Source organism: Carcharhinus amblyrhynchos, chromosome 15 (genome assembly GCF_965287045.1).
Source record: "Carcharhinus amblyrhynchos chromosome 15, sCarAmb.v2.hapA, whole genome shotgun sequence".
Lineage (NCBI taxonomy): Eukaryota > Metazoa > Chordata > Chondrichthyes > Carcharhiniformes > Carcharhinidae > Carcharhinus > Carcharhinus amblyrhynchos.
In genome coordinates, this window is record NC_137338.1 from 36,219,857 (window position 1) to 36,483,328 (window position 263,472).

A 263,472-nucleotide genomic window follows, 5' to 3' on the forward strand; every position below is an offset into this window, starting at 1 on the left:
GAAAACAGGATGGTTAAAAAAGTGTTGAGGACTGTTTTATAATGTGGAGGGTCATTGTTGGCACAGGTCTGTTGGATCGAATGGCCTCCTTTTGTGTTTAACGTCTCTGTATGTATAGTTGCATGTAGGTGGTGGTATTACATTGGATTTATAAGGTTGAGGGACAATTTAATTGAGGTGTTTAAAGTGATAAAGGGATCTGATACAATAGATACAAATAAGTTATCTAATCTGGTGGAAGAATCCAGTACAAGGAAATATAGTCATCGATTAACAGCTAGGCCATTTAGAACAAAAACCATGAAGCATTCATTTTGACAACGAATTGCAGAAATCAAAAATTCTCTCCCCCAGAAGCTGGGGTTTTCAAGATGAACATATAATTACACAGTATTTTATATAAAGTGTAATTTACCAAATTAAAGAGGGCATCCAACACACTTACAGCAAATCTATGGTGCACAAAGTTCAAGAAAATTCAGGACCTGACTGCTCATCAATCATCCATTTGAGAAATGGCATATGGACCCATGTTACATTCTTCAATGTTTTCAATGCTGCCAAATAAGCCTGTTGGACATTAACCTAGTGTTCTGAGACTTCTTACTGTATTTACCCCAGTCCAACACCGGCAACTCCACATCATATTCTTCAATGGACAGGAGCAGCTCATAACAATTTTTAAAAATCACTTTGCAAAGTGATGGAAAATATAATCAACAACAAACTGCAAGTTTGGGCACTCTTTACCCCCAAGTACAGCAGATCTTCATTATAATATAATTTTGGGAGCCAGCCAAGCAACATATTATGACAAAAGAGCATTATAAATGAGCCTCAACATTGCACCAAATGCTGCTGACTAAACTGTTCCCCAGTCACCCTTTTCAGTAATCCTTAAAGAATCTGGATTAGGGTTTTAAGTTTTTCCATACAAATCTTTCAAGGAACTGTGCGCTAAAACCCATTCCCAATGAATGTATTTCAGTGACGTGTATATTATTTATATATGTATACATACACGGTATATCACACTGCAGCCTTTTAGTTCTGTAAAAAACAAGCTTAAATAAAGGAAAAAGCCAGACATTGATCTGGAGCTTAAAATTCAGAAGAGCTGTACAACCGCCCTCTGATTGACCTCAGCAAGTTACAAGTAGCTACAATTACCTAGCTTTGTCTTCCTGGAACAGGAATCTAAATTGGATGGGCTGAGCTAGAAATGAACATTATAAATAATTTTGCGACCCAGACCAGTCGTGAGTTAAATCCACAGAGTAGCTGTTTGCAGTTAAAAACAAGCAGGAGCTAGCACGACATTACTGCTGGTGCAAAGTGTGCTGCAATGAAGGCAACGATATAGGTCACATCAGCAGCTTCACATACATCAAGTTCTCACACGCAAATAGGAACCAAGGCAATGTAGAAGTATCTGCAGGGTTAGAAATAGAAATAGAAGGTAAATCTTCAATCCCTTCTGATGAACACACAACAGTTGTCATTACAACAGCAACTTCCTATAGAAAAACCTATAGAAGAGTCATGTTGAACTCAAAATGCTAACCCTGTTTCTCGTTCCACATATGTTACCAGACCTAGGCCATAAGACGTAGGAGCAGAAGTAAGCCATTCACCTGATTGGATCTACTCAGCAATTCAATTAAATCATGACTGATCTGATATGATCATCCTCAACTCTAATTTCCCGCTTTATCCCCAAAACCCTTGATTCCCTCACTGATTAAAAATCTATCCATCTCAGCCTTGAATATATTTAATGTCTCAGCCTCTGTGGTAAAGAATTCCACAGATTCCCCACCATCTCAGAGAAGAAATGGGTGACTCCTTATTCTGAGATTATGCCCTTTGGTTCTAGACTCTCCCATAAGAGGAACTAGCCCCTCAACATCTCCCTTGTCAAGTCCTCTGAGAATCCTATATGATTCATTAAGGTTGTCTCTCATTCTTCTAAACTCCAGTGCATACAGGCTCACCTACTCAACCTCTTGCCATAAGAAAATCACTCCACATTCGGGAACAACCCAGTGAACTTTCTCCGGGCTGCCTCCAATGCCAGTACATCATTCCTTCGATACAGGGACCAAAACTGTTCACAGTATGCAAGATGTGGTCTAAGTAGTGCCTGATATCTATTTAGCAAGACTACCCTATTTTTATATTCCATTCCCTTTGAAATAAAGGCCATCATTTCTTTTGCCTTCCCTTTACCTGCTGAATGTGCATGGTAGCTTACTGTGATTTATGAACAAGGGCCCCAAATTCCTCTGTTCTGAAACTATATGTAGTCATTCTCCATCTAAATAATATTCAGCTTCTTTATTCTTTACACCAAAGTGCATGACTTCACATTTTCCTACATTATATTCCATCTGCCAAGTTTTTGCTCACTCACTAACTTCTGCATCATCACCACCGCTTGCCCTCCCACCTATTTTTGTGTCATCAGCAGTCAGATATTCACTTCCCTTGTCCAAAGCATTAATACGTATTGTAAATAATTGTGGCCCCAGCACTGATCCTTGTGGACTTCCACTAGTTATTGGTTGGCATACTGAAAACACCTTTCTTATCCAAACTCTCTGCTTCCTATTAGTTGGCCAATTCTCTATCCACGAAAAATACTACCCCCGTCACCATGCCACTGACAGTGAATGGAGTTTTAGTTGGATCACCAAAGTTTCCATTCTCACTCTCAACAAGTCCAACCATGGATGAAACCAGAGAATCCTGCCCTATGTATTTCTAAATGCTCTGCTGAGTTTTTCCAACACTCTCTGTTTTTATTTCTGACTTCTGGCATCTCCAGTACTTTCCTTTTATGTTAAGACCAGCTGACTTCATCAAACAGATAGTTTATTATAGAACATAGAATAGTACAGCACAGTACAGGCCTTTCGGCCCTTGATATTGTGCTGAGCTATGTCCAAATCCAAGATCAAGCTATCCCACTCCTTATAATTCTGTTGTTCTCCATGTGCCTATCCAATAACCGTTTTAAAGTTCCTAAAGTGTCCGACTCCACTATCACAGCAGGCAGTGCATTCTATACCCCAACCACTCTCTGAGTAAGGAATCTACCTCGGACATCCCTCCTATATATCCACCATGAACCTTATAGTTATGCTCCCAAGTAACAGCTACACCCACCCGGGGATATAGTCTCTGTACGCCCACTCTATCTATCCCCCTCATCATCTTATAAACGTCTATTAAGTTGCCTCTCATCCTCCTCCGCTCTAAAGAGAAAAGCTCCAGTTCCCTCAACCTTTCCTCATAACATCTACCCTCCAAACCAGGCAGCATCCTGGTAAATCTCCTCTGCACTCTCTCCAATGCTTCCACATCCTTCATATTGTGAGGTGACCAGAACTGCACACAATATTCCAAATGTGGTCTCACTAACGTCCTGTATAGTTGGAGCATAACCCCACGACTCTTCAACTCAAAGCCCCTGTTAATATGCACTAACACATTATAAGCCTCCTTCACGGCTCCATCCACTTGAGTGACAACCTTCGGAGACCTGTGGATATGAACCCCACGATCTCTCTGTTCCTCCACATTCCTTAGAACCCTGTCGTTGGCCCTGTAATCCACATTCAAGTTTGTCCTACCAAAATTAATCACCTCACACTTATCAGGGTTAAACTCCATCTGCCACTTTTCAGCCCAGCTTTACATCCTTACCTCATCCACTACTCCACCAATCTTGGTATCATCAGCAAATTTATTAACCCACCCTTCAGCTCCCTCTTCCAAGTCATTGATAAAAATCACAAATAGCAGAGGACCCAGCACCGATCCCTGTGGTACACCGCTGGTAATTGGCCTCCAGTCTGAATATTTTCCCTCCACCACCATTTTCTGTCTTCTATGAGACAGCCAGCTACTTATCCAATCGGCCAAATTTCCTTCTATCCCAAACCTCCTTACTTTCTACATCAGCCTACCATTGGGAACCTTGTCAAACACCTTACTAAAATCCATGTATACGACATCAACTGCTCCACCTTCATCTACACACTCTCCTCAAACAATTCAATCAAATTTGTGAGGCAGGACTTACCCCTCACAAAACCATGCTGACTATCAGGGATTAAGCTGCATCTTTCCAAATGGTCATAAATCCTATCCCTCAGGACCCTTTCCATTAACTTACTGATAACCGAAGTAAGACTAACTAGCCTATAATTACCAGGGTCATTCCTATTTCTTTTCTTGAAGAGACGAACAACATTCACCATTCTCCAGTCCTCTGGCACAATCCCCATGGACAGTAGTGACCCAAAGATCAAAGTTAAAGGCTCTGCAATCACATCCCTTGCCTCCCAAAGTATCGTAGGATGTATTCCATCTGGCCCTGGGGACTTATTGACCCTCAGGTTTTTCGAAATTGCTTAATACATCATCCCTCAGAACAACTACCTCCTCCATCCTATCAGCCTGTAGCACACACTCATCCTCAAAAACATGGCCCCTCTCCTTAGTGAACACTGAAGAAAAGTATTCATTCAACACCTCACTTATCTCTTCTGACTCCATGCACAAGTTTCCACTACTACCCTTGATTGGCCCTAATCTCACCCTGGTCATTCTTTTATTTCTCAAATAAGACTAAAAAGCCTTGCGGTTTTCCTTTATCCGACCTGCCAAGGACTTCTTATGCGCCTTCCTAGCTCTCCTAAGCCCTTTTTTAACTCATTCCTAGCTACCTTGTAACCCTCAAGTGATCCAACTGAACCTTGTTTATTCATCCTTACGTACGCTTACTTTTTCCTCTTTTGTGACGTTCGACCTCCTTTGTGAACCATGGTTCCCTCACTCAGCCATTTCCTCCCTGCTTGCCAGGAACATAACCTTTCAAGGACATGCAGTATTTGTTCCTTGAACAAACTCCACTTTTCATTTGTGCCCATACCTGACAGTTTCTGTTCCCATCTTATGCTCCCTAATTCTTGTCTAATCGTATCATAATTAACCCTGCCCCAAAATTAATGTACTATTAGATGAGGTGATGGGGGAGAGGGGTCCAGGAAGGGAATTCCTTGAGTGAGGCATAGGTGACTTACAGCACAGTGTCAACGGGGTGGGGGAGCAAAGAAGGGGGCACACGGGTGGCTAATAATAGTTGAACAGAAAACTTGGGGGACGGGGGGAGTAAAACTCTGGTACTGGATGATGTTACAAAGAAAAGGTAAGGTAAGGCCAGGATAGATTAAACACAAGGATAAATATTTTCCGTTTGAGGTTTGGGGATCAGAGACAAATATTGTTTAGCAAGGACAGAAATGATCATCCTGGCATCTCTGATGCTGCCTCAACAAGGAAGCATAAACTATCTGAGAAACTCATCCCATTGAAAAGTGAAAATATGAATCCCCTGTTCCACTTAACAATGTTACAGGTTAAGCAAAAGAAAACCTTAGGTTGGAGCTTAAGACTATTATTATCTCAATGTTCAAAGTGGAAGTGCGAACCCATGAAAGTAGGTTATGATTAAGATCACACTCAAGACTAGAGTGTGATAAAAAAAAACTTGTTCTATTTACATTTAGCCTACAAAAACTATCAGATCTACCAATAGCGTAGTTCAAGGATTATTAATGATAATAAGAGTGGTCAGAAGTCTTTGACTATTCCTACATCATATAGTACTCTAAGTGCTACCCTCCTGCACACATACTCATTAAATCTTTAGCCTATTAATTTTTTTTTACCTTTCAAAAAAACACAAATACATTTTACAATGATGCTTGATCCCACTTTTGTTTCTCCTCTCTTCTAGAACCGTATCAACCCTTGTCAGAAAAGCAACTGACCTAATCTTCAATTTCTGCCAATTACATTGAGTAGTCAATAGCTGAGACCATGAAGAATGGTACCAGTTGACTCATCCTCCTGATTCTCTCTCGATCTCTTTCTCTTCCGCTTGGGAAAACACCTCCACTTAATTTAATGCATACTCTAGTGACTCATTTGAGCTAAATAAAGCAGTTTGGCAAGAAACAATGCCACATGGAAATGAATCTGTGATGTTCTCTCTTTTTCATTCAATTGGAAGAATATTCTTAAAATCACTAAGTCAGTAACAAGAGGATTGTGGGCACAAATTCCACATTGTATTCCATTATTGCACTGATGTCCTCAGTTTCTAAGACCATGATACAATTATGTAATTTATTACACTGAATTATTGGTTTAGAGAAATAGACATAATCCCACAGATACTTCAAATTTGATTAAAACTTGTGTTGATCAGGCCACACCTGTAGCACTGTGTACAGTTTTGGTCTCCTTTCTTGAGAAAGGATATACTGGCACTGGAGGGGGTGCAGAGGAGATTCACTAGGTTGATTCCAGAGTTAAGAGGGTTGGCTAATGAGGAGAGACTGAGTAGACTGGGGATATACTCATTGGAATTCAGAAGAATGAGGGGAGATCTTATAGAAACGTATAACATCATGAAGGCAATAGATAAGATAGAAGCAGGAAAGTTGTTTCCACTGGTGGGTGAAACTAGAACGAGAGAGCATGGCCTGAAAATAAGAGGGAGCAGATTTAGGACTGAGTTGAGAAGGAACTTCTTCACACAAAATGTTGTGAGTCTATGGAATTCCCTGCCCAGTGAAGCAGTTGAGGCTACCTCACTGAATGTTTTTAAGACAAGGATAGATAAATTTTTGAACCGTAAAGGAATTAAGGGTGAGCAGACAGGTAAGTGGAGTTAAGTCCATGAAAAGATCAGCCTTGATCTTATTGAATGGTGAAACAGGCTCAAGGGGCCAGATGCCCTACTCCTACTTCTAGTTCTTATGTTCTTATTATGGTCTCGGGAAAAATGTCCAACCAAAATCTTTAAATTATGAAAGTTTTGATCTTGATGCAGGTATGTTACATCAGTCATAGAAAGGTTAAAAAGCTGCGGGGTCCTTCCTGCAGTCTTTTTCTGCTTGTTTCTGCTAGTTTCCTGTCAGCTTACTGTTCACAGAGAAGCTTTCTTTGTTAGAGTCTCGCTCTTATTCAGTCAGAACCTGCCACAACTTATTGTTGTCAACAAGACTGCACAACTCCATTTCATGTACTCTGGGCTCTGGCAAGAGATTACTTGTTATCATCTCGGTTGTGGAATGGAGTATATGTCTTGAAGAGGCGAGAGAAAAGAACGTCAATGGATAATAATATGAAAAACACAGGATTTTTGGTATCAACCTTTGCATTTTAAGGTACAGCGGTGTTGGTGTTCAGGAGTATTGTGTAGCATTACATATAAAGTTGTCATTGATTTAAGATTCCCTCACTGACATCAGCTGAACCTCATGTTTTATTAGAGACAGTTTTCCACACACATCTAGCAATAGTGAAAACCTTCTACTCAGAACTATATTTTGCTGTCAAATGGTGGCAAGGTTAATGTTGTTATCCACTATTTCAGCAGAAATGGCACAATAACTTCAAAATGGGGACTAGGGGGGTAGGGGGGGATGACAAATATTCATGGTGAAATGTGAATATCCAAAAGCTAATGCGAGTGTTACACCACTCTGTCATTAGCTTCACAAGAAACAACATCTCACTCTTTGCCTCACCATTGAAGTGCATTGATGTTGCCACAAAGTTGCTGTATTTGTGCAGTAAGTACAAACTAAACTCATCGTTAATAATTACAGACATCAGTAACTTTTAGTGAGGTGATAAGTATCAATATCTGTCACTCAACCTCTCTGGCACCAAAGATCAATTGTTACAGATGTGGAATTTCATTTCTTCAGGCTGTGATTTGTTTCGGATTTTAAAAACGTAGTTTTTAAAATTTTTACCTTTTTTCTGATCTCCCCCGCAATAATGCATTATTTTTCCATTGAACCATAGAAAATTACAGCTCAGAAACAGGCCTTCTTGTCTGTGCCGAACCACTTTTTGCCTAGTCCCACTGACCTGCACTTGAACCCTTTTTCTATTTTTCTTTATGTATCCAATTTGACAATGAATTCAGCTCCTTTAATTCTTTCTCTTTCTCAATCTTTCCACTTTTATTTCTGAATCCTTAAATCTCATTGGTTAGGGAACTACTCTGTGGCATGCCCTGTTCACTCAGGTCCCAGATTTTCTGTTTCCCTTGTTGTATCATGACAAGCTCCCACTTTCGGCACCTTAAGTGGACAAAATAGTTTTAAGCTGGAAGTTATAGGGGCAAGTTCCACTCATGACAGACACTAGAAGCAGTAGTACAACATCAAAATCTGGCTCAAAAAGAAGGAGGACAAATTAGGTTACAGGACAGAAAAAACAAAAAGGGCAGGAAAGAACAGTAAAGTATTATTTTTTTCATGCTTTTAAATCTCCAACAACAATTAAAACCTGAAGGCATGAGACTCCACATTTGGAATAGTTAAATTTTCAGTGCCAGAGAGGTTGATAGGCAATAAATATCATTTATCATATCATTAAGAAGGTATTTAAAATTGATTACATGACAAGACTGAATTTTGTGGGATAAGTTTACTTCATATTGAGCATGTAAACACAGTATGTTACATTCAATGTATATAAACACATTGAATGACAGAGCATGTCATTCAATGCATAGCAATGATGAGATAGACTTTGACACACCATTTTTTAAAACTAATGATGGAATGCCATAACTCAGGCAGGCACTTTTGGATCTTTGAGTTTCATTGTCTACCTGCTCTGCGCCTGAGGTGTTGCGCAATTTCCACATAAATAACAGCAAGCACCATTACCATGAGCACTGTCATTTTTGACATCAAAATCTGAACATGGTTGTTACCCATAGAGGGTGGTCATACAGAAAACTGTATGTTACAAATGGACTTCTTCCCATTTTTATCCTCTAAGTGCATGATTCATGGTCTCCCAGCATCTGGATCCGTAGGTGCAGGCAGCACACAAACCTCATGCTGCCTCCTCATCAGAGCATTGATAGTATTCAACTGACTGGCAGAACACTCAACAGGGGGGCCTACTAGAATGTGTGGCTAGCATGTGTTCTAACTAACCTGGCCAGCTAAAGACTGTGCATCTTATCAGATACCTTTGGATTTCTATAGACAGTATACCCACTGATTCCTCTTTATCCACAACATATGTTATTTCTTCAAAGAGCTCTACTAAGTTGGATAAACACAATTTTCCTTTCATAAAACCATGTTGATTCTGCCTGATTACTTTGAATTTACCTAAGTACCCTGCTACAATATCTTTAGTAATAGCTTCTAATATTTTCGGATAGATGTTAAACTAATTGGCCTGTAGTTCCCTGCATTCTGCCTCTCTCTCTTTTTATTATTTTCCAATTGAATGGAAGATTCCCTAAACTTAGGGAATTTTAGAAAATTAAAACCAATGCACCAACTATCTCACCAGCCACTTTTTTTAAGACCTTGGGATGAAGTCCATGAGGACCTGGGGATATGTCAGTTCACAGGCCCAACCATTTTCTCAGTACTATTTCCCTGGTGATTTTAATTTCCCTGAATTCCTCCCTTGCCTCCATTTTCTGATTTACAGCTATTTCTGGGATGTTACTTGTACGTTCTATAGTGAAGTCTGATGCAAAATACCAGTTCAATTCAAATGCTATCTCTTTATCTTCCATTATTATTTCCCCACACTTTCTCTAATAGTATCAAGAGGTTTGTTACCTCTTTTATTTTTTGCAGCTTTTTGTATTATGTTCAATCCTCTGACCTGCCACCCATCATTATATGCTTTTTATTTACATTTAATATGATTTTTAATTTTCTAGTTAATCACTGATGGTGAGTCCTCCCCCTTGGAATTTTTCTTTCTCATTGGGATGTATCCATTTTCTATATTCTGAAAGATCCCTTTAAATGCCAATTCATTTTATCCAGCTCTGTTTTCATGCCCTCATAACAGTCCTTATTAAGTTTAAAATACTAGACCAGGATCCACTATTCTTTCCCTCAAACTGAAAGTAAAATTCAATCATATAATGATTATCCATCCCTAGGTGCACCTTCACAATGAGGTCCTTAATTAATCTGGTCTTGTTGCACAATACTCAGTTTAATATAGGCTGCTCTCTGGTTGACTCCAGAATGTGTTGTTCTAAGAAAGTATCCTGAAAATGTTATATGAACTCTTCACCTAAGCTACCTTTGCCCATCTGATTTTCCCTGTCCAAATGTTGATTAAAACCCCCCAAGGTTATCACATTAACTTTCTGACAAGCTCCCATTATGTCTCCCTAAATATTCCACTGTACCATGTGGCTACAGTTGGCAGACTGTACACCACTCCCATAAGTGACTTCTTGCCTTTATCACTTCTCATCTCTGCTCAAATCGCTTCTACCACCTGGTTTCCTGAACTTGGGCCATCCCTCTCTATTGTTCAATTTATTAGTTAGTCACAAGTAGACTTACATTAACACTGCAATGAAGTTATTATGAAAATCCCCTAGTCATCACACTCCAGCACCTGTTCGGGTACACTGAGGGAGAATTTGGCATGGCCGATGCACCTAACCAGCACATCTTTCGGACTGTAGGAGGAAACCAGAGCACCTGGAGGAAGCCAAACAGACACAGGGAGAATGTGCAGACTCTGCACAGACAGTGACCCAAGCTGGGAATCGAACCCGGGTGCTTGGCACTGTGAAGCAGCAGTGCTAACCACTGTGCCACCTTGCTGCTGACTGTGCTAATGCCATCATTAATTAACCCCTCCACCTTTTTCTCACTTCCTGTCTTTCCCAAGTGGCATGTACTCTTCAATATTCAGGTCCCAGTCTATGTCATCCTGCAGCCATGTCTCTGTGATGGCTGTCAGATTGCCTTTATTTATTTCTATTTGAGCTATCAATTCATCTCTTTTGTTTCGAAGGCTACGAGCTTCAGGTTCAGAGCCTTTAGTTTTGTTCATTTATTTTTCTAAGCTCTGGTATTGTCTGCTGATTTGCTCTTAGATTTGTTCTCTCTATGCGTGCCTGTAATGGTTTGTTTATCATTTCATGTTATAATACCATTCTCTCTTGCTTTGACTTTAATCCTTGATACACCACATCTTTCCAAATTTGATCCCTCACACCCAGTTTTAAGTTTATCCCCAGTTATATGGTTCGCTACAACATCATCCAGCATGGTTCAGGTGTAGACGTCCCGACAGTACAGACCCCACATTCACCAGTACTGGTATCAGTGACCCTCAAACTGGAATTCACTTTTCCCACATCAGTCTTCGAGTCACACATTCATTTCCCTAATCCTATTTGCCCATTGCCAATTTGCATGTGGTTTAGGCAATAATCTAGAAATGATTGCTTTTTTTAGGTTCTGCTATTTAATTTGGTGGCTACCTCCTCATACTCACACAGAACCCCTTTTCTTGTCCTACCTGTCATAGGTACCTACATTAACGATGATGATTGAATCCTTTCCCCCTTCCCCTCCAAGTTCCCTTCTAGCCCTGAACAGTAATACTGAACACTGGTACTGGGAAAGCAATACAACCTTCTGGACTTTTGCACTTTGCTTCAGAGAAGAGTGTCAAGTCCCATATTATCCTGTCCCCTACTAACACTACATTCCCTTTTGCTCCTCCACGTGAATGGCTTCCTGTACTACAGTGCCGTGGTCAGTCAGCTCATTCATCTGGCAATTCTCACCCAAATAAGCTGAGAGATCCTCAAATCTGTTGGACAATTGCAAAAACTGAGGTGCCGGCACTCCTGTCCTCTGGTTCCACTTATCTGCCTCATTTACAGTCACGCCCTACTGTCCCTGGCCACTGACCAACTCAGAAGACCCTGTCCTAAAGGGTGTAACCATCCCCTGGTACAAAGTATCCAGGTAACTCTCCCCCTTCCTGATGCATCACAGGGCAGGATTTTCTGACCACATTAGTCCCAAGGCTGGAAATTCCTGCCTTTGCATAGTCTGCCTCCTGTCCGTTACAATTCCCATGTGAGGTGGGACGGAAAAATTCTGCCCATTCTGTTTGCAGCTCAGCCTCCAGCATAATGATTCTAAACCGAAGCTCCTTGAGCTGCTTTCTATGTATCAAAAATATGCCTTGAATCATTTGGATCGACTGTTTAACCTCACAATCTAGCTACATCAAAACCTTCTAACACACACGGCACACTCACACTACAGGCCAGCCCCGGCATGGGGTGTCATGCAGGCCACATCAGAAGTACAACACAGCCATTTCCTGACTTGCCCATTTCACTGCCATACAGAAGACAGTGATGGAGAAGAGGAAACTAAAACCAATAAGTTAAGCTGTGAAAATATTTAACGGAAGGAGAAAAAGAGAACAGCAATTAAAAAAAAGAGGAATCAAGAATACTTTAATGTCATTTGAGTGACCCTCTGGTCAGTATGACTGTCTTAGCTTGAAGTTTTCTTTCAGCCACTTTTGTTGCACAAATGAGCCTCTTTAGAGAACAGATAACTACACTGAGTGAAAATTCCACATCTCGAATAGTGCAGTGTTTATTATACCCGCAACATTTTCTTCCTATTAAAGATAGGTAAGTCTGAGCACGTCAGGTTTTATGTTACATTGGTTATTGTTCAAGACGTTGGGCCTGATTTTACCATCACGTTGCACCCATTTTCGGGCATGAAAACTTGATAAAGTTGGCCGTGAGGCGAGTAGTGTGACATGCGCCTGCCTCCATGCCAGTTCCCCCTTTACCAAGGCCCGAAAATGGCTGCAATTGAGATCGTGCCTGAAACAGGTGTGACAGCCATTTAAATGCATTTACATGCATTTAAATTGACTTTATGGGCTGTACACTCAACCTTACCGGCACTTCCCCCTCTACCACCATGTTCACCCATCCAGAAGCGGCACCAAACAGACATGCTTCACAAAAGTCCAATTCAGACGTTCCAGTTAGTGAGGAGGTAAGTGCCAAGTGTCCAATGGCTCTCTGCTTGAGGTTGATGGTGGGGGTGGGGGGATGGGGGGTCCTCTGTCACTCTGCCTATGATCAGTGAGGGGGAAGAAGGGGTCTGCTGCCACTCTGCCTGAGATCAGTGAGGGGAAAGGGAGGGTCCTCTGCCACTCTGCCTGAGTAAAAGGTCTGACAACACCAGGTTTTAGTCCAACCGATTTAGTTGATAGTAAACTCACAAGCTTTCAGGTTAGCCCCTTCGTCAGGTGAATGGGGAGTTCTGGCCTCAGACAGAGCAAATCGGTTGGACTAAAACCTGGTGTTGTCAGACCTTTTACTGTGTTTACTCCAGTCCAACGCCGGCATACCCACATCATGACTCTGCCTGAGATCAGTGAGGGGGTAGAGGGGGTCTGCTGCCACTCTGCCTATGATCAGTGAGGGGGAAGGGAGGGTCCGCTGCCACTCTGCCTGAGATCAGTGAGGGGGAATGGGGGAGGGGACCCATGAATGGCCTGGATGGCGGGCGGGTTGGGGGATGAGGGGATAAGGGGGGCCAGTGATGTTGTGGTGGGTCAGCATCTGTGAGAGCAAGCGGGAGGCATTATCCAGCCTGGGAGGGAAGTGGCAGGGAGCCGCGTTCTATCCTTTATTCTGCGCGTGTGAAGTTGGAGGCACCGATCAGAGCTGCGGGGTTTCTAACGCATTTAACCCCACACACAGGCTTAACAGCACAATTTGGAATCACTGATATTTTTGCAGACAGAGTGTGTTTGGGGTGCCTCAGAGTAGGTCCAAAAGTGAGATCTAAAACATTCCTAGTTTCGAGTCGGCCAGACCAGCACTTAGAGTTAAAATGGTAAAATAGGACCTGCTGAGTTAATAGTCACCCTCTGTAGTCTTGAGCTAAGATAAATGGTGCCCTCCAGTGGTCAATAATATATTTATATCTAACGGACAACATTGTGATAAGTGCTTTGCAGCCAATAAAGTCCTTTTTGAAATTTAGTGTCATGCAGAAAATTACTATTACAAACAACTGTTAATTTTAAGACGATATTCAATTGGCAGTTCCTTTAACAAATGATTTACACAGCCACAAACTCAATTTACAAGATAATAGTTGGAATGTGAGTCTTTAAGGTAATCAAGTCTTAAAGGTACAGACAATACGAGTGGAGAGAGAGTTAAGCGCCAGTGAAAAAGGTGTGTATTGTCTACAGACAGGACAGTAAGATTTTACAAGCCCAGGCAAGTCGTGGAAGTTACAGATAGTGTGACATGAACCCAAGATACTGGTTGAGGCCATCCTTGTATGTGTGGAACTTGGTTATCAGTTTCTGCTCAGTGATTCTGCATTGTTGTGTGTCGTGAAGACCTTGGAGAACACTTACCGAAGATCAGAGGCTAAATGCCCATGACCACTGCATGTTCTCCGACTGGAAGCGAACACTCCTCCCTGGTGATTGTCGAGCGGTGTTCATTCATCCGCTGTAGCATCTGCATGGTCTTGCCAATGTACCATGCCCAGGTAGGCAACGTTGGCCAAGTCACAAGAGTATGTACTTTGTACCTGGTGGATGGTGTTCTCACATGAGATGATGGCATCCATGTCGATGGTCTTTAGAAAATGTTGGTGAGCTTTTAGCATCAGTGTCATTAATTTCTGGTTTTATATCATGATTTCAAATCCTGGCATGTTTTCTTCTCCCATATGATTCATTGCTGCTTCTCCTTCACGAATGCCAGATTTGAGGACTGTTCCTCCTTCTGTTCTTCTATTTGTCGTGACTGTTTTTTGTCTCTTTCATTCTGTTCACCACCATCATCATCATCATGCAGTCACATTCCCCCCTTGTTTATGACTATGAGAAATTTTCAGAGCACAATCTCTCTTTTTGCTGCCCTCCTACTGATTCATCAGCATATATCCCAGCTGAAGTTTTACTCTTTCCCCAGTAGATTTACTTACAACCACTAATACTCTGTGATATTCAATGTTCCTCCTAACTGCCCCTACTTTTCATGCTATCCATCATGTCTACCATACGTGTTTTGCTTATCCCTTGAGCACCGTTTGGTTAATCTATATCATAATTTCCTCTGTTATCAATTCCATGCGATTTTGTCTGTTGCTTTAATAAAACATTTCTTCATCATCCTTTCAGGTAGGATGGAACAATGAAACAAGTGATCTTATATTCTAGTCAATCCACTAAATTCTTTTTCCTCATTCCCTTCTTCTGACTATATTTTTCCTAATTTCAGTATTTGACTTTGATTTGATTTATTATTGTCAAATGTATTAGTATACAGTGAAAAGTATTGTTTCTTGCATGTTAGACAGGCAAAGCATAACATTCATAGAGAATGAAACGAGAGAATGCAGAATGTAGCATTACAGTTATAGCTAGGATGTAGAGAAAGATCAACTTAATGCAAAGTAGGTCCATTCAGAACTCTGATGGCAGCAGGGAAGAAGCTGTTCTGAATCGGTTGGTACATGACCTCATGTTTTTCCGACAGAAGAAGGTGGAAGACAGAATGTCCAGGGTGCGTGGGGTCCTTAATTATGCTGGCTGCTTTGATGAGGCAGCAGGAAGTGTCGACAGAGTCAGTGGATGGAAGGCTGGTTTGTGTGATGGATTGTGCTACATTCACGAATTTTTGTAGTTTCTTTCAGACTACTTTTCGAGCCATATCCTGGTGTTCACCATCCTCTCCAACAAAGTAACTTCAATGCGAGCATTAACTTCAACCATCCTAAGTATCCGCCTAGATTAATTCCAAGCTGAATGAATTCCAGGATTGACAAAATGCTGAACAATTCCCCTGATGTCTGGTGTCTGAGTGGAGATGTTTTAGGTTTAAAACTCATAGCTATGGCTCAACACTATGATCAACACTGTCAAACACCTTCTAGAAGTCTAAGTTGTTGATGTAGAGGGGTTCATTCTATTTGAGGCATTGCTCTATGATGTTAAACAGCAAATATTTGGTCCAAACATCTTTCGTCCTCCCAGAATCCTGCTTGCTTTTGCCTAAGCTTGTCAACAATGGAGTCATTAATCTACTAGGGAGAATTCTGCAGATTTTGCTGGGGCAGGGAAGGAATGTAATTCTTGTTATCACAGTTGCAGAGGCCCCCCTTCTTTGGCAGTTTGAACATGAGGTCTTTACTCATCTTCTGGTATGACTTCATTTTCCTATATCTTGGAGAAGAGATCAGCAAGCATCCTGACGGCCATGTTCACATCAGTTTTCACAGCTCTACCTACAGAGTCAATTCCAGGGGCTTTGCCATTTTGTGTGGCTTTGATAGTTGCATCAATTTCTTTTTCAATGGATGGACCAGTGTTAATAACAGCCATGTCATCAGAAGATGGTGGATTGGCTAGATCATTAGATCAGGACAGTTAAGAATTTCTTCAAAGTGCTGAACCCCTTTTGCAACTTGTTATCACAGTTCCATGTTTGTCATTGGCTGACATGGTGTGATTAGTGTTTTGTCCATAGAGCTGTTTAGTGATCTTGTATACTATGTACAATTCTCCTCTTCCTGCAGCCTGTTTTGTCTCTCTTGCCAATTCCTCAACAAAGGCTCTCTTGTCTCTGTTAGCGCTCCTCTTTACTTCTTTGTCTTTGGTCTTATATTGTTCCTTAGGCTGTTCAGTCAGCTTGGGTGACTTAGTGTTCAGCAGCTTCCCCTCAAGTCTTTTTCTTTTTTCAATCTCTTCATGTCTATGTTGTTAACCACTTCTTGACCTTCTTTTGCCTGAATCCACTGACGGTCTTATCTTTTTCAGTTTATGTTGATGTTATCCCTCTTCTTTTCAACTATGCCTTGATCTTCATCTGCGTTGGTTAGTCTATTCAAGTGATTTCTCAGCTTGATAACAAAACCCTTCTTTACATCAGGAGATCTGAGCTTAGCAATTCAAAAACTTGTCACTTTTGGTAGCCCATAATTTCAGTTTGATCTTAGCCATCATCAGATCATGGTCACCATTGGATGTAGATCATAGAATCCCTACTGTGCAGACTAAAGTTGATCCATCAAGTCTACCTGGACTCTCCAACAGAGCATCCCTGTGACCTTACATATTCACCTTGTTAATCCCCCTAACCTGTTCATCTGGGGACACTCAGTGACAATTTACCATGGTCTATTGACCATGGCCCATCCACCTAACCTGCACATCTTTAGATATCTTGTAGAGATCCTCCATTTGCTTTGTTTGTTAAGGATGATGAGATCTCCACACTGGACATGGAGATCCCCAGTGTGACCATCTGGGGATCTCCATGTCAGCTTACAAATACTTTTGTGTAGGAAAATTGTGCCTCTGATAAGACCATAAGATCATAAGACCAGGAGCAGAATTAGGCCACTCAGCCTGAGAAGTCTGCTCTGCCATTCAATCATGGCTGATATTTTTCTCATCCCCATAACCCTTGATTCTCTTATTAATCAAGAAACTATCTATGTCTGTCTTAAAGACACTCAATGACCTGGCCTCCACAGCCTTCTGCAGCAAAGAGTTCCACAGAATCACCACACTCTGGCTGATAACACAGTTATTGTTTCGGCAAAAGTCAACTAGTCTTGCTCCATTGTTGTTGATGTTGCCACAGCCGTGTCATCCCATGGCTCTTTCACAGCCAGTGTTAACTGCTCCAACCTTTGCATTAATGTTTCTCATAATCAAGAGCATGTCATACTGTGTAATCTTGTATGCTGCTTGTTATAGTTGCTCATACCAGTCACCCTTATCCTCCTCCTCTACCTCGACGGTAAGTTCATAGCACTGCAAGATGGTTGCTTTCCAGCATTTGGAGTCAAACCTTGCTCTGAATAACCTGATAGGTTCCCATTTGGCTTTGTCCTTATTTACTATGAAGGCCACACCACTGGCATGGGAAGGAAGTAGTGGCAATGGCGTAGTGGTATTGTTGCTGGACTTGCGATCCTGAGACAGGCCAATGTTCTGGGGCAGGTATGTTAGGAGTCTGATGGACTAGTTTCCTCTTGCCTTAATAAGTACAACCATTAAAATACTCAAGAGGTTCAACACCATTCAAGATAAAGCAGCCCACTTGATCAGCACCTCATCAATTATCTTAAACTTTTACCCCCTCCAACAACGTTACAAGATGGCAGCAGCATGTACCATCTACAAGGTGCTCTGCAGCAACACATCAATAATCCTTCAATATCTTTCAAACCCACGATCTCCACCACCTAGGAGGTCAACAACAGCAGGCACATGGGTACACTACCATCTGCAAGTTATATTCCAAGCAAAACATCATCCTGATTTGGAAGTACAAACACTGCATCAAAATCCTGGAATTGCACTGTGTGGATGTACCTACACCATATGGACCCCAGCAGTTCAAGAAGACAGCTCGCCACTACTTTCGCAAGGCCAGTTAGGAATGGGCAATAAATGCAGGTCTAGCCAGAAACGTCCACATCCTGTGCATGAATAACAGCAACAAGAATCTCTGCTGAGTACTTCTTTGTTTTTTTAAGAATACTTATTTGTTTGGTTCCACTGGGGTAGCTCAGTATTTGTTATAGCACAGGGAAAAACATAGCTTCAAGCAGACTTCATTCTGATTTGGTACTTCCTGTGATATTAATTGTACGTTCCCTACATCTGTAGCATGCTTCACAGAATTCAACGTACAACAGTGTGATTTAGGAGTAGTTCAGACTGGGTTGCATATTTAACTTAATGACATGTTGTGACCTGCCTTAAACTCAGCAACTAGTTAAGGGGACATTTTGTTCCAGGTGCTCCTCTGTCTGCTATTTACATCAATATTATTATGGTGCAATAACCTTTGTTTAGCTTAACTATAAGAATGCTACCTAAATGCTTTTTCTTTTAAAAAGCATTTAGATAGTTACATGGGGTATGATGGGTACAGAGGGATATGGACCAAATGCGGGCAATTGGGATTAGCTTAGGGGTTTTCACAAAAAAGGGCAACATGGACAAGTTGAACCAAAGGGCCTGTTTCCATGCTGTAAACCTCTATGACTCTATTGCTCTAACTGTGAATTTTTAACAAGTTCACAAATAAATCACCCATGATATGGCCTATAATCAGCTGATGAGTATAACCTTTATGAGCATGGTGATAGATTTATGAAACTCCAGCAAGTAGTCTGCAGAGCCACACAGCAGCCCAAGTCTGCAAATATATTAGAACAACTGACATAGCAAAATTGCATAGCAAAAAGGGCGGCACAGTAGCACAGTGGTTAGCACTGCTGCTTCACAGCTCCAGGGACCGGCGTTCAATTCCCGGCTTGGGTCACTGTTTGTGTGGAGTTTGCACATTCTCCTCGTGTCTGCATGGGTTTCCTCCGGATACTTCAGTTTCCTCCCACAGTCCAAAGATGTGCAGGTTAGGTTGATTGGCCATACTAATAAAATTGCCCCTTAGTGTCCTGAGATGCATAGGTTAGAGGTATAAGTGGGTAAAATATGTAAGGATATGGGGGTAGCGCCTGGGTGGGATTGTGGTCGGTGCAGACTCGATGGGCCGAACAACCTCTTTCTGTACTGTAGGGTTTCTATGATTCTAAAATTGAATAGGTAATGTTGGAATTGCAACTTACAATACTAAATGCTAACTGAAATGCATGGCCAATTTCCCTGAAAACAGTAGGTAAGGTTCTAGATAGCAAGTGCATACCTTATGCAGAAAATTTAACACTACGCTAAGCCCTATGTTCATGGGAAGTCAAAATCATGTGTTAGCTTTGGGTGAAGTGGGCTTGCAATGCAGAAGATAAGTGACTAGGAGATGCAGATGTAATTTTGTTCCCATTTTAAAGTAATGCATATTTGTCCTGTATCTATAGAATGTATTGATTTGCTTATGTTAATCAAAGAGCAAAATTTTAAATTTAAGAACATAAGAACATAAGAAATAGGAGCAGGAGTAGGCCATCTAGCCCTTCGAGCCTGCCCCGCCATTCAATAAGATCATGGCTGATCTGTTGTAGCTCAGTTCCACTTTCCCGCCCTCTCCCCATAACCCTTAATCCCCTCTCTTATCAAGAACCCATCAACCCGCTTCTTAAAAATATTTAGCGAGGCAGCCTCCACCACTTCAACGGGCAGAGAATTCCAGAGATTCACCACCCTTTGAGTGAAGAAGTTCCTCCTCAACTCCGTTCTAAACCGCCTCCCCTTTATCTTGAGGCTGTGCCCCCTAGTCCTACTGTCTTTTTTGAGCGGGAAGAGTCTCTCCACCTCTATCCTATCCATCCCATTCATCATCTTATACGTCTCAATGAGATCTCCCCTCATTCTTCTAAACTCTAACGAGTACAAGCCTAGTTTATTCAGCCTCTCCTCATAGCTCAATCCCCTCAACTCCGGTATCAGCCTAGTAAACCTCCTCTGCACTCCCTCCAGGGCCAAAATATCCTTGCGCAGGTGCGGCGCCCAAAACTGCACACAGTACTCCAGCTGCGGCCTCACCAATGCCCTATACAGCTGCAGCAAGACCTCCCTACTTTTATATTCAATCCCCCTCGCTATGAAGGCCAGCATCCCATTTGCCTTCCTGACCACCTGCTGCACCTGCAAGCTGGGTTTTTGCGACTCATGCACAAGGACCCCGAGGTCCCTCTGCACCGTCGCCTGCTGCAGTTTTTCGCCACGTAAGTAATAGTCCTTCCTACCATTCTTCCTACCAAAGTGGACCACCTCACACTTGCCAACATTAAATTCCATTTGCCATTTCCTGGCCCATTCGCCCAGCCTATCTAGATCCTTCTGCAGACTCTCCACACCCTCCGCACAATTTGCCTTTCCCCCAATCTTGGTGTCATCAGCAAATTTCGACACCCTGCACTCGGTTCCCTCCTCCAGATCATCTATATAAATGGTAAATAGCTGAGGCCCCAGCACCGACCCCTGGGGCACCCCACTAGTCACCAACCGCCAATCCGAATAGCACCCATTGACCCCCACTCTCTGCCTCCTATTTGACAACCAATCCTCTATCCACGCTAACACCCTACCCACAACTCCATGTCCCCTGACCTTCTGCAATAACCTCTTGTGAGGTACCTTGTCAAACGCCTTCTGAAAATCCAGAAAGACCACATCCACCGGCTCTCCTCTATCCACTGCCCTAGACACATCCTCATAGAACTCCAGTAAATTTGTCAGACACGACTTCCCTTTAATGAAACCGTGTTGCGTCCGCCCTATCAAGCAATTCCCTTCAAGATGCCTTTTTTTTATTCATTCATGGGATATGGGTATAGCTGGCTGGCCGGCATTTATTGCCTATCCCGAGTTGCTTGAGGGCAGTTAAGAGTCAACCACATTGCCGTGTCTCTGTGGTCACATGTAGGCCAGACCAGGTAAGTCAGGGCAGATTTCCTACCCTAAAAGACATTAGTGAACCAGGTGGGTTTTTTCCCGATAATCGACAATGGTTTCATGGTCATCAGTAGATTCTTAATTCCGGATTTCTTTTATTGAATTCAAATTCCACAATCTGCTGTGGCGTGATTTGAACCCGAGTCCCCAGGACATTAGTTGAGTTTCTGGATTAATAGTCTAGTGATAACACCACTAGGCCAATTTGGGAAGAAGAAAATAGAGTTGATTGGTTTCTGGGAAATACAAACAAACCATAGGGCTGAGAGACAAAAGATTGATGTACTGAAAAATAGGGTGGTAATAGTCAGAGATTTTAATTTTCCTAACATTGACTAGGACAGCTATAGTACTAGAGGGTTGGATGGAGAGAAATTTGTTGAGTGTATTCAGGAGGAATTTCTCATTCAGTATGTGGATGGCCTGACTAGAGAGGGAGCAAAACTTGACCTCCTCTTGGGAAATAAGGAAGGGTAAGTGACAGAAGTGTTAGTGAGGGATCACTTTGGGACCAGTGACCATAATTCTATTAGTTTAAAGATATCTATGGAGAATGATAGGTCTGTCCCAAAAGTAAAAATTCTAAATTGGGGCAAAGCCAATTTTGATGGTATCAGACAGGAATTTTCAAAAGTTAATTGGGGGAGTCTGTGGGAAGGCAAAGGGATATCTGGTAAGTGGCATGCTTTCAAAAGTGTGTTAACCAGGGTTCAGGGTAAACACATTTCTCTTAGAGTGAACGGCAAAGCTGGCATAAGTCGGGAACCCTGGATGACTTGGGATTTTGAGGCCCTGGTCAAGAAGAAGAGGCACATGACATACATAGGCAACTGGGATCAACTGAATCTCTTGAAGAGTATAGAGGGTGTAGGAGTAGAATTAAGAGAGAAATCAGGAGGGCAAAAAGGGGACACAAAATTGTTTTGGCAGATAAGGCAAAGGAGAATCCAAAGAGCTTCTACAAATACCTAAAGGGCAAAAGAGTAACAAGGGAGAGAGTAGGGCCTCTTAAGAATCAAAAAGTAATCTATGTGCAGATCCACAAGAGATGGGTGAAATCCTAAATGAATATTTCTCATCAGTGTTTACTATTGAGGAAAGCATGAATGTTAGGGAACTTGGAGAAATAAATAGTGATGTATTGAGGAATATACATATTACAGAGAAGGAGGTGCTGGAAGTCTTAAAGTGCATCAAGGTAGATAAATCAGCGGGACCTGACGAGGTATATCCCAGGGCGTTGTGAGAGGCTAGGAAGGAAATTGCGGGTTCCCTAGCAGGGATATTTGAATCATCGATAGTCACGGGTGAGGTGTCTGAAGATTGGAGAGTGGCAAACATTGTGCCTTTGTTTAAAAAGGGCTGCAGGGAAAAGCCAGGGAATTACAGGCCAATTAGCCTCACATCTGTGGTGGGTAAATTGTTGGAAGGTATTTTGAGAGACAGTGTCTACAGGCATTTAGAGAAGCAAGGGCTGATTAGGGACAGTCAACATGGCTTTGTGAGTGAAAAATCATGTCTTACAAGTTTAATTGAGTTTTTTGAAGGGGTAACCAAGAAGATAGATGAGGGTAGTGCAGCTGATGTTGTCCACATGGACTTTAGCAAGGCTTTTGACAAGGTACTGCATGGTAGGTTGTTGCATAAAGTTAAATTTCGTGGGGTCCAGGGTGAGGTATCTAAATGGATGGAAAATTGGCTTCTTAACAGAAGCCAGTGGGCAGTTATAGAGAATTGTTTTTCAAACTGGAGGCCTGTGACCAGTGGTATGCCTGAGGGATCAGTGCTGGGCCCACTGTTATTTGTCATTTTATATGAATGATTTGGATGGGAATAGAGGGGGCATGGTTAGTAAATTTGCAGATGACACTGAGATTGGTGGCATGGTGGACAGTGAGGAAGGCTATCTCCAATTGCAGCGGAATCTTGATCAACTGGACAGTGGGCTGACAAATGGCAGATGGAGTTTCATTGAGACAAATAATGCATTTTGGTGGATTGAACCAGGGCAGGACTTATTCAGTTAATGGTAGGGCATTGGGAACAGTTACAGAACAATGAAATCTGGGGGTGCATGTCCATAGCCCCTTGAAAGTGGAGTCACAGATGGACAGAATGGCGAAGAAGGCATTCGTCATGCTTGGCTTCATCAGTCAGAACATTGAATATAGGAATTGATCATCTTGTTGAAGTTGTATGAGACATTGGTAAGGCCATACTTGGAATACTGTGTGCAATTCTGGTCATCCTATTATAGAAAGGATATTATTAAACTAGAAAGAGTGCAGAAAAGATTTACTAGGATGCTACCGGGACTTGATGGATTGAGTTATAAGGAGATGCTGAATAGACTGGGGCTTTTTTCTCTGGAGCGTAGGAGATTGAGGGGTGACGTTATAGAGGTCTATAACATAATGAGGGGCATAGACAAGGTACGTAGTCAATATCTTTTCCCAAAGGTAGGGGAGTCTAAAACTAGAGAGCATAGGTTTAAGGTGAGAGGGGAGAGATACAAAAGTGTCCAGAGGGGCAATTTTTTCACACAGAGGGCGGTGAGTGTCTGGAACAAGCTGCCAGAGGTAATAGTAGAGGAGGGTACAATCTTATCTTTTAAAAAGCATTTAGATAGTTCTATGGGTACGATGGGTATTGAGGGATATGAGCCAAATGCAGGTAATTGGTTTTAGCTTAGGGGTTTAAAAAAAAATAAGGGTGGCATGGACAAGTTGGGCCGAAGGGCCTTTTTCCACACTGTAAACCTCTGTGACTCTATGACTCTACTGTAGCCATTTCTATCTGTATGTGCAATTATGGCATGACAGGTTTACACAGAGCATTAAAAATGTGCACTTAAGTCATTATAAAGGAACAAGATGACAGAAATGTGTGACGTAAATGTGACAACACAAAGATTCACCAGACAGGAAGTGCACGGAGATACTATACTTTTGACATGATACTGGAAAATGTCCAATGGCACTGCTCGTGGTGAATTGGGATTTTTGAAAGGACAAGAGTGTATAGCAAAGTAGCATTACCAATGAACTGGCATATCAACGCTGGGGGCAGCCCTAGGATCTGGCAGTACTGGAATAGGGTCTTAGGACTATCGGCAATGCTCCTTGTAAGCTGCGCAGCAACCAGAAAATCCATACGCAGACCACATGTCAGTCTGCCCCTTTAAGTTATATGCCTGCATGGCCCTGAAAGGAAAAATTAAAGGGAGCACATACTTAAATAAACAGCAGTGTGGGTGTACCCACACACTCTTGAAAACAAATTTGAGGGAATGCTGGCTGTTAGTATTTTGTACTGGATTTCCAGGGACTGAGATCTCAGGAGGAGAGTCTCACAATTCTGCAAGCAATGGAGAAGGTCGATGAGGGTAATGCTCTTGATGTGGTGTACAGTGCATGGATTTCCAAAATGCATTTGATAAAGTGCCACGCAACAAACTTGTGAGTAAAGTTGGAGCCCATGGAATTAAAGGGTCAGGAGCAACTTGGCCACAAAATTGGCTGAGTGACAAGAAGCAAACCAGTGGTTAATAGTTAATGGATGTCTATTGGGTTGGAGGAAGGCTTATTTTGAGATCCCCAGTTAAGAATCCCTACTGTTTCTATTATTAACATTGACCTTGGTATACAGAGAACATATTCACAATCTGCGAATGATATGAAACTTCGAAGTATTATGAATTGTGAGGAGGATAATGTAGACCTTCAAAATGACATAGACGAGTTTGTGGTGGAGTAGGCGGACAAGTGGCAGATGAAGTGTAAAAATCCTTTTAAGTCTTAGCTCAATTGCATTTGGTGAGTTCAACAAATGTGCTGACTAACATTCATATATGTATAATTTGTCATTATAATTCATCATGGGTGAAATTGCATGGCCCTTGTGGCAGGAGCAGACCTGGAAAATGCAGCGAGTCATTCCAATATTGATTGATTCCAGCTGATGCAGCGAAGTCATTCAGTTTGGTCGGAATAATGCAGAGGTATAATATTAAATTTAATGGCAAAATTCTAAAGGGAGCACAGAAGTAGCGCAATGGGTGTATTTATGCCTTATTTATTGAAGATGACAGGATAGATTCAGAAAGCAGCTGATAAAGCATCAAGCATCCTAGGCTTTATTAATAGGGGCATAGAGTAAAAAAGCAGGAGATTATGTTAAACTTATATAGAATAATGGTTTGCCTCAGTTGGGGTATTGCATCCAGTCCTAGGTAACACACTTTAGGAAGGCATTGGAGATAGAGTACAGAAAAGATTCATGAAAATGTTTACAGGGATGAGGAGTGTAGATTGATTGGAGAAGTTGGGACAATTTTCCCTGGAGAAGAGAGGTTGACAGGAGATTTGATAGAGGTATTCAAAATTATGAGGGGTTGATGGAAGGTTTGTGAACCAGAGGACATAGATTTAAGGAAATTGGGTAAAAAAAGCAATGGCGCCAGGAGGAAAGCTTTTCCTTGCAGCTAGTGGTTAGGTCTGTCTGCGAGTATGGTGGAGGCAGATTCAATCCAGGCATTCAAGGGGGAATTTGATTATCATCTGAAAAGAATGCAGGGAGATTGTGGTGAACTGCTCCGTTGCAGAGTCAGCACAGATACAATAGGCCAACTGACCTGATGTGTTGTAACACTCTGTGATTCTCTGAAGGCAGAGGAATATTAGGGTATGTGTTAGAATGTTGGATCACTGAGAAAGGGGTTCTGGGATGTGGGTATATCAGGGAGGGAGTTCTAATGTTTAGGGTGGTATAGGATTAAGGAGCACTAGAAATAGTTCTTAATCATTTTACTTCTGAGGCAGCCACCTATCCCCAAATTATAAAACCCTATAGACTCCCTTAAGTATGAGTAATTTTTTTCTATTAAAAATAGTTATACAATTAAACAAATTTTAAAATGATTTTTATTTTACTTAATGTGAAACCTGTTGCTGGTGCTGAGCAACAATTCTCATGTTTCACCAACAGTACATGGCTCCCCCCCTCCCCAATTAAAGCAAATATTTTTAAAAGATTTTCTATCATCCTGATGCTAACACTGAAGTAGGGTTTTCTTATCTTGTAATAGCTTTTACCAATCAGACACATTGTATTTTTCTGCATCCATAAATGAGCTTCCCCCCCAACCCCACCCACAACCTGTCATCACAAAATAGAGGCTGGGTCTAGGAAATTATGTCAGATGATCACCCTAACAGCTTTATTGTCAGCTCCCTCCACTGCAGCTGATTGGTCACGAAGCAGTCTCTGATTGAATTCATATTGGGTTCATAAGACTCACGTATCCATCTTTAGCAGCATGAAGTGCCTCTTAGTTGAAACATTTCAAGCCAATTTATGGAGTGATTTGACTTATTATTGTCAAATGTATTGGATTACAGTGAAAAGTATTGTCACTTGCACGTTATACAGACAAAGCAAACCGATCAAAAAGTACATAGAGAAGGAAAGGAGAGGGCGCAAAATATGACATTACAGTCTTAACAAGGATGTAGAGAAAGTTCAACGTAATATAATGTTGAAATACCTTTAGAAAGATTTGACCTTACTCAGTTAGGCAAACTCACTCAGACAAGTGTAGACATTTCTTGCAGGTGGTAAGCAGTGAACTCTTTTTTTCTACACTTTTTCTGTTTATTTGGTCAATACCTTGAAACCCATGATTAAGAGATCTACTGGATTGTGAATACTGGGAGGCATTTTTGAGATGCAAAGAGGTGGGAAAGGAAATCTAAGAAAGAGGGACCTGAGATGCAGCAGAATTCATATAGGGTTTTTAAAGCCTTGTTTAGATATGTTTGTACTGGGGGAGCAGAATCAAACACCCATTAACCCTGATTGAAATTTCAAGTCTAACATGTTTTAATATGTTTGATACTACCACCATCATTTTATCCATTATTAGCCAATATTGTCAATTCATCTTGGCTTAGAGTATTTCACCATAAATTATCTAATTGGTGAAATTGGAAAATAAATTGTGAGCCTGTGGTGTGAAATTTATTAATGTCATAGAATGGCTTCCTTCTGTTCCATAACCATTCAGCTAGTTGTGTACATGCTGGGTGTCTGCAAAAACAACAAAACAAATCCCATCACCCTGCCAGTTCTATATAATCCTGCAAATTCCTTCTCTTCAGCTGTCTATCCAATTCCCTTTTGAAAGCTACGATTGAATTTGCCTCCATTGCACTTTCAGGCGGTACATTCCAGGTCCTAAACACTCACTGTGTAAAGTTCCTCCTTATGTCGCTATCCGTTTTTTTGTCAATTACCTTAGGCTGGTGTCTTCTTGTTCTCAAACTTCTGCCAATGGAAAGAGTCACTTTTTTTTACTCTGCCTAGACTCCCCTTTTGATTTTATCAAATCTCCTTTCAGCTCTCTCTCCTCTATGTGGAACAATCACAATTTTTCCAATGTATTCACACAACTGAATCAATCCCTGGAAGTATTCTCATAAATCTTTTTTGCACCCTCAGCCGAACCCATATCCAAAGTCACCATCGCAAACATCAGAGCAGCCTTTGTGAAAGTCAACCCACAGAAAGCAACTGGCCCGGACGAGTACTCATCCTGCAGAGCTGGCAGGGGTATTGCAGACATCTTTAATATTTCTTTACACAAATCTGAGGTCCATATCTACTTCAAGAAGCCAACCATCATCCTGGTACCAAAGAAAAGCCAGGTAAGCGTGCCTTAATAACTATTGTCTGGTGGCTTTGACATCCATCATTATGAAGTGCTTCTAAAGGCTAGTCATGGGATGAATCAATTTCAGCCTCCCAGATTGCTTGAATCCACTACAGTTCGCCTATTGCTGCAACAGGTCCACAGCAGACACCACCACTCAACCTTGGCACACCTAGATAACAAAGACACCTATGTCAGACTCATATTTCTTGATTACAGCTCAGCCTTCAACACCATTATTCCTACAAAACTCATCTCCAAACTCCATGGCCTGAGGTTTGGCTCCTCCCTCTGCAACTGGATCCTAGACTTTCTAATCCACAGACCACAATCAGTAAGGATAGACAATAGCACCTCCTTCACAATCATTCTCAACATTGGTGCACTACAGGCTGTGTTCTCAGTCTCCTACTATACTCCTTATGTGCCTATGACTGTGCAGCCAGATTCCTCTCCAACTTGATTTTCAAGTTTGCTGATGACACCACACCACTGTAGGGCGTTGGATCGCAAACAATGATGAGACAGAATACAGGAAAGAGATCAAGAATCTGGTCAACTGGTGTGACAACAATGATGTCAACAAAATGAAGGAGATAGTCATCAACCTCAGGAAGTGTAATGGAGGAAATGCTCCTGTCTACATCAATGGAGACAAAGTGAAAATGGTTGAGAGCTTCAAGTTTCTAGCTGTCCAAATCACCAACAATCTTTTCTGATCCCTCGCTATAGTTAAGAAAGCCCACCAACATCCCTACTTTCTCAGAAGTCTAAGGAAATTTGGTATGAACACCACAGCTTTCAAAAAGAATATTCTTTCTGGTTGTATCACAGCTTGGTCTGGCTCCCACTATGTCCAAGACCACAAAAAACTACAAAGGGTCATGAACGAAGCCCAGCATGCAAACCAGCCTCCTGTCCATTGACTCTGTCTACACTTCCTGCTGCCTTGGTGTCAGTTGGCCACTTAGCTCAAACGGTTGAAGCGTGGTGCTGATGATACCACAAGCCGTGAGTTCAATCCCTGAATGCCAATGGCCTGTGCTTATACAATCCTGGATTCTGTTATATTCAACAAAAAACCCCTTTGTCGGCACAGTGGAGATTGCCTCACGTCACGTTGCAGATGTACTTTTCTATGTTTCTATCAAAGGCTATGGGGAGAAAGAGGTATCGGGATACTGAATTCAATGATCAGCCATGATCAAAATGAATGGCAGAACAGGCTAGAAGGACCGAATGGCCTACTCCTACTTCTAGTTCCTATGTTTCTAAAAGCAGCCAGCATAATCAAGGAACCCACGCACCTCAGACATACTCTCTTCCACCTTCTTCCAATAAGAAAAAGTACAAAAGTCTGAGGATACATTCCAACCAACTGAGGTGCAGCTTCTTCCCTGCTGCCAACAGACTTTTGAATAGACCTACCTTGTATTAAGTTGATCTTTCTCAACACCCTAGCTATGACTCTAACACTACATTCTGCACTCTCTCCTTTCCTCCCCTATGTATGGTTTGCTTTGTCTGTATATCAAGCAAGGAACAATACTTTTCACTGTAGACTAATACATATGACAATAATAAATCAAATCAAACCTATCTTATTACTTCATAATGTCCTAAAGTAGATAAAATACTCCAATTGATGCCATAAACGTTATCATAACGTTCTTGCTTTATATAATTTGTCTCTATTTATACAATCCAGAATCCGCTTTCCCATTCTGCCCTGCCACTTTCAATGATTTATGCACAAATACCCATTCTGCTGCTACACTGCTATTAAAATTTAATCTTTTTAGTTCAGGTTGCCTCTTCTTCTCCTTCCTACAAAAATGTATCACTTCACAATTCTCTGCATCAAATTTCATCTGCCATGTGTGAGCCCATTCTATCGAACTGTTTTTGTCCTTTTGAATAAAGGCAAATTACTGCGCGTGCTGGAATCTGAAACCAAAAGAGAAAATGCTGGAAAATTTCAGCAGGTCTGGCAGCATGTGTAAGGAGAGAAAAGACCTGACATTTCAAGTCCAGCTGGCTCTTTGTCAAAGCTGTCTTTGTCCTTTTGAAGTCTGTCTTATACACCTTAGCTCTTGGGGAAGCCCAGTTTATACTTCATCCAGTCTGAAAAACAATTATTCATCACTACTCTCTGTTTCCAGTCAGTCTGCCAATTTTGTTACAATGCTGTCTCTATCCCTTTTATCCCAAGGGTTTCAACTTTACAGGCAAGGTTAATACATGGAAATTTATCAAACTTCTTTTGGAAGTCCATGCACAGCAAATTGACTGCGTTACCCACATCAACCCTCTCTGTTACATCATCACCAAACTCAATCAAGTTAAACACAATTTGCCTTTAACAAATCCACGCCAGCTTTCCTTAATTAATCTACATTTGTTCAGGTGATTGTTTTACCTTGAGTTTGTATGTGGATGTGGTTTCTTTAGGGTTTGCCAAATACCCTAGGAATGCTGCCTTAGAGTGATATTCATAAAAATTATTCTTGTTTATTTACAGATCTATTTACATCTCAGTACTCTATGCAAGGTTATATTTCCACCAGATCGCAGTTACTTAATCATGTAAAGTCATTTGTTTATTAGTCACAAGTACGCTTACATTCACACTGCAATGAAGTTACTGTGAAAATCCCCTAGTCATCACACTCTAGTGCACTGAGGGAGGATTTAGCATAACCAGTACACCTAACCTGCACATTTTTGGACTGTGGGAGGAAACCAGAGCACCCGGAGGAAACTCACGCAGACGTAGGGAGAACGTGCAAACTCCACACAGACAGTGATCCAAACCAGGAATCGAATCTGGGCCCCTGGCACTGTGAGGCAGTAGTGCTAACCACTGTGCCACCCTGATAACATAATGATGTAATGTGACATGACATCAGCAGTTATACCAAACTCAGGTGTTCCTGATGTTAACCCTTTATTCTACAAGTCTCCCCATGTCTTTATCCAAACTCTATATACCCTCCTATAGTGATTGTTAATTTTGTCCTGGATTATTACTAAAAGCTTTCCTAACACTGAGGCTGAACTCATTGGGCTGTAGTTGTTGGGTTTATCCTCTCACCCTTTTTTGAGAAGGGAGTATGATTTGCAATTCTCTAGTTCTCTGGTATCACCGCCAATAATTGGAAGATTATGGCCAGTACCTCTGCAATTTTCATTCTTGCTTCACTCAGCGTTCTGGAATGCATCTGATCCTGTCCTGATGACTTTTCAGTTTTAAGTACAGCCAACCTTCTAAAACATCTTCTTTATCAAATTTTAACCCAGCCAGCATCTAAACTTTCTCTAAGACTTTAGCAGTATCTCATTCCTTGCTAAAGGCAGATGTAAGGTGGCGGATTTTCAAGGAATGTTTGACTGGAGCTCTGCATGACAACGTTCCGAAGAGACAAGGAGGTTTTGGTAGATGGCGGGAGCCGTGGTGCACGAAGGTTGTGGTGAACCTGGTCAGGAAGAAAAGAAAGGCATATAAAAGGTTCAGAGAGCTAAGAGGTGTTAAGGATCTAGAGGAGTATAAGGCTTGTAGAAAGGAGCTTAAAAAGGAAATTAGGAGAGCCAGAAGGGGACATGAGAAGGTCTTGGAGGGTAAAATTAAGGAGAATCCCAAGGCGTTCTACTAATATGTGAAGAGTAAAAGGATGAGAAAAGAAGGGATAGGACCTATAAAAGGTGAAGGGGGAAAAGTCTGTGTGGAACTGGAAGAAATAGCAGAGGTGCTTACTGAGTATGTTGCCTCGGTATTCACGGTGGAAAGTGATCTGGGAGGTTGTACTACAGGTTTGGCAGACTGGAAAAATTGAGTACGTGGATATTAAGAAAGAGGATATGTTGGAACTTTTAAATTCTATCAAGGAAGGTAAGTCGCTGGGACCGGATGGGATGTACCCAGGTTACTGTGGGAGGTGAGGGAAGTGATTGCAGAGCCCCTGGCGATGATCTTCGCATCGTCGATGGAGATGGGAGAGGTTCCGGAGGATTGGAGAATTGTGGACGTGGTTCCTATTTTCAAGAAAGGGAACAGGGATAGCCCAGGAAATTACCGACCAGTAAGCCTGACCTCGGTGGTTGGTAAGTTGATGGAGAGGATTCTGAGGGACAAGATTTATGAGCATTTAGAGAAGCTTAGAATGATCTGGAATAGTCAGCACGGCTTTGTCAAGGGCAGGTCGTGCCTTACGAGCCTAGTTGAGTTCTTTGAAAATGTGACTGAACACATTGATGAAGGAAGAGCAGTGGACGTGGTTTACATGGACTTCAGCAAGGCGTTTGATAAGGTCCCCCGTGCAAGACTTCTTGAGAAGGTGAGAGGGCATGGGATCCAAGGGGATTTGGCCTTGTGGATCCAGAACTGGCTTGCCTGCAGAAGGCAGATAGTGGTTGTGGATGGGTCTTTTTCTGCATGGAGGTCGGTCACCAGTGGAGTGCCCCAGGGATCTGTTCTAGGACCCTTGCTGTTTGTCATTTTCATAAATGACCTGGATGAGGAAGTGGAGGGATGGGTTAGTAAGTTCGCCGACAATACGAAGGTTGGTGGTGTTGTGGATAGTCTGAAGGGATGTCAGAAGTTGCAGCGTGACATAGATAGGATGCAAGACTGGGCGGAGAAGTGGCAGATGGACTTCAACGCGGATAAATGTGTAGTGGTCTATTTTGGCAGGACAACGGGATGCAGGAGTACAATATCAAGGGTAGGAGTCTTAGCTGGGTTGAAGAGCAGAAGGATCTTGGGGTCCGGGTCCATAGGACTCTTAAATCGGCCTCGCAGGTGGAAGATGTGGTCAAGAAGGCATATGGTGTACTGGCCTTCATTAATCGAGGGATTGAGTTTAGGAGTTGGGAGGTAATGCTGCAACTTTATAAGACCCTTGTCAGATCCCACTTGGAGTACTGTGCGCAGTTCTGGTCACCTCACTACAGGAAGGATGTGGAAGCTACAGAGAGGGTGCAGGGAGATTTACAAGGATGTTGCCTGGATTGGGAGGCATGCCTTATGAAGATGGGTTGAGGGAGCTGGGTCTCTTCTCCTTGGAGAGACGAAGGTTGAGAGGCGACCTGATAGAGATTTATAAAATGTTGAGAGGAATAGATGGGGTGGATTCTCGGAGGCTATTTCCCAGGGCTGAAATGGTTGCTATGAGAGGACGCAGGTTTAAGGTGCTGGGAAGCAAGTACAGAGGAGATGTTAGGGGAAAGTTTTTCACTCAGAGGGTGGTGAGTGAGTGGAATCGGCTGCTGTCAGTGGTGGTAGAGGCGAACTCGCTGGGATCTTCTAAAAGACTTCTGGATGAGTATATGGGATCTAATGGCATTGGGAGTTACAGATAGTTCTATGGCTTGGTAGGTATAGGTGTGATCGGCACAACTTGTGGGCCGAAGGGCCTGTTTGTGCTGTAGTGTTCTACGTTCTATACAAATCATTCATTTAGTATCTTACCCATGTCGTCTGTTTCCACACGTAAATCCTCTTTTTGGTTCCTAACTAGCCTATCCCTCCTCTCAGAACCCTTCTAATATTTATATGCCTGCCGAAAACTTGTGGATTATCTCTTAAGTTAGTCGCCAGTCTCTTCTCATATTCTCTCTTCCCTCTCATTTCTTTTTTCATTTCTCCTCTGAATTTTCTATATTCAGGCTGGTTCTCACATATATTGCCAACCTGACCTTTCTCATCAGCATCTTCTTCATTTCATCTTATTCTTGTTTTCATTATCCATGGAGCTTTAGCTTTGTTTGCTTTACCTTCTTGCCTCATAGAAATGCACTGGGCCTGAACTATCCCGTCTTTAAAGGTAGTCTATTGTTCCATTACAATTTTGCTTGCCAATCTTTGATTCAAATTTACCCAGGCCACTTCCATTCTTACTCCCACTGAAATTGGCCTTTCTACAGTCCTTGGGTTCAGCAAGAGTGCACTATTAGTGAGTTACATATCAACCCCTTAATAAATACAAAATTCCGAAATTGAATAACCATGATACCATAAAATGCTCCAGGATAATCATCCCTGTAAACCCTTGCAAAGAAATTTCTGAAGCCTTTATAAGATTCATGAGAAATTATTTATTGAATAATACAACTAAAAGTCAATGACTAAAAAAAACCTGTCGATAATCTGTGTTTTCTTTTGCATCAATAAAGTACACATGTGGGGAAATGTGAACTTATGCACTTTGGCAGGAAAAATAGCAAAGCAGTGTACTATTTGAATAGACAGAGTTTGCAGAACTTGGTGCACAGGGATTTGGGTGCACGCTACATGAATCACAAGAAGTTGGCATGCACATATAGCAAGTGATTAAGAAGGCAAATTAAATGTCAGCATTTATTGCAAGAAGTGTGGAATATAAAAGTAGGGAAGTTGTACTACAGTTGCACAGAGCATTGGTGAGACCACATCTGAAGTATTGTGTATAGTTTTGGTCTCCTTATCTGGTAAAGGATTGCATTAAAGGCAGTACAGAGAAGGTTCATTCCTGGAATGAGAGCCTTATCTTATGAAGAAATGTTGAATAGGTTCGGCCTACATCCATTGGAGTTTGCAAGAATGAGGGGTAATTTTATTGAAACGTATAAGATCCGGAGGGAGGTAGGTACCAGGAGGACCAGTTTCCTCTTGTGGGAGAGACCAGAATCCAAAGTAGTTTAAAAGTAAATGGTCTGCCATTTAAGACAGAGATGAGGAATTTACTCAGCATGCTGTCAGCCATTTATTTACCTTTCCAGTCACATTTTAATGCATTTCAAGTACTCTGCCACATTGTTCCTAACAACTATGTTTGCGTAACAGTGGAAGTGAAAAGCACTTAGCTGAGTTGCCTGAAGCTGTGACCATAAGTGGCTGAGGCGGAGGGGAGCTGAATGGAATCAGATCACCCTCATGCATGGTGGTAACCCTTTATTATAGTGGAGAGTGGAGAGTGCTCCTCTTGATTGAGGTATTAGTTGTGCTCCCCTTGTCAATGGTATGGTGGGGGGGGGCGGTGGTGAGTCCAGAGGTGTAATCACCATTCACATTTCTGAGGGAGGGGAACTTGTTCATGAACATGGAAATGAAAATCTGGGCTGGTCAGCGTGATTTGCAGCATGCATACATTTTCATCCATCAGGTGGAAAGCTGATGTGATGGATAATCTCACCTGACAGACACTGCCAGCACCAATGATTAATACTCGGGTTTTCCCACTGCTGTGGGGAGCTAAACCGGTGCAGTTTAGAACATAGAACATAGAACATAGAACACTACAGCGCAGAACAGGCCCTTCGGCCCACGATGTTGCGCCGACCAGTTACAAAAACAATGACCCACTAGCCTATACCAATCCCTTTTCGTCCATAAACCTATCCAGAGATCTCTTAAACGCCCCCAAACTAGACGCATTTACAACTGCAGCAGGCAGGGCATTCCAATCCCTCACCACCCGCTGGGTAAAGAACCTACCCCTGACATCCGTCCTGTAGCTACCCCCCCTTAATTTAAAGCCATGCCCCCTCGTGCTAGCTTTCTCCATCCGAGGAAAAAGGCTATCACTATCCACCCTATCTAAACCTCTAATCATCTTATATGTTTCAATAAGATCCCCTCTTAGCCGCCTTCTTTCCAACGAAAACAACCCTAAATCCCTCAGTCTCTCCTCATAGGACCTCCCCACCATACCAGGCACCATCCTAGTAAACCTCCTCTGCACCCTCTCCAACGCCTCCACATCCTTCTTGTAATGCGGGGACCAGAACTGCACACAGTACTCCAAGTGCGGCCGCACTAGAGTAGTGTACAGTTGCAACATTACACTGCGACTCCTAAATTCAATCCCCCTACCAATAAACGCCAAGACACCGTACGCCTTCTTAACAACCTTAGGCTCTAGCAGGTTTAACCATGCCAAGCAGGTTTCAGGTGAGGGGCCAGACTTACACAGCAGCTGGTCCTCCAGGTTGGGGTTGGGCGTGGGGGCCAAAAACTCCTGTAGACGAACACCAAGTTACAGAAACAGTGGCAAATTCCACAAAAACACTGAGGGACCTAATAGGGAACTCCAGCTGACAAGTTGGCAATATGACAACTTCAGATGAATGCCCAGCCAGAGAGTTCAGGATCCCAACGAGGACATTTCTGGAGTCCAAAATAACAGTCCATCTTAGAGCGTGGAATGTCCACACCATGTATGAAAAATCAGAGGCAGCATAAGTTACCAGAGGGATGAAGAGATACAAATTGGACATTCTTGATATCAATGAACGTAGGTGGACTGGTTCAGGATGCAAGGTGACAACGATGGCTCAATTGTTCTTTTTGCAGATAGAGATGACACACATACCAGTTCTGTAGCCCTCATAGAGAGCAAGGGCTAAGTCAAGTCCCCCATAGAATGGGAACCCATCAGTGATAGCCTAATCAGAGCAAGGTTTTACTTAAAATACTGCTAATCTACCATCCTGCAGTGCTATGCACTTACCAACAAAGCAGAGGAAGAGGAAGAGGATAAAGGTAAGCAACTAAAACGAGCAGCATTCCAAGCCCCACAATATAACATGCTCTTGATTATGGGAGACATGAGTGCAAAGGGAACACTGGCTGCGAAAGAGCTTTGGGCTGACACAGCTGTGGCAACATCAACAACAATGGAACAAGGCTTGTTGACTTCTGTCTAAACTATGACTGTGTTATCCCTCATCTGTTGATGTGGAGATCCCCAGATGGTCACACTGCCAACCAAACTGACCACGTCATCCTCAACAGCAAATCGAGGAGATCTCTACAGAGCGTCATGGTGTAGCATGGGGCAAATGTCAGTAGTGATCACAATTGGTGATGGCTTTTGTCAAACTGAAATTGCAGGCTACCCATGCCAAACACTAACGGCGACAAGTTTTCAACATCGTTAAGCTTAGATCTCCTGATGTGAAGAAGTGTTTTATCATCAAACTGAGACAATGCACAAGCAGACTAACCAATGCAGATGAAGATCAAGGCACAGTTGAAAAGAAGTGGGGTAACATCAATATACATTGGATTCAGGCAAAAGAAAGACAAGAACTAGTTAACAACACAGACTTGGAACAGATTGAAGAAAAAGACTTGAGGGAAAGCTGCTGAACACTAGGTCACCCAGCTGATTGAACAGCCTATACAGCAATATAAGACCAAAGACAAAGAAGTAAAGAGGAGCGCCAAAGAGACAAGAGAGCCTTTGTTGAGGAATTGGCAAGAGAGACAGAACAGGCTGCAGGAAGAGAAGAATTGTACACAGTATACAAGATCACTAAATAGCTCTGTAACCAAAACACTAATCACACCATGTCAGCCAATGACAAACATGGAATTGTGATAACAAGTTGCAAGAGGGGTTCAGCACTTTGAAGAGATTCTTAACTGGTCTGATCTAATGATCCAGCCAATCCATCACCTTCTAATGACATGGCTGTTATTGACATCAGTCCATCCATTGAAAGAGAAATCAATGCAGCCATCAAAGCCACACAAAATGGCAGAGCCCCTGGAATTGATTCTGTCGGCAGAGCTGTGAAAGCAGATGTGAACTTGACTGTCAGGATGCTTGCTGTTATGGGAAAATGAAGTGATACCAAAATGCTGGAGCAAAGGCCTCATGTTCAAACCGTTAAAGGGGACCTCTGCAAATGTGAGGACACGAATTACACTCCATTCCAGCCCCAGCAAAATCTGTAGAATTCTCCTCAGTAAATTGACAACTCCATTTATGACAAGCTTAGGCAAGAGCAAGCAGGGTTCTGGAAGGGCAAAGGATGAATGGACCAGATTTTTGCTGTCTAACGTCATACAGCAATGCCTCAAATAGAATGCACCCTTCTACATCAACAACCTCGACTTCAAGAAGGTGTTTGACAGTGTTCACCACGAGAGCCTGCAGAAAAATTCCATTCAAGGTTGTCAATGTCATTGAGCAGTTCTCCGAGTGCTTCAAATTTTGACATTTCTGTGGTGGTTCGGTAGAAATGAATGGTTGGCTAGGCCATTTCAGAGGGCAGTCAAGGGTCAACCACATTGCTTGTGGGTAGGAGTCACATGTAGACCAGACCAGGTTAGAATGTTAATTCTCTTCCTCTAAAGGACGTGCCAGTGTTAGATTGGGGTGGGCACAGTAAGAAGTCTCACAACACTAGGTTAAAGTCCAACAGGTTTATTTGGAATCATGAGCTTTTGGAGCACTGCGCCTTTGTCAGGTGAGTGATGGAGGAGCAGCCATCCGAAAGCTTGTGATTCCAAATAAACCTGTTGGAATTTAACCTGGTGTTCTGAGATTTCTTACTGTCTCTAAAGAATATTAGTGAACCTTGAGAGTAGATTGATGGGGCGTTAGGCCAGATTGAATTTGTTTTGCTTTTTGCAGACAGAAAGAACCTGGGCAATTTTCCACATTATTGGGTTAATGCCTATGTTGTAGTTGTAGAGGAACAGCTTGGCTGGTGATTAGTTGTGGAACAAAAGTCTCCTATGCTGCAGCTGGGGTGTTGTTAGCACCCATATCTTTTGCAATATCCAATATCTTCAGCTGTTTCTTCATAATGCTTAGAATGAATCAAATTGTCTAAAGGCGAGCATCTACGAAGCAGGGGGTCCCGTGAAGAGGCAGAGATGGCTCATTCACCAGGAATTTATGGTCATAGATGGTTCTGGCATAAAGATGACATTGGCACATCTGCTGGCGGTTGGTGACTAGTGGAGTGCCCCAGGGGTCGGTGCTGGGGCCTCAGCTTTTTACCATTTATATAGATGATCTGGAGGAGGGAACCGAGTGTAGGGTGTCGAAATTTGCTGATGACACCAAGATTGGGGGAACGGCAAATTGTGCGGAGGGTGTGGAGAGTCTGCAGAAGGATCTAGATAGGCTGGGCGAATGGGCCAGGAAATGGCAAATGGAATTTAATGTTGGCAAGTGTGAGGTGGTCCACTTTGGTAGGAAGAATGGTAGGCGAATGGGCCAGGAAATGGCAAATGGAATTTAATGTTGGCAAGTGTGAGGTGGTCCACTTTGGTAGGAAGAATGGTAGGAAGGACTATTACTTACGTGGCGAAAAACTGCAGCAGGCGACGGTGCAGAGGGACCTCGGGGTCCTTGTGCATGAGTCGCAAAAACCCAGCTTGCAGGTGCAGCAGGTGGTCAGGAAGGCAAATGGGATGCTGGCCTTCATAGCGAGGGGGATTGAATATAAAAGTAGGGAGGTCTTGCTGCAGCTGTATAGGGCATTGGTGAGGCCGCAGCTGGAGTACTGTGTGCAGTTTTGGGCGCCGCACCTGCGCAAAGATATTTTGGCCTTGGAGGGAGTGCAGAGGAGGTTTACTAGGCTGATACCGGAGTTGAGGGGGTTGAGCTATGAGGAGAGGCTGAATAAACTGGGCTTGTACTCGTTAGAGTTTAGAAGAATGAGGGGAGATCTCATTGAGATGTATAAGATGATGAATGGGATGGACAGAATAGAGGTGGAGAGATTCTTCCCGCTCAAAAAAGACAGTAGGACTAGGGGGCACAGCCTCAAGATAAAAGGGGGGCGGTTTAGAACGGAGTTGAGGAGGAACTTCTTCACTCAAAGGGTGGTGAATCTCTGGAATTCTCTGCCCGTTGAAGTGGTGGAGGCTGCCTCACTAAATATTTTTAAGACGCGGGTTGATGGGTTTTTGATAAGAGAGGGGATTAAGGGTTATGGGGAGAAAGCGGGAAAGTGGAACTTAGCAGCGACAGATCAGCCATGATCTTATTGAATGGCGGGGCAGGCTCGAAGGGCTAGATGGCCTACTCCTGCTCCTATTTCTTATGTTCTTTGATGTCCCATGTAATCATGATATAGAGTGCTTTCTTGGGTAACCATTGCTCAGGCTAAACCACCTAAGATGCAGGTATGTCTTTGTGCATTTCTATATAATTCCTCCTTAGACTCCAGCTCTCTGAAGGCCAGTGAAATGTCCACCATATTATTTTAGAATATTTAAATAAAGATTGAATTTTTTGCAATGGTAGGTGATACAGAAAGGAAAATATTTTTTCTTTAAATTGCAACTAAGTAAACACACCTAGAAGAACTCTTGGTTTAATTCCATTCCCTATATTTTTATTCCTTCCTTCCCTCCCTCTTAAAAGAGATAGTAAATTAGCTTTGCAAGCTTTTCCTGATATAAAATTCCAATGTTGACAATCTTCAGTGTAAATAAAAATTTGTTAATTGCTCCTGTTGGTGCTGATCTTAAATGCATGTCCTCTGGTTACTAACTCACGGACCAATGAAAATAATTTGTGTTTCAAAACCAAGTATAATTATGAACATGATCAAATTTCTGCTTAACCAGCTTTATTTTAATGAGAAGAACATTTGGTTCTCCAATTTCTCTTAAAAACCAAAGCTCCTTAGTCTTAAATCCTTAGTGAATCTCTTCTCATTTTATTTTGCTTAAAATGCCACATCTGGACATGGTATTCTAAGACATTTATTGCCTCTTTGCTTTTATGCTGCAATCCCTAATTATGGAATCCATAAGCTGTCCTCCAAGATTTAAAGTAGTTGGCACAAGCCATAGGAAAAAGACACTTTCAATAACAGTTAACCTGCTAGGTGTAGCTAATTTTTCCAATTTCATCACTTGAATATTAAAGAGCAGAAAACATATGATCAACTTATCCCTGTATAACTTCAGCAACCATGCAGATAATGTTAAGTGCTGCTCAGTATGGAGTACAATAATGTTTACCATGTTTCTAACAGTGCTTTGAGGTTTTCATGGAGAATGGTCCGATTACAGAGCTCTGGGGAGGCTGGCATAACCTTGGCTGCTCTTATGTTTCTAAATGACTCACTGTAGAAGTGGGAAGGAACAGTGCATGTCAGGAGGACTAAAGTGATTCAAAAAATAGAGCAGATCAACTAAAACTGGTGATGGAGTACATTGAGGCAGATCAGATGAGAGGTAGAATTCCAAGGCACAATAAACTAAAATCAGAGTTATGGGAAAAATAGAAAAGAAAATAGGGCTATTTTCTCCAGTCACACAAATAACCAGCTTCAAATATGACAATAGTATGATGATATTGACAAGGTGATATTGTGTCTTTTTGTAATGACTTTAATCAGGCCATTGAGGTTGGCCTATTGGAGTATCAACTCCCTGATTAAGAATCAGAGTCGCCCAACCTGACTGTCTGCCCCTCTATTGTGGCTATATTCACGGCCGGAAGTCCTGGAAAAGGAGCATGTGGTGTCTGAGGGCACTGTTGATGCCTTCCGTGCCTGCTGGGCACCATAGGGACAGGGGTGTATTATTGATCCCTTTAATCACATTTTAATTTGATGTTTTAAGTTTCCTTTCTGCTTTGTTTCAGGTGGTTTTCCACCTTTTAAGGAGCTGCCCCTTTTGAGTTGTCCCTAAGTTAATTTGATTTTGTTTATTTGGTTGGAACACTAAGAGCTCCCTGATTAAGGATCCAATTGATGGACCAATCAGGGAGTCTTTGCCTTGTTCCTCTGACACCCCCAAAGGTAGATTATTAACTGATAGCACTCTGTGTACTGCTGAGAGTGTTGTAAATAAAGGGATTCTGGTAAAGGGATGTCTCCACAGACTTATTACACTGACTTAATTAGAAATAAACAGATTAATATTTACAAATTATCATCACAATTATTAGTTTAACCAGCTTAGAGACATCTTCGAGCATGTACAAATTTAATCAGAAGGAATGCACAAGTGGTCAATCTTTTCACTAATATAAAAATGTGATTAAGACATTAAAATCAAGAGATGAGGTTTGCTTCTGATTCAGGATTTAGTAATCTGTCTAACTGATGTTAAACAGGTTGACAGAGGTAGAACAAAGTTGAATCCTGTTTTAAAATTAGGCTATCAAGAAACATATGTAGCATTGCAAAAATTTATTGGGAGATGAAGAACATATTTACAGATATCATATGTAACAGAATCTCCTCTACAAAAACATTTATTGTATTATCAATCACCTTGAATCATTTACAAGGCACATTTAAAAGTAAGGACAAGATAATATCTTGGATTCTTGTAGGTTGCTGTTTGAGTTTATTTAGGATGTTCACCTTGAGACTTTAGGTCGTAGTTGTATCTGAGGACATAAAAGAGACAGTAAAGCAGACTTTGAAAGGACAATGACGTTGGTGTTGAGCATGGAATTAAACAAAAAGTAGCCCATGTATCATCCTTCCTTACCACAGTGCTACCAAGTAAATGTCAGTACTTGTAAAATAGGATCCAAAATGGAATTGCAGAGACTCTGACAAACAGGAGACCCACCTGGAGATATCATACTTATTTGTGAAATAACACAATGAACTTCAGTTATTCAGTATTGTAAAAAAAATCCAATATTGAGGATTAATCAAACTGAAAATGATTTGAATCCCAGAATCTTGGAACAGTTCGCTTTAAATATTATAACATGGAAAGAAGATTGGCTAACAAGAAACAAGAGTTTAGGGATTGCAGGATAACAGACTGTAACGAGTAAGGTGCTGGAGTCTCTAATAGCAGCCTATATTGCAATCTATATTAAAATCTATATCAATGATTTAGATGGAGACCAACTGTATTGTAGCCAGATTTGCTGACAACATAAAGAAAGATAGGAAAGAAAGTTGTGAGGAGGACACAGTCTACAAAGATTAGATTAAGCGAGTGGGCTGAAACTTCAGATAGAATATAATGTGGAAAAATATGAGGTTGTCTGCTTTGGCAGGAAGAATCGAAAGTAGAATATATTTGAATGGAAAGGGACTGCAAAATGTCATGGTACGGAGAGATGTTCTTGTACATTAATCATAAAAATAAGTATTTAGGTTGCAAGTGGAAAGTTGTTTTCTTATTTCAAAGGGGATGGAGTTTAAAAGTAGCACAGCTGTACAGGACATTGGTGAGACTGTGTACAGTTTTGGCCTCCTTACTTACGATATCCGTACAGTTCAGAGGAGGTTCACTAACTTGATTCTTAAGATGAAGTGGTTGTCTTAGGAGGAATGGTTGAGCAGGTTGGGCCTATAATTAATGGAGTTATGAAGAATAAGGGGTGATCTTACTGAAATACAAGATTCTCTAGGGACTTGACAGGGCAGATACTGAGAAAATTTTTCCCTCATGGGTGTATTTAGAACTGGATGGCACAGTTTCAAATGAGCCACGAGAAGAGCATTTACAATGGCAAGATGTCCCACATTTGCTGCACCATGTCCAGCATCCAGCATTTTGGTCAGGTCTCAGTCTGAAAATGGCACAGGCTTCCTGGCAGCCATCCTCTGTTTTAACTTGGAACAGGTGCCGGGGAAGCATTTAAGTAGAGCTCCACAGCAAATGAAGCACTCAGCCTGAAGACGGACCAGGTGAATCAGATTCCATCAGTTGCCAAGGCAGTGCAGAACCTGAGAAAGATTTTTTCCTCTAAGTGGCTAAAGAAATGGCAGGAAAACCGACATACCACTGGCCAAATCCCACTTTTCCCACCCGATTCGACTGCCAAAATATCAGAAAATTCCAGCCATTATCTTTGGAATTCTCAACCCCAGAGTAGTGTTTGCTGGGTCACTGCATACATTTACATGAACACACAAATCAGGAGCAGCAGTAAGCCTCATTGCCTCTTGAGCCTGCTCCGCTATTCAATAAGATCATGACTGACCTCATTTTAACCTCAACCTCACATTCTTGACTACCCCCAATAACCTCTCAACCCCTTGCTCATCAAGAATCTATCTACTTCTGCCTTCAAGATATTCAAAGACTCTGCTTCAACCATCTTTTGAGGAATAGAATTCCAAAGTCCCACAACATTCAGATAACTATTTTGCCTCATCTCTGACTTAAACTGGTGATCCTTTAGTTTTAAACAGCAGTCCCTAGTTCTAGGTTCTCCCGCAAGAAGAAACATCTTTTCCACATCTACCATACCAAGCATCCTCAGGATCTCATATGTTTCAATCAAGTCCGTTTTTACTTTTCTAAACTCCAGTGGATATAATCCTAGCCTGTCCAATCCTTCCTCACAAGACAACCACCCACTCCAGGTATTAATTAAGCAAACCCTCTCTGAACTGCTCCCAATGCATTTACATCTTTCTATAAAGGAGACCAATTTTGTACACAATACTCTAGATGTGGGCTCACCAATGTCCTAAGTGAAGCATTACCTCATTCTCTTATATTTAATTCCCTTTGCAATAAACGATAACATTCTATCATCTTTGTCAGTTACTTGCTGCACCTGCATATTAACCTTTTGCGCTTCATGCACTGAGACAACCAGATCCTTCTGCATCTCAGATCTCTGCAATCTCTCATTTAGATAATTTGCTTTTTTTCCATTCATCCTGCCAGAATGGACAATCACACATTTTCCCAAATTACACTCCATTTTTCCAGATCTTTGCCTACTCATCTAACTATATCCTTTTGTAACCTCCTTATATCCTCTTCAGAACTTACTTTCCTACCTATCTTGGTGTCATCAGCAAATTTAGTCCCTCCATCCAAATCATTTATATAAATTGTAAAGAGTTGAGGCTCCAGCACTGATTCCTGCCAACCAGAAAAACACCCATTCAAGGCTGAATTAGACAGATTTTTGATCTAGAATGCAGATAAAGGTTATGGGGAAAGAATGGCATAGTCAGGTTAACCAAGACCTTGCTTATTGGCAGAGCAGTCTTGAAGGGCCAAATGACTTGCTTCTGCTTCTTAAGTTATGTTAAAATAGTGAATGATGTAAATTAACAGATTTTATCAATGAGAATATTTAGGGTTTTTTTTTTAAATTAAAAACTTTTCAGACTGGACATCATTTGAATGTTTCAAAATGTTGCATTTTATACATAAAACTCTTACATCTGACAGAAAATAGTATAAATGCATTTCAGGGAAGCCAGATAAACAAGTGGGAGAAAGGAAGCTGAAAGAGTTGGAGGACGAGAAGGTCATGAGGGGCGAGAGCTCATTTGAAACATAAATGCAGGACTGAGCAGTTGAACTAAACATTCTGGTTCTGTGCTGTTATCTTGCTAAGGAGTTTTTGAATATATGGTAATGGGATGGACAGACTTGGAGAATTCATTTTGATTTGATTTATCATCAAATGTATTGGGGTAGTGAAAAATATTGTTTCTTGCGTGCTGTACAACACATACCATTCAGAGAGTACATAATGTAGAAGGAAAAGAGAAGGTGCAAAATAAAGAGTCAGACTGAAGCAACTGAAGGAGGGGAAGGAAGTAGGATCCCGGACGATTCAGGTCAGAAACAGAAACAGAACATATCAGAGAGGTATAAGACTGAAGGAGATTGCAAGGATGGAGGGAAGACAATGATGCACAATGATAAGAATGGTATTGAATGAATTAGGGGATTGACAGCCAGTGTAGTGATCAAAGTTGGAATTTATGGATATAGCAAGGCATCTGTTAAAATAGTCAAATCTGGAAGTGGCAAAGGGGTTCTGGGCTGAAGATTTAAGTTGAGTGCAGAAGCAGACAACATTGGATGTGAAATTAAGAAAATGATGATGAAAACTAATGATTGGACTTATTGACATATAACTCTGCAATCTCTACTAGAACCTCAAACAGGAGGGAAGGCAGGTTTAATTCATAGTTTAAAGAGGCTTTGAAAGTGAAAACAATCTTAATTCAGAACCTAATATTTCTAGGTGTAAACTTAGAGAAGTAAACAAATTTTTGCTACAGCTGATACTTACTTTGCAATTCGAATTAGTTGAGTACCACCTGCACAGCCCAAAAAGAAGTTTACAGCAAACAAACTCCAGTTCTTTGGAATAATCACAAGGGAGTATCTGGACCAAATCAAGCCTGTTACAAAACAAAAAGCAATTATTATTTTTATTGTCCTGTCACAATAAAAACATGCAATGTTGCCAAAGAAAGCATAAAACCAGAAAAAGACTTTTGGGCTTATTGTGGGTTCTATCTAGGCAGTGGTGTGTGGTATTGTTGCTGGACTGGTAATCCAGAGACTGACGATAACGCTCTGGGGACCTGGGTTTGAATCCTGCCAAGGCAAATGGTGAAATCCGAATTAAAAAAAGCCTGGAATTAAATATAAACATACCTGAATAGGATTTTCAAAAATTTTGGGTGGCACAATGGTTAGCACTGCTGCCTCAGTGCCAGGGACCCAGGTTCAATCCAGTCTCAGATCACTGTCTGTGTAGAGTTTGCACTTTCTCTCCGTGTCTGTGTGGGTTTCCTCCAGGTGCTCTGGTTTCCTCCCACAGTCCAAGGTGTGCAGGTTAGGTTGATCGGCCACACTAAATTGACTTGTGGCGGGGGATAAGCAGGGTAAATGAGGGTTACAGGAGTAGGGCTTGGGTGGGGTTGTGGTTGGTACAAACTCGATTGATTGAATGGCCTCCTTCTGTACTTTAGGGACTCTATGATCCTACTTAATGCCTGGACATTGCAATCAGTTCACTGCTGACATCAAGCAGTTTCCCCACAGTTTAGGAGGCTTCAGTCTAGAGTTTGAATTTCCTCTGTGATTCTAATTTAACTTTGAATTTGCCACCATCAGAAACTGCAGGCAGAATGATTGCACTGAGAAATTCTCAGGAAACAAAGTAAAAGTAAAAAGCAGGGATTGTAATTCACATTTTAATCTATGTACAGAAACTGAAACAAATCATGGGATAACATGCGAAGGAAACTTAAAAAATAAAAACTATTAAAAATTATGAAATTTTCAAAATCTCCAAGGGACTGTGACTCCATGGTCACGATTCTCCCATCCGCACCCACCACTTTTCTGGCAGGTTTGGCTGGGAGATCCACGTCTGTGGCCTTGTACCAGGATTTGTGCATGCACCGGAAATATCACCCAGAGCTGACGAACGGTCGCCCACCAGACCACGCTGGAAACCAGCAGGAAGGCAGGTAAGTCATTTAAATGTTTTTAAAATCTATTTTAAATATGCAGATTTGTTAATTATCGAGACCTTTCAGGTCCCAATTGAATCTCCCACCTCGCCAGGAGTACTTCTTTCCGGTGGAGTTCAGACTAGGTCCCCGCAGTTAGGGTGCTAGTAGGAGACACTGCCGGAATGAAGGGGTTGGGGGTTGGGGTGCAATTGGAACCCCCCCCACAAAGCAATGCCAGCCTCTGCCACATGACACTGCCCAAGGGGCAAAGTGCCCATTCCCAGGAGGCATCTTGGTATTGCTCATTGGGTAGTGGGCAGTGCCCAGTTACAATTGGTGGGGGGAGCGCCTGGGCATCAGGGTGCTCAGGGCTGGCTGGGGAATTGTGGGGGCTGCAATCGGGCCATGGGGGTGGGGGTGAGAGGGGCAGTATTGTGGGGGTCCTGGGCTAGTCAACAAACGGGAATTTGAAGTTTGGGGCCACTGCGCATGTGCAGAGCTGTCAAACCCCAGCGCAAATAGGTCCCGCCTCCCCTGGGTTTTTAAATAACATTCATGACTGGGACCTCCTCAGTGCACAGAGTGTGTAGATTCAGGTGAAAAGTTGAACTGACAGAACTGTCGTGATCTAGAACAGTTTTCCCCCAATTCAGCACTTTTGGGAGAAGCACCCCCTACATTTCTAAAATTAGTGCAGATTGAAAAGTGGAGTTGAAACCACATTCTGATCTTAAATGATCAAATAACAGAGCAGGTTGAGAGGCTAAATGGACTACTCCTGCTCCTAATTTGAATGTTCATAATTGCTTTCTCAGGGGCCAAAAATTTGCTTAGCAATAATTACAACTTATATTTCAATGGTATACTAAGTTATCCCTGATTAAAAAGGTTCAACATTTTTATTAGGTTTAACAGCAAGTATTGTACATACAAATTTGAAGTTCACATTGATTCATTAATTCTATACTGATGCAATTGCAAAGATAGCAACAGGACATGCTTTGGAGGAGCAGAGTAGCACAGACAGCAACTTCTGTTTTTCAGTATTTGACTGCACATGCAGACACTAGCAGAAGAACAGGAAGGTGGTAATTCCTGTTCACTACTCACAACAAAAGCAATTCAGCATCCCACTCAAAGGCTGGGATCTAAGAATGAATAAAGCGTAAACTAAAATAAATCACAAAGAACATTTAAAAACTTTACATTACCTGTTGCACAGAGCACTCCTGACTGAGATACACTAAGTTTGTCTGGAGGCCTGGTCAAGTCAGATAATCCGGCGATGACTAAACCCTGTACAGAAAATAAAGGCAGAATGAAGTAAACCACACAGCTCAGCATGAAAACTTATCAACAATACGTTCAGATAACAAATTTATTGCTCTCACTGAGCAATGTTCAAGGTTGCATTTACTCTGAGCTGAACATATTGCAACTACACTAGGGTTCAGTTTTGCTCCCTGTTAAAAAAAAGTTACCCTAATTTTTCTTGAGTGCTTTGTTTTCAATTGTGCAATATTGGCAATCTACAAATTAGGTTGAAGTTTATATTTGGATAATAATTTCACCAATTTTTATGTAAAGAATTTTATTCTTTAGGTAAGATTTATATACAGATCATCGAAGTATGGATAAAAGCATATGGAGGCGCAGTGGCACAATGGTATTGTCATTAGACTAGTATTACTGAGATCCAGTGTACTGTTACTGGGACTCAGGTTCGAGTCTCACCACGGCAGACAGCGAAATTTGAATTCAACAACAATCTGAAATTAAGGGTGGGGTTTTCTGGCTGAACTTGCCTCAAAACGGAAAACGGTGCCCAACGTCAACAGATTTTTGCATGCTGTCCCGCCCGTTATGCTTCCTATGGCAGGCGGGATGGGAAAATTCCCCCCCCAAAAGTCCAATAATGGCCATTGTCAATTGACATAAAAACCCACCTGGTTCAGTACCATCCCATAGGGAAGCAAATCTGTCATCCTTAACTGGTTTGACTCTGGGTCCACAGCAATGCCCTCTGAAATAGTTTAGCAAAGCACTCAATTCAAGAGTAATTAGGGGTGGTGCATGCTCCATCATTGGCAATCTTATAGTAAACTCAAACCTATTTCTATCGCTCCCTTCCTTAACAAGACTCTATCCATCTCTATCTTAAAAATGGACTCTTCTCCTACATGTTTAGGAAGAGAGTTCCAAAGACTCATCTGTTTTAATAGGGCAACCCCTTATTTTTAAACAGTGGCCCCTACATTCTCCCAGAAGAGGAAACATCCTCTCCACAGCCACCCTTTCAATTTTCAGTCAAGTTGTCCCTTGCTCTTCTCATGGCTACTGACACACAATTAAATGCAAGAGAGTTAGAATATTAAACAGAATAGACAAATGGTAGGCAATCTGCAGCCTGGGATCTGAGTGCAGCCCATGAGACATTTTGTTAACTTCCGCCCATGTGCAAGGTCGTCACATTCCGCTGATTTCCATCCATGTAGTAGTTTCCTACCCATATGACTAAAGTGATAATGCATTTGTCTAAGGGATGAAAGCCTGGGGATGGGTGAGCGTGTGTGTGTGTTTGTGAATGTGCACATTCCAACAGCACTCTTCCAATCTGAACCAAGGGGGTAACTCCTCCAATTAAAATGACAAAAAAGGAAGACCCAAGTATGCTATTTAACAAGAGAACTTTTTAATTATAGTAAACATACAGATAAGAAATAGAGATTCGGCTGGCCGGGGAGAGTTTGGGGTGGGGGGGGGGGGGGGGGTAGCGGGGGGGGGGGGGTGCGGTGCGGAGGACATTGGTAGTAGTTACAGCCAGCGTGTGATCATGTGGAAATTGAAAGTTCTGGGCGCAATATTTCTAGCTTTTAAATTCTTAACGTGACTTGTCCTAAATCAGTCACAAATCTTTATACATTCCAAGAAGTAAAATGGGAATTATTTGGCATAATAATCAATCATTCTCATTGTAATAGGGTTTAAAATTTAATGAACATTTTCCTTGTCTATCTAATGAGGTTTTAATATAATAACAATTAACACAAGTGTCCTGCAATTACTTTGTAATAAATGGAATCCCCTTCCAGGTGCCAAACAGGTTTAATTAGTACAGCTTTTAAATTTAAAAAAAAAATCACTTGCACGATAATTGTTTTATGCAAGTGCTGGAAAAGATACAAACACAACAAGTAACATTCGTCACCATACACAACATTTGGTTTAGTTATAAAAAATTATATTGTCATTATCATTTAAAAACTGTGATTCAGTCATAAATTATATACACAATCAGATACAATGGCAGGTTTATTCTGGCTAATACACGTCTGAATAAGTGCTTAGGAAGTCCTTATCCATTTTATGCCAACCAGCAAAATTGACATATGTTGTTGATCAGGTTTGTGACCATTTAACACTACTTCACAAAATCATCTGTTGATAAAGCAACAAGTTAAGGAAGGCATGAAAATGTCTGTTCAAATTAAGTAAGTCAACATCTTCAATTTTATGTCAAAATTTGAACAGTATTCCCCTTTTCCACACAACTACGTACGGTCATTTGTTTAACAGAAACAGAACTTCTGAAACTTTAAAACAGAGGACTGGAAAAGCCAATAACTGATGTGTTAACCTGAATTAGCAAGGCTCATTTACATTCAAGAGAAAAGTTCAGCAAAATTTAGTCCGTGTCACAAACCTTGTTCAGTAGCAGTCATAATATCGGATTTGCTAAACCTTTGAGTTTAATGGAACATGGTATACTCACCCATTTCGTAAGTGGTGACCAGAAAAACACTGTGCGAGGACCTAGAAACAAAATAGAAATAATTAAGATTTACATTTTCAGAATACAATTTACAAAATCCTTTACTTGCTAAAATAAAGGCCAATAATAAGCATAGCACAAACTGAGAAGAGAAGTTAAGGTAAATTAAGTGACAGTTAAGTGAAGGGTTGTAAAAACCTGTGTATTGTCGATGGCTAAGAAAATTCATAGATCTACCAAAGATGAATTAATTTAAAACTGATACACAGCCCTACTTTCAACACAAAGATCCAGGGAAGATATGTGTTTTTAAAGGAAACATTCTGGAAATTTAGGAGGAACTTGTCAGGAAGGTTCAGCTGAAAGCTGAGATCAAGACAGCTAACAGGAACATTTTTTGGTAAAGTTTTTTTTCCAGATATCCATTTAACGTGCAATGACTTAACCTTTAATTGATTAACTAGATTATACATTAATTCTAGTAAACAACTTTTGAAATGTTACTATCAAAGGTAGGGCCTGGACAAAAGTCATACATATTTGGTCACTGCACTTACGCAAGGATATTTTGGCCTTGGAGGGAGTGCAGAGGAGGTTTACAAGGCTGATACCGGAGTTGAGGGGGTTGATCTATGAGGAGAGGCTGAATAAACTAGGCTTGTACTCGTTAGAGTTTAGAAGAATGAGGGGAGATCTCATTGAGACGTATAAGATGATGAATGGGATGGATAGGATAGAGGAAGAGAGACTCTTCCCGCTCAGAAAGGACAGTAGGACTAGGGGGCGCGCAGTTTAGAACAGAGTTGAGGAGGAACTTCTTCACTCAAAGGGTGGTGAATCTCTGGAATTCTCTGCCCGTTGGAAGTGGTGGAGACTGCCTTGCTAAATATTTTTAAGACGCGGGTTGATGGGTTTTTGATAAGCGAGGGGATTAAGGGTTATGGGGAGAGGGCGGGAATGTGGAACTGAGCCACGACAGATCAGCCATGATCTTATTGAATGGCGGGGCAGGCTCGAAGGGCTAGATGGCCTACTCCTGCTCCTATTTCTTATGTTCTTAATCCTCTTATTCATGATTCTCATGCAATATTCTTGTGCCAGCCAAAGAAACCAACTTGCTCCTAGTCCAATGCTATGCAAGGGAGGGAAATCACCAGCTAAATTTTAAAATACAGCAGGTGTAGTGCTTCTGCACAAAAGTGCACGCTCAAAACCATACCCCAAAAATGCACCTGCCAAATCACCTTCTTTGGTTCAGTGGATATTTTGGAGCAGAAAATATGAAGTAGGTAAAAGTACAGCTTTTCCAGTAACTTGCTGCTGAAATTGAAAATCTATAGCCCTATTTGCATTATACCTCAGTGTAGAAACTAGTAACAGCCACACCAATCTGGTCCCAAACATATAGGCCCATGCAAAGCATTATTACCACACAAGTTTTATTTCACAGCTCATTACTATTAAAAGACTTTAATTCAACCAGGATTTATACTTCTAAAATGTTTCACCATCTACAAGGCACATGTCAGCAGTGTGATGAAATACTCCCCACATGCATGGGTGGCTGCAGCTCCTATAACACTCAAGAAGCTTGAAACCATTCAGGACAAAGTAGGCCACTTGATTGGCACCATATCTACAAACATTCAATCCTTCCACCACCGACACTCAGTAGCCACAGTGTGTACTATTTACAAGATGCACTGCAGCAATTCGCTAAAGAACCTTAGACAGCACCTTCCAAACCCACGATCACTTCCATCTAGAAGGGCAAAGGCAGCAGATAAATGGGAACACCACCACTTGCAACCTCCCTTCCAAGCAGCTCACCATCCTGACTTGGAAATATATCGCTGTTCCTTCGCAGTCACTGGTTCAAAATCCTGGAATTCCTTCCCGAACAGCATTGTGGGTCAACCCACAGAACATGGACTGCAGCGATTCAAGGCAGCTCACCGCCACCTTCTCAAGGGCAACTAGGGATGGGCAATGAATGCTGGCCAGCCAGTGACACCCATGTCCCATGAATGAATAAAAACATTTTGAAAAAAATGAACTTTAATAAATATCGAGTTGCAGTGCTGGTTACAAAAAAATTGCACAAAAGCAGTTAATTGATTGGAAAAGTCACCAAGTGATTGGAAAAGTGCCAAGAATCCTACAATTGTAATGTCATTTCGTCAGAGCAGATTGCAATAGGTTATCTCATTGTAAAGTTATCAGCAAGATCATCATTAAATGAAATAAGCCAAATTAAATGTAAGCAGTCTAACATTTTGATTCTGTTTTGCAACAGATTAGAAATAATGCTTTTACAAATATTTTTCTCATTCTTTTAAAAATAGCTATTAAGAAGCAAACAATGCTTTGAAGATCATATCACAACTTCATTTGATGGAACAAAATGGTTGTCAAAAGTAATTCAACATTAGCAATGAAAACGGTACATAAGGAAAATACTGTGGATGGTGAAAATTTAAATAAAAACAGAAACTTTGTGAAATATTCAGCAAGTCAGGCGGTACCCAGGGAGAGATAAACTGAGTTACGAGACCTATGACATTTCAGCAGGACCGATGATTGGTCATCGATCTGAAATGTTAATTGTTTCCCTTCACAGACATAATCTGACCTGCAACAAAAAGAGGGTTTGGTAATTTTGGCTGGAATAGAAGACACTGTCACAAAACTGTAAAATCCCACGTGAGGTCAGTGAACCCTCTCTTGGTCCGCCCTCTTGTCTGCTCAGGTTCCTGCGGTGGGCGGGGTGGTAAAATTCTGGCCACAGTCTCAAAGCATTTTTGACAATAAGGTCATGTCTAAATGATGGATCAAATGAGACAATTTTCCAAATACAACGACTTGACATTTTAGAATTATATTTGAATGCTTATGTATTTAATGCTTTTTAAACACAATGAGTTCTTTCAGCTGCTCTGGAGTTTCTCTGGAATGAATTCAAGTACTAGCGCACAAATTAATCGATTTATAGAATTCATTGTATTATTCTCTATGTTTTAGAGCTAGGCAAGTAACCAAGCTACCCACCATGATCAATAAAATTACCCAATAAGTAGTTTAGCCTAGATAAATCAAATAATTGCTGATCTGATTCCCAGTCTTTATTGAGAGCAACAGGAAGGGTGGCACAATTAATCTTGGCAGGGTAAAACTGGGACTGGCAATACCCACAGATGGGACATCTTTCTCATCAGCTTTGACAGGAAAAGACCTTTGACAAAATATCTCACACTGAGATGATGGAGACACTCTTCATAATGGCTTGAGAGGGAATTTGCAATTACATGCAACTGTTCCACACAAACATTGGTAGCACAATTTCCAAAAATGAGCAAGGAACTGGACAGCTTTCCAATCCAATGTGGAACAGGAAAGGCCATCCTGAGTATGTGTGGAACCTTTTGTTGAGTTGATCAGGAAGGATACATCAATAAGAGGGGTGACGATCCCAGACAGCGGAGGCATGCAAGTCACGCCTCCTTGTACATGCACAACATTGCCACATTCTATCCTGTTCTACTGAGAGTTTGCAGATTGGTGAGCAGCCACTACCAGTTTAAATTGGCCATGGGAGCCAAAGTGAAATGCAGCTCCAGCATTCCCATTCTTTGGGAATTAGAATGACCAACCTGCCGTGTCAGACTATCTAACGTGCTGGGGATGTGGCTTTGAGGCATCAGCGCACACGTCAAAAAGTGAGAAGCATATAGTTGAGATTGAATAGAAACTGCGTATGTAGAAGTGCTCCTTTTCAACTATGGGAAAGAACTTGATCATCAGGTGCGAGATGCTCTCAGTGCTGCTCTACACAGTACAGGTCGAGCCCACATACTGCTCTTACATCAACACGTTCATACGGCCATTTTCCACGAGAATGAAAATGGACTGTGCCTGCAGCAACAACGTGCAAAGGAAGAAACTTAACTAATGTCACCCTTTCTTGATGTCCATTTATGAGTGCGGCTGCATCAAGCTAAACATATACGTTGGTATACAAATGACAAGTGCCACTCTGTGCTGAGGTTCTGCCTGTCTCTAGTGTTATGAAAGACAGGTCTTTCCATGTTACTGTGAAACACTCCATTCAGTTAAATTGTACCACACCACCTGATGCTTGTGAAAACGTTTCCACATCTTTGACTACAAGTACATCAAGCAGTAATCGGCAAGAAATCTCCCTGAGGCTCTGCAGGAACAGATGTTGCATCCTATTGGATGATCTCAGAGCAGATTATCAAAGTCAGTTGGAAGGATGCCTCATTTGCATAATTTTAAAAGGCACATCAAAACATAGCTTGGCTGCTGGTGAGAAAGACCTTCCCTATCAGATCTTCATGCATACCTTCAGTCTTAGCAAGGCCTTCGAAACGGGTATGGTGGGAAAGAGACCCTTGTCCACCTTCTTCTGGCACTTGCCTTTGTAAAAGTCTGGGAAGGCATATAGTGGTGCTTGTCAAGGTTTATCCCAAGCAGCAACACAATGCAGGAGTCCATACTCTTTAGGTTGATGCCCAGGGACCCCAATGCAATAAATATCTGGTGCTGGAGGTCCATTAATTCTGATCTCAAAGATGCTCTTTGGTCCATATGAAATTTGCTGCTCTTCTTGTGCAAAGTGTTGCTGCATCTGAGTGGAGTAGACCAGAACTTTGTGGATTTGTGGACCAAGTTGGAGCAGTTGCCTTTGCAGCGACTGTTCTGAGCTTTAGTGTGCTAAAGCTTGGAGTAGTTGCTGCAAAGGCTCAATGGGGGAAATCTACAACCCTCCAGCAAAAGTATGCCAAGAGGCTAGAATCCAGAGTTCAGGAACTCAGTGTAAACTCCACAGCTGAATGCACTAAAAAATGTTTTGCATGAGATAAACATGTATATAAATTACAATTATAAAGTAGTGATGCAGCTCTGATGAAACTAAATGCATGTTATGTAATATCAACATTGAATTTGAATTATGTATTTTTTCAAATTTTATGAATAAAGTATATATTTAGAAAAAATGATGAGAATGTCTGTCCCCAGTGATTATGCAGTGACATTTGGTCCAATCATGTGCATGAATGTTGGAAATATAAAATTGGGTTTGACTATGACATCCCCCTCTAGGCTCAAATAATCGCTAACTCTGAAATTTACAGCACAGGAAGCCATTCACATCCTTGTTGAGAGTGTTGGCTCTGAAAGAGTTATCCATTTACCCAATTCCCTTATCCTTACTCCACACTATGTATTCATCCACTTCCTCTTTAGAGCTATTAAAGACTTTTTCCAAAAATTGCTCCATATCACAAGAACCATTCATGTGAAAGGATTTCTTCTAACCTCTTGTGTTGTTCTTTGGAAATGATTGTAAATTTATGCCTTTTAGGCACTAGTTTACAGATTAGAGGAATACCTAGTGAAAGCTCTTGACATCCTTCAATGTCAAACTTCAATGTCTTAATGAACAGCCCCACATTCTTCAGTCTCTAGATAACAAAATACTGTTCTAAAATATCTTTCAAATTTTCCACATTAAATTTAATCTAATACTTATCTGCTCATATTCTCCTGGTTTCTTACAGTGCTATTCCTGTTACCCAGGCTTCATACTTTTGAGCCACCTGTAAATTGTGATAATGTGTCCTCTACATTCAAATCATTAACTTCTAATTAAATTGATGATTCCAAAGGGGAATGCACTGTTTACACCCTTCCAGTCCAAAAGAAATTCAGCTCTAGGCTATTCATATTGTTAAGGTATGCTGTCATGGATATTACAAATTCTTAGGAAAACTGTTTTGAAGATCACAGTTTGTAAGCCTTGGATGGAGTTTATAGGCTGTTTCCAAAATGAATTCCTGAGGATCACATGACTTTCCCCTGTGAATTCAGCCTGGAACCTCTTCAGCCATGTAAAGAGGAGGTATCCTCAGATATATATTAAAATTCAATGAGTGTTCCAAAATAATAAAGCAAAACTTGTTGACAATGTTTTTTTCCTCCAAACACAAGCCACTAAGTGTGAACAATCTTGGCCTTTTTGACCTCAGTGGGTAAGAAGACTTCTGATAGCTGCAATGGAATAGCCACTTGCCAATATGGAAAGTGACTCAGCATTCTTGTACAGGCCATGTGATTATAGCCATCTTATCTCATCAGCGAAAAGCTTTAAAAAGGGCAAGAAGCTTGCAGATCCAGAGACAGACAAAGAAAGGCATCTAAAACAACTACTGGTCAGCCATAAAGTAACTTGACAGCTATAAGTGCCCCGGCTGCAGAGTACAGAACCTTCTCTCCTCCCTATGATCCTGATTCCACCTAGTAAACTCACCTGTTAACTCAACCTCTTACATTTTAGCAGTGGAAGCCATCACAGATAGAGACAATCCAATGATTTTAAAACCTTTGCTTCAGATACTGCAACACCTCAACTTCAAAAATATCAATCCTGCACCAAATATGAACAAATTTGATCCAATTTTTGAAAGTATTGTTTTATCTTCATTTGTAACTAAATATGGCACCTGTGTTAAGGAGGAACTTTATCTTTTCTTAAGTAACTTCCATAGCAAGAGTTAAATAAACAGACCTTTTCCATTTTAAGTAAAAATGCTAGGTTATATTGAATTGAATACTTTCTCCTTGGATAAGAAAATACACACGCACACACATACATACAAGTACATTGCTCATGCATGACTTTGCGAAAACACCTTTTAAAGCACCCCTGACAATATCCTTAGAGTTATCATTGACCATCCATATAAATACTGTGGCTAAAAGGGCAGAACAGAGGCTAGAAATTCTGCAAAGAGTAACTCACTCCTAACCCCCAAAGTCTGTCCCTCATTTTTGAGGCACAAATTAGGAGTGTGATGAAATACTCTCCACTAACCTGGATGAGTGCAGCTCCAACAACACAAAAAGTTTCACCGTATTCAGGACAAAGCAGCCTGTTTGATTGGTACCTTGTCTAACACCATAAACATTCATTCCTTCGACCACTGATGCACAATAGTAGTAGCATGGACCATTTACAAGATGTAGGACAGCAACACACCAAGGCTCCTTCCACAGTACTTTTCAAATCCACAACTACCACCTGAAGGACATGAGCAGCAGATGTTTGGGAACCACCGCTAGCAAGTTCATCTCCAAGTCACTCACCATCTTGACTTGGAAATATATTGTCATACCTTCATAGTCACAAGGTGAAAATTCTCGAACTCCTTTCCTAACTGTACTAGATATAGTGACACCACATAGACAGCAATGGTTCATGGCGATGGCCGCCACTGCTTTCACAAGGGTAGGTAGGGATGTATAATAAACACTGGCCTGGCCAGTGACATCCACATCTCATGAACATGCCAAAAAAGTCGTTAAGAATAAACACGTGAGTGGTACACATAAGGAACCAAAAATACTTCAAGAAGCAGTTGGGGTAAATTGGCAAGTAAAAAAAAAAATCCAATTAAAAGAACTATTCATTACAGCATGATCAATATAGTCACATAAACTCAAAAACAGCATTAGAAAAATTTCAAAGATACCTGGATGACCTGGAGGAATGAGCAAGCCAATGACGATTTCTGATAAACCCTGGAAAATCACTATATGCTATTCGCCAAAAGAAACAAGCCAAGGAACAGGATACGAAGATTGAGCTGCAATCAAAACCAGCAGAGAGCAGAGGTCCCTGGGCAAACTTTCCAGAGGAATATGGCTTCAGCATCAATAACGTAACTGCCAGGTTATCAGCCACGCTGGGCAAATTACGAGTCCTCTGAGGAAAGAATCATAAAAGCAACCCCATAACTTTCCTCAGACTGTACACAGCTTATATCTATTTAATCCTGGAATGCAGATAGGCAAGTGCACTGCAAGCCAATCATAAATTGAAATGCTCCAAACAATCTAGAACTGAGCAACAAGGGCAGCACCTTCCATTCCATGCTTTATCTACTTAATCTGTGAACAGCTGTTGATCCCAAAGCATGCAATAGAGAACAGGAGAGAGAAAAAAAGAGGGCGTGGAAAGAAAGAAAGAGTGGGAGGAGAGGGGAGTGGAAACATAGCCTCAGTGATTGAAGTTGTAAGGTCATTTTAGAAGATTTTGCTTTGGGCCACAGTGAAACGTTTGTATTCAGTTTTTGGAGAGCCAGCTGGTGAATCCCATTATTCCATCTTTCAGTATTTTTCCAGAAACAATCAAATTTGCAAATAAAAATGCTCAAAAGTGACCTATGGCAGGCACCACATTCTAATCTCATCTCATATGGACTTGAAATGTTAACTCTGTTTCTCTCTCCACAGATGCTGCCAGGTTTGCTGTGTTTTTCCAGCACTTTAGAACCACAGAAAACTTAGTGCACGAGGCTGCCATTCGGCCCATCGAGTCTACACACCCCTCCGAAAGAGCATCTTAACCAGGCCCACCCACCTGCCTCATAACCCTGTTTTTATTTCAGATTTTCAGCATTCGCAATGTTTTGCTTTTATTACTAATATTAAATCTGTACTGTGGGTGACACAGCAGTAAGTACTGCTGCTTCACAGCACCAGGGACCTGGATTAGATTGCTGGCTTGGGTCACTGTGTGAAGTCTGCACGTTCTGCCCATGTCTGCACAGGTTTCCTCTGGGTGCTCCGGTTTCCTCCTACAGTCCGAAAGACGTGCTGATTAGGTGCACTGCCTATGCTAATTTCTCCTTCAGTGTACCTGAACAGGCATCAGAGCATGGCGACTAGGGGACTGTCACAGTAACTTCATTGCAGTGTTAATGTAAGCCTACTTGGGACACTAATAAATAAACTTTACTGGCTTCTGTTTACAAAGGACACTTAAGTGTCACAGCCTCGGGTAAACCACTTAAGTTGTGGAAAAAAATAAAATTATGCTCATAATTTATCTTTGAAAACTATATCCAGAAACGTAGAAGCTGATTTTGCTTTTAGTGTTTAGAAGCAAATGATCCGATGTGGGTGAAAAGCCATATTATCTCCAATTCGAACACTGACCTTTATTTCTAAAGGCAAAGCTTCAAGGACAAAACATAGCCAATAGCATTCTGAAAAAGAGTCAAGTTGATTACCCGCATAAACTCGACAGATTTCGAATTTACCAATCTGTGCAGCGGGAGTCATTTTAGCTCCACCCCACCATAATACCATGGCTACATTGCTAGCTATTCATTAAAAATACTGAGTGTTGATGTACCGGCGAGATGACAAAGTCCATTTTACAACGAGTTATGCTGGTGGAAAGGTGAACGTTTGAAGGTGAAATGGGGGATGGGGGCAGAAGTCCCTCATCTCACTGCCAATACACAATGTCCTTTTAGCAGCAACAGCAGCTGTCAGCCCCCCACCGATAGGTGACAAACTGACCAAGACCTTATATAAAAAAAAATTACAGGGGGATAAACAAGTCTTCGTGCATCATCCCTGTGTGTTTATTTGTCGATTGGAAAGCGCAAAGCCACATTTCAGAGCACCAGCAGCCACTGCCACACACACACACACACACACAAACTAACCGCAGGCTAACATCCGCCCCCCCCACCCCTTCTCCATTTCACAAACCCTCCAAACAGGATGGGTCTGAGCAGATCAGCACTGCAAGGCCAGACTGTTTACCTGCCGGGTGATTGTAGAGCGGCCGCAACCTGGCAGGAAGCATCATTCCGATCTTGTCCAACGTTCGGTGATAGCTCGCCCTCAGACCGGCCACCGCCATGTTCCAGCTGATAACCGACAAACTAACACTCGACAGGGTACACAACGGACGAAATCAAGAGGCTCAAAGTCGACAGCGGTCCAGTTCCGCCCTACAACTTTGCGGCCGGGCTGACAGTGACAAGGTTCCAGGCAGCCCCGGGAGGGGGGAGGAGGCGGGTCCGGAACTCGCGCGAGGGGGAAGGAAATACGCATGAGCAAGACCAGCTTTTCATCATTATTCGCCGAGCCATGCGTCACTCGCACCCGCCCCCTCCCTCCCTCCCTCTCTCATTCGCTCTCTCTCACACTGTGACGGATACGATTGGTCAATTGGCACGTCAATCATCCTGGGAGGAAGAATGGGCGTGTCACGGCGCTCTGGCCCCGCCCCTCATCTCGTGGCTCCGGATCTCGCGACGGTTCGGGCTCTGACAGACGGCCATTCGCCCAGAGCCAACATGACGGTGATCGCCACAATCATAACAACGATGTGAAAGAAGGAGCCGTTCAGCCGGGGACTGGGGGGGGGGAAGGGAGACGGTTGCTCAACGGTGCCCTTTAACCCCCTTTGGTGTGTGTGTGTGTGTATATCGGCTGGACGATGGCGGAGACCGGCAGCCGTTGAGATATCCTGTGTGTGTGTGTGTGTGTGTGTGTGGCTGAGGGGTGGGTGGGGGGGGGGAGAGCGGCAGGATGTCACGTCCCACTAACCTGGTGTGGGATGTGAGGAAGCGCTCGCTGGGGCTGGAGGATCCCCGCTTAATTCGCTTGTCCTATTTAGGTAAGAAGTGGCTGCTGAGAGCTCCAGTTCAACCATCTTCCTGACATCAGCTCCAACTCTGTTCACCTCCGCCCCCCCCCCCCCCCCGTCTAATGCAATGCGTGTTGTTAGAAAATAACTGTGACTATTTTTATTAACTCATTTCCATTTACTGAGTTCTGAAAATATATGCATATTCTTTGAAATGCATTTAATATTTTACTTCCGGGGGTGGGGGGGGGTTGATAAATTTTTAGCGGCTGGTTGAATATTTGTGTCGATTATATTTGACCTGGAGTAAGTTTTATTTAAGACAAGAGGAGGCAGATGATTGTTCTTGAGATCGATTTGAAAAATTGGGCGAACATGATAAAATTGACAACAGGATATACGTAACATTGAATGGACGTTGTGTGTTTCTGTCGTGTTGGGAAGTAGTGTCTTAATTCCGCCCCTCTACCTCCCTCCACCTACCCCGGTTTAATAGTTTCACCAAAGTTTTTCTTCAACTTTCCCAGGAATTCATTTTTTTGATTAATACACCCACCAAGAGCTGTTGCTAAGCTACTGACGTAATAATAGCCAGATAGCGTTTCCGAAATTAAGCATGTCCAAAAATATCTTCCAAGTGAGGACATCCTTGAGTCCTCATAACATTAGATTTTTGTGTATTTAATCATACGACTACACGTTAGGGATGAACCTTATTCTGGGGATGAGGTTTTTATCATGTTGTGGTCTTCAAATTGCCAAGTAATGCATCAGTATCTTTCTTGGTTATTTCAAATTCATGTTAATGACCATCCCTGCATCATGTTTGCCTCTATGAGATCCTTAAATCTAATAAAAATACGTTATTTGTATCTGATTCTCCATATTTTGCAAGAAGTACAACTTTGAGTGGGATGGTACAGTGGCACAGTAGTTAGTTAGCACTGCTGCCCCACAGCGCCAGGGACCTGGGTTTGATTCCTGGGTTGGGTCACTATCTATGCGGAATCTGCATGTTTTTCCCACGTCTGCATGGGTTTCCTTTGGTTTCCTCCCACAAGTCTGAAAGACATGTTCGTTAGGTGCATTGGCCATGCTAAATTCTCTCTCAGTGTACCGAAACAGGTGCCAAAGTGTGGCGACCAGGGGATTTTCACAGTAACTTCATTGCAGTGTTAATGTAAGTCTACTTGTGACTTTTAAAAAAAAATTCTTCATTTGACTGTAAATTTAGTTTGCACATCATATTTTATCGGATCAGTCAACAAGTTCTGAGAGTTGCACTTTTAAATGGCTAGATTTCAGATTCATTCATCATAGCTTTGAACAGCAAGATTTTGTGATAAGTGAATGGCATCACTATCATTGTTCCACCAGTTGATCTATTCAGGTGTAGGTTTCTGCCACTGGCCGTCATGTGACTGAATCAGGCCAATTGTCAGCTCTCAGATCTTTAAGCTCATGGGACAGATTACCCTTGAGATTCGGAGTGTCGGATTTGCTTCCTTTTCTTTGATTTTCTGCTGTCATTCTTCCTTATCATTAAGACTTTGTAACACAAAGCGTGATGTAGCTTGATGGATGTGTTGTCACCATTTTGAACGATTAGTAGCAAGCTTCTTTCACTCAGTGTCAATGCTGCCTGCTCTCAGGAGAGCTTCTTTGTCCTCCTCTGGAATGTCACCATTTGAGAGTTGAGAAAATGGAGCCTGACAGGTGGGGTAGGCTTTTCGGCAATCCAGATAGTGTTTAGTTCATCAGAGCTAATTTTGCTGGAGTTTTGTTTGAATGCTTGTGGAGCTGGCTTCAAGAAGGACATTAGCTTTGTTTGACAACCTTCCCGTTGAATCCGGAGATGCAGTTGAGGCAGTTTTCTAATGTTCTTAATGTGGGTCTCACTGCAGGACAGAAATATGGTGATGACAACTGCTCTGTTCATTGGGACATTTGTTGACTTGCAGGGGCCTGAGTTGTCAAACATTTGCTGCCATGTTTTGTAGAAAGCTAACTGACTTTGGTGCTGGATCTCCTTGTCAGTGGTGGCCTTTAGAGAGAGGTGGCTGCCAAGCTATGGAAAGTGTTCAGAGTCTTTCCTTCAGTAATTATTAGCTGTGGAATATTTCACTGTCCAGATGTAGGTTGATATGCACTTTGTTTTGGCAATACTCAAGGACAGACTGTGTTTCTTGTATGCAGAGTTTAACAGATCAAGAACAGCTTGCAAATCTGGTACAGAGTGGACAATAACACTGAAGTCATCTGTAAATTGTAGATCAATGGTGGTTAGTTTAATTTTGGCACAGGACAGACTGACTGAGTTTATTTCCATCTAGATGGTATTTAATACCTGCACCAGTGGGTAGTTGACCTTTGATGAGATGAATAGCCACTGTCAGACACTGTAGGAGCCACCACACAGCCTTGCTGGACTCCAGTTCGGATTTTGAATGTGACCATTTTAGATCTTCCGCTCAAGACAGTTGCTAATATATCATCATGAAGCAGTTGCAGGATTGTGATGAAATTTCTTGGAGGTGCAAATCTTTGGAGCACAATCCACAGAGCCTTGTGATTTAGTGAATCAAATGCTTTTGTCAGGTTGTTGAATGCAATGAAGCATTCTTGGTGATGTTCTTCAGGAAGATGGCTAGGTAGCAAGGAAAGGGAGTTTGTCGCTTGAAGTTTAAGACAATTTCTTTGTCCTGCCAATGTTTAGTTGCAGTAACTGTAGTTCATCCAAGATTGCGAGCAATCTGACAGCAGAGACAGTGGAGGAGTCTCTTGAGAGTTAATGGAGAGGTAGAGCTGGGCTTTTTGAGATTAGCTTCTGTCCACATTTCCATGCCTTCAGCAAGACTGCCTTCTTTCACATTTGGAACATTGTCCAACTCCATCCCAGCTTCAATTTATCTACTGGTGAAACTCTTACCTGTGTCTTTCTTATCACTGAACTTCATTATCCCAAAATTTTTCTGGCTGGCCTCCCATCTTCCATAAACCTGAACTCATCCAAATCTCTGTCACTAGTACCCTGACTGAGCCCTGTTGACCCATCAGCTCTATACTTGCTAATCTATATTGATTCCTCACTCTTCCTTACCTCTGAATTTTCCTCCAGCCTTACAACCCACGAAGGTCTCTGTGCTCCTCGAATTCTAACCTGTTCTGCATTAGTTGTTTTAATCGTTTCACAATTTGCAGCCATGTTTTCAGCTGCCAAAGATCTGAAGTTGCCTCACAAAACCTTTATTCCTCTCCATATCTCCTTTACTAAGGAGTTCCTTTGAAATCTATTCAACATGACCAAGCCAACCCAATTGCACCTGCAAACCTAATTCATGCCATCATATTCTCCAGACTGAATGATTACAAAGTTCTACCACCTTTCTATACATTCATCCAAAATTATTACTTTAATCATATTCTGTGCCAAGGCCCACTTGCCTATCACTCCTGTCTTTGGTAACATCTATTGGCTTCCAGTTTCCCAGTGCTTTCAGTTTAAAATTCATATCCTTGAATTTAAACCCTTCTGTGGCCTTGTCATCCTCCTCCCCATCCTACAGTCATGTAAATCCCTGAAACACTTTATTTTCTGATCCACAGCATTTCTTCCTAATTTTGTCCCAGAAGTGGTTTCAATCTTTTAATATCTGGAATTCCCTTCTGAAAAGCATGTGCCCCTCTATATCATTGTCCTCTATAAAGTCCTTCTTGACACCATCATTTTGACCAAGATTTAGGTCACTCCCTTAAATTCCTGGGTTTTCATTCATTTCAGCCTGAATCATCTCCGAAGAATTTAGGACACTTTTTTAAGGCACTGTATTAAAGCCTATTCCCAAATATTTAGAAAAATAGATTTCTACTGCAAGTCTTTCTAATTGTGGCCTCTGTTCTTTCTTTAGTGTGGCGCATTGGTACTTCAGCTGTCTGTATCATTTGACTGTTGGATTGTGGGTTTGTAATTGCAGTTCTTTACATAGTCAGTTCCTGGCTTGATTCCAATGTAAGGAAAAGAGCAATGTACAGTTCTTAATAGGAGCGGGAAGAAAATCATTTGAGTTTCCGTGAGTTACACTCACTCATCTTCTTGCCCTGGGCATTTGTGTGGGACATCTGATTTCCGGCGCATTTAACTTGAAAGGTGCAAAAACTGAAAAGGTGTGTACCTTTGGCAGAAAATCCAAGAAAAGCAGCTATGCATTAGAAAATCAGCATGATACCACAAAACAATATCTTAAGGCCCTCAGGTGCGACCTCAAACTCTCCATAGCATTTGGCACAGCTGATCATTTCATCTTGTCCACTTTTCTCAACTGTGATCGACTTTGAGCTGATTACCTTCAATTAGTTCCACTCATGCTAATCCCAACAAAACCAGTGTAGCTTCAACCATATCAAAAACAGAAAATGCTGGAGAATCTCAGGTCTGACAGTATCTGTGGGGAGAAAATAGAGCCAATGTTTTGAGCCTAGATGGTCCTTCAGCAGACCTGAGATTTTCCAGCATTTTCTGTTTTTGTTTCAGATTCCAGCATCTGCAGTATTTTGCCTTTAGCTTCAGCCATACCTTCTCCTCCAGCACAATCACCAAGATTCCACATTTGAATCCTACTTCTTGAAAATGTTAATTTCAGAGAGGTTCATTTTCATATTATGAGGGAAACCATATTTGTGGATTTTTTTTGATAGTGTTTTTGGGGCAGAGATCAAGGATTACAACCTTTTTGCCAAGCTGGTGCTCCCAAATGCAGAGAGTATTGTGGAACCGCCCGAAGAAGCTCAGTTCTGGTTTCCCTTTGATGGCTAAGGTGATGAAAAGCCCCAACTACAGAACAAAGCAATCTGGTGGCAGTGTAGCAGCTTTTAATCCAAAGCTGAGGAGTCAACAGAAAGTTGCTAACTCCATTCAGAGTGCTGTTGTCAGCTCCCTGTAGCAGGGGCTCAGAGAAGGCCAGGAGCTGTAGTTGCTTGGTGCAGCTGAGAATACTGGTGGTCAGAGAAGCCCAGAAGTAATTGCCAGCTCAGTGAATCTGAGAAATGAATGGATGTGTCTTGGTTGCAAATGCCATTTAATGTGCAATGTGAGATGTGTTTGACCACATTTTGCGTGTTAATTCATGTTTACCTCATGTTAATACTGTATGTTAGAGAATAAAGTAGATTGTATTGACTGTTTACTTTGTTAGGAGCAAAGGAACAGGAGTAAGCAAATCAGCCCATCCAGCCTGCTCCACCTCTCCGTTTGAACATGGCTGATCATCTATTTCAATGCCACTTTCCTGCACTATCTTCATATTCCTTGATGCTATTAGTTTCAGAGAATTATTGATTTTTGTCTTGAATGAGCTAAATTATTGACCTTCCACAGCCCTTTGGAGTTGAGAACTCAAAAGATTTGCCACTTTGAGTGAAGAAATCCCTCCTCAACTTTGTCATAAATGGCCTACCCCTTATCCTGTGATTATATCTCCTGGTTTTAGATTTACCAGCCAGGGGAAAGACACATCTAATCTATGTCCACTCTGTCACACTCTGTAAGAATTTCATAAGTTCAATTAGGTCACCCTTCATTCGTCCAAACTCTAGACAATACTGACCCAGACTCCTCAAACTCTCTTCATAAGACAACCCTGCCATCCCAGGAATTAATCTGGTGAACTTCCATTGCATTCCTCCTATGGCAAGTATCCACTTGGGATAAGGGGACCAAAACTGCACACAATACTCCAAGTGAGGTCTCACCAAAGACTCTTAATAGTTAAAATTTTTTCTGTTCATTTGGAACAATGAAAACATTTGCCTTTATTCTCCTAATAACTGAGATTTCTGTTTTTGTCTATTTTACATAAGGTACTCGTCCCTAATTAGACAAACAATTATTTGTTGCAGTGCTTAATTTTACAATTATCTTGGTGTTATCAGGTTGTCTTAATGTTAAATGGAGACTCAAAAGCTATCTTCTTTTGTTCCCAGCAGAAGTTCATTGAGGCTGAACAGATGCTGCTCTTGTCTTTCACCAAGAAAACATAGGAACATAAGAAATAGAAGCAGGAGTAGACCATATGGCAGGTCGAACTGCTTTGCCATTCAATAAGAGCGTGGCAGATCTTTGGTTCAGGTCTACTTTTCTGCCTTCTAATATCTCTTGATTTCCTGAGAGAGCAAAGTCTGTTTATCTTAGCTTTAAGTATATTAAATGAAGGAACAACTACAATTTTCCGGGATGAAGAATTCCAAAGGTTTGCAACTTTTTGTATGAAGCAATTTCTCCTATCTTAGTCATAAATGATTTGTCCCTTCTCTGTCCCATATTCTAGATTCCTTGATCAAGATAAACAATTTACCCTCTTGAGCCTGTCTCTAATATGTCTTTACGTCTAGCTTTTACTCTTTGAAAGCTGGAAACTCTTGTTCATACTTATGATTCCCCGAGGTTCCTGGAACGTTTTTGTGCTTTCTGAAGCTCCTCCTTATTCGATTCCAACTTGTCCCAAGATTCATATTTGCATTTTATTGCACATTAACTCTTGCTCATCCATCAGTTATGTCATTGTTGATTTCCACTGGATTCCAAAACACCAAATGCAAATCTGTACAGTGGGATCCTGTGCTTAAAACCTGGGATGATGGATGAGAAATCTAACTGTGACAGAATGTGGACGCTGGAGTTTTGGATAAGCTTCCCACTCAGTCTGCAGTTTCCTTCTAAGATAAGTTCCGGTCCCAATCTGCAATTTGGGATTCTGTGCTTCCTTCTTTTGCAACATTCCATTTCGATGAGAGCTTTCGGCTATTTTGGCCCTACTCTTTGTGGCTCATTTCCTAAACACCTTTGTTTTGCTATTCCTATCCAATTCTCAGAAAACCTTAAAATCTTCCTCCTTAACTGTACTTTCAAACAAGTCTTCTAAATTCTCAGCTGCACCATCTGTATGTCTTCTCTGTGAAGCTGCATAAAGTATTTATGTTAAACAAGCTATACAGATCTAAGTTGTTGATTCTTTGTGTGAAGAGACTTAATTTTAGGAAAATGTGCTGTTAGGTCAGGAAAAATTGTCATATTTCTAAGTAAGTATTTGGAATCATTTATTTTCAATTACACAGAATAGCTACAAGTTATAACTAAACGTGACTTAATATGATGAACGTATTTGTTGTATAGTTCAATTGCCAAATGTGTATAGTGCGAGGGATACGCATCTAATGTATGATTACGTGAAGGGCCCGATTTTTACCATCAAGTTGCACCTGTTTTTGGGCATGAAAACTTGCTACTTGCCTCATGCCTGACTTTAGCATGATCTGCCCCTGCCTTCATGCTGGTTCTCCCTTTATCAAAGCCCAAAAATGGGATTGTGCTTGAAACGCGATGGCTATTTAAATGCATTTGCATGCATTTAAATTGACTTAATGGGTTGCAGGCCCAACCTCACCGGCACTTCCCCCTTTACCACCGCATTTGCCCATCCAGAATAGGTGCAAAACAGACATGCTCCATATAAGTCCGATTTGGGCGCTCCAGTTAGTGAGGTGTTAAGTGACAAACGTTGGACAGCTTTCTGCTTGAGATTGGTTGGGGGTGATGGGGGAGGGTGGAGTTTGCTGCCACTCTGCCTGAGATGAGTGAGGGGGATAGGGAGTTCGCTGCCACTCTGCCTGAGATTGGTGGGGGGGGGTCAACTGCCACTCTGCCTAAGATCAGTGAGGGAGAAGGGGGGTCCAATGCCACTCTGTCTGTGATTGTGGGGATGAAAGGAGGTCTGCTGCCACTCTTGATCGCTCGGGTGGCGGGGGGAGGTCTGCTGCCAGTCTGCCTGAGACTAGTGAGAGGGAAGGGAGGAGTGGCTAACGGTCAGTCTGGGTGGCAGAGGAGATGGGGGGGATAAGGGGGTCTGTAATGTGGGGGTGGGGCAGTGTCTGGGCGGGCCGTGGGGAGGCATTATCCAGGAGCAATGTGGAAGGGAAACTGCATTCTCTGTTTCTGCACGTGTGCAGTTGGAGGCACCGATCGGAGCTGCAGGGTTTTGCATACATTAAGCGTCACGCATGGGTTTCTTCAGCACGATTTGGAATTGCTGATATTTTTTCAGACAGAGTGCATATGGGGGCACCTGAGAACAGGTCTAAAAGTCGCATTTGAAATACTCCCAGTTTCAAGTCCGCCCAGCACTTAGAATCAAAATGGTAAAAGAGTCCTGAAGTTTCAGTCTGAGTTCAAGAACCCACCCATTTCCTGGTCTTTACCCTTGTGCTGCAGAGTCATGCAATGCAAATTTCAATACAAAATACCTTAATTGGCCTGGAAATGGTTTTTGTTATGCCAGGTAGGGGTACTAGACATGGGTAGGAGATGAGTTGTAGTTCTGGAGGGTGATTTTGTAAGGCAAATGGCAGCATCACAAGGCTTATTGTTGACTGGAGGAAAGGAGCAGGCAGGAGAGCAGAGGGCCACCAGCCCCTCATAAGTCCTCAAAGGCTCACTGCTAAAGTACTCTGATTACCCTGCTCAAGCAATGGCACCTTTGTGCCACTGCAGGAAAACCTCATTTTAAAATTTTTCGTCAGCAGCCGCAATTGGTAATGGCTCCCTGCCACATTCCCAACAGTCATGAGCTAACATGTCCCAAACCATTTAAGATTCTAGTTATTGACTTCACTCTCCAACCTACTAACAAATTCTTCAGTGGGCTTAAAAGCAAGTTAATTGGAGGCATGTGGGTTGTCAGCCCCCACCTCTCTGCCTTCTCTTCCTTTAAAAACTCCAGTGTGTCACAGAGTCATTGGAAAGCTGGCACGTCATTCAGGAGTGCTATTTTCAGAGGTTTTAGATACTTACTCTAACTGAGAAGTCAACAACAAAAGCATTAATCCATCATAACAAATACTTCCAAATGTATACTATGACAAAGTGGTTATGCTATAGAACGTTGTTTGAATTGTTTAAAGATATTCTGATTTAATGGATGATAAAGGGGTGAATATTTTAATTTTAAAATGATTGTTCTCTGAAATGGCAACTTACTTCTTGGTGTGATGTATCTCTCATTATTAGTTGACTAGCATCAACCTATTTATTTTGCGTAAGTAAATTATGTCTTCTAGATCAGCATAGCAAGCAGGCAAACCCAAACCAAGGGTTTCACTTTGGTAAGGAATTTGGACATTTTTAGTAAAATGTTAACATTTTATACACAATATTTTATTCCCTAAAATGGGGGGTTGGGGGCATATTTTGAATTAAAAACATTCACTATGCCAGCACCAGATCCCATCTTTATTAAGTCTGAAATTCTTTGTGTTCATGAAAGTTAGGCAGTCTAATATTTGTCAGTTTGAAGTGAAACCCAAATGTAGAAGAAATGCGCCAATGTACATAGCCATCCACGGATAGTCATGCATTTCTGGGGAGATTTCCAGTTAAGAACATAAGAAATAGGAGCAGGAGTAGGCCATCTAGCCCTTCGAGCCTGCCCCGCCATTCAATAAGATCATGGCTGATCTGTCGTGGCTCAGTTCCACATTCCCACCCTCTCCCCATAACCCTTAATCCCCTCGCTTATCAAAAACCCATCAACCCGCGTCTTAAAAATATTTAGCGAGGCAGCCTCCACCACTTCAATGGGCAGAGAATTCCAGAGATTCACTACCCTTTGAGTGAAGAAGTTCCTCCTTAACTCCATTCTAAACGCCCCCCCCCCCCCCCCCCCCCCCCCGCGTTATCTTGAGGTCGTGCCCCCTAGTCCTAGTTGTTTCTTGAATATGCAGTTGGTGGCCAAAACTTTCATTCTCATACTTTAAAATGTTAGCACATGAGAGTTTGTAGCCCATATTGGTGCCATCCTATTTGTCTGAGGACAACCATGTTATTTGACGTCCATTTTGTACATCGGCAATAAATTCAAAGGTGCATTTTTATGTCATCTGGGACTCTGTAGGAGCACAGAACATTAAATTCAGTAATACCTCATTTAGCCAAGATGCTAAAATTCTGGATTTTCTTTTGAGACAATTTAACACATGTCAAATATTGCACAGCTGATTGTTGGCTGTATTCCTTTTCTGTCTGTGTAATTATGGATCATTAATTTTAGCCTGAACTTGGTGAAATGATGCTTTTCTGTTCACATTGGCAGATGAGCAGCCTATACAACCTCTCGTTCAAATTATTGTAGTAAAGTAATTAAATTGAAGTATTGTGAAGGAAATTAGATTGTCTGAAAGGGAAAAACATGCAGGGTAATGGAGAGGAGGCAGGGAAGTAGGACTAGGTGAGTTGCTCAGTTGGAGAGCCAGTGCAAATATGATGGGCCAAATGGCCTCCTGTGATTCTGTACTTTTAAAAAGGTAATTCTTAATCTTCTGATTTGCACATCTACTTTACACTGTTCACAAGGGTACCAATTTTCGATCATGGGATGTTGAACCTTCCTATAGAAATTATGATGGGCTTGAATGTGGGGAAGAAAGTTGACCAAGAGTCTAAATGATATCTATCCCCTTAGAATTTCCTTCACCTTTTCATTAATGCCATTAAATTGTGAAGTAGGCTGATTTTTATTGATATATAATTTATGTAATATATGTTATGACTCTATGCACATCCTCCTTGCGGCACATATGCCAAACCTTTGGTACTGAGCTATATCTGCTAATCACATTTGAACTAGTTACGTTATAATGTCCTGCTTTTGAATCTATACTTGCCATTGTATTCACCTTTAAAGTGGTGCCATTTTGTGTCTCAAATTCTGTTGCCAACCATTTCTGTACCCCGCTCTCCTACCATTATGTGTAGCATGTTTGGTACACATGTTTTGAATTTGGTTAGACTAATAGAACATTTGGGGCAAAGCAGAACTTTAGTTGAACAAATTTACTCTGAACTACTAATTTAAGCTGTGGAGGATAAGAACAGTTACTTATTAAGTAAATACTACCTCAAGACATGATTCTGACTTCAGAGCAATGAGTGAACTAGAAATTAAATATTTCAGTCCAAACCTCTGGAGTAGTGGGACAGGTACAAATTAATGAACCAGCTAAAGAGCTCCAATTTGTGTGATTGGACAGATCTCACTGAAAGTATTAAGTGGGGTCTATCCAAAGAAATATGATCAAAGTGCACCAAATTGCATTTCGAGGATAGCAGTTTAACTAGAAATTACATACATCTTTATGCCAAGTACAAATTATAAATTATTTTAATCAGCTAACTGACACAAGGCTGGTGGGCCAAATGGCTTCCTTCTGTGCTGCATAATTTTATGATGAAATTAAGTTAATGGGATCTCTTAGTAAGTGAGATAGTTAGATTAATCTATTAATGTGCCTAAGTAACAGGTATCTAACTTTTGGATCTAGCTAAAGAAAATTGAGCTTCTCACTTGCACCGCATTCTCTCTTCTCTATAGGTCCACCTACTGCTCTCTTTCTCTGCTTCTCCAGACCTATTCATCCTTTCATCTCCACTACTAATTTATAACACTTCTGGTTTTACTGTCTCTACTTCTTCAAACTTCCCAATATTCACTACGCTTGATGTTCACTGTCCATCCTATGTTTCTATTGTCTATTAATTATTTTTCAGCAACATATTTCTTTCCCCTGTACCCACTACTCTCTATTCAATTTTCACTTTCAGCTTTACTTTACAACATTTTTTATGACAGGTGAGAGAGAGTCGAACGGCATCCTTCTTAGTTCTCTCCTCATCTGATTTGACACCGTTCCTTTTCGAAAAGGATATCTCCCCCCCCATCAATCTGACGTATAAATTAGCAATTGATCTAGCAACAACTGCAAAGAGATAAATACAGGTCAACGGATTAGGAACAAGTGTGGTTATTTACTTTGACAGTAAGAATAGAAAAAGTGTTTTTAAAAAGGTATGAAACTTGTAAATGCTGACATTCAGAGAAATATGGGTGTATTCATACAAGGAACACAATGTAAGTATGTGGATACAATGAACAAAGAGGAAGGCACATGGGATATTGGCCTTCATTTCAAAGAGACTAGAGTACAAGAGGGAGGATTTTTTGTTGCAGCTGTTTGGAACTTTGGTGAAACCGCATCTGGAATATTTGTGTAGTTTTGGTCTCCATATCTAAGGAAAGAAGTATTACTTGGCACTGGAGGTGGTTCACTATTTTGATCTCTGGGATGAGAGGGTTGCACCATGTGAGAAGTTGAGTAAATCACAGTTTCTGTACTGTGTAGAAGTTGTCCATTCAGCTCACTGAGTCTGCACTGTCTTTGACAAACTATCTTAACCAGGTCCCGTTCCCCTGTCCTATCCTGTAATTCCATGGCTAATCCATCTAACCTGCACAGCTTTGGACTTTGGGAGGAAACCAGAGTACCCAGAGGCAACTCACACAGACATAGGGAGAACATGCACTCTGCACAGGTTGTCATCTAAGGCTGGAATTGAACCTGGGTCCCTGGCGCTGTGAGGCAGCAGAATGGGCTTATACACTCTGGAGTTTAGAAGAGTGAGTGTTGATCGCATTGAAACATAGAAGATTCTGAAAGGGCTTGATAAGGTTGATACTGAAAAGTTGTTTCCCCGATTGAGAAATCTTGAACATGTGTGCACTCCAGAGGTTCATGGATGCTCAAAGTTGAGAACATTTAAGGCTATGATAGACAGATTTTCAATTTCTCTGGGAATCGAGGAACATGGGGAGTGGAGAAGATAAGCCGTGATCATGTTGATTGGAGGAGGAGGCTCAAGGGTCTGTTTGGTATTATCCTACTCCTATTCCTCGTTTTATGCTCATGTTTGCAGAAGAAAGTTTCAAACTTCCACCAATCTTTTGTACTTGTGTAGAATCAAAATGTTTTCTAACTTTACTTCTGAAAGGATTGGCTCTCATTTTTCGGCTACAACCTGGTCCTAAATTTGCCAACTAGCAGATGTAGGAAAGAAAGTCCCAGCACTTAGTTTCCTTCCTCCACATATTTGTTTACTTCTGAAACCAAATTTTGGAACAGGGCTTTTAAAATTCATGCAAGATACAGAGGTACTACATCATTTAGAAGCTAGCGTATTATAATATTATTACTGCAACTGAAAACCCAAGAATTTGTAATGCAATCCAAAATGATGATGACAGGGATCATCTAAATTTAGAAATGGAGTATTGCGGTGTCAGTATATTTCATAATGGTTAAATATAGGACACAAGTGTTTTGAGAAAGTAAATTGGGTGAGCAGATGCAGAAATGATATTGCAAAAAATGTTAAAAAGTAATGAACCCTACATAGTTAAATGTATTGCCATTATACCAACTTCATTCACTATTCATCAATTTCCCTTTTATCATTTGTGAAGTCCACGTGGTAATATTATTGTGTAAGATTTTGCTAGTTGCACTTTATTTTGATGTCCCCTTTTAAAAACATTTTCCTCAGCTCACAATCAAGTCATTCTATTTTGCAATTCTAAGTCAGAACTGCTTGCATATATAAATGCCATTAGCAAGGGCAGTCTTATAATAATTATTTAAGTTTGTGTTCTACAGTTTAATACTGAAAGTTCGTTTATGTCATTAAAGGACTAAACCCCAAGGACTGAGTGTTGCTGTAGGTTAAAATATTTGGCTGGATCTTTATGATGCATCTAGTGAGTGGGCTGCTTCTGATTAAGAATGCTATATACATTTAGCAAAACAATATTGTATTCTAAATGTACCTAAATTGCTCTCCTTTCCTTCAATTGCCTGTTTCTTCCTGCTTCCTCATTTCTTTCCTTCTCTGATTTCACTTCATTATTTGTGTGCTTTCATCTTCTGAGTGCCTCTCTTTATCTTCACTAATACACCTCACCCCTAACCTCTTTCATTTATTCTCTGCCCTCTTTTTAACTTCCTCTCCCTCCAAGCTGTGAAAGATACCAGCATTAGGACTTAGGTCAATGAGTTGGAAGAAGCAGTCATTTTGGAATTGAGTTGCAAATAGAAGCACCAGCTGGCTTTGCTGCGCAAGTTGGCGGTAATCCCTGTGTCTGGATATAATAGAAAGAAATGCTATTGATCCTGCCATATTCTGGAGGTGGTCTTGCTTACTAGTTGACTGCTGGGGCATGTTCACAGGCTCAGGTTCCATATGAATGTTAATGACATACAACTATAGCTATCTACCATATTGCTGGAACTTCCTCTGTGTTCTTAAATTGCCCATCTGACATCTTCATACTTGAATCAAAATTTCAGGAGCACCTAAAATATATGTTACTGTTCATGATGCTCATGCCACTGATCTTCTGACTTCATTTCCCAACTGTAGCTGCTGAAACAGACTTGAGTCTCATCATCCCTTTACAACATATTATACTTCCGACTCTGCTTCACTCCTTGTCTAAGATTATACTATGAATTGAGATGATTTGGGAAAGGAATTGGATTCTCTTTCCTTCCCTAGAAATTTTATGGATTGTTTAATGGCTTTGAAACTAATTAATAAAACTTGGCCACATAAGCAAATGACTAAATGTGCATAACAAAAATAGGAATACAGAGAATATGGTTGTAAGATGTCACTGTATTTTTCGTTTTTTCCTTTCTTTGTTAATGACACCTCCCTTAGGTTACTCTGTCAGTTCTTTTCAATGTTTACTGTTGGGCACTTCCTGTTGACATCTGACCAAGGCAGATTATATCAAGTGTAATTAATTGCACTTCCTTGTTTTGTTTAAAATATTATTAGCTTTGACACACAAGTGGCATATCGAGTGTAACATTTTATTGTTGAGCAATTGCTGCTGGCATTTTCCATGTAACTGGAGTGAAAAATAGCACTCTTCATTTCAGCATGAGCACCTATGATATCTTATAGAATCTCTACAGTGCAGAAGGAGGCCATTCGGCCCATTGATTCTGCACCAACCACAATCCCACCCAAGTCTTACTCCAATAACCCCACATATTTACCCCGCTAACTTCCTGACACTAGGATCAATTTAGCATGGCCAATCAGTGTAAACCGCACATCTTTGGATTGTGGGAGGAAACCAGAGCATCTGGGGAAACCCATGCAGACACAGGGAGAATGTGCAAACTCTGCACAGACAGTGACCTGAGGCTGGAATTGAACCCGGGTCCCTGGCGCTGTGAGGCAGCAGTGCTAACCACTGTGCCACCATCTGCCATTATACGTAAGAAAAATATCTTATTCATCTCTCTCTTTCACTGGAAAAGATACGTCATTATTTAATTAACCAGAGGCATACCTAATTGCCAGTGCACGTTATCCTTTGGATCATGGTAATCTTCAGTAGTGAGTTCAAATAGCTGTTTAGTGCTTTTCTGAAGTTTATTCATTGTGAAAGCTTGAATGCATCCAGTAACAGAAAGCCAAGATGTTATAAATTTATAATTCATTTTGTTATTCAAAATAATGTAATTAGCTGCTGACTTTGCCCAATAATTGCACAACATAGATGCTAAAAATAGTGCATATTTATTATTTACATAATATGTGTATTTTATCATTTTGATTCTGAGTCATGTTGACTATTAGTTTTGCAAATGTTTATATAATCAAAGAGAAAAAGACTTGTCTGTACCGAATGTCTTGCACAGAAATATGTACCTTATTGATAATTGTGCAAGATACTGATTAAAGTGCTAATCTGAGGCCAACAATTTGTAATTGATGGGAAAATGTGAACTGAATGGCAGCCTTCATTCATTAAATTGACAAGTATATAATTTGATCTGATTGAACCCAAATTGAATCTTGTAGCTTGACATCAAACTGGATTTATCACACACATTTGAAATTGTTAGTGCACCACGCTTTTAACCTTGTATATTTTGACATTCTGTTCACTCATCTTCCACCACATCATCACATTCAAGAGGGCTAGAATACAAGAGCAGGGATGTACTTCTGAGGCTGTATAAGACTCTGGTCAGACCCCTTTTGGAGTATTGTGAGCAGTTTTGGATGTCATACGTAAGGAAGGATGTGCTGCCCTTCGAAAGGGTCCAGAGGAGGTTCACAAGAACGATCCCTGGTATGAAGAGCTTGTTGTTTGAGGAACTGTTGAGACTCTGGGTCTGTACTAGTTGGAGTTTAGAAGGATGAGGAGGGGATCTTTTGAAACTTACAGGATACTGCGAGGCCTGGATAGAGTCGATGTGGAGAATTTCCACTAGTAGGAAAATCTAGAACCGGGGCACAGCCTCAAGCTAAAGAGATGATCCTTTAAAACAACGATGAGGGGGAATTTCTTCAGCCAGAAACTGGTGAATCTGTGGAACTCTTTGTCGCAGAAGGCTGTGGAGGCCAGGTCATTGAGTGTCTTTAAGACAGAGATAGATAAGGGGATCAGGGGTAATGGGGAAAAGGCAGGAGAATAGGGAAGCAAAAAAAAAAATCAGTCATGATTGAATGGCAGAGCTGAGTGGCCTAATTCTGCTCCTGTGTCCCATGGTCTTATGGTCTGAAAAAAAATTGACCTGGTAGGGTACAAGCATTCAGGTTACAGAAATCTCTACTAACTTCATCGGTGATACTGCAAATTTTTCCTGTTTCATGTGCCCCAAGGAAATGTAGCTAACTTCTTTCTTTTTCTGTAGATGTATATAGTGTAAGTGTCAATTAGTCTGAAATTCCAGTTCTGTTCCGTGGAAGCTGATTGCTGAATGTATTTTGTCCATTTTAGTACTTTGTAGTCAAAGGACTTTTTTCCTAAAAGCATAGCTATTGTCACACATTTTTCATGCTGAAAGGCGGTATTGTTATCAATTTTCCACATTATTTGTGATGGCTAAATAATCAGAATTATATAAGCATTAATTACAATTGTCATGTCGACGCCCCTATCTTGGTTAATCAGCAGTTCCATCCGAATGCTTTATTATGCTTTCGTTGATACTGATGACAATACTCTCTCAATGTGCTACATTATTCTGTCTATTGTACTCAATAGTTAACACTTTATTTGATAATTGTTCTTAATACAGGCAGAAGAGAATTCATCCAAAGATTAAAACTTGAAGCTAAATTGAATGTGCATGATGGTTGTGTGAGTATGCAGTTTAATTATTTTTATTTAAACATGCTTTAGAACTGGTCAGAGGAATGATATGTTCTGCCCTGTACTGAACTATGAAGATGCTTAATAAATCAATTTATTAATTTCTGAAAAGTATAAGACTTTCTATATAAGCTAAAAATATTTGCAACAGTACTTTTTTTTGTCTTCATTATACATCTGGTTCTCGAAATTACTTTATCCCTTCTTTAATTCTACCCCCCCCCACCCCCAACCAAGAGTACAAAACAGTCTTGTTGCCCCTGGTTTAGGGATATACTGCTTCCCATAGGAAAGCCCAAAGATATTATGAAAGGATGGTTGGGGTCCTCCCATTTGTTTCAATTCCCATTCCTTCTTGTTTTATATTGGTTGAAAGTTGAATCTCAGTTAAAGTTAACCAATACATTATACTCCAAGATAGTGCATATTATAATTGAAATACCTATAATTTTCATTTAAGTAGACAATGTAATATTTTGGTTGCTACCAGATTAATGAGCACAGTTCTACAGGTAATTATGAATGAGAAGATCTTTATCTTTGCCACCATCTTTCTGCCCTACAACTGATGCTCTGCACCTCTTAAAATTTCCCTCAGTGATAGCTAGATCAACACATCCTTCAGTCCTCTACTCTTAAGTAGCTTCTGGATTTTATACAACACACCCCGTCTCCAAATACGGGCAACAGTTGTTGATGCTCCATAATGATTCCACCTATCTATATCGATGTCATTCCATAGGACATCTGACTTTAACTCTGGACTCCTTTCCATTGAATTCCATTTATGTTTGCTAATAATTGCTATGTAATCTGGTCGATGTAATGTGTGCTTTCCCAATGTACATTCACTTGTGCACTATGTTTCCTGCTCCAGATCTGAACTTGGTTCCATTCTTATCCATATATTTGCAGCCAGAGATTCACATACAATGGCTTCTTAACTTGTTCCCACATCCGTTGCCTCCAGCATCCCTCAAGGACCTATCCTTAGCTTCCTCCTGTTTTTCATTTACATGTCGCCTCTCAACATCATCTGAAAACTCAGCAATAGTTTTCACCTGCACATATGCTGACAACGTTCATCTCTACCTTCCACCACCAGCACCGCCTCTCACCATCTCCACTGTGTCGAAATTATCAGACTGCTTACTTACATCCAGTACTGGCTGAGCAAAAATTTCCTCCAGTAAAATATTGGGAAGGCTGAAGTTATTGTCTTTGATCCCAGCTACCATCTGCATTCACTAGTTACTGACTCCATCCGTCTTCCTGTCAACTGTCTGAGACTGAACTATTTGTGGTCATGTCTGACCTTGAGATGAGCTTCAGATTATGCATATCTGTGCCTTCACTAAGATCACCCATTTCCACTTTCTATAATATCGCTTGAACAAAGAAAATTACAGCACAGGAACAATCCTTTTGAACCTCCAAACCTGCAGCAACCGTGCTGCCTGTCTGAACTAAAATCCCTTACCCTTTGAGGGACCATAATCCCTCTATTCCCGTCCTGTCTGTATTTGTCAAGATGCCCCTATCGTATTTGCTTCCACTTCCTCTCCCGGCAATGAGTTTGAGGCACTACCCTCAGTGTGAACAAAAAAACCCTGCCTCATACATCTTTAAACCTTGCTCCCTGCACCTTAAACCTATGCCCCCTAATAATTGACTTTTCCACCCTGGGGGAAAAAAACTTCTGACTATCCACTTCAGTTCTGCCTCAGCTCATCTGTTGCTGAAACCCTCATTCATGCCTTTGATATTTCTAAACTTGACTCTTCCAAAACAATCCTGACTGGCCTGCCACATTTTTCACCCTGTAATCTTGAGATCATTCACAACTCTTCTGTTGTGTCCTTGCTCACTCCATCCCATTCACCCATCCAGTTTTCACTGAACTACAATGTTCCCAGTTAAGGAATGCCTTGATTTTAAAATTCTTATCCTTGTTTTCAAATCCTGCCTTGGTCTTGGCCCTTTCTTTGCAATCTCCTTCAGCTCTACAGCCCTCTGAAATTTGTGCTCAACTTTGCCATTGTTAGCCATGCTTTGGCTGCCTAGGCCCTATACTCTGGAATTCCCTGCTTAAAACTCCCTGCCTCTTTACTTTTCTTTCCTCTTGAATACATTTTTTTTCATCCTTCAAGACACACTTTAAAACATATCTTTGCCTTAATAGTTCCTTATGTGGTGTGTCAAATTTTGCTCATAATGCTCTGTCCTCCATATGGAAGTCTATTCTAATTGTTGATCACTTTTTGCAAATAATTTCCCGATATCAGTCAGAAAATTTAATTGCATAGTTAGAAACCTTTTGTTCAATTGCCAGAATTTAATTTAAAATAATATTCCAGATATATCTTTTCCATATCATTCACTATTTTATTTTTTATCACTCCTCAGCTGTCTCTTTTCCAAATGAAAGGCCATACGCGTAACGAGTGGCATTGTGGTTAGCACTGCTGCTTCATAGCACCAGGGACCAGGATTTGGTTCTGGTCTCAGGTCACTGTCTGTGTGGAGTTTGCATGTTATCCCTGTGTCTGCATGGGTTTGCTCCAGGTGCTCCGGTTTCCTCCCACAGAGCAAAGATGTGCAAGTTAGGTTGATTGGCAATGCTAAATTGCCCCTTAGTGTCGGCGGGATTAGCCAGGTAAATACATGGAGTTATAGGGATAAGGCCTGGGTGGGATTGTTGTTGGTGCAGGCTCGCTGGGCCACGTGGCCTCCTTCTGCACGATAGAGATTCTATAATTTGATGATTCTATTAGTCTCTCCTCCATATCTCAGATCATTGATACCTGGGATCATCCTTGTAAAATTCTTCTCTGCACTATGTCCTGCATTTAACCAAGTTCCTTGCATCTTGATGATTGGAACATAGTAATCAAGGTGTAGTCTGGCTTGAGTGCTGTAAGTTAGATCATCCGTTTTCCACACTGAAGTTATTTTCCTCTTGTTCATCACATGTTACACAGGATATATAGCACAGAAACTTTTAGCCCAACCAGTCCTTGCTAATGTTTATTCTGTACACCATCCCATTCCCATCTTTCTCCATCTAAACCTATCATCATAATCCTCCAGTCCCTTTTCCCTCTTACACTTGTCCAACTTCCTCTTAAATGCTCTTTACTTCTACCACTACCTGTGGTGGAGTTCCACATTCTCAGTATTCTTTGTATGAAGAAGTTCCCTATTGGATTTCTTTGTATTTTCTTGACAGCTATTTTTTAATGACCTTTAGTTATGCTGTTATCCACAAGTGGAAATATATCTGTCTGTCCACTATCAGAATCTTCCATATTTTTGTAGACATCTAAGGTTATTCCTTAGCGTTTTTTTTTCAAGAGAAAGCCTGTATATCCTTTCCCTGATATATATACCCACACATTTCTGGTATGGTCCTTATAAATCTTTTCTGCATGTTCTCTATGTCCTTTTTATAATATGGCGACCAGAACTGCATGCAGTGTTCCCCAGTGTCATCTAACCAAATTTGGAAGCAAGTTTAGAATAATTTTCCTATTTTTCAATTCCATCCTTCTAGAAGTAAAACCTAGTGCCTGTTTTACATTCTTTGTCTTGGTAACCTGTGGCACAACTTGTGATTTATGTATTTGTACTCTGAGATCCCTTTGTTTGTCATTGCTCATCTATCATGAGGTGGTAGTGTAGTGGTGTTATCACTGGACTAGTAATTCAGAGACCCAGAGTAATGCAAAGCTTTGGGTACCCAGGTTTGAATCCCATCTTGGCAGATAGTGAAATTTGAATTCAATAGAAATCTGGAACTAAGAGTCTAATGATGACCATGAAACCATTGTTGATTGTCTTTTTAAAAACAACTCATTCACTAACGTCCTTTACTGAAGGAAATCTGCCACCCATGCCTCATCTGGCCTACACGTGACTCCAGACCAACAGCAATATGGTTGACTCTTAAATGGCCTAGCAAATGACTCAGTTTAAGAGTCATAGGACGGAATTTTACCAGCACGTCCGCCTGAGATTTGTACAATCCCACCCGAGGCCAATGGAGAATGCCGTTCTGCAAGCCTCGCCTGCCCCCAGAATCGGGGCAGGTGTGCCGGTAACATTCTGGCCATAGTCATAGAGGTTTACAGCTTGGAAACAGGCTATCAGTCTTACCCAAGTAACTGTCTAAATGCTTTTTAAAAGACAAAATTGTACCTACCTCTGCTACTATGTCTCACCGCTTGTTCTAGACATGCGCCACCCTCTGTGAAAAATTGGACCCTTTTGTATCTCTCCCTTAAACCTATGCCCTCTAGTTTTAGACTCCCATGCCTTTGGGAAAAGGTGTTGGCTATCTACCTTATCTATTCCCTCATTATTTTATAGACCTCCTATAAAATTACCCCTAAGCCTCCTGTGCTGTAGGGAAGAAAGTCCCAGTCTATTCAGCCTCTCCTTATAACTCAAACCATCAAATATTGAGAGCGTCCTTGTAAATCTTTCCTGCACTCTTTCTAATTTAATAGTATCCTTTCTATAATAGGGTGACCAAAAGTGTACACATTATTCCAATTGTGGCCTTACCAATGTCTTGTACAACTTTGACAAGACATCCCCACTCCTGTATTCAATATTTTGACCAATGAAACCAAGCATACAGAATGCCGCCTTCACCTCCCTGTCCATCGTGACTCCACAAGGAGCTACGAACCTGTACTCCTAGATCTCTCTATTCTATAACTCTTCCCAACACCCTACCATTAACTGAGTAGGTCTTGCCCTGGTTTGATCAACAAAATGTACCACCTCATATTAGTCTAATTTAAACTCCATCTGCCATTCATCAGCCCACTAGCCCAATTGATTAAAAGCCTGTTGCAATCCTAGATAACCTTCTTTACTGTTCACTATGCCACCAATCTTGGTGTCATCTGCAAACTTACTAACTATACCTCCTGAATTCTCATCCAAATCATTAACATAAATGGCAAATGACAGTGGACCCAGCACTGATCCCTGAGGCACACCGCTGGTCATAGGCCTTCAGTTTAAAAATTTGTATATGAGCAATAAATGCCTGCCCTGTCAGCGACGCGCACATCCCATGAGCAAAAACAAAATCTCAATTTTAGATTTTTCAACAAGTAAATAGGGCATCTAGGCCTTCCTAGTGCACTTTTGGACTTCATGCCATTTCCAGCCACACACACTTCAGGTTATGTATTAGCAGGGTATCAACTTTTGTTGGTGTGTATCCTGACCGGGCAATTAATCTTATGATTAGCCAACTCTATATGGTGTTCCTGAGGGTATATTAACCTCTAACCTGGTGTCCATGACCTTTTACCTTCATTACCCTTTTAACATTGCATTCCTGAATTGTTGCTCATGTTCTTAGACTCCATCTGTAAAAATATCTTGTTACATTCGGCAAACATATGACTGTTCATTCATTGGTGATGAACAGGCTGCTACTGTCCTTTCACCACCACCACCCCTCCGCCCCCCCCCCCCCCCCAAACTACAATGGGGAGGTAAGGGTAAGGTAATAGACAATAAAACAAGTGGAATGGTAGAATATGGGTTACATTAATATTTCAAGGGAAAGAGGAACGAGTTTGAGGCATTGATGACATTTGAGAAGGTAGTGGGACAATAAAGAGATAATGGAGACCATGGATATGAGTTTGGAGAAAGGAGAAGTATGAATAATGATGGGTGACAAGATTGAGGGAAGAGCCGCTTTGGCTGCAGGCTCCATATTCCTCATGACCAACATTGGAAAGGTAGCCAAAAGTCCTTGAACACTCATTTCACTGTTACTCCACGACAAATCACCTACTTAATGCCACCTGGGAAGTAAAAATTAGAGAAAAGAAAAATACATAAATGGAAATAAGAAGTTAGGAAGTGAAGCAGAAAAGGAAAGAGTCAAAAGTGGGAAGAAATAGCAATATTAATAGTTGAAAGACAAATGGGAAATCCAATTATTACAATTATACAGCTATTTAAATATTAGTAGTAACTCCGTTGTAATATCAACCACAAACAATCACTGAAAGCGCAACTTTAAATATAATGTTGAGTACTTTTGCTGGTCTATTGCTCCTTTTTCCACCTTTCTCTCTTTTTGTCACCTCTCTTTGTTTTCTTTTAAACTTCTAACATTTAAGGTAGTCTATTTGTGGCCAATGATTAGAAAATCATCACATATGTTGTTTATGAACACTTCTCTCTTCAGAAAAACTGCTGGATAACTTGATTATATTGAGGGTTAACTGAATTTCTGGAAATATGCAGGGATTGCTTTTGAGTTTCCTTTTGTCCCATATTTGCAACAGGTCAATACAATTTGCTGGAATGATACAGGAGAATATATTCTATCAGGATCCGATGACACCAACCTAGTGATAACCAATCCATATAGTAGAAAGGTAAATTAAGTCAATGTATGACTGAAAATGCACTATGATCAAATGTCAAAGTGTGTGTTTGAAAAAAGCACTGTTGATGTAACTTGTTTTTTTTTATTTAAAAGTTGCAGGAAGCTTGTGCCAAAGAAAGCCTTTTTTGCTTTCATACTTTGTGTTCAACATTGTTTAGATTAGGTACTTTTTGGAGTCAACAATCCAGAGTGTGTTCTCAATTATGTGACACTCCATTCCTCAAACTACCCTTTTGGTCTTTTAACCTTTTCCTGAATATTAAAGTACATCTCTAGTTATGTGGCATGTAACCGTAAAATCTTATTGAACCCAAAAAGCTGGTTTTGCAGAAATTTGTGAAAAGGTAATTATGCAATTTGCAAGCAAATGTTCTGGAGGATTTTTATTTTAATTAAATTCCCAAAGTGGCTCTTCTGCTACCACATTTCGCTGGTAGACAATGGAGAACAATAATTGATTGTAGCCCTGAAAACTGATATGGAAGATCAAACTTATCACCTTTTGTGATGCCAAGGAATATTTCATCCCATTGAAGTTGTAAACTAGTTGGAGGAATAGTTGTGCTCTGCTAGGATCCATTAACAGTGGTACAGTGGTTAATACGGCTGCTTCATTACACCAGGGATACGGGCTTGATTCCGGCCTTGGGTGACTTTATGTGGAGTTTGCATGTTCTCTCATGTCTGCATGGGTTTCCTCTGGATTCTCTGGTTTCCTCCCACAGTCCAAATATGTGCAGGTTGCGGGGATTGGACATACTAAGTTGCCCTTTAATGTCCAAAGGTGTGTAGGTTAGTTGGATTAGTCATGTAAATATGCGGGATTATGGGGATAGGGTAGATGGGAGGGCTTGCGTGGGATGCTCTTTCAGAGAGTCAGTGCGGTCTCAGTGGGCCAGATGGCGATATTTCTGTACTGTAGAGATTCTATGGATCGAATATTGCTTTTTGTATAATGCAGAAAACACGAATTGTAGGATAACCAGACCAGTCCTGTAATGCTGACCCTTTACAAATAGAATCATAGAATATACAGTGCAGAAGGAGGCCATTTGGCCCGTCGAGCCTGCACCGAACACAATACCACCCAGTTCCTATCCCCATAATCCCACATTTTCCTTCCTAATCCCCCTGACACTAGGGTCAATTTAGCATGGCCAACCCACTTAACTCGCACATTTTTGGAGTGTGGGAGGAAACCCACGCAGACAGGGGGAGAATGTGCAGACTCCACACAAGCAGTGACCCGAGGTTGGAATTGAACCCGGGTCCCTGGCGCTGTGAAGTAAGTAGCAGTGCTAACCGCTGTGTCACCGTGCTGCCTCTGTCTAAAGATGTTCAAAACTTCAAAATGTCTAAAGATAATTTTGTTAGAGTTATTTAATGGCAATTATGTGTCCTTTATTTAAAAGAAAATTCTGATTTCAGATTCTTTCGACCATACGCTCAGGCCATCGAGCAAATATTTTTAGTGCAAAATTTCTTCCACACACCAGTGACAAACAGATCATTTCCTGCTCAGGAGATGGTGTCATATTTTATACGAACACAGAGCGAGATGCAGAAGCAAATCGACAGTGCCAGTTTAACTGTCACTATGGAACAGCTTATGAGGTAATACAGTAAATATTGGTGTTGATAATATCATTGAAGAGTAATAAAATGTGAGAACATTTTAATTCAATCATCTTTGATTTAGAGAAAGATTTATAAGAGTTTACTGTTTGTTTCTGTGAGCCAACTAAGATTGTTTTAAAATAAATGCTCTTTGTTGCACCATTAAAGCCATAATTGATGTGTACTGTGCCATAAACTTCTTAACCAAAATTGAGTGTTCTGAAAAGATAGTGAAAGTTTTTAATGAGGCATTCTTTTCTTGGCCTTCTAAATTGTTAACTCAGCTTTACTGAGTCTGACAACCTACGTGGATTGCAGACCTGTTCTTATCCACTCTTCCTCCGCCCATGCCCCAAAATCTACTAAATGTTGTTCAAGAAGTCCACAGCACTGCTGGGTGTAACTACCTGGAGGATGTGGATGTCATCTGTTTTTAGCTGTTGGGTGGTAAAAATATCACAGTATAATCCAAGCAATATTATACTTGGCACGTGCATTACAGTGCAAAAAGGTCAACTGACATTCTATGTGCTTTGTTTCCATTATTATATGTGGTATCACCAAATGAAAAGTCTAATGCAGTTCCCAAACATAATTTGACTTTGATTTGGTCCTGCATAAGTAGAAAAAATTAAATTATTGCTTTTGACTTTCATAATAGATTCAAGTTAATAAGAGCAAAATTCATTTAATAAAATAAAATTGTACTCCTATTTCCAATTAACCTTGCAATATATGCAGCAACTATTTTGAGTTTTTGTATGTCAATCCTTCCTTGGTGTTTTAAGTTTGTTAATCATGGAAATCAGTTAAGTCATTTGGATGCTTGACCAGTGTTGTCACTTTATTAAATTAACTAACAATTAAGTTAACCAACATTCTGCTCCTTAAAAAATAATCTTTGGGGCTTTGAAAACATTTGAGCTTACTGAAACATCATACTGGCTGGCTGTATGTGCAATTTAATACACAGTGGGCTGCTTTGATTCCATTTCCAATCCCATGTTGTAAGATGGCAAGAACTGACTGGTTTTACACTTGTTCCTCATTTAAGATTGTATCTTGGGTGCAATGTAATCTTAAACTTATGAAGCACAGTTAGTTTATGTAGTTACAGCACATTATATTGTGTTCAGCTTAGTTTCTTCAGTCTATTAGTCATTAATGTTTCAAACTTGTACAAAAATATCTGAAAGTTATAGTTTTACCCAAATGTAACATTTTAAAATATGTATTGGAAGTTGTGAAGTTCAAGGGCATGTTCCAAATGATCATACACAAATACCATAGTTTCGTTTAAAATTATTTTTGCAAAAGTGGCTTCATCTTAACATATATGTAATTGGGTTCTTTGCCTTTTTTTCCCTTTTGATTCCCTATCCTTACTGATCACTGTGCCTTAGCTGAAAAAAAACTATTTGCACCAGCATTACCCAACCTGTGGAAAAATGCCTGATCTCTGTACCCTTTAGAATCATAGATGTTTACAGCACAGAAACAGACCCTTCAGCCCAGCTTGTCCATGCCGCCTTTTTTTTTAAATCGTAAGCCAAGAACATAAGAAATAGGAGCAGGAGTAGGCCATTTAGCCCTGCAAGCCTGCCCTGCCATTCAGTAAGATCATGGCTGATCTGAAGTGGATCAGCTCCACTTTCCCGCTTTCTCCCCATAACACTTAATTCCTTTGTCTATTAGAAATCTATCTACCCATGACTTAAATATATTCAACGAGGTAGCCTCCACCACTTCAATGGGTAGAGAATTCCAGAGATTCACCACCCTTTGAGTGAAGAAGTTCCTCCTCAACTCTGTACTAAACTGCCCCCCTCCTTATTTTGAGACTGTGTCCTCTAGTTCTGTTTCCTTTCTAAGCGGGAAGAATCTCTCTACCTCTACCCTATCTAGCCCCTTCATTATCTTATATGTCTCTATAAGATCCCCCCTCAGCCTTCTAAACTCTTAACGAGTACATTCCCAGTTGCCTGCATTTCCCAGTTGCCTGCATTTGACCCATATCCCTATATACACATCTTACCCATGTAACTATCTAAATGCTTTTTAAAAGACAAAATTGTACATGCCTCTACTACTATCTCTGGCAGCTTGTTCCAGACACTCACCACCCTGTGTGTGAAAAGATTGCCCCTCTGGACACTTCTGTATCTTTCCCCTCTCACCTTAAACCTATGTCTTCTAGTTTTAGACTCCCCTACCTTTGGGAAAAGATATTGACTATCTAGCTGATCTAAGCCCCTCATTATTATATACATCTCTATAAGATCACTCCTTAGTCTTCTATGCTCCAGAGGAAAAAGTCCTGGTTTATCCAGCCACCCCTTACAACTCAAACCATCAAGTCCCGGTAGCATCCTAGTAAATCTTTTCTGCCCTCTTTCTAGTTTAATAGTATCCTTTCTATAATAGGATGACCAGAATTATACACAGTATTCCAAGTGTATATTTTCATTTTAATGGAAACTCACCATATTCATACAGTTCATCATTTCTGCATAGAATTATACAGCACAGAACATGGCCATTTGGCTCATCATACATGTACCGGTTCTTTGAAAGAGCTGTCTAATTCCATTTGCGAAATTATTGTTGAACCTGCTTCCACTACCCTTTTAGACAGTTCATTCCAGATTGCAAGAACTTGCTACATTAAAAGGAATTCTTCTCATTCTCGCCTCTGGATCTTGTGCCAATCACTGGCTCCCCTTTGGAAATTGATTTATTCTTTCTAATCGTGTAACAAGATATTAAATGTTATACAAGCTCTTTCATGCAATGTTCCTAAATTCAATGCAATAATTAATCATATTGTATCCCAAACATTTAATATTTATACTTAATATTTTAGATTTTAAACTACAAAGTACATTTTAAATTCTGTAGATTAAGGCCAGGTCATTTTTTTTCTAGGGTTAATAAAAGCCACCTAAACAAAATTCTGGAGTGTCTCATGGCATTGCCCTGTGTGGAACATTTTTAAAATATTTGTTCTTGGAATGTGGGCAATATTGATTGCCTCAAGAGCATTAAGAATGATTCATGTAGTGTGGGACTGGAGTCACATGCAGGCCAGACCAGGTAGTAGTGGTAAGTTTCCTTCCCTGAAGAGCATTTATGAACCAATTGTGTTTGTAACAGCATCCCAACAGCTTCCCAGGTTACTTTTGCTAATGCTAGCCCACAGATTTCCAGATTTATTCACAATTTGTAATTTGAACTCATGACCTCTGGATTGCTATTTCTGTAACATAATCGTACCCTTGTAAACTAAAAATTGCAAGTTTGATCTGGGGTTTTGAGACAGCTAATCTCAGCTACTGTAGAAATAGGAGTTGCAATTGACTTAAAAATATTTGAATTAGGAGGAAAAGCAAGAAAATTAAATACATATTTGTGACTTACTAGATGACCTTTTTGGATGATGCATGGATATCTGGTGAAGGCTAAATTGGATCTAGCTTTGAAGCCTTCTTGATGGCCAAGTAGTCTGACAACTTGTGGTAAATTTTCAAATTGCTGCCCATGAGCAAAGTTGCTGTTGTGGAGTAGCTGCCTGTAATTGAAATTGTCCATTGGTTTCACTGGAATGGAAAATTAGAGTTTCTGTAATAGGCAGCCAACCTGACAATACAGTTTAATGCTTGGGTGCAGATTATAAATCTACTCCTCCATGTCATTACTCATTCCAAGAAAAGCAGCTATTTGAAATCCTACGTGCTACTTATTTTCCTAGATCATGATAGTGCCAATTGATTTTACATCTTTTTGTTGCTCAGATCATGACTGTACCAAATGATCCTTACACCTTTCTATCATGTGGTGAAGATGGTACAGTAAGGTGGTTTGATGTGAGAGTGAAGACGAATTGTACAAAAGAAGATTGCAAAGATGTGAGTTTAAGAAATACATAAGTATACACTTTTAGCAAACCCAATATAAAGATGCTGCTAATGTAAAGAAATGTTCAAGTGTTCATCTGAAAATTGAATTAATATCGTAATTAAGTAGGTGTTTTAGAAGGCTGGTGTGCTTGTGAGGAGGCGGTGTTGCTACTTCAGTTCTTTCTAGTCAGCTGCAATTTGAGTCAGTCATGACACACCCTCCCTCGCTTTTCATGAAGCTGCTTAAAGGCAAAGCAAATAGGTCATTACAGATTATTTTAGCTTTGTTACTGTTGTGTGCATCAGAAAACATGGGCGTCAAAAATATAAAATCACTTCACTCGTGAGCTTCAGGATCTCACTTCCGACAAAATTGTGGGCACTTACATTGGTGCTTAGACCTGCAAAACATATGTTATAATTGTATATTTTTAAAACAAAATTAGTTAAGGGTCAGTTCCCTGCTTTGCTGAACTAATTCGAGATATTGTTAAAATCTATCTGTAAATAAGCTATTTTTGCTTGAAAGATGTAATCTGATTAAACATCTCAAAATACTACTTGAATATAAGAGATGATTGAAGTATAATACAATTGGGCAATGTGGTAATTCTAACCCAAATTCTTTTTCTGTGGTAAGTTGAGAGGGTGTCACTGCACAATAGATAAAAGCAAGTTGCAACAATATTTAAGTTCAAGTAAATAATGAGGTCTTGTAAATGAATCGGAGAGTAAAGCAAAGCTCTTTTGTGTCCATATCTTTTTGCCTTGGAGTGGGTGGGAAGGGGGAAGAGTATTTTTTCTGGACTACGCTGGATGAATCCTGCTTGTGTTTGCTGTTACTTTTTTTGCACCAGAGCTTTGATATGAATGTTTTACTGGCAAATGCCCACTGTAAAGTCAAAATTCTCAATTTTAAATGTGAAAATTTTACATTAACTCAATTGACTAAATTTTTGAGGTAGCAATTTCCCAATAAATGTGTATCTTAAAGATAAAGTTGACAATTTTGTTAAGATTTCAAACAGTCTTTCTTTCAAAACAGGACATTTTGATAAACTGTCGTCGTGCAGCTACTTCGATCGCGATCTGCCCCTTAATGCCATTCTACCTGTCTGTTGGCTGCTCAGATAGCTCTGTGAGAATATATGATCGAAGGATGCTTGGCACAAGAGCTACAGGTATTTCATATTTTAACTTTGCCAGCCAAAATACAAGTAAGCTTATTTAACAGTGCATGCAACCTGAGATTCAATTATGTTTGGCTTCAATTACAAATTGATATGATTTAAATCAATATTGCAATCCTTTTGGATGATGTTCAGCAGTATTTACAGTGAATCCATAATGTAAATTTTGATGAATGGAGATTTCAAAGTATAGTTTGTTTTAACTGGGGACATGTAGCTTGTTAAAAGACAAGACAACCAGTCTTCTTTATTCCAACCTGGACATCTTGATTACTACTATGTCTAGGAGTTTATACTCTAAAGTATTTAACATTTTGTTTAACGTCTGCAGGATGTGATAGGGTGTTAAAATTTTCTGATGACCCAGATGGTGAAATGTTAAGTAACATTTAATCAGTAATGAAATGTAGAAATGTAATGGCAGACATCATTTTTCATACAAAGCATGTTAAATGTACTGTAGAGCCCTCAGTAGTGTTCTTATTTCATAGACAAATCAGATAGATATCATAAATAAAACTTATTGCAGAGAAATGTGAGGGGTGATGCATTTTGGAAAGAAACATACGGGAGAAGTTATAAGCCTGTAACTCCTGGATTGGATTTGGGAGTACCCAAAATGTGCGCTGCGGAATCACTCTCAGAAGTTCCCAGGTAATTTCCTCTGGACTGTTGCACTGCAGCGGGAAGCATCTGATAAAGTGATTTAAATCACTAACTTCGGGTGGTTTGGCCAGTTAGAGTTAGAAGCAAATAAAGCACTTCTAGCTTCAGTGTAACTAGTTTAAAGGCTCAGATAAAGCGGTCACCTCCCACACCCCCTCTCCCTCTCCCCCTCCTCCGCAACCCTAACTAAACTCTCTAACCCATAACGCCTCCCCCCCCATCTCCACCCCCCCAAACATCCATGTCCTATTATCATGAAAACTCAACATCTCCCTTTCAATGGAGCTTTTAAACTTAATTGTGAGAATGGGGCGCATCTTCCTACACTCTGCTTCTTTTATATTTTGCTGCTGGAGCCAGCGACCTGCTTTGCTGCTTGACACTCACCTGGTCTGAGTCAGGAATGTGGGTATGGAGTGGTAATCTACTGTTGATTGCCTCTCTGGGGAAGTTGCAGCCCATATGGTAAAATGTAAAGCTTTGAGATAGAAGACCAGGGAGGTGCAAGTATTTAAAAGTAAGATTAATTAATAAAATTGTTTTAAAAAAACAAACATGGGATTCTAGCTTGTATAAAATGGAGTAAAAATAAAGATAAATGGATCGATATAGCACCATTAACATAAAGAAAATTGTCCCAAGGTACTTCCAGAAGTGCAAAGATTAAAAAAAGACTGTGCCAACGAGGTTAAATATAAGGACGGTTGATCAAAAACTTTGTCAGAGGTATTGTAATGGAGGTAAGTGAGATAAGGAGGCAAAGGATTTAGGGAGAGAATTCCAGAGTGTGGCTGCAGGGATAGCCCTGGGCATATGCCCTGCTTGCAATCAGAACTCTCCACTCACCTGACGAAGGAATAGCATTCCGAAAGCTAGTGGTGTTTACTACCAAATAAACCTGTTGGACTTTAACCTGGTGTTGTGAGACTTCTTACTGTGTTTACCCCAGTCCAATGCCGGCGTCTCCACATCATGCAGGGATAGTGCAAATAGTGGGATGAAGTGGGGAATCTCAAGAGGTCAGCCAGAAAAACAGAGTGCTACAGGCAAATTAAAGATGTAGAACACGGTACTAGTAATAGTGAGTAAATTAGAAACCAATAACAGTTTCTCAAAGTTTTTAACATCTGGAAAAAAAAGCACAGGAGAAAGAAATGAGATGAAGTGGCCAACTCTTTGAGTGAATTAAAAGATGTTCCAAATGACTGCCTTTGTGCTGTAAGATTCTATTGCTGCAAATTTACCTTTATTTATTTGCAGGTAGTTACAATACTCGATCAACTACTGGAATGTGTGCAAGATTTTTACCACCGCATCTTACCAATAAATCATGTCGAGTTACATCTCTTTGTTATAGTAATGACGGACAAGAAATTCTTGTTAGTTATTCCTCAGACTATATTTATCTTTTTGATCCAAATGATGATCAGGGTCGAGAACTTAAACTCCCTTCAGCAGACGAGAGAAGAGAACCAGAGGTAGGTGATTTCCTAATATTTTCATAAAGAGTCTGATGTTGCGCCATAAAAGCTGATGGCTACAATTCTTCCATCCCGACCTGCTAATTTTTTTGGCGGGCCGGGCTGGGAGAATCGTGCGTACGCTGATTCATGCGTGCATTCCTGACGCACATGCAGGGCATAAGGGCAATCAGTGGGGTTGGAGTGTCCCACTGCCACTCTGCATGGAGATCGGTTGGGACTGGAGGGACTCCAGCAAACTGGGGATCTGCCTGGGTGATGTGGGGCAGGAAGTGGCTGGAGATCGGGGTGCCCTGGACTGGGGGGTGGGGGTGTCCCAGGAATGCTTTTGAGGAGTGGGGGGAGGGGCTCATTGCTGGGGACCCAGGCTGGTCAACATTTGAGCTGATCAGCAGACTGCAGGCTGACAGATCGGTGCCATTGCGCATGGATAGAGTTCCGGTCTAGTGAATAGGTCCTCTCCCACCACCACCACGTGGGAGATTCTCGTTTGAACTCCCACTGAAAAAACAATCACTATTTACACTGGTTTTCTGGTGAATTCAGCACTTCATAGTATCATAGAAATCTTACAATGCAGAAAGAGGCCACCGACCACAATCCCACCCAGGCCGTATGTATTTACCTGCTAGTCCCTCTAACTTGCGCATCTCAGGACACTAAGGGGCAATTTTAGCATGGCCAATCTAACCCGCACATCTTTGGATTAGGACGTTTTAGAACTTTTTTGGGAGAATCTCTCGATATGTTTATCAATTAATTAAATTTTTGTGTAGTTTGTTGCAAATCAAAGATAAATATTTTAACTAGAATCTGAGATTTTAAAAATGTATGAAGCAAATTAAATGATAAAAGATGATAGAAGCAGTTGTATCTGTTAGTTCTGTGAAGTTTCCTAAGATTATGTGTGCAGTTGCAATGCTTGCATCTTAAACTTGCAAGTATTCAGATATTTTCCTTTGTAGTTTGAAGAAGCACTGTGGATGAAAAAATCTCTGTTTAGACTTCTGTTCTTTCCCTAGTCTCTTGGAAACTATTCCCTTAACGATTTAAACAGCCTATATCCAGAGTAATATTTGTTTAAAAACTTGATTTCATCTGGGAGTGGCTTTCATTTTTCGGTGCTGCAGAATTTTTTTTGAGAGACAATAGCATATGGTGATATTACTGGGCTCGCAATCCGGAGGCCCAGATTGAGATGTGAGGTCAAATTCCACCATGGCAGGTGGAGAATTCAAATTCAAGTAATAAATTTGGGATAGAATGATAGTTTCATTGATAATCATGGAAGTACCAAACTATTGTTAAGACCCATTTAGTTTGCTAATGTCTTTCAAGGGAGAAAGTCTGCTGTTCCTAACTGATTTGGATTACATGTGACTCACTTCTAACTGCTCTCCGAAATGGCCTATCAAGCCTCAGTTGTATTGTACTGCTGCAGAAAAATTGAAAATTAATAGGTAGTTCATCACCACCTGCCCAAGAGCAATTGGAGATGGACAATAAATGCTGGCTTTGCCATTGATGCTTGATCCCAAGAGAAAGAAAAATATGACCCAGAATTGATCAGCATGTTGCAATTTTAATATGACTGCTTAACATACTTCCCTGTAAGGCTCCTGGAATGGATTTGAGCCAACAATATTCCATCTATCTGCAAAGCTCCCATGTGAGAGACAATCAGCAGTTCAAAATTGAAATGCGAACTTCTTTGGATGCAGCTGAGTGATGACTTTTCCACACCAATGCAATGACACTTTTTCACCAGGACCGACCGAAGTCAATCTCCCTCTCAAAACTTCCCCACCAGAGATCACTTGCAGAGACACAACCTTGTGGGTTCTGATTGTAAAATCATAGGAGTTTCAAGAGACTTTTTAGACTGCATGACTGTCATCTCGAACAGTGGTTCCCTGTGCCACGCAAGCCTCACGTGTGCCATGAGAAAAGATTAAAAATAATTCAAAATTAATGCAATTAAACTAAAACTAGCCTTTCTCTTCAGTCTGTAGTTTGTATCTCCAAGCCTCAATGAATCTTGGGCCTCCCATGCAGGCTGGGAAAGGACCGCACATCTGCGAATTAGATTTTTTTACATTGGTCAGGCCCATGTACATGCCCAACTGGACTTGGAACTAAAGACAGTCCCAAGCACCTGCACAAAAAATGAAAACTTAAAAGGGTGCAAAATCTCTGGGAGAAGTGAGAATGATAAGGAGAGGTTTAAAACAAAAAGAACGTGGACAGGGAAAAGTTAGAAACAAAGTTCCCAGGTAGGGAAGAAGACAAAGAAAATAGCAGATCTGCCTTAAAGTTTATTTATTAGTGTCACAAGTAGGCTAACATTAAATGAAGTTATTGTGAAAATCCCCGAGTTGCCACTCTCTGGCTCCTGTTCAGGTACACTGAGGGAGAATTTAACTTGGCCAATGCACCTAACCAGCAAGTCTTTTGGACTGTGGGAGGAAACTGGAGCGCCTTGAGAAAACCCACACAGACATGGAGAGAATGTGCAGTCTCTGCACAGACAGTGACCTGAGCCAGGAATTGAACCCGGGTCCCTGGCAGTGTGAGGCAGCAGTGTTAACCACTGTGTCACCATGCCACCCTCTTTTATAATATAGAGGTGTGCCCTGACATATAAAAGATTGGGAACACTAATCTAGAAGCCAGATCTCATTTAACAACAATCTGGAGCGCCAGCCGCCTCTTCCAAATCCGCTCAACAACTCACTACCTGTTTGTAACCACGTGGTACGTTGGGATTCTTTTCAACATCAAGGCTGCTATCTCTAAACATACATTATTAGTACCTGTAGAACTATGTTCACCTTTTAAAAGTAATTCCTTTTAAGTCTTTCTTGTGAAATCAGTGAGATTTGACAATTTGAGATTTGAGCAGCACAGTAATACTGGGTTTGATTCTGGCCTTAAGTGCCTGTGCAAACTTCACACATTCTCTCCATGCCTGTGTGGGTTTCCTCTGAGTGCACTAGTTTTCTCCCACAGTCCAAATATGTGCAGGTTAGGTGAATTGGCCATGCTAAATTTCCCCTAAGTGTCCCAAGATGCGTAAATTAGATGGGTCAGCCATGGTAAATGTGTGGGGTTATGGGGATAGGGAGGGGGCCTGGCTAAAATACTCTGTTGGAGAGTCGGTGCAGACTCAATGGCATCCTTCTACATTATAGGGATTCTATGATTCTAAAAATAGCATGGCTCATAAAATTGATTGAAACTCAAGTCAAATTTTTGAGGAAATGTTGAGAAAGTTGGTAATTTTGAATGCTGCTTTTACAGCTATAGTTGCAAACAAAAAGATTTTGGCACTAGAATTTAGGTTTCGGCTAGTATTTGGGTGATTTTAAAACCTTTTTACTGCTTTGTATCTGGGCCATTCAACACTACTGTTAAAAATTAATATTTGTTATCGGTGGCACAGTGGTTAGCACTGCTACCTCACAACACCAGGACCCAAATATTTGGTTAAAGGGATAGTCTTAAAAGAGGAGTGTTGGGAAGAGAGATGGTAAAGAATTTAGGGAGAGCATTCAACGTGTTGCCTCGGCCTTTGAAGGTACAGCTGGCTCCCAGTGGCTGGGTGAAGACAAATGGTTACGCAACACGCTCAATTTGAAGAGTCGGAGGCTCCAGGGCGCTATAGGAAAGCTTATGGTCATGAAGGGACGTAAATGTGCATTAGAATCTTATGTTTGAAGCATTGAGAAGTTGGGGTAGGCTTGTAACAATGAGGGTAATGATGAGTAATGGAACAGCCTCCTACCTTTAAATTTCAGGGCGGCACAGTGTTAGCACTGCTGCCTCACAGTGCCAGGGACGGGTTCAATTCTGGCCTTGGGCCACTGTCTGTGGAGTTTGCACATTCTTCCCGTGTCTGCATAGGTTTTCTCTGGGTGCTCCAGTTTTCTCCCACAGGCCAAAGATGTGTGGGTTAGGTTGATTGGCCATGATAAATTGACCCTAGTGTCAGGGGATTAGAAGGGTAAATATATAGGGTTATGGGAATGGGGCCTGGATGGGATTGTGTTCTGTGCAGATTCGATGGGCCAAGTGGCTTCCTTCTGCACTGTAGGGATTACATGATACGAGTGGCAATATAAATGTTTCTACATTGATTTTTTGGTATATTTTGTAAGCATCAAGCCCTTTTAATTATATGTGGTAGCCTGGAGTATTTGTTTGGTTACACTAGTTTCTTTGTCACAATTTACCCTAAATAGGCATAACCAACATAAAAGATCTCTGACTTCTACACACAACTTATATTCAGCAATTCAAGGTTTCAGAGTCTATTGTGCTAGTTTAAAGCATGTTATGCTGGAAACAGGCCCTAATGAGAAATATGGCCACACGTTTAGGATATTTTCCTTTTAATTCAAGTGATATGTGTAGATCACTTATTATCCATCTCCAATTTCTCTCAAGAAGGCAGTCAGTTGGTAAGCTCCAAATGTAACAACACTTTTCAAAGCGGGGATGGAAAGCAAGAACATTTTGGCCAGTTAATCTAATATCTGTGTTTGGGAAAATGCTGGGATCCATTATTAAGGAAGTAGTAGCAGGACATTTAGAAAATCACAATATAATCAAGCAGCAGCATCATTGATTTATGAAGGGGAAATAGAGATTGACAAATCTATTAGGGTTCTTTGAGGATGTAATGAGCAGGATGGATAAAGGGAAATCATTAGAGTGGTGTGTTTGGATTCCTGTAAGGTATTTGATAAAATGCTGCAGAAAAAGTTTGGCATCAGAAGCTTCTGGGCTGGGAAAGGGAGAGATTGGAAGGAAATACTGGAGAACAAAGAATAAATGGGGATTGGTTCCAGAAGAAGTTAATATCTGCTAAAATGACATTGTAAAATGTACTTGATAGTGTTTTTTCCAGTTGTGATAAAAGTTCACAGTTTTAAAGTATATATTCTGACAAAAACAATATTCAGCTGTTTAAAAGTTATTGGTCTATACGGAGATCATAAGAGTAATGTGTACTATACTTTAGTCTCCTTATTTAAGGAGAAGTATACCTGCATTTAAGTGAAGGTTCACTAGGTTGATTCCTAGGGATTGTCATTTAAGGCAGCATTCAGCAGGCTGGGCCCATACTAATGGGCGTTTAGTAGAAATTTTATTCTAACATTTTATGCCGTTCGCATCCGCTTGCGTCTCCCAGGCCTGGATTTCTGGCAGCGTTGGAATTTGACACGCCCCGCCCCAATCTTCAGCCCATCTCGAGCGCTGACCTCCCTGCAACTCCCATCGATCGCAATGGCAGAGTGGCAGCCGGTTCCCACCAATCCCCGTCCCCCATAAGCCATGTCCTTGGGCTGTGCCAAGGTGCTCCCTGGGCATGGACACTTTGCCCCTTAGGCAGTGCCAGAGGCTGGCACTGCAAGGGTGCCCATGCCCAGGGGGCAATACCACCCCCACCACCACCCAACCCCTACCCCCCTCACACCAGCAGGGTCGGCCAGTAGCTCCCCGAAAGTAGGGAGTTACTCTAGTTCTTGCTGGAGTGAAACACTTTACTAGAGTGGGAGAGGCTAGCAGGCCCAGAGAAGTCAGTCCTGGGCCCACTAATAGCAATCAAATAGTATGTTAAATACTATTTGACTGTTAGCTTCAACTCCCAGCCAAATTTCGACGCTGCTGGAAATCCAGGCCTTGGAGATGTAAGCGGACGCAAACGCTTATGGGAACTCTGCAAATCGGCAGACCTGCAATTCTCCCGCCCTGCTGCACTAGAAAATTGGCGCAGTGGAATGGGAAAATCATGGCCTTAACAACCTAATGGGCTTGACAGGGTAAATGTTGCAAGGATTCCCCTTATAGGGGAATCAGGAACTTTAGCATCATTTGTGGGGAGGTATTGCGGGGGGGGGGGGGGGGGGGGTGTAATTTATGACAGTTGAGGAACATTTCCTGAGTCACTATTCTCTGGAATTTTCTTCCCAAGAGTAGTGGGAGCTGGGTCATTAAACATATTCAATAAAGTCTGTTATTTTATCTACAACATGGCCAAGGTTATGGGGATGGCATGAAAATGGAATTGAGGCCATAATCAGGTTAGCCATAATCTTATCAAATGTTGGATTAGACTCAACGGGCTGAATGACCTAATCTTGCTCCTATTTCTTATGAGTTTCTTGAACTGTTGATGATGTGGTGAGGTTACTCCCTAATTGCTATCAGGTAGGGAGTTACAGGATTTTAATCCAGTGATGATGAAGGAATGATACATTTCCAAATCAGGAGGCTGTGTGACTTGAAGGGTAAATTGGAGGTGGTAGTGTTCCAAAGTGGCTGCTGCCCTTGGTCTTCCAGTGGTAGAGGTCGCAGGTATGGAAGGTGTTGTTGAAGGTTCCTTGGTGAATTACTACAGTGCTTCACTATGCAGTAGAAGGGGAGGGAATGAAAATTTAGGTGGTGTGCAATGCTAGTCAGTGGGGTTGCTTTGCCCTGGATTGTGTTGGAGCATGTGTAGCGTATTCATCATGCTCCTGACTTGTGCCTTGTAGATGGTGGACAGGCTTTAGGAAGTGGATCACTCATTGCAGAATTCTCAGCCTCTCATATGTGCCTTCAGCTGCAATTTTTACATAGTTCAGTTAGGTTACTTTCTAATGATAACTCCCAGGATTAATCACCATTGAGATTTCCTCCTAATTGTCCTCCTTTGCAGTCCTTCAAGGAGGTTCTACCAATTAAGCTTGTTTATGTGTGCTCAAGGAATGAAAGCTCCTAATGCAATATTTTAAATTAATAAAACTGTGTATTGTACCACATGACTGGGAAATGATTCTGTACTTTAAAATGAGGTTACCCAACGTTGTGATTAAAAATAATTTTTTGTGTTTAAACCCATTATCTGCTGCATTAATCAAACTGCACCTAGTTACTATTCTTAAATATATAAGAAAGATTTATAAAACAGAAAATGATGCTGCTTGATTGTACAGGTTCATGACAGATTTCACATTTAGCACCATGCAATCGAGTTGGAATGGAATCAAAAAAGACACTTCTCAAAACAGGTGCAATTTTGGATGCAACTTGCACCTGTTTCATTGTGCCGAAGTGGAAATTTTACCTTGGTATGTTTAAGGACAAAAAGAGCCCAAAGTCTGATGCGTGAGCAGTGTTGAGTTAGTTAACCATATACTTGAAGCTGACCTTTGTATTTCCTTCCTGCTGGAGTTCTGGTGGTTTTAAAGAAGTTGGATACCTGGCCGTTTACAATTACAAGCATCTGATCATCACTGAAATCCATACTCAAACTTGGATATTTATTGGGCCAAAGTATAAACCAGGCTGGAGAGCTGGTGACTCAGTATTCAAGACTACAGAATACTGTGCATTTTCTGCTGTTGTTTCTTTAAGTGCCTGTACGAGGTTCCATTTGTTGCAGTTCTGTCACAATATTATATAGTTGCTGTGTTGCTGTACTCAACAGGCTAAAACTGGTTGCACTACAGACTTCTAATGGAATTCCCGATAGCTTTAGCAAGGTCATGTACTAACTTAGTCAGCTGTGCTTGCAAAATGCATAGCATGTACTTGCCAAGGTGAATTCATTTCCAAGAGCAATGCCAACAACATGTGATTATTGGTTCAGACTCCGTTTATAGAACAGCAATTGGAAGTATTGGAACAAATGCATCTTTTAAAAGCTGTACACAATTATACTGTTTTTGTAACAGTATCTTAAAGTTTCTATTATAATGCATATCTGGTATGTGCTTTTGAATCATAATATTGCTCATTTTGTAATTGGCATTTCTCATGCCACTTGAATGTGAGCATTTACCATAGCCTGTTTTCTGCAATTTTTAAATCTTCCAATCTGTTTTTAAATCTGCCAATCCGCTATGCCGCTATTCAATTCTCAATTTTGAAAAGTTGATCACCTCATTAACTCTTGGAAGTGAATAATAAAATCTTTGTGCTTATGTTGTGCATGAATAAACTCTGCCTTCCAATTTAGAGAGGCAAAGAAGCAATAAAAGTGGGATTCCCTTACCTGTTAATGACTGCAAGTCAATCTCATTACTTTTAAAAGTAGGCATAAATGGGCATTAATTTCTCAGTTTTATAATACATTTTTAAAATTATGTTGTGCAACATGCATTTTCTTTTCTCACTCACTGGGGGCAATTTTCCCCCAAAAGTGTGCCCAACAGATGGGAAAACGGGAGACTGATTTGGAGAGATGGACTTCCAGCACGCTTGTGCGTCACAGAGTGCCACCAGGGAATTCAGGATGGGGGGTGGGGAGGGGAGGGGGAGCCTAATCCAAGCTGAGAAGCTGGCATCAGATCCCTAATGCAGAGATCGCAGTGGTCTCGCCCCATCACCAAATAGCACTGCCTGGTGCCTGGAGGGCAGTGCTAGGCTGGCACTGCTCAAGGGCCACCCCCAAACACCCACTAGCCCCCAACCTTGCAGGGAGATGGGGGGGTGTGCCTTAATGGCTTCTGTCCCCTCCAGCAGGGTGATCACACTTTAGTCCACATTGATGGAAACATTAGCAATGTTCTGGGCTCACTAATGATATGGAAATGGTGATTATGTTGAAAAAAGGGCCTGGGAAAGTCGTGATTGGCTGGACACCAGTTGCGACTCCCATTATAGGCTGCCCACTGATATCTCTCGGCCTGCTGCACTACTCATCGGGCAGGGAAAATTGCGCCTGTTGCCTTTCATACAGAGCACATTTGTTCAACATCTGCACATTTTTTCTCTCTCTCTCTCTCTCTGTCTCTCTCTCTGATGCTTACATGCATTCATGTGCACGTACTGGGAACCTGACTCCCAAAAGCAGGGGGATGTGGTTTGGGTAAGATTTTAAAATGTATTTTAAAAAATCAAAATATTTTAGAACTACATTCAACTCAAACACTAATGTGAATATTTATTGCAAATCACAATGCCTAGACAGTAGATGCTGCTGATCAATAATTTGATATAAAAAGTCTAATTGCAGTTAATATGAATTTTTCTAAAAACTAATGATCATCCTTCCCTTCCCCTTCCTTCTCTCCCTGAGTCTTGATTTCCATTTAAGTATGATTTAACTTTATTTGCTCACTTTGAATTCAAGTTAAACATCTTGTACCTTTGATGTGATGCATAAGGAATGATCTAGGTTGGCTTTCTTTTAAATCATTAAGGTTGATTTAAGTCAGATAAGGAGGGGAAAACAAACCTTAAAAAATGATTTTTTTATCTTTAAATGGACTGCAGCATTTCAAGAAGGCAGCTCCCCACCACCTTCTCGAGGGCAACTAAGGATGGGCAATAAATATTGGCCAGCCAGTAATGCCCATGTCCCACAAATGAATTTAAAAAATCAGTATTTATCAAAGATGTTACTTCTACACACAAAAGGATGGCATATTGAATTTAAGAAATACCAAAATAAGTGGAAAATAGCACAAGATTTCACTTCTAACATAAAATTTTTTTGAAGAAACTACTTGCAGATTTTTTGAGTATTAGAGTAGCTTAATGGTTGTTCCACGCTATTGATGTTAGGAATATATTCCAAACTGATTGTTTACGCAAGGAACAGTTAGTTCAGTTTTTAAAATTATTTTACTAATTTTTAGTTTTTTTTATTAGTGTCACAAGTAGGCTTGCTTTAACACTACAATGAAGTTACTGTGAAAATCCCTTAGCCGCCACACTGCGGCACCTGTTCAGGTACACTGAGGGAGAATTTAGCATGGCCAATACACCTAACTGGAACATCTTTCGGACTGTAGGAGCAAACTGGAGCACTCCGAGGAAATCCATGCAGACACAAGGAGAACGTGCAGACTCCGCACAGACAGTGACCCAAGCTAGGAATAGAACCTGGGTCCCTGGCACTGTGAGATAGCAGCGCTAACCACTTTTGGCTAGAATGTCCCACTGTTGGCTAGAGTGTGGTTCAAAATGACACCATTGGCTTGGGTTAAAATCCTTTACCCTCTGTCGTAGTTCATGCCTTGCCACATGCAAGCTGATGCCCCACAAGCTAAATAGCCACTGTCTATATAGAGATCTGCTTTTGATTCCTTGTGGACTATGACTGATTGCCATCGCCAATTGTTTATATTTGTAAAAACTTGGATAGAGCTTCTGTTCATTCAAATTTGCTATATTTATTCATAGATCCGGCAGCCGCCTGTCAAACGCCTGAGACTTCGAGGGGATTGGTCCGATACTGGGCCAAGGGCTAGACCTGAGAGTGAGCGTGAACGAGATGGTAAGAACTTTACACATTAGATGTGGCTACTTTTAATTGTAAAGATTACTAGAGTTCAACATAATCCTAATTGTATAGGGTTGGATTGCTAAAGATACAGCTTATTCAATTTCTGCACACACAATGAAATTAATAGAAAGCAAAAGGGATTGAATTTAACTCACTGCTGTAATAAAGCATACTTATAAATTTTAAGGTAATTATATTGAATGGCAGAAATATGCATGTCAAAGTATGTAACAAGCCAGTAATTGTATTTAGATGTTGTTCAGACAACAGTATCACATTCTTTGGCTTTGTTCAAATGGTTTTCAAATATTTTACAAACCCTCAAATGATTTGAATTCCTTGCCATGCTTACCTCAAGTATTTTATGTATTCCTTTGATGTACTGACATACTGTATATATGTCATGAATAGTGCTGCAGGGGAGAAGTGCTAACTCACAATTAGGGAGCGATTTTCCGACCTCACTGTGCCTGGAGCAGATTGCACCAGTCCTGGAAAAATGCGTGTAGGCCTAAAAATTGGTTCCGATGTGAAGCCGATTAGCATGTTTAAAGTAATATATGCATAGCCTGTTTTTAACACCAGATTTACCCAGCTCCTGGGATCTTCTGACCTTCGGGTGCGGCACGAGAACAGCGAGAATTTCTACTGGTCTCCACTAGTGGAGATTAGATGCGATGACCATGTTGGGGGGGGTTCAGAGCCCATTGAAGGCCTGGGTGGTTGACGGCGTGGCTATCAATGCCCATCAGGCAATGTGCATTGGACACTCTACCATTTAGGCACTAGCAGGCGCAGTGACGTGGGGGTGGGGCCTGTGTGGAGTGGAACATGTAAGGGGTCATGATGAGGGGGTGTGATACGGTGCATGTCAGGGGGACCTACTGGGAATGAACTGTCATGAAGGGGATGGGGGAACATGCCACCCATTTTTGGGGTTTGGGATTTCTTAGTGTACTGAGATCAGGGCCCTCTTGTGAAATGGCACACCCAAGTGCTCTGTAGCCAGGCTCACCAATATGTTTTGGCCCTGCCCCAGTACTGTCATGCAACTCTCCACTCTCCCAAAAAGTATGGGACAATTGTGGTGTGCAGCATGCTTGACGGACTGGCACAGGTCACTCTGGTATTCCTGCTTTTATGATACTTTTGCCAGAATTTTACCGGCACGCCCACCTGGGCGGATGAGGCTCGCAGAACAGCATTCTCTGTTGAGCTCGGGCTGGATCTTATGAGCCTCAAACAGGCGAGGCAGTAAAATTCCAGTATTTGTTTTTGTTTTTGGGGGAGAATTCCGCCCCTGGACCTCGTACAAGTAAACAGCACATTATTGAACACGTCTTCTAATTTGTGCATAACTGTGTAGCTGAGCATTTTAAAGGTTATGAGACAATCTGACAGTTGTTTTGCTTGCCAAATATTATGGCGCGAATGCAAATTAGGGGAACCATTTGGCCTTTTTTGGTTCATCAATGCAGTAGAGGTGGAGCGTACAGGGGGACATTGTTTGATGCTCACTCTCACATCATCTAACTGGATCCTGAATTACCTGACCTGGAATACAATTCCAAATGTTGACTGCTGCTTGCATGAAGTTTTTTGTAACCATCTGTCCCAAATCGACTTTATCAATTTTGATCTATTCTTCTGTGTTTCATTTCTTATAGCAGAGCTTTGGATTATTTCATTCCTACAAATGAATTTATAGCTTTTTATAACGTCCTCTCCCAATTGTTCCTTTTAAACTAAACAGCCCATTTTTTGCCAATATTTCCTCTGACCCCAGTTCCATGGTATCAGGAATGAGCCTCTTGATTGTACACTCCACTTCAATTGCCTGATTTTTAATAAATTTTTATAAATATATAAAAAGGAAGAGGCTGGCTAGGGTGAACGTTGGACCCTTAGAGGATGAGAGGGGGGACTTAGTGGTGGGGGATGAGGAAATAGCTGAGGCCTTGAATAACTTTTTTGCTTCCGTCTTTACGGAGGAGGACGTGAATAGTTTGCCAGCTGTTAGCGATGGAAATATGATAGGAGTGGAGGGCCTGAATGACATTATTGTTACTAGAGAGGCAGTGCTAGACAGACTAGAGGGACTGACTGTGGACAAGTCCCTAGGACCGGATGGAATGCATCCAAGGGTTCTGAAAGAAATGGCGGAGGTGATAGTGGATGCCTTGATGATTATTTTCCAAACCTCGCTGGATTCTGGGGAAGTGCCAGAAGATTGGAAAACGGCTAATGTTACACCGTTGTTTAAAAAGGGTAGCAGGCAAAAGGCAGGGAATTATAGGCCGGTTAGTTTAACGTCTGTTGTAGGTAAAAAAAAAATGCTTGAATCCGTAATCAGGGAGAAAATAGCGAGGCATCTTGAGGAGAATTGTTTTTTAGAGCAGATGCAGCATGGTTTTGTTAAGGGGAAGTCGTGTCTGATGAATTTATTGGAATTCTATGAGGATGTGTCTAGTGCGGTGGATAGAGGAGAACCGGTGGATGTGGTGTTTCTTGATTTTCAGAAGGTGTTTGATACGGTGCCGCACAAGAGGTTGTTACAGAAGGTTAGGGGGCATGGAGTTGGGGGTAGGGTGTTAGCATGGATAGGGGATTGGCTGTCAAATAGGCAGAGAGTGGGTGTCAATGGGTGCTATTCGGATTGGCGGTTGGTGACTAGTGGAGTGCCCCAGGGATCGGTGCTGGGGCCTCAGCTATTTACCATTTATATAGATGATCTGGAGGAGGAAACCGAGTGTAAGGTGTCAAAATTTGCTGATGACACAAAGATGGGTGGAAGGGCAAATTGTGCGGAGGGTGTGGAGAGTCTGCAGAGGGATCTAGATAGGCTGGGCGAATGGGCAAGGAACTGGCAAATGGAATTTAATGTTGGCAAGTGTGAAGTTGTCCGCTTTGTTAGGAATAATGGTAGGAAGGACTACTACTTACATGACGAAAAACTGCAGCATGCAACGGTGCAGAGGGACCTCGGGGTCTTTGTGCATGAGTCGCAAAAACCCAGCCTGCAGGTGCAGCAGGTGGTCAGGAAGGCGAATGGGATGCTGGCCTTCATAGTGAGGGGGATTGAATATAAAAGGGAGGTCTTGCTGCAACTGTACAGGGCACTGGTGAGGCTGCAACTGGAGTACTCTATGCAGTTTTGGTCACCGCACTTACGCAAGGATATTTTGGCCTTGGAGGGAGTGCAGAGGAGGTTCACTAGGCTGATACCAGAGTTGAGGGGGTTGAGCTATAAGGAGAGGCTGAATAAACTAGGCTTGTACTCGTTAGAGTTTAGAAGAATGAGGAGAGATCTTATTGAGACGTACAAGATGATGAATGGGATGGATAGGATAGAGGTGGAGAGGCTCTTCCCGCTCAGAAAGGACAGTAGGACTAGAGAGCACAGCCTCAAGATAAGGGGGGGGGGGGCAGTTTAAAACGGAGTTGAGGAGGAACTTCTTCACTCAAAGGGTGGTGAATCTCTGGAATTCTCTGCCCGTTGAAGTGGTGGAGGCTGCCTCGCTAAATATATTTAAGACGCGGGTAGATAGGTTTTTTGATAGGCAAGGGGATTAAGGGTTATGGGGAGAAGGCGGGAAAGTGGAACTGAGCCACTTCAGATCAGCCATGATCTTATTGAATGGCGGGGCAGGCTCGAAGGGCTAGATGGCCTATCCTGCTCCTATTTCTTATGTTCTTATGTTCTGATTGTTTCTTTTGCATTTTAGTAGTCATAGGATTCTGGAGAAAATTAATTGAGCATTAGGGGCATCAATGGGCTCATTTCACATCGGCCCCTCTTCCCTCACCCCCATCTCCTGCCCCCAATTTTTTCACAGCCTGCCTGAATACTGCTACACAATATTGCTGTCCCCCTTCCTGCCAACTGTGTTGCATAAAGCTGTGGCTGTCTTGTGAGTTATGTCACTGAGCCTTGAGGTTTTGCGTTTGAGCACTAAGTTGGTGGCGCCCCTCACAGATGTTGACACCTGGTGCTTGAAACTCCCACAGCTTGCTGAAATGAGCCGCTTTTTTGGTTTAGTTAGTTTGTTCTGTGTTAATGTTTATATCTCTGTAATAGCTACCAATTTATTTAGCACTTTCTTCCCCTCCGCATCGACTTTCTACTCATCAAATTCCCATTGCCTCAATCTGTTTCCACCTCATTCCATTACCAACTTACTCCACATTGTGCTTTCAACTTTAATGGCCTAAGTATTTGCATTTCCAATCCATTTGATATATTATCGTTAGCCGTATATTTCATTTCCCTATTCTTGCTTGAAAAAAGATTATTTCAATTTATTTGCACCTCCTGCCAATCTAGCTGTGCTTTGCATATTTCGTAGTCTTTGTCTCAATTTGCCGTATTTATCCTTGCCAGCACCTCTCTCAAAAATTGTAATCCTCAGCATATTTTGCGACAAAATTGCTCGTTCAGTCCCTAAATGCAGAGCATTTATGTATATAGTGACACATAATTACATTTGGTTAACTTTCAAAAGTAACTTGTGGGAAGAGAGGAGGTTGGAATTATTTGGACATCTTTTACACAGCTGGCACAGGCATAGTTGGTTGAATAGTCTCCTGAGCTAAATGACTCGAGAATGCTACATCCTGAAAATGCAATTCCGTGCTGTTGTTAATGAAAGTGAATAATTGTGAAGACATTAAAAATGCTGCAATTTACCAGAGCAGAAGAAACTTGTTTGCTTATCTGTCCTTAAGTCTTTAGACATGGAATACAAACATTTATTTAGACAATATCCGTAAATTGAAATTTTTTTTATCTTTCAGGAGAACAGAGTCCTAATGTGTCACTAATGCAACGCATGTCAGACATGTTGTCCAGGTGGTTTGAAGAAGCCAGTGAAAATGCCCAAGGAAACTTGAGAGGAAGGGGAAGATCACGATCCCGGGGTATGTCGCCATAGTTACTGAAGACCTCAAGGATATTGCGCCATATGTACATCATTGTGTAATAAATACATGACAGAATATTGTAATAAACGCATGTTTTCAGTGAATTGCTCCTTATCATGCCATGCTTTATGACTTTATTCAAAGAATCATTTTGTTTCCAATCCATTACAAATTGAAACAAAAATCGAAAAAAGGATAATTGCTATTGTACAAAATAATGTTTTGCTCTTCACTGGAACAAAAGGTTGTTCACAAGATTGTTGCTTTGCTTTGATTCTAATGGGGAAGAACAAGGAATTCAAAACAAAGCAACCACTTGGTAACGATTGGAAAGAAGACATTATGCACATTAGGATATGTTAAAAAGGAAATATTTTGTCTTTCCTATGTGAATTATTTACTATACCCCATTAAGTGGTTACATTGTGAGTTTTCATATAGCTTAAAGCAAGGGAGGGCTCATTTAAGGCCTGATTGAAACATTGAAAATTAACTTTCAAGATATACTTAGACTTATTTCATGTAATAATTTGGAGTTCTTTTAGTTATAATTTATGTTGGGAAGTGGTACCATCAACAGTCAAATTAGAATTGCTGATGTTTTAATCTCCCCTTTAACTGGGTAAAGGGAGAAAGTTAACTATCTCTCCAATGCACTAACTTGAACATCAAACAAAAAGATTTCAAATATACACAACAAATATTTGTAATTATATTGTGTCTTTATTGTAGCAAACCAGACCAAGGTGCATTACAGAGGCACATTCAAAAAGTTGAAGGGGGGGATGACAGGAAAGCTGACCAAATATTTGGTTAAAAAGGGAGTGCTGGGTAGAGAGGATGAGAATTTAGGGAGAGAATCAAATGTGGTGCCTCGGCTGTTGAAGGCACAGCTGGCTCACAATGGCTGGCTGAAGATAGATGGATGCACAACAGGTAGATTTGAAGTGTCGGAGGCTCCAGAACTGTGTTCTAACAGTTCATTTGTCAGCTGATAACCCAACTATGTGAAAACCTTTCTTCAAAAGTGAAATTTGTTTATAAATTTTAATTCAATAAATCTGACTTGTACCAGTATTATTACCGTGAGGTTGCTAAAACCTCATGCTGAAACACCAAGCAAGAAGTGGTCATTGACAAGTAGTTGCTTTTCTCTTGCCCTGCAGAATCAATGTAATAAACTCCCATAAAGTTTTTTAAAAAATTAACAGGCTTTTCTCACTTTAATGGGAAACGCTATGTTAGTGAAAACAAGATGGTTACTCTCTCATGACAGGAAACACCGGTAGACCAGAAGTGTCAGATTCAACTGCACCAGCTGCCCAAGAAGAAACTGGAGTTGGTACAATGGAGGTTGATCCTCCTCCTGATCAGCTGCCCCAGTCTTCATCTTCCTCCACCGTTTCCGCTCAGGCTCCATCAACATCCTCCTCGACTGCTGGCTCCTCTTCCACCTCTCTCCTTTCTTCACCTGATGGTGAACACAAGCGCACCCCTCAGTCAACTGACAATGCTCCACAATCGGGTAAGAAAACACATGGCTGTAAATGCTTGATAATAGTATGGATACATCTTCCTTTCAATTTAAAAATTGATTGGATTCCCAACTTTTTTTTTCAAGAACTTGATGTTTGCAATTTGCGTTTTAATTTGAATTGGCTTCCCTCTCAACATTACCTAAAAATCAAAAGCCAAAACTTTGAAAATGAAGGTGTCTTAATTTTTTAAGAGCATTTATTCATGTTTGTATCCTAACTTTAAGACTTGTGAATAATTATCTCCTCTGTGGCACACCTCAAAGTGAAGAGGAATGGTGCAAGTTGATAGCAAGCATGCTGGCCATTAAATACACGGCCTGTATGTTCTGAAAGCTATAGGAATGGGGTTATTTTTAAAAAACAGCTATTTTGAAATTACCTGTTCGGGCTTGTTATGAATATTGAAATTCTGCATTGATAATCTATAGTAGTTTGCAAATAGAATTACAATAGATATGTGATTTATAAATTGGATATATTGCTCCGGCATACCCAATAAATGATGGAACAATTTATTTGTGACTTCATGCTTAATATCCAGTATATTTTCAAATGCATTCAAAGTCCAAAGATATGCAAGTTAGGTGGGTTGGCCATGCTAAATTGCCCCTTCGAGACCAAAGATGTGTAGGTTAGGTGGATTAGCCATCGTAAATGCGCAAGGTTAAGGGAGTAGGGCAGAGGCAGGCTCTGATTGGAGTGCTCTTTCAGAGAGTTGATGCAGACTCGATAAGCCAAATTACCTCTTTCTGCACAGTAGGCATTCTATGGTAATACGACCAAAAAATTGCAAAGCAAATTTTGGAAAAGTAATTAAATGCTGATTTTTCTTTGCTATAATCAACAGAAATAGAATGGAAAATTGAGGGTAATGCTATTGCTTTTCTGTATTTAAATTCAGTATTTTTCAACAGACTGAATTTAACAGAATGTTTCTCCTCGTCCTTTCCTTCCTGTTGAAGCTAAAAGGCCTGTTGACAGATTTCTGGTGACGGTGATACAAATCATTTTTGGACAGACTAATAGTTCTATAAAACATTAATCTTTTCTAAAATATACCAAGTCACATAGAGAAATCATTGGGTTCATGATATTAGTGTAATCATTCAAACATGCAAAAGATTTTTGCGAAGGTAGTTTCAAAAGGCTACTATTTGTAAAGCTAGATGAAGTGTCAGCCATTTTTAATGTCAACTGTTTTTCACCCTATTATGTATAAATTGAATAATTTTCATTGAAGAAAATACTTGCATGTATTATTGTATGCTGTAATCCAGTTCACACGTGCTTCTTTAGTATGGTACCCCATCCATTTGCTCAATGAGAATGCTGAAACATATTACTAAACTGAAAGCAACAACATTTTTACGTTTTTGTGAGTGCAAAATGGGAACCTTTGTGGGCTGAGCTATATTGATTTTATTTTTGTTTCTTTAATTTAGCTAAAATAACCTTTCTTTAAAGCTTCCTTATTCTTTGCTATCTTCTGTTAGTTTGGATTTCATTTCATATCCTTTTGTTGAATAACAGACAGACCATAGATCATCTTCTTTTCCGGTTAAGATTATTGTTGGCATTGTCCGTCTGAATTACGTAAAGTATGTCATCTAAGGAGGTAGCCTCAATCATGACAATATGTGGTGTGTGCATGTTTGCTGTGTTTATCCTCGTGTTTCTTCTTTTGTACAATGTATGATGGATGTTTTCTACTGCTAATCATCTACTTGTAAATACATTGTGAGAAGAAGAAATAATGTAGGATGGCTGTCAATAACAACCTCTGCAAATGGGGATGACCTAGTACCTCTTGTGCTGAATTAATGAATCGCTCTATAACAAGTACAACAGACATGACTGTGCAAAATGCCTGATTCCAAATGCTGTCTAATGCACCTACAGTCAATTAAGCACAGAAAGTTGGTTTTATGTATATCCTCTTCAAATTTTCAGCAACAATATTTGTAGACAAATTAACTAGTATGAAAAACAGACTATCAGCATCTGCATAGTGTAGAACAGGTATGTCCAACTTTTATGCATGGGCGGGGTGACGGGGGTGGGGGGGCACAATTCTTCAAGCAGCCAATGAGCAAATTTTGAAAAGAAAATGTTTGGCACAATGACTAAAAAGAGAAACTAGTTGCTCGTTTTAATCCCATCTTCCAGCACCTAGTCCACAGTCTTGCAGGTTATAGCTCTTCAGATGCAGATCCAGGTACCTTTTCTAAATGAGCTGAGAATTTTGTCCTTTTCCACCAATTTGGGCAGTGAAGTTAAGCTTCCTCTAGGTGAAAAGGTTTTTCCTTATGTCGCCTCTGATCCTTCTATCAATTATCTTAAATCTATATCCCTTGCTTACTTAACCTTTAGCTAAGGGACTCAAGTCTTTCCTATCTACCCTGTCTAGGCCCCTCATAATTTTGTATACCTCATGGCAGATTGGTGCAGAAGGTGAAGTCACATGGGATCAGAGGTGAGCTGGCAAGGTGGATACAGAATTCGATCATAGAAGACTGAGGGCAGCAGTGGAAGGGAGTGTTTCTGAATGAGGGCTGTGGCAAGTGGCATTCCTCAGGGATCAGTGCTGGAACCTTTGCTGTTCATAATATATTTAAATGATTTGGAAGAAACATAACTGGTCTGATTAGTAAGTTTGCGGATGACACAAAGGTTGGTGGATTTGTGGATAGCAATGAGGACAGTCAGAGGATACAGCAAGATATAGATCGGTTGGAGGCAGACGGAGTTTAGTCTGGACAAATGTGAGGTAATGCATTTTGGAAGGTTTAATAAATATAGGAATATACAGTAAATGGTAGAACTGAGTATTGATAGGCAGAGGGATCTGGGAATACAGGTACACAGGTCACTGAAAGTGGCAACACAGGTGGAGAAGGTGGTCAAGAAGGTATACAGCATGCTTGCCTTCATCAGCCAGGGCATTGAGTTTAAAAATCGGCAAGTCATGTTGCAGCTTTGCAGAACCTTAGTTAGGCAGCACTTGAAATATAGTGTTCAATTCTTGTCACTACACTACCAGAAGAATGTGGAGGCTTTGAAGAAGGTACAGAAAAGATTTATCAGGATGTTGCCTGGTATAATTGCAGCAACAAAACATTTGGCTTCTTATCTGTCTCCTGCACCTGCATGCTTACCTTCAGCAAATGTGTACAAAGACACCCAGGTCCCACTACACGTGCATGTGCGCGCGCACACACAATTTACAGCCATTTAGGTAGTAATCTACCTTCTTGTTTTTGCTTCTGGAAATGAATAACATCACTTATCCAAATTATATTGCATCAACTATTGATTTGCCCATTCACCCAACCTGTTCAGATGCTGAAGGATCTCTGCATCCTCGTCACAGTTCACCCTCCACCCAACTTGGTATCATCTGCAAACTTTGAGATGTTACATTTTGTTCCCTCATTCAGATCATTAATATATATTATGAATAGCTGGGGTCCCAGCACCAATCCTGTGGCACCCCACTAGTTACTGCTTGCCAATTTGAAATTGACCCATGAATTCCTACTCCTTGTTTCCTCCTGTCAACCAGTTTTCTATCCACCTTAAATACTTCCTCCAATCCCTAGTGCTTTACTTTGGCACATTAATTTCTTAGGCGGGGACTTTGTGAAACGCTTTCTGAAAGACCTGTGGACATGCATTCCAAGGTCTCTCGCTTCCTCAACCCCTGCCAGTATCTTCCCATTTGTTGAGTATCCCTTGCTTTGTTTGCCCTCCCCAAATGCATTATTTCACACCATTCCAGATTGAATTCCATTTGTTGCTTCTCTGCCAACTCAACCAAACAATTGATATAATTCTGGAGTCAACAACTGTCTTCCAGTCTGTCAACTGCAGGACCAGTTTTTGCATGCTGATATTAAATCTAACTTTGTTATGGTGACCATCTCCCAAATCCCCAAACTTCCTTTGTCCTATGCCCAGCCCTTTGCAAATTATTGCTGCTGGGTCAATTAAAATTTTAAAGACTGAACTCAAAAGATTTAAGTCAAGGAAGTGGAATAAGGTTGTTTAAGCGAAGCTGAAGTACATATCTGCTATGTTCTATTGGAATGGCAGAACAAGCTCAAGGAGCTGAATAGTCTACTCTTTCCTATGACACCTTTCTCCTTTGATGAGGATCCATATGATTAGTCAAAGCAGCTTTCCTGAGGAAAGGCTCTGAGATATGTCCATGCTAGATTTTTAAAATATATATGCCATTTGAGATGTCCTTTTTTGGCTATGTATGGGATGTTAAGAACAAAAATGACAGCTTGCATTTACACAGCATTTTTAATGTCATGAAACAGTGCAAGGCCTTCACTGGAGTTTTACCAAACAAATATTAGCGCTCAGCTACATAAGAATATTTGGATAGGTAACAAAATTTTGTGCTAGATGTTAAGGAATGTTTAAAGACCACGAGGTTTAGGATGAACTTCTGCCATTTAGGGATGAAGCAACTGAAGGCATGGTTGCCAATAATAGAGATTAAAAATTGGGGTTGCTTAAGAGGCTAGAATTGGAGGAGCATGAAGATCTCGGAGGTTTTTAAGGCAGGAGGTTACAGAGATAAGGCTATGGAGGCTATAAAAATAAAGTTGAACATTTTTAAATGAATATATTTCCAATTCTAGAACTAGTGTACGTCAGTGAGCACAGGTAAGATGTGTGAACAGGATCTAATGTGAGATAGGCTACAGGTGACAGGTTTTGGATGAGCTCAGGTTTACAGAAGGTAGGATGCTTGTCAAGAGATCATTGGAATAGTTAAGTCTGGAGGTTACAAAGCTATCGATGTGAGTTTTGGGTGTAAATGAGCTGAAGCTGGGTGAGATCTGGCAATACAGAAGTAGGAACTAACTGGTCTTGGTTATGGAGTGGATGTGGGATTGGAGACTCATGGGTCAGACAGCACACCATGCTTGTGAGTTGTCTGGTCCAGCCTCAGCCAGTGACTACGGAGATGGAGTCAGTAACTAGGAAACAGGTCTCATAGCAGAGACCGAATAATATAGCTTTGGTCTTTACAATACTTGGTAGGAAGAAATTTCTGCTTATCCAATACTGGATATCAAACCAGTATCATCAGATAAAAGGCAGATGTGAAATGAGAGAATTGATGATGTTGTAGTGCTGGTTATTGTCAAAAGACATATAGTGAGTGCCTTATGTTTCAAAATGGTTAAATTTAATATTGATGAATGTGACCACGTTTGACTGAATTCCTCCTTGAGTACGAGTCATTAACTTTATATTAGACATCGTCTAAAATCTGATTCGTGTATTGTCTGGCACGATACCGTTTATGTCTTGTTTATGTAAGGTCATGCTGTCCATTTTCCAGTTCTCAATAGTAAGCAAGTTGCAGTTTTCCCAGATCATACAGCATCACTTAGACTCAAGATTCAAATCCGATTCACCTTTGAGGGAACACTGGTATTCTTTCTGATCTTTTGTCTTTTGATTATAAATGTTTAAATACCAATGATTTTTTTCCCCCTTTTTTTTGTTTTGACTTTTGCTTGCATCTGACTTTCCTTTTGCTTCTGTCATTAACTGTTTCTGTCTGTGTCAGAATTAAGAGCTCAGTCCAGTCGACCATCTGGGGTAAGTTTAGTCAGTAAACGTCTACAGCAACTGAGACTTTTGAAGGCTGAACAACAGAAACAGCAAGATCTGGCAAAGAAGTCTTCATCACAGCCTGCCTCTGACCATTTCACCCATGAAGGCTCCTCACTACATCCTAACACTTCAGGTTGCTGTTTGCTTTAAAATCTATCCTAGAAACTAGATGTGATTTTTCCATTTAGTACATTATTTTGCTCCGTACATATAAGTTAATAAAGTTAGTTTTGTAGAATTGTGATTTAATGTGCTGCGCTTCTTAAATGTTTAAGAAAAATTGGGCAAGCCCAGAAATTTCCATAGAAATCATTGCTGGGTGCACGAACATGTAACATTTTTAAATACTTAAAATGTGCATGTGTTGTTTGTAAGTAAACTCAAATTTCTATATCTTTGAACATTGTGGTAAGGCAAAAATGATCCATACAGTCTAGCTCTGAGTAGAAAAGAATTTTTCTGTGATTTTAAAAACAGTTTGAACTTTTAGATATTGGTGTCTTCCTCCTCGTAACTATTGAGAATAAATTGAATCAGCATTTTGGAGTGGTGGCATATAGAAGGATGTAGTGTTTTTGGTGGGAGGTTATGGTTTTTCTGCTGGAATTGTCATTAATGGAGCATAATTTAGTGTAAATTGCAACATGAGGTATCTTACTGTGCAAAGATTCTAGCTTTATATAAATTATGTGGGTACTTGTGCTTTGTCTACTCTCCTATGTATAGCATGAACACAGTGATAAAGAAATTGAATGTTTAAATGCTGCAGTGAAATATTTTCACGATAAAACTTAGACCACTGTGAAAAATTATGGTGAATTGAAATGTATTAACTTAGAGATCCTTTGAATTCTTCTTCAGGATGATGCATGATTATGCTATTTTAAGTGCAGAATTTAAACAGAGAGCTTTATTTTAAAGACTAAGTGGGAATGCTGTAAAGTGAACACTCAAACCAGTCCAGGGCTGATATCAGGAAGGTTCAGCTGATTAACATGTCACTTGCCAACTCCCTCAATGGCCACAAATTGCCAGGAAGCAGCTGTCCTGCCATTAAAATTGAATCAATAGAGGTAAACGGGTCAAAAGACAGTCATTGGCACAAGGTACATGGAGGGGCTTTCCAAGTTAGGCCGTCAGCCTGAAGCTGAGAACCCTCAAAGTGGATCCTGGAGAGGAGAACACTCATGCCACCCCTGACCCAAAAGGAAATTGGAAAAAAATTAAAATATATATCTGGTAGGCCTCTTATAACTCCATCCTGCTGTTCCCAGTAGGATTTACCTGAATGAGAACTTGCCATCACTCTCTTGTTCAGACTTTAGATTAAAATAGCAGTTCAGTATGGGAAAAAGAGAATTAAGTCCCCTGCTCCATTTTAACTCCCCCAGCCAGCCAGACAAACTAAAATTGACTCCACAGTGATATAATTCTGGCACAAAATAATAATCAGTAATAGAAACCTGCACAAATGTGGCTGCACCACATCTACAAAGGCTGTCCAAGTTGGCGAGTTCTTGCTCCATTGTAATTGCTTTAGTTGAGACAACTCTTTGGCTGCTGTTGAACATCCATCTGACTCCCTTGGGCCAATAGGCTTGTTTTACTAACTGAATTATTTATGACTTACCAATAGCTATTGCACAAACTTGTGTTTTTTAGTTTACCCTGCAAGTGGATAGAAATAAGAAGCTTGCATTCTATGATGCCTAATATTCCTTCAAATATCCCAAAATTCTTTATAATTATCTATTAATTGTTTATGAAGTATGATCACAGTTGCAAAGTAGGCAAATACAGCAGCCTGTTTTGCATTGAAATGTTATCTGAGATTATGAACTTAAATCTCTGGAGTGTGGCTTGAACCCACGGCCTTCTGATTCAGGTGAGACTGCCACTGAAACAAGGATGTCATAAATAATATACCTGCTTATCTGTTCTGTGACAATGTTCCAAATTAAGAAGAGCATTGGACTACCCCTTTTCTGTGACTAAAAAAAAATTAAGAGGCCAGTCAAATGGTGTGCAAGTTAGGTTGATTGGCCATGCTAAATTGATCCTAGTGACAGGGGGATTAGCAGGGTAAATATAAGGGTTTATGGGAATAAGACCTGGGTGCTATTTTGGTCGATACAGACTTGAAGGTTGAATGGCCTCCTTCAGCACAGTAGGAGTGCTATGATTTTGCCTTTTGTTCTAACAGGTTAACTAAAATGCAAGACTATTTTTGCATATAGAAAAATTTGCAATTAATTTTGAAATTATACTTGCTATGATTACTTAACCCCTTCTGAAGTTTAGTATGTGATTTAAACTGATATGCAGTGTAGAATTGAAAGAAATGTAGCATTCACTGAAGCTCTTTCTGCCTGATGGATGTTAAGATTCACATGGTACTTTTTAAAACAAAAAGTTTGGATGTTCTCTGGTCTTTCATCTGAGTGCTGGTTAACAGGACCTTGCTGTGTACAAATTGGTTATTATGCTTGCCTATAAAACAAGTGATACACTTCAAAATTAGCTCATCATTAAGTGCTTGGAAACATTCTGAAGATGTGAAAGCTGTTATATAAATACAAGTTCCCTCGTTTCTTTTGCATGGTTGAACATCTGATATAAAATATATCTGTGCCTTTACATTTCACTAAAAATCTTGAAAGAACTATTAGCAAACTTTTGGATTGGGTAAATGTCTTGCTGTGCAAGCAATTAACATTGCAATGAACCTTGAGTCCATAATGTTATTGGAAATTTAGCTAGCTAGGCTGATAAGGAGCTCAATAATAGAAATCAAAAGAATAATACTTAGTATATCTAAGTTGGGGTGTTGATAGGAATGCTACAATTGGCCTCCATTACCCTGGACTGGAGATGAGCACTCAGCTGGGAGGCTGTAATTGGCTACATTGTATAATGCCCCTACACTGGAAAGGGGAAATCAACCAGAGAATGTCCTTGATATCCAGTGAGGTTTTTTGGAAAATGTGTAGAATGGAATATTATCAGTTTGTGTTGCCCCTTACAAATGAATGGCCTAACATTCACCATCCAAGCTCACCTGAAGAATAACTACCTGAGGATGGCACCAGAGAATGTTTGTGGCTGATGGACCTAATTGCATACATATGTTGGTGGCTTTTGGAGAACGTGGGCCAGGGAAAAGAAAGGTACCGGATGACCATATTTCACTTCATTCTGTTTTGTTCTTCAGAAAGTCTTTGGCTGTGGGCAGAGACTAGGGGGCTGAATAAAATGAGGGGGGTAGGTGTTGCAGACAGCTCTCTCTCTCTCTCTCTCTCTCTCTCCGCCCCCCCCCCCCCCCCCCCCCCACTGCCGAAGTAAAGTCAGTGTAGAGCCAACCAACTCCACACCAGCTTATAATGACGTACTGTGGATGGGTTCAACAATGGACAAGTGGGATTTCCACCCCTCAGTGGAAAGGAAGACTTGCAGTCATTAGCTGTTAGCTAATCGCGTCGGCTAGCAGCACCATCAGAACTGGCAGCGCTAGGGATTCCTTAGTGGCTGCTGTCAGCATGGACAGTGTATTTTCAAGGTCAATTAGCTTGGTAATGTTTCTAACTGACCCCTAATTATACTGGATACATGCCTGGTATATTCACATAAAATACAGCCCTTGGAGCTTCTGTGCATTTATAATTTTTAAAACAGCTACCTGCAAAATAAAATTTGCCGCTGATATCAGGTTATGCAATTGGAGCTTAAGAGATAGCCAGCGTTCAAAGCCACGGAATTTTGTGATCCATCTCTTGAAGTGGAGATAGTGCTACATGAGGTAATTGCAAGGACTGTTGTGCCATTTGTCATTTTAAAAAGCAACCCCTTACATCACCATTGCAGTGTGCCTGGAAAGAAGTGGAGATTAATTAGTTATCTGGGACGTTAGTTTGAACCTTGTTCAGGTGTCAGTCTCCATCCTATATAGGCCACTCCTGTTCCCAAGTTGGCCCTATTATCCAAGAATCTCAAGCCCTCCATCTTTCTAGATCTTTTGGTCTATTATCTTTTTATTGCTGTGTTAATAAGTGGCACCAGAAGTAACTGAATCCTCTAGTTTAATTTGTCTGCTAATCATTATCAGGGTATTTCAGGACTATGTGGCTGAGGGTAGGTGATGTTACGAGGTCTAAAGTTAAGGAGAGGGTACAGGTAAGGGAAGAGGCCGAGGATGTCCCAATAATAGAGGGAGTAGGGGGCGTGAGTATGGTTGGTGGCGTTACGGCAAATAGGGTCCAGGTGAAGGCTGGGATGAAAGCGCTTTATCTGAATGCACAAAGCATTCGGAATAAAGTGGATGAGCTGGTGGCGCAGATCGACACAAATGGATACGATCTGGTGGCCATTACAGAGACGTGGCTGCAGGGTGACAGGGACTGGGAGCTGAATGTACAGGGCTATCAAGTGTTTAGGAAGGATAGGCAGGAGGGAAAAGCGGGGGGCGTAGCTCTGCTGATTAAGGATAGCATCACGGTGGTAGCAAGGGATGATATTGGAGCCAAGGAGCAGAGGGTGGAATCGTTGTGGGTGGAGATTAGGAACAGCAAAGGGAGGAAGATGCTGGTGGGTGTCGTCTATAGGCCCCCGAATAATGATCTGGAGGTGGGGCGGGCTGTTAACGCGCAAATAAGTGCGGCGTGCAGGAATGGGACGGCCGTAGTTATGGGGGATTTCAATCTGCATATTGATTGGTCGACCCATGTTGGACGCGGGGGGCTCGAGGAACAGTTCTTGGAATGCTGTCGGGATAGTTTCCTCGAACAATGTGTGTTGGAGCCGACGAGGGAGCGAGCTATCTTGGATCTGGTGCTATGTAGTGAGGTGGGTAGAATTAGGGACCTTGTGGTGAAGGATCCTCTTGGGGAGAGTGATCATTGTATGGTGGAGTTTCTGGTGCAGATGGAGGAGGAGAAAGTGGGTTCCCGGACACGTGTCCTTTGTTTGAATAGAGGGGAGTACGGTAGGATGAGAGAAGAATTGGCGAATGTGGACTGGGGGAGCACGTTGGAGGGAGGGTCTGTTGAGGAGCAGTGGAGGATCTTTAAGGAGATCTTTCTTGGTGCTCAGCAGAAATTTATTCCGATGGTCAAAAAGGATAGTAGGAGGAGAGGTAATAAGCCGTGGATAACGAAGGAGGTGAAGGAAAGTGTTAAATTAAAAGCGGAGGAATTTAGAGTAGCTAAGAGTAGTGGGCGAGAAGAGGATTGGGAGAGGTTTAAATGTCAACAAAGATTGACAAAGAAGTTGAGAAAGAAGGGTAGGAGAAACTGTGAAGCTGGGCTAGCGCTTAATATAAAAAAGGATAGCAAGAGTTTTTATAAATATATAAAAAGGAAGAGGCTGGCTAGGGTGAATGTTGGTCCTTTAGAGGATGAGAAAGGGGACCTAGTGGTAGGGGATGGGGATATGGCTAAGGTATTGAATAACTTTTTTGTTTCTGTCTTCACGGAGGAGGACGTGAATAATTTGCGGGGTGTTAGCGACGGAAAGGTGGTAGGACTGGAGGGTCTTAATGACATTACTGTTACTAGAGAGGCGGTGCTCGACAGACTGGAGGGGCTGATCGTGGACAAGTCCCCAGGACCGGATGGAATGCATCCGAGGGTTCTGAAAGAAATGGCGGAGGTGATAGTGGATGCCTTGGTGGTTATTTTCCAGACGTTGCTGGATTCCGGGGAAGTGCCGGTTGATTGGAAAACGGCTAATGTTACGCCGTTGTTTAAGAAGGGTGCCAGGCAAAAGGCGGGGAATTATAGGCCGGTTAGTTTAACGTCTGTGGTAGGCAAAATGTTAGAATCGGTCATTAAGGAGGAAATTGCGAGGCATCTTGAAGGGAATTGCTTGATAGAGCAGACGCAGCACGGTTTCATTAAAGGGAAGTCGTGTCTGACAAATTTACTGGAGTTCTATGAGGATGTGTCTAGGGCGGTGGATAGAGGAGAGCCGGTGGATGTGGTCTTTCTAGATTTTCAGAAGGCGTTTGACAAAGTACCTCACAAGAGGTTATTGCAGAAGGTCGAGGGACATGGAGTTGGGGGTAGGGTGTTAGCGTGGATAGAGGATTGGTTGTTAAATAGGAGGCAGAGAGTGGGGGTCAACGGGTGCTATTCGGATTGGCGGATGGTGACTAGTGGGGTGCCCCAGGGGTCGGTGCTGGGGCCTCAGCTTTTTACCATTTATATAGATGATCTGGAGGAGGGAACCGAGTGTAGGGTGTCGAAATTTGCTGATGACACCAAGATTGGGGGAACGGCAAATTGTGCGGAGGGTGTGGAGAGTCTGCAGAAGGATCTAGATAGGCTGGGCGAATGGGCCAGGAAATGGCAAATGGAATTTAATGTTGGCAAGTGTGAGGTGGTCCACTTTGGTAGGAAGAATGGTAGGAAGGACTATTACTTACGGGGCGAAAAACTGCAGCATGTGACGGTGCAGAGGGACCTCGGGGTCCTTGTGCATGAGTCGCAAAAACCCAGCTTGCAGGTGCAGCAGGTGGTCAGGAAGGCAAATGGGATGCTGGCCTTCATAGCGAGGGGGATTGAATATAAAAGTAGGGAGGTCTTGCTGCAGCTGTATAGGGCATTGGTGAGGCCGCAGCTGGAGTACTGTGTGCAGTTTTGGGCGCCGCACCTGTGCAAAGATATTTTGGCCTTGGAGGGAGTGCAGAGGAGGTTTACTAGGCTGATACCGGAGTTGAGGGGGTTGAGCTATGAGGAGAGGCTGAATAAACTGGGCTTGTACTCGTTAGAGTTTAGAAGAATGAGGGGAGATCTCATTGAGATGTATAAGATGATGAATGGGATGGATAGGATAGAGGTGGAGAGACTCTTCCCGCTCAAAAAAGACAGTAGGACTAGGGGGCACAGCCTCAAGATAAAAGGGGGGCGGTTTAGAACGGAGTTGAGGAGGAACTTCTTCACTCAAAGGGTGGTGAATCTCTGGAATTCTCTGCCCGTTGAAGTGGTGGAGGCTGCCTCGCTAAATATTTTTAAGATGCGGGTTGATGGGTTTTTGATAAGAGAGGGGATTAAGGGTTATGGGGAGAGGGCGGGAAAGTGGAACTGAGCCACGACAGATCAGCCATGATCTTATTGAATGGCGGGGCAGGCTCGAAGGGCTAGATGGCCTACTCCTGCTCCTATTTCTTATGTTCTTATGTAATCACATATTAAACTGGCATTCTTTTGGTAATTTATCTGCCTGATTTCCCCCATCCCTGCACAACTATTTCTTCCACAGTGCTGTGGTATTGCTTGTGTTTACTCTAAATGACTGATAAATTCTCTCATTTAATTTTGGACCAATTCTGTCTCAGATTTGCTCCTTGTGAGGCTGAACTGTTCATTTGATAACCTCCATACTTTACTGGGTCTTGGCATTACTGTGCACTAGATGCACAGGATTGGTCTCTCACTACTTGACAATATAAAAAAAACACTTTTTGCTCACCCAATATCAAAAACCTCAAGAATAATCTACCAGTTGGAGAACACCTCATCATGTCACTTTTGAAATCAATTAATTAGTTTTGTGGTTTGCAAAAGGGCAGGACTTGGAAAAAAACAATGGCAAACCTTTTCTTGAATGTACACCTTTTATCTGCAGAAACTGATTACATTTACCGCAATTCCAAAGGGTGTATGCAGAATCAGGATACAACATTAGCAAGATGCTGTTTATAAGTAGTCTGCAGTATTTGAAATAAATGGAGAAATGTGGGAGGAAGCCTTTGTCTCTTGTGCAATGGTAGGAACATTTTTGGATTGAAAAACTGACCTCCCAATTAGCAGGCTTTCCCATTATTCTTTCACAGGGCAAACCAAATTAGAGCCTAGTTATAGGCTTTTGGGTGAGTTAAGGAGAACAGATGGGATGATGTGGTTGGTTTGTCAGAAGAAAGATTTCTGTTTTAAAGGGACTATGACATGCTTCCACAAAGTTCTGTCACACTTGAATTGTTGAGGCTGCAGCACTGAGGAACAGAGTGGACACCTGGGAAAGCTGCCCCTGGATTTATGGTTCTTACCTGAAGATCCAGCAAGGTGAACTTTATCAAGAATGGGAGCAGGGCTGCCTCTGCAACAAAGCAGGTGTGGATGCAGGTGGTTGAGGAAGTAATTAATTGAGTGTGTTGTCTCCAACCTGGAGACAGTGCACCAAATGATTCGAGGAATTCAGCTGGATGGGAAAAGTGAGTGCTATACCACTTTCAAGTGTCAAGCTCCCTACTCTGAGTTGCTCAGGATTCTCCTGCACAGCACACTTAAAGTCAACACATCTTGTTGCTCCACACATTCCTCTCTGTGCAGGTACCTCTTATTCCCATCTGAGCAGCTAACACTCACACTTGCCCTTTGTCTATTTTTCTCACACCCCAGGCTTCACATTGATCCTCCTTAAATTGCTTTTTTTCCTTCTCTGCATGGAAACCATTACAAGCAGTCTCACCTCTCTGCTTTCTCTCTTTGCAGGACAAAAGAGCACAGAGAGGTAGAAAGGTATAGTGTGGATAAGCTGGGATGTGGTCCTCCAGCAGCAGACAATCTTGCCGGCCAGAGGCAATGCAAAACTATCTGATCCACTGGGAAGATGGTCACATTCCAAGAATATGCAGTGACCTGTCTTGGGAACCTGAGTCTCCAGAGGCTCTGATACTCTGACATGTTGAGAAAGCTGGTCCTTTGCCTATTGAACATGTGCTGGGGATCTCACCTCCTTCTGGCTAGATTTGGTGATCATCTGCTTTGCCAAGTGGAGGGGCATGTGGCAAAAGAAAAGGCAGCTGATGATGCTGCTAGTGCTACTCTTGCTGTTGCTCAAATTTTTGGCAGCTGGAGCCCCCATCTCTTGACCCTGAGGCTGCATAAGCAGTTTCTGTGCTCCTCAAAACCCTGGCAACGTGGTGGTGCAACAGAAGGTGGGTGACATGCTGGGCAGGTGACTGATTTACAAGCAGTGATAATGCACTTTGACAGACGGGATGTTTTGAATAGCTATCTCTAATCTGGATGTGACTGGAGCTCTTCAGTAAGATTTCACAGCTTGTCAGTTTTACTGAATAATTTCCTTTTCCTGTGCACTTGCCTTATCCTACCTGCTGTGTTGCAGATATAGTATGGAACTCCTGCAATGTTGGAAAGAGAATCCACGTGCAGAATCATTCTTAATTGCCTTTTGGCTACATGTGCTCCCTGCTGCACTTCCAATCCACCTTTGGAAAAGCCAGAAGGGGGCAGAATCCAATCAGGGTCATGGCGCAACGTCATTTTCTGCAGTTTTGTTGCACCAAACACACTTCTTTAAAGCCTGGAAAATTCCTCCCTCGATCAAAAATTGTCTCAATTTGAATTAATTGTGGAATTTATTTGGAGTGAATCCAGCAATACTTGTTTTGGGTTTGCTTCAATTTAATTTGCTTTATCTGTTGTGCAATAGTGTATTCAATTTAAATGATCAATTCAGAGTTGATGAAAAATAGTGCGTTTGGTGTTTTTGGAAGCACATTCGTACAATGGCTGGGATTTTCTGCTTGAGCATCAATCTGTGATTTTTCTGCCCGTGAAGATGAATTGCAGTTGGCAGGAAGGACATTGTGGGTTGCCAAATATGCAAGCAGACAAAATCTTGGCCTGCAAGTTTAACATGCTGAAATAACAGTGTTAGTTTCATATTGACCCTAAATATATAGAACACAAGTTGGGTGTTAAGACTCAGACTAACTATAAAACAAAACTATCTGCTCCATTCAGTCTGTTACAGATTGGAGAATCTGTCTCATTTTCACAACTGCAATATTGATGTAAAATGAAACTGTTTTGCCCAAATTATGAGTATAGTGTGAAATCATGCTAAAATTGTTTTGCTAATTTGAGTCCTGCAGATTGTACACCTTTCTTTGTTACTTAAAAATTAATTCTTGATGTGGAAGCATCACTGGCAAGGCAAGACTGATTTATTTCCTGTCATATTTGCCCTTGTACAATTGAATAGCTTGCTAGGCTACTTCAGAGGATGTTTAGGAGTGAACAACATTTGTGTGGGACTGGAGTTATGCATAACCCAGAAAGCTTTCCTTCCCCAAAGGACATTAGTGAATCAGCTAGTTTTTAACCAAATTGATAGCTTTGTGGTTACTTTTCTGATTTTTAAGTGAAATCAAACTAACAAAATTCCATGAAGGCACTCCTTGGATTATTAGGCCTGGACAGTCTGTAATGCTGTAGTATAGTTGAAAATTCTGAGCAAATGAAATTGCAATATAATTTTACAGGCCCAGAGCATCTCTTTATCTATAGAGTGTAACGTGTATCAAATAATTTAAGCATCTGAAACATACATTTAACTAAAATAACATTTCTAGGAATAATGAAATTGTGGTCATACACCAGGACGCACATAGAAGTTTTATAATAGTTGAAAATTTTTTTAAAGCCAAAGCTAATGGTACCAGTTATTTTACAGAGCTATTTTATCTAACAGGGACTATAAAGAGTTGTGGTATATCATCAGTGTCTGGGTTCTTGAGAAACTAACAGTTTTAAAATTTTGCTCAATCTTAGTTTTTTTTTAAAGATTAATTCAATCTTGAAGATCATTTTTGCTGATGCTGGTGGGATTTTGCATGCAAAATGCGTCTTATGTTTGGTGGAGGCAGCTGCCACTGGCTGGCAGCAGGATCTTCTGCTCCCACTGCTGTCAATAGGGTTTCCTGTTGAATGCATCTCTTGCTGCCAGCAAACCTGCCGCAGGGGTGTGCCATCAACAGGACTGGAAGATCCTGCCAGCGTGAATTGGATGTCATTTTTAGTGACAGATTGCCGATCCATCGCTTCTCATTGGCCCTTAATAATTAAAACATTGCTTGACCATACAGAGATGTTGTCAGTCGGTGCGAAACCTGGAATTTTTTTTTCAGTTTCGTTTTTTCGGAAGGAAATGCCTGAAGTAGGCAACTAGGGCTAGTGTCCAGAAATTGAGAAGCTGGTGCAGTTGTTAGTTGGAGTATATTGTGATTGGTTTGCTGGAGGGAATGAGAGGGGCACCGCTGCTCCTCTTGATGCACATGCCAGAGTTCTAAGATTATACATTTCAAATGTTGAAAAATTCTTTCCAACTGGGGAACCTGGTTAATTTTTCAAAAACTGTTAGCACTGAGTTTTTAAGCTAGCTAGAATGTATAAATCAGCCATAACCAACTTGGATATTTTACCTTGATGTCCAAATTGATCATTTGACTTGAGTCTGAAGTTAACCTATTTTTATTATTAGAAGAAAAAGTACATAAAAGAGAATCATGTGAATCACCCTGTACAGCTGAGCAACTTATCCAATTTTTTAAAAAGTGGAAATAATCTAAAATGCATGGAAAATGATTATCAGGAGTTTAGATAATTTTGACTGGAGTCTATAAACAAAAGTATCAAAAATACAGAACTGATGGTGGATTATATGAGGTTACTGAGGAAGTCAAATTAATGTTAATGGTAGTAGAACCTTCAGTTTCTCAGTCCCAATCTCTAGAATCCTCTAAATTTTCAGCTTCTACCTCTCACCACCTTTAGAAATCTTCTTTGAAACCAATCTTTTTAACAATCCTTCCAATGTCTCTGTCAAATGTCAATTCTTCATGTGTGAGCCTGGGTGCTGAATGTTAGCAACAATCCTGTTCTCATTGGCATATTTTTCACTCAAAAGATTAAATATCATCCAGGAAAAAAAAGTCAATTTTCTTCCCTTCTCTTCAGTGGCGTTGAGGCTAATTGTAGTGCATGTAGATGTTCTAGCTGAGCTTATATTTTAGGTTTGTACCTGTAAGTAGGTTAAATACAGACTGTTCACAATCATAAACATATTATTTAAGATCAAACAGTAGAATCATTTGCAAAGTGAAATTGATTTAACCCTCATTATAGAATAACTTGTTTTCCCTCTGAGAAAACAAATTATTTTATTGGTCCAGTTTACATTAATTATGTCATAGTATAAAGTCTGCCATATCTCACCTTGGCAAAAATTATTATTTTTAAGAAAAGGTATTCGGAGCTTTAAGGCTTTTTTATTTTGCTTGGGGAAAGATAGTCACAAAAGTGCAATTTAATTTTTAAGTTTAAATCTAATTTTTGTTTCAGATTCCCCTTCTTCTGTGGTAAACAAACAGCTTGGATCCATGTCACTTGATGAGCAACAGGGTGCGTGCAGCAAGAGATATGTGTACAAACACATATTTCTTCTTTAACTCCTCCATGACTTCATCTATTGTCTGAAGATTTTTTTTATTCTGCATTACCGGTTTATTAGTTTCATTTCTGACAAATTGCTGTCATTCTGATCTATTTTGTTTGAGTAGACATCAAATAAATTCCCCTTCCAATGTTTTGATTCCTTATTACCTGCTGCGAGAAGGAACGAATTGATTCATATACTTGGATATAATTAGACTTTGCTTTAAAATTTACATTACACTTGCAATCTTATAAAACTTAGCCCCTTGCATACTTTTAAAAACTTAAATGTAGAACTCTAATTTTGCACCATTTTTGGTATTATCTCCTACATTAACAATAGGATGAATCAGATGCAGTGAACTAGTCTGCTGTTATCCTTCTTATGAGTCTTAACTGTAGCTTCAGAAGAGATCCTTGACTGCATCAGTGTGACAATTCCAATATGTTTCTTTGCCAGTCACACTAAATGCTCATCCTGTTGAAAAAAAGTCACTTTAAAGGGACTTTATTCATTTTTTGATCTCCAATTTTTTTTATTCACTGATTTCCCAGGGATGGTTATAATGCAAACAAATGAGTTGCAAAAAAGCTTATTTTCTCATTTTAAATAAAAGCTTCTTATTATGCTTTCTCAACAGATTTTTGGTCCTTTTGAAAAGGGGAATATCAATATGCATTTGGTATTTGCAGATAACAGCACCATTATAGCTATATAGTACCTATGTAGTAAAAAATGTCTGTGTGCTTGACGTAGATATAATCTGACAAATATCAACAGCAAGCCCGAGAAGCAGATTTTAGGAATGGTAACTGAAAGGTTAATCTAAGTGGTTAGTTTTAAGGAGGGTCTTAAAAGAGGCAATGGCAAGGCAAAGAGCTTGAGGCCTAGACATCTGAATACATGGATATCAATGATAGGCCAAAGAAGTTTTAGGATGCGCAAGAAGCCAGAGATGGAGCATTGCAGAATTCCTAGAATGTTACGAAGCTGTAGAATGCTACATGGATTGAGAGGGGTGACAAATATTGAACATAAGGGGGGGAAGAAAGTTAAATTTGAGGCATTAAGGTGACCAAGTCAATGTAGGTGAGTCAGCTCAGAACATAAGAACATAAGAAATAGGAGTAGGCCATCTAGCCCTTCGAGCCTGCCCCGCCATTCAATAAGATCATGGCTGATCTGTCGTGGCTCAGTTCCACATTCCCACCCTCTCCCCATAACCCTTAATCCCCTCGCTTATCAAAAACCCATCAACCTGCATCTTAAAAAATATTTAGCGAGGCAGCCTCCACCACTTCTACAGGCAGAGAATTCCAGAGATTCACCACCCTTTGAGTGAAGAAGTTCCTCCTCAACTCCGTTCTAAACCGCCCCCCCCTTTATCTTGAGGCTGTGCCCCCTAGTCCTACTATCCTTTCTGAGCGGGAAGAGTCTCTCCACCTCTATCCTATCCATCCCATTCATCATCTTATACGTCTCAATGAGATCTCCCCTCATTCTTCTAAACTCTAACGAGTACAAGCCTAGTTTATTCAGCCTCTCCTCATAGCTCAACCCCCTCAACTCCGGTATCAGCCTAGTAAATCTCCTCTGCACTCCCTCCAAGGCCAAAATATCTTTGCGCAGGTGCGGCGCCCAAAACTGCACACAGTACTCCAGCTGCGGCCTCACCAATGCCCTATACAGCTGCAGCAAGACCTCCCTACTTTTATATTCAATCCCCCTCGCTATGAAGGCCAGCATCCCATTAGCCTTCCTGACCACCTGCTGCACCTGCAGGCTGGGTTTTTGCGACTCATGCACAAGGACCCCGAGGTTGCCTGCTGCAGTTTTTCGCCACATAAGTAATAGCCCTTCCTATCATTATTCCTACCAAAGTGGACCACCTCGCACTTGCCAACATTAAATTCCATTTGCCAGTTCCTGGCCCATTCGCCCAGCCTATCTAGATCCTTCTGCAGACTCTCCACACCCTCCGCGCAATTTGCCGTTCCACCAATCTTGGTGTCATCAGCAAATTTTGACACCATACACTCGGGTCCCCTCCTCCAGATCATCTATATAAATGGTAAATAGCTGAGGCCCCAGCACCGACCCCTGGGGCACTCCACTAGTCACCAACCGCCAATCCGAATAGCACCCATTAACCCCCACGCTCTGCCTCCTATTTTACAACCAATCCTCTATCCACGCTAACGCCCTACCCCCAACTCCATGCCCCCTTCTGCAATAACCTCTTGTGAGGTACCTTGTCAAACGCCTTCTGAAAATCTAGAAAGACCACATCCACTGGCTCTCCTCTATCCACCGCCCTAGATGCATCCTCATAGAACTCCAATAAATTTGTCAGACATGACTTCCCCTTAACGAAACCGTGCTGCGTCTGCTCTATCAAGCAATTCCCCTCAAGATGCCTCGCTATTTCCTCCTTGATGACGGACTCTAACATTTTTCCTACAACAGATGTTAAACTAACCGGCCTATAATTCCCTGCCTTTTGCCTGCCGCCCTTCTTAAACAACGGCGTAACATTAGCCGTTTTCCAATCTTCTGGCAGTTCCCCGGAATCCAGCGACGTTTGGAAAATAACCACCAAGGCATCCACTATCACCACTGCCATTTCTTTCAGAACCCTTGGATGCATTCCATCCGGTCCTGGGGACTTGTCCACAATCAGTCCCTCCAGTCTGTCGAGCACCGCCTCGCTAGTAACAATAATGTCATTGAGATCCTCCAGTCCTACCACCTTTCCATCGCTAACACCCGGCAAATTATTCACGTCCTCCTCCGTGAAGACAGAAACAAAAAAGTTATTCAAGGCCTCAGTCATTTCCCCATCCCCTACCACTAAGTCCCCCCTCTCATCCTCTAAGGGTCCAACGTTCACCCTAGCCAGCCTCTTCCTTTTTATATATTTATAAAAACTCTTGCTATCCTTTTTTATATTAAGCGCTAGCCCAGCTTCATAGTTTCTCCTACCCTTCTTTATCAACTTCTTTGTCAATCTTTGTTGACAATTAAACCTCTCCCAATCCTCTTCTCGCCCACTACTCTTAGCTACTCTAAACACCTCCGCTTTTAATTTAACACTTTCCTTCATCTCCTTCGTTATCCACGGCTTATTACCTCTCCTACGGTCCTTTTTAACCATCGGAATAAATTTCTGCTGAGCACCAAGAAAGATTTCCTTAAAGATCCTCCACTGCTCCTCAGCAGACCTACCTTCCAACGCGCTCCCCCAGTCAACATCCGCCAATTCTTCTCTCATCCTACCGTACTCCCCTCTATTCAAACAAAGGACGCGTGTCCAGGAACCCACTTTCTCCTCCTCCATCTGCACCAGAAACTCCACCATACAATGATCACTCTCCCCAAGAGGATCCTTCACCACAAGGTCCCTAATTCTACCCGCCTCATTACATAACACCAGATCCAAGATAGCTCACTCCCTCGTCGGCTCCAACACACACTGCTCAAGGAAACTATCCCAGCAGCATTCCAAGAACTCCTCCTCTAGCCCACCGCGTCCAACATGGGTCGACCAATCAATATGTAGATTGAAATCCCCCATAATTATCGCCGTTCCATTCCTGCACGCCGCACTTATTTGCGCGTTAACAGCCCACCCCACCTCTGGATCATTATTTGGGGGCCTATAGACGACACCCACCAGCGTCTTCCTCCCTTTGCTGTTCCTAATCTCCACCCACAACGATTCCACTTTCTGCTCATTGGTTCCTATATCATCCCTTGCTACCACCCTGATGCTATCCTTCATCAGCAGAGCTACGCCACCCCGTTTTTCCTCCTGCCTATCCTTCCTAAACACTTGATATTCCTGGACATTCAGCTCCCAGTCCCTGTCACCTTGCAGCCACGTCTCTGTAATGGCCACCAGATCATATCCATTTGTGCTGATCTGCGCCACCAGCTCATCCACTTTATTCCGAATGCTTCGTGCATTCAGATAAAGTGCCTTCATCCCAGCCTTCACTTGGACCCTATTTGCCAGAACGCCACCAACCATACTCACGCCCCCTACTCCCTTTACTATTGGGACATCCTCGGCCTCTTCCCTTACCTGTACCCTCTCCTTAACTTTAACCCCCGTAATGTCACCTACCCTCGCACCCTCCCTCTCTCTCCCCCCCCCAATTAGTTTAAAGCCCTACCTACAGTCCTATTTACACGATTCGCCAGGACTCTGGTCCCAGCATGGTTCAGACCAACCCCATCCCACCTGAACAGGTCCCACCTACCCCAATACTGATGCCAATGCCCCATAAATTCAAACCCATTCCTCCCACACCAATCCCTGAGCCACCCATTCACTTCCTTAATCTTATCAACCTTACGCCCGTCTGCACTCGGTTCAGGCAGTAGCCCAGAGATAACCACCTTGTCGGTTCTACTTTTTAATTCCATTCCCAACTTTTCATACTCCCTCCCCGGATCCTCAGTTTGCATTTTGCCTACGTCGTTGGCACCCACATGTACTACAACGACTGGATTCTCACCCTCCCATTCCAGGTTCCTCTGCAGCCCAGATGCGACATCCCAGACCCGAGCACCAGGCAGACAACACACCCTTCTGTGCACTTTGTCATTGTGACGAAGGACAGTGTGAATACCCTTAACCCCACTATCCCCAATTACTACTACATCCCTTTTCACCTTCTCTTTGCCTATGTCCTGCGTCTGCATCACTGTACTGTGTGCAGTTTACTCACCAACCTCACCTCCCTCGTTCTCGTCCAGACTGGAAGCAAGAACCTCAAACCTGTTATGCAGATTGAGAGGCTGAGGCATCCGCTCCCCGCCCTCCTTCCCCCGCTCCCCGCCCTCCTTCCCCCGCTCCCCGCCCTCCTTCCCCCGCTCCCCGCCCTCCTTCCCCCGCTCCCCGCCCTCCTTCCCCCGCTCCCCGCCCTCCTTCCTCCCTTCAGCAGCCCCCTCTTGTTCCTGACCCTTAGAGTTAGCCAGTCTAGGGGGGCGGTGGATGTCACTTGCACCCCATTGACAATGGCACCCTCTCTCCCCCTGATGAGCCTCAGTGTCTGTAGCTCAGAGGCCAGCTCATCTACCTTGAGCTGGAGCTCCTCCAGCAACCTGCACTTACTGCAGACAGGGTCGGTGTATGTGAGAGAACTGATGCAAAATGGAGAACAGGTAGCAAAGTTTGAATATGTTTATAAAAAATAATGAGTATGAGGCCCGAGAGCATCACAATAGCCAAAATAAAAAGAAATGAATGAAAATACTGGAAACACAACAGATTCACCAGCATTGTTTAAAAAAGTGTGGCATTTCTGGCGTGTAATCTTTCATCAGGCAAAAGTATTAATGACAGATGTTCACTTGGGTTTCCAGCATATCTCTAGCATTTTCTATTTGCATTTTCAATTTCCGGTATTTACCTTGTTCTTTTTGTATGAATACTTCATAAGATGCTGAACTAGCAATGTAGTTAGTATTCCAAGACCTTTGCAGTATTTTTTCACCTGAATGTATCAATGACTGAAGCAAATTCAAACGAAATTAGATGTAAAGTGAACCTTTCATTTGCACATCCAGAAACATTGGTAAGTTTAGCCCCTCAAAACAAGTTATTTTATGTTGGATGGGAAGTAAATATATTAATTTGAAACAGCAACCCAATCATCCCGCTTTCACAGAGGCAAGACGAGGACAGCGACCAGCCTGCTCTCAGGAGGTAGGTCAGTTACGGAGACTGTATGTCTTCATTTTAACCCTTGAAACTTCGCAAATAAAAGGAGACCAGGTGGGCTGGATGTACAGAAGTGCTTGCAGGCCAGGAGGAGCAACAATGATTTCTCTTGGCCCAACAAGCTTATCCTGTAAACGTTTCCCCCATCGTTGTCAATCCCCAGATCTTCCCTGACCTGTCCCTAATCTGTCAGCATTTCTGACCATCTGCATCCTCACTCCTTGATTACCCAGATCCCAACCACTCTAGCTTCATATTCCACCATCAATGGCCCCCAGCATCACTACTTGGTCCATGGTTAAAGCTTATCCCAGAGTTCCCTTGCCCACAGTTGTTAAGCCTATTCACAAGCTGGCTTTTTGGGTGATGAACCAGAAGAGAGAGGCCCCAGAATGTCAGAGTTACCTGTACTTAATGTTTCTGGACCATAATTCCCACCTCTGACCCGAACTTCCATCCCAGTAAGTATTGGGTCCATTGAGCCATTCACCTAAAAGTACAATTTATTTGATATTCATGGAGGCTTGTGTTTTTAATCATAACTAGCAACTTAATGCCTGGGTAAATATAATTCTTCAATAATGGCAACAGCTCCTGGTTCTTTCCCCCCTCTCCCCCCCTTCCTGAAACATATGTTATAAAACACAACTAGTGTTTCAATCTCCCCTTCTTGCCTTCTGTTGCCTTCTTCCTGCAAGAGGGACTATTTTAAGGTAATTAGCAAAAGAGTCAAGAGGAGATTGGGATGAAATACACAGGCACAAAAGGCCAAATGGTGGCTTCCTGTCATTTCATGATTCTATGTTGCGAGCTGTAGGGAAAAAGCTTTTTGGGAATAATATCCATATCCATTACATTAGGAGAGTTTAATTTCCAGAGCAAATGCAGACATGGTAGCTAATACTGTTAACAGTGCCAGGAGCCTGACCATGTAGGAATGAATTCTTATTCCTTTTAAACTTTCTTATTAAATTAAAGCATTTCATCTATTTTCTAACTGTGCGAAAGGACTGCCAGTTTGTTGCTTCGTTGTAGCAGCAAGTGATTAAAGAAACCTGCTTTAGCTTTGAAAGGCCACACCAAACATTGAAATTTAATTTTACATTTAGAAATCTGACTTCAGATGATTATGGTATTTCTGCCAGTACCATGTATAGTAAGATCATTGACAACAGCAGTTATAATCTTGGGTTTGTTTATCAGTCCTGGGTGAATACTTGTGCAATGTTTCCAGGAACTTAGCACTTTGGTATGCAACAAATATTTCAGTGAATAATTAAACTCAACTGATACATTATTTGCATCAGCACAGCATATACATCAATATGTTTCTGTATTAGAGTGCTTTACTTAGTTATTTTCCTTATGCGCAAGAGAATTCTATTCAGAAACCTGGACAAGTCAAAGCCTGGATTCACAAATAGATTTTTTAAAAATCAGCTAGCAGTTAAATTTCAATGATTGTTTAAGTATTTGTACCTTTTACAGATTTGTTTTTACTTTTCAGAGTGTGACTGAAATTTGTAACTGTAATTCCGCAAGTATGTTTGCAAAGAGAATTTTAATGCTCAATGTTCAAATTGTTAAATCCATTCATTAATTTAATCATAGATTGATCTGGTGGGTTTTTTCTGAAATTATAATCCTGATCTGCAGCGGAAGCAATTAGAATTTCTTTCAGTCCTGTGTAAAGTATTCTTATGTGAGATATTCATTTTTGCAGGTACAGTTGCTGATAGTTCCAGCCTTAGAACAGTGGGTGCTGAACCAGTTCTTAGTTTGCATTATAGTACAGAAGGAACCACTACTAGCACAATCAAGTTGGACTTTACTGATGAGTGGTAAGCATAGCATTTGTCATTCATCAGCAATCGTATTGGCAGTTTACTGATGTTTACGCTCATCGTTTTGTTTACCTTCTAATTGTTGTATGTCCCAAAAATGGCAACCACACAAGTATTTTCAATGGTTAAAGCAAAATACTGTGGGTGATGGAATTTGAAATAAAAACAGAAAATGCTGAAAACTCTCAGCAGGTCTGACAGCATCTGTGGAGAGGGAATAGAGCCAATGTTTTGAGTCTAGACTTGTAGTTGTTGTTATCTTAAAATGCAATTAAAAATATTTTTATGCAAAAATAATAAATTTAGGTATTTTAAAAGAACCCGAACTGAAATCTACTCCTGTTTTTCAAATATACCTAAGTGGAAATAGCTTGTTAATAGCTTGAATAGTTGGCATGTGTTTTAGGTTCATCTGTTCTTCTTGTTCAGTTGCTGAAGCAAGTATTTATTTTAAAGTAGTAAATGTCCACCTACTTAATTTTGGGATTTTGATTGTTTTCTCATAGCAGTAGCCAGAACCTTTGGGATATCAGCGTGATGTAGTATTTTGAGAGTCTTGAACTTTATTGTGCATTTGATATTCTTTGGCATATGACTAACGTTTTGAGACTTTCTACTGCTGTTGATTCATGAGTAAAATTTGTAAGAAACAGAGTACAGCAAATTGGAAAACTGCAGAATAATTATCCCAGTGAGTGTTGGGTTCTCCTTACAGTAGTCTGAATATTAGTTTGTTGGTCTGTTTTGACAGCTCATTTTATTAAAATGCTAGGAACAGTTCAGCTTCAACTTCAAGGGGAACTGGAATTCAAAGCAAGCAAAGTAATCGGGAAGAATCGCAGCAAATACAAAGGCCGGCGGAGCCTTCAGAAGAAATATTTAATTCAAGTAAGATTTGCTGCTCTATGAACTTTCTGTTTCAATGTTTGGAATGTATGGAAAAGAGAAAAACTGAAATCTTGTTAGTTAAAATAAATCTTCAGATAAAGAAAAATAAATCCTTTTTGAGTGAACTTTTTTGAGTAGCTTAATGCTAATTCACTATGCAGATTTTCTATAAAAAGAAACCCAGATGGGTAATGGGTCATATATAGCAAGTCAGTCAGAATCTGCGTGTGTATAAATGGACACTATAAAATCCTAGGGGGTGAGACTGGATGATGCAGTACTTGAAGTTTGGGCATTACTGACATTATTGGTTGCTTGTGAACACTTCCACTATGCATCACATCAGAGACCTGACTGATGCATGTGCAACTAACATCCACTGAAGGCATTTGTTGCTGCCATTTTAGAGCTTTGCACACCAAACAATTTCCTCTCAACAGCAAGGTTAAGCACAATAAAGGACTACCACACCACCACCAGTACTTTTCTTGCCGACGGTACAATTCTACAACTTCAATTAGTAGAATTCTATGGGGATTAAAGTACTTTTAACTGTCTTTAAGGCTTCTGCCCAACACAATTGTTCCCCAGACATGGGTGGTCTATTTGGGGTTCATTTTGACATTCAGCATGACAGAGAGCGCAGAGACCATGCAGGACAGGACCAGAAAAGCATAGGGAATAAAGGGCTCTTTATAGAGGTCTGTAGACTAGCTATGTTTGGAAAATGTTTGCAGAAGTGTTATAACAGTCTGGGTGCTTCTTTGCACATTGAGCCACGATGTCAACTGGCTGAACTTCCATGGTGTATCAGAAATTGGTTAGCTATAAGACAGACGGTTATGGTTGATGGGAAATGTTCATCCTGGAGTTCAGTTACTAGTGGTGTACCACAAGGATCTGTTTTGGGGCCACTGCAGTTTGTCATTTTTATAAATGACCTGGATGAGGGCAAAGAAGGATGGGTTAGTAAATTTGCGGATGACATTAAAATCGGTGGAGTTGTGAGGAAGGATGTTGCAGGTAACAGAAGGACATAGATAAGCTGCAGCGCTGGCCTGAGAGGTGGCAAATGGAGTTTAATGTGTAAAAATGTGAAGTGATTCACTTTGGAAGGAATAACAGGAATACAGGGTACTGGGCTAATGGTAAGATACTTGGTAGTGTGGATGAGCAGAGAGATCTCAGTGTCCATGTGCAGAGGTCCCTGAAAGTTGGCGCCTGGGTTGATAGGGTTGTTAAGAAGGTGTACAATGTGTTTGCTTTTATTAGTAGAGGGATTGAGTTTCAGAGCCATGAGGTCATGTTGCAGCTGTACAAAACTCTGGTGCAGCTGCACTTGGAGTATTGCGTTCAGTTCTGGTCGCTGCATTATAGGAAGGATGTGGAAACATTGGAAAGGGTGCAGAGTAGATTTGCCAGGATGATGTCTGGTATGGTGGGAAGGTCGTATGAGGAAATGCTCAGGGACTTGAGGCTGTTTTCGTTAGAGAGAAAAAGGTTCAGAAGTGACTTAATAGAGGCATATAAGGTCATCAGAGGAGATGCTTGTGCTAGCCATCTCCTCGGATGGAGATGGCTAGCACGAGGGTACATAGCTTTAAATTGAGGGGTGATAGATATAGGACAGATGTCAGAGGTAGGTTCTTTACTTAGAGCAGTAAGGGCGTGGAATGCCCTGCCTGCAACAGTAGTGGACTCGACAACGTTAAGGGCATTTAAATGGCCATTGGACAAACGTATGGATGATATTGGAATAGTGTAGGTTAGATAGTCTTTAGATTGGTTTCACTGGTTGGTGCAACGTCAAGGGCTGAAGGGCCTGTACTGCCCTGTTATGTTCTATGGTAGTGTGCTAAGATTGCATAACAGCACACTGAGCTTCTTTCCATTGCTACAGTGGGTGGATGTTAATTGTGCTGCAGTGGAAGCTGAGATATTTGCATCATGAGATGCTACATCATGGGAGGTTCCACTAATGTAGCCATGCTGAAAAGGATAGCTCTAAACAATGCACTAAGTTCTGGGCCACATTGGTGCTGGATTCCATGTTCAATACAACTGAACACAGGTTTCCTGGCAAGATTCTAATGCAGTAAGAAGTCTCACAACACCAGGTTTAAGTCCAACCAGTTCATTTGGTAGTAAACCCACAAGCTTTTGAAAATGCTGTTCCTTCATCACATGTGTGGAAAGTTTTGATCAGAGAAGGATGTATAAAGGTACACACAGTTTACAGAATACTGATTAGAATGCGAGTCTTTACAGCTAACCATCCACCCTCTTCCTCATTCATGCTCTGGCCTGCATCTTTGAGGACTTACTTTCCAAGATTTCAGTTTGTGTCAAATCAGCAAGTATACCTGCCCATCTTAGATGCCTTTTGGAGTTCTAAGGGTACAATTTTGATAGGTAATTCAACCATAGATTAGTGGAAAAAAGGAGATGCCTTCACCTGATCCTTATGGTGCAATCAAAAATTTCGTATTAAACTTCAGATTAGTTCATTTGTGAATTGACCCTATGAACTTGAGTTTTGTCAATGACATTTGATTTGTTACTTTGTGTTTCCTTTTTTTTAAACAGATGTTTCAGCAGCTGAATTATCTGAACAATTAGGTAAACGGGTTTGCAAAGTGAGACATGTGGAGGTAGATGAAACCAATAGAGAAGAAAGGACAACACAAGAGGGCACGGACAAGTTAATAGATTCTAGCTGCCAGTCAGCCTCATCTGGGTCAGATGGGGGAAGCTTACAGCAGCAAGAAGAAACAACCTGCCAAAGTTCAGAACATAATGAGAACTGTAATAGAATGACTGAACCCACACAGCAATCAGAATCAACAAGGTTGAGTAATCAGGATGAACCTTCTAGAATATCTGCCAGTCGGGAAACTGATGACAGTGATGATGATCCTATTTTAGTTCCATCTTCAAGGTTTAGATCAGCACCAGGACACAGGTAAGATATGTGCTACTTTAAACCAGTTACTAACATGATCATCCTGCTGAATTGTTTACTTAAAGCAATAATTTGGATCAACTTTAATACAATTCAGAAATGGTTTTTAATTGAGATAAATAAGCAAAATTTAAAATGCCATCCCTTATAGTTTTCATTGGTATGAGTCAAGATTGTCTGTGTTGAAATCAGATTGCTAAAAGTGCCATTTTGATTGCAACAGCATTGCTTGCAAATTTGCATTATCAAACAATCGTAACAGCACAGAATGAGGTCATTTGGCTCACCGTGAACATGCCAGCCCTCTGCAAGAGCAACCTGGCTCATCCAACTTCCCTGCTTCGTTGTCCTTTTATTTTCTCTTTGGATAATGATCCAACACTCTCTTGAAAGTCATGATTTGAATCTACCTCCACTCTGTTAAATAGATCCTAACCACTTGCAATGTAAAGAAGATTTTCCTCATGTCGCCTTTGGTTCTTTGCGATTCATCTTAAATTGGTGTCTTCAGGTTCTTGACCCTTCCACTAAAGGCAAAGTTTTCTTCCTAACTGTTCTTTCTAGACCCCTCATGATTTTGAACATCTCTGAACTTTCTCTTCTCGGAGGAGAAAATCTGCAGTTTCTCTAGTCTATCCTCCAGTCCCGCATCTCTGAAACCATTCTTGCAAATCTTTTCTGCACCCACTTTAATGCCTTCACAGTGGTGCACAGAATTGGACACAATACTCCATTTGAGGCCAAACCAATTTTATAAAAGGTTCATCACCTTGTTTTTGTAGTCTAAGTTTCTCTTTATAAAGCCCAGGATTCCAACAGAGATTTTTTCAACCTGCCACCTCAACTATGACAATTTTTGCACTTGTACCCCTGTCCTTGGGCCTCCATTAGAATTGTATTATTTATTATATATTGTCTTTGCTCATTCTTCCTACCAAATTATATCACTTCTTTGTATTAAATGTCATCTAGCAAGTGTCTGCCATTTCCACTAACCTGTACATGTCCCCTTGAAGACTATCTCTATCGTTCTCACGATCCACAATACTTCAAAATTTTGTGTCATCTGCAAATTTTAAAATTGTGCCAAGCATACTCAACTCTAGATCATTATTATGGATCAAGAAAAGCAATGGTCCTTAACAAACCCCACTATATACTTTCCTCTAGTCTAAGAAACAACCGTTCACCACCACTGTTCCCTGCCATGCTGCCAGCTATACATATCCATGCTGCCACTGTTCCTTTAATCCCGTGGACTTTAACTTCGCTGACAAATTTGTTGCACGGTGTTTTATCAAACAGCTTTTTGGAAATTCATATACAGTTGACTCCTGCTGTTGTGGGCGTTTCCATTCTTGTAAAATTCACATAGGGTGAAATCATGAAAGGTGAACTTGTGTGCCTGCACCTATTTGGGAAAGGTGAGAGTTAACAAGCTAACTGTTTAATAAGAGATTTCTCTTATTAACGAGAGTGAGGTTTTGGGGCCAGCTGTGAACTGTGATTTGGTGTACCTACACATTTACATGGATAAACAAGTTTGTGATAGAGGGGTCACAAATAAAGTGAGTTGACTGTACATCAACCTCATTATCCTTGTCAAATCTCTGTTATGTCATCAAAAATCTCAAAGTCAGTTAAATACAATTTGCTACTAAAAAATCCATACTGGCCTCCCTTAATTAATCCACATTTCTCCAAGTGACTGGTAATTTTCTCCCAAATTATAGTTTCTAAGTTTCCCCACCACTGAGGTTAAACTTCTAGGTCTGTAGTTGCTGGCTTATCAAAAAACAAAGAAACTTACAGTGCAGGAACAGGCCCTTCGGCCCTCCAAGCTTGCAACGTCCATGCTGCCCATCTGAACTAAAAACTCCCCTATTCTTCCAGGGGCCGTATCCCTTTATTCCCATCCTATTCACGTATTTGTCCAGATGCCCCTTAAAAGTCACTATCATATCTACATCCACTACCTCCCCTGGCTGCGAGCTCCAGGCACCCACCACTCCCTGTGTAAAAAAAAACGTGCTTTGTAAATCTCCTTTATACCTTGCCCCTTGAACTTTAAACTTATGCCCCCTAATAATTGACTCTTCCACCTGGGAAAAAGCTTCCGACTCTGCCCATGCCCCTTATAATCTTGTAGACATCTATCAGGTCACCCCTCAACTTCCGTCGTGAGAACAAACCAAGTTTCTCCAACCTCTCCTCATAGCTAATGCCCTCCATACCAGGCAGCATCCTGGAAAATATTTTCTGTACTCTCTCCAGAGCCTCCACATCCTGCTGGCAGTGTGGTGACCAGAATTGAACATTATATTCCAAGTGCAAGCTAACTGAGGTTCTATAAAGCTGCAATATGACTTGCCAATTTTTAAATTCAGTACCCTGGCCGATAAAGGTAAGAATGCCTTATGTCTTCTTCACTACCTCCTCCACCTGCGATGCCAATTTCAGTGACCTGTGTACCTATACATCCAGACCCCTTTGCCTATCAATACTCTTAAGGGGTCTGCCATTTTCTGTATGTTTCCCATCTGTATTAGACCTTCCAAAATGCATTACCTCACATTTGTCCAGGTTAAACTCCATCTGCCATTGTACCAATTTGCTATGAGGATCCTTGTCAAAGGCTTTACTGAAGTCAATGGAGACAACATCCACTGCCGTACCCTCATCAATCACCTTTGTCACTTGCTCGAAAAACTCGATTAAGTTGGTGAGACATGACCTCCCCTTCACAAAACCATGTTACCCCTTGCTAATATGTTGACATTTCCAAGTGGGAGTAAATCCTGTCTTGAAGAATCCTCTCTAATAATTTCCCTACCACTGACATAAGGCTCACTGGCCTGTAATTACCTATGTTATCCTTACTACCCTCCTTAAACAAAGGAACAACATTGGCTATTCCCCAATCTTCTGGGACTTCCCCTGTCACCAGTGAGGATACAAAGATTTCTGTCAAGGCCCCAGCAATTTCCTCCCTTGCCTCTCTCAGTATTCTGGGGTATATCCCATCAGGCCCTGGGGACTTGTCTACCTTAATGTTTTTCAAGATCCCCAATACCATCTCGTTTTTGATCTCAACATGACCCAAGCTGTCTGCACACACTTCCCCAGATTCATCATCCAACAAGTCCTTATCTTTGGTGAATATGATGCAAAGTATTCATTTAATACCTCACCCATTTGCTCTGGCTCCGTGCATAGATTCCCTCCCCTTCCTTGAATGGGCCAACACTCTTCCTGGCTACCCGCTTGCTCTTTATATATTTATAAAAAGGCTTGGGATTTTCCTTAATCTTGCTAGCCAATGACTTTTCATGACCCTTTTTAGACCTCCTGACTCCTTGTTTAAGTTTCTTTCTACTTGTATTCCACACTTGCTTCGTGTGTTCCCAGCCTCCTAGCCTTGACAAGTGCTTCCTTTTTTTTGACTGGGCTCACAATATTTCTCATTATCCAAGGTTCCCAAAACTTGCCATACTTATTCTTCATCCTTACAGAGCTTATTGAATTGTGGTCATTGTTTCTGAACTGCTCCTCTACTGAAATGTTGACCACCTGGCCAGGCTCATTCCCCAATACCAGGTCCAGTATGGCCCCTTCCCTAGTTGGACTATCTATATACTGTTTCAAGAAGCCCTCCTGGATGCTCCTTACAAACTCTGCCCCGTCCACGTCCCTAGCACTAAGTGGGTCCCAGTCAATATAGTGGAAGGTAAAATCACCCACCACAACAATCCTGTTACTTTTACACCGTGCCAAAATCTACATACATATCTATTCATCTGTTTCCCAGTGGCTGTTGGGAGGCCTATAGTAAACTCCTAACATTATGACTATACCCTTTCTATTCTGGAGCTCTACCCATATTGCCTCACTGTATGAACCCTCTGAGGTGTCCTCCCTCAGTACAGCTGTGATATTCTCCAGTAGTGTAACTCCCCCACCCCTTTTACATCCCCCTCTATCTCACCTGAAGCATCTGTGTCCTGGAATGTCAAGCTGCCAATCCTGTCCTTCCCTTAACAAGTCTCTATAATGGCAACAACATCATAGTTCCAAGTACTAATGCAAGCTGTAAATTCACCTGCGTTACCTGTTACACTTCTCACATTGAAATAAATGCACTTCAGTCGACCACACCCTTTTTGATCAGCAACCACACGCTGCCTGCTCTTCCTCTCAGTCTTATTGGTCCTACTGTCTAATTCTCTTTCAGTTAATTCACCTCTGCTTTGGTTCTCACCCCTTGCCAAACTAGGTTAAATCTCCCATGTGACACTAGCAAACATCCCAGCCAGAATATTAATGCCCCTCCTGTTTAGGTGTAACGCTTCCTTCTTGTAAAGGCTCCACCTGTCCCAGAAGAGATCCCAATGCTACAGATATCTGAAGCCCTCCCTCCTACGCCAACTGTTAAGCTAAGTGTTGAGGTGTACTATCTTCCTATTTCCAGCCTCACGTGGCAGAGGGAGTAATCCTGAGATTACAACCCTAGAGGGCCTGCTTTTTAACTTTCTACCCAACTCCCTAAACCGTTGCTACATAAGAACATAAGAAATAGCAGCAGGAGTAGGCTATCCATCCCTTCGAGCCTGCCCCGCCATTCAGTAAGATCATGGCTAATCTGAAGTGGATCAGTGACTTCATCACTCTTCCTGCCTATGTCATTAGTACCAATAGGTACCACAACCTCCGACTGTTCACCCTCTTCCTTCAGAATGTTTTCTGCCCATTCAGAGGCATCCTGGATCCTGGCACCATCCTGGAGTCTCTTTTTCATGTCCACAGAAGTGCCTATCTGCACGCCTTACTATAGAGCCCCTAAAACTATTGCTCTAGTGCTCTTTGTCCCTCCCTGCTTAACAGGCGAGCCAGCAATGTGCCAGTGCTCAGGCTGCTGCTGCTGTTATCCTCCAATAGACCATTTACTCCAACAGTATCCAAAACGGTATACTTGTTTGGGGGGGGTGGGGGGGTGATGACCACAGGGGATTCCTGCACTAATTACCTGCCCCTTCTAACAGTCACCCATCTATCTATCTGTACCTTGGGTGTCACCATATCGCTAAAACTCCTGCCTGTGACACTTTTCGCCATCTTCATACTCCTAATTGCATCTAACTGCTGCTCCAACCTATCCATGCACAGGTCTGTGAGAAGCTGTAATTACTCTTACCAGCCCTAGTATAATTACTACATGGTTTTGCACTTCTTTGCATTGTCCGTGCAAATTTGTTCTCAATCTTTCCCATTAGTTAGTGACCTATAGAATGTATCCAGTTGTATAATGGCATTGTTTCTTTTCTCTTACCAAATAGAAACTATCCTTGTCTCCTCTTTTCAGCACTATAATATTCTCCTTAATCAATACTGCCACCCTTCCTCACAACTTTCCTGAACATCTTGTCTCCAGGAATATTTATTACCTAGTCCTGGCTTTTTTTGGATCCAGGCCTCTCTTAATGCCGCAACATTCTCTACCTATTTGGTTATCGGCACCTGAAAGTAATCAACCCAATTTTAAACACTCCAGCATTTGCATGCATATATAGTGAACCTAATTTAAACCTTATTGCATTCTTAATGCCTTACTATTTCTTAATATTTTTCTCCCAATTCTTATACACCTTGTTACATCCTGGTCCCCAACCCCGCCAACACGGTTTCAACCCTCCAACGGCATTAGCAAATTACCTGCAAGATGATAAAGAAAATTACAGCACGGGAACAGGCCCTTCGGCCCTCCAAACCTGCACCGACAATGCTGCCTGACTTAACTAAAACCCCCTATCCTTCTGGGGATCATATCTCTCTATTCCCATCCTATTCATGTATTTGTCAAGACACCTTTTAAAAGTCACTACCTTATCCGCTTCCACTACCTCCCCCAGTAACGAGTTCCAGGCACCAACTACTCTCTGTTTAAAACAAAATCTGCCTCGTACATCCCCTTTAAACCTTGCCGCCTCGCACCTTAAACCTGTGTCCCCTAGTAATTAACTCTTCCACCTGGGAAAAAGCTTCTGACTATCCAATCTGCCCATGCTTTTCATAAACTTGTAGACTTCTATTAGATCAGATAAATAATTTAAATGCCAATGTCATACAATATGCTATGCAAACAGTCCGTAAAAAAGATATTTAGTGTTTTTATCGATCACAAATTTTCCTGAATCAGTAAAGACTAGTTGCATACCAATTCTAATCCAGGTGAGTTGAAAGGTCACTTTAACATTTGTTTTTTTCCATTAGTACTAATAGGGTGGCATGATAGCACAGTGGTTAACAGTGCTGCTTCACAGCTCCAGGGACCTGGGTTCGATTCCCAGCTTGGATCACTGTCTGTGTGAGTTTACACATTCTCCTTGTGTCTGCGTGCGTTTCCTCCAGGTGCTCCGGTTTCCTTCCACAGGCCAAAGATGTACGGGTTAGGTTGATTGGCCATGCTAAAATTGCCCCTTAGTGTCCTGAGATTAACTCTCCTGGATGCACCAGGAGATGCGTAGGTTACAGGGATTAGTGGGTAAAATATGTAGGGATATGGGGGTAGGGCCTGGGTGGGATTGTGGTCGGTGCAGACTCGATGGGCCGAATGGCCTCTTTCTGTAGTGTGGGGTGTATGGGGTGTCAGGAAGGGGTAGTACCTCTGGTGGGGAACATGTCGCATCTTTTTCAGGGCGGTTTGTCCACCCTTTGTCACCAACTGGCACTCACCTCTCACCTGTGGCTTCCCTTAGCTATTTGCATGCGACAGTGGCCACACCCCGGGCAACGGCTTAAACAAGCCGGCCCAACCAAGTGAGGGTAGCCGACAGGTCTCAACCCTCGGTGAGATAGGGAGATGTCTATCCCAGGATGTGAAGACAGAGTCTGGCGGATTGAGCGGACAAGATCAATAGAAGGTCCAACGGTCAAGAAGGCGGTCTCTGCAAGCGTCATGGAATGCGAAGAGCAGGACAAGATATAAGAGACGTCCTAGTCATCCACTGCGCCTAGTCCCATCTCCGGCCGTCGTGACTCTTGTCTTGCCACTGGATCCAGATGGGAATTGGGAAGAGAGAGTGAGGCTGATGTTGCGCAGCTCTCAAGGGCTGTCAAGCTTACGAAGCAAGGTGCATTGCTGAAGCACAACTTAAGCACGAGCTGCACAAGTCCAGAGCCACCAGCGCAACAACTACAGTGCCTACGCAAGTCTGTCCAATATGTGCCAGGACATCCCATACCTGAATTGGCCTGATCAGTCATCTTCGGACACATCGCATCCAGCCTCAAAATGACCAATGGTGTCGAGGTCCTCATCGACGACAATGGGCGAACAATAGGGTTTCTATGATTCTAATATCTACACAAACAACTTTTGAGGTTATAAGCTTTACTTTTGTAGAGTACTATTGGGATACTTTGCATCAGTACTTTGCAAATCAAGCGCTAGTCTTGACACCATCATCAACAACATCATCATCATCCTGTTCAACCTTTGAAGTCCTGTGGCGATGGGCGAGCGACAAAGCAGCAGGTGTGGATACACTGCAAGGTGTAGTCACGAATTTGCACAGAGGCGGCTCACGTCTAATGGTCATTTTCTGCTGACCGAAGCAGCACTGAAACTCAGCATCTACCTGGGCGACTGAGCAGTCCTCTTCAGCAACGCGCTGCACACCTCCATAGAATGAGCGAGGGGCTAGAAAAGGTACCCTAAACATTGCCTGCTTCACTACACCCTGGCCAGTTTACCGCAGCTGGCGGGGATCCCATCTTGCGGTCAAACAAACAAAATAAAACACAAGGTGACACCGTTCACTATTGGCACTTGGACTGTGCGCCCTCTTCTGGACAACCCTACAGCAGACAGACCTGAGAGATGAACAGCCTTAGTTGCCAGAGAGCTTGCAAAGTACAACATTGACATTGCAGCCCTGAGTGAATCTCGTCTTACTAATGTAGGTCAGTTAACTGAAACTGGAGGTGGATACACATTTTTCTGGAGCGGTCACGGCAGCGACAAGTGTTGTGATGCTGGAGTTGGATTTGCTGTCAGGAGTCACCTTATTCGGAAACTTGCTAGTTTACCCAAGGGTGTGAATGACTGGCTTATAACATTACAGCTTCCACTACAGAACAGAAGTCAGGCCACCCTGATCAGCGTCTATGCCCCCACAATGAACAACCTGGACGAAGAACTAGATGCCCTACTCTCAGCGGTGAGCAGTACCAACAAACTGATCTTGCTTGGTGATTTCAGTGCAAGAGTAGGGTGTGACTCTGCCATCTGCAGGGAGTCATTGGGAGGCATGGAGTAGGCAAGTGTAACAATAACAGCCTACTCTTAATGAAGACCTGTGCAGCCCACAACCTCCTCATCACCAACACAAACTTCTGTCTGCCTACCAGTAACAAGACCTCCTGGATGCACCCCGCTCTAAAAATTGGCATCTTATCGAATATGCCATTGTCAGAAGAAAAGACGGGCAGGATGGCAGTGTGACCAAAGCCATGTGTGGTGTTGACTGCTGGACAGATCACAGGCTCATTGCCTCCAAAATGAGGCTCAGCATCAGACCCACGAGGCAACCACAAAGAAGCAAGGTTGTGAAAAGAATCAATGCAGCCAAGCTAAACAACCCCAGCGTAGCTTCAGCACTGGCTGAAGACTTAGAAATCAAGCTTGCTACCTACACCTTGCAGGCAGCGCTGAGGATGACTGGGAACGCTTCAGGGATGCTGTCCATTTATCTTCACTGAAGATGCTCGGGCTCTCTACCCGCAAGCAGCATGACTGGTTCGATGAGAATGATGAGGAGATACAGGCTCTACTTGTTGAAAAGCACTGTCTTCATTGGGCTTGTCAGAACGACCCATCATCAGCTGCCAAGAAAAATGCTTTTACCAGTGCTTGCAGGATAGTCCAGAATAAACTGCGTAAATGCAGGATGCCTGGCTGAGCACCAAGGCAGATGAAATACAGGGATATGCTGACAGAAACAACTTGAAATGGTTCTATGAAGCCCACAACACTCTACAGATCTCAATCTCTCGGGAGATCCCCCCTCTCCTGAGTACAGCTGGTACAACTCTCATTACAGAGAGGGCACAGATCCTGCAGAGATGGGCTGAACACTTTGAAGCCGTCCTCAACCGACCGTCATCTATTAACAATGAGGCAATAGACAGGATTCCCCAGTTTGTTATCAACAGCGCCATGGATGACTCGCTGGTAGCAGCTGAAGTCATGAAAGCTGTCAACCAGCTATCTAGTGACAAAGCCCCAGGGTCAGATGCCATACCCGCAGAGATCTACAAAGCTGCTGGTCCTGTACTTATTGAGAAGCTCACCGAGTTGTTCCAGTCCTTTTGGAAGCGAGGATCCATTCCTCAGAAACTTAAAGATGCTTCCATTGTACACCTGTACAAGAGAAAGGGCAATTGACAAGTATGCAACAACCGCCGAGGAATCTTGCTAATCTCCATCACAGGAAAAACCCTCGCAAGAGTCCTGGTAAATGTCCGCTCATTTATCTGGAGCTGGGCCTGCTTCCAGAGTCACAGTGTGGCTTCCGCAAAGGTCGCAAGATTATTGACATGATTTTTGCTGCGTGCCAACTTCAGAAGTGTCAGGAGTAGAACCACGAGCTCTACTCAACCTTTGTTGACCTCACGAAAGCCTTCGACACTGTTGGCTGACAAGGCCTGTGGAGGATCGTGTCAGAGTTCGGCTGCCCCCCCCAAATTCATTCACATGGTACACCAGTTCCTTGATGGCATGATAGCCAGTGTGCTGGATGGCGGAGAATCCTCTGAGGGATTCTCAGTCACCAATGGTGTCAAACAGGGCTGTGTGCTCGCACCCACACTGTTCAGCATGATGTTTACTGCCATGCTGAATGATGCCTTCCAGGACAATGTTGCTGGAATCAGCCTCAAGTACAGAGTGGATGGGAAGCTCTTCAACCTGAGGAGACTTCAAGCTATTACAAATGTGAAGGAGACTGTTCTGAGAGACTTCTCTTTGCGACCTGTATGCTGGCTCAGAGTCAGAGATGCAAGTCAGTATGGACAAATTTTCCACGGCTTGTGACAACTTTGGACTCACCATCAACATTAAAAAGACCAAAGTCATGCACCAGCCTGCTGTTTGTGATTATGGGTTCTGTGTACGGTACACGAAGGGCAGAAACTACAGGCAGTGGACCAGTTCACTTATCTTGGCAGCACCCTCTCCCAAGCAGCGACTATTGATACAGAAGCCAACTGCAGAATAGCAAAGGCAAGTTCTGCTTTCGGTAGACTGCGTTTCACTGTATGGGAATGTTGAGGAATCAACCCAGCAACAAAACTGAAGGTCTACAGCGCCGTGGTACTCACTACCCTCCTGTATGCCTGTGAAACGTGGACTGTGTATCGAAGGCATGCAAGACAGCTCAATCATTTCCACATGACTTGTCTTCGCAGAATTTTACGCATCAGATGGCAAGACAAAGTACCAGACACTGAAGTTCTCTCTAGTGCAAGTCTGCCATCAGTCCACACACTGCTGATGAGAGCGCAGACCCAATGGGCACGTCATGTCATCCGTATGCCAGATGAGCACATACCCAAGCAGCTCCTTTTTGGGGAACTCTGTGCTGGAAGAGGCTCGCATGGAGGGCAGAAGAAATGTTACAAACATTCAAAGCCTTCCGGAAGTTGCTTGACATAGACACAACCACCTGGGAAACGCTAGCACAAAACCGCCCTACCTAAACTGCCTCATTCACAAGGGCTGTCAAGCTTACGAAGCAAGGTGCATTGCTGAAGCACAGCTTAAGTGCGAGCTGCACAAGTCCAGAGCCACCAGCGCAACAACTACAGTGCCTATGCAAGTCTGTCCAATATGTGGCAGGACATCCCATACCTGAATTGGCCTGATCAGTCATCTTCGGACACATCGCATCCAGTCTCAAAATGACCAATGGTGTCGAGGTCCTCATCGACGACAATGGGCGAACAATAGGGTTTCTATGATTCTAATGTCTACACAAACACAACTTTTGAGGTTATAAGCTTTACTTTTGTAGAGTACTATTGGGATACTTTGCATCAGTTTCAATAAACATCTGAAGAGTAAAAAGAGAAGACTGTTGGTGCCAATGCAGACCTGACAATGCAGTTCAAACCCTTTCCAAATAATAATTGTTATCTAAACTCCTGGAACAGACAAAAAAGACCTTTGCCAATTTTCTTAAGAAAATAGAAAAAAAACTAATTCCATAAATAATCAAAGCGCAAAGACAACTTGCAGAATTTCTCCAATGTTTTGAGGGAATTGAAAACTTCATATGGTTACACTTCCAACAAATGAAAGGGGCACTCAGTTGAGTGCATACCTCTTCCATGCTATATTAACTCAACATCATTACAGTGTCACCTCATCCAGACTTACGTCTGTCTGCCCGGTTGATGTTCTGTAGCTGGAAATAGACATTTTTTTAAAGAGCTTTCATCTCACCGAATATGCATTGAGCCAATCTATACCCAATAACCTGTGGGGAAAACTCTGTTCACACTTTCATAGTTGTGACGAGTTCCACCATATTCTGAATAAAACAATCCACAACATTGTTTAAAAAAATAAAGTAATTTGCCCTATACCCCGTTTTTTAATGGATCCTTTTTAAAAAAAAATTGAGTCCGCACCTTTGTCAAAAACAAATCAGTTCTTCCTTGAGCAGTACCCTAACTGTAACAAAACCCTAAGTTTTGCTGAAATCAGCCCATTGATTTTTGAGATGCATTGTTTATAGACAAATAGTCTAACGAAAAGGGAAAAACACTATGCCATCTTCAATGGCAGAGGTAAATATGATCACCTTATTTCTCTTGGGGGAATAGAGATGTTCAGTTGCCTTCTGCTTGACCATTATTGTTCAGCCTGCCAGCAAACTTGACTGGAAATTTCCAGGTGCTGCAAAGCCCACAGGAGCCATTGTGGAGGTGTAATAGTATTTACAATTATTTTTGATCTCTAGCTACTTTGCCATTCCAATGTTGCCATGACATATTGGACTTGGTAACGTTTCTTTTCAATGTCACCTATGGGTGTGACTAGTAGTGTAAAATAGTAAATGTTAATAAGCTCCTTGGGTTTCCAATTTGAACCCAACAAACCATTAGACTGAGCAGAAGTAGGCCATTTGTTCCATCAAGTCTGCACTGTCATTCACTGAGATCATGTGTGATAATTCTCACACCAAATCTTCATAACCCTCGATTTTTTTGCTGATTAAAAACCTGTCTTATCCTCATCCTCGTGTGACATAAGCTCATATTACATTCCCTTTTTAGCTGATTTTTGTATTTGTCAGCTAGTTTTTATTGATTCCTGTATATGGAAATAAAATCTCTCTGCTTCTCCACCGCTCCTGTTTTCTCACCTTTTTTGAAAATATTCCTATCTGTCTTTCTTATCCCTTAAGATAAGGACCTTGAACTTCTCTGCATTAGATCATAGAATGGTTACAGCACAGAAGAATGCCATTCTGCCCATCATGCCTGTGCTGGCTCTCTGAAGGAGCAGTTCACCTGGTGCCACTCCCCACCTTATCCCCTTAGCTTGCACATTTTTCCTTTTCAGATAATAATTCAAGTCCTCTTGAATACTTTCAATTGAACCCGCCTCATTCACACGCTCCTCGGCACCATCTGCCATTGTTTTGCCATTCATTTAATATCAATATCCTTCTGCAACTCTGCTGCCATCTATCATACTGTGCCACTGAATTTAATGTCAGTAAATTTTAGGCACAATGATTAGTATTGCTACCTCATAGTGCCAAGGACCTGGGTTCGATTCCCAGCTTGGGTCATTGTCTGTGTGGAGTTTGTACGTTCTCTCCATGTCTGCATGTGTTTCTTTCAGATGGTCTGGCTTCCTCCCACAGTCTGAAAGACATGGGGTTAAGTGCATTGGCCATGCTAAATCCTCCCTCAGTGTACCCATACAGGGTATCAGAGTGTGTCGACTAAGGGATTTTCACAATAACTTAATTGCAGTGGTAAGAAAGCCTGTTTGTGACAAAACTAAATTAAATTAAATTTGAATATACAGCTCGCTATTCAGATCAGTCATTTATAAAGAATGAAAAGCTCTGTACAGATTCTTGGGAGATATCACTGGTCAGAACTTGCCAATTAAAATATGTATCCACCATCATTGAAACATAGAAGATAGGGGCAAGAGGATGCTATTTGCCCCTTTGACCCTGCTCACCATTCATCATGATCATGGCTGATCATCCAACTCAATAGCTTAATTTTGCTTTCTTCCCATAACCGGTGATCCTTTAATCCCATTTGCCCAGGCTTCTTATCTATCTCATAACTTTTAACCAATTTCTTATCAATGTTGAAAGGTTGACTCCAGTTCCAAGCACTTTAATCTTTGCTAACTGGAACCATGTCAAATAAATTTTGAAATCCAATATAAGTATCGTCAATAAACATTCCCTGATTTCTCCCCCCCCCTCCCCATTTTAGTGACCTCTTCAAAAAAATGTCAGTTAACTGGTTAGACATGACTTGCCCTTTTATAAAATCCCATTGACTGTCAATAATCCATTCATATTTATCTCTAAATTGTATTACCTTTTATAGTGTGCTCTTTTTGCATCCCAAAATAACGTTTGTTTATTGAACAAACTAAAATTATATTGGCTTCAATCCCCAACACAATTAACTGCTTTTATCTGGGATAGTGACAAATTGACCATTTATCCCTGGGTTAGAACATAAGAACATAAGAAATAGGAGCAGGAGTAGGCCATCTAGCCCTTCGAGCCTGCCCTACCATTCAATAAGATCATGGCTGATCTGAAGTGGCTCAGTTCCACTTCCCCGCTTTTTCCCCATAACCCTTAATTCCCTTGTCTACCAAAAACCTATCTACCCGTGTCTTAAATATATTTAGCGAGGTAGCCTCCACCACTTCAATGGGCAGAGAATTCCAGAGATTCACCACCCTTTGAGTGAAGAAGTTCCTCCTCAACTCTGTTCTAAACTGCACTCCCCCCCCACCCCCCCCTTATCTTGAGGCTGTGCCCTCTAGTCCTGCTTTCTGAGCGGGAAGAATCTCTCTACCTCTACCCTATCCATCCCTTTCATTATCTTATACGTCTCTATAAGATCCCCCCTCATCCTTCTAAACTCCAACGAGTACAGACCCAGTCTATTTAGTCTCTCTTCATAGTCTAACCCCCTCATCTCCAGTGTCAGCCTAGTGAACCTCCTCTGCACTCCCTCCAAGGCCAAAATATCCCTGCGCAAGTGCGGCATCCAAAACTGCACACAGTACTCCAGCTGCGGCCTCACCAGTGCCCTATACAGTTGCAGCAAGACGTCCCTGCTTTTATATTCTATCCCCCTCGCTATAAAGGCCAGCATCCCATTCGCCGCCTTGATCACCTGCTGCACCTGCAGACTGGGTTTTTGCGACTCACGCACAAGAACCCCCAGGTCCCTCTGCACCGTAGCATGCTGCAGCTTTTCGCCCTTTAAATAGTAATCCCTCCTCCTATTATTCCTGCAAAAGTGGATAACATCACACTTGCTAACATTGTACTCTTAGGAAGAGGAAATTCAACCTGGATTTCTGCTTATTATTTCTGCTTACTATTTGATGAATTGTGCACATGTGAGCACAAGCATGAACAAAAATGATCTTTCCTGCAATGGAATAACCATTAAATGTTGCTGTCTGGATCACACATCAGGAAGGTCCATAAAATTAAACTTCGACAAAGAATCTTAACGAAAGATGGAAAAGTTCTTTAATGAAGAATAATTTAGATTTTTTTTCTATTTTAAGGAAACAGTTATTCAGTTTTCCCCAAGTACCTATGCAAAGAAATCACCTAGTTCTGAAGAAGACAGGTGACATAGCACCACCTTGTGCCCAGAAACTAAGTCAACAATATGGTTTTATATTTTGTGCGTTTTGAATTAATGTTGGCTTTTTGAACTCTGTGTAAACAGAATAATGAACCATAGTGAAACTGTTAACAGACAAACTGTGATGACTGAGAACAGGAGCTTTATCTTCCATACATTATGGATTCAACATAAAATACATGTTGTCACGATATTTTAGAATGTGAACCCAATTATCAAAATTATTTTACCTTAAGTATATATTACTCATTTTGTATTAAAATCTTTATTTTCAAAGCATGAATCAGAATGCCAACATACTTGTAACAGCTCTCCCTGAAGTATTTCTAACCTTCTTGACTGAATTTCTGTCCTTTAAATTAAAAAGTAGATAGGTATGTTATTTATATTGTAATATGGCTCATTTAACATTGTAATACTTAGAAGTCAGTGGGCTACAGTTACTGAGTTAAATACGCAAACAGAATGCAAAGATTTCTAAATTGAACTTAATTTAAAAATGGAACAATTTATGAGTAACCCTAAGCAAGTTTTGGTTGATTACGTTTTGAGCAAATTGACTTGTCAAGAAAACCCAAATGGTTTTCTAGACCTTAAAGATGTGATGGTTGTTATCCTTGCCTTTATAGATGTGAGCAATATGTATCTGAAAATCTTTTTGCATTGAAATTTGTTGTGGTTTCAAATCTTGGAATAGTTCTTCTGGAAAGCACAATGCATGAATCCTTTAAATTGTTACACTAAACTTGCACAGTTCTAATCACAGCGGAGCAAAGAGCACATTTAGGTACCTAGCACTTCTAAAGCATTGACTATAGTGCCATTTGTTATCATCTAATCCCAGAGTAGAGGAATTGAGATCCTCAAGAATTTGCTCCATTTGTGTTGTGCCACCAGCTTCTATCCTGGCTCTTGGAGATTTAAATGAACCATTAACAATGTGCTTGGTTTTGGTATTAAGTAGTTTAGGTCCCTTTTCTAAGGAGGGATGTACTTTCATTGGAGGCAATTCAGAGAAGGCTTGCTGGTTTGATCCCTGAAATGGAAGGGGGTTGTCTTTATTGAGCAGTTTAGGGCCGATACACATTGGAGTTCAGAGGAGTTATTGAAACAAATAAAATTCTGAGAGGGCTTGATAGGGTCGATTAGAGGATGTTATCCCAATATGGAGTAGTTTAGAATTAAGGGGCCAACTTTTGGCATAAGGGATACTTCATTTAAAATGGAGTTGAGGAGGAATTTCACCTCTAAACGTTATTAATTTGTTTGAATTCTCTACACCAGAAAGCAGGGGAACCTGGATCATTGAATATATTCAAGGCTGAATCAAACAGATTTTTGATTGACAGGGGAGTGAGTTGAGGCCACAAGGCCTGAGGGATCAAACTACCTACTCCACCTTTTCTTTTCATTTTTATGCCATGTATTGCAGCTACCTGAACCCATGGGAGGAAAAATAAGTATAGCTTTGATATAACTAGACTTTTATATCCGAGAATGTAGAAAGCCAAGGGATGTTCTGATCAAAGTTTTCAAGTTATTAAGAGAAACTGATGGGGTAGAGTAGATGAAGATACTAACACTGGTTAGGGAATTAAGGACCATGGGGTGCACTCAAATTATTAGAACCTAGACTTCCAGAAGTGAAGTTAGGAAAGATTTCTACATAGAGTTGTTGAAGTTTGGAACTCTGTTCCACCAATGACAATTGATGTTCATCAATTTTAAAATTGAGATTTTTTTTATTAAGCGATATGAGGCAACAGTGGGTACATGCAGTTAGGTCACAAATTGGCTATGATTGAATAGTGGAACAGACTCGTGGGGCTAACTGGCCTACTCCTGTTCCTATGTACAGAGTTTTTGTTTGCATTGTACTGCTCAGTCCTTTACAGTTGAAGGATGTTTCTATATATGAATCCCCCACAGATTCAGCTGGAAGTTTACTATTTTCACTTGGCCTAAATTGAAGCTTTGGCTTCTCATACGTACCAGCCGAGGAAAGAAGGAACAAACTGACCAACAGTTTCCAAAAACTGTTCCAGTTTCCGAAAGGCTAGCAACTCAAGAATGGTCCTGGCTGTAGAAACAAAGTCATTCACAAACAGGAGTAGGCTATTCAATCCCTATTTTCCCCCAATCAGTAAAATCATTGATCATGACCTAACTCCACATATCCACCATTGCCCCATATCCTGTAATACTTATTGTTATTCGATGAGAAAAATCTATCAATCTCAGAATTAAAGTTTACAATTGATTAGTCATTAGATGCTATTTGTGGAAGAGTATTCCTAACATCTACCACCCTTTGCGTGTAGAAGTGTTTCCTAATTGCATTTCTGTATGGTCTAGCTTTAACTTTTGGACTATGACCCCTTAGCCCTAGACTCCCCGACCAATGGAAATAGGGTGAAGAGAAACTATCTGTTCTCTTTAATATCTTAAACATCAATCAAATCGCCCTTATTTTGCTAAATTACGAGGAAATATAACCCTAGTTTGGGAAATCTCCCTCCTTGTAATTTAATCCTTGAAGTCCAGGTATTATTCTGGTAATACATTGCATTCCCTCCAAGGTTGATATATTGTTCCAAAGATATGGTCCCAGAACTGCTCGAAGTATTCTTGATGTGATCTAACCAGAACTTAGTATAGCTGAAACATGAGGCTATTTCCCCGGGTTGAAATGGTCGCTACGAGAGGACACAGGTTTAAGGTGCGGGGAGGAAAGTACAGAAGTGATGTTAGGGGTAAGTTTTTCACTCAGAGGGTGGTGAGTGAATGGAATCGGCTGCCGTCAGTGGTGGTGGAGGCGAACTCGCTGGGGTCTTTTAAAAGACTTCTGGATGAGTATATGGGGTTTTATGGGATTGGGGGTTATAGATAGGTGTTGATGTGATCGGCGCAACTCGTGGGCTGAAGGGCCTGTTTGTGCTGTAGTGTTCTATGTTCTATGACTTCCACCCTTTATATTCTAGGCTCCTTGAACAAAGGATGACATACCATTAGCTTTTTTGCTTACTTTCTGTACCCCAATTCTCTTTGGAGTGCCATTATTTATAGCTTTTCATCATTTAGAAAACTCCCTATTCTATCTTTTTTAGGTCCAAAGTGGATGACCTCACAGCTGCCTACATTGAAATCCATTTGTACAATTTTGCCCATTTGCTTAAAATTACCAGGAGATGGTAATAAATGATACTCCCATCTAAAATGTTTCCCACTGCCTATAAATCTGCCATTGGTGAATTGGAATATTTGGCTATCTATTCCATCTTGTAACTTATTAATAACTACATTCAATAATGGAGGCCTAGCACAGATTGTTGCATTACAACACTTTTGACATCTGCCAATTAGAGTACCTGTCCATAATTGTCTTCTTCCACTCAGCTAATTTTCTAACCAGGTCAACAATTTGCCTTCAATTTTAGTTAACAGCTTCTTAGGAAAGACCTTATCAAATGCCTTCTGCAAGTCCAAATAAATAACTTCTGTAGATATTCCCTTATCTAGTTCTTTACTGATCTCTTCAAAAAATTCAGTCAGGTTTTTCAGGCATGATTTAACCATTACAATGCTCTTTCTCATTAGCTGAAGACTTTTCACGGCATACAGTCATCTTGTCCTTAAATGATGAACTGTTGTAAAAACAAATGCTAGGAACGGCACGGTAGCACATGGTTAGCACTGCTGTTTCACGGCTCCAGGGATCTGGGTTCGATTCCCAGATTGGGTCACTGTCTGTGTGGAGTTTGCACATTCTCCTCATGTCTGCGTGGGTTTCCTCCAGGTGCTCCGGTTTCCTCCCACAGTCCAAAGATGTGTAGGTTAGGTTGATTGGCCATGGTTAAAAATTGTCCCTTAGAGTCGTGAGATGTGTAAGTTAGAGGGATTAGCGGGTAAATATGTAGGGATATGGCAGTAGGGCCTGGGTGGATTTATGGTTGGTGCAGATTTGATGGGCTGAATGGCCTCCTCCTGCAGTGTAGGGTTCCTATGAACTGATCTATAATCCCTGGTTTCCTTCTGCCACCTTTCTTAAATAGTGAGATGCCATGATAAATTTTCTAATCTAAAGGAAAGATTCCCAGTTGAGAGAACTTTGCAGATGGCACAGCTGTAATCTTCCAATGTTCTCATCATCTTCCTTTAAAACCCTGTGGTGGAAACCATCTGGTCTAGGGAATTGTCTGAGGCTGGGACCATTGTTTACTGTTATTTTATTCACGTTAATTTTGGTGAGTCCCTGACTCATTATGAGTTTCACAAATTATGTAACATATAATGAAGGTGTACATATCATTCTTTCACTTTTTATTAGAGGGAAACAAAACAAGCCCTCCTGTCCACTCCCATGCCATCCTATGCTTCCTTAGATCTAACAGATCATATCCAAGACTTCCATATATCCTCCATCGTCACACCCAGTATGCACTATATACGGTCTCCAGGAGCAGTGCAATAACAATAGGAATTATTTTAAAGTCATTAGGGTAAAAAAAAAACAACCATCCATACCCTGAATTCAAGCAAACTATTACTAATACTGGAAAGAAAACCAACCACTGCAAAAAAAAAATTATAATCCTTTCAGTGCCTATTAGGTTAGCAAACAAACAAGAAACCACATCACAGGGATATTCTGTTATTACAGCCTCTTAAAAGCCTCAATGGTTCAGAAATCAATAAACCTCTGCTGTCCTGAAGGTATTAGTAGCTTTTGAAACCCAGCCAACCATTTATAATGGCTTTTGCTGTCGCAACAAAAGGTTCCAGCTACATTGTCTGAAATGACAAAACAGAAAGAAATCCTACAACACCGGTTCAGCCACCTGACGAAGGGACAGGCTGTCCCGAAAGCTTGCGGCTTTTGCTACAAATAAACCTGTTTTGGACTTTAAACTGGTGTTGTGGGATTTCTTTCTGTTTTACCCCAGTCCAACACCGGCATCTCCACATCATGAAATGACAAAAACAAATTTTAATTTCAAAATAGATTACCTGTCAATCAAGGGAGTGGATCATGTCCAGAGGTTTTTTCCCAACATCCAGAACTGTCAGTTAGTTTAAACCACAGCATATGAAGCTGATGGGACATTTTTCTTTAACATTTCTAATGCATTCCAGCATTTTTTCAATTGGGGAAGTACTGTAATGCTGTTAAAGGTGATGTTTAACTTTTCAGGACAGATGTAATGATGAATCATTCATTAAATACATCTGTATTACAACATCGCATTTAACAGTGACAGTTGAAGGTGTCAAAATATTTTACATTTACCTTTCAGAATGTTCCTGACTTCAGGCTTCCCATAGTGACCATGAACTATCCAAGGGGATGCATTTCTTTAAGGCTCAACAAAACCCAGTCCAAATAAAAATAGTGTACAGGAGGAAATGCAATTCTGTGGGTCTCATGAGAAAATAAGAACATAAGAAATAGGAGCAGGAGTAGGCCATCTTGCCCTTCGAGCCTGCCCCGCCATTCAATAAGATCATGGCTGATCTGTTGTGGCTCAGTTCCACATTCCCGCCCTCTCCCCATAACCCTTAATCCCTTCTCTTATCAAAAACCCATCAACCCGCGTCTTAAAAATATTTAGCGAGGTAGCCTCCACCACTTCAACGGGCAGAGAATTCCAGAGATTCACCACCCTTTGCGTGAAGAAGTTCCTCCTCAACTCCGTTCTAAACCGCCCCCCCTTTATCTTGAGGCTGTGCCCCCTAGTCCTATTATCCTTTCTGAGCAGGAAGAGTCTCTCCACCTCTATCCTATCCATCCCATTCATCATCTTATACATCTCAATGAGATCTCCCCTCATTCTTCTAAACTCTAACGAGTACAAGCCTAGTTTATTCAGCCTCTCCTCATAGCTCAACCCCCTCAACTCCGGTATCAGCCTGGTAAACCTCCTCTGCACTCCCTCCAAGGCCAAAATATCTTTGCGCAGGTGCGGCGCCCAAAACTGCACACAGTACTCCAGCTGCGGCCTCACCAATGCCCTATACAGCTACAGCAAGACCTCCCTACTTTTATATTCAATCCCCCTCGCGATGAAGGCCAGCATCCCATTCGCCTTCCTGACCACCTGCTGCACCTGCAAGCTGGGTTTTTGCGACTCATGCACAAGGAACCCAAGGTCCCTCTGCACCGTCGCCTGCTGCAGTTTTTCACCACGTAAGTAATAGTCCTTCCTACCATTCTTCCTACCAAAGTGGACCACCTCACACTTGCCAACATTAAATTCCATTTACCATTTCCTGGCCCATTCGCCCAGCCTATCCAGATCCTTCTGCAGACTCTCCACACCCTCCGCACAATTTGCCGTTCCCCCAATCTTGGTGTGATGCCAGATGGAAAATTGTTTTTCCAGCAAAAAAAGTGAAGTTCAGTGTTTCACGACTGATTAGCACTTCCATTGGGAGCTAAAAATCCGGCCCTTGGCCTCCATATCTAAGGAACGATATGCTTGCCTTGGAGACAGTACAGCACAGTTTCACTAGATTGGTTCCCGGATGAGAAAGTTTAGTTCGCCTGTGTGCAGTCTCTGTGTAGCAAGCATACAATGAGAGTCATGCTGCCACACAAAATGACATTGAACTGATCATTGTGGTGCTTGCGCAATATTTTCACTACCTGGACTCTGCTGTGGTCACCATGACTTGTGATGGGCTGCTCCATCTTGCACAATCTGGCCATCATGAGGACACTGCCTCTTGCCATAAGAAGCAGCTGACAAGGAGACAAGCAGCATAGCCTCTTTTCGACAGCCTGTCCATGTTCAGCACACGTGACTGTAGTACCAGTGAACGCATCTCCAATTTCTCCATTCAGCAACAGCTCAATGCCTTCCCAGTGTCACTCTTAGAGCCTTGGCTACAATGCTTTAAAAATGCTATCACAAAACAAACATTTAAAATGAACATTACAAATCGAAGCATTCAATATTCCATACGGAAGTCAACTAACTACCGTTGTGCATTCCCTTAATGTCTATCTTTGGGTGTCTTTTACCAGTCCTAATGCTCCTATACTATACTAACCTAATGGTTGCAACATGGCTGACAGAAGGCTGCAGACTTTCAGTTGGGGAGACAGCAGATGGTTTTGCTGGCTCTGGCTTTAGTAGGCTTGGCTTTTGACTGCACCACCTTGATATAGTGACAGCAACTGGCTGACTGATGGGCAACAGCAGTGGCACTGACAGAGTGGTAGTGATGGAATGATTGAGACAGGATACCAGACTCCTACTTAATGCAGCCACTGCCACTCTCCCTGGCAGCATCTCAGCAGTCCTAGCAACAACCTGTTGAAGAACAGACTGTTGCATTGTTGAGGCTATGAAACCTCCATGATCGCTGGTATCCGTAGCCATGATAGCAAACCACTTGCCGGATAAGCTGAGCTTGCATGATATCGATCTGAGTTTCTGCTGCAATGGGACCTGAAACATCAACCATCAGATATTGCAACATATTTTGCAAGTAATCTCATTTCCATATTGGAAAGGAAGGACTTCAAGTTGACAAATAAACCTGTTGGACTTTAAGCTGGTGTTGTGAGACTTCTTTCTGTTTTTACCCCAGTCCAAAGCCGGCATCTCCACATCAAAATTGATGCCAGACTCCTCATGCATCTTGATTTTGAATATAGGCTTTTTAGCAGGCCTGTCAATGTACCAAGCATTTTTTCTTTGTGTATATCCATTTGCTTTTTGAAGTGCATTGTTCTATCAAAGTGCTCATCTGATTACTTTGAAGCAGAACTGCAGCAACATCTCTTTCTGGCATCTTTGCTACTTTTCTCTCTGCCATGGCTGCAGGTACTCATACCTATTCTCTCATCACGTGTTGGCCCCCACCTCAGTGCTACCCTCCAAATTATGTGCAATTTTGGTATTTGAACTGGTGGCTGAAATTGTAAGGTTGAGAGATGATTTATCATCATCAGTCTCTTCTCCCTATTCCACTACGTGCTCCTATGCCATTGCCTCACCAGATTGCAGTTCTTGGGTATCTGAAAGGATAAGGGTTAAGTGTAGAGAGTGAAGCAGAAAAGACCATCTGCAGCTTGTAAATCAGAAGGGATTGTGGAATGAGGGGGTAGTGCTTTGTAAAAAGGAGCATTAGGAATGAGTTACTGTCATCTTCACGGCCATTCCAATAGTGACCTTAGTCTTGGCTATCCCAAGAATGGTTTCTGCCTGTTGAGATAAGGAGTTAAGTGTTGTCGTCTGTGATTGTGCATCACCCTGTCTTGCAAGGGAGAGGGAACTGTGTCGATGAGTATGGTGCAATCTGTTTGGATGATGTGCTTGTTATGGTTGAATATACAATATGTACAAGTGGATATGAGGATGATGCAAAGTTATGAATGTGAAATATGAATTATGGTTGACAGTGATTGAGAATGGGCGAGTGAAAGAATGTGATGAATTGAACAGTGTGCGAGACTAGTAATATAGTTGGTGAGCTATGACATTTGAAGATTCATTCTCTGACCATAACATACAGGTGAGGTAATTGAATTCCGGCCCTTTGGGGCATTGATCATAGAGGCTATCTGCTCCCATTGCCTTTTCAATATCTGATGGAGGGCCTCTCTCCCTCTACTCACTTCTGCATCAGGATCTCCAGTGTGGCATTGGACAACATGGAGTGCACACTCTGCTATATTGCGCTATTCTTGTGTTTTTCCCAGGTTAAACTTACTTTCAGAATGACTTCCAGCACCTGTTGCAGGCAAAAAGCACCTCATTTAACAGATACAAACTGTAATTCCTTAAGAGGAATTGCCTATTTCCAAAATTAAGCAGGGGGCTGATACAATTCCCAAATATTCTGTTTCAGTCAAGTGGTGGAGTTGTAATTGGCAGATTAGAATGCCCCTATCAATATAATCTCTATCGCCATAATCATAACCTTTTTACATTGAACAAATCTGCATCTCCAGTCCCTTTACCACATCATCAGCAGCTGCCTTCAGCCCTTGGGATCTGCTTTCTGAAATTCTGGCCTGAAACTCCTGTATCCACATCACTATCCTCTTTTAAGACAATCTCTCAAAACTCAACTCTTCAATCAAACTTTCCATCACCTCTCCTAACTTCTTCATTGGCTTGCAGTCTGTTTCATCACAGTTACCTGTGCCATGCCATGGGGCATTATTTACATTAAGGGCTTGGTATAAATGTAGGCTGTTGTTTCTGATCCACATTCCACACTCTTTTGCTGGTACATAATTTAAGTGATTTTTTTTAAAGAAAGAAATAATGCAAGCGCTGCTGGAGGGAGAGGATGCAAAAACCAGATTATCCAGAATAATAAAATGTGTGGTGTTACTCAGCATATTTAAATTCTTCTTCCACTTACTTTATTGCACTGGAAATATCATGTGGTTTTACTTCATGTTGTTAAAACTATATGTCCATTCCATTTCCCGCACTACTACTACTCATCCCTTCCCTTCCTAAACCACAATAGAATCCCCTGGCCCCCTCACCTTCCATCGCACCAGCCTCCACATTTGATCAGTTACCTCTGCCATTTTCACCAGCTCAACTTTGCCACCACGAAACATACCTTTCCCCCTTCTCTGCCCCTTCAGCATTTCAAAGGGACTCTCCTCCACAACACTGTGGTCTACTCCTCAGTTACCTCCTACAACCCTCTCTTCCCACAACACCTTTCCATGCAAGCGCAGAAGATGCAATACCTGTACTTTCCACTGTCCATGGCCCAAATAGTCCTTTCAGGTAAATCAGTGATTTACTCATGCTTCCTTCAATTTAGTGTGCTGTATTCACTGGTCACAATGTGGTTTCCTCTGCATGAGAGACACCAGATGGAGATTGGATCACCACTTTGTAGAATATCTCTGCTCAGTCACTAAGTGTGACCCTGAGATTTCAATTGTCAGTCAGTTTAATTCTCTGCTCCACTCCGGATCTCTGTCCTCAACCTCCTAAGCTATACTAATGAATCTCAACACAGGCTCACAGAGCTGTGTACTTTGATTAAGCACTCAAAAGCCATTCAGCAATTTCAGATCATAATCTGTGCCCCCATTTTTCCAGATGGCAGTTGTTGTAATTATTCCACTATTTCCCTATTTTATACCTGCTCTTGAATAATCTTTTGTCTCTTGTCCTGTCACCATCTCCTCTTGCCTCGCACCTTTCCTTTCATCATTTAATTTCTCCTGCTTCCGACCCTAAAGCTTGTTCTCCCCGTGACCCCCCCACCCGCCCCCTCTCCTCACCTCTTTCCCCATTTCTGTATTTGTGAAAAACCTGCTGCATCTCTTAATTTTTTTCCAGCTCTGATGAAAGGTCATTGACCTGAACTATTAACTCTTGTTTCTCTCTCAACAGATGCCTGACTTGCTGAGTATTTCCAGCATTTTCTGTTTTATTTTGTTGAGTAATTTTAAATTGCTTTCATTCATCTTTTAATAATTGTGGCACATTAAACATTTTCAAATACAGTGCAAAGGACATGTAGGCACACGTTTTTAGATTTATATTTTTAACTTTATAAAACTGATCAAGTTAAATTTGCGTGGTTTGTATGTATGCAACGTATTTGTTTCAAATAGTATTTTTTTGCATACTACCTATATATTAAAGCCATGGTCACAAGTCTTCTATATATAAAAATGAATTTTTCTGGTTTCTAAAGCCCTGAGTGCCAATACAAAATAGTTTGAGACAAAAGGTGATAAAGTGCATGTCCGTTGCATTGATTATACTCTTTTTGGTTTGTTTCAAATGACCAGAAATATCTTTTAGCAGGACCTCATGTTTTGAAATGATCCAAAGATGTCTTTATTGTCTGTCTGTGCATTACCAAAAAAATATAGGCTGTCAAGGATAGACTTTTAAAAAAACTCATTAAGCTGTGTGTGTGTGTGTGTGTGTGTGTGTAGCTAAATGCCACTTGTGATATATTTTTATAGAACTTCAGTATATATAAAATGCTACCTCCGTTAAATACAAGGGAAACCATCGTGAAGTTATGTCTCCCATCTTGCACCATGTAAGAATATCTGATGAGCAAAAATACAGGCATTTAATCGTCCTTTTTGAATTTAGTACACTTGTATCTCCCAAATTGGAAAATAATTTTAAATTTGATACCGAGTCTGTAGAATTTTGGATCAAAGTAAAATCCTGAATAGTTCTTCAAAATTAAAATCTGATTTCATAGCATCAACAGGCTATTACCAGATGAAAGAAATGAGCAATCACAATGTTTTGGCTGCTGAGTTAACTGCCTAAAGATTTCATAAATGCACCAAAATATATATAACAAAGTAAAGGAATAAGCCTATATTGCAGCTTTGGACTTGAATCTTTTGTAACTATTTCTACTCATGTAAGAATGTTAATCGATTATTAGAAAAAAATTTAATACATTAGAGGGTGCCATAACAGTTGGACTGTCATTTAAGAAACTTTTCTGAAATATTTCATTCCAGTAATGTTGACAGAATCTGGGAATGTGGCATCAGCTCTTATGACACCCAAGGCTGCTCATGTATAACCTGAGCCCTTATTCTTTTTCTCCTTGATAGATTTACTTTCAGAGGAATGGCAGTGGGTGATAGAATGAGGTAATTCTATCTACTTAACAGTACTGAAGATTGGATTTTATCAGTTCAAACCATGTTTTTCTCATATAACCCATGATTACTCTTGAAGAGACAGTGCTCCTTCTATTTCCTGCCTATGTGTTAATTAAGGTGAGGAAAGATGGTGCAAGCTAACGTAACCTGCTTAAACTAGTACTTATGGTGATTATATACAATTTATCAAACAATTCAAAATCAGATACCGAAGATTTAAGGGAGTAAGTTGCTCTTGGAAATTTTCGCAAGTGAGCACTGACGTCTCCCTATCATATTCCTGTCTGCTATTCTGGCAATCATTTATAATTTACTTAAGTGATGTGCATGTCCTTGTTAAAATTGTAAACAGGGTGTGTCATGAAAGTACATTAAGCATTTAGTGTTATTATGAACAGTATTTTCTACTCGACATTTGAATCTATATACTGAATGTTCTGAAATCTCAATTTAATTACAAATTTTGAATACTTGGGTGGCGCTTTAAGCAAAACCTTTTCTTTGGCCTCTATATGGGTTCAAAAATAACTACGTTAATGGAATTATGTTGACAGAGTATTGTGATGAGGCTGATTTGATTTTTTTTCATCTGAGCCCATGCACACCTATCAGAAAAATAAAACATTTAGTGTTATTTTTGTTCAGGCAAGATTTGAATCTAGATCCAAGGAAGTAATAGTTTTTCAAATAACATTCAATGCAAGATTTAAACTTTTGAGGACTTTTTTGGAGTACATAAACGGAAAGATCAGAGTAGAAATAGAATGTGAAATTGGGTGGTGAGCAAGAGAAAGTCAGGATCAGACTTGTGAACAGAATGGAGATGATTATCAAAATGATTTCTCAGTCCCATTAAGAACATAAGAACATAAGAACATAAGAAATAGGAGCAGGAGTAGGCCATCTGGCCCTTCGAGCCTGCCCCGCCATTCAATAAGATCATGGCTGATCTGTCGTGGCTCAGTTCCACTTTCCCGCCCTCTCCCCATAACCCTTAATCCCCTCTCTTATCAAAAACCCATCAACCCGCTTCTTAAAAATATTTAGCGAGGCAGCCTCCACCACTTCAACGGGCAGAGAATTCCAGAGATTCACCACCCTTTGAGTGAAGAAGTTCCTCCTCAACTCCGTTCTGAACCGCCCCCCCTTTATCTTGAGGCTGTGCCCCCTAGTCCTACTGTCTTTTTTGAGCGGGAAGAGTCTTTCCACCTCTATCCTATCCATCCCATTCATCATCTTATACGTCTCAATGAGATCTCCCATTTAGCTCTGCTACCTGTCATAATTTTTTTCCTGAAGTATATTTTTTTACATGTAGGCTATTCTTGGTAAGCGCACAGAGCTTCTCACAGAATTTAATCTGCATATAAATTCAACCTTTTCACCTCTTGAATTCTCTGCTGTCTTCTGTCCCACCAATGCACACCTATGCTAGTTTTTTAACTGTCTAAGTACAATGGCTATTTGATTGATGAAATGGAGAGCCTTTAGGAACTGTATTCCAACAACAGTCACTAAGGAAACAGCTTTTTTTAAAAAAAAGTATTCATTCACTCCATTGTTCATACTATAGTTGGCTTTGATGCATTTTGAATTACACTAAACTAATCCTTATGGTTTGCTTTAAAAAAAAGTTATTTGATAAACACTTGGAAAAATATTGCACTTTATTAAACATATCAAAATCTGGCAGACCTTTACAACAGAAGCTTAAGCAAGGGAGTTGCATTGCTTCTCTGATTTCACCTATTTTGATTCCCTCCCTCTTTCCTTTGGCTTAACTTTCAGGAGTTGCTGTTTTGTAGAATCAGCTAAACAGTTTGACTTCATATGTTCCACGTCTTCAATCAGCTAACGGTTAACAAAATATAAATTTTAGTGAGCTGGCAGTGTCATACCAGCACAACAGGAGTCAGTACCAGAAGCCTGAAAAATAAAGTTAACTTTTGATTGCCCTCTGGACTCAAGTCATGGTGTAGGGTAAACATCATTTAAAAACTGTTGACTGTCCATCTTTGGTCTGGATGTGCTTGAAAGGAGCAAAGGAATACAGTCTCTTCAATTTTAAATGTTTTTTTGTCAGTATTGTCCATTTTAACTCCACTGCCTGTTGCATACTTTCATTACCCTAACAGCATGTGCTCTTTGTGGTATATTTGTTATTTATGTTTTGTAACTCTTGATTTGTCTTTTATTTATTATTAACCAAAGAATTGATTTTAAAAAAGATACTAACGCCACCTTGCACTAAGGTTGCATGAAAGAGTTTATAAGACTAGTTGAAGTTTACCAGTTATGTGGACTGTTTATTGACAATGTAATTGTACTGCATGTTGGATTTTCTGTTGAATATCACTAACTTCATGGTAGCAGACAAAGATTTCTTTTCTTATTTGAAGTATAAAATCAAGGCATTGTTCTTGGTGTGATCCTAATCAATATAGTCTCCTTTTTTATTTTAGGTGGTAATTGTTTTAGTAGAAAGTTGAATACCACATTAGTTAAGATGGGAAAGGACAAAAAAGGTTACTCCATCAAAGCTTAGTTTAAAAGCTTGGTTTAAGAAGTCCTTCAGTATAAACCTTCACTTGTATTTGAGCAAAAATCATACTATAGTGGGATTTATCTACATTCACATTTATGGCACTTGCTTCATTTTTACTAAAATTAAATTTGCCACTGCATATTTTAGAAAGCAATAGAAGTGAATATCTTAATAATTTCTCAAATATGTATAGGTGTTAATTTTAATTGGGCAGATAATAAATGCATCTTTAACAGTGAATGGCTATTTTATGTTGTTTAAACAATGTTTAAAGATTTATGAACTTACAAGAGTTCAGATAAATGTTATTCAGCTTCCCATTGTCTGTGATGTTGAGGTAAGGATTACATACTCTGTGCAAAGCTACAGGAATCAGTCCTGGGACTCTTACCAAATCTAATCCATATCAACAACTTGGATTCAAAAACTCAAAGAAAATTTATTAAACCCAGGAAAAATATTCAAGTTTAGTAAGGTAACCAAGAAATGTAAACCAGAAAGAAGCTATATGTGGTTGGCAGTACTGCAAATTGGATAAAATCTGGGCGACTTTTATTATGAACGATTTTGAACTAGCTTGGGGTGAAATTGAAAGCAATATAAGCATTCACTAGAGTTGCAATTAATAAAAAGAACAGAAAGCTGAATTATGTTGCTGTTTCAGTAGAGTATAAGACATGAAATGTGCTGAGATATAATGGTCTGGCAAAAACCACCTTGAGTATGGTGTGTAATTTCACAAGGGTACATATTGGAGATCACAGAGAACAACTGTTCCCTGCCATCAGAAGATTAGCATGTAAGGAAGAAGTAAGATGACTTGGCTTTTATATGTTGCATCAGAATCATTGAAGACTTCGGAGGAATTGAAATATAGATATTGTGGGCTCTATTTTACCATTTTGATTCTAAGTGCTGGGTGGAGTTCAAACTGGGAGTGTTTCAGATCCAACTTTTAGACCCGTTCTAAGGGGCCCCCATACACACTCTGCCTGCAAAAAAAAAAATCAGCAATTCCGAATTTCTCTGCAGAAGCCTTTGGGCAGGGCTTAATGCGCCAAAACCCTGCAGCCCCAATCGGTGCCTCCAACTGCATATGCGCAGAAAAAAATTGATAGAATGCCATTCCCCTGCCACATCCCTCCCGGGGCGGTTAATGCCTCCCCCGACCCTCACTGACATTGCCCCAACCCCACAACGTTACTGACTCCCTTATCCCCCAAGAACACAGCCACCAAACTGATCATGGGCCTTCTCCCTACCAATCTCAGGCAGAGTTAACCACCTTCCCCCTACCCTCCGGATCTCAGGCAAAGTGGCAACGGAACCCCCCCCTCTACCCCCCACACTGATCTCAGGCAGAGTGGCAGCAAACCCCTCCCCCCACTGATCTCGGGCAGAGCAGCAGCAGACCACCCCCTTCCCACCCCACTGATCTTAGGCAGAATGGCAGCAGACCCCCTTTCACCCCCATTGATCTCGGGCAGAGTGAAGGATCCCAAATCAGACTTGTATGAAGCATGTCTGCTTCTCCCATCCATCGATCCTGGATGGGCAAACGCGGTGGTTAAAGGGGAAGTGCCGATAAAGTTGGGCATGCCAACGCATTTAAATGGCTGCACCTGTTTCGGGCACTGTGCTGATCGTGGCCATTTTCAGGCCTCAGTGAAGAGGGAACTAGTGTGGAGGTGGGCATGAATTCCATTACTTGCGTCACACCCAACTTTACCAAGTTTTTGTGCCAGAAAACAGGCATAACGCAATAGTAAAATTGGGCCCTGTGTATCCACACAGCAGAATTAAGTACAATGGGTTTAGTTTTCATTTCACCCTTGATGCCAGTGCGCTTAATCAAGCTAACATCTCTTCACATACCAAAGTTCTGGAACGTATTTTCATCTCTTAAATCCACTGCCATCTTACCATGTTTAAACCTCTTGAACCAGAATTTTGCCCTGCCACAGCACTGGAAAACCCACAAAGGGCATCCTATTGGTCTGTGACCATGGGCACACCTTCCTTGACCTTCCCACAGCCTTTGACACTTCGACTGCACCATCCTCCTTAGTGACTCTCCCCTATTCCAGCTGAGTAGACTGGGATTGTTTGCTTCTATAGATATTCTGATTATAATTGGAAAGGTATCTCCAGTAAGGATGTTTCCTCCTGTCTTTGCACCATTAAATCTGGAGTTCCCCAAGGATCTACCCTTGGCTCCAGACACAACCAAGTTACTCATTCTCAAATTGAATGTGAAATCCTATCACCAAAACTATTCACAAAGTCATGGAAAGCATGTTTGGGATATAATTAGAGAGAGGATTAAATATTGATTGAGAAAAGACTTGTGTCACCTGTTAAAGACTTGGAAGTACAACTGAATAACTTGAAGAGAAGAACATTTGGACTAAAATATACAGAGAAAAACATATATGGGGAACTTCAAGACAGAAGGTGCCATACAAATTAAAGATGAAGAAATTGAAAAAGTGACTAAATACAAATATCTGAACAAAACATTAAAGGTGGAGAATTGTTCAAAAGAAGAAGCGTTGATTGAGGCAGAATGGAGTTGCTTTGTGAGATATTATGAGAGATAAGAAAATACTGGCATTAGGGAGAAAGTTGTATGATGTGTATGCTACTGACCGTGACGTATGGGGATGGAATCATGGACAACTACAAGATATATAGAACAAAAACTGTGCATAATTCAGAGAGCAATGGGAAGACCGATGTTATATATATCCATTCGGGATAACATTAAGTACAATGAAATATGCCAGAAAACTTGACTTAAGAAAGTAATTCAGAAGATCAAATAAGTCAAATGATGAAGGGCTGAGCATGTTGCTCAAAGAAATGATATGAGGTGGATAAACAGGTTAATGGAATGGCAGCCAATAACAGAAAAGAGAAGAAGGGGAGCCTAAGAAGACGAAGAACAGTAGGAAATACCAATGCATAGATAAGGCATGAGGAGCAATACATGCCACACTGGATGAACACAGCCTAAATGATGATACTGATTGCTCATTCCAAGAGGATCATTTATTATGAGATCATTAATTAATCCTATCTCATTATACATTACCAGGTCTAAAATAGCCTGTTCCTTGCATCCACAACATATTGTTCCAAGAAACTGTCCTGAAAACACTCAGTGAACTTATCCCAAAGTCTGCTTTTACCAATTTGATTTTTTCCAATCTATATGAAGATTAAAATTGTCCACAGTTATTGCAGTACCTTTCTTCAAAACCCGTCATTTCTTTGTTAATATGCCCCCTCCATTCTAACTGATTCTACATCTTGATCTTTCAAGCCAAGATCATTTTGTGGAACTATACTGATCTCCTTCATTAACAGAGCTGTATTACCTCCTTTAATTTTCTTCCTATCCCTTTGAAAAGACATATCTGAATATTCAGTTTCCACTCTTGGTCACATTGCACCTAGTCTTTGTAATGACTTTCATATCATGTGCATTTATTTCTATTTATGCCATCAATTTATTGATCTTGTTATGAATGCTGTGTGCATTCAGATAAAGGCTTGAATTTTTTTTTTACTGTTTTTCCCTGTTCTAACCATATTTGCTGGCTTACCCTTATGTTTATATGCTGTCTCCCTTCCTGTCACACTCTAGTTAGTCTTACCCATATCACTACCCTGCATTATTCATTGCCTTTCTAATTTCCTGAATTTCCCCTTAACTGAACTTCCACCTTTCCCTCGCCTCAGCTATTTAGTTTAAAGTTCTCTATCTAGCCCCAGATTTTTGATTTCCCTGGACACTGGTCTTGGTGCAGTTCCAGTGAAGCTCCTTCCAACAGAATAGCCTCTCTTCCCCTTTCCTCCCTGAAAACTCAACTCTTTGACCAATCTTTTAATCACTTCTCGTATCTCATTCTATGGCTGGGTCTATTTTGTCTGGTTAAGCTTCCATGAAGTGTCTTGAGATGCTTTCCTACATTAAAGGAACTATATAAATGCAAACTATTATTTTGCCAGCATCTGAAGATTAAGTTAAGAAGAAGGCGGGAGAACATGGCCTTTTGAGCCTTGAACGAGGTAACTGTGAGGTGACCTAGATTTATATGATAGTAAACAAGATTAATCTCAAATACTATTGAAAAGTAAACTACAATAACAGGATAAGGGGTATAGGCATAAACTAGGAAAAGGCAAATTTAGGGCCAATGTCAGGATGTGCTTCTTCACTCAAATATTGATTAATGCACAGAATGGCATTCCGAGTTGGAACAATTTAAGAACCAGTTGATTGCTGTGATGAGAGTTGAGGGATGAACTAAGATGGGCCTTCTGATTTGCATCAATCTTGTGATGCTACTGTCATGTTCTGTTTATTTCCATGTGTAAATTCCATACAGACTTCAGTATTTAATTTCCGACAGATGCACTCTACACCTACTAATTAATAATATTTTTAAATGCTACTCTTACTCATGCAAAAAAATGTCCTGGCTTCCATTTGACATGTTTGCCTCAAAGGTAGTGCCATGTCCAAATCCTTGAAATTTGATTTTAAGTGATCAAACCAATATAACAATTTAAGATCGAAGTAAGGGATAAATGTTGCCTAAAGGGTAAGCAGTTCTAGAAATAAATTGTTAAATGCATTGAATAAACTTTGAGGTTATTTGTTAAATTATGAGTTGAAAAAGCCCCAATAGTGTGTGTCTTAGTAAGTAATGTTTTGCAGTGCCATGCTTTCTCCTTTCTTTAAATAATCATGATATTTGAAAATTAACTTTCTCATCAATTCCTTCAATTGCTGCCAAAGCTTGTAATAAATGACTTAATTTTGATAATGAGAAAGAAATATACATTGTATATAACTGGAGTATCTTAAACCTTTAAGGGTGGCTCAGTGCTTAACACTACTGCCTCAAAACTCCAGGGACCTTGATTCAATTCCAGCCTTGGGCGACTTGTCTGTGTGGAGTTTGCGTATTCTACTCCTGCCTGCATAGATTTCCTGTGGATATTTCGGTTTTTTTCCACACTACAAAGATGTGCTGGTTAGGTGGACTAGCCATGCTAAATTGCCCCTTAGTGTCCCAAGATGTGTAAATTAGATGGATTAGCCATGATAAATGTGTGGAATTACAGGAGTAGTGCAGGCAAGAGGGCCTGGGTAAGATACTCTGTCAGAGGATTAGTGCAGATTGGATGGGCCAAATGGCCTCTTCTGCACTGTAGGGATTCTATGATCTTTTTTAAATTCAGTTGTGAGATATGGGAGTCACTGGCTGGGCCAGAATTTGTTACCCATTCGTAACTACTCATGAGCTGAGTGGCTTGCAAGGCGATTTCAATCGGCATTTAAGAGTCAACTACGTTGTTGTGGCTCTGAAATCACATGTAGGCTGGACCAGATAAGGACAGTAGATTTCTTTCCCTAAAGGGCATTAGTGAACCAGATAGATTTTTACCACAATCCAACAATGGTTTCATAGGGCCAGATTTTACCATTTTCATTCTAAGTGTTGAATCTAGGCACAATTCAGATCCGACTTGGAAATCTGCTCTCGGGCGCCCCCTGTGCACCTAGCTTGAGAAAGAATCGCGAGTCTGAATCCCACTGTGGACGGGGCTTAGCGCGCCTGAAACGATCGGAGCTCTGAACCGCGCATACGCAGTGAGAAAAAAATTGAAAAACACGGCCCTGTCACATCACTCCTGGGCCACAAAAGACAGATAAAGTGGCCCGGGAGGAAAAAGTAGGAGCGATGGCCTCCACAGACATCGCCCCACCCCTACTATTCCCCTTATCCACTCATCTCCCCCATTACCCAGACCAATCGCAACCCTCTGCACCCACTTCTCCCCCACCGATCGCTTCGTGAGGCAGTGGTTCTCTTGCCCCCCACCCCCCCCAAACAACGGGCCCCCCCTCCCTCACTCTCCCAACCAGACAATGGTCTGGCCTCCCTCCACACACACACACACACACACACACACACACACACACACACACACACAGTGCCCCCCCACCACACCCACCACCAGAAAATGATCTGGTCCACCTCCTTCTCTGCGCGCCCCCCCCCCCCCCCCCCCCCCACCCCCCCCCCCCCCCCCCACTGATCTGAGTCAGAGAGCAATTGGAAGCTCTGAACTTACCTCTTCAGAAATTGGAGCACCTGAAACAGATCTTTGCTGAGCAGGTCTGTTTCGCACCAAATCTGGATGTGTGAATGCGATGGTAAAGGGGGAAATGCTGGTAAAGTTGGGCTGACAGCCTATTAATGCAAATACATTTAAATCGCCATTCTGCCTGTTTTGGCACAGATTGGATTGCAGCCATTTTTGAGCCTTGGTAAAGTGGGCAACTGCACATTAATGGCCTCACACCTGACTTCACCATGTTCGGGCGTGACACAATGGTAAAATTGAGCCATGGTTTCATCATTAGACTTTTTAATTCCAGATTTTTTTTTATTGAATTCAAATTTCACCATCTGCCAAGGGTGGATTCAAATCCTCACCCCCAAAGCATCAGATGTGTCTTCAGAATTATCATTAACCCTGCGATGAATAATACGGCTATGTCATTGCTGTATCCAATACAAATCAACACACTTTCAAGTCACCCCTCAAATTAGTAATCATGACAAAAAGTGCAGAAATCTCATTGGCTGAATTGTGCTCCCAATCTTGACAGAAGATATACTCTTGAGATTACGTGTGCCTTTAGTTTCACTGTGACAAAGTCTCAGTCTTTGTTAAGTGGTAGCATTCCTACTTTCGGGTCAAAATGGTTCTAGTTTCAAGCCCAACTCCAGAGATTTGAGCACATGATCTAGGCGAGCTACTTCAGTGAATTACTCGAGAATGTAGTGCTGTCTGAGGTGCAACTTTCAGGTGGGATGGTGTAAAATTTACCATGATATTGTTCAAGGTTGTCCTCTTGTTATTCTGGCCAACATTTAATTGTGCTGGTTCAGTAATAAAAGAGATAATTTAGTCTTTATCTCATTGTTGTTTGTGGAGCACTGGCACTGTGCAATCTGCCTTGCAATGTTTCCCTACTTTACAGCAATGACTGCGTTCAGAGTTACTTAGTTGGTTAGGAAATGGTTTGGGATATCCTGAAACATGTATTAATACAAATTAATCTTTCCTTGCCGGCCTGAAGAGGTACTGTTTTCAAGTGTGGAAATTTTCAGTATTTTTATTTATTTTTGAGAAGCAATAACTAAAATAAACATTGTAATGAAGAGCTAAACTCAGAATGGGCTAATAGATGGACTGCACTTGCAATGTGAAATATATTATTGTTAATTTTCAAAGTGCATAGTTTTCAACTTTAGGAATAGTGGCATCGTAGTTGTGTTTAAAGTTACAGGAAATCTTTAACTCCTATCTCTTAAAGTAACTTTATTTCAGATGAGATACTAAGTGAGGTCATTTTAAAGGCAGAACTAACTGTTGCTCCCTATGGAACTCATCAGAAAAAGCTGGAGCTCCCAGGTTTATGGCTTGACATCATACCATTGGTTAATTGGATGGTATCCCAATCTAGTAATAAGTTAAGTTTGAGCAGTGTTGCTGTGTAAATGTAGCAGAATGTGGACCTTGTACATCTCAGAGACATGGAAGGATTGACCATACAGATGGAATGTTAGTGAGCTGATACTACTTCACTGTAAAGGATAAAGAGAACTCCATGGAGATCTCCTCTATGTCCTTTTTCCAGTCTATCTTCATTGCGAAAGGCAGATTAAAATGCAAGTTGTTGCTGCACCGCTTATTTTTGAAATTGACTTACCTTTGTAACAGCTTTGACATGCCAAGAAAGGTCATTCTCTTTAAAATTCTTTTTTAATGAAACTAATTAACATTTTTCTCTCCTTTGTTTTAAACTTTTGTACTGAATTACAACACGTGATACTTAGACGTACTGCAGCTGCCCGTATTCAGGAGTTATTCAGAAGGAGAAAAGAAAAGAAGGAAATGGAGGAGCTAGAGACTCAAAACATAAGAAAACCTACATTTAAAATGGTATACAAAGGCCACCGTAACTCGAGAACAATGGTAAACAAATCTTGTAAAACTGTCTTTATAATAATATAAAAAGGCATTTTTGCTGTTGAAATACACAATGATAATTGACTGTCTTTGGGTTCAGATCAAAGAAGCCAACTTCTGGGGTAGTTATTATGTAATTAGTGGCTCAGACTGTGGTCACATATTCATCTGGGATCGGCAGACAGCTGAGTTACTGATGCTATTGGAAGCTGACAACCATGTGGTGAACTGTCTACAGCCTCATCCTTTTGATCCGAGTAAGTAGTCAACAAGAAGGAATATTTTTCCCTGCATTTTGGAGTGCTAATAATGAACTGTGACAACTCTGCTGAAGTACTAAGAGAGGAAATCTGAGGGGGCCATGATTATAAGGCAAATGCACTATACAGTATAGCACTACAATGACTAGACCCATTCTCCGAAGTACTACAATGACCGGACCCATTCTTCAAAGGTGTGCGGGTTAAGTTGATTGGCCATGCTAAATTGCCCCTTAGCGTCAGGTGAACTAGCTAGTAGGGTAAATTAATGGGGTTGTGGGGATAGGGATTGCGTGGGATTGTGGTCAATGCAGACTCAGTAGGCCGAATGGCCTCCTTCTGCATTGTAGGATTCTGTGATTCTCAGTTTCAATTTGGTCAGTTTCAACTGGGCAATGCCATTATCGGCACAACATTCAAATTAAGCATTTGGTATCAGTACAAAGCAGTTTCCACTTGGCACTAATAGTAAAACTGGGGGGAGGGAATTCAACCCTGGCCTGATTTTTGAAAGAGAGAGGATTTAACCCTGGCCTGATTTTGATGAGATGAGATAGGACTCCCTTCTCCAGGAAGTCTTCCTTTGACATTGGCTCAGGGCTGACTCTAGATTTAACTAAATTTGCTTTATATCTGTAGCATTGGTGATGAGGGAAGTTTTGCACTGACTCATATTTGGCCTCAGTGACCCCAGGTGAGGATGAAAAAAGAATAGCTAAAGTTTGCACCTCTGTCGCTATCCAGTGAAGTCTGAAAAACACTCCATGGACTCTAGGTGAGGACAGAGATGGGTTGTGGTGCTATTGGTTGAATTCACAGACAGCATTTACCGTCAAGGTCACTTGAGTAAGTTACTGCAGACATTTCCTCTTACAGAACTGTACTGTACTATATGTTCCTGCCTGTGGGGGAGAAAAATGGATGAAGGAAAAATTTCAACGGCTGAAACAAGTTTAAAAAGCATTCCTTTTTAAAAACAGTGCATCTTCTTATTTTATGATTTGTATCTTAAACCTTCTCTTTCTAAGTTATAATTATATGGAAATTTCAATGGCAAGAATGAAAATTGTAAGCAACATTCCCTATGAATTTAGTTGATTGGGTTTTACTTCAGATTTAAAAAGTCCCTAAGTTTAGCATCTATCTCCAAAGGGTTTAAAGACCTTAGTACAGCCATTTCTGCCTATTGTTCCTTTGAAAGGATTTTCTTCATTGCTATTAATTTTAATTCAACAGTAGTCTGAATAGTAGAAGATATAGCTGCATTGAATCTTGGAATCCGCTCCCACATATACACTGATGACATCTAACTTCATCTCTCTCCCATCTCTTCACCCCATGACAGCTGCTTAGCTGTCAAATAATTCATCTGACATCCAGTCCTGAATGGACTAAGTTTTAGCTCAGCTCAAAAATTGGGAAATACAAAACTATCGTCTTTGATCCTCACTTTTTTGCGCACTGAATCTATCTATCCATGCCTGATCACTGTACCCTGTTCAACTCTGAGCTGAATTTAAGAATTCCTATCTTCTCAATCATAATGTTATTTACAAATCTGTACTGTATTGTCCATCTCTGCTCAGTAAGCCCTTTTGCCACTGAGAAATTCCCATAAGCCATCTCCAGATTTAATTACCCCAAAACTCAGTTGGACTCCCAATTTTCACTATTCATGAACTCCAAGTTGTTGTAAACTCTGCTTATGTATATCTTTTCCATATTAAGTGGTCCTAGCTCATCAGCCCCATTCTCGTTGATTCACATTAGCCCTGATCTGTATATTCCATTAACTATAAAATCTTTACTCTCATACCGATTAATGAACTAATTCTAAAATCTCCCCAGATCAGTGTTTTTGGCCTTCCTCGACTTTCTCCAACGTGGCTGGCAAAGGCTTCTATCCCTGGGTCCTGCCCTCTGAAATTCCCTCCATTAAACCTCTCCTCTCTACTTCACTCTTTTAATTGGCCTTCTCAAATCCCGTCTTCAACCAAATTTTTGTTATTGCATTCTAATGTCTCCTTTCCTGACTTGCTTTCTGAACTCATTTTGCCAACCTGTGAAGAATTTTGGGACTTTTTTTGCATTAAAGATACCATATTACAAGTTGTTGTTCTTCCCCTTTCTCCCTCTCCATAACACCTTCCTCTTACCTTCCTCCTTCTCTTCACATCTGCTCACCTTTTTCCTCACCCTCTTCTTTACTGTTTTATGTCAGCTGTGACACAGTTGGTTGTACGCTGCATCATAAGGTTCTGGGTTCATCCCACCCCAAAAAGATGAGCATGTAACCTAAGCTGGCACTTCAATGCAGTACACTGTTGGAAGATGCCTCAGATGAGGCATCAAGCTGAAGTCCCTATATGCCAACTTGTGTGGAAGTAAAAGATCCTACAGCATTATTTCAGAAAACAATGGGGCAGTTACCCCAGTGTCCTGGCAAGTATCTATCCCTTAACTAAGATAGATTGTCTGGTCAGGGTCACATCACTGTTTGTCGATCATTGCTCTGTGCAAATTGGTAGCTGCATTTCCTACATTGCAACAGTGACTACACTTAAAAAGTACTTCATTGACTATAAAGTGCTTTGGGATTATAAGGTTGTGAAATGTGCTATATAAATGCAAGTTCTTTCATTTTCTCCTTGGCCTTCTCTTTACCTATCTTCCTCCTCATCATCATCCTTTTGGCTTTTCAAGGAGTTTCTAAAATCCTTTTGGAAAAATAGAACAATATCAATGTTTCTTTCAAGTAAAGACAGTGGAGCAGGTGACAACACTTTGAAAAGGAAGGTGTGATGTATGCCAAATATTACATCTATAATGCTCAAATCTTATCTATTTTGGATACAGATAGTCATGAAGTCTGAATTTCTTATCAGAAATCACCTTTTTTTCAAAGATCAGGATGAGCAACATGTTTTGGTCACCAAACAAATTCTCAAGTACAATAGGATTTTAAGACATGGTGTAATGCACCAGACCTAAGTCAACAGCTGTGGAATGATGCCAGTTGCACTAGATATGCATCCTTTATCAGGCATTCAGTGGTACATTGGCCCAGATACCATTATTTGCATTAATGATGGGTGGGAGGAGGGAAAAATATGTACTGTGGAACTGCCTCATAATAATCAAGTTATAAAGAAAGGTATCAGTACCCTTTCTGGTGCTTTTCAGTTGTTCCCTGTTGCCAAGTTTAAATACAAATTATAGAGTAGTTGGTGAATAAAAATTTGTGTAGACTATGAAGTTATCTCAATCATGACGTTCTGCTCCACTGATGTGTGAATAGGGGATGGTTAATGTTTATGATATCTTTGGAGTGCCACATGAGAAAAGTTCTGTTCAAAGTGTCAGCCCAGTCTAATTGGCTGAAGTATTAAATATGTATTATGGTATAACAGTTGCAGCAAGACAAAACAGATATAGCCCTCTTGAAACATTTAGTAGCAACTGATTGGGGGACTGTAGTTCCTCTAGCTCTGCACTAATAGAACCATAATGGAGGTAATCAAAGGCAATATACTGGCGGGTAGCAGATGCATACCCAGCCTACCTGTCATCCTGATCACTGATGCTTCCCTCTCTGGATAGGATTTCCACCTGGGTACAGGGAACCTGAACATCATTTCAGTCCACCTGGCACAACAGCAGGTTGGAACTTGGAGCAGTCTCGTTGAAACACAGAACTTCCATCTACAACGTGCAGGTAAGTCTTCCTGTGGATAGACTACACCGCAGTGATCTGGTGCCTCGGCAAATAGGGAGGCACTTGGTCCTGAATTCTGTGCAAAGTTGCCCTGGAATTAGGTAATCATTCCCATTGCCTTGCCCCAAAGGCAAGCACAGAGAGCACAAAATCTGCTCTGTCAGCATAATCCTGCTCCATAAATGGATGTAGTAATTTCTATAATTTTCAGACAAGTTGGATCATTCACTTCAGTCTTTCCGTAACCATACAGCTATCCAAAATCTTAGGATCCTCATGTTAGGCTACCCTTTCTCAGGCAAGGGATGTTCTTGTCCATTTCACTAAACAAATCCTCTGATTTTTGCTAGCTGAATAAGGCACTTTGCTCAGTGTGTGGAATATAATTTTACAGAATGATGATGACTACATGTAAGTGCTGCAACTTTTGCCCCAAAAAAAGTCACGGGTGGAAACAACCATTATAGTCTTCATGCTAATAGCCATATTTGTCATCAGCAATATTCCATCCAAGGAAGATAATGGGCAAATAAAATGTATTTTTGTATAGTGTGTGTTTGTGTAACTTGTATAACATGAACTTTTCCTGAATATATTTACATGTGAATTTTTGCAGGCACTGGGACCTGAGCCCTTCAATTTACCTCCACCATTACTCTTTTTATGCTCTTTTTAACTTCTCTCTGCACCCCTCCTAGATCTTACTTTAGTTGTCATGCCTTCTTTCACTTTTCCACATCCTGAAATTGTGCCCTCACAATTCCTTAAAACAACCTAACTCCTCAACCCTTCTGCTCTCATGCTGCCATCTGAGGTTTGACTCCCTTAGATAAACCTATAGTTTCCCTCTGTGCCTCTCTTAGCATCCTCCAACTGGCTCATCTAGGCACTAGCTCATTATGAACAGTAAACCCATCACTGTTTCTCCCATCAACCTTTTCACTCACTGCACCTCTCTCCAATATCCTTGGACGTGTTGTTGTCTCCCAAATCTGTTCACATCTTTCTTCAAGCTCCATATTTGAATCCTTCCAATTAGGTTCCGCCCCTGCCAGAGTACTGAAACAGCTTTTCTCAAAGTCACAAATGACGTATTATGTGTTTATGAAAGAAGTAAACTTCCCCCTTGTCCTTCTCAACCTACCCTACCACCTTTGATACTGTTGATCACACCTCTCTACTATCATGCAGCTGGGTGGGACAGCTCTCACCTGTTCTATTCTTATCATAGCCACAGAATCACTTGCAGTGGCTTTCCTTCCTGCTTTTGCACCATTACTTCTGATATCTCCCTCTTATTTATCATCTACATGCTGCCCCTTGGCAATAGTTACAGCAGCTTGGCAACAGGCACCGAGAACACCTAATAGCCATTTGATCTGCGGAAGCAGTAGCAAGGCATGCCTCTCATAGATTGGTCTCTTCAGCCATTAGCAAAAGTGGACCATATGAAGCTATCCCAACAGATTTGACTTGCTGCACATCCATCATCTGGCGTAGATGGTATGATGCCAGCCAAGAGAGCTGTCCCTCACTGACACCATCTGAAAAAACAGCATTGACTACACACACAACCTCACCACCACCTTTCTCTATTCCTACACACACAACCTCACCACCACCTTTCTCTACTCCTCCACTGTTGCTAATTTATCAGATTATTCAACAACCCGTAGCGAATGAGTACAAATTTTCTCCAATTAAATATTGAGAAAACTAGCCATTGTTTTGGTCCCCACTTCATCTCTATTTCCTACCTACCAGCTTCATCCCTCTCCCTAGCAAAAGTCTGAGATTAAGCCAATCTGTGTAAATCTTGATGTCACATTTGACTTCAAGATGAGTTTACGACCACTTATTTGCACCATCACTAAGACCACCTATTTCCACCTCTGTAACACTGCACAAGTTCACCCCTGATTCAGCTCATCTGCTATTGAAACTCTCATTCATGCCTTTGTTACTTCCATACTTGACTGTTCCAGTCCACCTCCTGTCTAGACTCCAGAATCTTGAGGTAATCAAAACTCTGCTGCCAGTGTCAAAACTTACACCGAGTTCCATTCCCCTGACACCCCTGTGCTTGCTAACCTATATCGGTTCCCAGGCATCCATGTTTTGAAATCACTACATAGCCTCTCTCTTCCCTGTCTCTGTAATCTCCTTCAGCCTCACAACTGTGATATCTGAGCTTATTTAATTCCTGAGCATTTCCTACTTTAGTCGGTCCACCATAATTGGCTGTGCCTTCATTTGCATAGGCCCCCAGCTCTGGAATTCCCTCTGTACACCTCTCTGTCTCTTTACCTTGCTTTCCTTGAAGACATTTCTTAAAGTCTTTGACCAAACTTTTATTCATCTGAGCTAATATCTCCTGTGATTCCATGTTATGCTTTGTTTTCTGATGCTCCTGTGAATTGACTTGGGATGTTCTATTCATTCCTATACTGAACCTTTAAAGTAATAAAAGTCTATGATTTTATAAAATATGTGCACATTTCCTTTTGCAATTTTAGCCTCCCCACAGTGCTCGTCACATAAAAGTTTTCTTTGGTTGAACTTTATTTTGAGGGTTTGGTCTCCTTATTTGAAAAAAGAAAAATTTGTGATAGAATCAATAAAAGGTTTTTGATTCATCAAAAATATATAATGGAGAAGTTTTGACAGTTTTTCAGAATAAATACTACATAAAAGTAATGAAACAAAAGTTGCTTCTAGAAGCAGTTCTGAGAAGATTCTCTCATTCTTGGGATGAAGGGCTTATTCTTTGAAGAAAAGTTGGGCCTATACTCATTGGTGCTTAAAAGGATGAAAGGTGATATTGAAAAATCCTGAGAGGACTAGATAGGGTTGATACTAGGAGAACATTTCTTCTTACAGGGGAAGGCTAGAACTAGTGGACACGTTTAAGAACATGATGATTTTTTTTCTCTGTGAATTGTAAGTCCATGGAATTCTGCTCCCCAGAAAACAGAGGAACTTGTATTTGTCAAGGCTAACTTAGATTGATTTTTGATAGACAAAAGAATAAAAAATTGTGGGGGCAGACAGGAAAGTGGAGTTAAGACCACAGCCAGATCAGGATCTTATTGAATGTTGGAGCAGGCTCGAATGCCTGAATGGTCTACTCCATCGTGGTCCATTACGGTGGCCATTACGGAAACATGGTTGCAGGGTGACAGGGACTGGGAGCTGAATGTCTAGGGGTATCAAGTGTTTAGGAAGGATAGACAGGAGGAAAAAGGAGGTGGGGTAGCTCTGCTGATTAAGGATACTATCAGGGCGGTAGTTAGGGAAGATATAGGCTCCAAAGAGCAGAACGTGGAATCATAGTGGGTAGAGATAAGGAACAGTAAGGGGAGAAAGACGCTGGTGGGTGTGGTCTTTAGGCCCCCAAATAATAACTTGGAGGTGGGGGGGGCTATAAACAAGCAAATAAATGATGCGTGCAGAAATGGAACGGTGATAATTATGGGGAATTTCAATCTGCATATTGATTGGTTGACCCAAGTCAGACGCGGTGGGCTTGAGGAAGAATTCTTGGAATGCTGTAGAGATTGTTCCGTCACACACTGTTCAAGGAAACTAACAAGGGAGCGAGCTATCTTAGATCTGGTGTTGTGTAACGAGGCAGGAAGAATTAGGGATCTTGTTGTGAGGGATCCTCTTGGGACGAGCAATCATTGTATGCTTGAGTTTTTGATGCAGATGGAGGATGAGAAAGTAGGGTCCCAGACTTGTGTCCTCTGTTTGAACAGAGGGGAGTACGATAGGATGAGAGAGAAATTGGCAAATGTAGATTGGGGGGGTGCAGATTGGTCAGTAGGACTGCTGAGGAACAGTGGAGGATCTTTAAGGAGATCTTTTTCGGTGCTCAGCAGAAATATATTCCAGTGGTAAAGAAGGAATGTAGGAGAAGGGATAATCAGCCGTGGTTATTGAAAGAAATAAAGGAGAGTATTAAATTAAAAGCTGATACTTTGAGTGGCTAAAAGTAGTGGGCGAGTAGAAGATTGGGAGAGGTTTAAAAATCAACAAAGAATGACTAAGAAGTTGATAAAGAAAGGAAGGATAGACTATGAAGCTAAACTAGCGCTAAATATAAAAAAGGACAGTATGAGTTTTTACAGATATATAAAGAGGAGGAGGCTGGCTAGAGTGAATGTTGGACCCTTAGAGGATGAGAGGGGGGATTTAGTGGTGGGAGATGAGGAAATGGCTGAGGCCTTAAATAAGCTTTTTGCCTCAGTCTTCACAGAGGAGGACGCGAATAGTTTGCCGGATATTAAAGATAGAAGAATGGTAGAAGTTGAGGGCCTGAATGCGATTACTGTCACTAGAGAGGTAGTGCTTGATCGACTAGCGGGACTGATGGTGGACATGTCCCCAGGAATGCATCCCAGAGATCTGAAGGAAATGGCAGAGGTAGTAGTGGATGCCTTAGTGATTATTTACCAAACTTCGCTGGATTCCGGGGAAGTGCCAGAAGATTGGAAAACGGCTAATGTTACGCCGCTGTTTGAAAAAGGTAGCAGGCAAAAGGCAGGGAATTATAGGCTGGCTGGTTTAACGTCTGTTGTTGGAAAAATGCTTGAATCCGTCATCAAAGAAGAAATAGCGAGGCACCTCGAAAAGAATTGTTTGATAGAGCAGACGCAGCACGGAGTCGTTAAGGGGAAGTCGTGTTTGACGAATTTGTTGGAATTCTATGAGGATGTGACTAGTGCGGTAGACAGAGGGGAACCGGTGGATGTGGTGTTTCTCGATTTTCAAAAGGCGTTTGATAAGGTGCCGCACAAAAGGTTGCTTCAGAAGGTTAGGGGGCATGGAGTTGGGGGTAAGGTGTTAGCGTGGATAGAGGATTGGTTGTCTAATAGGAGGCAGAGAGTTGGTATCAATGGGTGCTATTCTGATTGGCGGTTGGTGACTAGTGGAGTGCCCCAGGGATCGGTGCTGGGGCTTCAGCTATTTACCATTTATATAGATGATCTGGAGGAGGGGGCTGAGTGTAGGGTGACAAAATTTGCTGATGACACAAAGATGAGTGGAAAAGCGAATTGTGCGGAGGGTGTGGAAAGTCTGCAGAGGGATCTGGATAGGCTGAGCGAGTGGGCGAGGACCTGGCAGATGGAGTACAATGTTAGCAAGTGTGAGGTTATCCACTTTGGCAGGAATAATAGTAGGAGGGATTACTATTTAAAGGGCGAAAAGCTGCAGCATGCTATGGTGCAGAGGGACCTGGGGGTCCTTGTGCATGAGTCGCAAAAACCCGGTCTGCAGGTGCAGCAGGTGATCAAGAAGGTGAATGGGATGCTGGCGTTTATAGTGGGGGGGATAGAATATAAAAGCAGAGAGGTCTCGCTGCAACTGTACAGGGCATTGGTGAGGCCGCAGCTGGAGTACTGTGTGCAGTTTAGGTCGCCGCACTTGCGCAAGGATATTTTGGCCTTGGAGGGAGTGCAGAGGAGGTTCACTAGGCTGATACTGGAGATGAGGGGGTTAGACTATGAAGAGAGACTAAATAGACTGCGTCTGTACTCGTTGGAGTTTAGAAGGATGAGGGAGGATCTTATAGAGACGTATAAGATAATGAAAGGGATGAATAGGGTAGAGGTAGAGAGATTCTTCCCGCTCAGAAAGGACAGCAGGACTAGAGGGCACAGCCTCAAGATAAGGCTGGGGGGGGGAGGTGGGGGTGCGCAGTTTAGAACGGAGTTGAGGAGGAACTTCTTCGCTCAAAGGGTGGTGAATCTCTGGAATTCTCTGCCCGTTGAAGTGGTGGAGGCTACCTCGATAAATATATTTAAGACACGGGTAGATAGGTTTTTGGCAGACAAGGGAATTAAGGGTTATGGGGAGAAAGTGGGAAAGTGGAACTGAGCCACTTCAGATCAGCCATGATCTTATTGAATCGCGGGGCAGGCTCAAAGGGCTAGATGGCCTACTCCTGCTCCTACTTCTTATGTTATGTTGTTATAGTGCTCCTAAGTCACTATGTTTTTTTCAAAGTGTGCATGAGAACATAGAACACTACAGCACAAACAGGCCCTTCGGCCCACAAGTTGTGCTGATCATATCCCTTCCTACCAGGCCTATCTATAACCCTCAATTCCATTAAATCCCATGGACTCGCCCAGAAGTCTCTCAAAAGACCCCAGCGAGTTTGCCTCCACCACCACCAACAGCAGCCAATTCCACTCACTCACCACCCTCTGACTGAAAAACTCACCCCTGACATCATCTCTGTACCTACTCCCCAGCACCCTAAACCTGTGTCCTCTCATAGTGAGCATTTCAGCCCTGGGAACTAGCCTCTGAGAATCCACCCTATGTATACCTCTCAGCATCTCATAAACCTCTGTCAGGTCACCTGTCATCCTTCATCTCTCCAGGGAGAAGGGGGGAAATAGAATGTAATCTCAAGCAGTCTATAATGTCCAGGAAAAGAACTTGCAAAACTTTTTTTTGCATTCTGCTCATATTAGTCCATCTCTTACTAATTGGCTGATTACTAATAGATATGCTTTGGTTACCAGCAGGTAACTTGCATTTTCTTCAATCTGGTCAGGTTGCTAATATATCGGTACTTGTGGTACCTCCTTATCCTCATAGTGATATCTGAATGTTGTGACAAGTTTATAGAATGGGTTTTGGTGATTCTTCTTTCATTTTTTTCATTATCCCATGTTCTGCAACTATGAACCATCATTCAAAGTAATGCTGATGCTTTCATTAAACGACCATTAGAAACTTGCCTCTTCCCCAATTCTTGGTTTACTGTTAATATACTTAATGAAGGTTGGCTAATTTGCTGTGGACATATAAAACACTGGACCACATAAAGTATGATTGGATCCTGTTTTATCTGCCAAAACTGCTCACTATTAGTCCTCATGTCTCCTTTAAAACACTTCTTAAAACCTATCTCCTTGACCAAGCGCTTTGTCATCTACCCTAATATCTCTCTAAGTTGTTGGCTGTCAGATTTTGCTTTATAATGCCCTTGCGAAGCACATTGCAAAGTTTTCTTCTGTTAAAATATGCTGTATAAATACAAGGTGTTACTGTTGACTGAGTGGATAGTAATTAGGCAGGGCTACCACTTTGAGCAGCAGAATTTAATGGCTTGTGAGCACTCAAATTTTCTAGGTTCTTAAGGATATCTGAACTCATAGGAAACTTGTCTGCATCTTATGCCTTACATACTTGAATGTGTTTTTGCTCAGGTTTAAATTGCAGCCAAGAGAGACTTATGAGGAAAGGGAGGAATATTGGAAATGTAACAAAGGGTATGGGACAAAAGGGACCTAGTAGTTTGGAGAGTGTGAGAGACTGGAAATGTAATTATGCCGCTGTTTATTTTATTATGTGCCTACCATTATTTTATTATGTTTCATAAAAACAATTGCTCAGAGAAATTCTGTCAGTATAATGAAAATATGAAGCTAATAAAGTTTAGCTGATACAAATTATAGAGGTGGCCGCAAGATGAAGGTGAACCATTCATAGCAAAAAAAATGAAATTTTGTTTCTTGTTAAAATTTACTGGCAAATTTATTTGCTACATAAGTATGCTATTGGCATTAACCCAGTGTCATTAACAGGTCTACATGATATATTATTGATATTTATTTATGAAATATATGTAAGCCATTATAATAACTTCGGACATTTGGATCCAAGTTTTTATTAACATCTCACAGGCATGTACGTAAAGCTGTAATCTAAATGAATTGTTGAGCTTTTGTTACTTTTCTAGTTTGGTTTAATTAATTAATAAATGCTTAACTGATGGAAAATTTCCTGATTTCCAATTAATGTGTATCCCTTGCTAGCATCTTTTGGACAATTTTCTATATTAAAGGTATTGTCTAAATGAAAGTAGTTGTTGTTGCAGTCAAGTGAGATTTAATTTCAATACGGAAGAGACAATACACCAATGAATGTTGCATTTCACTGATTACCTGAGCCCTTGTTTGTAGATGAGAAAAGAATTAATCCCTGAATTTTCCTGATATTGATTTAATTGTTCTGGTCATTTATGGACCTTTTACATGTTTGTGAGCATAGACAATGGTACTGCAGTTGGTGAGACTCTAAAGAAAGTAGTAAACTGGTGTCAATAAGGACTTACTTTCCCTATCCTTTGTTTGTTGAAACAGTACAATATTACAATCTTAAAAGCACAACTTTTCCTTAGATGTCCCAATTTTTTTGACATTGGGAAATTCTGTATAATAGATCAAAAGGCAGTTTCCTGATCCAGTAGAATAACATGAGTGAGGTGGATGCTCAATGGGGAATCTCTCTGGTATTCAGTGGCACACACGAGGTGGCTATGGTTGCGGAAGAATATTTGAAAATATTGATCATTTTGGTTAAACAGGAATGGCCCTGCTTGACTAAGTTTTTTTTATTCTTTCAAGAGATGTGGACGTCCTGGGTTCTGCCAGCATTTATTTTAACTAAAGAACACTGAAGGAACCATGATATGGTTCCATGTCTGGAATGTTTGTGGGTTGGAAGAAACTTGTTCCCATTTGCTGTCCTTGTCCTTCTAGATGCTAGAGATCACGGGTTTGGAAGGTGCTGTTGAAGGGGCCTTGTTGAGTTGCTGTAGTGCATTTGTAGATGGTACACATTGCTGCTGCTGTGCATCACTGGTGGACGAAGTGAATGTTGTAGGTGGTGAATCAGGTGCCAATCAAGCCAACTGCTTTCTCCTAGATGGTGTCAAGCTTTGCGTGTTGATGGAAGTGCACCCATGACATGTGCCTTGTAAATAGTGGACAGGCTTTGGGCAGTTAAGAGGAGAGTTACTTGCCACAGAATTCCCAGGCTCTGACCTGCTCTTGTTGCCACAGTATTTATATGGCTATTGCAATTCAATTTCTGGTCAATGGTAAGTCCCGGGATGTTGAAAGTGGGGGATTCAGCGATGGTAATGCCATTGAATGTCATGGGGAGATAGTTGGATTGTTTCTTGTTGGAAATATTAATTGTCTGGTACATTCATGGTGTGAATATAGCTTGCCAGTTGTCATTCCAGGCTTGAATGTTGTCCATCCTTGCTGCGTATGAACAAATCAAATACCAAAAAAACCAGAAAGCTTGACAAGGTTAAAGAAAAATATATTTCAATAAAAAATATAGGTAATATAAAAATGTCTAAGTAAAAAGAACAACGCACACTTTTTTTTAATCATAGAATCATAGAAACCCTATAGCACAGAAACAGACCGTTCAGCCCATCAAGTCTGCACCGACCACAATCCCACCCAGGCCCTACCCCTATATCCTTACATATTTACCCATTAATCCCTCTAACCTACACACCTCAGGACACTAGGGACAATTTTTAGCATGGCCAATCAACTTAACCCGCACATCTTTGGACTGTGAGAGGAAACTGGAGCACCTGGAAGAAACCCACACAGACACGAGGAGAATGTGCAAACTCCACACAGTGACCCAAGCCAGGGTTCGAACCCAGGTCCCTGGAGCTGTGAAGCAGCAGTGCTAACCACTGTGCTACCGTGCTGCCCTATATGTTAAATGCATTGTTTTAAATGCATGAAGAAAACCTTTGACACTTTTATTCCCAAATTATTTTATGATATGTACTTTTTGAGTCAGTTTAAGAAAACAATGTGCTACAGTCATCAATGCTGCTGAAAAAGAACCACCCTGTCGTTTCCAGGGTTATACATGTGGATTAACACTTTCCATGAGACAAAGCTCTTGCGTTAATTAAAAGAATGACAAAATTGTACACTGATCTCTCATTAATGTTTGTGCATTGTTGTCGCTAAATGGAGGACTGGTTGTAGAAACTCTTATGTATCCACATTGGGCCAAATGGTCTCCTTCTGCATCATAACGATTCTGTGATAGAACTTCTAAAACTGATTTCAGGCTATTCTGCAACAATATTTTGGTTATAACCATGTTTATAAAAATGTTAATGACCTGAGTTTGCGATGACTCATAATTATTTATTCTGTTTTTCATAGTTTTGGCTTCCTCTGGTATAGATTATGATGTCAAGATCTGGACACCACTAGAGGGAATACCAGCTTTTGACAGAAAACTTGCAGAAGAGGTATGCAATTTCTTTTTAACATTTGTCCTTAAAGTGATTCGAGATGTGCATTATCATCTTGAGAAATATGTTTTACAAGAAGATAAGTTAATGAGGCTATTATCATCAAATGAAAGTATATTCTGTCCCTTACAATTATTTTCACTGAGGTTAGACTGACTGGCCTGTAATTACTCCATCTATCTTTTTCTTCCTCTTTAAACAATGCTACAATGTTAGGTGCCTTGCAGTCCACTGGTATCACACCCGTAGTTAGATGAGATTGTAAAATGATGGCCACAGCTGCCACCCTTGTCTTCTCTTGCTTCTTTTAACAGCCCAGGATACATTTCATCCAGGCTTAGGGATTTATCCAATTTCAAAGATGTTTAAAACTTCCCCTCTTGCTCTGTTGATTTCATTTATTATTTCACATTCTGTCTCCCTAATTGCACATGTTTTCACAAAAGAGGGGGAGAATAATGACTTCAATTGGGATTTAACTGTACCATGAAATGCATTAGTAGAGAGGAAAATCTAGATGAATTGGTTCACAAGAATACTGATCAATTGTTAATGGTGGATTTGGCATATTAGGACTTGATAGTAGCCTGATAATTACAGTATAGACCAAAGGATTCCAGCTTCCAAAGAGGTAAAGATTGATGTTATGAATTTCACTAATTCCTCATCAGCTAATGAGATAGAATAATAGAATAATGCATTAAAATATTGCACAGTACAGAGGAGCTGCTCCATTTAGCTGCATCTCTATTCTATCTTCTGATAGCCTAGAAGTTTAGAGGCACAGAGTGTATTCCCTACATCAGAGTGGTGCGGGCTGAAGCTCCCCAGAAGTTGTGCCTTACGCCCCAATATGATGGGGTCATTGTAAAAGTCTGATGTCAGAGTTGTGTATATCAGACCGGTGTCACTGGGGACAAGTTTAGAAGTCTGGAAGATCTGATTGCTTTTATTGGCAGAGAAAGCAGAATACTTACTTTGGTCTGGTGCAAAGAAGAGCCACTTCTTGGTCCGCTATGATTGCCTCATCTTTTTAGTCATGCTTCTACCAGGTTTCTGCATGCTTGTACTGAATTTAGTGAAGAAAAGCTACCACTGCAGTTTTAGAATTCATGTTGGATGAGGGAATGTGGGATAGGGGGTCCAGCGCGATGATGATCTGGTGGGGTTGTTAAATGTGGGGTCAAGAAGAACACTGCTCATGTGGGCTCAACTTTCATCTAAGTTGCCGCCCAAGTTGAGTACTAGCAATTCCTAGTACTCTTTTCTTTGAGTGTAGCTGGTGCTGGGCTTTTAGGGTAAGTCGATCTTTGAGAAAATCCTCATGCAGGGGTTCAGCCCTTCGCATATCAAATAAATGGCCTGACATCTGCATGGGTAGTGAAGCCTTCATGTTTGTCCTCACCCAATCTGTCAGTGCACTTCTAGCTGAAAAAATGCACACACTCCTTGCTGTTTTATTGGGGCCTTGTTAGTCCGAGTATTACCCAAAAAAAAATAGGTGTTCATGTCCAAATTCTAGGCCATTTGTGGTAGGGGCATTACAACTAAATGCCATTCACTTTTTTTCCTCTTTATTAAGGATGATTGGAAGCCACATCATTGTTTTTTTTTTGCCCCTCTATCGTGGAATGTGGGTACATCTGGCAAGGCCAATGTTTGTTGCCCATCCCTATTTTCCCTTTAACTGAATGACTTGCTAGGCCATTTCCGAGGCCAGTTAAGAGTCAACCACATTTCCATGGGTTTGGAGTCGCGTGTAGACCAGACCAGGTAAGGATGGCAGAATTACATCCCAGATGGATTTTTATGACAATGGAGGATAGTTAAGCTAACATTATCGAGAATAGCTTTATCTTCCAGATTTACTAACGGAATTCAAATTCCACCTAAACTCTGCAGTGCATTAACCCGGGCTTCTAGATTACTAGTCCAGCAACATTAATTTAAGCCACACATCAGTGTGTGTCTGCTTCTTTTTCCACCCTTTTATGTATTCAGAGTGGAACATGTAAACTAGCTACTGCTGTTATCAGCTGTGTGGTCAAAATGGATAAATCTATCAGTGTGTGAACATATTGTCACAAGACATTCCCTCCTAGACTGTCCCCTGCCAAATTTAACCTGATGAAGCCAACAACATAATAGAATTCTGACTGGAAGGTACAGCCACACAATGCTGAAAAGTAACATATCAAAGCGTTTGTATATAGCTAGCAGGCCCAGTCAGTTTTAAGCAAAGCAATTGTCCACAGCAGCCTAATTAATGGGGTAGGAAAGCAGGACTAAAGAGTGATGAATTTAAAGTCACACTCCTGAGACATTTGTTACCCCCGCCCCCCCCCCCCGAACTTTGCTATCAGTGAGACTTTATGGTAAATTTAGGCAAGTTTTGTAAATTCCTCCAGATCTTACCTTGTAAGAAAAATTAGATGGACTAAGGCCCTTTGGGAAAGGAAATCTGCCATCTTTACCTAGTTTGGTCTACATGTGACTCCAGAGCCACAGCCCTCTGAAATGGCCTAGCTAAGGGCAACTAGGGATGTACAATAAATGCTGGCTAGCCATGTCCCACGAATAAAAAAAAATTAGTTTTGCTACCTTTAATCTTGCCATTTTGTTGTGTGAAATTAGTCTTTTTCACTTAATTAAGATGAAGCTGTAATATTTTAAATCATAAACTTCGAAGAAAAGCTATGCTTGTGATGCTTAAGAATTTAAGGTTCCCAGCTGCTTTACGTTGATGGGAGTTTGTTGTGCGCCAGTTTATACAAAAGAACTTGACCAATGTTTAGAGAACAAGAACAACACCACAAAAAGGCAATGACAATTGATTTCTACTTTGTGTTGCAGGTGATAAGTCGCAATGAATTGATGTTGGAGGAGACGAGGAACACCATCACAGTTCCAGCGTCATTCATGCTAAGAATGTTGGCTTCACTCAACCACATTAGAACAGGTCAGAAATTGTTCCATACTTCACAGCCTGTTTGTGCTGCACTTTTGACATTGGAACAGCTCCAAATTTGGTCCAATTCAAATTAAGTCAATTCATTGCAGATTGATTTTGGTGTCAGCAACCTCTGCCTACATTATATCTTGATTCTATGTCTCGGAAGACGTTGCACATTCACAACATGTGCCCTAAAATTTTCTAAAACAACTCCAACGTAATCCTTAGTGTGAATTACGCTTCCAGTGAAACCATAACATTACAGATCTTCCCATGGATTGCAGGCATTAAAAGCAAGTTTAGCTGAAGATCCCAATATAAACCCACATTGGCTCAATCAGTATTTGCACTTGATATTCCTCTCTACATGGCATGTTTGATTTTATTTTACTGATTTTTATCTAGAAAAAGTCCTAATACGCAAACATCTCTACTGGTAGGCAACCTTAGAATATTAATGATGCTATGGGGGAATTTTTGGGCTGATCTGTATTGCCTTACACCTAAGGAAACAAGAATGTTGGAATTTAGAATGAGAAAATTTAAAAACCAGAGTTGAATGATTGGGTGTTGTAGAAGACTGAACTTTAGAGATTAAGGGCAGAATCTTGTTGAGGATGCAGGAGTCTCACCTGCTGGCTAAAAAGCCAGTGAGAGACTTGCGCTGCCTCTTTTTGGGAAGATCCATCAAGACACAAGCCAGTCAGATAATGATGAGGCAAGCAGCAGTTCTTTCCCTTGAATCAAGACCGTGGGGCAGAAGCCTTGCCTAGCAAGAATTGCCAAGCAGTCGGGGGCTGGCAGCTCTTGCTCTCAACAGAGACCACGGGGGAGGCTTTGGCTGTTCCTAGAAGGAAGACACCAGAGTCCCAGGAAAGCAGAACAGCTGAAGCCACAAGATTAATTTGGGAGTTGCAGGGAGGTGGGTTGACAGTAAAGGCAGAGAAAGTGGCTCTGTGGTCCACTCCACCCTCCCAATGTATTGTCCCAGGTAATGAATGTCTTTGATCAAGAGAGGCTACCTCACCATTCCCTGCCCTGTCCCACCCCACCCCAAGAGATAATAAGATGCCCACACTGTTTCAGCAGCTGTGCTTGCTGGGTTAATACTGGCACTGATGGGATGAAGTTCTTAAATGAGCATTATTTGGCTACTTGAAAGTCTCAATTAGCAGCAGGATGAGAAGGTTGACCTTGGGGCTGAGTTTAGGTATGCCACCGTTCCACCTAACTAAATGCTGTTATTGCTACCAGAGATAACTGAAGAACTTTAACTGAGGACAGAATTGTCAAAGAAAATGTAACTGCTATAATGATATTTTTGTATCAAGCTTCCATAATTAGTACTTCTGCACATAGAAGTTAATTAATCTGTGGAACAGGATTTAAATTTTATCATTCATGAGCGCAAGATAAATTCATGATTTGATCACAGCTTTTGCATCGCTACATCCAGTTATTAATTTTCAGGGAAGCTATGAAGAGTAATTTGTCATATTGCTTACTGAAGTAAAGACAACGTTCCCTGTTCTTAACATCTATCTGGATGTACTTTATTAGCCACTTGAATTTTGTATACTTCTGAGTTGGAAGAAAATCCATTTTTTGTGTGACTGAAAATGTCAGTTATCATTTGTTATAGTGAATGACCATAAGGAATTTGTTTCTGTTCTGATTGGTTATTTAGTGACTCCAGGCATATGACAGGGTGTTACACATTGATTCAGTATATTCACCAACGTTAATAGCTGGGAAGTTGGAGGCACAGTAAAAACTGGGTGCCATCCCATCCATCAGTGATTAATTGTCATTCCCTAAGGACTATTTTCTGACATAGGACACATGATTTTTCTAGGAATAATTAGCAGCTCGTTGGCCAACTAAAGAGCTGTTTTCTGCCAGGTCTTCCTGTCTGCCATTTCACTGTATTACAGCTACCATAGAAAAGGACTATGGAGATTCAGTGATTACATTAACTAAAATTGTATGATGGACATTGGTGCAGGTTTGGTGATGAGTTAATAAAGTGTCTTATCTTTCGATTTTGTATCTTTGGAGTTGTGAGGTAGGTGTTCCATTAAAATGTAAGATATGCTCTGCAAACTAAATGTTTGCTTCCAAAAATTCCAACCTATAGTTTGTAGTCTAAATTGCATGGTTTGATGTATTTTCCATCATTATCTGAAAACTTACAACAATGTAAAAGGCCTTGTACCATTTTCAGTTGAGTGAAGCATGGACTGGTTGGGCTGCATGGACTGTTTATGTTCAGTGTTCTGTATGTGCAGATAAAGTCACTTTATAGTAACTGCAGAACAGAGCGTTGAAGCAGTCCTTGGGAAGATCAGCCATTGGGATTTATCTTTGCAGTTATTTTTCAGCTTTTGTTCCAGTTCATATTCTCAAAGTCACAGAACAGAGTTAAATTATCTTTAAATAGCTGTGGCTCCAAATGTTTTTACACTTGAGGGATAAAGTTGTTATCGTACTTTTGCTAGTGGTTAGTTAAAATGGAGTAGCATTACTTCTGGGTAGCAAATGGTGCAATGCATTGGGGGAATTAAGTTTTTCTATTGCTGTGAAAAGGCAGTCAGTTATGGGAAATTTTCAACACAAAGTACTCTATTCAAGAAATTTAATTAATTACTTTCCCCAGGTGCTAGCCTGAGATTTTTCTTCTACCTGAAGCCACACTTACAGTACAAGTTATGGTATGGGCAAAGCATTGTTCAAAAGTAATTTACTCAGATCTGTCTTAAACTGACTTTCCTTTAATTTACTGGTGCAGTACCCAAAATTGAACACTTCACTGTCATACATTCCTAGGCAATTTGCAGTGGAGCCACATCACTAAACTAACTTTTGATATGAAAGCTAATCCAAAACAGTGGTTTCATAAGGGATAAAATTATTTAAATAGAAGGCCTCTGCCGCCGCATGTTTTTTTAATTAAACAGATCAATGATAGTTCTGTAAACATTGCTTTTTCATTGCATCGATTAAGTAGATATACACATAATTCTGATCAAGTACAGTTTTTAACCATATTATCTTATTAATAATTGGTACCATCTGTTGCACAGATCGATTGGAAGGTGACCGCTCCGAAGGCTCTGGTCAGGAGAATGAAGATGATGAATAATTATTTGTCTTGCTTCAAGAACAAAAAAGCATCAAGAACTTTGTATAAGAAGAAAATTCAGTATATTTTCCCTACAAAGCCTTAGTGTTATTTTAGTTCCTTTTTTCTGGAAAAAAAACTTTAATATGACAATTTCTTGGTGCAAAATGTGTGCATGAATTAGGATGAGGAAGGTGGGAGAGAATAAGTAAGTTGCTTTTAATTATTATGTTTTGTGGATGAGATGCTTGGAGGTTTCAAGTGCAATATATTCTCTAGTGTGCAAAATATATGTGCTTGGATCAGTGTTATGAGCGTAGAGATTTATTAAACACTAAAAAAGGAGGGTAACGATGAAACCTTTCTAAACCTGCTGTTATGCATGTACACTGAGGGGAAACATTCATTAAAACGTCTGGTTATTTAAAAAACTGTTTTATTACTAAGCACAGATTCATAAAACCATTGCATTATTGTAGAATTGGAAAGTTTACAGATTTTTCTCACAATCCAGGAAGATCAAGACCTTTGTCATATGTCAGACTTGCAAACAATGGGCTTTATGTTTCAAACTGTATTGCACAAACATTGCTAATTATTGACCAGATTTGTTGCAAGGAGGAACAGTCTGAAGTGCTTCACTTCATACCATGATTGACATCCACCTTCCAATTTTAGGAACTTAAGTTCTAATCTGGAGACTATAGCACAGCCAGTGATTATCTCCTTCAATGCTAGTTTCTGCCATTATTTCATACAATAGTCTGCATCGTCCTAACAAAAACGTACATCTTTTTCTTTGTATTTCTTCTTACAGGATAGCTAGTGAATCTGTAATACACTCTTCATAAAGCCTCTTGGTCCTTCCTATACCGTGTAGCTGGGTACTGCATGCAGTGTCGTAAGATTTTGTATGGGCTAGGAAGATGCCTATGCCAAATGGGAGAGGAGTTATTGACAATGCTTTAATTTGTATATGTACCACTTGGTTCAACCAGTCCAGGTGGCACTTAAGTATTGTTGTTGACTCATTTCTTTTTATCCACCAATGTCAAGTTCGCATGAACCAGTAATTCCAATCTGTCGCAATGTTTATTGATGCCCCTTATTCTAAACTGTTGGAAGCAATCTACTTCTATCTCCTCTGTCCCATCCTTTCCTGATTTTAAAAACTTGTTTTTCTAATGAAAAAGGAGCATAAGTTTTTCTTATCTGAATCTATGTTCCACTCTTTATAGGATGGGCACATTGAGGCTTTATAATGTTGTAAGTTAAGGTTTTGCATAAGTTATAACACTTCTGGGTTTTTATACTGTATGACTTTTATGGCAAAATCTAGAATTCAGTTAACTGCCTGTAATGCCTCGTGCCTATATTCTGAATTGCTTGACAGATATGAGCCAATTTTCATGCAGAATACTATTTACTTTCAATGAGGTGATATTTCAGTACTCACATTGAATTCCAACTGCCATGTTTGATTTCCCTGATCAGTGTCCCTTCAGTCTTATTAAAACAAGTTATAATTAATTTTTTAAATATCAGCAGCAAATCTGCCACTGCTCATGCCTTTTTGCAAATTAGTGATTTCACAACTGTCCTGAAAAATGAAAATTCCCCCAGGATGGTGACCCCACTGCCTTCCTGCTTGCCTGCAGTTATGTGGGGAGGGCTGCCCTGTTTTTCAGGAGAGGGGAAATGAAAGAAGGAGATTGCCTTCAGCTTCCTTTCACTACGTCTCCTTGCCCAGCCCTCACCAAGGTCAGTCCCCTGCAGGTGATCCTTACCCTACAATCTGTCCATCAAGATCACCAACTGCTCCTCAGCCCTTGATTCCAGGGCCTTACGGCGAGTACAGAGCTGCCAGTCAATCTGAAGTTCTCCGAGATGGACTGCTACCTGACTGAGGGGTGGAAGTCCAGTCTCCAACCAAGTGTTAAATGGCTGTGCAGTGATGATCAATGGATGCATTTCCTTGCCATCTCCAGGTGGCAGGTAGGGAAGCCTGCCATCTAAAAAATCTTGCCCTGCGTTACATAGTCACTGCAGGGATTGCTAGTAAGATATTAAATCTGTCAAACTGGTGTGAAAAGAAGTTGGACATCATTACAACTTTTTCAGGTTTATTTCAGTACAAAACATGGTAATGACAAACCTGTCAATTTTAACTAAAATTTTCAATATGTTTTTGTTCTTAAGTACATAACATTTAGTTGTCTAAAACACAAAAAAAGCTCTGAATAGCACATGACTTAGAAACAAGTAAACGCTTGACTGTGAGCAACTGCAGAATCGTACATTTACTATTTTGAATGGTATAATTATAATGCTGAGCTATATATACTAAGAGTTTGGCTTATGTTCCATTCCTATCGGTTCTCACGTTTCCATGTGCATCCAAAAATATTCATAAAAAAATTAAGAATAAAAACAATTACCAGCTAGATGTCTATTTTTAAACAAGGCTTTGAATACAAAGGGTTAGGAGCAACAGGTCTGTTGAACCAGAGCTTTCATTTGCAGTCTCTGTGTAGCTCAAAGTTATCAAATACTGTTGTTCATTTTTGAAAACATAAGTGAATTTGTCTTTGCAGTTGTTCATTGTCCCTTCCTTATCAGTACCCCATCACCCACCCACCCATGTAATATTTGCTTTGAACACATTTGGATTGAAGCTCAGCGGATAAGAAAGACCCAGATTTCTATTCGCTGCCTGATCTTTGTGGAAGGACCTGCAGCAGATCAACTACATGCCTGTTCTCAGCACCAACAGTGCAGGCACAAACTTATTAAACACTGGTGGAACAACTTTTAACAATTTTTGCTCCCTAGAGTTAACAGTCTTCCTCTCTCAGCTTTTCCCCTTTTGAAGAATTTAATTCTGTCTGTATGTTAAACCAAATTATGAAAATACCTACTTTTGGATGTGCATGGATGTCAAAGCTGTAAACTCATTTCTTTGGCTTCTCCCACTGAAATCTTTCTAGTGACTTGCTCTCCCAACATTTTATATATCAATATTTGAACAATTGTACAACAAATGAAAGCATAGTAAGATACTTTAAACCTCAGCATCTAACACGATGAAATAAATGTGTTAAGGCTGTGTCCTTTCTATTTTGCAAGTATGCTTCAATCCTCAAGCACTATCTTCCTCTGTGCCATCATTAACGATTCCTTCATCAATACTCTCCAGCCTCAATCTCTGACCTGCAGAAATTTTGTTTCCTTTGCTGGTACCTCCAGGCACAGTTTTAATAATAGTAAACAAATCTCCAGGTAAACCACTCTCTCCAAAAAGGCTCATTTTGGCATCCGTCTCAATAGCTTTGGCCAAACTGGCAGCAAAATTATCCAGAGTTTTGTGCACATCTGCTTTGATTTGCAGGACTGAAGACTGATCAGCTTCCTCTGCAAAGGAACAAGATTGAATTAAAAGCATTTTTATCCCAACATAACCTCAGATCAGTATCTTTTGACTTCTTGCTAATTTTCTTTTCCCTGCCTGAAAGCATGAATTCCTTGCAACAGTATTGTTCCTACATCTAGCTAGCTGAAAGAATTGATCAGCTCCTTTTGTTCTTCACACTTACCTGAGAACCTACATGAACAATGGGCTAACCACTAATTTTCCCAAAGGTGAAATAAAAGCTTTTCACAGTTCTCAGATCAAAACCATTCATGCTAAGTCCTGGTATCTCCTGACATCAGCACAGACTGAGAAGGAACAAACTATTCTTCAGTTGTCTTAGATGTGCCTGCCTCACATCAACTATAGTAATATGCCAATGTGGTTATACTTATAGTATAAAGGTGTCCAGTGCAATATGCACTGACCTGTCAGCCATGTGGCTGATGGAAGACATATTGCAAAAGCAGGAATAATAGCACACACCCCAATGTATACCCAAAAACAAAATGCTGGAAAATTTCAGCAAGTCTGACAGCAGCAATGAAGAGAGACTAGAGCCAACGTTTCGGGTCTAGATGATGAAGGGTGATCTAGACTTGAAACATTGGTTCTATTGTCTCTCCACACATGCTGTCAGACCTGTTGAGATTTTCCAGCATTTTGCTTTTATCTTGAAGGTGCAGACAAGCAAGGATATGCTGCTCAAACTGCACCTCGAACTAAATTGAGTATTTATTGGGGCTGGGTACACATCCATACTGCAGTCAGATTAGTGGCAATGCATATTCTATGCTGAATTGTGTTGCTCACTGGGCCACCCTTGGGGAGTTCCTGGCACCCAGTTTGCCTTATCAGGAGTAGGCCACATGATCCTGAATTTGTTCAGCCATAATGAGATATTTGACTTCAATTCTCACTTTTCTCTCCCTGTATTCCAGTGTCAAAAAGTCTATAAGATAACCTTGGAGTGAGCATTAGAGCCCCCTAAGGGGTAAAGAATACCAAAAATTCATAATCCTCTGCAGAAATTCCTACTTGTCTCAGTCTTTAATAAATCAATTCCTTATCCTGAGACATTGGGTGGGATTTTACAGCTTCGCTTGAGTGAGAGTGGAAATGTCCGTCTCTTGCCCACTCTGATTCTGTGGCGAGCAGGGCTTTAGAATTCCAGCGAAGATCTCATGTTGTAGGCTATGGGGAAAACAGCAAACTGGATTTTAGCAGTTCTTTGGAAATAAGCTACAAGGAAGAGGGTACCATAGCTGGCACAGGAAAGTGAAAATGTGGTGTTATCATCCCACCATCTATAACCAGCAGCTGGTATGGTGGCAGACAGTCCTGCTGCCCACAGCCCAATTGAGTCACTTAAGGGGCCAATTAAGGCCTCCCCACCTCCGCTGGCATTTAGGCATTGGGAAGATCACCAGATAAAGCATATGACCTCCTACTTTGGTGTCCTATATCAGCACTGTTGGGATCAGGTGGTCATCTTAAGAACATAAGAAATAGGAGCAGGAGTAGGCCATCTAGCCCCTCAAGCCTGTCCTGCCATTCAATAAGATCATGGCTGATCTGAAGTGGCTCAGTTCCACTTTCCCGCTTTCTCCCCATAACCCTTAATCCCTTTGCCTACCAAAAACCTATCTACCGCGTCTTAAATATATTTATCGAGGTAGCCTCCACCACTTCAATGGGCAGAGAATTCCAGAGATTCACCACCCTTTGAGTGAAGAAGTTCCTCCTCAACTCCGTTCCAAACTGTCCCTCCCTTACCTTGAGGCTGTGCCCTCTAGTCCTGCTGTCCTTTCTGAGCGGGAAGTACCTCTCAACCTCTACCCTATCCATCCCCTTCATCATCTTATACATCTCAATAAGATCCCCCCTCATCCTTCTAAACTCCAACGAGTACAAGCCCAGTCTATTCAGCCTGTCTTCATAGTTCATCCCCCTCAACTCCGGTATCAGCCTAGTGAACCTCCTCTGCACTCCCTCCAAGGCCAAAATATCCTTGCGCAAGTGTGGCGACCAAAACTGCACACAGTACTCCAGCTGCAGCCTCACCAGTGCCCTGTACAGTTGCAGCAAGACCTCCCTACTTTTATATTCAATCCCCCTCGCTATGAAGGCCAGCATTCCATTTGCCTTCCTGATCACCTGCTACACCTGTAGGCTGGGTTTTTGCGACTCATGCATAAGGACCCCCAGGTCCCTCTACACCGTAGCATGCTGCAGCTTTTCGCCCTTTAAATAGTAGTTCCTCCTACTATTATTCCTGCCAAAGTGGATAATATTTTAATATATTTTTTAATATTACTTGGATCACACTCATTGCTGGAGCAGGTACCTCATCCCAATCCCTGCCACTTTCGGGGTCTGTAGCAAGTCCCCACCACCAGCACTAAATTCTGGCCAGCATTTCCTCTGTCAAACCTCTTGGAATCTTAAATAATTTCAAAACATTTAGCACATATTCTTCTGAACTCCAGAGAACGGGCCCATTCTACTCAATCTCTCCTCATAGGATAACTACTCATCCCAAGGCATTTAGTAAACATTCTCCGTACTGCCTCTGATAGGAGTATACCTTTCCTCTGTCACAATCGTCCAGGTGTGGCGTTAAAGTCCTATACCATTGTAGAAAGACTTCCTTATTTTTGCACTCCAACCCCCTAGCAATAAATATGCCATTTGCCTTCCAAACTGCTTGTTGTGTGTGGATGCATGCTTTTGTGTTTCTTGTAATGAGGACACTCAAATCTCTGTGGCACAATACTATTCGGGATCATATGGCCTATTACTGATAAGGCAAACTGAGTGCCAGGAAGTGGCCCAGTGAGCATAGAATATGCATTGCCACTAACCTGACTGCAGTCTAGATGTGTACCCAGCCCCAATAAATACTCATTTAGTTGGAGGTGCTGTTGAGCAGCATATCCTTTCTTGTCTGCACCTTCAACTTAAGATAAAAGCAAAATGCTGGAAAATCTCAACAGGTCTGGCAGCATGTGTGCAGAGAGAATAAAACTGACAATAGTCCATGTGCGGCATTACTAAAGTCCTGCATAATTGTAGCAAGACTTCCTTACTCTTGTATTCTGACCCCCTGCCTAACTTGCTGTATTTCCTATAACGAGTACACCCAACTCTCTCTGAATACTATATCTGAGACAGGCAAGCCCACAGCATGCCAGATCATTACTGGTCAGCCAGCAAGGTGAGACATGAAATTGAGAGGAATACATCTGCCACTAGGAAATGGAATTGTAATCACATAGCTATATAGTTAACCCTGCAACCAATGCCCTAATGTGAGGATTAACAACCAACGGAGAATCTTACCAGTTCTTTAATGGTAGATTCCCACAGTGCATCTGCATCCTTAAGGCCTCCAAGCTTGAGCCCTTGATGTAACTAACTGGGATGGGACCCTGGGAAAGGGGCTTGTACTCCATCTTAGGCAACCCAATGGATTTATCAGTAATTTTTTTGTACATAGAACCAGTTGACCAACCGAAAAGTTCTCAAAGGAATTATTTGGTTTCTGTACAAAATCTGAGATCAATCCATTCATTAGATTGCTATTAATTTGCTTTCCTTCATTTAGCACTCCTAATATGTTCCTAAACGGATAAATCTCCGGGGCCTGATGGCATCTATCCCAGGCTGTTAAGGGAGGTGAGGGATGAAATTGCTGGGCCTCTGACGCAAATCTTTGTCTCTTCTTTGGACACAGGTGAGGTCCCAGAGGATTGGCGGATTGCAAATGTAGTACCGTTGTTTAAGAAGGGTCAGAGGGATAACCCAGGGAATTATAGGCCGGTGAGCTTGACTTCAGTTATAGGCAAGCTAATGGACAGGATCCTCAAGGATAGGATGTATGAACATCTGGAGCGCTGCAATCTGATCAGGGATACGCAGCATGGCTTCGTTACAGGGAGGTCGTGCCTTACGAATCTAGTGGAATTTTTTGAAGAGGTGACAAAAACGGTTGACGAAGGACAAGCCGTTGATGTCGTCTATATGGATTTCAGTAAGGCGTTTGACAAGGTCCGTCATGGTAGGCTGATAGAAAAGGTGAAGGCTCATGGGATACTAGGACAGGTATGTAGATGGGTGGAGAACTGGCTTGGGAGGAGGAGACAGCGAGTAGTAGTGGAAGGCTCCTTTTCCAATTGGAGGTCTGTCACCAGTGGTGTGCCGCAGGGCTCGGTACTAGGACCTCTTCTATTTGTGGTATATATTAATGACTTGGAAGAGGGGGTAGGTGGTGTGATCAGCAAATTTGCTGATGACACTAAGATGGTTGGATTGGCGGGTACTGAGGAGCAGTGCCTGGCAATGCAACAGGACATAGACAGGCTGGTAGATTGGGCAGATAGATGGCAAATGGAATTTAATCCGGAGAAATGCGAGGTGATGCACTTTGGCCGGAATAATGTGGAGGGGAGTTATACGATAAAAGGTAGAACTATCCGGAGTATAGATACGCAGAGAGACCTGGGGGTGCAAGTGCACAAGTCCCTGAAGGTGTCGGTGCAGGTGCAGAATGTGATGAGGAAAGCGTATGGTATGTTAGCCTTCATAGGAAGAGGTATAGAATATAAGAGTAGGAGTCTGATGTTGCAGTTGTATAGAACGTTGGTTAGGCCTCACTTGGAGTACTGCGTCCAGTTCTGGTCGCCGTACTACCGGAAGGATGTAGAGATCCTGGAGAGAGTGCAGAGGAGATTTACCAGGATGTTGCCTGGTATGGAAGGGCTGTCTTACGAGGAAAGATTGAATGAACTTGGGCTGTTTTCCCTTGAGAGACGTCGGCTGAGGGGGGATCTAATAGAGGTTTATAAGATTATGAAGGGGATAGATAGAGTAAATGGTGGTAAGCTTTTTCCGCTATTAGAAATGGATAGAACGAGGGGTCACGGGCTTAGGATGAGGGGGGCTAGGTATAAGACAAATATTAGAGGGCAGTTTTTCACGCAAAGGGTAGTGGGAGTGTGGAATGCACTGCCGAGTAAGGTGGTGGAAGCAGGCACGCTAGGGTTGTTTAAGAGTCACTTAGACAGCCACATGAACGGGCTACATATAGGGGGATATAGTAGGCCTTACTAAACATTGTAGGCTTGGGAATACGTTTTGCCTCAGGGATGTTAGTCTTTGCCTGTTTAATAATGAATTTTTTTGTCTCCACAGGCATTTAAGTCCAGCAAGGGGCATGCATGCGGCAGGTTGTAGTGGGCTGCTCTTGGACGTTGCTTCGGGAGTTGCCTATTGCTTCATGTCGTTAGTGTGCTTAAACTGGACCACGTCAAGGGCAACATGACAGCTCAGAGACTATCTCTGTTACTGTGTGGACACATGGATTTGGGCCTGTGTCTGTGGGAGTTTGCACGTTCTCCCCGTGGTTGCGTGGGTTTCCTCCGGGTGCTCCGGTTTCCTCCCACATCCCCAAAGATGTGCTTTTAGGCTGATTGATTGGGTACTAAATTGTCCCTAAATTGGACCTCCCTGATCCTCGCACATTAGGCGTAGACTAAAATCATGAATAGGTCACTGAGACAGTGGGACGGCGGCGCGGGCTCGTTGGGCCGAAGGGCCTGTTTCCCATGCTGTGTTGTTCTTTGTTCTTTGTAAACCGGCTGTGCTAAGTAAAAATACACTAAATGAAAATCACATTACTGTAAGATGATGTGTAGTAAGTGTGGGTCATGTTCCTAACCCTTTAATTTGTACATTAAACACCTACTGGCTGGCTTGATCCCAACTGACCCAAAAATGCTCCTCCAGCTCACAGCTTAAGAATCGTAGAATCCCTACAGTGCAGGAGGCCATTTGACTCCCTCCCTCTCACTGACCATATCCTGAGCTCTCAAGGGCTTGGGGAGAGGGGCAGGAAGCAGAGTGTGTTCAGGAGAGATGAATGGAAGCGTTGGGATGGGGGGCTGAGCAGGAGGATTGGGGAAGGGGTGATGGGTGGGAGGGTTAGTAAGTGGGAAGTTCAGGGAAGAGCTGGGTGGGAGAAGTGACAGGCAACAGATAGTCTTTTAAAAGACTGAGCATGCACAGAAACCATATTACTGTTCAATAAAAATGGACAGAGAATGACTCATTTGCAAATCATGTTAAAATGAAATGTGCTATTACAATGTGTTTTAAATGGGGATACCTAGGATCATACCATGAAATGGGTTTTGGGGCACGTCAGCCATGTTTTTGACCAAAAGACAATTCAATGCTAACTTTCACAATATTTTTCCTACGTGTCATGTCTCCCTTGTGAATACTGGACATGTCATTAACAAGCCATCCAAGCACATTGGTACATCAGGGTAAGTAAGGATCTTTAGCAACATCCTTCATGTTGAATGCTAGTGTCTGGATGCAATGTGGCTTGGTGTGCATAGTGGGAGGGATTCATAGAATCTTTACAGTGCAGCAAGAGGTCATCCAGCCCATCACGTCTGTACTGACCTTCCAAAAGAGCATCCCACCTTGGCCCTTTCCTCCAACCTATCCTCAACCCCCCACATTTACCAGAGTTAATCCACCTCACCTACACATCTTTTAGACACTAAGGGGCAATTTAGCATGCCAAGCCACCTAACCTGCGCATCATTGGACTGAGAGAGGAAACTGGAGCACCTGGAGGAAACCCACACAGACATGGGGAGAACATGCAAACTACTCATCACCCAAGGTTGGAATCAAACCCAGGTCCCTGACACTATGCCACTCCAAGGTCTGGGTGTAGCATGAGGAAATGTAGCAGTGATATGATAACCTTTCCCCACATTACAACAGTGGCTATGACTTTTAGAATATAAAGTGCCTGAGATTGTGATGGGTGCTGTATAAAGTCTTTCTATACGGTTGGCACTCTTGCACCAAGTCTCTACTTAACAACCCATTCCATCTTCAAAAAAGGCCAGCCAGAGCTCCCAACTGTAAAGAAAGACTTTTACACAGCACTTTCACAATTTCAGGCACTTTATAACACTTAACAATCAATTAGCTGGGTAAGTGTTATCACTGCTATTACTACAGAGGGATTTCAGGCTGCCATTTGATTGGCAGAGAGCAGTTATATACACAGGAACAAGGAATTTGGAGGTAGTATTTGAGCAATCCTTAGGACAGAAATTCATTTTTCCTAAAATGAAGGTCATGTTTCTAGAAAAACAAGCTTTAAAATCACTCAAGGCTATTAACAAAGTTAGATCCAGTCTCTAACCGCAACCAGAAATGCAGAATTTCTTCCATCAAAACTAAGGCAGTGAGAGGGGGCTCAAATGTTGGGGAAAGATATAACATTAAGAATGCAGTCTGCCTCTCTCCAGGTCATAAAAGTAAAAGGAGAAGATTAGATAGAGATTGAAGTAAGTTGAAGTAGATGGTCAAATAGAGATTGTCAGTGGTCTGAGGCTCCAACAGAATAAAGCATCATTAATACAAGTAATATTCATCAGTTTTTCCACATACTCAACAAAAAATTAGTACGAACTCCAGGTATCAGTTTTATTTTAATGGGAATGAACCTCATTTATCTTTGTTCAGAATAAGCATTTTTAGTTTTCAAAATATAGTGCTAATTATTAGATATAACAAACTATTGCTAAGCACGTGCTATACAAATTCTCCCTGCTGCATACTATACTCAAAAAAAATGTAATGGGAAACAACAAAAACACGCAAAGGAAAATGCACTAGTACTGCTCTGGGTATTTTACTAATTAACTACAAAAATTTAATTGTTGAACTATTTAATTCAGCAAAAATACAAGTGCAAAGCGCCTTTATAAATACCTTGTGGTTCTGGAAGTTCATCAATTGTCACAGAACTCCGCCTTCGATTTGAATAGTTGTGTGAATAGTGAGTTCCATCTGAATTGAAATCTTCCAACAGCATGACATCAGTGCCTAAAATAGTTTTATATAAGTAAGAACAGCAACATTTTGTGACATTGAATACCAAAGAGGTGGTTTCCATGAACCAAGTTCCATTAATAATCTATCCAGTAAATCAGGGCTCTTTAGTTGAACCATGTTCTAAAATAGATTAACAATTAATCTAATAAATCAGAGTGCCTTTAGCAAGAATGATTCCACAAACAGCAATGAGATGAATAAGTAATTCATTCGCTGGTTGGTGGAAAAATGTGGCCAAGGAGTTCTAATAATACAAGATTTTCCAACTAAATTGCAGCAACAAGATGATAGGATGTAGGTTCATCACTTCTAAGGATCGTACATCTGAAAATGCAGAACTCCCTCAATTACCTAGGTAATCCTAGATCCCGAGGTAAATCTAGATTAAATGTTGTTTTCTTGAAAGAATACTAGATCCAAAACCATATAGCTCAGAGTGAACCACAAATCATGGTCTGTTTTTTGATATGAGCCCCCACAGAACTGGAGTGACTCAGCACTGGTTTGGGCTAAGCCTCAGATGTAAAAGCTCAATATGGAAGCCTATTTTCAGAAGAAATCCCCCAACACTAATGCTTAGAGCCATTAAAGGGGCAAATGAAAGTTTGGTTTCTTAATTTTGTTGAATATACAATTCTGTGGAAAAGCCAAGGAATGCTAGTGAAAAATAAAGGGGAATGGAGTGTAATTGATAAAACTGAATGAAACAAGGTACCTTATGATTTCCAGTGAAAAGGCAAAGGCAGGTAGAAGAAAAAGGACAGGACAAACCACCTACTTTCCCTCCATCAAGAAGAGATGAAGTCAGCAGCAGAATAAAAACAAAGGATAAAACTTGTACTATGAAAACTTTTCAACACGCCAAATTCAAGAGCCTGTACTCTTCAGTAACCCTTAGCTGGGTCATGCCCCAATTACCAGCAGACCCAGTTAGTTCTGACCCTGCGTGGCCCTGGAGCATTTTCTGTGAAGCTTTCCAGACTATGCAGGCAGATATCTGAAGCTGTATTAAATAATATATCACACAGTTACATCAAAATGCTTTAACAATCCCAGCTACAACTTCATGCAAGATAATTCAAATGGTGAAGTATATGATGCATGCATTATTACATTTACAAATGGTTATGGTAGTTTGACAATCTTTAATACAGCTTATAACTTCTGCAACACAAAGTAACGATTTGTATTTAGAGAGTGCTTTCATTCACATCATAAAATGAACAACGACACTTCACGAGAGCATTGTACAGCAAAACTTTGACAATGAGCTAGACATGGCAATATTAGGACACGTTACTGAGCACGGTCAAAGAGTTAGATTTTAAAGCGCTTCTTAAAGGGGGAAAGCAAGATAGAGAAGCGGAGAGGCTTAGGGAAGGAATTCAAGAGCCCAGGCAAATGAAGGCACAGCCACCATTGGCACAGCACTGAAAACCAGGGATGCTTGAGAGATCTGACTGAGAGAAGCACAAAAGTCTCAGGATTGAGAGGCTGGATAGATTACAGGAATAGGAGGAGCAAAGCCATGGAGAAATTTGAAAATCAAGGTGAGAACTTTAAGATTGAGTTGTAAAGTTGTAAAAGAAAGCAGATCTGCACAATGCCAAGAGTAATCTCAACTGCAAATAGTCAGAGCAATTACCTGAGTCCTGAGAAAAGCTGAATCCTGTATCTCCAGTACTACTGCTGTGTCCTAGTGACTGTCCACCAGCCATCATGGCTGTGAGATGAGGAGACAATCCCAAATCTGTCCAAAGAGTCAACAGAATGTAACGTTACATTCAATGAAGGAGTTTTAAAAATCAAACATTTGGTTTACGCACTCAGGCAAACCCAATTTTAATCATTCCTACAAATTTTTGGATGGTATTTGTACGGAAATTCTTTGTAAAACATGAAAGTGAATCATCACTTGCGTAACACTTTTGCCAGGCTGAAGACTAAGGCCTTAGCAACGCACCATAGCAACTACATCTTTCCAAGCTATAGGAGATGGCATCACTCCATCTCCACAAAATTCTTATGTCTGTAATATTCTAAACAAACTATTGAAATTAGTTATTTGAATGGTTTGTATTTCTTAGCACTTTTATAATCCTGAATAATGGAAGGATCGATAACTGCTTAAAAACCAGCAATACAGTTGTTAACAGTACCAGTGTTAGGTAACTCATTCTGAAAGCCATGCACTGCCCCAATAGCTAGAACAGCAAATACATACTGTGTAGTACTCAACTATTATAAAGGAATTTAGCGGAGTCTCGGGCCACTATTTTCGTGGAGGGGAGATGTTAATTGGCTGGAGGGCAGGTTGAACAACTAATGAGCAGCCATGGATTTAGAAGTGGAGGGAATACTGAGCAAGTGTTAGCTTGATTTAACTGCACTACAGCAACTATTACCATGGCTGACGTTTAACTTCAAGAAACCAAGCAACAATGATGAGGCCTGGGGCAGGGCTGCCGCACCTTCTGTTAATCTGGAGATCTTTCCAGAGCCTGTGAAGGGGACAAGGGAAGACCTTTTTTTCCCCAGAGGGTGGATAGAGAAGGCCACCCTTCTACGACAAGCAGGCATCAGCTGTTGTGGTGGCTAAGAACATTAGCAAACAAAGCGCATTCAGAAGGAACTGGGTGCAATGCTGGTAAAGATTTCATCATTTAATTATTATTAGTGGTTGGTTGATTATGTTGTTAAACAGTGTTGGGTATCATTTGTTTAAGGACAGCACAGATAAAGAGTCAGTCCCATTGTTCTGATCTTTGGTCACCCCAGGGCTGGAATGGGAGAAGGACCTCTTTGTAAGTCTGCTACTGGACTTGGCCAAGCTGGTTATTAGTAAGTCCAGGCAGCAGGCGATCAAGGGGATCATACAGTCCCACAATCTGCCCTCTTCCGTGGCTATATTCAGGTGTCCCTAGAGTGGGATCATTCAATGTCCACTGGATTGCTTGAGGGCTTCTGCAATCAGTGGACACCACAGGGGCTGAAGTAGATCATCAGCCTCAAAACCACATCTTGATTTAATCATATAACATATGAATTAGAAACAGGAGTAGGCCACTCAGCCCTTCGAACCTGCTCCACCATTGAATAAGATATTGGCTGATCTGGTTGTAACCTCAACTCCACATTCCTGCCGACCCGATAACCTTTCACCCCGTACTAATCAAGAATCTCTCTAGCTCCACCTTAAAAATATTCAAAGACTCTGCTTTCACTGCCCATTGAGCAAGAGAGTTACAGATACTCACGACTCAGAAAACATTTCTCCTCATTTGTCTTAAATGAATGATTCTTTATTTTTAAAAAGTGGCCCCTTCCTCTAGCATTTTGTTTGTGTGACAGTGCCTCTTCAAAGGGATTGTCAGTTTGGTTAATTAGTTGATTTGATTAGTTTGTTTTATTTTACAGATTTAACCAAGAGATATAAAAGGAGTCAGCCCCACACTCCTGATCTTTGGTCAAGAAGGTCATGTAGCCCAACTGCCTGTCCGCTCATCCACAGTTACATCCGTGGCCATGTGTCCCTGGAGAGATCCAGTGATGGCAATGAAAACCTGTGTCTGCAGACCCTATGTGTTTTGAGTTGAACGTATGGTCCATCTCTTACACAAAAGGATACCAGTAACCTGCAAGATCCTGAAAAACAGCAAACTCTGCAGCTGATTCTCAGAAAGGCTCAAGAGGCAAATAAATCCCACATTACAGTGATTACTGGGAAGGCATAGCAGGTAGAGCTCCAATGTGTGAGGTTTTGCATCTTGAGGATACAGAGCACTACGAACATCTGCCTGAAGAGCCTGCACATTGGTTAGCACTGTTGCCTCACAGCGCCAGGGACCCGAGTTCAATTCCCGGCTTGGGTCAGTGTCCGTGTGGAATCTGCACATTCTCCCCATGTCTGTGTGGGTTTCCTCTGAGTGCTCTAGTTTCCTCCCACAGTCCAAAAATGTGCAGGATGAGTGGATTGGGCATGCTAAATTGACCCTTAGTGTCAGGGAGACTAGCCAGGATAAGTGTATGGGGTTATATGGAAATGGCCTAGGTGGGATTGTGGTCAGTGTAGATTCGATGGGCTCAATGGCCTCCTTCTGCACTTTTCTAGGTGCAGTCCCCTGGGTGCAGGTTTAGCAATATCCCAAGGTAGTTCCATCTTTGCTTTTTTTAAAAAAAAGTATTTCACGGGAAGCGAGCCTTGCTAGCTAGGCCAGCATTTAAGTTGCCCATCCCTTATTGCCCTTGAGAATCCCAGTACCCATCCATAATTGCCCTTGCTGGCAGATCCTATGCTAAGAATATAATCATAGAGTGTTCCTGACCCTCATGCTCTCCCCCTCTCTCAGCAGGATGTTGATGCTCATTGCCCCTGCGCTACACAGGCATGTACTTGAACATTCTCCCCACAACCTGTGCACACTTGATGGTACGCATGCGCCAAAGACTGAGTGCCCCTTTCAGTTATGCTTCAGTTTATGGATCCACCACGGTATGGCAATGGCTGGCTCACCACAGTGCTGCCATCTCCACATACCTGGTCTGCCCTTGGCAACCATGCACTCAACAAAATCCTGGCCCACCACCAGCTCTTAATTTCTTTAATTAGCTTTATTCACAAATTAGGTGGTTTTCCACATTTAGCCTTTCCATGTCTTGATGAAACTCCTAGCGGCAGAAAGATGATGGAAAACTGACATACTGGCCAGCAACGCCCTTTCAAATGCCTGCTTTTCCCCAATCCACTGCCCTATGAGTTCATGCTATTTAGACGCATGGCGATTACCTGTTCCCACATGCACTTACTTCAGTCGTCGGGGAATATATCCCTGGTCCCCAAATAAGGTACCCTCATCTTGTCTCTTCCCTCCCTCCCCGAGCAAGGGGAATTAGAGTTGGGGGGGCGGGGAGACAAAAGACAAAACATGACAGTGAGGCTGTGCACCGATAGTCCTACAATGCAGCAGCACAAGGTGTTTACAGCAGTAGGTCCATCATCAACATCGGTAAACACAATATATCCACATGATGTCAAGCGGCTGGAAAACACCCACTGGTTAGGGACCAATCCTTAAGGAAGTTCGATCAGGTGCCTGGGCTTTTCTTGCTAAAGAATGATTGTTGAATATGAAAAGCAGATTCCATTCACAGTTTCCCCACAGTTGAATGTACACTACAACACCAGAACGGGTTAACAAAAGAGGATTCAAATTCAGAAAGCAATCAATCAGTCTCATGAAAATGGAATTAAAATTTTATAAACTGGTGCAGCTGAAACCTGCTGCTGATTTATTTATTTTGTCATGTCACTGTAAAAGCATGACAACGCCACCAGCCTGCAACAAGCACAAACATTGTACCCAGGCACTCGCTCCTTGCTTAAAAACAAATTCTACAGTCATTTTGACATGTAGTCAGTCAGAACTGCAGCAAATTGTCACCGTCTCAGCTCCCTCTCTCACCAATCCCCTTCCGAGCAGCATCAATATTCCTCTTAGCTGTAAGTCAGGATGACAACACACTGCAGCAGGACTTCTCCCCATTAATTGTGGGAATGTTGTTCATTCCACTTGGCTTTTTAATGAGAGATCTGACATACTGGGAATAAGCAAGCTCTATATCGGATCTAGATAATTTAACATTTCAGAAACCTATTTATTGATGCTCATTGTGTCCAGGTTGAAAGGTAAACAGGTGGCTATTCAATTTCAATCCACGTGAAACTGGTGAAGCAGACTAAACTGGTGAAGCAGACTCTTGCAGGCTATGTGATGGAAACAATTTCTTATTTACAAGAGGCATGGAGCAGTTTAACCTCTTCAAATCTCTGACAGCCATAGTTATTCCCCACTAGCAGCAACGTATGATTAACATGGCAAGTATGAAAAAGCAAATGACAATAAACACATATTTTCATGTTGCAGTCATCATCAGTAGCATTTCACCCACTCCCTTTCCCTGGGTTACCTGTGATGCGATTGGAGATGCTGAATAATCTGGAAGTCCTCTGACGTTGAATAAATGAATCCCTGTAGTATCTGTCACCAAAGCACATCCCCAGCAGCTCTCTGCGCACTGTTTTATTCCACAGTCCATAGATAAGTGGGTGACAAATTGCACTAGTAAAGGATAGCCATATTACCAGTGTCTCCACTCCTGGAGAGACACTGCCTTTTCCGTGAAGTGCCTCTGTACTAATCACTATCATGTAGGGGCCCCATGTGACAGCAAAAGCACCAATCACAATCAATATAGTTGTCAAGGCTTTGCATTGATTGGCTGAATAAACTATGTTATTGATGTTATTCTTTCTGCTCCCTGACGAAGAGGTAGAAGTGTTGGAATTTTTTCTCTTGTCCTTACTGGATTCTTCTTGCACGACTATAATAGTTCCACAGTGGACTTTCCGGGCTTTCAGCCTGGCCACACGGAATATAAAGCCATAGCAAATGACCATGGCTAAAAATGGCAACAGTGCACACCAAATCTGCCAGAAGGCAGTGTAGCCTAGTTCTTTGTACCATGCAGCTACGCAGATCCACTTGAACTGGTCAAACTCAAATGCAGACCAGCCGAAGAGAGGAGGAAGACATCCAATCAGCGAGTGCAGCCACACGTATGCAATCACAACGACAGCACGATTCCCAGTTATTTTCATGGGATATACCATTGGATAAACAACAGCATAGTACCTGCATTGAACAAAGGGACAAAAACATTTTAGCCATCCTTATAGAATCCCTACAGTGCAGTAGGAGGCCATTCGGCCCATCAAGCCTACACCGACAATGCTCAGGCCCTATCCCCGTAATCTCACATATTTGCCCTGTTAATCCCCTTGACAGAAATGGTCCATTTAAGATGGCCAAACCCACCCATCTTTTGGACTGTGGGAGGAAACCGGAGCACCTGGAAGAAACCCACGCAGACATGGGAAGAATGTGCAAACTCCACACAGATAGTTATCCAAGGCCAGAATTGAACCCGGGTCCCTGGCACTGTGAGGCAGCAGTACTAACCACTGTGCCACCCATTTTACTCAACAACTCAAATCACAAAACTACTATCTTTGCTATTTGCACAGAAATTTACTAAAATCTAAGAGTTATAGCAAACATAGTTGAGCTGAAGTTAATGAAATAGTAACAATTAAAACTCAATATTGCAATTTCAATTTAGTTCAGATATTTACTTTTAAATCAGGTTTATTCTCTACAAGAACACAGTTCTGGTCCTGAATCATTGACAAAATATACAGGCAATTCTATTTGAAAAGGAACGGTGAAAACAGAGAAGTGTCACACCAACAGACCCCGATCTGGAGTTTGCAGGATTCCAATAGCCGACTGTCAGCCTTCTGGACTCTCTCCTTTCCTTCTTCCGTACATACTCGATGAATGGTATGCTTTGACTGGATGGCTCTCAAGGAGCGATACTTATCATTGTATCCCAATACATGTGACAATAATAAATCAAATCAACCTACACTGTCCTTATTCCTCTGAATCTGATCCCAACTCCAGGATTTAGTGCAAGAAATCCTGAGGTTGTGATCTGTCATCACTGCTCTGCTACAGACTGCACTATGGACTCTGAGAGCTGACAATTGTTAAAGTCAATAAATCTGGTAGTTTGTCCCCTTTATTGCTCCAGTATCATCGTTAGAAACCATAGAAAAAATTCCTTATTCAGTGAGCTGTAACTGTTTTTTTAAACTATGATCTGAGTATTAACTGCTGTTAATGAACAATGTCTTAGTCCAGGAAAAAAATCATTTTTATTTGCATGGCGTTGTTAAATGTCACCATTATCATTGATTTCTAGCTTGCATTCAAGTAGATTTTACTTTTAAAAATAAAACTTGGAGTGTTTGTTTATGATCCCTTCACACACAGTGTCTATCAATTTTGGCTCTCAACTTTTTAAGAAAAGATTCAATTTTACTGCATTTCATTTCCTGGTTGACTGTGAAAGTTTTTAAATGTGATTGGATCTTTGGACAGATTGAGGACTTCACTGCAACTCCATGCCAGGAATCCTCACTAAACAACGTTACAATCAATTGTTCAGTAAGTAGTCTCACAACATCAGGTTGAAGTCCAACAGGTTTGTTTGGTAGCACAAGTTTTCGGAGCATTGCCCCTTCATCAGGTAAGTGAGAGTTCTGTTCACAAATAGGGCATATAAAGACACAAACTCAATTTACAAAATAATGGTTGGAATGCGAATCTTTACAGGTAATCTAGTCTTAAAGGTACAGACAATGTGAGTGGAGAGAGCGTTAAGCACAGGTTAAAGAGATGTGTATTGTCTGCAGCCAGGACAGTTAGTGAGATTTTGCAAGCCCAGGAAAGTCGTGGGGTTACAGATAGTGTGACATGAACCCAAGATCCCGGTTGATGCCATCCTCCTGTGTGCGGAACTTGGCTATCAGTCTCTGCCCAATGACTCTGCATTGTCGCTTGTCATGAAGGCCGCCTTGGAGAATGCTTACCTGAAGATCAGAGGCCGAATGCCCGTGACCGCTGAAGTGTTCCCCAACAGGAAGGGAACAGTCTTGCCTGGTGATTGTTGAGCAGTGTTCATTCATCCGTTGTCATAGCATCTGCATGGTCTCCCCAAAGTACCAAGCTTCAGGCCATCCTTTCCTGCAGCGTATCAGGTAGACAACATTGGCCGAGCTGCAAGAGTATTTACCGTGTACCTGGTGGATGGTGTTCTCACATGAGATGATGGCATCCATGTCGATGATCCGGCACATCTTGCAGCGGTTGCTGTGGCAGGGTTGTGTGGTGTTGTGGTCATTGTCCTGAAGGCTGGGTAGTTTGTTGCAGACAATGGTCTATTTGAGGTTGTGCAGTTGTTTGAAGACAAGCAGTGGGGGTGTGGGGATGGCCCTGGCGAAATGTTTGTCTTCATCAACGACATGTTAAAGGCTCCGGAGAAGATGTCATAGCTTCTCCGCTCCAGGGAAGTACTGGACGACGAAGGGTACTCTATCCGCCATGTGCCGTGTTTGTCTTCTGAGGAGGTTGGTGCAGTTTTTCGCTGTGGCGCGTCAGAACTCCTCAGAAGACAAACACAGGACACGGCAGACAGAGTACCCTTCGATATCCAGTACTTCCCCGGCTACAACATCTTCTCTGGAACCTTCAACATGTCACTGACGAGGACGAACATCTCGCCAGGGCCATCCCCACACCCCCACTTCTTGCCTTCAGACAACCACGCAATCTCAAACAGACCATTGTTCGCAGCAAACTACCCAGCCTTCAGGAGAACAGTGACCACAACACCACACAACCCTGCCACAGCAACCTCTGCAAGACGTGCTGGATCATCAACATGGATACCATCAACTCACATGAGAACACCATCCACCAGGTACACGGTACATACTCTTGCAACTCGGCCAACATTGTCTACCTGATACGCTGCAGGAAAAGATATCCTGAGGCTTGGTACATTGGGGAGACCATGCAGATGCTACAACAGCAGATGAATGAACACCGCTTGACAATTATCAGGCAAGGTTGTTCTCTTCCTGTTGGGAACATAGAACATTACAGCGCAGAACAGGCCCTTCGGCCCACGATGTTGTGCCGACCAGCTTTTAAAAAAAAACACTAACCCACTAATCTAAACCAATCCCATTTCGTCCATAAACCTATCCACAGATCTCTTAAACGCCCCCAAACTAGGCGCATTTACAACTGCAGCTGGCAGGGCATTCCAGTCCCTCACCACCCTCTGGGTAAAGAACCTACCCCTGACGTCAGTCCTATAACTACCCCCCCTTAATTTAAAGCCGTGCCCCCTCGTGCTAGCTTTCTCCATCCTAGGAAAAAGGCTATCACTATCCACCCTATCTAAACCCCTAATCATCTTATATGTTTCAATAAGGTCCCCTCTTAGCCGCCTTCTTTCCAGCGAAAACAACCCCAAATCTCTCAGTCTCTCCTCATAGGATCTCCCCTCCATACCAGGCAACATCCTGGTAAACCTCCTCTGCACCCTCTCCAAAGCCTCTACATCCTTCCTGTAATGCGGGGACCAGAACTGCACACAATACTCCAAGTGCGGCCGCACCAGAGTTGTGTACAGTTGCATCATGACGCTGCGACTCCTAAATTCAATCCCCCTACCAATAAACGCCAAGACACCGTATGCCTTCTTAACAACCTTATCTACTTGATTCCCAACTTTCAGGGATCTATGTACACGTACACCTAGATCCCTCTGCTCCTCCACACTATTCAAAGTCCTCCCGTTAGCCCTATACTCAACACATCTGTTATTCCTGCCGAAATGAATTACCTCACACTTCTCCACATTAAACTCCATCCGCCACCTCGCAGCCCAGCTCTGCAACCTTTCTAAGTCACCCTGCAAACTATGACACCCTTCCTCACAATCTACCACACCTCCGACTTTGGTGTCATCAGCAAACTTACTAATCCACCCAACTATACCCTCATCCAGATCATTAATAAAAATTACAAACAGCAGTGGCTCCAAAACAGATCCCTGAGGCACACCACTCGTAACCGAACTCCATTACGAATATTTACCATCAACCACCACCCTCTGTCTCCTATCTGCTAGCCAATTCCTGATCCAATTACCTAGATCACCCCCAATCCCATACATCTGCATTTTCTGCAGAAGCCTACCATGGTGAACCTTATCAAACGCCTTACTAAAATCCATATACACCACGTCAACTGCCTTACCCCTATCCACCTCTTTGGTCACTTTCTCAAAAAACTCGATAAGGTTAGTAAGGCACAACCTACCCACTACAAAACCATGCTGACTGTCTCTAATCAATTCATTACTCTCCAAATAACTATAAATCCTGTCTCTAATAATCCTTTCCAAAACCTTACCCACCACAGAAGTAAGACTCACCGGTCTATAATTCCCAGGGAAGTCTCTGCTCCCCTTCTTAAACAATGGGACAACATTTGCTGTCCTCCAATCTTCCGGTACTATACCAGAGACCAACGACGACCTGAAGATCAGAGCCAGAGGCTCCGCAATCACCTCTCTTGCCTCCCAGAGAATCCTAGGGTAAATCCCATCCGGACCAGGGGACTTATCTATTTTCAAACCCTCTAGAATATCCAGCACATCCCCCGTATCAACTGCAATACTATCTATTTTACACCCCTGCACCCCAGTGTCCTCCTCAGCTACATTCATGTCCCCTTGCGTGAACACCGAAGAGAAATATTGGTTCAACGCCTCTCCAATCTCCTCCGGTTCCACACACAACTTCCCTCTACTGTCTGTAACTGGCCCTAATCTTGCCCTAACCAACCTTCTGTTCTTGACATACCTGTAAAACGCCTTAGGGTTCTCCTTAATCCTATCAGCCAAAGTCATCTCAAGTCCTCTTTTAGCCCTTCTTAACTCATTCTTCAACTCCCTCCTAGCCAATCTAAAACTTTCTAATGCACTACCTGAGCCCTCAAGCCTCATCCGAACATAAGCCTCCGAACATGCCAGCGGTCACGGGCATTCGCCCTCTGAACTTTGGGTAAGCGTTCTCCAAGGCAGCCTTCATGACACAAACAGTGCAGAGTCGCTGAGCACAGACTGTTAGCCAAATTCCGCACACATGAGGACGGGATCTTGGTTTCATGTCACACTAGCTGTAACCCCCACAACTTGCCTGGACTTGCAAAATCCCACTAACTGTCTTGGCTGGAGATAATACACATCTCTTTAACCTGTGCTTAACGCTCTCTCCACTCACATTGCCTGTATCTGTAAGACATGATTACCTATAAAAACTCACATTCCAACCATTATTTTGTAAATTGAGTTTGTGTCTTTATATGCCTTGTTTGTGAACACAACTCCCACTTACCTGACAAAGGAGCAGCGCTCCGAAAGCTTGTGGCTTGTGCTACCAAATAAACCTGTTGAACTTTAACCTGGTGTTGTGAGACTTCTTACTGTGTTTACCCCAGTCCAATGCCGGCATTTCCACACAATTGTACACAGAGAAATATAAAGCTCTTGATCAGAGATCGCTCAATCTCTCAGCTTTCTTCAAAGTCTTCAGCAGTTGTCTTGTTTCACCATCGACTGCAAAATCCAGGCCATAACATTTTCCCACTAACCAGCAGCACAGTATCAACCAAGTGTTTTGAGGGTATAAATGTCGGAGATCAATGTGAATCAAAACTAACTCCCTGCTTTCATGTTCAAACAATTAAAGCACCAATGGGTGAAACAACTCAAATCTCTCCAGGTCCAGAGTTCAGGAATTCCTTTTACTGATGCGAGAAAGTGTTGACCAAAACTTTTACCAGCGAGGGAGAGGGATTGAAATATCTAACCATTCACATTATCAGCTCACTGATGCTACTGGAGTACATTAGCCCCATTAAACTAATACAAACAGCCTTACAAACTGTCAACTTCACCTCTTAATCAAAAGTCAAAGAACATAACTAAGTTTTCCTTTATTTCAGTCTTTTACACTTACAAAGAAGTTTTTACCATCAGTTGTTCGGGTCACAGGCTGGAAGAGTTAGTGAATTGCATTGTTTCACCAAGACACATTTATCACTGAAACTACTAGCTTTTCAAATATATTGCTAATTGCTGTTAACTCAACTCTCCCTCGCCTGTTAACTTGTGTTATGTTAAGGTACAGATCAGAAACACAGAGGTATGTTACGTAGCCCAACTAGACTCCAACAGTTCTTTTCTATTTTTGGCATTAGTGTGTTTTACTCTACGTATGGTTCGATTGACACATTAGGAAGCTTTTAGCAAAACAAACTTTGATTTTAACAATACAATTTAACTATAACAAATGAATTAGCTTACCTTTTACTAATTGAAATATTTAAATATGATAAAGTACAATTTCTAACTGCCAGTCTGTCTCTATTAGTTCCAATTCAAGCAATATTCCTTTTATAGACTTAGACTCCTCTTCAAAATCAGTTAGCAACTCACAGGCTTACGTGCTTGAATTTGGGCTGCCAGTCCTTGAGCCTCCAAAACACCTTTGGGGGCAGGGGGAGAGGAAGAGAGAGAGAGAGAGAGAGAGAGCTAGTTCTCCTAGAAGGTCCCAAACAGCACCCCCAGAAAGAGAGGGAGAATCCTCTTACTTCTTACAAAACCAGGCAGAAACTGACAAGAGAACTATGTGTTTTCCCTGCAAGACTAGCTCCTCGCAGGGAGCTTTGCTATTAACTGACCAGTTTAGAATCATCAAACACATTAAGGTCACAATGAGGAAAACAATAACACTCGGGGGATTTGCTTTTTCCAGTTCCATGTCATTTACATTCCTTTTCCACTCTTTTTTCTCCATTATTTTTCTTATCTCTCACTTGCCAAGGCCATTCACTGCTCAAGTGTACAGGCTCACAGATGCCAGGCAGCCATGTGCCACTAAGTTACCCAGACGGACAATTTTCATGTAGAAGCTAAAAAAACTCCAACAAAAACAGAAAAATGTTGGAAAATCTCAGCTAGTCTGACAGCATCTGTGGAGAACAGAACCAACGCTGAGTCTGGATGATCCTTCATCAGAGCTGAGGATAATAGAAAACAGGATGAGATTTATACTATTGTTGCAAGGAGGAGGGTGTGGGAGCTGGGTAGAGAGCCAGTGGTTGGAGGAGACGGGAGAGATTGACAAAGATGTAATGGATTAGAAGACAAAGGGAATGTAAATGGTGGTGATGGCTAAGAAGGGTGCTGATAACAGCCCATTCAGAGATCAGAATGTGTAAATGGCAGTACAAAGTTAAGCAGAGTATCAAAGAACAACTAGAAACATATAACAGATGGCCCTAGTGGGATGTAGGGAGGGGGAGATGGTACTAAGGGAAAAAAGATGGAAAGCAACATTTTAAAAATGAAAAAAGAAACAATGGACGAAATGGAAGGAAACGGTATGAAAGTGGAGGAGAGTGTTCACAGTCTGAAACTGTTGAACTCGATGTTAAGTCCTGTAAAGGCTGTAAAGTACCTATTTGGAGAATCAGGTGCTGTTCCTCTGGTTTGTGTCGAGTTTCACTGGAACATTGCAACAGGTCAAGGATGAACATATGGACGCAAGAACACGATGGTGTACTGAAATGGCAAGTGACAAGGAAGTCGGGGTCCTGCTTGTGGATGGACTGGAGGTGTTCTGCAAAGCAGTCACCTTGTCTGTGTTTGGTTTCTCCAATGTAGAATAGGCTGCATTGGGAGTAGTGAATGCAATAGACCAGATTAAAGGAGGTACACTTGAAGCACTGCTTCACCTGAAACAAATATCTGGGCCCTTGGATGGTGAACAGAAAGGAGGTAAAGGGGCAGGTGTTGCGCCTTCTGCGATTGCATGGGAAGATGCCATGAGACAGGGGTGAGGTGTTCCTTCCAGGACAGCCTGCTCCACTCCTCCATCACACCCAACACTCCATTCCCTGCCCACTGCACCTTCTCATCCAATCACAGAAAGTGCAATGCCTGCTCTTTTACCTCCTCCCCACTCACCATCTCAGTGCCCAAACACTTGTTTCAGGTGAGACAGTGCTTCAAGTGCACCTCCTTTAATCTGGTCTATTACACCGCTGCTCCCAATGCGGTCTACTCTGCATCAGAGAAATCAAATGCAGACTGGGTTACTGCTTTGCACTTCTGTCTGTAAACAGGATCCAAACCTTCCTGTCGGTTGCCATTTCACCACACCTCCCTGCTCTCCTGTACAGATGTCCAAACTTGGCCTGTTGCAATGTTCCAGTGAAGCCCAAACTGGAGGGACAGTATCTCATCTTCTGATTAGGCACATTACAGGATTCCGGACTGAACCTTGGAGTTCAACAACTTCAGGCCATGAACTCTTTACTTTTGCCCCATTTCTATCAATTTTTTTTAAATTTTCACTTCTTCCATTGTTTCATTTTCAATTTTTAATTTGTTTTCCATCTCTTTTCCCATACCATCATCTCCCCTCCTCCTACTCACTAGGGCCATCTGTTACCTGTTTCAGGTTGTCCTTTGACACACTGCTTATCTGCCCATAACACATTCTTATCTCTTAACTGACTGCTAATAGCACCCTTCCTAGCCATGATCACCACTATTTACATTCTCTTTGTCTTTTTGTCTCTGGTATCCTTGTCAATCTCTCCTGTCTCAACCAATCACTAGCTTTCTATCCAGCCCTCACAGCTTTCCAACTTCTCATCGCAACAGTATTAATCTCATCCTATTTTCCAGTAAAGAATGACTTCCCACCTCAATGGTGCACCCAGACATGGCCCTACACAACGTTTGCACACCTGCATTTCGAGCAGAGGAGAATAGAAAATGATCAGGAACAGGGGAATCAAAAGGATTTCCTCTCAATTCTAGCTCCACTAGTGCTATCCCACTTGAAATTAGTGAATGCCGCGCAGAGAAGTGACTAAACTGAACTGATCTAGTTTGTATGGATCAGCTACACACCATTTCAAATAAATTCAAAATAAATTGCAAGTTATTTCTAATGAGAGACATTAAAAGGGTTAACTAGGTTTCATTTTCAACCTTCTTTTCATTACCTTCTGTTTATACTTAACATTAAGTATAAATTTAGAGAGGAGAAAATCACTTGAAAAGACATATCCAACCACTGGAGGTGATCAGGCAAGTTGCAGGAAACATATCACTTGGTTTCCCATTGCATTCTACACTAGGATACGTGTAAGAATAAAAGTACTTTGAGTCAAGTGTATACTTAAAAGAAACTGATCCACGCTTTTTTTTATACGATTACCCATTTGTTCCCTTCACCTTCTGCTCTCCATTTTGCTCACTTTGTTTTGTTTCTTTTCCATTCTCATCTGACTGCACCCATTTCATCTCTAGATATTGCTTCTCCTTCCAGCCCCATACTAATCCTTCAGGATGCATCAGTGGCATGCTTTCACTGGATCTCAGTCAGGGAGGCAGCTTTCACATTACACGAATGACACTGGGGCTCTGATTCTTCACTGCCACCTCTCAGCTTCTCTGCTACCAGATTTTCTGTCCAAAACTCAATCACAAATGAGCCATACTCTCCTCCAGCCAAACACTGGGAGGACTGAATCATCTTCGGCTCCAGCACAAATTCCCTGGTCTTGCCACTGACTCCATCCCCTTCTAATTCAATGTCTTAGTGTGAACCAGACAGTTCAGAACTTTGGCATCTTGTGGTCTCCCAGTTAAACTTCTGACCCTACATAATTTCTAACATAATAACTAACTACTTCCACCTCTCCTCTATTGCCCACCCCTACCTCTGCTTTAGTCCAACTACAGCTGAAACAATACTTCAAGCTCTTGCCAGTCCAGACAATTAACATGAAGTTCGCCTGGCTGATGTGCCATTTTTCATGCTCTAAAATTTCAATTTTATGGGTAGCTAATGAAAGAGGTCTTACCGATCTATTGCAATGACTCCAAGGGTCATCATGCTGGCTGAGCTGATAAGCATGTACAGCAGGGCTGTGAAGTTACACCAAACCACCCCAAAGATCCATTCACGCTTGATGGAGCTTGCAATAACGAAAGGGAGCACCAGAACAGATAGAAGAAAATTGGAAAGAGTCAGACTGAAGACAAACTTGTTGCTGGGAGTCAGGAGGTAGGATTTCTTGTAAAGAGTGACAACAATCACCAGGTTTCCCAGGCAGATCAACACAGCAATGACAATGATGGCGACTGATTCTGCAATGATGACTCCACCGTCATCCTGTGACGTGTTGTTTCCCGCACTTCCATTGGCACTGAAGTTAGAGTTCATTGTGAAGCCGTGGAATAGCGAGACGATGGCATGCTTGAATGCTGAACCAGAAACAGAAAAGACAAATTCATTGTAAGGAACATCATAAATGCTGCTTTACAGGATCTGTTTCAATTAAAAATAGGTACTATCATATTGCAAACAATGAAATAAATGACAAAATCTTCCAGCTTCTGCAGAGGTCTTTTGGAGGGAAGACGGAGAACAATTTTTGAAACTTGTTCATCAGGTCAGATGTCTGACACATTCCTGCCTCCATGCACTGTTTTCCAGTGACAGGTTTACCCGATAGTGACAGATAGCTAATTAGGATCAATTAAGGACCAACTTAGGCCAAGATGCAGACACTGCTAAGATTTTCAGTGTATAGGACTACTCCACCCCACTTTCCCCTGACCCCACTCCAGAGTCAGGAGGTCTGCCGCATTCTTGACCTTGCCATCTCATGCGGTCTTGCCAGTTCCACCATATCAGTCCATCAGACCATTTTATATTCCTTGTACCACTCTCCACTCACATCCCCTTTCCATATCCCAACCTTATTTCCTGGAAATATATCCACAAGTCAGTTGCAACTGCACTTTCAAACTTCAAAATGCCTAGTCTTTTCCAACCTTAATTCACCAGAACATTTCTTCAGTTACTCATTTGCTCAACTGCACCTTCACCTCCACATCTGTAGTTATTGTCCCCTTTGAAACATTAGTCTCTTTCACCTGAATCATTCCCTCAGGCATGGCCCTCAACTCTGCCCTCTAAAATAAGGCAGGTTAACAGGTTTAGCCATCCATTGTTAGTGCTGGTTGCCATACATGAGGAAGCTGAAGAATCTAAGGGGAACATTGAAGGTAAAATAATTAGTTTGCACTTCTACTGGAATCAGCTCAAAGCATGGCATGCTGCCATAAAGATAGTAATTAAGAGCAGAGCATTGGTTTGACAGTTCATTTGTTTAATTTGTCTATGCACGTTTACAGACAGAAGCAGGCAGTTCAGTTTGGGTTCATGAGGAAAGATTTTCTTTTCTGTGCAGTTTGGATCCTGTTGACAGGCCTCCCAACTGGTCAAGGCATCAAGCCCCAAAACTGGCAGAGAATGACTTACTACCCAGTTTCTGCCATCACACTGGCTGCTGCAAAGAGCAGTTGGAAGATTTGCTTGAGCTTGCAGCTACTGGAAGAAATCTAGAGGTCCACGCAGAGCCTTGCAGCAGAAAGCAGTCAGCTTGAATAGTTTATTTTGTAAAGAGTTGCACAGGAGCTGTGGGAGCAGACTGGGAAAAAACAGTCTACATACGTTCAAAGCCAGGACAAGGAGCTGAACAGGCCAGTCATGAAGTCTTTAACGAAAACTGAAGGATCCCTTAGCCAAAAACAATCAGAAGGATCCCCACATTTAAAGTTTATTTATTAGTCACAAGTGGGCTTACATTCACACTGCAATGAAGCTGCTGTGAAAATCCCCTAGTCGCTACACTCCGGTGGCTGTACACTGAGGGAGAATTTAGCATGGCCAATCCACCTGATCTGCACCTCTTTGGATTGTGGGAGGAAATTGGACCACCCAGAGGAAACTCACACAGACATGAGGAGAACATGCAAACTCCACACAGTGACCCAATCTGGGAACTGAAGCTGGGTCCTGGAGATATGAGGCAGCAATGCTAACTACTGTACTACCATGCCGCCATACATTGCATCTTGGGATAAGTAAACTCCAGAGGTTTTGGGGCATAACTTTTGGGTTGATCCCAGGTGACTAAGCCTTCAAGATTTTATAAGATAAAGGAATTCCTGCAGGGAAGTAAAAAGTAGAACTGAGTCTTTGTAAGCTATTGATTTATTGAATTTCTCTTGGTATATAAAGTTTGTTTTTGTTTAAAAAAGATATCTTGTGATGTATTCTGTTGGTTAATTGCTGGGTGGTTGACTTTTTCTTTAAAGGTTAACGGTCCCTAACAGGATCATAACATCTATTCCTTGGTGACACTGTCCATAAACAGAGTAGTTTCCCACATGTACACTACACACAGCTCACCACCACCTCTCCCGACCTGTTACTAAATTGTCAGACTGCTAGTCCGACATCTGGTATTGGATGAGCAGAAATTTCTTTCAAATAAATATTGGGAACGTCAAAGTTGTTTTTTTGGACCCACTGCAAACTCCATCCCCCTCCTTGGCAATAGTCTGAGTTTAAGCCAATCTGTTCAGAAACTTAGTGTCAAGTTTGACTCCAAGATGAGCTTTGGATTTCATATTCACATCATCACCAGATCTCATTTCTGCTCCTGAACATATCTGACTTTGCCTAACTCATTTGCTGCTGAAATGCTCATCCATGCCTTCATTATCTAAAATTTGACTGTCCCAAACTCCTCCCACATTTTAAAAACCAAAGGTCAATGAAGACTCTGCTGCCTTTTTCCTTAATCACACCAGTCCCATTCACCTCTTACCCTGTGCCCGCTGATCTACATGCCTCCTGGTTAAGCAAGGCCTAAATTTTAAAATTCTCATGCCTATTTTCAAAGATCTCTCCTCCTGTGATTACCACCAGCCTCACAATCCTCCAAAATATTCTTGTTTCATCTAATTCTGTGCTTTTGAACGCATCTGGTACCATATCTGATTGTGTCTTAAGTTTCCTAGGCCCTAAACTCAGGTTTCCCCTCCCTAAACAATTCCACTTCTCTTCTCCAGTAAGACCACCCTACTGGCTCTGACCAAATTTTCAACATCACTTGATGTGGATATATGGCAAGTGTTGCTTTATTAACAATTGTGTGAAACATCGCAAGATGAAGATGAAGAATCTTCCTTGGAACGTAGAATGAGGTGTATAAAATCATGAGGGACAGATGAAGCACAAGGAAGGGGAATTGAAAACTAGAGGACATAGGTTTAAGCTGAGCAGGGAAAGATTTAAAAAGAACCTGAGGGGTAACTTCTTCATGCAGAGGGTGATACATCTATGGAATGAGCTGCCAGAGAAAGTGGTTGAGGCAGGTACAATAGCATTTGGATAAGACCATGAATGGGAAAGGATTAGAGAGATATGGGCCAAACACGGCCAATTGAGACTAACTGGGAATGGGCCATAATCGCATGGACCAGTTGGGTCAAAAGGCCTGTTTTGCTCTATGCCTCTATGATTTATTACTTTATTGAGATGCAATATAAGTTGTCATCCTAATCTCTCCTTCTTTGGTTAGGTGTCAATGTTTATCTGACAATATTCTTGTGTAGCATCTCAGGATGGTTCACTAGATTAAGGAAGCTATAGAAATACAAGTGTCAAAATTTTTTTCAGCACCTTTAATACTTTTCTGTGAAAGTCAAAGATTTTAGGCAGGGTATTTCCTTTTACAACATACAACAGATCAGTCACACTCTATATAATCGGACTGTAACGTATTAACAGTTCTTCACATCTATTCTGGTACATGCTGCATCAACTTTCCAGCTAAATGAGAGAGAAAAACTATTTGCCCACTGACACCAGTTCCAAGAGTGATTTATATCATTCAGACAGGGTTAGAGAGAGGGGGGGAACGAGGCAAAGATAGAAAATGTTGAACTTTAGTTTGTTGTTCTAAAGTAAAGAGAGAAAACTGGCATAATTAAGTGGTCAATCCTATTTATTATGTACACGATTAATCACAATTCTGGTATTTTAAAACAATATTTGGTTTCTAATACTAAGTGCATTCCATTCATATAAGACTAGCTGGAGTACAGCTCAGGCAATGATACCGACCGGCTCTATCCACCAGCTCCCGGGCCTTGTTCCTTCTGACTGTGGGATATCCAGCCGGCCAGCCCCGTCAGCTTCTCTACAATAACTAAACAAACATTTGTTTTTGGCCACGGCTTGCCGGAAGCAAAGGAGACACAATGCATCGTTCTTGCTTTGCGGCAGCAGAGCTCTATCCCTCCGCTCTCTGCTGTCCTATCGGAGCCATCCTCACCGCAGCCCAGTTCATTCAGCAGTTAGAACATGTCTCAATCCACTCTGCGGCTCCCAGCACACACACACACACTGACCGGCTCACAAAGCGCCCTGCATGGTTCTCAACTCAATTATCCTGAAAAATATACTCCTTACAAAGAGGTCTGAAGAAACAGAGAGGAAGAAGCATCAAGACAGTTTCACTTTCCAGTCTTTAAGCCACATACCTCGCGATTGAATCCAAACCACCAAACTCCCCTTTGTCTCAACTCAAACTTCGCTGCTTTCACTTTTTCCTTTCCATCCCTCGCTGAGTAAAACTTCCACTAATGTCACGTCTCACCTTCTGCGCAGAGTCTATTCCTTCACATGATCCCAAATTTCTCCAAGTCTTTTTAAAAAGGTTTTGGGGTTTTTTTTCTCCCTTTTGTTCTCCTCTTTTCCCAAACAGCCTGAATGGAGGAGAGCAGCAGCAGCAGTAGACTGTGTGTGTGTGTGTGTGCAATGGCGCCGGGCTGTTAGAGACTCTCCCTCCTCACTCCGTGGGTGGTCTGCCTCTCCAACACAATCCATACACACTGAAGGCAGGAAAACTGCAAACACACAACTAGCAAACTTCTCACTTCTGCCCAACAACCGACCCTAAGCAATTGACCTACCTGCTTTCTCTAAATATCAACTCAATGCACGTTTCAAACCAGTATATATTTTTAAAAGAATATTTGTTAATTATCCGAACTCCCCACCACCCTTCTACACTTTTTTTTCATACTGGGAGAAGTGAAATACATTTGAAAAGCTAATAAAGGTGGGTCTGACCCACTGTCATTTCACTTGACTGCTCTTGTCCACTTTGTTAACAAACAGTCCACACTCATCCAAGTGAGATCGAACATTCCCACAAGTTTCCACTCCCCCTTCCCGTGCTCACAGGCACACCAATCACAACATGCAACCTGGACCGTCTATATTTCTGTAGAGCCTGGTGGCCCTTGTCCCCCCGTCGAACAAGACCAAACGCCTTCTTCACCCTCACCCCATTAACGACCTTCAGCTTTTAATGGTTGTTCCACTGCTGCTATTTGCTGCATTGCATAGTGAAATTCTGAACCGGTTTAAAGGGTGCAGAGAATACATACGGGACAGTGGATGGTTGGCAGCAATTAAAACCAAGATTTCTGCTGTTATCTTCAATAAGGATGTCCAGTTTTCTGAATCTGGAGGCCTGGATAATTTGAGGTAAAACCAACAGGAAGGTTGCATATTTTTCTTCAGTTGTGCAGGATTTTTAGACACAAAAAGTCCGGATGCACATATAGAAAGGAGAAAGTTTATTATATTTAAGAAATATCTTCAAAAGTCATGCAAAATCTGAAAGCAGCAACTCTTTGCGTACAAAAGTGAGACTCCAGAGTTAAGCATCCATACCCACAAAAGATGATGCTTAACCAAAGCTTCAGTCACGGTCTGTATGGAGTTTGCACATTCTCCTCATGCCTGCATGGGTTTCCTCCCACAGTCCAAAGATGTGTGGGTTAGGTGGATCGGCCATGCTATATTACCCATAGTGTCCCAGGATGTGTAGGTTAGAGGGATTAACAAGGCAAATGTGTGGGGTTGCGGGAATAAGGCCTGGGGTGGGATTGTTGTCAGTGCTGACTCAATGGGCTGAATGGCCTCCTCCTGTATGGCACTGTATGATTTCTATAATTCTATTGCTATCATTCTACAATTCTGTAACATTCTGGCTGGTTCCGGCCCAAACTTTTTAGGGCAAAAGTGGTGTAAGCTACTGGAATTTGTGTATCAGATTTGTTCAATCGTAGGATATGGATCACTGACAAGGACAGTATTTATTGTTCATTCCTAATGACTTTAAGAAGGTGCTGATGCCTTCTTGAATTCAACTGAACAGCTTGTCAAGCCATTTCAGAGGACAGCTAAGAGTCAACAACATTATCATGGATCTGGAGTCACTCATAAGCCAGAATATGGCACAGTGGTTAGCACTGCTGTCTCACAGCGCCAGAGACCCAAGTTCAATTTCGGCCTCAGGTGACTGTCTGTGTAGAGTTTGTACTTCCTCCCCGTCTGCAGGGTTCCTCCTACAGTCCAAAGTTTTGCAGGTTAGGTGGCTTTTCCATGCTAAATTGTCCCTTAGTGTCCCAAGGTTAGGGGGATTAGTGGGGTAAATACATAACTGTTACGGGGATAGAGCCTGGCTAAGATGCTCTGTCAGAAAGTTGGTGCAGACTCAATGGACTGAATGGCATCCTTCTGCAGTGTAGGGATTCTACGAGAATAGCTAAGTAAGGCAGATTTCCTTCCCCAAATGAATAAGGAATGGGAATCTCAGCCCTTTGCACACTAGAGGGTATTAAATAGTGATGCTATGTTTTTTTAAATTCTAGTTTGATTTAATCAAATTTAAATCCCCCAGCTACCATGGTGGGATTTAATTTCATGTCTCTGGAAATTGGTCATTACTAGTCCATGAACATAATCACTATGCTACTGTAACCTTGTTCTAACAAACATATGTACATATTGTCCAACATACCTGTTCTAATGCATAGCCTAAAATCTGGTAGAAGTGGTTGTTGGCAGAAGGTCCATATTCCCCGATGTGCTGCAAGTCTGCAACTGACAGCATTAGAAAGGCAAAAGCTGCTATTAAGAAATGCTACATTTACACTTGCAGGAGATTTGCAACTCAACTCAAACCTGTTGAAGAGTAGGTCAAGTTATCAGCATGATTTCTCCAGCTAGCAAATTGTTTTGTTTACAAGTCATTGAATGCCTGAATACTCTATCCAAAATACCTGTTTTCAATGAAGCAATTAGTGAAGCATTCTTTTCTCAATGCTTTTTGGTGTAAGGAATCTGAAAGTTGCATTTGTGGTGGAGGAATTTAGGACAAAGGAATATAAGCTGAAAATCAGACCCAAGCCATTCAGACAGAAGTTGGAAAACAAATGTTCTTGAAAGGGTGATAGAAACAGGGAACTTTCTCCGACAGAATCCAATAGAAGCTAGCTCAGTTAATAATTTAAATCTGAGCAGGTGAGATTTTTTGTAATCCAAGGTATAAAGGAACATGAAGCCAAAATGGGTGCAAGGTGTTAGGCAGTAGAAGCCATAATCTCAATAAATGCAGTTGACTACATTTTCTCACGCCCTGCTTCCTGTAAGGATGCCATTCTATTCTCCCAGTTTTCCCACCACCATTGCTTCTGATCTGATGATGTAACTTTCCACACCAGTGCCTCTGATATGTGTTTTTCTTTCCCTCTATCAAGTTTGACTATGCCTTGATCACGGTCATTCTATTTCCCACATTTCTGCACTGAACCCATCCCCCTACTCCCAGAATGATGATCATGTTCCCTTTGTCCTCACTTACAATCCGCCAGCCTCCATAATCAATCGATTATCTTCTGCCATTTCTGTCATCTTTAACACGATGCTACCATAAACACATCTTTCCCTCTTTTTCATTCATTTGTGGGACATGGGCATCGCTGGCTGACCAGCATTCATTGCCCAAGTCTAGTTACCCTTGAGAAAGTGGTGGTGAGCTGCCTTCTTGAATCACTGCAGTTCATGGGCTGTGGGTTGACCCCACAATGCCATTAGGGAGGAAATTCCTGGATTTGACCCAGCGACTACAAAGGAACAGCGATATGTTTCCAAGTCAGGCTGGTGAGTGGCTTGCAGGGGAACTTGCAGGTGGTGGCTTTCCCATGTACCTGCTGCCTTTGTCCTTTGAGATGGAAGTGGTCATGAGTTTGGAAGGTCTAAGGATCTTTGGTGAATTGCTTAAGTGCATCTTGTAGATGGTACACACTGCTACTATTGAGCATCGGTGGTGGAGAGAATGGATCTTTATAGATGTGATGCAAGCTGCTTTGTCCTCTTTCAACATTCAAAGAGGTCATTCTCTCCATGACACTGTAATCCATTATCCCCAGTAATAACTCCCTTCCAACAGCACCTTTCCATGTGAGCACAGGAGATACAACATCTGCCCTTTTACCTCCTCTCTCCTCACTTACCAAAGCTTCAAATGCTCCATTCAGGAGAATCAGTGAGTTGCTTGTACTTCTTTGAATTTAGTATACAGTATTCATGGCCTTCAATGTGGTCTCCTCTACATAGGGGAGACCAAACGCAGTCTGAGTGTCTGTTTTGTGAAACACCTCTATTCAGTCGCCACCTTACATTCACACCGACCTTGTCCTCCTGCAGTGCTCCAGTGAATCTCAATGTTACCTCAAAGAGCAGCACTTCATCTTTCAAGGCAAGGCACTTTACAACCTTCTGAACTGAGTGATTCACCAATTTTAGATTGCAACCTCAGATCATTTTGTTTTCTTTTTCTTTGCAGGTTTTGGTTTTAATGTCTTCTTCTTATTTTTGTGTTTGGAAAGCAGCTATACATTATTCTTCCACTCACACAGCCTGCAGATGCATTTTTAATTTGTTGACCTCTTCCAATACTCCATCTAGCCCTGCTGCACCAGCTTATTTGTCAATTAATCTCTCATCTTCCTCCTTATGAGAGACCTTGCTGTTTGATCATTCCTCTCCCCCACTTTCACTTACTCCCTTCACTTGCTTAAAATGCAATATATTTCTAACGTTCACAATTTGTGATGGAAGATGGCAACCTGAAATGTTAACTATGGTTCTCTTTCTACAGACACTGACAGACCTGATGAATATTTCCCAGCATTTACTGGTTTTATTTAAGAGTGGTTCCTGTTAGATTGTGAAAACCAGCCATGAGTTTGCACACAGCAACATCACGCAACAGGAAACAAGATGGGTCACCACACGTACCCGAGTTCTAGTTCACTTTCCAATATCAGTAGTCATCTCTTATTGGCCACTGGCATCTCATGTGAATGACACCCCTGACTCAGACCCATGAGCGCGAGCTCCTAGCACCAGCCAGAAGTTTGATGAGTCACCTAAGCTGTGCTCAGAACAGTAAGCAGCTGCAAGGACAGCATAAACAGTAGGGGTAAGAGTGGATCATTCAACCTCTTGAATCTGCTCCACCATTCAATGTGACCGTGGCTGATTTTTCTGTCTCAAGTCTACTTTCCTACCAGCTCCCCATTTCACTTAATTTCCTGAAACATCAAAAATCTATCTCAATCTTGAATAACCAACGTCCATAACCCTCTGCAGCAGACAATTCCAAAGATTCACAAACCTCCCGAGTTCCTCCTTAGCTTTAAATGGCTGATCCATCATCTGAATGTTTTACATTTCCCCAGCCGTGGGAAACAACTTCTAACTGTCTACCGTCAAGTCTCTTCAGAATTGTGCATACTTCAATAAGGTCATCTCTCATTTTACAGAGCATTTTACAAAACTAACCTAGGAACTTTTGAGGTACTGCCTCTCGGACATTTAATACACTTGACAATTAATTTCAGACCACTTATTCCACACAATCATGTTGACCTGTCAAATAAAAGCAAAATATTGCAGATGCTGGCATCTGAAATAAAAACAGAAAATGCTGGAAAGTCACTGACAGCATCTGTGGAGACAGAACAGGGCTAATGTTTTGACAGTAAAAAGTCTGACAACACCAGGTTTAAGTCCAACCGATTTATTTGATAGTAAATTCGCTGGCTTACTATCAAAGTTTACTAGTTTACTCTCAAATAAATCGGTTGGACTTAAACCTGGTGTTGTCAGACTTTTTACTGTGTTTACCCCAGTCCAACGCCGGCGTATCCACATCATGACTAATGTTTTGAGTCAGGATGACTCTTCGTCAGAGCTAAGGGCAAAGAACATCAGAAGAGATTTATACTATGAAGGTTTGGGGGGGGTGGGAGGGGGGCGAAGCTGTAAATGGACAAAGGAAATGTAAATGAGGGTACAGAAGGCTGAGAAAGATGCTAAAAGTGTCCATTAAGTGATCAGAATGTGTTAATGGCTGAACAGAGGTACAGATGTTAAGGAACAGCCTGAGAAATGTGGCAGCACCCTGGGGCGGAGAGGGTTTTATGGACAAGATGGAGAGCAAAAATGGAGTAATGAAAATGGAAGCGAGAATTAAGGGTGATCGAAATGGATGAATGAGATGAAAAGAAATGAAATAAAATAAATGGGAATGCGGTGAAGGTGAACATTGACCTATTACTCTGTTTACCAGGTTTAAACCATGTGACAGGAGTGCAAATAACTGGCTGGGAAATTCAATTATTACTGAATTTGAGAGGGGTTTCCTCTCCTCCAACATTAGCAGCCCAGCTTTGCATTGGTGTGCTGAATGAGCATCTCTCAAAATATATATCTCATTCTTATTAGTACAGGGCACCACTGATATTGTAACCTGTTTCACTCAATTTAATTATTAACTATGTGCAGAATTGGATTTTTCAGAACACTATGTTCTTGTGAAATGCTGATTTGGTAAACCTACGACAGTCCCTGCCATAGTCGACAGGATATAGACTCCAAGCTGGGAAAAGGGATAGCTCTCAATTGGCCAGACTGTATGGCATTCTCCATTGCTGTAGTTTTGCTAGGTTTCTACAACTCAATGGGTTCATTACGCATTTGTTTGAGTATTTAAAAATATATGGAATGTGTATTTGAGTAGGACCTTTCATAACCCTGAGGAAGTGCCCAAACACTTCATAGCTAATTAAGAAAGTTACCCATATGGAAACACAGCAATCAACATTCTTATGGCAAGATCTTTCATACACCACAAGGTGAATGACCCTCTAATGTTTTTACATTGTTGGTTGAAGGGTAAATGTTGGCCTGAAGACCTGGAAATTTCCCTGCAATAAAACCATGGGGTCAGTTATACCCATCTGAAAGGCCATTTTAAACTAAAGCCGACAAAATTAACATTGAAAAGGTTAACCATTGGTCAGAGTAGTCGTAAATGGGGATAGTGGGGTTAAGGGTATTGACACTGTCCTTTGTCACAATAACAAAGTGCACAGAAGGGTGTGCTGTCTGCCTGGTGCTCGGGTCCAGGATGTCACATCTGGGCTGCAGAGGAACCTGGAGTCGGAGGGTGAGAATCCGGCCGTTGTAGTACATGTGGGTGCCGACGACGTAGGCAAAATGCAAACTGAGGATCTGGGGAGGGAGTATGAAAAGCTGGGAATGGAATTAAAAAGTAGAACCGACAAGGTGGTTATCTCTGGGCTACTGCCTGAACCGAGTGCAGGCGGGCGTAAGGTTGATAAGATTAAAGAAGTGAATGGGTGGCTCAGGGATTGGTGTGGGAGGAATGGGTTTGAATTTATGGGGCATTGGCATCAGTATTGGGGTAGGTGGGACCTTTTCGGGTGGGATGGGTTGGTCTGAACTGTGCTGGGACCAGAGTCCTGGCGAATCGTGTAAATAGGACTGTAGGTAGGGCTTTAAACTAATTGGGGGGGAGGGGGGAGGGTGCGAGGGTAGGTGACATTACGCGGGCTAAAGTTAAGGAGAGGGTACAGGTAAGGGAAGAGGCCGAGGATGTCCCAATAATAAAGGGAGTAGGGGGCGTGAGTATGGTTGGTGGCGTTCTGGCAAATAGGGTCCAGGTGAAGGCTGGGATGAAGGCACTTTATCTGAATGCACGAAGCATTCGGAATAAAGTGGATGAGCTGGTGGCGCAGATCAGCACAAATGGATATGATCTGGTGGCCATTACAGAGACGTGGTTGCAAGGTGACAGGGACTGGGAGCTGAATGTCCAGGGGTATCAAGTGTTTAGGAAGGATAGGCAGGAGGAAAAAGTGGGTGGCGTAGCTCTGCTGATTAAGGATAGCATCAGGGTGGTAGCAAGGGATGATATAGGAACCAATGAGCAGAAAGTGGAATCGTTGTGGGTGGAGATTAGGAACAGCAAAGGGAGGAAGACGCTGGTGGGTGTCGTCTATAGGCCCCCGAATAATGATCTAGAGGTGGGGCGGGCTGTTAACGCGCAAATAAGTGCGGCGTGCAGGAATGGAACGGTGATAATTATGGGGGATTTCAATCTACATATTGATTGGTCGACCCATGTTGGGCGTGGTGGGCTCGAGGAGGAGTTCTTGGAATGCTGCTGGGATAGTTTCCTTGAACAGTGTGTGTTGGAGCCGACGAGGGAGTGAGCTATCTTAGATCTGGTGTTATGTAATGAGGCGGGTAGAATTAGGGACCTTGCGGTGAAGGAGCCTCTTGGGGAGAGTGATCATTGTATGGTGGAGTTTCTGGTGCAGATGGAGGAGGAGAAAGTGGGTTCCCGGACACGCGTCCTTTGTTTGAACAGAGGGGAGTACAGTAGGATGAGAGAAGAATTGACGAATGTTGACTGGGGGAGCGCGTTGGAAGGTAGGTCTGCTGAGGAGCAGTGGAGGATCTTTAAGGAGATCTTTCTTGGTGCTCAGCAGAAATTTATTCCGATGGTTAAAAAGGACTGTAGGAGGAGAGGTAATAAGCCGTGGATAACAAAGGAGGTGAAGGAAAGTGTTAAATTAAAAGCGGAGGCGTTTAGAGTAGCTAAGAGTAGTGGGCGAGAAGAGGATTGGGAGAGGTTTAAATGTCAACAAAGATTGACAAAGAAGTTGATAAAGAAGGGTAGGAGAAACTATGAAGCTGGGCTAGCGCTTAATATAAAAAAGGATAGCAAGAGTTTTTATAAATATATAAAAAGATGCTGGCTTGGGTGAACGTTGGACCCTTAGAGGATGAGAGGGGGGAACGGGGAAATGGCTGAGGCCTTGAATAACTTTTTTGTTTTGGTCTTCACGGAGGAGGACATGAATAATTTGCTGGGTGTTAGCGATGGAAAGATGGTGGGACTGGAGGGCCTGAATGACATTATTGTTACTAGAGAGGTGGTGCTCGACAGACTGGAGGGATTGATTGTGGACAAGTCCCCAGGACCGGATGGAATGCATCCGAGGGTTCTGAAAGAAATGGCGGAGGTGATAGTGGATGCCTTGGTGGTTATTTTCCAAACGTCGCTGGATTCCGGGGAAGTGCCAGAAGATTGGAAAATGGCTAATGTTATGCCATTGTTTAAGAAGGGTGGCAGGCAAATATAGGCCGGTTAGCTTAATGGCTGTTGTAGGTAAAATGTTAGAATCCGTCATCAAGGAGGAAATAGCGAGGCATCTTGAGGGGAATTGTTTGATAGAGCAGACGCAGCACGGTTTAGTTAAGGGGAAGTCATGTCTGACAAATTTATCGGAGTTCTACGAGGATGTGTCTAGGGCGGTGGATAGAGGAGAGCCGGTGGATGTGGTCTTTCTTGATTTTCAGAAGGCGTTTGTCAAGGTACCTCACAAGAGGTTATTGCAGAAGGTAAGGGGGCATGGAGTTGGGGGTAGGGTGTTAGCATGGATAGAGGATTGATTGTCAAATAGGAGGCAGAGAGTGGGGGTTAATGGGTGCTATTCGGATTGGCAGTTGGTGATTAGTGGAGTGCCCCAGGGGTCAGTGCTGGGGCCTCAGCTATTTACCATTTATATAGATGATCTGGAGGAGGGAACCGAGTGTATGGTGTCGAAATTTGCTGATGACACCAAGATTGGTGGAACGGCAAATTGTGCGGAGGGTGTGGAGAGTCTGCAGAAGGATCTAGATAGGCTGGGCGAATGGGCCAGGAACTGGCAAATGGAATTTAATGTTGGCAAGTGCGAGGTGGTCCATTTTGGTAGGAATAATGGTAGGAAGGACTATTACTTATGTGGCAAAAAACTGCAGGAGGCGACGGTGCAGAGGGACCTCGGGGTCCTTGTGCATGAGTCGCAAAAACCCAGCTTGCAGGTGCAGCAGGTGGTCAGGAAGGTGAATGGGATGCTGGCCTTCATAGCGAGGGGGATTGAATATAAAAGTAGGGAGGTCTTGCTGCAGCTGTATAGGGCATTGGTGAGGCCGCAGCTGGAGTACTGTGTGCAGTTTTGGTCGCCACACTTATGCAAGGATATTTTGGCCTTGGAGGGAGTGCAGAGGAGTTTTACTAGGCTGATGCTGGAGTTGAGGGGGTTGAGCTATGAGGAGAGGCTGAATAAACTAGGCTTGTACTCGTTAGAGTTTAGAAGAATGAGGGGAGATCTCATTGAGACATATAAGATGATGAATGGGATGGATAGGATAGAGGTGGAGAGACTCTTCCCGCTCAGAAAGGACGGTAGGACTAGGGGGCACAGCCTCAAGATAAAGGGGGGGGGGGGGGGGGGAGGGGGCGGTTTAGAACGGAGTTGAGGAGAAACTTCTTCACTCAAAGGGTGGTGAATCTCTGGAATTCTCTGCCCGTTGAAGTGGTGGAGGCTGTCTCGCTAAATATATTTAAGACGCGGGTTGATGGGTTTTTGATAAGAGAGGGGATTAAGGGTTATGGGGAGAAAGCGGGAATGTGGAACTGAGCCACGACAGATCAGCCATGATCTTATTGAATGGCGGGGCAGGCTCGAGGGCTAGATGGCCTACTCCTGCTCCTATTTCTTATGTTCTTAGAACACGTTCATTCAGTGAATGAGTGGCAGATTGAATTCATTCTGAGGAGAATCTCTTGTGCTTTCAGTTGAGCACCACCCATTGGATATTTCTGGAATTCTCAGCTAGATTTGACCATAGTCATCTTGAACATTTAAGAAAAGCCTCGGAGCAATCCTGTTCAATGGCAGAGTGTTGTCATAAACCAGCCGATGGCCACCATGGTTTAATACAGATTGACCACTTTGATCCCTCCTCTTGAACTTGTCTGCAAAATTAAAAATCAGTCTTTACTAGAACAAAGGGAAGAGTCTCCCACTTAGAGTGCAGTCAGGCTGATAAACGTTTACAACCCAGTTAGTGATATCTGCTCAAAAAACGGTACATTTGTCAATGTTTTTTCTTTTCACCAGACATACAGACTGAATTAAGTGAAACAATTTGTTGAACAGTGTAGGTGACCATTCCCAGCCAAAAGCATAGCCCCTGGGGAATCCTATCAGGAGCCGCTAGAGTGATGAGTATTGCACAGCGTTGTGACCTCACGTATATATTTGAGCTACGTGGCTAAGACGAAACAATCTTTTGCATTTTGTACAATGTCAGAAACTGCAGACTCATGAGTTGGTCTCTGCTGCAAAACCCTCCAGAATCAAGTCAGGCACATATTCAGTTCAGACTTGTATATAAGAACATAAGAAATAGGAGCAGGAGTAGGCCATCTAGCCCTTCAAGCCTGCCCCGCCATTCAATAAGATCATGGCTGATCTGTCGTGGCTCAGTTCCACATTCCCGCCCTCTCCCCCATAATCCTTAATCCCCTCGCCTATCAAAAACCCATCAACCTGCGTCTTAAAAATATTTAGCGAGACAGCCTCCACCACTCAACAGGCAGAGAATTCCAGAGATTCACCACCCTGAGTGAAGAAGTTCCTCCTCAACTCCGTTCTAAACTGTCCCCCCTTTATCTTGAGGCTGTGCCCCCTAGTCCTACTATCCTTTCTGAGCGGGAAGAGTCTCTCCACCTCTATCCTATCCATCCCATGCATAATCTTATACGTCTCAAATGAGACCTCCCCTCATTCTTCTAAACTCTAACGAGTACAAGCCTAGTTTATTCAGCCTCTCCTCATAGCTCAACCCCCTCAACTCTGGCATCAGCCTAGTAAACCTCCTCTGCACTCCCTCCAAGGCCAAAATATCCTTGCATAAGTATGGCGCCCAAAACTGCACACAGTACTCCAGCTGCGGCCTCACCAGTGCCCTATACAGCCGCAGCAAGACCTCCCTACTTTTAATACTCAATCCCCCTCGCTATGAAGGCCAGCATCTCATTCGCCTTCCTGACCACCTGCTGCACCTGCAGGCTGGGTTTTTGCGACTCATGCACAAGGACCCCGAGGTCCCTCTGCACCGTCGCCTGCTGCAGTTTTTCGCCACGTAAGTAATAATCCTTCCTACCATTATTCCTAGCAAAGTGGACCACCTCGCACTTGCCAACATTAAATTCCATTTGCCATTTCCTGGCCCATTTGCCCAGCCTATTTAGATCCTTCTGTAGACTCTCCACACCCTCCGCACAATTTGCCGTTCCACCAATCTTGGTGTCATCAGCAAATTTCGACACCCTACACTCGGTTCCCTCCTCCAGATCATCTATATAAATGGTAAATAGCTGAGGCCCCAGCACCGACCCCTGGGGCACTCCACTAGTCACCATCCGCCAATCCGAATAGCACCCATTAACCCCCACTCTCTGCCTCCTATTTGACAGCCAATCCTCTATCCACGGTAACACCCTACCCCCAACTCCATGTCCCCTTACCTTCTGCAATAACCTCTTGTGAGGTACCTTGTCAAACGCCTTCTGAAAATCAAGAAAGGCCACATCCACCGGCTCTCCTCTATCCACCGCCCTAGACACATCCTCATAGAACTCCAGTAAATTTGTCAGACACGACTTCCCTTTAATGAAACCGTGCTGCGTCCGCTCTATCAACAATTCCTCTCAAGATGCCTCGCTATTTCCTCCTTGATGACAGATTCTAACATTTTACCTACAACAGACATTAAACTAACCGGCCTATAATTCCCTGCCTTTTGCCTGGCACCCTTCTTAAACAACGGCGTAACATTAGCCGCTTTCCAATCTTCCGGCACTTCCCCGGAATCCAGCGACGTTTGGAAAATAACCACCAAGGCATCCACTATCACTTCCGCCATTTCTTTCAGAACCCTCGGATGCATTCCATCCGGTCCTGGCGACTTGTCCACAATCAGTCCCTCCAGTCTGTCGAGCACCGCCTCTCTCGTAACAGTAATGTCATTAAGACCCTCCAGTCCTACCACCTTTCCATCTCTAACACCGGGGTATGGGGAAGGATCACGCTCTCAAGGTAGCGGAGAACTTCTGCATTGTGTGGCTACATTCCAAGTTGAGGCTTTTGCAAAAGGAGAGGGAAGGTAAAGCAGACTGCAGATTTGGGTCCATTTTCCATCAATTTATGCAAAACCAATTGAGAAGCTTATTCAAAATCTTACCCACAGATTTTATACAAAATATACAATAACGCACAACAGAAATCCCCATTTTTGTTTTCCTCTTTATTTCTAATCAGTCCTAGTGCATTAGGTACAACAAAGAACAAACTTGTATCTGTGCTTTTTCAACTGACATGTCAATACATTCGTTTCAAAGTGTTGACTTAAAGGTGTTCTCAGGAACAGACCACACTTGGGCATTTCATTGCTTTTTAAATGGAATGGTGAATTTGGGTTTAAAACCATTCAACTGTGTAATTAGTTTAAAAAAAAAGTATAGTGTTTAAATGTTTGCACATTCTCTACAAATAACAATCATTTAAAAATGCAATTTCTTACAAAAATAGTCTTAAGTATTGAATGCATGGAACCAAAGCCTAAGAATCTGTAGGAGCCTTACAGTGCAGAAGGCAGTCATTGAGTCTGCACCAACGCAGGTCCACTCCCCTCCACCCCTCCCGCTCTTTCCCTATAACCCTTTTTAGCAATTTTGGACACTTGGGGACAATTTTAGCATGGCTAATGCACATCTTTGTGTACCGCAGGACAAAATCATAGTACGCCCAGAGAAATCTCACGCAGACACAGGGATATGTATAAACTCCTCACAGTCACCCAAGGCTGGAACTGAACCCGAGTCCATGGCGCCGTGTGGCAGTGTTATCTACTGTGCTGCCCATGGAATGCAACAGCTCTTATTACTCTAAGGAATAAGTTCAATATAAAAAAATGCATTCTTTACATTGTGCTTTTTTAAAAGCTGAGATTTGTAAGACACCTCATGTTATAATCATGACTGAAAAACACTTATCTACAATATAAAAAGGCAAAATTGAATTATACAAAGTGAATCAGAAACTATCAGCATCAATGTCTACAGGTTGGCATTTTTTTAAAAAACTTAAAATGGCTTCATCTATCTGCACAGTTAATCATTCGAACTTCTAGATCCCTCCATTAAATCACTCATCAGTGTCATTCCAACTGAAATATTCTCCCATCCCTATTTCTCCTTCCATAGGAAATAAAATTTTCATAGGTGTTTGGGGGGCAGAGTTGGGTAGCACTTTACAATTCCAATTTTTGTTTCCAAAAAAGAACATTGCTTTGATCACAATGCAATTCTGGGACAGCACTGTCTGTCCGAAACAGACCATTTCAGTATTGCAAAGAAAATTTGTTTCAAGAATACGCTGAAATAAACTGCACCATATTTCTTGTGTTAATGCCTAAACTTTCAAGCTTCCACTTGATTTTAAAGGCTTTCCACATATAAATTTCAGTGTCGTATAACAAGATACAAAATGTCTCATTTACAGCAGAGTACACCAGATAAATTTGTACATTATCTACACTTTCAGGGTTATCAGCCCATCTCAGCACAACAAATCATTCTCAAGGCAGTTAAAAGATTTTATTTCTTTGGAGATAATAAATATACAGGCACACAGTATTTTGGGAAGGAAAAGCTTTTCTCATTTCCTCATGGAGGATGGAATCTGCTCATCATTCAAAGCATTTCTACCGTTTTAAACAAAAACATTTATTTTGCTCTGAATTTCTCAATTCTTGTTTGAATCCCAAATAATGCAAACTGAACCTATAATGATTAATGTTCTAGATGCAGCATGAATATTTAGAGCAGCTAAAATGCAATAAGATTTTGTATTAAATATTAGCTAGTTGGTACTTTAGCTGACTTTAATCTGGAAGATATGCCATCTCATTACAAGTCATGATGTAGAGATGCCAGTGTTGGACTGGGGTAAACACAGTAAGAAGTCCCACAACACCAGGTTTAAGTCCAACCAGTTTATCTGATAGTCAAATAAACTGGTTGGACTCAAACCTGGGTGTTGTGAGACTTCTTACTATCTCATTACAAGTCAGGGTTAGTGCAAATAAGAAAAATTAAAATTAGGTATTAGTCCAATATCCATTAGACTAAATTGGAGAACCTTGAAATGGCCACCTGTTAAACATTGGCCAAATAATATTTTTTGTGATCATGTAAAATATACCTTCAATATAGTACCTAATACCAAGAACAGAATATCTGTTACTTAATTTATTCTGGCAAAAATGGCAGAACCAGGACCATAAAACATTGATGTATGAGGCATGATAAACTAAATTTATTTGAGAAATTGAATGTTAGTTTTAATCTAGTATTACGCTTCCATCATTCATTTTGCCACATTAGAGGAAAACATAGGGAATTGCTTCTTCAGGTTTCGAACATCAGATTGCCACTGTCTATTCATTATCTCTCTGGTCTCTCTATTATTAAAGGTTACATCATCAAAAAAGTCAAATTCTCTTCTCTTCTCTTTGCACTTCCAAGTTCCCCTTCCACATTCAATCCAAAATGAAAGGGTCCTGTGCCTCTACTGGAGCTATCTGGCAACCCACACCAAGGCCTCTATTCAATGCTGAAAGAAGGTGTATGACAACAGCACCTGAACGGTGCTGGATTTTCATCTTCCAAAGGAAACAACATATTTGGTGAACAGTGTACATTAGTATCAATACTTAGCAAACTTACACTTAAAATAACACAAAGTTAATAACCTCCACATTGAGAACAGATTGTGGCAATTTTTCAGCCAGTCTTGGTAGACACTTAGTCACCTCATTATAGGGCACATTTCCATCTCATGCATCAGTGTCAGTACCTCATTCACATCAGGTCAATTAAATTACACGGAGCATTAAAACTACCAATGTTTTCTAATAGTATCTAAAACTAACTTGCACTTACAAAAAAAAGACAAACTTTACTTCAGTGCCTCATAGTATTTATATAAAAGAATTTTGTCATTCCAGTTATCTTCAGATATGTTACTGCACAGAAACAGGCCATTTGGGCAATCAATCTTGCACCAGTTCTTACAAACTACTTTATAATTAGTTCCAGTTCCCTGTGCTTTTCTCTCAAGACTACCCTGCAAATCTTCCAGCTTCAGGTATTTATTTTGGCCTGGCCTGTTCTTCTGTACAGAGTATTACTACAGCTAGTTGCACCATCAGAACATTAAAGGCAACTGTTGTGGGTGATTTTGAACGATTACATGTTTACTAAACATACTCTTAGTTCTATGTTTCCATATTACCATAGACAATATATATTGGTTCTCATAAAATATCAAGACATAATTTCTGTCTAACACACATTTTCAAATTGTAACAAAAGCTGAAAATGCTGCAAGTTTTTATTTCAGATTCCAGAATCCGCAATAATTTGCTTTCATCTTACAAACTGCAATACTGATTAGTAATCCATTATTAAGATGCTGGTATCTACAACTATACTCAAGTGTTGTTCAATACTTAAGTTTCAACCAGAGTCCTCTTGTAGAATATTTTCCCTCTCCTGTCTTCCTTTATCAATCCAATTAGAATAGTGCAATCTTTAATCCCCACTGATTGGCAACTTCTTGAATCTCTGAAGTAGGGAAAAGGTGAATGCATTTTGTACCTGAAGGGAAAGGGTTAATGGATTTGTACCTAGAATGTGTCATAAACATAACCCTTCCTTCTGGCTGATCTCTGTCAGCTTATACTGCTCCTGGCATTAATTTTTTTTTCATGTTTTACATGCTTTAACTCTTGTTTTTGTAACAGCTGATAGTTAAACATGACTGTTATTTGTAGACTTTGCAAATCTTACCTGGTTATATGAGTTGGACATTGTTATACAGATGGTAGTTTATGATACCAGCTTTTGACAGCTGCTGATGGCAGATTGCGATATCGGCTTTTAACAGGAACAATCCTGCTGGGACAGCCGCAATCGCACAAGTAACTTCAAAGACAGGGATGCCAGTACTGCAGCAGAAGGGTTTCCTGTGTCCTGCCTACAGGACTGTAATTCCTGATTAACTCTGGGGCTGCACCACGACCCAGGAAGGAAGAACTAGAGGTCTGGCAGGAATTGGAACTTTGAATCGTGATTCCTGCTGGAGCTTATAATGTATAAATGCCCACTTGTGTTTGTGTTCTATGGCAAGTCTGGTAATCCTTAATCGGAACCAGTTTTCTCCCAAAATTCTGGGATACCCAGAGTTTTGAAATAAAAACCACTGTATTTTGACTCACTAACAGTCTGAGCTATTATTTTACCTACAACAGTGCATTTTACACTTCACTTGTAAAGGGAAGTTTATGAAATTAATGGGGTTTGTCTTGAGAGATTCAAATCATGTTTAGTTGGAAAACTTGAAAGGCATGATGAGAACATTAATGAGGGTTCATGGAGGGATGTCAGAAGAAAACCACCAGTTGATCCTCGTACAGTACTCAGACTTAGAACTGGAGATCAAGGTTCCTAAACTTGGACAGATTTTCTCACAAACGTCATCTTCAATTTCTGCAGTTGTTGGCGCACCCTGGATTGTTCAGCAAGTCCTGCAGAATCACATCTAACAGGGGGCAATAAGAAACAATACTTGCACTCCACCACAGCAACTTCCAAATTTAGCAGAAGCCTTGTGTTCATGAGGAAACCAGGAGTCCGCTGTATTGCTTGTGAGGTTATGGCTGAGGTGCACGAGCAGCTCCAAGGATGTTCCTGGTTAGTGACGTTGCAAGGAAAGATAGAAGTAAATCATTCTACTTTAGTGAATCACATCACATGCAGCTACACAAATTTGCAACTGCCCATTTTAAAAGTTGTCTTTAGTCAACCTCACTTGTCTGCTCACAAGGTGTCTTTGGTGATACTTCGTTCCTGGAGTCCAAAGGTGTTTTCAGTTGCTTGTGACTCTTCTCTGTATTTCTTTATAATATTGTACATACCAAAGATCAAGAACAACATTGCAATTGCGGTAAAGTAAACCGAGTAAGCCAGAAACTGAAAAAAAGAGGAAAGTATTAAATTCAATAAACAGTTCAAAGAAAGAACAAAGAACAACTCAGCACGGGAAACAGGCCCTTCGGCCCAACGAGCCCGCGCCGCCGCATCACCCTACACCTATTCTACCCTGCATGTCTACGAATGGGACCCTACTCAGTCAGATTCAGGGAAGAAATAGTGTCAATTTGGTAGAAACCAATTAGCCTAAGAGCACATCTTTGGGGTGTGGGAGGAAACCGGAGCGCCCGGAGGAAACCCACGCAACCACAGGGAGAATGCGCAAACTCCCACAGACACAGGCCCAAATCCATGTATCTGCACAGCTAGCAGTGATAGTCACTGAGCTGTTGCGGCGCCCGTCTATCGGTCCAGGATCAAGCACACACACCGACATGAAGTACTAGGCCACTCCTGGACTTCCAAGAGCAGCCCACGCACGACCCGCCGTGTGCATGCCCCTCGCTTGACACGAGGTGGACCTCCACCTGTGGAATAAAGACAAAAAATATTAATCATACAGCCTGCCCTTCCGGTGTCTCCCGAGGTTTAACCCTATTTAATAGCCCCTACCATATCCCTCCATTCTCGTTTCACTCATGTGCTTATCTAACTGCATCTTAAACAAGTCCAATGTTCCTGCCTCCACCACCCTACTCGGTAGCGCATTCCAGACCCCCACAACTCTCTGCGTAAAGAACCTTCTTCTTACCTCCAAATTATACCTCCCCCCCCCTCACCCTTAAGTGATGACCTCTCGTGTTCGTACCCAGTCTAGCGAGCAGTCTCTCACTATTAACTCTATCTATTCCCTTCAGTATCTTATATATATCTCTATCATGTCCCCTCTCAATCTCCGTCTTTCCAAGGAGAATAGCCCCAGTCTCTTCAATCTCTCCTCGTAACCCAGTCCCCCCATGCCAGGCAACATCCTGGTAAACCTCCTCTGCACCCTTTCCCAGAGACTCCACGTCCTTCCGGTAGTAAGGTGACCAGAACTGGACGCAGTACTCCAAATGCGGTCTAACCAACGTTCTGTACAACTGAAGCATTAGACGGCAGCTTTTATACTCTAAGCCCCTTCCTATAAAGGCTAACATCCCATAAGCCTTCCTAACAACGTTCTCCACTTGTGACGCAACCTTCATGGATTTGTGAACCTGCACTCCCAGGTCCCTCTGTACGTCTATACTCCTAATCGGCCTACCTTTTATCACATAGCTCCTCTCTGCATTATTCCGTCCAAAATGCATCACCTCGCATTTGTCAGGATTAAATGCCATCTGCCACCTATCTGCCCACTGCACCAACCTATATCCTGTTGTATCACCTGACAATCCAGTTCCGTACCCGCCAACCCTGCCATCTTGGTGTCATCAGCAAACTTGCTGATCACACCACCTACGCCCTCTTCCAAGTCATTTATGTAGACTACAAAGAGGAGAGGTCCCAGTACTGAGCCCTGCGGCACACCACTGGTCACTGGCCTCCAGCCCGACAAGGTCCCCTCCACAACTACCCTCTGTCTCCTATTTCCCAGCCAGTTCTCAATCCACCTAGCTACCTGGCCTCGTATCCCATGCGCCTTAACCTTTTCTACCAGCCTACCGTGAGGGACTTTGTCAAACGCCTTACTGAAATCCATATAGATGACATCAACGGCTCTCCCATCGTCAACCGTTTTTGTCACCTCCTCAAAGAATTCCACCAGATTCGTAAGGCAAGACCTCCCTCTAACAAAGCCATGTTGCGTATCCCTAATCAGATCGCAACACTCCAAATGCTCATACATCCTACCCCTAAGTATTTTTTCCATTAATTCATAGCAATTAATTTCAAATAATGAAAATGTTACTCAATTAATAAAGAATTTGCCCATCCTGTGGGCTCAGTGTTCATCAAGTTCTGCAGAGGGCATTCACAGAGCATTAATAAACGTAAATGTGTGTTGTATTTATATCTTGAATATGCTACGCCACAGATGGATGGTAAACTTGCATAATATAATGTAGCACAATGTAAAATCATGACCAGAATACAAGGAAGCCAACACTTTTCAGGCCTTAGATGGTGCAATATCCTCAATTCTGGGCACCATACTTTAGAAAGATGTCAAGATTTAGGACATGGTGCTGAAGAGATTTACTAGGACGACAACAGGGATGAAAGACTTAAATTACATGGAGAGAATGGAGAAGCTGGGGATATTTTCCTTAGAGCAAAGAGAAGGTTTGGTAGAGAAATTGGAAAATCACTGGGGCTTTTGAATAATGCTGAAATAGGAGACCTGCTGTGAAAGCTTTTCATCATCAGACCAAAAGCAAGAATGCCAAATTTCAAACTATCACAACAGGAGAACAAGATGCAGATGTGATTTTTAATTTCTCAACCAGAACTAGGTTGCACTTTGTATCCATAACTATGAAGGGAAGAGGAACGTTTCCACTATTTAACATAAAAGTGTTTTTTAAAAAAGTTTCTCCCCCAGTTAAATTACAATGCTAGTGGCTATGGCAATACCAAATTGATACTTTACCTGTCCAAATATGTCCAAATCCAGCAAACTAGATTCTACTACAATCAGAGTCAACAGCGTCTGAAGAGCTAAGGCAACAAAAGTATTTACACCGAACACCAAAGCATACAGTTCCACACTTAAATTTGCAGCAATCTTGTACCTTTTAAAATAAAGACAGGCAATTACTATTTAAATTTTCTTCCAACTACAAAATTAAATTTAGAGTTAAATCACACTTTTGAACAAAAGGTCCACTCACGTTGCTATAGTTATAAGCATCATGTAAATGATTCTGAAAGCAATGTAACTGACGTAACACACCCAGATATTCCGAACAGTGTCTATCAAAAACACTGACACAGCAATAATGAGAGAAAAGATGAAGAGTGCAACTTCACTCCAGATGGATGAAACCTTTACATAACCCACGACAAATGCTGCCACAGCACCTAAACATAGACCAAAGACAGAGAAAATTAAAATAAAGTTACATTAACAACATTTGGGTGGTATTTTACCTTTATTTTGTCTAAAGTGCTGGGCAGACTTGAAACTGGAAGAGTTCATGACCTTGCCAATGAGGTCGGGGTGGGGGCAATTGAGCACCTGGATCGCTAATGACATTTAAATACTACTTTAAATAAATTTCAATACATTAACCTGCCTTTTGCCCATTTCTAGTGAGAGGCTGACTGCACCAGAAATCCAGCGCTCGTAAAATGGTACCAGTCGCGAAAGTCAGCACTAATCACTGTACGATCCCGTCACGCCAAAAATGGGCACAACATGATAGTAAAATCACCTCCTTCATAGCGTTCCATAGTTTGATTTAAGCCAGACAAAACATTCTGTTTTGTCTGAAAATAATATTTGGTACTGAATGTGGAAATCAAAATTTATAACCATTTATACAAATATATTTAGAGCAAAAATGAAAAGACTTTGGATTATTAGCGCAAGCACCTTGGTACCCTAAAAGGCAGGAATTTGGAACATGAAGCCATATGTCATAACACTCAATTCATTCAATTAAAGCTTCACATATTTAACATAGTAGGCACTACACAAGCAAATAGTACATCCACTTTAACTAGATGTAATTTTAATTGCTCCCAGTTGGTGACTGTGCCTTTAACTGCCTAGATCCCAAACTCTGGAATATCTTTCCTACACGTTTCTGCCTCAGTTTCTCCCCTTAAAGGCACTTCTTAAAACCCATTATGTAGTTGTGTCAAATTTTATCATGCTCACCAGGAGCGCTTAGGGATGTTTTATTATGTTGTGTGCACGATTTAAGTTGCTACTGAAATATGTTACTGTCAATGGATTTTTCCCAGCTGCCAGCTCCATTAAACCATCATGAGGAGAGCAAAACCTCACCTAGTATATTTTTAGAAAATAGTTAGCTATCCTTATAACTATTTCTAAAAATGCTATTCTGGAAATGCCCATGGCCCCTAAACAAAAGCTTTTTTTTAAAAAAGTGTTATTAGTGCCACAAGTAGGCTACATTAACACTGCAATGAAGTTATAGTGAAAATCCCCTAGTTGCCACACTCCAGTGCCTGTTTGGGTTTATCGAGGGAGAATTTAGCCTGGCCAGTGCACCTAACCAGCACATCTTTCAGACTGTGGGAGGAAACCGGAGTACTTGGAGGAAACCTACTCAGACACGGGGAGAATATGGAACTCTGCACAGACAGTGACCCAAGCCAGGAATTAAATCTGGGTCCTTGGCACTATCAGGCAGCAGTGCTAACCATTGTGCCACCATGTCACCAGGAGCTACCCAGCAGTTGTGAAGAAACTTAGGCTTATCTCTTAAGAGACACTAATGACACACTGTGAGCTGCAGAAAACAAACTCAGAACTATGAAAGGCCATCTCCACTTCATAAATCAGGCTGGCTGACCAGAATCTACTAATCTACTAGGACAAAGGACCCCACAACCTTCCTTTCAATCTTTACTGGGTGAGACAATTAACCATCTTAGGGCCAAGAGAAGGGATGCACATTGCTTGTCAAAGACAATGAGGAGAGGCAAGAATCATGTGATATGGACCTAGCTTCTGGAACCAGTAACATCACTGCAAAAGTTCAAACTGCCATTTTACCATCCAAGTAGCCTCACAGAAAAGGAATTCTGTCCAGATTTGAACAGCTGGTCCCCATCTACTTTGCTGCTACTGGGAATTCTGTGCCATCACCAACAAGACTGATTCATCTCTGAAAGCACATCATATCATGTGAAGTCAGCCCCTCAAGAAAAGTGAATTATACAGCACTGGCAGCCTGCAAGGAGGAATACCTCATTGGGCATGGGACTCAACCCACATGAAATACCACATCTTTTTTATGTGGTCACTGCACATCTTTACTTTCTCTAATCCCTTTAACCGTATGACTGCAAAGGGGGCAATGCTGCGGCCTACCCTCTTGCATTTGGATGCGTACAAATAAATTAATCCTTTTGAGTTCATCCCATCTTTGAGTTTGTTGTGGAGTTATTAATAGAAATTGGATCACCCTGAAGTTGAACGGTTGGGAAATACACCACCACTTACAGTAGGCACTAAATCAAAATACCTTCCTGTTTATTGATGGATGGAGAGAAGAAAGTCTTGAAATTCAAATAAAAAGTGGTTCCAACCAATTTGTGCACATGGGAGAGCGGGACTGTGCAGGTGGGAGAAAAAGAGCATCTTATATCTATGGTTAAATATAGCAAACCTACGATCGCTCAGCAGTTCAGTTCACAAGGAACTAACTTAACATTTTGAGGGGTGGGGGGGGGGGGGGGGGGGGGGGGGGTCACTGGTCACCCTAAGAAAGTTAAAGCAGACCTGAAAAATATGCAACAGCATTTTAAATTATTAGTATTTTACATATGCCATATTTCAGTTTTACTCTGGAAGAGACAATCACTGCTTTTGTCAGTAAAATAGACTGGGACTGTAGCCTTCATTTCATATTTCTAATAGACACAGCTAGAACGTTAACAGGCCCCTCTGACGGACAATCTGAAGGAGCTAAGAACCATCCCCTCTGCCCTTTCCCTTTTCAAATTTTCATCTACTCACCTTTTAAAAAGTAAAAGTGGGTTCTCTTTCTGCCAGTTTCTAATGGACATTCCATGTCCTAACCAAATTTGTCTAAAAATTCTCCTAACCTCTTTGTCGATGACATTAAATTTGTGCCATTTGGAACCTAACAGTGGAAACAGTTCTTTCCTGATTCCTTCATATTTTTGAACATCTTCCATGACATCTTTTTAATTCTCTGTACAGTTGAAAAGAACTCCAATTAGTTTAGTTTATCCTCACAGCTGACATGTCTCACTGTACTAATGGCTCCCCAAGAAGAGCCTAAACCGACAATATTCTTACTAGAACCAGTTTTGTATCACCTCTTTATAGATCTGTGCAGAGAATATGAAAACATTCCATTTTTTCAAGCTTATGTTTAGCTACCAATTTATTACTTCGGTCGTTCCATTGAAATGTGTGTATCCATCTCCTCAGCGCCCAGGTTTTCTACTTCAAGTTACTATTATCTAGTTTCCTCTCATTCTTCTCTCCCTCTGAAAATCCTTTACAGTTTTTCTTTCTATTCACTTTCAATCCATCTTCATACCATCTTGGTCTATTTAACCTTTCTTGCTTCATGTCTGCAATCCATGTGATTTTCTTTGTTCAATAAACCCACTGTCTGCATGGGACTGGAGGATCTCAGTCTAAGCAATAAGATAAACCCTAGATGAGTTATATGTCTTTAAGTTTTTATTTTGTAAGGAAATCCAGCTTTTGCTGCACTAGTTTTCTTTTTGGAAATATGTTGATTTCCTTGTTGAACTGAAATTTTAACACCTCCTGGCAATTACAGGCAAACTCTTTAATCAAAAAATTACTAACAGGAACATACCCAATAGTGCAGATATAGCTTCCACCATTCCATTGTAAATCTGGGAATTCTGAGAAGAAAGAATTTTCTCCCACAGGATTTGAATGTAATTCACTATTTGAAAATAGCCACACGTAGACAATGCCCACCATACTGACCAGCAGAGCAGTGGCCAAGAGGAATAACACTGCAGGAAGATCTTCCATAACGTTGCAAGAACAATGCAGACATCTTTGAATGGCTTTTTATTCTGGAAAATAAAACCAGTTAAAATACACCAATTTGTCTAAAAGAAAAATTTCTCAAGCAAGTTAAAAATATTTATATCTTGCTTTAAGGGAAGCATTTTATATACACACAGAATGAGCACATATGGCAATATTCTCATCAGAAATATACAGTAGTCATTGACAACATTGTGACATTTCAGCTGATCTGGAGGAAGGCAGCAGGTGGCTAGGTTTGCCCTTCACTCAAAGTAGGCACTATAGGACACATTAATGCTCATCATTACTGCTGCAACAGAGGCCGGATCCTTTCTCCCGATACCCTACTGCTGAGAGGAGGGGCGAGGAGCGAGCAATACCAAGGTGAGAAAAAGAAAAAACACAAGAGAAATCAGATTAGAGACCTCATCTCTCAGAAAGAGAGAGAGGAAAATGCTGTCCTTATCTCCCACTCCTGGTTTCAAGGAATTTCAGGCCCTAGGAGGTTGTGTAAAACTTGTGATTTAGTGAAATCTCCTCTTTTTGGTTCAGAGTGCTGAGAGACCAAAGAGTCAGCATAGAAAGATGTCTTGTCACAGACAGAGTAAGAATATCAGCAGTGCAAGGATTTATTGCTCATTATGGCCTAATTACTCCCAAAATTACTTAGCATGTGAGAGTTAGTTTTATATCTTATGAATTTGAAATCTGGAGATAAGTGAAAGTTCACACTGCGTGTTCACCCACAGCATGGTGCTCGATTTCAGTTGCAGAAAACAAAACAGCAAATGAAACAAATATTACCGTAATTTCATGGGTGTGTGAGATGTTACCCATTGGTTCTGGTACATAGACAGGTATCATATTCTCAGCATCATCATGGCCACAGGTTAGTGGTGTTGTTGATCCATGTTCTTCAGATGATGACTTTTCACTTTCATCTGTGGTTTCCCTTTCAGTACAGTCTTCCCTCACTCTGTGGAAAAACATGCTCCTCTGTGGCATTGGAAGAAACAGCGATGCAATAAAGGCAAGTGCGACACAGGCCAAGGAAATAACGTTGAGGCAGAAAAGAGACACCTCAGTAAACGAGACCAAGACTTGTCCAGTAACAGATCCCACTGTGTACCCAATCAATGTGGCACAACGACAGTATCCAGTTACTTTCTGGTACATATCAAAGTCTACTACAGAGTAGATATAGGAGTAATAAGCCACCTCTGATGCAGTTACCATCCCATAGAAAAATTCTAGAAACTTCATTGCCATCAGTCCTTGGGCATACAATAGCATGAACCAGGTAATGATCAAAGCTGCACCTTGTAGAATGATGACCGGTTTGTATCGGAGGTAATCAGTCGCAAGGAAGATGGGAAACAAAAGCACTAGGTAGGAGTAAGTCCACACTGGATAAATCTCATTCACCTATTTGAAAAAATATAGAAGTCCAATAGGTTTAAGACAGGAGTGTTCATTTTTAATTTTCAATTATTAATCTCTCAAAACCTAACAATTGTTTACAACATGATGCAGTATACATATACATTATACATAGAAACATACGTTGAAAATAGAAGCAGGAGTAGGCCATTTGATCCTTCAAGGCAACTCCACCATTCATTTCGACCATGGCTAATTTCTTCTCACCGTATCCTCAACTATGATCCCTAAGGAAACCAAAACTGGTCTCAGAATCAACTACCTCACCATCCACCTTGATAAAAAAATTATATCATGTTATGGTCACTTATTCGCAAGGATTCCCCCACAAATAGACTACCAACTAACCCTCTCGTTGCCCAATACCCAGTCCAAGATGACCTGTTCCCTTGTTGGCTCCTCAACGTATTGGTCCAGAAAATCATCCTGTATACATTCCAGAAATCTCTCAGTAAGTGAGGTTTTACAAACCCAGGCAAGTCACGAGGGTTACAGATGGGTTCATGTCGCACTGTAACCCCCGTGACTTGCCTGGGTTTGTAAAACCTCACTTACCGTACTGTCTGGAGACAATACACATCTCTTTAACCTGTGATCAGTGCTCCTTCCACTCACATTGTCGGCCACTTTAGGACTTGAACAGCAGGTTAGGTGTAAAGATTTGCATTCTAAATCAGTAATCTCTAAACTGTCTGTGCTTTATATGCTCTGTCTGAGGCCAGAACTCTCCATTCACCTGAAGAAGAGGGAAACCTCGAAAGCTTGTGAGTTTACTATCAAATAAATCGGTTGGACTTAAACCTGGTGTTGTCAGACTTTTTACTGCGTTTACAACCAGAATGACCAAGCTGATGTAATCTTAAGTCTTCTCAATGCAACCTCACAGTATAGCATTGCTGCACAATTCTGTAGACTAAGGCCTTTCAAGATTTTTCTTATATATAGGCCACACAGAACATATTTGGGAGAAATACAAGAGAACAGAATTGATTGGATATTTGGCGCAATTATTTCTGCTGTGATGTCGCAGAAAATTTTAAGTTTGGGACATATGCATTTTTTCAATGAAACAAATTTGTTGCCTATTGGGATATTTAATAATCCATCTTAAAAAAGGAATTAAAATAAATACAGATTTAACAGTGGAACGAAATACATTTTATTTTATAGTGCAGGTTACAGAAAGTATTGTGCAACGTCAGGGCAAATCAAACATTTAGGAAACTCCCTTTTATAAATATTCCAATTAAACTGCTTCAAGACGGTGTACTACCCAATATAATTTCTAAGTGAGCAGCATCTTCACTAAGGTGGAGCGCTGCATCAATTTATCAGAGGCACTGTCACTGTCCATCTTCAGTTTGCACAGTAAAAAGTCTGACAACACCAGGTTTTAGTCCAACCTATTTATTTGATAATATACTCACAAGCTTTCGAGGGGCAGTCCCCTCGAAAGCTTGTGAGTATATTATCAAATAAATAGGTTGGACTAAAACCTGGTGTTGTCAGACTTTTTACTGTGTTTACGCCAGTCCAACGCCGGCATACCCACATCACATCTTCAGTTTTACAATGCAGGTTTTCAAGTTTCTTGAATTTCACAATTTCAGAATGTGCCGGGTGAGAGAAACACTTCAAAAAAAAAGGAACAGTGGACCAGATTACTCAATAACATTGGTGAAGCTGATAGCAAAAATTGAGAATGACAAACTTGGCACTGAAATGAATACACTGAGTAAAACCAAGGGTGTTTATTGTTAGTGCTTTTGGATGGAGTTTATAAAGCAGCACTAAGTGTTAATTGCAAGTCTCTTACTCGAAAATTGGCATTGGTGATTTTAATTTAAATTATCCTATCTGTCTCTTAACTCTCCTTTAACCCAACCAAAATTTCCTAACTTTAATGTAGTATTTTTGGACATCTTTAAATTGAATTTCTTTTTTCTCCTTTCAACTTTCTTATTAAGATCTGCATGAAATTAGAATAGCTGGGTATAGTTGACCAAAGGATCTTTTTCTGTGCTATATACCTCCATGACTCTGTAGGGCAAATTTTACCATCACGTCCGTCCCAGGAATAAGAGCAGGTGAGGAGCGGACCATGGAAAGATCCGTTGACCTTGGGTGGGATTTCTGGTTTCGGGGCAAGCAAGGCCGGAAAATCCCGGCCTATATCTCAGGTGAGGATCTTTTAATCTCGTCATTGAGCAGCCTCCCTATTTCCTGCTTGGTTTCAGCCACCATAGGTCAACCACCACAAAAGGGCACCATGCTGGAAATTACAGCAAGTCTGCACTCCACCCATAAAAATCCGGTGGCCCGGAGCTAACAACGTTATCAGCAAATATTGTTGTCTCTGACCACAAAATCCAGGCGAGTGAGGTGGTAACACTCACCTTGAGGCATACAGATAGCACCCATTCTGTATTAATTGAACTGAAAATGATGTTCAGTACATCAGGCATTGCAGCTGTGTACAGACATGTTAGCATTTCAGATTTGCTTCCATTAAAAAAATCCCTTGAATTAGTTTGTTAACCTCCTCAAGCCCACAGTCACTACGCACGGTGAAACATTAAGATTCCTGCAAAACGTGAGTAAGAACAATGAGGATGCTGAATGTTAAAGTTCATCTGTTAGTGAAGTTTTTTTTCTGCTGTCTCATGGTAGTGACCTTGACGGCGCCAAGCCACCGATAGACAACACTGTCAACCCGACCTTGGCTAATGCAGGGAACTTAAGAACTAAGCAACACATAGCACTGGACTAACTGGTAAAGATGCTAGCTGAAAAAAAATTGCTGAACAAAAATCAGGAGGATGTATTGATACTGTCGAAGTTAACTCACTGCAGCCTCGGAACAAAGAGGCATTTAGGCTCGTGCGGCTTAAAGAAACACGAGGATTGCAGTAACTACACTCTGTAAGGATGCACGGGTTTGAATAGTAAAACAGTGAGACAGAGCAGTGGATTCAGAGGCACCCCGCTTACTCACCTGCTGCTCAGTCAGGTTCTTATCCGGACCCAGCAGGTAAGGGGTGAGGAAAGGTTCCGAGGGCCGGACGTTGGAGAAGAAGCCGCAGACACACAGCAGAGCGGTGGGGTAGAGGTGGCTGTAGCTGCTGCCGGGGCTCTTTCTGGCTCCGCAGCCGGCAGACCGCTGCTCCCGGGCCGCCACTCGCTCCCTCTCCCCGGGCTCCATACCCCTCTCTCTCTCCTTGCTTTCTCTCTTTTTATTCACTTCCTTCTCTCCCTCCCTCTGATTCTTCCCCTTTCTCTCGGTTGCGTTGCCCTGACTCCGCTCCTGGCCCACGTTCCTCCCTTCACTTGGTTACCCAATAGGCGGGAGTAGGCGGGGAGGAGTGGCCCAGCAGTATCAGCTGGGAGTTGTAGGCGGGACTTGCCTCTGACTGAGCTTTACATAAGAAGCAGGAGTAGGCCATCTAGCCCTTCGAGCCTGCCCTGCCATTCAATAAGATCATGGCTGATCTGAAGTGGCTCAGTTCCACTTTCCCGCTTTCTCCCCATAACCCTTAATCCCTTTGCCTACCCAAAAACTATCTACCCGTGTCTTAAATATATTTAGCGAGGCAGCCTCCATCACTTCAATGGGCAGAGAATTCCAGAGATTCACCACCCTTTGAGTGAAGAATTTCCTCCTCATTTCTGTTCTAAACTGCACCCCCCCCCCTCTTATCTTGAGACTGTGCCCTCTAGTCCTGCTGTCCTTTCTGAGCGGGAAGAGTCTCTCCACCTCTACCCTATCCATCCCTTTCATCATCTTATATGTCTCAATAAGATCCCCCCTCATCTTTCTAAACTCTAACGAGTAGAAGCCCAGTCTATTCAGCCTCTCCTCATAGCTCAACCCCCTCAACTCCGGTATCAGCCTAGTGAACCTCCTCTGCACTCCCTCCAAGGCCAAAATATCCTTGCGTAAGTGTGGCGACCAAAACTGCACACAGTACTCCAGCTGCAGCCTCACCAGTGCCCTGTACAGTTGCAGCAAGATCTCCCTACTTTTATATTCAATCCCCCTCGCTATGAAGGCCAGCATCCCATTTGCCTTCCTGACCACCTGCTGCACCTGCAGGCTGGGTTTTTGCAACTCATGCACAAGGACTCCCAGGTCCCTCTGCACCGTAGCATGCTGCAGCCTTTCGCCCTGTAAGTAGTAGTCCTTCCTACTATTATTCCTGCCAAAGTGGATAACCTCACACTTGCCAACATTGTATTCCATCTGCCAGGTCCTCGCCCACATGCTCAGCCTATCCAGATCCCTCTGCAGACTTTCCACACCGCACAATTTGCTGTTCCACTTATCTTTGTGTCATTGGCAAATTTCAACACCTTACACTCGGCTCCCTTCTCCAAATCATCTATATAAATGGTAAATAGCTGAGGCCCCAGCACTGATCCCTGGGGCACTCCACTAGTCACCAACCGCCAATCCGAATAGCACCCATTGACACCCACTCTCTGCCTCCTATTTGACAGCCAATCCCCTATCCACGCTAACACCTTACCCCCAACTCCATGCCCCCTAACCTTCTGTAACAACCTTTTGTGCGGCACCTTATCAAATGCCTTCTGAAAATCGAGAAACACCACATCCACCGGTTCCCCTCTATCCACTGCACTAGACACATCCTAATAGAATTCCAATAAATTCGTCAGACACGACTTCCCCTTAACGAATCCGTGCTGCGTCTGCTCTATCAAACAATTCTTCTCAAGATGCCTCGCTATTTTCTCTTTGATTACGGATTCAAGTATTTTTCCTACAACAGACGTTAAACTAACTGGCCTATAATTCCCTGCCTTTTGCCTGCTACCCTTTTTAAACAGCGGCGTAACATTAGCCGTTTTCCAATCTTCCGGCACTTCCCCGGAATCCAGCGAGGTTTGGAAAATAATCACCAAGGCGTCCACTATCACCTCTGCCGTTTCCTTCAGAACCCTTGGATGCATTCCATCCGGTCCTGGGGACTTGTCCACCATCAGTCCCTCTAGTCTGTCGAGCACTGCCTCTCTAGTAACAATGATCTCTTTCAGGCCCTCCACTCCTACCATCTTTCCATCGTTAACACCCGGCAAACTATTCGCGTCCTCCTCCGTGAAGACCGAAACAAAAAACTTATTCAAGGCCTCAGCCATTTCCTCATCCCCCACCACTAAATCCCCCCTCTCATCCTCTAAGGGTCCAACATTCATCCTAGCCAGCCTCCTCCTTTTTATATATTTATAAAAACTCTTACTATCGTTTTTTATGTTTAGCGCTAGCCTAGATTCATAGTCTATCCTTCCTTTCTTTATCAACTTCTTCGTCATTCTTTGTTGATATTTAAACCTCTCCCAATCCTCTTCTCGCCCACTACTTTTAGCCACTCTAAACGCATCAGCTTTTAATACTCTCCTTTATCTCCTTCGTTATCCATGGCTGATTATCTCTTCTCCTACGATCCTTCTTTATCATCGAAATAAATTTCTGCTGAGCACCAAGAAAGATCTCCTTAAAGATCCTCCACTGTTCCTCAGCAGATCTACCTCCCAATCTGCGCCCCCAATCTACATTCGCCAATTCCTCTCTCATCCTATCGTACTCCCCTCTGTTCAAACAAAGAACACAGGTCCGGGATCCTACTTTCTCCTCCTCCATCTGCATCAGAAACTCCACCATACAATGATCACTCTTCTCAAGAGGATCCTTCACAACAAGGTCCCTAATTCTACCTGCCTCATTACATAACACCAGATCTAAGATAGCTCGGTCCCTCGTCAGCTCCAACACACACTGTTCAAGGAAACTGTCCTGGCAGCATTCCAAGAACTCTTCCTCAAGCCCACCGCGTCCAACATGGGTCGACCAATCAACATGTAGATTGAAATCCCCCATAATTATTGCCGTTCCATTCCTGCATGCAGCATTTATTTGCACGTTTATAGCCTGCCCCACCTCTAGGTCATTATTTGGGGGCCTATAGACGAAACCCACCAACGTCTTCCTCCCCTTGCTGTTCCTAATCTCCACCCATAATGATTCCACGTTCTGCTCTTTGGCGCCTATATCTTCCCTTACTACCACCCTGATACTATCCCTAGTCAGCAGAGCTACCCCCCAACTTTTTCCTCCCGTCTATCCTTCCTAAACACTTGATACCCCTGTACATTCAGCTCCCAGTCCCTGTCACCTTGCAACTACGTCTCTGTAATGGCCACCAGATCATATCCATTTGTGCTGATCTGCGCCACCAGCTCATTCACTTTGTTCCGAATGCTTCGCGCATTCAGATAAAGTGTCTTCATCCCAGCCTTCACCTGGACCCTATTTGAAGGAACATTGCCAACCTTACTCATGCCCCCTACGCCCTTTATTATGGGGACATCCTTGGCCTCTTCCCGTACCTGTACCCTCTCCTTTACTATAGACCCTGTAATTTCACCTACCCTCGCACCGCCCCCCCCCCCCCCCCCCCCCGCCCACCCAATTAGTTTAAAGCCCTATCCACAGTCCTATTTATACGATTCGCCAGGACTCTGGTCCCAGCATGGTTCAGACCAACACCATCCCACCTGCCCCTATACTGGTGCCAATACCCCATACATTCTCCTGCATCAATCCCTTCACAGGCTGATCACTGGGAGTTGCTGTTTCTTTTCCAAACGGATTTCGTGTTTCAAGGCATTTACTGTAACAGGCTAAAAGCACCACTGATTAAATACTGAGATACTGAAATGGGGCAGCACAGTGGTTAGCATTGCTACCTCACAGTGCCAGGGATCCGGGTTCAAGTCCTGGCTTGGGTCACTGTCTTTGCAGAGTCTGCACGTTCTTTCCGTGTCTGTGTGGGTTTCCTCTGGGTGCTCCGGTTTCTTCCCACAATCCTAAAAACATGCTGCTTAGGTACATTGGCCATACCAAATTCTCCCTCAGTGTATGTGAACAATATGGCGACTAGGGGATTTTCACAACAACTTCACTGCAATGTTAATGTAAGCCTACTTGTGACACTAATAAGGACAGTTTAGGAGAACAGGTAAAGAAGTGGCAAATGGCATACAATGTGGGAAAGTGTGTGGTTATGCACTTTGGTAGGAAACATGGAGGCGTAGACTATTTTCTAAATGGAGAAAGGCTTCAACAAAGTGAAGCACAAAGGGATTTGGGAGTCCTGGTTCAGGACTCTCAAGATTAACATGCAAGTTCAGTTGGCAATTAGGAAGACAAATTCAGTGTTGGCATTCATTTCTTGAGGGCTAGCATGCAAGAGCAGGAAAGAATATGCTGCTGAGGCTATATAAGGCTCTGGTCAGACCCCATTTGGAATATTGAGCAGTTTTGGCTCCAGACCTAAGGAAGGATGTGCTGGTCTTGGAGGTGGTCCAAGGAGGTTCACAAGAATGATCCCAGGAATTAAGGGTTTGTCATATGAGGAGCGGTTGAGGAATCTGGGTCTATACTCGATGGAGTTTAGAAGTATAAGGGGGGATCTAATTAAAACTTACAGAATACTGAGAGGCATGGATAGAGTGGATGTGGAGAGGATGTTTTCACTAGTGGGAGAGATTAGAACTCAAGGGCACAACCTCAGACTGAAGGGATACTCCTTTAAAACTGAGATGAGGAGGAATTTCTTCAGCCAGAAGGTGGTGAATCTGTGGAACTCATTGTCACAGAGGGCTGTGGAGGCCAGGTTATTCAGTGTCTTTAACACAGAGATAGGTTCTTGATTAATAAGGGAATCAAGGATTATGGGGACAAGGCAGGATAATGTGGATGAGGCCATGATTGAATGGCAGAGCAGACATGATGAGCCAAATGGTCTAATTCTGCTCCTATTTCTTATGGTCTTGTACAGTTTTAGCAAAACCTACCTATTTTTATACCACTCCCTTTGTAATAAAGGTCAGTATTCCATTTGAATTGCCTATTAACTGCTGAACTTTCAGGGTGCTAGGAATGATCATTTAGAGAATATCAGTTACAAGAGATGCATAGATCTTAGAAGTAGGGAGTGGTCAGTAAGATGAGGGATACATGTGGTCACAGGTCTAATTGTATTTCATCGTTGAGAGCAAACTGAAGCCAGCACCCCACCCACTTCTTCTGCACGGTCTGCCCCACCTGCTTCAGAGACTGTAGGTCATGCATTGGACTCCTCAGTCACCTGAGAACTCAATTTTTAGTGTGGAAGCAAATCATTCTTGACTCTGAGGGATTGCCTAAAAGAGAGAGAGAGATCAGATCTCCCTACAGCTTTGTGCAGGGTCCTGTTACATTTGACAGTAATAATATTACTATCACAGGGTTAGGGTCTTGTCTAGAACAGTGATTGTCACTCCTACTAATAGTTAGATTTTTACATTTAAATCATGCCCTGGCTAATATGTAATAGCATAGGCCAGAATTTAACAATAATATCTTCTCTGATTATAACTAAACTTTCACATGTTCTTCAATCTTCTTGAAGGTAAATACATGGAGAGGCATGAATATTAAGCCTCTTTATTTCATAACAAACATTTAGAATCAGACTTGTTTAATTCAGTTAATCTAATTTGTTTTATTACAA

General features: G+C 41.7%; 4 protein-coding genes across 11 annotated transcripts; 1 reads left to right on the plus strand and 3 right to left on the minus strand.

The window, feature by feature from the left end:
* Nucleotides 1–41,953: 41,953 nt before the first annotated feature.
* mpc2b (mitochondrial pyruvate carrier 2b) lies at nt 41,954–60,655 on the minus strand. The gene is made up of 5 exons (XM_080203807.1): nt 60,390–60,655; nt 50,751–50,791; nt 48,190–48,274; nt 45,802–45,913; nt 41,954–42,171 (listed from the first exon to the last, which is right to left on the minus strand). Exons 1-5 carry the CDS (start codon nt 60,487–60,489, stop codon nt 42,129–42,131), a joined length of 381 nt encoding a protein of 126 aa, XP_080059933.1. The 5' UTR covers nt 60,490–60,655; the 3' UTR covers nt 41,954–42,128.
* Nucleotides 60,656–61,144: 489 nt separating this feature from the next.
* Nucleotides 61,145–197,346, plus strand: dcaf6 (ddb1 and cul4 associated factor 6). Of its 6 annotated transcripts, XM_080203808.1 has the most exons (21): nt 61,145–61,251; nt 78,202–78,263; nt 84,599–84,691; nt 86,131–86,316; nt 90,111–90,224; nt 91,261–91,396; nt 93,332–93,549; nt 103,729–103,822; nt 108,626–108,748; nt 110,028–110,276; nt 115,883–116,062; nt 128,073–128,132; nt 135,618–135,735; nt 136,511–136,626; nt 139,213–139,588; nt 166,107–166,145; nt 176,628–176,766; nt 176,861–177,017; nt 190,749–190,837; nt 193,694–193,799; nt 196,877–197,346. In XM_080203808.1, the coding sequence occupies exons 1-21, from the start codon at nt 61,164–61,166 to the stop codon at nt 196,933–196,935; spliced, it is 2,802 nt and encodes a 933-aa protein (XP_080059934.1). In that variant the 5' UTR covers nt 61,145–61,163; the 3' UTR covers nt 196,936–197,346. The 6 variants fall into 6 exon arrangements, with proteins under 6 accessions (XP_080059934.1, XP_080059935.1, XP_080059936.1 ...); XM_080203809.1 differs by lacking the exon at nt 166,107–166,145; XM_080203810.1 differs by lacking the exon at nt 128,073–128,132.
* Nucleotides 197,347–199,464: 2,118 nt separating this feature from the next.
* Nucleotides 199,465–229,429, minus strand: gpr161b (G protein-coupled receptor 161b). 3 transcript variants are annotated; one of them, XM_080203818.1, is made up of 6 exons: nt 229,330–229,429; nt 224,674–225,076; nt 214,217–214,941; nt 209,895–209,999; nt 208,127–208,240; nt 199,465–200,325 (listed from the first exon to the last, which is right to left on the minus strand). In XM_080203818.1, exons 2-6 carry the CDS (start codon nt 225,033–225,035, stop codon nt 200,054–200,056), a joined length of 1,578 nt encoding a protein of 525 aa, XP_080059944.1. In that variant the 5' UTR covers nt 225,036–225,076; nt 229,330–229,429; the 3' UTR covers nt 199,465–200,053. The 3 variants fall into 3 exon arrangements, with proteins under 3 accessions (XP_080059944.1, XP_080059941.1, XP_080059942.1); XM_080203815.1 differs by having other exon boundaries at nt 229,214–229,429; XM_080203816.1 differs by lacking the exon at nt 229,330–229,429 and adding an exon at nt 228,795–228,948.
* Nucleotides 229,430–242,036: 12,607 nt separating this feature from the next.
* On the minus strand, nt 242,037–258,163 carry LOC145353252 (thiamine transporter 1-like). The gene is made up of 7 exons (XM_080203819.1): nt 257,895–258,163; nt 254,264–254,884; nt 253,275–253,503; nt 249,612–249,801; nt 249,371–249,512; nt 246,686–246,834; nt 242,037–246,552 (listed from the first exon to the last, which is right to left on the minus strand). The coding sequence occupies exons 1-7, from the start codon at nt 258,099–258,101 to the stop codon at nt 246,516–246,518; spliced, it is 1,575 nt and encodes a 524-aa protein (XP_080059945.1). The 5' UTR covers nt 258,102–258,163; the 3' UTR covers nt 242,037–246,515.
* Nucleotides 258,164–263,472: the final 5,309 nt, after the last annotated feature.

Bases quoted from the DNA above. Each gene is read 5' to 3' on its own strand.
- mpc2b (XM_080203807.1), bottom strand. From the start codon at position 60,489: ATGGCGGTGGCCGGTCTGAGGGCGAGCTATCACCGAACGTTGGACAAG. The intron at 45,914-48,189 runs GTAATGTAAAGT...GTTTTGTAACAG, and splicing joins AGGAGTGCTCTGTGCAACAG to GCTTGATTTGGTCCAGATAC. The intron at 42,172-45,801 runs GTAAGTATCAGC...TTATGTCCTCAG, and splicing joins CAACTAATTCGAATTGCAAA to ATACAACTACGACCTAAAGT.
- dcaf6 (XM_080203808.1), top strand. From the start codon at position 61,164: ATGTCACGTCCCACTAACCTGGTGTGGGATGTGAGGAAGCGCTCGCTG. The intron at 139,589-166,106 runs GTAAGATATGTG...TCTCCTTGATAG, and splicing joins AGATCAGCACCAGGACACAG to ATTTACTTTCAGAGGAATGG. The intron at 193,800-196,876 runs GTCAGAAATTGT...TCTGTTGCACAG, and splicing joins ACTCAACCACATTAGAACAG to ATCGATTGGAAGGTGACCGC.
- gpr161b (XM_080203818.1), bottom strand. From the start codon at position 225,035: ATGAACTCTAACTTCAGTGCCAATGGAAGTGCGGGAAACAACACGTCA. The intron at 210,000-214,216 runs GTAACCCAGGGA...CTCTTTGGACAG, and splicing joins CATCTCCAATCGCATCACAG to ATTTGGGATTGTCTCCTCAT. The intron at 200,326-208,126 runs GTATTTATAAAG...GTTCCTTTGCAG, and splicing joins TGAACTTCCAGAACCACAAG to AGGAAGCTGATCAGTCTTCA.
- LOC145353252 (XM_080203819.1), bottom strand. From the start codon at position 258,101: ATGGAGCCCGGGGAGAGGGAGCGAGTGGCGGCCCGGGAGCAGCGGTCT. The intron at 254,885-257,894 runs GTGAGTAAGCGG...TTTTTCAAATAG, and splicing joins AGAACCTGACTGAGCAGCAG to GTGAATGAGATTTATCCAGT. The intron at 253,504-254,263 runs GTAATATTTGTT...TTTATTTTCCAG, and splicing joins CACACACCCATGAAATTACG to AATAAAAAGCCATTCAAAGA.